The sequence below is a fragment of the Notechis scutatus genome, chromosome Z (assembly GCF_049901735.1).
Source record: "Notechis scutatus isolate UNSWTSFEM ecotype Mainland chromosome Z, rNotScu1.2, whole genome shotgun sequence".
NCBI classification, from domain to species: domain Eukaryota; kingdom Metazoa; phylum Chordata; class Lepidosauria; order Squamata; family Elapidae; genus Notechis; species Notechis scutatus.
Window position 1 is genome coordinate 99,690,517 of NC_142025.1, and position 205,127 is coordinate 99,895,643.

The 205,127-nt window shown below is 38.7% G+C and overlaps 1 protein-coding gene, 1 long non-coding RNA gene and 1 pseudogene across 4 annotated transcripts; 2 read left to right on the top strand and 1 right to left on the bottom strand.

Annotated features, from left to right (window-relative positions):
- Window positions 1–4,763: 4,763 nt before the first annotated feature.
- PHB1 (prohibitin 1) lies at window positions 4,764–19,008 on the bottom strand. 3 transcript variants are annotated; one of them, XM_087945898.1, is made up of 7 exons: window positions 18,944–19,008; window positions 17,556–17,690; window positions 14,644–14,805; window positions 13,460–13,602; window positions 11,911–12,027; window positions 6,529–6,624; window positions 4,764–5,151 (listed from the first exon to the last, which is right to left on the bottom strand). In XM_087945898.1, the coding sequence occupies exons 2-7, from the start codon at window positions 17,641–17,643 to the stop codon at window positions 4,939–4,941; spliced, it is 819 nt and encodes a 272-aa protein (XP_087802024.1). In that variant the 5' UTR covers window positions 17,644–17,690; window positions 18,944–19,008; the 3' UTR covers window positions 4,764–4,938. The 3 variants fall into 3 exon arrangements, with proteins under 3 accessions (XP_087802024.1, XP_026525498.1, XP_087802025.1); XM_026669713.2 differs by having other exon boundaries at window positions 17,556–17,688; window positions 18,940–19,008; XM_087945899.1 differs by having other exon boundaries at window positions 17,556–17,688; window positions 18,680–19,008.
- Window positions 19,009–19,144: 136 nt separating this feature from the next.
- LOC148129025 (uncharacterized) lies at window positions 19,145–192,035 on the top strand. Its single transcript, XR_015745727.1, has 5 exons — window positions 19,145–19,236; window positions 25,483–25,608; window positions 49,172–49,253; window positions 120,622–120,757; window positions 191,471–192,035. It is a non-coding gene; the product is annotated as an uncharacterized LOC148129025 (long non-coding RNA).
- Window positions 19,577–19,682, top strand: LOC113413538 (U2 spliceosomal RNA; annotated as a pseudogene).
- Window positions 192,036–205,127: the final 13,092 nt, after the last annotated feature.

The window sequence follows — 205,127 nt, forward strand, 5'->3', positions numbered from 1 at the left end:
TTTACTTTCAGAAACATAACGATTTGTTATGCATTAGGTCAGATTACTTATTCATACTATTCTTAATTCTTGATTCTTAACAAATGTATCTTTTCTTTTATGTATACTGAGAGCATTTACACCAAGACAAATTCCTTGTATGTCCAATCACACTTGGCCAATAAAGCTATTCTATTCTATTCTATTCTATTCTATTCTATTCTATTCTATTCTATCTATATCGTAAGCTATCAGAATGATAAAGCCCACTTTCCCATCTCAAATTAATACTCATTTTTCATTATATTTAACCTCATGAACAGTTTTATTTGACTTCCACACCATCTCTTGTAAGAATGGAAGGAATTTGTTATTTTTCCATGGCATATACTCTATGCAAAATATTCAACTAAACCAGGGGTGTCCAACCTTGGCAACTTTAAGACTTGTGGACTTCAACTCTCAGAATTCCTCAGCCAGCAAAGCTGGCTGAAGAATTCTGGGAGTTGAAGTCCACACGTCTTAAAGTTGCCAAGGTTGGACACCCCTGAACTAAACTGACCATCAAGAGGCATCATATGACCTGTCTAATCCTTATTATTAGAAATTTGACTCATGGTCCTACATAAGCCTTCTCTGTATCTTCCCCACTTCTATTGTCCATCTTTCAGTGACCCGAATAGTATCTTCTGGTAAGTCCATATATTAGAGAACCTCTGTTGAACATGCTGTGGAAAGATATTTTTAAACAAAATGAAGTTAAAATCAGAATGGCATCCATTAGACTTCAGAACTTACAGTTATTACCTGCCTTATACTTGCCAGGCCCTTTTTATTTTTTGTAAATTTTATTTGAGTTTTCACAAAGAGAAAAAAAATATAAATAAAACATCTTTTTTGAAAGCAGCATAATCTCGGGTTACATTTCTTCGCACAGACACAAATTCAGGTTCATGCTCATTTTTATATTCTATTCCATATCTTATTACTATTTTACATTTTCTGCATAGCTTCTCCCCTCTTTTAATTTTCTCAATTTTATTTTAATTATCTCATCTCAATTCAAATCATTGTATTTATATTTTTTATCTGTCCTGTTTCAATTATCTATTATCTTTTCTCATTAAACAAAATTTCTCCTGTAGTTACTGATTGGAGTATGACGCCTTTATATATTTTCCCTAAAGTTGTAACATTCAATATAATACATAACTTCCATTCGGATTCTGCTTGGTACATTCTTAAAATACACACTGTATTCTTAATTTTTTTTTTATAAATGTATATAATTAAAACAACATTCCATTCCTATTCAATTCTATCATTAATATTAATATTCATTAAAGTCTAAACATCTTTAACATTACTTTTCAATTAAATATCATACTTCTATGGGAACAATTATAAGCTTTCCATAGTTAATTACCCCCCCCCTTCACTTATATTTTATAAAACATTAACTAATTAAAATGTTCCCGTTCCTTCCTAATTCAATTTTCTCATTTATTTTATTTCACTTATTTTATTCACAAACATTTCACTAAATTACACTATTTTATCCCTCATTTTAATCATACGTTGTTTCCAATTTTCTAAAGTTATTTCTATTACTGATATAACAATAGTCTTATGTACCTTTACAGAATCCCTTTTTCAGTTAAATTTTCACCCATTATCTCTAAATAGGCCCTGTTTCTCTATATCTTGCTCTGGTCCTTTGTAACTTCTTTTCCTTTCCTTCTTCCCTCTCTTCTTCTCTCTCCCATTTTTACCCCGTCTCTCTACCTCTATTTCTCTCTTCTGTATTCCCCTCTTCTGTTGCTTTCCAGTATTATACTTATTTTTCGAATTATTTTTCTTTTCTTTGGTTGTTTTTTTAAGTCTTAAATTCTCCATTCTCTTTCCCCCCTTTCTTTTTAATTCCCCACATAAAATTGCTTGTTCATTAAAGATGGCTTCTTTTTTGTCCCAGTCTTCTTGTTTTGCAGTCGTTTCTTGTTGTTTCTCATAGTTCCAAATCTCCACTTCTAAGAATTGAAAAATGAAGCCAAAAGAACCCTTCCCTTCTTGTGCATCTTCTTTGTACTTTTTAAGTTCCATTTTCAATTCATCCAGAAGTGGTGCCATTGTATAACTTTTTAAACTACCACCGGATTGATTTTAGTCATTCAAATATAATAACCAAGAATCCAAAGATCTCCAAATAATCCAAATACACACAAGCTGTTTCTTTTTTGCTCTTTTTTTTCACTTTCTCTTCCTGGGGTTACTATTTAGTTGCAAAGTTTCAGTTAAAATGTATCTTTTAGAAGTGTTGTTGAAGTTTTACTGTAGATTCTTTTTAATTCCAGGCAGTCTCCTCCCTCTTCCAGATCCTGCCCTTATTCTTTTTCTCTCCCTTCCTGCTTATGAAAAAGAAAATTTTTAATGTCCAGAAATCTTTATTATCCCTTTGGCATTTTGTTTTATTTTCAGCTTAATTGCCTATTGATGTCAAAGCGGATTTTTCCGATTTCTTATTTAAGTCTCTTAGTTGTCAGTATAGGGAAGGAGAGAGAAGAAAAAAAAAAGCCAAACCTTTCCCTTTTCATTTTCCTTCGTTGCTTCTGACTCTTCTTTGGGAGCGATGTTATTTTTTGTAAGTTTAAATTCCAGGGTACCTTAGTTGTTGCTTTTACAATTTAACCCGGTCAGCCAAAACTTTCACTTCTTATCTTCCTCCTGCACATTCTTTTCCGTTTGAGTTCTTCTTTGAGGTGGCCACTTCTGACCACCGCTGCAACTGCCTTCGGGAAAGGGAGTAATGGCCAGCTGAGGAGAGATGTGGCTCTCCTCGACCCTGCTGGCGGTCTCCCCCCTCTTCACCACCTCTACAGGGTGGCTTAGCCCCGAAACCAGCCGGCTCGGGGCGCTCCAGCGGCGAGCCGACAGAAACCGCGCACGATCGCGGATTTCTGTCTGTTGCCGAAGCCCTTCAAACCGGAAGTTCGCCAGCCCCTTTTTATAATAGTTGGGAAGACTCTTAATAGTTATGAAACTCCTGCAGCTACAGACAGCAGATAGCTGGCAAAGCTACATGAGCTCCTTCCCAGCACTATAAAAAATCAACTAGGGTCATTTGTACGTTGAAGATTCTCACCTTACAAACTAATTTGGCCAGTTTAGATATCGCTTGAAAGGAATACAGATATCTTCTAAGTCAGAGAGTCAACAAGGCATTGGTTCATACTACTCTGTTGTCTTGGAATCAGAAGCATTTTACTTGTTCCCTGCTGTTGAAAACAGAATGATTATAGGAAGTCTTTCCCTCACTTTCATGTTTGGAATACTCTACCTGACTGTGTGGTTTTTCCCCCAAATCCCCAAAACTTTAACCTTAGACTGTCTACTATTGACCTCACCCCCTTCCTAAGAGGCCTGTAATAAGCGCACCAATTGTGCCTACGATCCCTGTCCTATTGTTTATTTTTCTTATAAGTATCTGTGTTCAAAACTATATTTATACCTGTATCTTGTAAGCGATTGACAAATCAAATAAATGCTAAATACTAAAATACTTGAAATCTAGTGAATCTCTAGTGCAAGACATTGCCTACAGTGTATGCTGATAATGCAGCTCATTGACTGCAATATTCAGTAATATATTAATGAAGATTGTGTCTAGAAATGCTCCATGAAGCCTTTTCTTTCTTTTGGTTGACCTGGATCCTGAAGGCAAATTTCCCAAAATGTGACTTATTGCTTCATCTGATATATTGCTTGTTTTTTGGTCTCTTATTATCTTCATCATCCACTTATCCTTGTTAGCATACTCCCTAGTATGTCTTAAGCTATACCTGAAAAGTAAAGTCTTTCCTTTCCCTGGCCTCTTAGCACGCAGTGAATCTTTCATGTATTCCACTGATAAGATTGCAAGCTGCTCCAGCCAAGCATTAGTGTGCTTTTTGAAGATGCTATTCTAATAGTACCTACAGCTGACCACTATAGGAAGAGATGCTCTTCTGATCTGATCTAGCATTGCTCTTCTTATGAACATGAAATCTTAATTGCTGATAGAATTATGATTGCACTAGTACTCATCCTGAGTTAAGGTCATGTACAAAGACCCTTCAAATAAGCCTTAATTTTAATGGCTAAGAAAAAGGACTTTTTGGTGGTTGCTCATCATTTCAACAGCAATCTAGACCGTTCCTGTTTCTTCAGATGTTCTGGAAACACTTTCTATAGTTATAACTAATATTTCACTCCTGCAGTATGGTATTGTTTCATTTATTTCCCAGTTATTTATACTTGGTCAGCATACTTATTGCTTTTATCTTGAAATGATTCAAACTATTGCAATTTTATCCAGTTTTAAATGTATAATATTGATAAATATCTATTTTATGAGGTTTTTAGAAAACCTTTTTAAAAAGTCTGTTCTATGAAATATGGCATTGATATAAGGTGTTGCTAATATAATACTTTATTAAATACAAGGACTAAAAACATTTGATGGCTTATGAAAGGAGAAATAATATTCTCACTGTTGGTAGCTTTCATGCTAAATGAATTTTTTTAAAGTTATCATGATGCTCAATTGCATTAACATCAGGCTATAAACTGAATATATTTTAAACTATTTTATGGGCCACAGACTGGCAACAATCAACATATGGGAAGAACTTGTTTTCTCCAGAGTATGTATAATTTAGATTACTCAGCACTATCTTGCCAATTCAGCAATCGTTTACAGCTTTTATTCTAAATATTGATCTGCTAAAAAGAATACACTAGAAGGAGAATATGAAGAATGATTGCTTTTATTACTTGAAGAGATTTTCAATCAATCTTAATTTCTTATATTTTCAATTTCTCAATTGAGAAATCTTAGGGTTACTTTTGGCAAATTTGTCTCCCCTTTCCCAAGGAAAGAGTAGAAAAATGGGTGGGGAGACAATGGGTGAATTTGGAGGACACTCATTGGGGTAGCTGAAGCAACACGGACTGTCCCGATGGCAGATAGGTGATGTTACGGGACCGCGAGAGCTGATAAGCGATATCTTCGGCTGCTTCAAGCTTCCGCAATTCTATCAGGCCATCACCTGCTGTAGCCAATGAATTGGCAATTAATTCAGCTGCTTTTGAATCTCCCTCAGCTGAAATTATAGCTGCTTTCTTCTGCTGCTCAGCCTGTAGAAATGCAACAGAAAGCAAAAAAAAAAAAAACACCTTCAGAAAAAAAGGTTTAAGTGTTCATGTACTATTGCGCTAATTTAAAAAATGTGGTAGTTTAGTTATAAGACAGTAACCAAAATTAGGCAATTAACAAAAAAAATTGTAAGACAGAATGAATATGCTTGAAAAAAAGTGTCAAATTGGTACTTTTGATATTTTGATAAAGCAAGAGTAACAATGTTGCTTGCTATGTTAGTGTGCTAATATTGGCTATTGCTGCTATTCCTAGTGCATGACAGAGACCAGATATCAAGAAAGAACAATCCCTGCTATCCTTTTTAATGGAATCATTAAAGAAGTTTCTCCAAGGGCAAGCAGCTAGAAAGTATGACCTAAGACAAATTAAATAGGTACTTTGAAAGTTCCCACTATACTAAATGTATGGTGAAGACTGTGATATTTTGACTTATGCTTTTTGCCATAACCTATATTCTCTGAACTGAATATGGAATTCTAATATCAGGAAAGAAAAAACTATGGATACTTCCCAAAGGTTAGGAAGTGTATCTGATATTAGAGGTCATTTTTCCAACTCAAGAATAAAAACTCTCATGAGTTATATAGCCTCTTAAAGGAAGCAACTCTTTGTTTAAACAAACAGTGCTATGACTATGCTCAGTTACTAAGAATAGCGAGTGTCAGGTACAGAAAAGATTGGAGGAGGAAAAAGATGGAACACAACATACCGGTAGCTGTCATTCTGATAACAGTATTCTCAATAAAGATGAGACTGGATTCTGTCATCATAATAAGTGTGTCTTATTTTAAGCATGGTTTAAAAATGGCTTGAGTCATACAAGTTAAGCCAAAAACATATAGAATGTGCAATGGGGGAACTATTACTATAAAACTCATCAAATCAGGAAAGTTTTGGAAAATTTGGGAATGTTCCATTTCTTTCCGTAGATCATGCTATTCTAGATGCTGTTCAGTGGTTCTGGGAGTGAATCTTTTGATCTAAAAGCAGTTTGATATACCCCACTAATAGTTTCAATACAAGGCTGCTTCTATTTGGAATGCCATATCCAGGACATCATAAACTACTTTCAATTTAATGGAATTGCTTTTGAAACCCATCAAACTTATGGCAAGGCACAACTTTAATGTGCTCCAGAGGAGATTTCAGCATTATCTGGAAGGGAAACAAAATGTTCTGGAGTTTCTGGAATTAGTTCCTGAATTAGTGAGTTATGCATATCCCTATCGATGGTTATAAAGATAATGTACCTAGATGCTAGAAATGACAAATTCTGAAAATTTGAGCATTAAAAAAGGAGACAAAAAAATCTTTTCAGCAAGAAGTGAGCCAAGGCTGCCTGTACACATTCTCACCTTTTCCACTATGAATCTGGCCCTTTCAGCTTCTTGTTGGGCAACTTGTTTCATTTCTACTGCTTCTGTGAACTCTTTCCCAAATGTCAGGTGTGTCTGAGATGGAAGTAGAAAAAATAATACCAGTGAGTTATAATAATATAAACCATTGTTTCTCAATTTTGACAGCTTGAAGATGTGTGGACTTCAACTTTCAGAATTCCCTAGCAAGCATACTAGGAACTTTGGGAGTTAAAGCTGATATATATTTAAGTTTCCAAAATTGAGAAACACTGATACAAATTATTAATATCACTTCCACAGGTAATCGTAACCTCCTAGCATACATACACTGTAGAGAGAAATGAGAACAGTTTGACTTCCAGAGACTTTCCATTGCTGTTTCCATTCTCATTCCCCACAAATCACATTACCAGATAGATTTCTGTACCCCACTGAAAGATTGGAAGACTGAATTCCAGCTTGAACTCCATGCTCCCATGGAGCTAAGATTTTAATTTCCAGACAATATGGGGATGTTATAAGGTGTCAAGTTGGGGAAGCCACAAAACAAAACATACATGTACTCAAGACAAGCAACACGAGAGGTGGAGACAACTTATCTCATGTCAGTCACTCTCACAACCATCTAGTGGCCATATAAAGTGCAGGTCTGCTTTTTTCCATTCTGTATTTTTGCTATTTTGATTTTAAGGGTGGGGAAACGTGGTTGGCTCCTACACACACCCTCTATCTCAATCACACACTTGTTTTGGTTTAAAAAAGGATCAGAAAACTGATAGAAGATTAATCAGGGTTCTATGATGAAGTCAACTAGCTTCTGAACGGTCAATTCCTGCAACAGAAAAAGGAAAAGGCAAATAATGTGATTTTTTTCTGAAATAAATAAGAAAATTTTAGTAGGATATTGAGAAAGATTGATTTTGAGAAGGTTGCAAAGCAGTAAAGCTCATAGGGCTGTGGAAAGAAGGAAAAACAAATGAGGAACCCAATCAAGATTAATTGTAGCAGTGTGTTGGAATGCAGAAAGAGAGATAAGTGGCAAGGCCACATAAAGCTTTTGTGTGTAGGAAAATAAAGACTGTGCAGAAACCAAGAAAAGTTAAACTATCAGCACCTGTTAAAGTTTTAAATGACATTTCTCACATTATTTAATGGAGCCAGTTTTTTTGGTGGGAGATTCTTTTCACGTTATCGGGGACATACTCAGTTGAAGGCAATTTTTCTCATGCATTCATGTCCTATCCTTGCCCAGAGAGGAACCTCAGAGAGCAGCTTTTTATTTCATTGTGACTGTTGACTATGCTTTTAATGGAGCCATTTTCAGTTTTCTATTTCTTCATCATAAGTGTTATGTAAAATATATTTCTAAATATTTTCTATAATGCTGAGCTATATCAGTCTAGTGCTGTATGTGGAAAAATTCTTGAGTGAGATTTCCTCATCATAGCCTTAATGTAGCTAGAAACAACAGAGTCTAAGCTTCCATTTTCATTCCTACAGAAGTTCAATCTTGTGGTTAAATTTGGATGTTGGATACTTGAAATGGGAGATTAGAAGATAAATGATTTTCTCATGTTCTCCAACAATAAGTTATTTGATAGAGCAAGTTCAGCAACAAGGCAAAATATTATTATTATTATTAATAATAATGATAATAATGATGATAATAATAATGAAACTGTCTTTTTCCAGCTATTGTTTCCTTTGTGGATGGGGTTTGGAAAGAATTTATCTGATTCAAAAGCCAGAGAAATTTATTCAAAATATATAATATAAATATTTTACATTAAGGGTTTCCTAGTTGGAAGGAAAGAGGGAAAGGTGCTTCTATGCTTTATTTCTACATGCCTTGTAAGACTACTGTGTTTTCTCTCTCTTTCTGTGTATGTATATCTCTGTATGCATGTTTTTAAAGTATTTTTATGTTTCTACAGTTTTATATTCTTATCTCTAGTGGTTTCATAGAATGTTACAAGCTGGGTGGGTGGGTGGGTGGAATATTTCAAGGAATTAAATAAGACAATAGACTATTAACTTTAGAGGGGCACAACCTTCAACTAGGTTGGCATGCTTTCCTATTGTATGGGAAGAATAAGATACAGAGTTATTTTCAAAGACATTATGTTAGAAATGCACTGTTATCAGTATGGCTTAAAATTAAAGAACAACACTACCTGAAAAATACCAGTCTGGCTTTCCACAAATGAAGCATTGATACATCCGAATGTTATTAACATGGAAAAAATTGTAAGATAGATATAAAGATATTCTGAATGAAAAAGGGGACTTAAAAAACAAGCAGGAACTTAGTAGTCAAGGGATTGACATTGCATGGTGGGCACAAATGCAGATACAATCTTGATACGAGAAAGATGCTAAAATGTATAGTTTTAATAAAGAATTAACAGAATTGGACCAGATATTATCTGGAGTAGATGAAAAATTGATAAAGAAAATATATTGTTATTGAATGGATATTAAACTTGGAAGCGAGCAGGTAAAGGAGACAATGATTGGGTGGGCTAAATTTTTTGGATATGAAATAGAATTAGACAAATAGCAGAAACTGTGGGATAGAAATATTAAATTGACTATGTCAACTGCATAGAAAGAAAAATTGTATAAATGTTTTAACAGATGGCATTCTGCACCAACAAGATTGGCAAAAATGTATAAGGATAGATCTGTTAATGTTGGAAATGTAATCAAACACCTGGTTCATACCATATATACATACCATATGTAGTGGACATGTCCACAAGCTAAAAAATATTGGATGAAAATACATACCTGGTTGGAAAAAAATGATAAAATAGCATACAGACATGAAACCAGAAATATTATTATTGGGTATTCTACCAGAAAAATATGATAAAAGGACTACATACTTGATTTTACATATATTAACTGCAGCTAGAATTGCATGTGCTCAACAATGGAAGTGTGATGAGATCCCGACAGATGAGAATATAATTTAGAAAATACTAGAATGTGCATAAATGGGATAGACTTTGTCTTTACTATTAAGGACAAAGAAGAAACTAAATACTTTTCGACATGGGTTTTTTTTATCAATGGCTAGACAATAAAAATAGAAATTAGAAAGAAAGGAACATAAAAAGGATAAATGTTAAAATGGAAATTTGTTAAAATGGACAAACAAAACATTACTACAGTATTGTTATTGTGATGAATGTTATTGTAAACACTTTGATTATGATCTCCTAAAAACAATTGTACCCAGACAACACACTGTTAGATTGAAATGGAATGTTTATATATTATATTAAAACAAATAAAACTTGGAAAAAAATAAAATATGTATTATTACTACTGATATATTTTTAGTAGATTTGGTGAAGTAAAATTTGAAGTCATTTTCAACAAGAAGCTCTTATTCTCCCAAAGGAGGATTTTTAATGTACCCTATATAAATGTAATTCCTTTTAAAAAAAGTGGTAAATCTTCTGCTTTAGATGTTTTTTAAAATTTGGTCACTAGTAGTAGATAGTGTTTATTAACTGTTATAAAACTATAAGCTGACACAAACAATTTATCAAAACACAATTGGATAGAATGAGTTCTAACTTTTGGCAAATACCACCAGGTTTTTTTTTTTTTAACTGTAATTTTTTTGACATCAATTGCTCAGGTAGATAATATTATAAGATCCAGCAGGGGGAACTCCCTTCCTAAGTCTACTAATATTTATCCCGAGAATCAGTCTGTTGCTTAATATATAATTATTTATCTATGTGAGAGACTGCTTTTAATCTTAAGGCATGAGAAGGGGGAAAATTTGAGCCAAAAGCTGGATATAACGGTAAACTCTCCCATAGGGGAAGCAAAATCATAACAAAGTCCCATTCCCATCAAAAAGTTCCCATTTTCCTTCCACAAATATCATCCATTCCTGGATAAAAAATGCTGAATTGTGTGACTAAAGGCACCAGAAATGCCTTGAAGCAGTTTCTCTCCAAAAATATGGAAAAACATGTCAGCCCCAGCTTTATGTGCTCGTTTCATCCAACCTGTATTTTTCCATTTGAGAAGAGTAGAAGATGGGACAAGCACAGGCAGATTTATTTTAAAGATTTTTTTGGGGGCAATTTCCTCTCTGTGAAAAGACATGAATGGAATAAGGATAAGTGTTTTGGAGGAAACTTCTCTTTTTGATAAGTGCAGCAAAAATATTTGCATACAAAGATGGAAAAATGAAATACCCACAGTAGAAGACTAGATTATAAAATTAATGAATTTGTGGAAACGGCAAAGCTGACTGGTTTGACCAGGGAAAAGATTATAGACTTTCATTAAAAGACTGGAAGCCTGGGTTTTGTTTTGTTAAAAGAAGACTGAATTAATGATTTATAGACATGAGGTTTACAACGGTCAAAGATTCTGGATGGAGACAGAATAAGATAGCAATTACTGAATAGAAAGAAAGACGGAAGTTATAATTCTGTATTTTCCTTTTAATCTTTTAATTTTGTATCCTTTCATTGTGTTAAACATTACCTTTATGAGTGGGCAAAACAAAAAAAGAACTATATTCCACTCAGAAATGGATCCTTCTTTTGATTCTGTATCAAAGTTATACAATCTAATAATAGAGAAATTAGCTGCAAGTTTAGAATTTTAGATGAGGATTTTTCCTCTCATCGACATCGATTTTTCCTCACATCGACATCGATATATTATATATATCGATATATCTATATCTATATCTATATCTATATCTATATATCTATATCTATCTATCTATCTATCTATATATATATATATCTATATCTATCTATCTATCTATCTATCTATCTATCTATCTATCTATCTATCTATCTATCTATCTATCTATCTATATATATATATATATATATATATATATATATATATATATAATTATATTAGTTTTCTTAAGTTTCGCGGTACTTACATGGATGGTGTTCGGCTTGGATTCGGGTATTCTCCCACGTCATTGTAGTTCTTTTAAAGTTGTAGCAACGTTTCAGCAGAATCTCATCTGCCATCATCAGGCTTCTGTATTGTGTCCGTACAGAAGCCTGATAGCTCTGTGCTTCTCAGAGTGAGAAGCACAGAGCTGAAGACAGAAGCCTGAAGATGATGAATGAGACTTCATCGAAACGTTGCCTAGATACTTCCAATCTTACGCGGGAAAACCCGAATAACCAAAGATCCACATACAAATACCCCGAGAACCTCAGAAAACATATATATATATATATATATATATATATATATATATATATATATATATATATATATATATATATATATATATATATATATATATATATATATATATATATATAAAATTACACAGCTTATTGATACAGTTTATTGATGCAGAATGCCTCTTACCAAGGAAACATCATCTAAAATGAGTCCAAATGTTGCTGCTCTTTCTGTGAGGTCTTCACTCACTTGTCTGGAAACCAACTCTCTTTGTGTGATTAGCTCCCCAGCATCAAAGCGAGCCTGGAATAATGACATATGCAAAGCAGCACTTAGAACAGACAGCAAAGCTAAAATTAGAACTACTGATTCATTAAAGTTTAATCCTAAATCAGATAGTATTTTAGCCCATGAACAACTATTATGCACATTTAATAACAAGCATTATTTTCTTGCTATTTCAGTGATAGTCTTCCCACAGGCATCAACTGCTCCTATGGGAAATAGCAGGTCAGTCTGGATTGGATTCAAACTGAACCAATTGGGTTCTTCTGTTCATTGGAAATGAACTCCAATCTGGTATCCCCAGTATGTCTTGGATTACAAACCTCATTATCTCTTTTTCTAATAAAGGTAGGAATATGTCACATCAATGTGTATATAAGCATATAGATCTGTCAAAAGCCATGTTATAAAAAAGGGCAGGCATATTTTTTTAAAAAATAAAACTGTTTGAAATTATTTCTCTATATCTTTATAAAAATTAATCTTGAATTTCATGTTCAACTTCACTCTTTCACACTTTCAAATCATTCTTACACGTTGACAATCTATTAATTTGTTCCAATAGAGAGCGTGAATAAAAAGAAGAAAAAGAAGTTATCAATGAGATAACAAGGATGGGAAATGAGGGAATAAGACTGGATCAGATAAAGGAAGAGGTTACTAAATAAGAAGTAGGAGTGAATACAACATAGATCTTACTGCACAGACACTAAGTGGTAAAGTCTCATCACCATAATATATACACACTTTCAAGTTCATGCCTCTAATTCTCCAAGTTTTTTTTTTAATGTGATGCCTTGTATTCCTCTTAGTGTTCAGTTCCTGCAAACTGCTCTGGTCCAGTTGCCTCCTGAAAAAGCATCTTTGGGACAACCATGACCTGGATGACTGAGAATCTCTACAGACCATTTGCTCTAGAGCAGGAGTAGTCAACCTTTTTATACCTACCACTCACTTTTGTATCTCCGTTAGTAGTAAAGTTTTCTCTAACCGCCAACCGGTTCCACAGTAATGGTGATTTATAAAGTAGGGGACAAAACCCCTACTGCCCACCATGAAAGCTGGAACACCCACTAGTGGGCGGTAGGGACCAGGTTGACTATCACTGCTCTAGAGTGTACTGGATTAATATAATTCCTGAATATTCCTTGTAATATGCCTTCCTCTTTTTCCTTTTCTCCTTCAAAGGAAAAAAAAATGCAATGCCCATATGTGAAAGTGACAGGAGACAGAGCTTTTATGGGCTGCACAAGAATATGTCCACAAACACAGAAAAGGAAGGAAACAGAATTAGAAAGTTTTGATAGACAGAAGGAATAATTGGCTCCACAAATAAAATGAATCAGTCCCTATCCTTTGTAGCATCCCACTAAATGAAGCATTAGAATTGTGAAAATAATGCCTAGGCTTACAAGAGGAGGGGACATGGTCTTATCCTACTCTCTCTTACCACCACAGATTTGAGGATCTCAGTTGTGATGGAAGGCAATACTCGTTCATCATAATCTTCGCCAATAGTGGTGAAAATCCGGGGGAGTTGTGTCATCTCTGGCCTGAACAAGATTCGGAGTGTGATATTCACATTCTGTAGATCTACCCAGAAGATAGGAAGCAGATCGTAGCAGTTACATATTTATAAATGAAGAAGGAAGCTGTTCTGAGCCTATCCCAAGCTTCCCACACCTATTTTAGGAGTCTATTGGGACCACAACTTCCAGAATTCCATCAGTATAGTCATCCAGAAGATACTTAGATAAGCCCTGCATATACAATTGCCTGGAAGGCAAATAAAGCATGATCTGCTACCGAATAATCTAGCTCACTTTTCTCTTCTAAACGCTTTTAGTCAACTTTAGTAAAGATAAGGATGACCATCTCAATTGGGTTCCTCCCCTTACTCCAATCCTATCTATCTAGTAAATCTTGCTAGTTTTTATTGTCCTACTCCATTAGGAGATGTAGGACCCAGGGAGAGAAAGAAAAAAATATCACAAACCAGGTAATATGATCTGCAAATCACTGCCCCTTCCTCTTCCCCCAAAATGTAGGAGTGTGGGGAGGGGGGAAACAGGGAGAAGAGAAGGATAACAAGCAGATGTGTTTCAATAGAAATATAATAGGATCATTTGTTCTAGTGATAAGTTTTCATTAAAAGATACTGTTGAAGCCATGTAATATTCATGGCAGGGATACGAAAGTGGCTTGCCACTAATATCTACTTTATCTTCTTGTGACTTCCTGGTGATCTGTCATTCAAGTATTAACCAAGTGCAAATCGTCTTAGTTTGAGATGAAGATCTGCCAGATGCTACTATAAGCTTTAGCTTTACGTGTCCAATTACCTAGCTCCAGCTCTCCATTCCATTAATAAAAATAGAATCAGGAGCTGTGGTCGTGCAGCGTTTAGAATGCTGTACTGCAGGCTACTTCTGACTGCTGGCTGCCTGCATTTGGCAGTTCAAATCTCACCAGGTTGATTCAGGCTTCCATCCTTCTGAAAGCGGTAAAATGAGAACCTGGATTGTTGGGGGCAATATTCTGACTCTATAAACAGCTTAGAGAGGGCTGTAAGGTACTGTAAAGTGGTATATAAGTCTAAGTGCTATTGCGATAGCTATTTGCGTCACCGCTTACCTTTGCTCCCAGTGATTACAGGCACATTGCGAGGGCGGGAACGACAGTCAAACAGTATTGGCTTTTGAACCCAAGGAATAAGAAAATGGGTTCCTTCTCCCACCACTATGTCTTGAACACCTTGGAATCGATCAAATATGACAGCCCGGTGGCCTGCATCCACTGCAAACAGGGAAAAAAAATTCAAACTTTGAATGGATCCTTTCCTGCAAGAAAAGCAGGGAAAATGGAACAGTATATAAAATAAATAGGATTAAAACTAAATGGTATTTGTCAAACCACGTTGACATTGTTTTCTCTTGCCAAGATGAGGTCTTCTTCCATAGATGTTTAAGGACGTTGTAAGCACCATAGTATGTGTGAGGTGGGTTGTTCTTCTCCACATTCTTCTACGGCAGGTGTCAAACTGGTGGCCTGCGGGCCAGATACGCCACGCCCACCCCAGCTCCACAAAAAAATATCGCAATACATCACAAGATGGCAACATGACCCCACGAGTTTGGCACCCGTGTTCTACAGGGAAGCCCCGTTTTCTTAGATTGTCCTTCAATCTTCCTACGAGGGAAGTTTTGAGAAAACTGTTCCTTGTTCTCAGCCTCGACCTTCGGAGATTGATGGCCATATAGTAGGTGTGTTTCTGTGGATGTTGCTATAACCCACACATTCTGCGCAGCACTTTCTTGGCAAAATTTTTGGGGCTAAATACAGATGTTCTTAATGTGTGTGGTTGGGCATCCCAAATTATGCCCATTATTTCCTCCAAATGCTACTCCTAGCAAGTATTTTCTGTTTGATATTAAAACAATGGTTCTTAAAGGCAAGTGTGAAGTCCAGAGTTCCTCCCAGATACTTTAGAGCATGTTCTTTTTGTATTATTATTCCCAAATGATTGCTTTCACCAATCAGGTCCTCACTGGATACATAGAACTACAGCTCATTTCATTCCCTGCCATTATTATATGTTGAAATATAATAATCTTCAGTTCATGTGTTTTGGTAGGTCTGTGGCTAAATGCAACAAATTGTTCTATCAGAGAAAAATGGAGGAGCACCACAGTTGTGTTAATTACATAATTAACTGACCAGTTCAAAGCATCTTAAGACTGGATTACTTATAATTCTGCCAGTACTCCTTAAACTCCAGTCCAATTGAATCTGATTAAAGACATTAGTGACTAAATCTAGAATGTTTTATATACAATGATTTGTTCTTCCATGAAATGATAGCTTCTCTATGCTCTTGTTTATATCAGATCATGTAAAAAAATCAATTCCTTTAGATTTTATCTTTATTTTGTATCATAATCATCTGCCTCACTAATTAAGACAGCTGTTCCTCAATCCTGAAATATTACAACCATCAGAAATTGCACTGTGAGGTATATTCTAAAGCATATGAAAAACATCTTGCTAAGGAAGTTTTATGTGACTAATGTCAGACTGCAGATAGTCTTCTACTTAGAACCATTCATGTAATGTCCAACGTTAAAATGTCACTGTAGTTTCCCGTCATGTGATCAAAATTCAAGTACTTGGCACAACCAGCATGCATTTACAATGGCTTTAGTATCCCAAGTCACGTGATTACCATTTGCAATCTTCCCAGCCAATGTCCAAAAATCATCTCACCTAGAACATTTTTCTCCATTTATTTTCCTCTCTTCCATTTCTGGAAATCTTGAGGTTTCTGAAACTTGTTAATGTCTTTTCTTTTGATACTGTATCTCAACCCCACTAGTTAAATCAGACCGAGAAACTATGTTTAAGAAAAGTGGTTAGATAATATTTGGGAAAAGGATAAGACAATTATGCTGTCCTCTGATTTTCATTTGCTCAGTAACTGCTTTTTTTCTCAAAGACAAAATGCACAATTTGGGAAAATTACTTAATTACTTAAAAAGACTCACCACAAGTCTCCACACTATATCCCACAAGGAATTGATCTGCTTATGCTGTACCACAAACTATGGCTGCTTGAGGAACCATTATGATTCATTTTTTAACCAATGTACTTTTAAAGACAGTTTGGAAATTTCAATTAGTATAGGCTGCTTGAATAACGTTAGGAGCCAGGCATTCAGATCATAGTTCACTGTTGTGTGCCAATCACATTGGCTACTTGTTTCTGTATTTAAATTGTTATTGTCCTTTAATCTCCTAAAATTTTGAAATAAGCTACTACTTGTTTCAGCATTAATTTTAGAAACTCTCTTGGATATTATCAGAATCAAGACACTAGAGACTGGGTCTTTTCAGCATGCATTCATATCTTTGTACCAGTATCTTGAAAATATAAAGGTACAGTGAAATCTACTTTAAGTGAAGTGCAACTCTTGGTGATTGCATTCATTCATTGTTTTCTTGGCAACAGTGCAAAAGGGCTTTTAAAACACTTAACTTTAATTACTAAAAATAATTAACTTCTAGGTTTTTTTTTGCAAGCTCTCCAGCCTGTCTAACTTACTGTCATGAGATTTCTTAGTGTTTTTCCATCAAAGTATTGCCTGTATCTACCATGCTTAGCTTCTTCAAGATCAGGGAAGGTCAAAGGGTGCTGCCACCTGGTGAGACTTTTCTACATGAGTTAGAAAAATATTTTTAATGGCTAAAGAAGGATAACTGCCCCAGGAGAAAATTTGGATCTGGAGGGCTTTGGTTATAGGCTTAATTCTGGTAGAACTGTAATTCTTCCAGCCATCACAGTAGAAGAGGGGAAAAAATGAACTGTTATATTCTGTAGTTTTGTTTTTAAGTTCTTTGACAGAGAATCTTCTAAGAATATGGACTTGAGTTTTTTAAACAAAATCATTACTACACAAGCTGAAATTATCATATTTCATCAATTCCTATCTTAATATTTACTTGCTTATCTCACAGGAAAGAAAATGTCCTGCAGAGAAAGTCTTCCTTACCATTATATAGAGCAGAGTTGACAACGCCCCCAACAATTGCCAGTCCCAAGCCGAGTTTGCCCACAGTCTCAAAAATTTTGGAAGCCATTAGTGTCAATATAAGTCCTGCTTCTGTTTTCTGACACAATCACACCTATGCAAGTAGAGGAAAAAATCCAGTAATAAGAGGTTGGAGCAAAGAAATGGCTTCGCAGATGATACTTCTGCATAAAGAGCAGCTTCCTAACCATTTTTTTTTTAAAAAAATCTTCATAGAATGCATTAGTTACTTAAGAATGCTATTTGGGTAATTTAAGATACATTCCCTGAAATAATATACAACAATCCAGACTTTAAGGGGGGAAATTATTAGAATGCTGATATATCTTTAAAGAAATCATGTGATTTCAGGAAATGATTGAGTTAAAATATTTTTGAATGTGCAATGTGAATGCCCAAATCATCTTTTTCCTCTTTGAATCCAGATTGCTGGACAGCCCTAGCAATTTTCCAAATGTAATATCTTGCCCTGTATGTATGTAGAGCATTTCCAAAAACTTATTATCCTATATTCAGGAATATCAGAACCTAGAATTAAGGGTGTTAAGTAGTAGATTTAATCTTTAAAATTTACTCTTTAATCCTAGGATAAAATGTTCTTATTGAATACAAATGATGAAAGAATATTAAGATAAGACAGTCTGCTCCAATTAGTCTAGCTTCATTTTTTCTGACATAGAGCAATTAGCAAACACATTAAGAAGACTAAACTGGCAAATGAATAAGCAGGCCTAACTGTCTAATTGTTAGAATCCTGTATTGGCCATACAAGGCTGTTATCCTATTTCCCAAAGACAGTTTTAATTTTTTTTACTGAATTAAGTCTAGTGAACAGAACTCTTTTAAGATGTTAGTCTTTTCCAAAGCTCTTGAATGTGTTTTAATAAAATTTCCATAGCAGCTTTTATTCTAGGCAATTTGTCCGCTATATCTTCTCCCTTTGTCAGGAACCCGCCCTTTTGCAAATCCTCTATCTCTACTGAAATAGATATACCCCCAACCATTTGCTTCATCCTGGTTCTAGAAGACTACACGAGAATGTGCGATTCATTTCCCGAATCCGCCCATCCCCCAAATCCCCTTACCACTTCAGCCATTTCTCCATTTTGTGATCGTGCTTTTCCTTCTTAGGCTCAAAACGTTCATTTGCCATAATTCTGCACCGCATCCATTCCAGCAAAATACAAATATCAGAATTTCTTTTCAAGCATGCTTTTGCATTTCACAACCCCGCGTTTTGCTAAATTTTCCGCAGTTATTTCACAACAAAGGATACACCCCGTTCAGCAGAAGGGAAAAGAAGGGAAAAGAAGGGAAAGCTCACCGATTCTTAGGCATAACTCACCTCCTAAGGAAAAATTGACCTCCACATGAAGACTCCACCGACCCACCTGCTCCCTCTGTACTTACGCACAAGGCGCACCCGAACGTCGGCCCTTGCTAGCTGGGGCAGTGCCTGACGGGATTCGTAGTTCTTTCTACGGTAAAGACAAAAACAATAGTCTCAGCACCATGGGGCGTGTACGAGCAAAATTAAACTTCGAATCCCGAACGGCACCGCGATACAAAGGCCCGCCCTTTCCTATTGGCGCACGCCGCAGGGCTTCATGGGAATGGTACGCAGGTTAAACTGAGCCAGGCGGTAAGCACGAGGGAGTGGGTGAATTCCCGCCCCCCCTTCCGTTTGGATATGAAGAATTTCGTGCTTAGAGCGCGAATATGCCATTTTTTGGAGTTGATGTAGCAAAGAGAAGAATGATGTATACGGAACACATTTCCTCCCCCACCCCTGTTGTTTCGTTGCTGGAAGTCCTACACGTGTTTTAAGAATATGGAGTGGGATTAAAAAGAAATGTTCATGTGACATAACTCATGGTTTACTTAACCATGTTTATGAAATGTATGGGGTGTGAATGAGAGTTTAACCACAGATAGCACAGTGAGGTTTGCAGTTTGGTGTAGTTCTATTAATAATTAGATTTATCGCTTCTCGGCCTTTTGGCTAAGATCAAGTGTATCTGTTCTTATCAGTTTAATAATTAGATTTAAGTCATGCCTTTTCTCCAGGCATTTACTTGGCAACCCATTACTCCTAATTTCAACTACCAAATTTACTTAACATCTTTTTTAAATGGTGTATGGTTGTATTATAAAAGTATGAACACTATATGCAAACTAACGAGCAACATTGCTTCTGCAACCTTAGCACTGGGAAGTGCTATTTCATCTAAAAGCTGAAAGGTATTCTTGTTTTCAATATATAAAGATACTTTAATGTGCAAAGATAAGTTACCCCTCATTTTGATTTTTTTTCTCCAAGTTGATACAGGTTCATACAACCATATGACTTTAATTAAGATGTCATGTAAATATAACATAGCTGATGTGACTAATTTATGCTTCAAATATAATTTGAATCCAGAAAATTTGATTGGTCACATATTCTAGGCTCCTTCAAGAACTATAATTCAAAAATAAAAATTTAAACTACAGCTACTGCGTTCAATGTTTTAAGTGGTTAGCTAAATTGAAGGAAACATTTTTTCAAAGAAATATTTAATTAAAAGATCAAGATGATATATTTGCTTTTCATTACAATAATTTATATCTATGCATACAGAAGTATAGGGGTTGTCCCCCTTCTATACAAATTGTGACAATCTGCATTCAGTGCATCAGATCATAGCCCTTGTACCAATAGATTCATGATGCTTATATGTTTAATCAAGAGAACAGTTTTCAATGAACAATGATCATATTCCAATGAATGGATAGCCAATATTAAACATCACTGTATTTTCTTTTTCTCTCACCCATTAGTTTTCCTTCAGGAGGAAAAATAAAGTTTACTCATTTAAAGCATAATACTTAAAATACAAAGGTTAAGAGGATTACATTCTGACATAGATAATTCTCTGGAACTATGGCTCCCTAACTTTTGGGGCACCAGGGACCGATTCCGCAGAGAAAGGTTTTTCTGTGGACCCGAGGGGCATAGTTTTCTGTGCTGCCTGCATCTTGTGGGTGGGCCTTTGCTTCTTTACGTGGCCCAGTTTCTGGCATGCCACGGACCTGGAATTGCCACGGACCTGGAATTGGGAATCTCTGCTCTAGAAGAGAGCTTGGGACTAAAGTTGCAAACTTCTTTCATTTGTGTACTTTTATGTATTGCCCTGTTCATTCATGCAGAATGTATTTATTGAGCAGAGTCTCTGTTATATCATGGGGAAAAACAGCTAATTGCTCCATCGCATACTTGGAGAGATAGTCACAGATATTTTTGTCTATAGCTTTTGCTGTTGCTTGGAAGTTTTGAAAAATAGTCATGTGTTGGCTTTAATAGCAAATACCTGAAAGAGGTTACAATCTGAGGCCCAGAGTTGGGTGTAACATCAGATAAAGCCCCAAATCATCAGAAATTTTTATGTGGTAATAGTATAAAACTAGAGAAAAATTAAATATATTTAATTGAATTTAAATACACTCAAATCCAAATGAAATTGAATTTAGTTTTTAAACTGAATCACTTTGGAATATGACCCCCAGTTCATCTAAGCCCAATGGCAACAATTGTCTCATTAAAAGTTGCACAATCCTTGTTTAATTATTTACAAAGGTATATGATTCCTAACCAAACACTTATGTCACTAGTGGCTTTTAGTAGATTTTTCTTTATTGTTTACTAATTTGACATTTAGAATCTAGTGAGAAATTTTGTTTTGTAATAGGACATAGGTTAACTTTAAAAATCATCCAGTTCACCTGTAACATAGCCTTATTTCAGTTGTTTCAAGGTGAAAACTAAAAAGAGATCCAAAGCCAAGGAAACTCCTTGGAAAATGATATAAATATACTGCAATCAGTAAGACAATGCAGTATTTTCAAGAAAGCACCTACAAATCAGATAGACCAATTTGGGGCGACTAGATCTTTTGTGTTTTCATCCAAGGGTAAGAAGAGGTGAAATGGTCCTTAATTTCTTTTAGCATCCCCATACTTTGCTGCTTCCTCTGAATTACACCAACTAAGCCAACTGAGTAGAAAGTATTTTCACATCAGATCCTAGAGATCTAAAATGGGAGCATAATTTCCTCCTGCTACCTCTATTTCCATTTAATAAAAATGACACTATCCTGCTTAAAATCAAATTGACAGGTATTTGTTAGAAAATACCTGCTTGATTTGCTTTAGTTTAGTATTTACCAGTTAGTAAAGAACAAGCTAAACATTTTGCTGAGCATCTGTGAAGTTTTATTAGCATTTTTAAATGCTCTCAGAAGAGGACTATCATGCTGAAGTTTTTCCTATTTACAAAATAGCTACCAAAGGAAACAGTTAAGTGTTTTATTTATTACTCCTAATTTATCTTTAATTTTACTAATCAAATGGTCTCTTTTTCAAAGTCCCGGGTTTCCACTGTTTACCATTTTTCAACACCCATAAAATGTATGTGGGATCCAGAGACATTCCTGTATATGTGTATGATGCTAAAATTTAGCACTGCGCAGCCTGCTGGTTGCCACTTTATAATATTTTCTAATTACAACATTTAAAACTATAATAAAAGATAAGACAGAGTCCTGAGACCGTAAAGGGAGACTACTCTAATAGTTAATTCAGTCAACTCTTAGTGTTGTTCAAAGGTTTGAACTTTAATTACAAAGAAGATTTTTTAATCAGAAAATAAAAATATTTGTTTCCATTGCTCATCATTCCCGAGTCAATAAGGAAGACAGTGATACTTGTACTGTAAATATGAGCAGAATATCACTGGATAGTTCTCTGATCCACCTGAGACCCTGTAAGAAAAAATATCACATACAAAATGATGCCTTTGATGGCATTTCTATCTCCATCTGTTCACCACTACCCCCTCCTCTCCCCCCTTCTCTTTTAGCTGACTGTGGTTCAAACCTCCATTAAGCACTAAGTAGACAGAATCAAAGCAATTGGCCATTATATAGCTTCCATTAAAAATGAAGAAAAGGCAGAAAATTGCCTTCTTTACTTCAACATATTGCTGAGAGAACAACATTTCTAGGAATAGAGCATAGAAAAAAAAAGAAGCCAAGGGATCTGCTGACTGAGCACCTTTGGGAGGCATAATACACTCACCTGTCTCACCAGGAACAAGAATGATTGATTCTGATACTAATATCAGTGGCAAGAGGCTATCTTCACTACCGTGTTTGGTTTCTCACAACTGCATGTTAGGGGCTGGACCCCATTTTGTTTTTAAGCGATTAAAGAAGAGCCTTGCTGATCTAAAAGCTATGTAATCAAAAATCCAAAGTAGCTAACTTGGTGCCTCTGAAAAGACCAAAGCAGAATGTGAGCACAATACTATTAGGCATTTTGCTCAGCAACAACCAACATTCAAAGCCGTAAAGAGCCAAGATGATAAGCAGCCCTATGTTACTTGGCAGCCTTGCTCTTAAGTTTTGGATTATTACTCCAAGCCCATGAAAATGCTTTATTAAGGCTACCAGAGGTAGCATCCATTCTTTTGTAGTGCAGATCTAGAAACCTAGAATGAAAAGGTATGATGTAATACCATAAGCCAGGGGTGTCAAACTCACGTCATGGCGTCATGTGACATATTGTGACTTCCCCCCCCCTTTACTAAATCAGGCATGGGCATGGCCAGCATGTGATGTATCTGGTCCGTGGGCCACTAGTTTGACACCCCTGCCATAAACAATAATGCAGAGGGGTCTCCAACCTTGGCAACTTTAAGCCTGGAGGCTGGGGAATTTGGGGAGTTGAAGTCCTCCGGGCTTAAAGTTGCCAAGGTTGGAGATCCCTGGTCTAGCATGATACCCAGTTGTGGACCTTAGATTAAATAGTGGATAAGAAAACTGCTTATTTCAAATTTGTAATGAAGGTTTGTTCTAGAATTGGTGATTTAAACCAGAGTTTGGTACATCACTGGACAGGAAAATTTTAAGCTATGGTTAATTCCTCCTTTTGACCTTGGGCAAAGCGATAGGATGGAATGGCTGCAAACTGAGACTATTGTGGCTATTGCTTTTCATGGATCTTACTTCTCTGATATAACATAGATGGGTGACTACTTGAATAATAGACTTTGCAGGGCTAAGGATCATAGAACTTGTATGTCACCAATGGAGAATCTTGATAATTACTAATACTATTATCCTCTCCATCCAGCTTCAGTTTTTGTCAGCTTATGCTGATACATCCACTATGAATGTTTTTCCAGATACCCTTTCTTTTATGATCCTTGTCCTAGTGTTGGCCTAGCCTAAAGCTGGTTGGTATTTTTCGTCTGATACAAGTAGCCAAAAAACACACATAGGCGGGAAGGAATATATTTCATACTTTATTTCTGTACAGAATTAAAGAATTTACTTCGGACTAGTGTCAAATTACATCAGCAGTTTTAAACTGTTTGAAAGTTAAAACTAAAAATGATAGGAGACTCAAGGATAAATTCATTTTTGGTGTGGTTTGACCTTGTGGATGTAATATTGTACCTAAAAGGTCAAAAGTATGTGCCTTCACATTAATGAAGGAAAAATTTGATGCTATTCAAATAATATTTTAGGAAGACTTGTAATTTTTACATAATTAAACCAATTTAGTAGCTTTCTTGGTTAAAATAAATTTTGATGTGCAATACACTTTATTTTTAGGATTATTTTGGCTTAAGAATATTACTGTGATAAGAAATAGATGTGGTTTTACTTTCAAATACATTATGATGGTCATCACATAGATGCATTTATTTTTCAGAAAATATACAGATCTATTTAGATTTAATTAAATCTTTGAGTTAATCAGTTAAAAGGCAAATTATCAATCAAGGAGATAGCCCTTGGGATTTTTAAAGGCTACAATTAAGTAGTCTTTTAAATCTTTTTAACACAAATTACTTATTTATATTTAAAGAGACTGTTTATTTAATAAGATTGTGGATAGCTGATAAATACTTTAAAATTGAAAATAAATGTTTAGAATTAAAAAAAGCAACAGGTAAACAATATTGCATTGAATACAGCAACATGAAATTTTAAAGTTCCATTGCAACATAAAAGTTATGAATATAATAATAGCTTATTTAAAAAATAAATAAATTAGAGTTCTGAATAGTGCAGCTATCCTTTCGTAGTTGTTTTGGAAATACCAGTTGTATGGGTAAGAAAGTAGTAATTGTGTATAAGATAATTTATGTTCATTCTGATTATTAAACATGAAGACCTAGCATGAAATTTGCAGCCCATGTTGATGGTCCCTATTCTACTTCTGTTGCCTCTTTCAACCCACTTCGGGCACCTGATTTCCCTCAAGGTAGCTAAGGCTGCCCATCTGATGGAACTAGAATAAGGGAGAAAGCCCTTCCTTAGCCCCAGTTCAGTTAAAGATAACTAATGCTGGGGCTGGGGATCAGATCAACATCATGGCAAGTTTCTTTTTGCTAGGACTCATTTGTTGATACAGTTAAGAACAAGTGGAGAAAGGCGTACAGCAGTGTTTCTCAACCTTAACAGTCTGAAGATACGTGGGCCTCAGCTAGCTAGCTGGGGAATTCTGAGAGTTGACGTCCATACAAGCTGCTAAGATTGAGAAACACTGCCTATAATCGTGAACAAATTGTTCATTCATGGTAGACTTCCATCGCATCTTGATTTCCTTCCCTTGCAAACGTTGCTGCTCTTGAATGGCCACTGGGAGGCATCCTTGTCCTCTTCTGTAATCTGACTTTTGTGGGTGATGATGACAAATGATCAGAGTTGCTAAAAAGCTGAGGCAAATGTTTTATCCCCAGATGTATCCCGGAAAGGGGAAAATAATGCTTGCATATATCTAGCTCAGTTTATATCAGCTAACTCCTACTAAGCCTCCCTCTCTCTGTACTCTTTCTTAGGCACTTCCAGGGGTTCCCCCCCCCCATCATCCTGCCTTCAGCTTAATACTTCCAAGCATGGGGTCTTCATTAAGTTTCAGAGTTGGTGATTTGCGAGAAAGCAGCTTGCATTTTGACATCCATCAGGTATCATATAAACATAAGAGGTATAAGAAAGAGAGAATGGGTGGGGGTTGGGGGTCAGAGAGAATCAGCCACTAATGGAGGGTTCTCCTTGTTCAATGGCACAGCACTGATTTATGAGCTTTTAAATAAATCATTTTTATTGCCGTCTCTTTGTCTTGCTGTTCTACATTTAACCCAAAGCATCAGTCAAAGACTGTGGAGGGTCTCTGTTTGCACCAGACATTAGGGATTGCATCCCTCCAGGATGAACTATTCTTGTAACGAATCCTAAATTTCCTTTCGCTTCTTTCTAATGGTCACGTTTATGAATTCACAAGAGGTAAACTTAGATTGGTAGCAGCTGAGTTTAACTTTTCCTCTTTCTTGGTTACTTACTAGTCATATTCCCTTATCTTCTGTTGCATGAGGCATGGTAGCTCACTGGCTTAATGATGCTGGATTGTCTCAGCTATGGCGGTTCGAGCCCAAGCACTTCATGGCAGGGTGAACTCCTGTTATGTCCTCAGTTTTTGTCCAGCTAACAGTTAGAAAGTATATTCTATATAAGAAAATAGATAGGACCACTTCAATGAGGAGATAAGCTGGTGCTCTGTGCAGGCAGTCAGATTCCTGAGGGTTCTGAGTCTTCCCGGTGCGGTGTCTATTTGTCAGGCAGCTCCAGGAAGGGAGGAAAGCTCATCTTTTATCTCTGGTGTGAAGCTAGCTTGCCCTCCTGTGAAACACCTGAGAAGCACATAAGCATATTGTATGACAGGGCTGGTATCTTGGCGAGCCAAACTACTACTACTGTGGTAGCACTGTGGTTTCCTGCCTATTATAACAATGCCATATGCTAATCATCATCATCACCTACAGTGCAATCTCATTGAACTTATTCTGTTTCCTTGACAAACATATGAACATAGTTTACTATTATTTTCTTCCAGCTTTTTGATTTGCCAGCCTAACCTATAATGCTGCTGATCTCCTATCCCGATACTAATTAGGCCCAAACCCCAACCTATCCAGGCTTAAACCAAGAGCTACTGTTCCCAAACTGAGTTTTTCCCCACTTGCACCTAACCATGACACAAACATGCTCTGATACCCTCTTTTTTTCTACTTGGTCCCCCTGATCTGCCTTTATCTGATTTTCAAGCCATCCTGAATCAACCTTAAATAATCCCCAACTGTTCTAGTATTAAATTATACTTTTCCTTCTTATTCCAAGGTATTTTCTGCAATGCATACATTTGGAGACATTTCAGTCATTTCATCAGTTGTACAGTCAAATGCTCCATAGGGTTGGTGGGGTCAGCCAACTTCCCATTAACTATTTTAGGCTGGTGCAGTGGTGCAGGCACATACCCACTCTTCTGGTCCCTCCAGATCTTTCCTTCAGAACTATTTTGCTGAGGCCTATGGCTCTCCCTCAGGTCCCCCATAAAAAACTAAAAGATACATCAACCAACTAATAGGTGACTGGTGCAAAGGAGCAAGCTGAGAGGTGGCTAGTAATTTATCAGGAGAGAAAGTCACACAGTACTTTCACACAGTACTTCGTTCTACATCTGATAATTTAGTTGGGCTAATTTTAATACAGATTTAATGATCTGACCCTACATTAGTCTGACAGGTGTATGTGGTAGTAGGAGAGCATAGTGTAGCCTGCTTGGCTTTGCAGCAGAAAGGGATAGTGAGATAATGAGAGTCATATCATTGAAGCACACAACTCTCCAGTGCTTGCCAGCTGTTACGTAAGGTTGGCTGGAGGAGATGTCAGGAGAAGTGGAAGAGCTGACCTAAACAATCTATAAGCACAGTGGAAAGGATTTTACAGTGTAGGAAAAGTTTTCAACCATGGTCAGGATGTTTCCAAACATGGATTTAGCTGTGCTGCACCTATCAGATATTTGAGATGGGTCACCCTCTCTTCTTTTACTATTCCTCTCAGCCGGGGAGAGATGAAGATGAAAGAGGAGGAGACTCAATTTCCAAATTTCTGATCCTACAAAGCAGTTGTTATGGAGGTAAAGAGCTTATCTTCTTTGTTACCTGACACTTCTTCCAGCCTGGGCAGATGAAGAGGGCAGAGGGCAAGTTCTGACAGATGTTAAATCTGTGCTTGCCTAGGCAGAGAATGAGCATGTGTTTAGTATTTCAATCTAGCTCCTGTTCACTATGCTGATTTAGATTCCTATGGCTCACAATTGAGTGGAGAATACTGTGGACTCATACTTATATTCTTGTACTCATAACAATAAGATGCCCTGCTAAGAATATTTACATGGCATTGCTCCATGGCAATGCCGTTGTCCCACCACTAAGCCCAAAGAATTAAAATTATCCTTAGCTGTTCCAGTTCTCTCGTCCCAACATAATTTTTGTCATGGACATGTTATAGGGTGGTTTGTCAATGTTGTGGTCATGAGCTGGGAGGCATGGCCTCTAGTCAGGGGGCACTGCCCTCTATATCTATTGGGCCTATACTGCTTGAAAACTGCCTGTGTAATGCCTGAAGAACAGTTTTTGAGATGTTTATAAAAACTTGTGGGCTTCTTACATGTGCAGCATAGTGCTTTTTTGGAAAAAAACTAGGCCCATTTTTTAAAGTATATTAAAAAAAATGCTGTCTGTCAACAAGGGTTTTTGCATGGCATGTGTTTGTTATTGGAGGAGAAGGGATTGTACATTTCTGCCAACTCTTAACATGGCCTGTTCCAGATTATTCCAGATTATTCCAGATGATACCAGAAAAGTGCTTCTTGTTAGTTCTACAGTTCTCTTGGAGCTCTAATCTTGGAGGTTGTGCTGACTGAGGGCTCCTTTGTATATTACCCAAATACAACCTCCACTTTTGTTAGTCCAGCAGGTATTAAGCCTTGAATTCAGGCTGAAGTGAGGGTCCCCCAACCCTTCTTGAAAGCCCTCTATTATGCCTTCAGTTTGTCATTTGGACTATTTCTGAACTTAGTACTCACTTAAAAGTATACTAAACCAGTATCCAAAAACATTCCAGGTGACATATTGCAGGTATGGAAAAGGAAAGGAAATGAAGTAGGAAGAAGATTGGGGACACTACTATGTTTGCAATCTATTCCCCAGGGAATTTGAACAGTGGATATACTAAGTCTTCCCGAAAATAAGGTCTACCCCCAAAATAAATCCTGATTTTTACATGTGCCTAATATAAGCTGTACCCCCAAAATAAGCCCTACTTAACAGCTGGCTGGCTGTTCATTCCATCTGGGTGCTCACTGTAGCACTGACAAGAGGTGAAGCGAGGCAGGTGGGGGGTGAAGCTGCACCAGACACCCTGCATCGACTTACCTCAGGGCCCCCGCAGGCAAGCCATCCTCACCTTGACAATTGCCTTGTAGCAGCAGTGCCAGTAGCCATGTCCAGCAGGAACCCACATGGTCACTGGCCACTTCTGCTTGCTTGCAGCTGCAACACAGTATCTCCTCCCCACCTCGTGGCTATGGCACTGGTATGTCGTTCAGTCTTCTGCTCTGTTGCAGCTGCGAGCAAACAGAAGTGGGCCAGCAACCACGTGGAGACCAACTGGACATGGCTGCTGGTGCTGCCTCCGCGAGGCAGTTGTTGGTGTGGATGGTCTAGTTGCGGGGGCCCTGAGGTAAGTCAATGTGGAGTGCGTGGGGCAGCTTCACCCCCCCACACTTTGTGGCAGTGGCACTAGCATGCCATAGAGCCTCCTACCCCATTGTAGCCGCAAACAAACAAGAAATGGGGGGAAAGATGTCCCCCGAAAATAAGCCCTGATGCTTGTTTTGGAGTCCCCCAAAATATAAGATCAGGTCTTATATTCAGGGAAACATGGGTATCTTCTATCTCAGGCATTCAGTTACATTTTCCCGGCCCCAACCATATATGGACAGGAGAGTGATTGCTTTTCCTTCCAGCAGGTACTGTTTGGTAGGAGGAGAAATGATGTCAAGAAAATTGCTTACATTAACGTATTCTGCATTAAATCTGTAAGGGCAGTATCAATTATGGCTGAACCAGGTTTGGGTATGGGGCCAGTACAATTTAGGAGCCTAGCAATTCAGATCAACACGGTCTTGAGAAAGAGCCCTTTAAATAAGCTTTGCAGAAGAGATCTAAGTCAGCCAGGATTACCATCTGCTAAAATCTTTTGCCATCTACCAGTATTTGCTTTTTTTTGGTCAGTAGGAAAATTGTACCTGAGTAACAGATGTTTCCATTACTTCTAACTTCCATATTTTAAGAATATTCACATGGAGACATAATATAATCATAAAACGTGAGAGGAATTTAACAGTGTTAAAAATGAAAAAAAAAATCTATATCATTTCATGAATTGCAAAATAAGGCTGAGCTTCCAAATAATAGGCCTGCTGCTCTTATTTATTTATTGAATTTATATTGCCGCCTATTCACCCATGGCGAATAAATATATATATGTAATATAGTATATTATAATGGGAAATTCTTCTATTTTAGTCCTACGAAAATTAATAGGTCATATTAATAACTCCAGAGTCATACTGCTAAACTCATTTCAACATTGCTTAGTAAGAAAAACAATAGATTCTCTGCTCCAAAAATCACTACTCATTATAAATTGCTTGCTTAACTCTGCTCCCTCCTATTTTGATCCAGAGATCAAAATAGTTGATCTACTTTCTATTGTTATTGTTTCTCTATATGTTTTTCAATGTTTGGTTTACCTCATACAAATGAAACATGATCATGTAATAAGGTATGTATGGAGAAAAACTGCTGAAGGAGAAGAGTGTTTTTATGAAAAATGAGAAGAAAGGGAAAAGGTTGCATAAAGCTGTGCTGCTTCATTATTGCAGGAAGAAGGGAAAAGGAAAAATATTAACCTATTGTTACAAGGAACTAGAATGTAATATGAAGCTTGAACTTCACTTTAGCATTGGTGTTTATTTCCATGTTCTAAAGAAATACTTTTTTTTATCATAAATAGAAAACCTTAGGAGCAAAGTGCAACTTATAAAAGGATTGTCCGTCTGTTTATGTATTTATTTCACAGTTTTTAATTAGGTGCAAATTGTTCTAGTACAGAGACCATAGTTAGGTAGAATCCAATCTTTCTTTTATCACAGTCCTTTGTATGCACTTTCTTCTTAACAAAATCTGTCCCCAAGATTTTTGTTAATTAATAGAACTTTTACTAGTAGTAATGATATTGTTTCTACAACGGGACATAGAATCAGTCAATCAATCAATCCTGCTGGATCAGGCCAAGTCAACTTTACTGTAGGCCATTAGTCAAAAATGGCATTTTATTGCTTTAAGGAGCTTAACCAAAGTCCCTGAGTGACCAGAGTACCAGAAGAAAGGTGCTGAGAAGTTAGAAGATGAAATGAAATTAAAGCATTAATGAGGAGGAAATAATATAGAACTGCACTAAGTAATTATGAATAGAATTAAACATGAAAGTCAAAGGTAAATGTCCAGTAAAGGTTGGGAATAGCTCCATCCAGTAGGAATGTTCCTTCCAGAAGCTCCTTTTTTCACTTATAAGCAATCTACTGAATGGTATATGAGAATGGAGGCAAAAGTCATCTAATGAACTGTTAAATAATTAAGCCAGAATGAACAAGCCATGTGTGTAGAAGAGAACAGGAGGGTATTTCAAGCGTGGTGAGTCATTGTTCCACATGATTATGTGCGGGTTAAGTTCAGTCTCAAACTCAAAAATAAATCTGAATTCTAACAATGCTGGATATAACTGATGTGACATTTTGCAAAATTGAAGAGAAGGCAATAGCTGATGTTTCATACCACTCCTTTTCTTTTAGTTGTTTCTTTCAGTTGGGATGATCATTTCAGACTACTTAACAAAATAAGAGCCTAATTTGAACCAAGAAGATACTAGCATAGCGGCGCTCTGTATCTGTGTGTGTGTGTGAGAGAGAGGTGGGGGGCGAGAGGGGGAGAGAGAGAGAGAGAAACAAAGCTAACTATGGCTTAAAAAATCCCATAAGGGACTCTCCTATGTTTGCATACATAGTACGTCTTTATGACAAAAGGGGCTGGGAGCATTTTTGGCCATAGTTAGGTATGTTACTACCCCCATTCCCCCTGCTCCTAGTGTGCATTTTCAGTGGTATGATTTAGCCTTGGGGTATATCAAATGCCATAAAGAAAACATGTTCTTGAGCATGTTCAGTATACAGGTAGACCTCAAGTTATGACCACAATCGAGCCCAACATTTGTGTTGCTTAGTGAAACATTTGGTTAGTGAGTTTGCCCCATTTTACAACTTTTCGTGCCACAGTTGTTAGGTGAATCATTGCATTTGTTAAGTTAATCACACAGTTGTTAACTGAATCTGGGTTCCCCATTGACTTAGCTTGTCAGTAAGTCACAAATGCTGATCACATGACCCCGGGACACAGCAACAGTCATAAATATGAACCATTTGCCAAGGATCTGTATTTTGATCATGGGACCATGGAGATGCTGCAATGGTGATAAGTGTGAAAAATGGTCATAAGTGTGAAAAATGGTCATAAATCATTTTTTTTCAGTTTGTTGTAACTTTGAACAGTCACCAAATGAACTGTTGTAAGTCGAGGACTACCTGTATTCCTTGTCACTTCTGGTTCAAAGAGTGGTCTATTAATACGCTTGACTTCCATTTTCTCTTTTATCCTAACTTGTAAAATGCAATAGAAGAAAATGCTCCCCCAAATTTGAAAACATTATTTATAGAAAGGGGCATGATAGCTCAGTGGCAAAACACCTGGAGCTTGTCAGGAAAGCTGACAGCCCAAGTTTGAGACCCAATGTCATGCCCCTGGTGGAGTCTGACTCTGAGGAAGAGGAGGAACAGCCAACAGGGAGTGGGAGTGTGGCTCCAGAGGTGGTGGAGGAGGCTGGGGAAGGGCAGAGGCCGGCTGAGAGGAGGATCCAGGCCCATCCCCTATCCATCCTAGGTCACACAGGGAGGAGAGGATCAGGGAAAAGTGAGGTCTACTCAAGAGGAGATTACCATGATCCTCCTCGTGGCTTGCAGGTGGGAGCTATGTATATAAGTTTGCAACTGCACAGTTAGAATTGCTGAAGTCAATTAGCGCTCACCTTGAAAGAGGCTTGTCTTTGTTGGCGTTCTTCCCATGGACTTTTCTCGGCTATTTTCCTAGAGTTTATAATTAGTTATCTTGGCTTACTTCAGAACTCTCATCAATGCGGTTTGTTTTAGTTTTTTGTTTGCCTCTTTATTTACTTTTGTGACTTTAAACTGTGCCTAATAAAACAGTGAAGTTAAGTTGAACGCCTTACCGGACTTTAACATATGTTTTGGGTTTTGGGTTATTTTGAGAGACTACGGGTCATCACACCCAAGCTCCCATTACTTGCCCCAGCTTCTGCCCACCTAACAGTTTGAAAGCATGCAAATGCAAGTAGATAAATAGGTACTACTATCGTGGGAAGGTAACAGTATTCTGTGTGCCTTTTATGTATCTTCATGCTGGCCACATGACTGTGGAAATGTCTTTGGACAATGTTGGCTCCCTTATCTAAGAAATGGAGATGAACATTGTCCCCTAGACTCAGACATGACTGGACAGAGAAAACCTTTATGTACATAAAATCTCCGTCAAGTTAAGTATAATTCCTGGTGACTATATAGACACATCTATATATCTATGGAGATTCTCAGTCATCCAGATCATGGTTGTCCCAAAGGTGCTTTTTCAAGAGGCAACTGGACTTTCTGGTTTTTCTTTGAAGGAGTTTTCCTTCTCATCTGAGAAGCCAAATGTCTTCAAAGAAAAACCAAAAAGTCTAGGTGTCTCTTGAAAAAGCACCTTTGGGACACATCTGTATGGTTTTCTTAGCATTAGGATAGAAGTGTTTTGCCACTGGTTCCTTCTCATTTAGAATAGAATAGAATAGAATACTTTATTGGCCAAGTGTGATTGGACACACAAGGAATTTGTTTTGGTGCAAATGCTCTCAGTATACATAAAAGAAAAGATACTATCTTTAAGAATCAAGAATCATAACATCAGATGTGGGTTGTCTCACATGCAGGTACAAACTTTGCTTAGCTGTTTCAAAATCAGGGAAGCTTGACTCGAATCTGTCTGCAACTCCTTAAAAAAGCTACTTTGGGTTGTATGGCTGCTTCCTGCATATGCTTTCAGCATGAACTCGGGGAAAAACTGGCTAATGAAGTTGTAGGTGTTTGCATCTTTGGAAGCTCTGAAGCATCTTTCTGGAAATGAAGCTTAAGCATATTATAACCCTGTTTTACAGATCTCCAATTAACATATTTGATGTGCTTTATTTAGAGACTGCCTGACTCAAAAATAACTAAATGGCTTAAAGGATAGAAAAGAATATGAAAAAAAAAAATGTGTTCAGGCAAGCTGCATTCTGTACATTGAAAAAACACAAATGGGCTCTGCATCTATCCTATCTCAAAGCTTGAGAGAACAGCTGTATTTTTAAAGATTTCATCATCAGGATAAGAGTTACACAAGCAACACAACTGTTTTCTTCATATGTCTGAAGCTACTACTAATAATGTTCTTAAAGTGCATTATTGTGAGTGTGATGATAATTAAAAATCTGGTGGAATAATAGGAAATAAATTGTTGCTATTTTACTAAGCATCTTAAAATTCCACAAAGTTTAGCCTGAATTTTAGATGGCTTCTTTACTGGATTTTATGACAGTCAACTCAATTTAAAATTCCTACAGTTTTATTTGAGATATAGTTATTTAGTCAGAGTTCAATGGAACTTACTTCCAATAAATATGCATAAAGGTTGCATTCTTCATTAAAATCTCAATGCACATTGATTGTTTCTAGTGTGTTCTAGAGCAGATAGTATTCTAGAGTTTTAAGTATGGGAGATTAATTTTGTTGCTCAATAAACACTTTCTTAATGTCTAGCAAATAGAACTTAATACCTGATGTTTCAGAAAGATATATAGAAAATCAAGGAACGAAATGTCTCTGAGTACATGGTTAATCCTGGGCTTTTCCCAGTCTTTTCATGCCCTATCACCTTAAACTTTCTTTATTTTTTTGTCCCGACTGTCTGAAGAAATCCCATTTTCAAGCACTGAATGTCACTACCAGTGCAACAGAAATTCTTTGTGTTATGTTGCATGAAATAGTGTGTGTATGTGATGGAGAGAAATCCTAGGCCATTTTATCCCCATTTTTCCTGTATCTTTTCTGACAGAAAAGCTGGCCATCTGAAACTATTATGTGTATGAAGTTGGGTCGATCAAGACTTGCAGAATGGAAGATGCTATCTAAAGACATTAAATAGAGTATTACATTGCATACTTATGTATTGCTAACTCACAGTTGACAGATTATGTTACAACATCTAAGATGTGTAGCTTTCTTTTAAGAGACTAGGGAAGTGGTTGATGGGGAGAAACAACCGGCTGCTGTTATTTACAGTCAGAGGACAGTGGGTGGTCTAAAAAGCAGCTGCTATGAACAAGCATGCCTTCAACCAGCATCATATCCAGAAAAAACAGATTTCAAGGTTTATGAATCACTGAAGATCTTTCACAGTCAGACATCTAAAACATAACCTCTTTATTCCATTCTGTATAAGAATCCTAAATACTGAGAAATTTGTGGCTGATGTTCCTTCTGGCTGCAATTGAGTTCCTGTTTTATTTTTAAAAATACAAAAATACCTGGGTTCCATACTGCACTGGAGACCAGCTGCATGGAAGATATGGACTGCGGATGTATAGAAAAGGGCTTTGCATTTCTGGCAAATCCATCTCCCACAATCACAAAAGTTCTTTTATGTCTAATCAGCTTTGGTAAGCAGAATTTAAGGAAAGGAAGAAGGGGGAAGGTGCTTACAGGTGTGTGGGATTGTTCTGGTGCCTTATCTCCTGGGATGGAGGAAAGGAAGGAGGCCATGACATAATACATTTGGACATTGTGCAAAAAATTATAATAATCTATTTACTGGAAGAAAAGAAGGATGTGGCAAGAGGATGCAGAATCCTCAGTGGGGAGCATGGCTGGAGGGAAAGAGCAAGAGATGTCAGACATTGTAATAAAATTAAACTGTCAATTAGAGGCACTGTTGATTGGATCTGGAGGATCAAGACTGTAATGGACCAGCTATTGGGGTTAAGTTGTTGGCTGCTGAAGCCCTGAATAATTAAACTCATCTGACTGAAACACCTGTGTGAAAAAGCAAAGTTATACCTGAAGAGTGGAAATTAAATGACTGCTAGTCAGAACTAAACAATACCAATCCTATCAGGATTAGTATAGGTTTATTTACTTATTTACCATGTTTTTAATTTGGTAAAAAACTGAGGATATTTGGATGACCAGAAACATCTAAAATAATTCAAATGGTGAAACAGTGGTAGTTAAATGACAAGAAAGTGCCTCAATATTACTGTATAAAAAAGACTATTTCAATATAGTAGGGGCACTCAAAATCAAAATTAAACTATAAAAATTCCTGAAAGAAGGGAAGATATAATTGTGTGTAGAAGGCATGTTTCTCTAGGGCGAGCATTCCCTCAGACTTTCCCTATAGCTGGTCACAGGTTTTCTGCCACTGCTCTCAAGGAAGGCCTTCAAGGATAATAGGAACGTCAGACAACTCTTTCAAATTAGCAATGCTATTTTTTTTTAATGTTGAGAATGTTCTAAGTATCTGTTGAGAATAGCATTGTGCATGAGACTAGAGGTCAAGTAGGTCGGGATACTCATTCTCTTTTTTTTTAAACCTTATTTATTTCTTTACTTTTTATTATTTAAAAAATGGTATTGATTAATATTTTTTTTGTTAGAATAAAAGATAAATTGAAAAGGAAGAAAAAAAAGAAAAAGTACAACAAATGAAAATGAAACTAAAGAAAAATACAAATGACTTCCAACCTTCAACAGATAGGTTATATTCTTATAATCTTTCCTGTCTTCCTCAATTTAGAATAGCTCATTTAGTGTTGATCAAAATTATAACGGCCATGGAAAAAATGACTTATGACTGCTTTTTAGATTTATGTTCATTGCAACATCCGCATAGTCATGTGATCAGACGTTTGGCAATTCATATTTATGACAGTTGCTGTGTCGTGGGGTCATATGATCACTTTTTGTGACGGAATGTCAATATACATGTTACAAAATTTTCAATACAAAAATGTTTATTATCTTTTTAGACTTTTTAGATTCTTATCTCTGTTTCTATTAGTTAATCATTGGTAAAACAAGTCCCATGTTAAAAAGTATTCTATTTCTTCTTTTTATTTTAAGCATTAGTCTATCCATCTCAGCACATTCTAATATTTTTTATAACTGTAGGGATCTCTTCATTTTTCCATTGTTGTGCAAACATAATTCTTGCTGCTGTTAATACATGTAAAATTAAGTGTTTTCCCTTTGTTATATTGTTCTGATAATATAACAAGAATATTTCTGGTTTCAAATCCAACAAGAATATTTCTGGTTTCAAATCCAACAAGAATATTTCTGGTTTCAAATCTATGTGTTACCTGATCATTTTTTCTAGTATTTTTTTTAGTATTTTAGTCCAGTATTATTATTATTATTTTTTGCCTTTGAGCATGTCCACCACATATGGTAATATGAACCTGGTATCTGATTACATTTCCAACATTTAGCTGATAAATTTTCATACATCTTTACTAGTCTCACTGGTGGTAGATCCCACCTATAAAACATTTTGTATAAATTTTCCTTATATGCCATTGATATTGTTAGCTTGCAGTTTCTATCCCACAATTTTTGCCATTTATCTAGTTCTATTGGATAGTAAAATTTTATTTTATTTTTATTATGTTTATAAGAGGATGATTTTTAGATTCTAATTAGGCTCTCAAAATGTATTTTCTGCAATCAGGACAGTAGGGCTAAGAGTTTATGAACAGTATAAAGTAGGGGTTTCAAACTCGTGTCATCACGGTGGCATCACTTGACTTATCGCGACTCCCCCTTCCGTTGCTAAACTGGATGTGGGCATGGCCAGCATGTGATACATCTGGCCTGCGGGCTGTGAGTTTGACACCCCTGGTATAGGAGCTGGCTTATTCCCAGTGCTGGCTCCATGTTTTGAAATCCACTTAAAATACAATCCCTTTACCTCCTTAGTACTGTAGCCATAAGATGTTCTGTTTGCCAGGGAAAGAATCAAGTAAGAAACAAGCCGCCAAATCCCAAAGGATAAAGCGTATCCTGGCCAGGGTTCTGAGCCTAGGCTACCTGTCCAACTATGAGTCCTGGTAAGTGCCCAGATAATCCTTCTCGTGCACCAGTCTTTGTTCTTTGTGATTTGTCACTATAACATACTCTCTTCCTGTTTAGTAGGTTAATGCAGACATAAACAAAACAGATTGAATTAGTGCCATCCATCTGCTGGCATGATCAGAAGACAAAATAATATGCTAACTGAGAAAAAGGAAATAACTTTTGTGAGATGAAGTTGAAAGATATAACACTTTATAGCTAGTTTACTAAAAGCTCACCAAATCGTTGATACTGTGAGTCAAGGGCTGATATTTCTTTCTTTAAGTGTTTTGATTTATAGACCATTACAGTTCCAAAGACTCTGTAGAGTTTACATCAGACCAATACAGAATAAAATTAAAACAATAAAAATGACATAACAACCAGTAACAGCTAGACTGATGCACCACTATTTGTAGGTGGTAAAACCTTTTGTTCACCCCTTAATGCTTTCCTGAAATAGTTTCACAACTGTTTGGAAACACAATGAAAGGAAAGTGATCAAAATATCTGGGCTATTATGCTGCATTATTGTTGTGGGAATCAACACGCGCTATCCCTGTCATCAACCAGTCACAGTCTGGTGATACATTCCAAAGAGTGAGACAGTTATGTTTTCTAAATGGACTGGGAGGAGGCACAAGAAACCAAAAAATAGCCCCATTGTCAGAGGAATATCTCAAGGGTGAGTTCAACTGATGACTGATTAACCCTCCCCCATGTTTCTGTTTTATGATTATGAGGATACTGTGCTTATGTCTGGAGACGCTGCATCTCACATAAAGCATTCATTTCTCCAAGTTAGGTAGCATTGGTTGCATTCTTAAAAGACAGGATGCAGTGGTTGAATTCTGGGTCAGACTTGCTTCACCCTTCTTCATAGCAGTGCCATATGCCCATAAACAGCCCCAAAGATTTTAAGGATCCAATACAGAAATCCTTCCTATTAATTATTGTGGCTTCTGACTTATTAAAAAGTTGTATTACAGAAGAAATGCTGAAACAGATGGGCAAGAGTGTCCCACTGTTGTCCATTCATTTATTATCAGTGACAGTTGTTTTCTGGTTGACCACTTGTACTGTAAATCAGGGATGATTTACTTATTTATTGTTGTTGCCATTATCGTCATAATCTATGACTGATTCCTTGGGTGATTTGGAACAGATTATCAAGAATTTCTGGCTGTCCAATTTAATGTGTTGTTCTGTAAGATATACCATTACTATTTGGCTTTGAAGCTAATTATGGAAAAACTTTTTTTTCAAGTCAAAAAGCAAATCAAGGAATAGAAATAATAGACATTCCAAACTTGATCATATTTATGTTCTTGAATAAAATGGACAATGAATAGTCTGAATATCTTTTGAGAAAATGTTTTGCACCTGGTTCTTACTCTTACTGGAATACCTTAAGGCTGTAGTAGTAGTAGTAGCAGCAGAGAGCAGCAGCAGCAGCAGCAACAACAACAACAACAACAATAATAATAATAATATTTTGCAAGTCTGAATGTATCCATCCACACTATAACTTATTTGCTGATGAAGAAGTCCTAAATAAACATGCAAAAATGCCTTCTTTCTGCAACTTTTCATTATTTTAAAAGTCAGTTCCAAAGATATTTGGCTTAATAATAATAAAATCTAAGCTTCATGTCACTTCTGAAAGTAGCCAAAACTTTACAATACGATTCATATTCTTATAATAGTCAGGTTGAGATATGATACACCACTGAAGTTTGGGATTCTGAAAATGTGATAATGTTCAAATTAGAATATTTATTATTTCATCTGGATGACTTCAAAAAGTACAGCTCTTCTTCACTTGCTTTGCTTTCTTCACAAACACATCCAAGATATTTACTTCTGGACAAAATCTCAGAAATCTCTACTGTGCTCAAATCTGAGCTTTCTTGATGATACCAAAAGCAGATTCCAAGGGAAACTGCTAATTAGCTGCTCTTGAACAATCGATGAGTTGCTAATTGCTACTTATCTTTGGATAAAATGTGGAAAGCTTTTTGCAATGCTTTTTGCAAGGGCACAGGAAGTATGCCACGCCATAGGATGTGTTCTCAACTTGCTGTACCTGCAGATTTTAATTTTCTCATCACAAGGAGAGAATAAAAGTCTCAGGACCAAGAACAAAATAGCTCATATTGCTACTTACACAACCTGTAACTTGTGGGGTGAATGTTGCCCCAACCGAAAAAAGAAAAACACCGAAGAATTTTATGACAGCTACCTTTCAGAATTTAAGTGGGGCATAAATTAAAGTAGTCAGACCTTGGCAATGGTATAGTGATATGCTGGAAAGAGGATATTTCTCCCTTGTAAGGTTGTGATAGGCCAGGAATGGGTTGCTCAGCATCCTAATTGATTGGACTGAGTGTGTCAAAGCTGATTAATTTAGCTCTGCCCCCTGTGGCTGGCCACACCCAGCTTTTGACTCAGTCTTCGGCAAGGACGGATGCAGTTGATTGCCTTTCCTCCTTTGCATTGCAAAGGCTTCTTCAAACAAAGACAAAGCAGAAAATCCTTTTTAAAATTGTGGCTCCTTTCCTCAGCTGTTTGGCGGAGCTGTGAAACAGCTGATTGCTGCTCTGGCAGCCTGGAGCAGTCGGCAAAGGCCATTTTCGGGCCTCTGTGGTGAAGAAGGAGGTGGTTGGGTGGCCAATTTGGATCGGCAGGTGGCATCGGCCTGCATTTCTTTGGTATCTGGAACAACAAAACAGCTGATTGCTGTTCCACTGAAGCACAAGCTAAAGGCCGCAGAGTAGCCTGACAGTAGGCTTGGAGTGGAGGCTACGTTTATTCCTACAGCTGCAGGCCTCAGGCCATCTGAGTCTACTGAAACAGAGATTCCAGTAAACATGCAAGTTTTGATAGATAGGGCTATCAGGAAGGGAATTGCTGAAGGAATTCAAAGATTCGTGCTTCACTCTTCAGAAGCTTCAGAGGTGTCTGTGCTTCCATCTAGAGCAGGGGTGTCCAACCTTGGCAACTTTAAGACTTGTGGACTTCAACTCCCAGAATTCCTCAGCCAGCTTTGCTGGCTGAGGAATTCTGGGAGTTGAAGTCCACAAGTCTTAAAGTTGCCAAGGTTGGACACCCCTGATCTAGAGCATCTAGGTCCAACCTTTTGGACCTCAGGGACTACCAAACTCACAATTTTAGATCCCAGGGACCACTAACCGGTTCTGTGGGCATGGTCTAATTTGTGGGTGTGGCTTGGTGGTCATGTGATTGGCTGGGCATGGCTTATATGTAAATATTATAAATATTTATATAAATATTGAATTTTTTATTAAAAAAAGAGCAACTTTTACCCAAAATCAGGCAAAGCAGGCAGGCAGGCTCACAGAATCACAGATTCATTCAGAAATCTATCTATCTGCCATTGGCTAGCTCAGTCTGTCACATAAAATTTCCTTGCAAGCAAACTCATAAAATTTGCTAGCAAGCAAACTCACAAAATTAACTCACAACACACCATGTATGTAAATATTGAATGTTTTTATTTAAAAAAAGCAATTTTTACCCCAAATCAGCCAAAGCAGGCAGATTGAGTTGCTCACAGAATCATTCAGTGATCCATCTATCTGCCATCTCTCAAATTTGCTTGCCGTGAGTCTGCACTGAATTTGCTTGCAAGCAAACCTTCAGTCCTAAGGGAAGCAGAGCCGAAGATCTAAAGATAGCTAGAAAGCAAGAAATCCAAGCATTTCCTGCTTCCTAGCTAATCTAAATCTGGCAATTTTAGCAGGCAAGTTTGCTGGGTAAGGAGTGAGTGGGCGGGGAGCGTTCCTGTGGGCCATGTGGGCAGCGCAGCCTTGTGTTTCTGTGCAGCCTGGATTAATTGCTTTGGGAGGGCGCTCTGGGGGTGAGATTTCTCTGCGGCCCACCAAAATTTTCTGAAGGCCCACCAGTGGGCGACCTCTGATCAAGAGAACAGGTGGCTCATCTATCCGAAAGGAGTTCCTTATCACAGGAATGGGAATCCCCAGCTCCTTCAGTTTATGCTTTTCCTTGGTAGGGGTAGCTGATAAATGTGAGTCTGACCTCTTGGAAGACGAAGGTCTGGCTCCTGAGCTCCCTGCTTTTCAGGCCTGTTTCGTTCTGATCTATCCTTTTCAAGGCCAGGAATACAGCAAATCTGGGCCCAGATGCAGATGCCGAAGATCCCGGCAGCCAGCCTTCTATGGAATCCGACACTCGATTCGATGAGCCTATCATTAGAAAGGAAGTGGTACCACCCACCAAGCTCTTTTTAAAGGTGGTACATAAACAGCTAGACACTCCTGCTTCCGGGCCTAATCTATCGTCTTCCAGCCATAGAATATTGGGCCAGAACTCACCAAGAGTCTCCAGGTGCCCAGAGTAGATGCCCCTGAAGCACCTTGGCTTCTACTTCTTCATCCCCTTCTGATCTGGAAGAGGTCCTCAAAGCGGATGAGAAGAGGATTGAGCAGTCATTGCAGAGGGCCCATCAGGCAGCTGCTTGGGCTGTAAAAGCATCCACGGCTGCTTCCTTTTTTACCACAGCCTCTCTCAGATAGCTCTGAGACAACTACAGGATAGGCTTCCTGTTTCTGATTCTAGAGCACATCAAGATATCAATAAGTTAGTTGCTACAGCTGAGTTAACGGCAGATGCCACCCTGCATGGAGCCAGGTTTGCCACCAAGACCATCGCTGCTTCTGTAGCAGCTGCCCGATGAAGCCTTTGGACTTATTGCTTTGCTCTCTGGGCTGTGATGCTGCAACCTCCTTCCTGAAGATGGAGTGAAGATGGGTTCCTGGCAAAGACAGGGGAAAAAAAGCCCACCGGCTCCCAGTTGTATAAAGACCTGGTAAAAGAGCACCACAACCTCTGGCCCCAAGGCCCAAGCATATCGCTCACTTCCTGGATGGGGGCCTGAGAAGTCACACAATCCAATGAGAGATGGCCTTGCTCAACAAGCCCATATCAACTCATAAAATATTTCTATGGTTTTTTTAGAATTACCAACAGAAAGGGAGGGTGGAGCAGTGCAGCAGCTTGCAAACTGAAAGTGCATTCCATAAATATTTTCAAAGATAGTAACGAGGTGACTGAAGTTTCTGCCACGCAAAATTCTAATTGGAGAGCATGATTGATGACTCTTGACTGTGGATGTGTCCCATTGGAGAATATGAATTACAATACGCTCAGGGGGTGGGGGAAAACCAGGGTCAAGGGTGACAATGAATTATGTGTTTCAGAGTCGGCTACACTCAGGCAGTGCCAGACATTTTAACTCCCCATAAATCCTTTTTAAGTTTTGGAAGTTTGGCTCGAGACTCATGATTTAAGTGGGGGTAACTGCTGGAATCCTGACACCCCCAAGTTTGTTGGCTTCACAAAACCAAGACTAACCAGTCTGGATTCACTCCCGGACTTCTAGAATCCATTTTTATCAACAGGTATTTTAACGTGAGACCTGCCAGCTTGCTGATTTTCCAGACTCAGCTTAATACATTTATGTACAAAAAGCCCACGACTTACAACAGTTCATTTAGTGACTGTTTGAAGTTTCGGTGGCACTGAAAAAAGTGACCATTTTTCACACTTAACGACTGTTGCACCATCCCCCAGGGTCATGTGACACAGAGTTCAGAGGCTTGGCCGCTGACTCGTATTTATGATGGTTGCAGTGTCCTAATCCCCTTTTTGCGATCTTCTGACCAACGGAGAAGCCAGATTCGCTTAACAGCCGTGTTACCAGTGTAATAACCGTCGTGACGGACAACCGTGGCAGGAAAAGTTGCAAAATGAGGCAAAACTTGCTTTTGCCACCGCCTCTCCTAGCAACAGAAATTTTGGGCTCAGTTGTGGTCATAAGTCGAGGACCATATGTTCCCAGTGACCAAAAGGGGTGCGTCAGCTGGGAATTGTGGGAGCTGTGGTCACAACACATCAGGGAAGGCAGCAGGTTGGGGACAGATGGCTCCCCATTGGTTCATGGAACTTTGGAGTCCCTCCCTTGGTTCCTGGACTTGGTGAACCTCTCAGTAGATACATCCTTGGCGGATTCCTATGGAAGATGCCTCTCTCCTTCAGGGGTCCCTGAAACATCCAGAGCCCCAGTGGCTACAGCTGACAGCTAGGTGATTGAGTGGAGCATTTTAAAACGCACCCAATTATCCAGCAGAGTTATCAGAACCATTCAGGCCTCCAAGAGACCTTCCACAATCCGCATCTATGACGCTACTTGGCAAACTTTTTCCCTTTGGTGCTCTAAGTCAAAGATTCAGCCTCTAGAGCAGGGGTGGGCAAACCACGGCCCGCGGGCCACATCCGGCCCGTTGGTCTGTCCAATCCGGCCCGCCCCTGAAAAAAAATTGCCGGGCGTGGCGTATTGCCCTGTGCCGCGTGGCCCCAAAGCTGCAAAACAGTGCGGAGCGCTCTCTGGGTAGGAAAGAGAAGAAGAAGTTTGCAAAGGCCTCGGCTGGGAGTTCGAAATCACCTTCGAGTGCGACCTCTCCGAAGGTGAGTCCCCACCGATCCCCTTTTTTTCCGGGCTTCCAGGCTTAAACTTTGCAAAGGCAAAGTTTGCAGGCTGGAGCGTCTTCCCGCTGAGGAGTGGGAAGGGTTCCGCCTGGCGGGCGGGCGGGCTGCTTGGAGCGGGCGGCTTGGAGCCACCTAAAGCTAGGCCGCTGCTGGTGGAGCCTTGCCCTGCCTTGGTGCCCCGTTTCCCGGCTCGGCGGTCCTGCTCGGGCGGCACTTTAAAAGCCTGCTCCCAGCACCCGAGCAACTTCCCAGCAACTTGCGGCTTCCTTTTTCCTCGCGGGCGCTCGCGCCTGGCCCCAAGTCGCGCGGCGGAGGGGAAGCCCGCCGGGCGGGCAGGCGGGCTGCTTGGAGGAGGCGACCCGGCGGCGCTCCGGGTTTCCCCTTCTCTGCCTCCTTCTCTGCCTCTCCCCTCTTGCTCCTCACAGTTGCCCTGAGCTGGTGCGGTTCTTTACTTGGGCAGCCAGACGCCCGCAGCAGCAACAGGCAGTTCCGGCCGGGCTCCGCTCAGGTGTCTGGCTGGGGCTGTCAGGAGTTGTTACCGCCGGCGCGGCTCCGCGCGGCTCCAGTCCCGCGTTGCCTTGGGAAGGGAAAGGCAAAACCAGGAACCTCTGAGCCTGACCCCCCCGGTGCCACTGCTGCCGTTGCAAAGCACCACCGCGGCTCTTCCTTTTTGCCTTTCCCTTCCCGAGGCAACGCGGGACTGGAGCCGCGCCGGCGGTAGCAACTCCTGACTCAGGAGGCCTCCGAGGGGAGGAGAAGGAGGAGAAGAAAGGGGGGGGGCAATTCCCAAAAAATCTTGTGCTGACCCGGCCCGTCTGTCAAATTTTAAAAGTCAATGCGGCCCCCGAGCCAAAAAGTTTGCCCACCCCTGCTCTAGAGGCTTCAATAGCACAGGTTTTGGAATTCTTACAGGCAGGTTTGGATAGAGGCCTCTCTCCCAATACTCTTCGTTGTCTGGTGGAGGCCCTATCATCTGTGCTAACTTGTGGAAATTGGAAACTTTGGCACATCACCCTACCGTCTGCAGGTTCCTCAGGTGCTTCTAACCTTTGACCTCTGGTGGTCCACAGGTATCCTACATGGGGCATTTTGAAGATTTTGCAGTCCCTGACTAAGGCTCCATTCGAACCTCTCAGGTTGGTAAGTTTGCATCTCCTGACAGTTAAGGTAGCATTCTTGGTTGCTATCACTTCGGCCAGGAGAGTATCTGAGCTGGTGACTCAGTGTGTTCAGACCTATGCATATTCCACCCTCACCCTCACCGGGTGGTTTTGAGGCTGGATCTGGCTTTCATTCCGAAAGTCAGCACCCTGTTTCACAGAGCACAAGAGTTGGTTCTTCCAGATTTCTGCCCCAATCCGGCCCAGGACTTGGAAAAATCTTGGCACACTCACATATTTTTCCATTAATCATTTGATATGTTATATTGGAATTTTTTTGCCCAGCTTATCATATATTTTTAACCAATTCATTTTTCATTTCAACATTTAGCAAAAGTTTACACAGTTCTGTTTCAAAAATAGTTTTATCATATTCAAGACTGTACAGTTTGTGATCAGCTTTAAATTTCTCTCTGTTTTTCAAATATGAAAATCATTGATAGTTGAAACCTTCTAATCCCATTTTCTAATCTGATGCCTTAACCATAACACCAAATTGGCTCACTTTTCTTGGGGTAGAAGTTACAAAATATGGAGGCCATAATAGAAGAGACCTGTCATCTGGTCTTTGTCCCTTTAACATGCTGTGTGTATGTGTGTGCCTGTGTGTACGTAGAGGGTGGTGAAGAAGTTTTAGTAGGCTTTCTTAGATGTTCTTTTTGGATGAGCTGATGATATACCCTCTGTTGCTCCATATATGGCTGTAGGTCAAAACCTTTCTGGCTTTGTGGACCGGTGGGGGAGGGAGAGGGGAGGGGTCTGTGCAAGCGAGCAGGTGTGCATGCAGCTCCATTTGTGCGAGTGGTGGGCACATGTGCCCTCCACTCGCGCAAAGACTTGCTGCTTGCGCCAATGGGGATATGTGCACACATGAGCGCTATTGCCCATTGTTTCCATGGCCTGGTAGTAGGCCGTGGCCCAGGGATTGGGGACCCCTGTTATAGGTTATGGCTGTTACTTTAAATTGGGCCTGGAAGCCTATTTGTAACTACTATATTGATTTTAAAAGAGATATTTCCCTGCATAAGCATGGTATGCAATAATACATATGTAGCACACATAGATTGAATACCAAGAATATACATATTGTAGGATTTGGCATTGTCTGAAAAGCCATTTTGTTCTAAATGCAAAGAATCTGGCCATCTCCATTAAACCAAATTTCATGTTCCTTTAACTATCACTGGCTGATTAAAATGCCCATAAGGAGTAAGTTACTGGTTCCTGTGCTTAGCAAGTGCTAACTTCTTGGTCACCCACCCAGAAAGGCAGATGGCTTGTATGACAGGAAAGAGTAGATGGCTTGAAAGCCACCAGTATAACTCTTCTATGTGATTCAGAGTTGAATGTAAAGTTTTTCCCAGACACCGATAAAAATTAGCAGTGGTGGCTTTACCAATTCTATGAGCTTTCTATATGCTTTCTTTGGTTTTCTGTTATTATCTTAGTAGTATGTGTTTCCAAGCATTTGGATTTCTCAGTTTCATAGCTAGAATGATTACACATTTACAGTATTTGTCCCCAAGACAATTTTGTGTAGCAAATTAGGATTCCAATTTTATAGTGAGAAGAAATGAGGCAAAGTTCTGTACAATGTGGCTAATTTTACTATAAACCCAGGTTTTCTGGCTATAGGTCGAACACTCCTTCCTGAATTTCATATTTTCTGGTTTTGTAGTTGGTAGTAGACGTCTAGGATCAGAGCATTGTACTTCTATGCTGAATTAGGATGTAGAAAAGCAGTAGAGATGCTGGTTCAGAGCAGCGAACTTCCTTATTATCAGCTTCCACAGATACATATCTAACCAAAGCAGCTTGTAGGGCTCATTGTTGTATTCCTCTATTGTGTTATGGTGAGCTTTGATTCTATTTAGAGTGTAAGGACTGCCTAGAATGGATTCTTAAAGATTTGATTCAAATGGATTTCTTTTTTCAAGCTACATCATTGAAAACATGATTTTTCTCCCCAACAAATGATCAGATATCTGTTTTTAAAAATTATTTCACAAACAATCAGCTTTCTGGTCATATTTATTTTCCTAAAAAGGAATGAAGAACAAGGAAACTGTTATATGAGGGAGCACATTAGGAAGTCAGGTCAGGAATGTGCCTATGTGCAGACATGCAGAATCAAATTAAATAGAAGCTTTTAAAAAAAAAAAACCAAACCGTTGGAAACGTGGACCTAGCTTGCATGATTTGAGAGCTCACTCTAGATTATAAGTGAGCACTGATGTGAACTTCTGGAGACGATGTCAAAGACAGACTACCAGATCTGGAACTGGGCAAATCCAGATAACCAAAGAAATATTCGTTCCTACCATCTCGTGAGAGTTTGTCTTTTGCCTGGCCCAAATCTGGTAGTCCTTGGTCAAAGCCCTTGGTCAAATGGTAGAAATCTGGTTCCTCTTTTCTAGTGCATTCCTTCATTATTATTCAAAAAACTGTGCAGAACCATAAGACGGTCCCTATGGATTTCAGCACAATTCCTTAATCATTACAATTATTCCAGTTTGCTCAGTCCCTCTTCTGGGATTGAGCAATGGAGATCTGTAGTAGCAAGCAATATGGTTTCAGGAAAGCTTGTGGGCTCATATAGTTACAACTCCAGGGAAGAGAAATTATAAATAAAACTATTATGCAGCCAAACTAGGGTTGATGGGCAAAAGAACATTAATTGTGCATATTTTTATTTACTAAAAACAAAACAACTCATGGGAGATTGCAAATCTGAACAGAAAAATAGAATGTGTGGCTGGGTCAGGGGTAAGAAGTTAATTCCCCTCCAGCCATTTTTTCTATGGATTTAGGTTGCTTTTTCATCAGCATAGAGAACATAAGCAAATTTTGGCTGAAGTATAGAACTAGATGCATGTGACAGCTGTTTTGAACTTCAGGTTATCATATTGGCTCAGTCTACATTAAGGGTAAGAGCCACGGTGGCACAGTGGTTAGAATGCAGTACTGCAGGCTACTTCTGCTGCCTGCTGGCTGCCTGCAATTTGGCAGTTCAAATTTCACTAGGCTCAAAGTTGATTCAGCCTTCCATCCTTCTGAAGTAGGTTAAATGAGAATCTGGATTGTTGGGGGCAATATGCTGACTCTGTAAACCGCTTAGAGAGGGCTGTAAAGCACTGTGAAGTGGTATATAAGTCTAAGTGCTATTGTTATTACTGTTGCCAACATTCCTAAACTACAATTAGTTGCCAATGTTCCTAAATTACAATTCCCAGCATTCTTCTCTGTTACCCATGCTGTTTATTTTTAATGGAATTGTAATCTTGCAAGTATCTAGGTAGCCCAAATTTTCTATCTCTAATAGAATATAGGTGGAAGAAATGGAGGCCTAACATTGTTATTCTAACTAAATCAACTACATAGATATTGTGGGAAAGACTTATAGTACATGTATCAGAAGATCCAAAAATTGCAAATAGTTATATTTGTATTGCAACAATATCCTGAAGTTAATATATGATGTTTTCACAGAGATTAGGTTGTCCATTATTTTGAGATATTTTATTTTGTTTTAATAAATTCATTTTTATTTATTCTAGTCAGAAACAACCTTCTCTATCTTTGATGTTTAAGATAAACTATTTTCATTTCCAAATCAAACAGGTTTACAACTTTAAAACACTTCAGAAGAAGAATGTTTACTTCATTCATGGAATGGAATGGGAGAAGTTGACAGAAGTAAACTGTAAGTAAACTCTAAAAATCAGCAAAAAATGCCAAAAATTGCAGTCACATGCTGCAGGATGCTGCACCTGGATGTAAATGCAAGCTGGTTGCCAAGCACCCAAAGTATGATCAAATGACCATGTGTGTATATGGGGGCAGAGGAGGGGAGAGATCCAGCTGTCAGAACTTTGAAAAAGGATTGTAAGTAGTCCCTGTGAGATCCACTGTAATTTTGAACAGTCACTAAATGACTGTTCATTAAGTGAGGATTATCTGTATTCCTGCTGAGATCCAACGAACACAGAAAAAGATCATTTCAAAGAACAGGTGTGAATACAAAGAAGATGCACTTTTGTATTGCCACTAGGTAGCAAATCCACATAGCATATCATAAAGAGTATCTCACAGAGATTTTGGAAGCCAACACAAATGAAGCTTACGATTGTGTGGTAACCCCAGTCATTATGGTTGTTCAGGGTTTTGGATGCTAACACTAGTATTTTGAATCTCTGCAGATCTTTTTTGAACAGATGTGAAATGTATATGAGGCATCCAATGTAGTGATCTAGCTACTGCTTTTTGCTTTTTAAACAGTTGAAAGGACAGTATTCTTTCATATATTATTATTGTTATTTGTAGAAGAAAAGAGAAGCCTGATGAATTTTCAACTGCACATATAATTTTTTGTTAAATGCTCGTTGATTTGAGGTACAAATGAGTTGTAACTGATCATGAATATCCTGTTTCAGAAAGAAAAATGTTTTGGATTAATTTCAGCACTAATTCTAAAACCCTATCAGGCATTTCTTTTAAATGGGAAACATTTTTTTTCATGAAAGAGAGGGAGACAAAGGGGCAAAATGGAAGTTGTGTGCTTATGCAGCATCCTAGATCTGTTTGTGTTCACACTTCTTTTCCTAGTACTATCTTCAACTCCTTGACCTCTTCTTAAATTTCTAGCACAAAGCTAGGACATCAAATCTTCAGAAATTCACAGAGATATATCTTTTAGTTGTTCTCGACTACGCAAATAATAGGATTGCCAACAGATGACGACTTGCAGAAACAAGGATAAAGTCTGAATCAGGGCTCTGTGTGGGAATCTGGTATATTTTAGAAGATCCATTCCAGGATGGGGGCAGAACCTCAAGTGGGTAAAGTCATGGCCTCTGAGCCAAGAAGCGCCCCATTGTATTTCTCTGCTGGGAGCCTAGGCCTTGTTCTGAACAGAGCATACAAGCCAAAGGGAACAAGAGAGACCCTTCTTTCCCATCCCTTCCAAATCCATTGCCCAAAGACAATGGCATCCAAAGTCTACCCCAAGGAAAATGTATGGCATGAAATTTGCAAAAGCTGGAGAATTTGAAATGCTTGTCACTGAGTGACCCCAGAGATCTTGTCAGCTATAAAGACAACCATTGATCTCATCTTGCTTAGGGAATCCTTGCTATCACTATAGATTCACTGTTCAACCGTGGCTTGCTAAGATGGAGATAGCAGCTGGAAACCAGAATGTTTTAGGAAATGTGTGGAACATTGTATTAAGCCATGGAAGTAATAGCGGGAAATAATGGGAAGAAGCTGGAAAAATGACAAGAGGATAACCGGGAAGAGCACATGAGGAGGAAATTTTCAGGAACTTCTAGATAACTGAAAATCCAGCGTATGCTGTTAAGTGACGAATTGACTCCTTTTCTTGGAAGTTCCAGCTCTAAGGCAGCCAATGACTCTGTGCTGGGATGATGAGAAAAGGCAGTTTTACTTTATCCTTTTCCAAATGCAGAAGCCAACTGGATTTAACCTTAAATTAAATTGACAAGAGAGCAGTATCTTCCATGGGCCTGCAGGCAGCAGATTAACTTGGCAGGGCACAGACCAGGCTACATCGGAAAAGGAAAGATGAGCCAGAGAAATGTAGCTGTCCTGAACAGGCTTTCTGGGTAAGAAGGAGCTGAGATGTTCTCTTTTTAAGCTAACTACAGGAATAGTGGTCTGCTTCAATTGGCCAAACATTTGTCTGGCTAGCTCTTCTGAAGTTTTATTTCTCATTCTATTCATACTGTCAGGCAGACTACCAGTCAATTAATAATTGCTGGAAAAATAGGCCATCATTAGCAAAGGAAGGCGACAAAGGCACAGTACAAAAGGCCAGAAAAGGCACAGTAGCACCCAACAATCTCATAAAAGGCTGTCATGAAGCACTTGCGGATTTTAGGTTGCTACTGCTGTCTAGACCAGGTTAAGCTATTCTTAAGATTGGACAACTATACCTCTTTTGGTTTGCCAGCGTGAAAAACACTTGTCCAGAAATCAGTTTTATTTATTGTTGTGTTTATTACATTGCCTTATGTATTAGTAGAATTTAGTGGTGATGCCAGCTCTCTTCCCCCACATATCATCAATACTTTGGACTAAGTTTATAAATCAGTATTTATTCTTATATTCTTATGTTTATTCTTTATTCTATCTATAGTAGTTTTATATCATATAGTATCAAGTATCAACTCTTTTTTCTGCGATGTATTCTAAAGTATGTGTACACACACACACACACACGCACACACACACACACACATAAAGTTTGAGAACAGGCATCAGAATTTTATGTTTTAATGTGTGCCAACGTGTTTACAGAAAAAAGTGACAATATTGTTATATTATAGTTTATCCCTTTGTGTGAATATGGTTAGATTCAATAATATATTGTCATGGGTCTCTATTGTACTATCTCACTTTACTCTTAGACAGGTACACAATTTTAGCTTTTTGAACCAGAGAATTTTTTATCACATGTATACATTGCTGTCAGAGACCCAAAACTACAGTGCACATAGAAGTAATATTTCAAGTGATCATAAAGTGATTATGCTTGATTCTATAGCAGTAACATGAGACAGATTCCCTCTTGATCATTCCTGAAAGTTCCTCAGGTTTCTACTTATAAATAAGTAATAAGTAATATGTTCATCTTTCTCCTTTGAGCCTCTTTCTATAGAGCAGGTTGATTTTAACTTGAATCAAGCACCTCATAGATACATCTCATTGCATTTACTGCATTCTTTCCTCTACTTTCAATGCTTTCCTGCAAAAGTGGGAGGCAAACAATGCACTCTTAAAATGTCATTATTCCAACAGAGGAATAATACATCCCCACTTAGATTAACGTTCTTCCTGTTCTTGTCTCTCCTTTTGAACAAGGACACTTCCATCTAGCTGTTTTCATCTCCCAAAACTTTTACACATGCACCATCCCATAAGTGTCCTCACTTACAACTCCCAAGAACCCTTTCAAATTCACCAGTGCATCCTTTAGTTGGCAGGGAGTACCACAAAAAATAATCCAGCCGTGGACCACTCTCTTCTGCTGTTACTACTTTGCTATGTTTATTTAACACGGGTGAAAAATATTCAAATGTCCACTGTGCATGAAACAGCAGATCCCTCTTGGTTCAACTTGGAAAGAAAGGGAATGGCATCAAAGTTTTGAAACCACTGTAGTACTTCAACATTAGAAAGGAAAGGAGAAATCTCAGAAGCCAGGATAAAATGGAAGTTCTCACTGTGCTGATCAAATTTATCTTTTTTTTGATACGCAGCAAAGATCCAGGACAGATTTTGGACTTTGAACCCCGATTGCCTGAAGTTTTGAAAAACTTCCAAAGGAAATTCCATTTGTCCAGTTAAGGGACAAATCATTCAAAACAAATCTTTTTGGGATGAAAGGTAATGCTGGCAGTATTAAACCAAGAGGCCGTGGTTTTCTCAATTGGTTTTGATAATTACAGGTAATCCTTGACGTACAGTAATTCATTTAGTGACTGTTTGAAGTTATAACAGCATTGAAAAAACTGACTTGTGACCGTTTTCACCTTTGTGACCATTGCAGCATCCCTGTGGTTATGTAATCAAAATTTGGATGCTTGGCAACTGGCATGTATTTATGATGATTTTAGTATCCTGAGATCATGGGATCACCTTTTGCAGCCTGACAAGCAAAATGGGGAAGGCAGATCCATTTGACAATTGTGTTGCTAATTTAACAATTGCAGGAATTCATTTAACAACAGTGGCAAGAAAGGTCATAAAACGGGGCAAAATTATTTGCTTAGCAATAGAAATTGTAGACGCAGGTTGGGAACTAGCTGTACATTTTTTTTATTTTTAATGCAAGTCCTGTGAGCGGTCCATTCTGAATACATAGTTTTAATATCTTATTTTACAGGATAACCATCTGCAGTGTTAATTTGGGGTTGTCAAGGGGATCCAATCCTGATGTTGCATCAGACCTCAAATTCTTTCATAGCTGACCCTATTAACATGAGTCACAACTCCCACTAGTAATTCTTCACCAGCCCAAGTGAAAGGAACAGGTGGTTGTATGAAGGCAGCAGTTATGATCTGTCTATGTATTACCCTGTTTCTCCAACAATATGGCCTCCCCCAATAGGAAGTCCCAGCATGTTTTATAGGCATGAAATGAAATTAAGCCCCTCCCCCCAAATTAAGGCCTATATTAAAACATGCGAAATGGGGGGAATGGTGGGGGGGCTTGCCGTTAGGAAGTACTTTTGTTGCACACCCAGATATGGTGCTGCCTGCGTTGACCCCGATACGAAGTGCCCCACCAACGCCGAGGTCAACATCCAAGCCATCGCCGCCCGCCCGAAGATGCAAGGGGGGAGAATTAAGTGACCCCCCGAAAAGACGGCCTAGCCATTTTTTCGGGGCTCAAAAAAAAAAAAAAAAGACCTGGCCTTATTATATGAGAAACACGGTACTACTCAAATATGCTGCTTTATTACAAGCTTCTCCTTGCCCCACTTCAGCACATAGTAATTTATGTAAATCTTGATAGTCCAGAGTTCTGAGACAATATAACTATGCTTCCTAAGAAGACCTCATCTCTTGGTGGGACACCAAAAATCTGCAGTCCCAAGTTCTTCCCAGGAATAAACAGAGATGGCATTTAGGTCTAGCCATCCTCCCCTCCCACCCTCCAGTCTCCAGCATAGCTTCAACAACATATTTTGTTGGCAGCCGTTAAAAATAGCTTCCTGGCATTGTAGTGGTGTGTAGAGGGGTTTGAATTGTTCGTGTCTGCAAGCCCTGTTGTGATTCAAGCTGTCACTTGCAAGGCAATTACAGGAAGCTGTTAATTTAAGAATGGGAGCAGAGCCCTTGCAGCAGGGAAGCTGATAGTCGTCACAGAGAGAGAAGCCTAACAGTTGGCATCTGTATTGATGCTTGTTTATTTTAAATGTTGGTTGGAACTCATCCTGAACTATCAGGGTTGGTGAGGTTGGCACACAGCACGAAGTGAAAATCTGCACAGTTTGTGTTCGGCCGTGCTAGAAACAGATTTTTAGTTACACACTAGAGACCACCAGCTGTTTGAAAATCCTGTGGCTTTTGTGAAATACCAGGCAGGCAATAAAAGAACATCATGGGTTCATCTAGCAATGGCAGATGGTATGTTACTGCTTTATTGGGTCACAGCATTATAGGCACCTTCTCCTTCCATTCTCACCAATAGCTCTGTGATGTGTTAAGCTAAAACAGGTCATCCATTGACCCTTGTGGTTGAAAAGTTATTGGAATCCACTTCTGCCTTCTATGTTCCAATTTAACCTACAAACAACAGTTTTATCCAAGATAGTTTGAGACCGAGGATCAGGCAAAAGCTAACCTTTCCGATATGCCATTCCTTTATTCTAGCTATAAACTAGGCCAGATCAAGATATTTTTCTCCCTAAGATAACAGACAAGATAGTGTTCATTCTCCTATTCCATAGGCAGAATATGACTGGAATATGGGCTGAACCTTACTGCAACATTCACCATTTATTTATCGAATTTTTATGCTGCCAACTCTATTCAGCTGCATAGCCCTTTAAACAAAATTAAAGTTTGCTGATTGTGCATTAAAAAATAAGTAAAATAAAACCAGCCTTGTCTCCATTCTTCTTTCTCTCCTATATGGAAGCATCTCTAGGTATACTACATACTACATACTAGAATTAAAATAGAGGGATAAGAATTATTTTCATTATTTCAATTTTAAAATACAAAAACCATTGTCTTGGGGTAGGATTATTTTATCTGAATTAAGACTATCTACATTGTGATTGCAAAAAAGTGCCCTGGCATAAGATTTGCTGCCCCCATTGCTGCTCCATATTCAGACTCGGTAACAAGTCTGGCAAGCAATGCTGCCCTTACTGTATTGTAGGTCAATTAAGAAAAAGGATTGGTGGATTCTCCTATTTTCCCCGAAGGCAGTAAGGTGAATGTGGATGGGAGGAAATGTGAGGGAAGTGTTCTGATACTATGCACAACTCCTGCTGAGGGCGGAATCCTGGGAATTGAAGTCCACACATCTTAAACTTGCCAAGGTTGAAAAACACCGCAATATTCTTTGAAGTCTTATCAGGTTGAATCTATGGCAAAAATTATGTGAGACGAAGAGAGAAAAATAACTTAAAATAGGAACAGCTACATCTTTAGGCCAATCAATCAATAATATTTATTCAGTTAATGATCAGCAAAATTGAAAAGTAAAGCAAAATAAGTACATTGATATACTAACAATCAACAGAATAAATTATGAAATATAACATTCACTCCTCTATTAATATGTTAATATAGAACTTACTCCAGTGATAAATCTAAAATGGCAATAGGCATAAAATGAAGACTATATTATATGCCTACTATTTATTAATTAAGTTGTATCAAACCAAGAATAATGTTTAGGGTTCATGTAAAATTTAACTGGCCTCCCAGGGAATTTGTTAGGGATACAGTGTAGATTGACCTAATGTCTCTGTAAAATTTACAGCGTAATAATATGGTTTCAATTCCCCCTTCACCACACGAGCCAATATGCTCAGCTATGAGGATTTCACTATATCTGCCTTGAAAAAGTGCAGATGGAAGAATGTTAAATCTAGCTTTAGAGAATGCAATGCTCATCTTAGGGAAAATTAGATTTAGCAATTAACTTGCTAGTCCCACATGCCCCTGTTAATCCAAATTCTATCATGTTGCCTATTAACTCCAATCTGAAACTCCACATCCCTTATTCTTTGAGTAATTAATTGCTTAGCTTGATTGTAACCTGATGATTTTAAGAATGGAGAGAGCCTGCATGAAGCCAGTTATTCTCTACCACCTATTTCCAGGGTGAGGTGAAAAGTTATCTGTTAGAACTAGAGGGTCAGACCAACTGGAAAAAATAACATTTTGAACCAGCAAATTATCATCATCTTCCAGTTCCTAATCTGAACAGCATTCCTATCTCAAGCCTTAACAGACATTTGATGTTCCATTGGGTGCATCTAGAATTGATCACAGGAATTTTGTTTGCACTATTTCCCGTGGTTGTTTCTTCAGATAGATTCCAGCTTGTGCCCCATAAAAGATTTGAGTCAATGATTCAGCTTCAAAAAATGTTAAAGATGCAGGGACTAACTGTCCTCTGCTAGTATAAAAGAAATAATTCATCAACTTAAGGGATGATTGTACCACATAGTTCTTATGTACATTCCTCCACCATCATCTTTTAAGTGAAAAACCACCCAGAGATATTTAAATTATGCCCTTCTGCTTTCCAGTTATTATTATTTGACTCTTGAAGTGAAAACTAATCTTTAAACTACTTTAGGTATGAGCTGGGGATGGGATAAAAACATGTTACAAATGTGGCACAAAAAATAGCATGGTAATGGTGTGATTATGGTAAGTTAGGAGAATTCTCTCAATTTAAGCTGCATGGAGTCAGCACAAGCACAAACTCTGTTCAGTCTCCCTTTTTAAAGTTAACTCTATATTTAAAAAAACATAGAAAAAGAAAACACAAAATTATAAAGAGCCATGGTGGCACAGTGGTTAGAATGCAGTACTGCGGGTTACTTCTGCTGACTGCTGGCTGCCGGCAGTTTGGCAGTTCGGGCCTCAGTGGTTCAAGGTTGATTCAGCCTTCCATCCTTCCGAGGTCAGTAAAATGAGGACACAGATTGTTGGGAGCAATATGCTGACGCTGTAAACGGCTTAAACAGGGATGTAACACACTGTGAAGTGGTATATAAGTCTTAAGTCCTATTGCTATTGCTATAAAAGAAAGAAAAAAAGCTGGAAAAAAATGTAAGGAATGTATCTTTACAGACATGCATATATCAATATTGGTAATCCTTGACTTACAACCATTCATTTAGTGATCAAAGTTACAATGACACAGAAAAAGTAACTTACAACCAGTACTCACACTTACCCCATGGTCACATGTTCAAAATTCAAGTGCTTGGCCATTGGCATATATTTATAATGGTTGCAGCGTCCGAGGGTCATGTGATCACCATTCACAACTTTAACTTTCGACAAGCAAAGTCAACGGAGGAAGCCAGATTTGCTTAATGACTGTATGATTCATTTTACTGCAGTGATTGGCATAACAATGGTGGCAGAAAAGGTTGTAAAATTTGGCATGACTTAGTTAACAGTTCCTTTGCTTAACAGTGGAAATTCTGGTCTCAGTTGTGGTCATAAGTCCAGCACTTCCTGTACATAAATTCATTACAATTATCCATAGCTAATCTATAGGAGGGGGACTCAGTAAGAAAGGATAAAATACTGTTTTAAGGAACAATTCATTTGCCTGAGCACCTGCCTCACACTTCTTGGTACTTGCCTGCTCTGATTGTTTCCAGATGAAATTTTTATTTGGCAAGTTTTTGTTCGTAAAAAGTGGGATTTTATCAGGATTTGAGATATTGTCAGGTTTCATTTGTAACTATTTTGGTTTTTTTTTATTGGTACTTCTGCTATCATTTTTCTTATGGCACATAAAACAGTAATAAAAAAGCAGAATATATCCACAGTTTATTTTATTGGCCATATTAAGAACCATCCATCTTGGAAGCAATTTCTTTAGATTCCCTGGTTCTGTCTTCTGATTAAAAAACAAAATAAAGCAAAATGAAAACATAAGAGGAGAAATATCAAAAAAAATCTGCTTGAGCCTTGTAAGCCCAATTTTTAAATTTTTAATTCATTCATAACTGTCTCATTTCAGACCTGCCGTAGGGAAATCTTTCTATGAATATCAGAAAGTCTTGTCAATGTGCACATATGTATTCTTTTAACATAGTTAAAAAGACAGATATTGGTCTCATTAGATAGATCTTTTTGCACTTACCTTATACTTCAGGGACTTCAAGTCTGAAATACTTGTAATTAACCCTCTTGATTGATTGACTCCTTTTTTATTTATTTATTTGTAGCCTGCCATTGTGGTTTTAACTTACAGTCAAAAATTATTATTTTTACATTTTTGTGCAAACAATGAATGAGCAAAGTCCACAGAGAAGTGCAGTAATTGTTTCACAGAAGTCCTAATTTATAACTATTACAATCTGTCAGTATTTTATAATTTTCTTTTCAATAATGATGAGCAGAAACTTAGAATCTATGAGAATGGCTGCTTCTAACAAAATTGCTCTAGGGTTCTAAGTGGAATCATTTTTAAAAAATGTTAGCAGCACCTATGAAACAACTACAAGGAATCACATCAAAAGCTTATCTTTGATCTGGCACAAGGAAAAGCTTATTCTTATTATCCATTTTCTGAAACTGAATGGCAAGAAATCACAATACTGCCTTCAGTGTGCCTTAGCCCAGGGGTCCCCAACCACCGGTCCCTGGATCATTTTTTACCGGGCCGCAAAGCTTGGGCGCCGCCATCTTGTTTCGACAGCGCTTCTGGGTTTTCAGTTGCTTCCGGGTTTTCGGTTGGAAAGCGGCATTTGGGTGCTCGCGCCTTAGTTTCGTCGTAGGCGGGGGGGCGGCTTCGAACGAAGAGCCGTCCTGATGGCAGTGGAGTCTCACGTTACTCAGGTACCGGTCCATGGAAGAATAAATAATCGTGAAACCGGTCCCTGGTTCAAAAAAGGTTGGGGGCCACTGCCTTAGCCCATTGTGAAGATAGCCTCTACCCAGTGGTGGGATTCAATTTTTTTTACTACTGGCTTGGTGAGTGTGGCAGGGGAAAGATACTGCACAATCCCTTTCCCTCCCTACTCCTGGGGGAAGGTTACTGCAAAATTTCCATTCCCACCCCACCCCACTAACATGCTTTCCAGCTCTGTTCTGTGCAGGGCAACAAAAGAAGACCCAGCCGATCAGCTGGGACTCTGGAGGCAGAGAATAGATGGGGGTGGGGCCAGTCAGAAGTGGTATTTGCCGGTTCTCCAAACTACTCAAAATTTCCGCTACCGGTTTTCAGAACTGGTTAGAACCTACTGAATACCACCTCTGCCTCTACCCATCTTTCCATCAAAAGTAGTGTTTTTTAAACTTCTCCAATGAGCTGCTCCGAGCATCCAGTAGTGGGAGGTGCTTAGATTCTGCTCTGCTGGGCTTGATTGATAGGACGCTCCTCCTCCTCCTTGTACTCCTCCTTAGTGTCCCCCAGTTTCAGCTCAGCCTTCATTGTAGGCAGCTTGTTTAGGTTCCTTGGCCAGACTAGGAAGAGAGACAAAACAGCAGGTTTGAATTATAGCCTTTTAAGTAGGACATTGCTCAGACTGCTTTAAAATAATTGCTTCTGATGGCACTTTGGTAATCTTGCCGTCAGAGTGCTCAGATCGGCTCCCCAGGGAGCGTTCTGCCACTTCCGCAGTGATCGGAGGCTTTGCATACAACTTGCCATTGCGAAGCCCTTGCTGAAGCGCCATTTAAGGGAGCACGATTTCAGATAACGGCCCAAGTTTTTTCTCTTTCGCCTCTAGAACACCAGAGGGGAATCTGTGTTCGAATTCTCCCTCACTTGCCTCTACCTTACGAGCTCTATCATTGTGAGACGTGACAGTTGCTGCTATTTTTGGTGCACAAAATAACTGCCAGGGCCATTTTGCTTAGCAAAATTCCATTTGGAATTGCTACCTTCATTTTATCTGTTGAGAGGCAATTTATCTGTGCATGCTCTCTCCGTGAGAGTTTAGGGGGACTAATCACTCTGTTTTTCAACCTCTTTCTGGGGTTTTGTCAGAAGCTAAGTTGGCAGCCCTCACAGACAATTTTCTGGAAGATAGCAGCACACACACAGTGAGCACCAAGGCCTGTGTCCACCTGTGCAAGCAGCTGTTGAGGGCCATTTGGATAACTAACTTATTCTGGCCCTAAAAGGTGTTCTCTATTTGAACGTTAATAATTTGGCCTTAAAATTTCTTCTTCAGAAGCACTGACTGGTGATCAGCACAATTATATTAGTCAAAATTATCTGTGCTCACATATAATAGAATCTATATAACTATAATAATAATAATTATTATTATTATTTTATAATAATAATAATAATAATAATAATAATAATAATAATAATAATAATAATAGCAGCAAAATAATGTTACTAGTAATAATTGGCTAAAAAAGGGGGGAGTAAATTATAAGAGGGTTCCCTGCCTCTGATTAGAGCAGGCCCCTGGACGAGCCAATGATCCAAAACATATTAATTTATATATATACATTGGGCTCGTGATGTAATCTCGAGGGTCGTAATGGTCGTAATGACAAGCAAAAATAATACAAAGGTATCATCTTCCAAAACTAAATCACGAGCCCAATCTAAATTAAAACATTCTTTTTTAAAAAAATTTTTTTTATTGATTTTACAATTAAAACAAACCAACAACACATACATAAATGAAAGAGAGAAAAAGAAGAAAATAGAAAGAGAAAAATAGAAAACAATTAAAAACATTCTCATCTTCAACAGTTTGTAAGACCTCTTTTTTATCCTTATTTTATGCCATATACACACACCTAATCCTTACATATATCTGTATATCACTTCTATGGATCTATCCTATCCTCTTTGCCTTTTAGTGTGAAGTCTATCTTTGGTCTATCCATTTGTACCAGCAGTTCCAGCTGTTGTAGTATATTGAAGTGTCTTTATTTTTTAATGCCAAAGTTAATTTGTCCATTTCTGCACAACCTGAAATTTTTTTTTTGAATAATCATCTTTTCTGATGGAACATGAGGCTGCTTCCAACATTGTGCAAAAGCCAATCTGGCCGCTGTCAAAATGTGTATTATTATATATTTCACTTTTTTTGATATTTGTTTATCAAAGATCCCTAACAGAAAGGACTCTAGTTTGAATTTGATCTGTTCTCATGTCATTTCTTCCAGCCAATTTCTAATTTTCTGCCAATATTTTTGAGCTTCTGTACAGGACCAACACATATGGAAAAAAGTTCCCTCTTTTTTTTTTGCATTTCCAGAAATTCGGACTCATATTGGGGTGCATCTTTGCTAATCTTAAAGGTGGAAGGTGCCATCTATAAGACATTTTATAGGCATTTTCTTTGTATGCTACCGATTTTGTAATTTTATTATTTCTACCCCAGACTTTTTCCCATTCTGTTATGGTGATGCTACGTCCTATATTCCTACTCCAGGCTATCATGTTCCCTTTTACAATTTCTTCTTCTAATTCTACTTCTAATAAATAATTATAAAATTTTCAGATTTTTTTTTGCCTGATCCTAATATTATCATTAGAAGCATTACTAAAGCGAATTAGACAGAACCCAGACATAAAAGGATTAAAGGTTAACAAAGAAGAATATAAGTTGCAAGCATTTGCGGATGATATGATTTTTTTCATTGAAGAACCAATAGAAAGAGGACAAAAATTGATGAATGAATTAGAACAATTTGGAGCAGTAGCAGGACTTAAAATTAATAGGAAGAAAACAAAATTAATGACTAAAAATTTAACAGAAAAACAGAAAATAGAACTAAATGAGTTTGGTTACATAGAACAGTGATCGCCAAATGGTGGTCCGTGGCCCACTGGTGGTCCATGAGAAAATTTTGGTGAGCCGCAGAGAAATGTCCCTCCCAAAGCACCCCCCCAAAGCAATTGATCCAAGCTGCGCGGGAACACAAGGCTGCGCAACCCACATGGCCCATCCACCCACTGGCCCCCACCAAGCGCAAACCTGCAAAAAGCAACACAGCCCTCGCTGGCCAGGACGAGGTAATGGTGCTGTTGCAGCAAGAGGGGGCTGTTGGCACAGGAGGGCTGAAGGGGCGATGGAGATGGCTGGAAGGTGCAAGAGTGCCATGTTACTTGCATTTACACGGCACTCCCGCGCCTTCCAGTTCGCCTCTTCTTGCCTGGGCTGTTCCTCAATGGCCGCAGGCTGTAGGGACAGCCTGAGGCAGGAAAAGTACCAGCTGGTGGTGGTGGGAGGGGGTGGAGTGGGCAAGTCTGCGCTTACCATCCTGTTCAGAGGTCCAGAATGGGGCGTTGTCAATTTTCTCATCCCTCTCGATGCTCTGCTCTGCTGCCCCCCCCCCCCATCGCTACCCAGGGAAGGCACAGGAAATGCGAGCAGAAACATAGCTCTCGCTGGGGCGAAAGAGCTGAGATCGAGGAAGGCACAGGCAAGAGAAGACGGAAGCTGCCACTTTTCAAAAGCACCGCTTTCTGTTGCCTGTGCCCTCCCCAATCTCCGTTCTTTTGCCTCAGCAAGAGCTATGTTTCTGCTCGCTTTCTTTTCCTGTGCCATGCCCAGGCGGCAATGGCTGGGACTGTATGTGTGGGGGGCAGCAGAGACATCAGGGCTGCTCTCCCCCCTCAGCAAGCCAGGCCTGGAGGAACGCGAAGAATTGCGGGCGAGTACTGGAGAAATGCATTTTGGAAATGCCAACACACGTTTCCAGCGTGCTCTCCTCTGTCTCAAAGTAGGAGTGAGTGGGGGGGAAGGGAGCAGGGAAGGGTAGGAGGGAAGGAGAAGCTTGGCTGGCTTTCCTTTGGCATTGGGTGGGGTGGGAGACCAAATGCCCAGATAAAAAGAGCACCAGGACGCTCCTAATAGCCAGCCTGTTTTGTGCAGGTGAGTGCTTGAGCTTTTCTGGGCTCGACACCTCCTCCCTTTCGGCCTCCACACAGGGAGGGATCTTTCTCTTCTTGGAAGGAGTGAGAGAAACCTTAGGAGTCCTCTTCTTAACCTCGGTGTGTGTGTGTGTGTGCTGCCTGATTATTAGGAACCCATCTTCCTCAGCGCTTCCAGCCCTAACCTCCTTCCCTCCCCCAACTCCAGGCAGCCACACCTGGCAAAGGAGGGAGAGGTTTCCTCTGACTTGGGGGAGATATGAAATGACAGGAGACCAGATTGGGGGGGGGGAGGTTCTGCTTTTCCTCTGTTTGAGGGGGAGCAGGTTCCTCCCCGTCCAGATCTTCCCAGCCGGATGAGAGAGGCCCCTCCTTTCCCTTTGCTCTGCCCCACAGTTATGATTAAGCATTTACGATTTTGTTATAATTAAATAAGCATTTTTATGTTTTATATAAAACAAAAAACAGCTGCCAAGCCTGACACACAAGATTAAAAAGAACCCAGTACACAAGCCTGAGGATGGCAGATGAGATTCTGCCGAAACGTCTCTATAATAAAAGCACAAATATTAAGACGTGGGAAAATACCCGAAGAAACCTAAATACCTTACATACATACATACACACATACATACATTCATATTAAAAATTAATTTTTAAATATTAAATTTATATTTAATATAAAAATTAATTTTTATATTAAATATATTACCTTTTTAAAAAAAATTGTATTAGTCTCGGGATTTAAAAGTATGAGTTTGGTGATCCCTGAGGTCCAAAAGGTTGACGATCCCTGACATATAACATTGACTATACAAGGGATAAGGTGGAATACATATTTCTTAGTTGTTCTACTTCTCGGAAAACAGGACCTTAAAGTTATGGACTCGATTGTTTCATAGTGAAATCCTTAATATTCCCTAATTTCAAAGGAAATTGCGTCCAATTAAGAATTGTCCATGGTCAGAACTGCATTTGGCCACCACTTTTAAAGCGTTGAGGAAAAGTCAAAGCCCATTCAAGTAGGCCTTTTGAACTGTTGAAAGATGAGTTTAGTATTTGTGTATTTGAAATATATTTTAAATTCTTTCTTTTGTCTTGCAGGTGCATTTTTCTCACTGTTCAGGCATGTTGATTCTCCATGGTGAGATGGAACAGTAGACTACACAGGTAGTTCCCGTTCAAAGTTAAAAAGAAAAAAAAAGACTTACAACTAGTCCTCACACTTATGACTATTGTAGCATCCTCACAGTCATGTGATCAGAATTCAGGCAGGTAGCAACCAGCATGTATTTACGATGGTTGCAGCATCCCTGGGTTATGCGTTTGTCATTTGTGATCTTCCTAACTGGCTTCTACAAGTCATTGGGGGAAGATGGATTTGTTTAACAAGTGCATGAATCACTTAACAACTGCAGTGATTTGTTTAACAACGGTGGCAAAAGGGTTGTAAAATCAGGTAAGTGTCACTTAACAACTGCCTTACCAAGCAACAGAATTGATCCCAATTGTGGTTATAAGTTGAGGATTACCTGTTTATCAAAGTATTATTGAATTTCCCTCCTGTTGGAACTGAAACATGTCCTGCTTAAAAATTGTCTTTGCCATGTGCACAAAATGGTGCTAATGTTTTATTTTCTCAATCTCTCTCTCTCAAATACACTGTGGAACACAATAGAAATATTCCAGCCAATAATGTGACTGGAATTATATATTAGTATTCACAATAAAATATACTGTATGTTATACACTGAATGTGTTTTCACATACTTATGTTTGAAAGAATGTGGCAGTAAATACTGAGATCTGAATTGTGGATCACAAGCCCATTTTCTAAACTTTTACAATACTTATTTAAATCAAAATACTTCTGAGTTGTTTTACCTTTTCATCTCTGCCTGATATTTATAGGCTTATAAATATTGCCATGGTTTTTGTGAGTTTAGATGGCAAATAATCAGTAGTTGAAAAGTCTCTAAACTTACCAATAGCTATATGTTCTTTGTGCCTATTAACAAAAAATGCTTCATTTCCTCTGCAAAAAAAGGAAAAGAAATAACTTGTTAGCATTGTCCTGCCCCCTCCCATAATTATCATAAAGAAAAGACTGTTCACAGGTTACCTGTGTTTGAGGTTACTGATATAATAATGCCTATAATGTTGCAAATTTCAGGGGAAATTCTTGTTTTGCATTGTTCTAACGGAAGAAAAAAATCAATCTGGCTTAATTCTGGAAGGCTTTGGTATCATTAAAACTGGAGACTAGAAATGATGTCTGGAATGTCTCCTAGATTCAGCTACATGCATATTGAATGAATGAATCTAAAGGTTTCTCAACAGTTGAATGCATTCTCATAACAGAAGTGTTTGTTGAAAGAACTAAACATCTGGAAATCCAATGGCCCCCCTTCTTCATAGAGCATATTACAAGAGGTTCTATGTTGAAGTAATGTACACTATGGAACTCCTGCATGACTCTAGCACAATCAAGGAAGGACTCCTACTTGAGAAGCTGAATTCTACAAGTGTATTTTCCTTCCTTTTTTTCTTTTTCCTTTCCTCTTCTTTCTTCTCCTCTTTTCTGGTCCTTTGTTATTTCCAGGCTGGCCTGCGGGCCAAATCTAAGCATCCAGTGAGCCAGATCTGGCCTGCGGGCTTTGAGTTTGACACTCCTGTCCCATACAGTGTGATGTCTTGGCTTATTATTTTAGTATATGGAATATTTATAAACCATTAGCAGTTTCCAGTATATCTTCCTGCAGAATGTTTGGGCCTATCCTTGAGCTGGTTCCATAAGAAAATCTGAGGACTTTTTGTGCTTCTAATAATCCCAATGCTCATTGACTATCAGATCGCATCAGGAACAGCTGCAAGAAAGTAGCACCAGAGATTTCACCAGCAGGTTAGAAACTGGAAGACCATGAGTTCTCATGCAGCCTTAGCACAAAGTGAGCTGTATAAGCTTGGACTATCTTTCAGCCCTAGGAAGAAGCAAGTGCAAACCACTTCTAAAATTCTTGCGAAGAAAACTTAAGGGACTCACCAGGAGTCAAGACTGATTTGAAGGTACAAACACACACAAGAGGAGAAAGGTTGTAAGGTATGCTGTATGCCTCTGAACATTAGCTAAAGGTTCTCATGTCAAGTAGAAGGATGATCATGTTCTCACTGTCAATCTCTGGGTTGACTGTGGGCATTAGGGAACACAAAGGGAGGCCTTCGATTGTTTCTAGCAAAGTTCTTATGCCCTGATGAAGCTACCTAGGGAGAGGCAGATGAGAAAGAAAGAAAAGGTAAATAAAAAAGCACAGTCCAGAACTAATGTCAACTTCTGTTCTCTGTAATTATCTGATGGACCATAGAAGCAAATATCTATAGCCAGCTTAAATTTTTTATTGTGCAACCACTCCACCTCATTCATGGAAGTTGATAGAGGAAAAGGATAAGCAAAGCTGTCAGTTCTTCCTCCTAATTTTTTTCACTATTTTCCCCTATTTTTTTTACCCTCTTCAGAGAATATTCAGAGAACAAGCAGAGCAATTAGACTATAGTTGAGTTCATTCTTCTGTCTCTTCCTTCCCTTCCTTCCTTTCTCCTTCTCCTTCCCCTTCTCCTTCTGAGAAATAACACTAATAGCCACCTGGAAATGTCCCAAGATTCTATTGTAGCAAACAGGCTTGACATTAGAGACTTTAATTGCTTCCTGATTGATAATTTCTTTTCTTTAGGAATATGCATGTTGCCTTTCAGAACAGGAATTTTCCCAAGGTGGCTACAAAACATTTTAAAGCCATTATTTTTTATCATTGTTTTTATTTATTCAAGTGATATAATTGTGTCTGCAGTAATTGTATTATTGTTTAGTTAGTTGTTAGCTCTTTGCTCCTTGATGCAAAAGACCTGAGGTTACAGAGGGACCTCATTAACTGCAGAGTGCTCCCTGGTGATCAGGTTGGAGAGCATTTGAAAATATCATTAGAGCAAGTATGTTTAGCTTAAGGCACCTCTACCCAGGGCTTTGACACTGTATCCTAGGGCTCCCACACTAAAATCTCCATTGACATTCCCAGAGTAGCAATCCAATCTTTTCCTGTTAAACTTTCCCAGATCTCAAATCCATGATTATAGGATTGAGGATGCTGGAGCTTCTTGGGGCTTGGCTGGTTTTCTATTGAATGGAATTTGTCCAGGGTTTCTGCAGATGCTAAGGTTTTGGGATAGACATTTATCTGGAAATGGAGGTTTTTTTATTTAAAAAAACAACATTTTGTATTGCTGCAAATCAAGCAAAGGAAAGTTGGGGATAGAGGACAGACAAAGATAAAAGGCAGATTCTGGGTCCATTGTCTTGATGAACACAAATCACTGGGACCTGACAGATTACATCCAGATTATATCCTTATATATATAAGTTCTAAAGGAGCTGGCAGAGGTCATCTCAGAACCACTGCACCACATCTTGAAAAAATCGTGGAGCACCAGAGGACTGGAAAAAGCTAATGTTGTTCCCATCTTCAAAAAAAGGAGGAAAAAAACCCCAGACTAATCAGCCTAACATCAATACCCGTGAAGATAGTGGAAAAGATAATAAAAAACATATCTGCCAACATCTAGAAACAAGTGTAACAACTAGCAGTCAGCACAGGTTTCTTAAAAACAGATCATGCCAAACCAATAATGGTTGGAAACTGAACAAGGAGATATTTAACCTGGAAAAGGAGAAATTTTCTGACAGTGAGAATAATCAACAATGGAACAGCTTGCCCTCAGAAGTTGTGGGAGCTTCATCACTTGAGACTTTCAAGAAGAGATTGCCATTTGTCAGAAATGGTGTAGAGCCTATTGCAGAGGCCCCCATCTTCATCCGAATCTTCAATAGATCACTAGAGATGTGCTATGTTCCTTCCTGCTTCAAACACTCTGCTATCATCCCAGTGCCAAAGAAGCCTTTCATCAGGAAACTGAATGACTATAGACCAATTGCTCTAACATCTGTAGTTATGAAAACCTTTGAAAGACTAGTGCTGTCCCACCTAAAAACCATCACAGATCTGCTGTTAGATCCCATGCAGTTTGCATACCGAGCAAATAGATCGACAGATGATGCTGTTAATATGGCTCTGCACGAATTCCTATAAGAACTTGAATCTCCAAATGCCTACTCAAGGGCCATCTTTGTAGACTTCTGTTCAGCATTCAATACCATCATTCCAGACATTCTTCTAACTAAACTAAACCAGCTAGCGGTACCTGAACACTTGTAAATGGATCATAACTTCCTAACAGACAGGAAACAGCAGGTGAAGCTAGGCTGAATCACATCTGATACCTGTACAATTAGCACAGCCCCCCCCCCAAGGCTGTGTGCTTTCTTCACTTCTCTTCTCCCTATTTACCAATGACTGCATCTCAAACGACCCATCTGTTAAAATACTGAAGTTTGCAGATGATGCAACAGTGATTGGTCTTAATTCGAGGCAACGATGAATCCGCACACAGGCAGGAGGTTGTACAACTTGCCTTGTGATGTGACCGGAACAATCTGGAACTGAACATACTCAAAACCGCAGAAATGGTGGCAGACTTTAGAAGAAACCCTCCCATACTACCACCTCTTACAATACTAGACAACACAGTATCAACAGTAGAGACTTTCAAATTTCTAGGTTCTATCATATCACAAGACCTAAAATGGACACCTAACATCAAAAACATCATCAAAAAAGCACAACTCAGAAAGCTCAAACTGCCCATGGAGCTGCTGATCCAGTTCTACAGAGGAATTATTGAGTCTATCATCTGCACCTCTATAACTGTCTGGTTTGGCTCTGCAACCCAACAGGACAGACACAGACTTCAGAGGATAATTAGGACTACAGAAAAAACAATTATTACCAACCTGTATTCCATTGAGGATTTGATCATGAGTCAAAAAGAGGCCTGTGAAAATATTTACAGACCCCTTATATCCTGGACATAAACTGTTTAAATTCCTACCCTCAAAACGATGCTATAGAGCAGTGGTCGCCAACCGGTGGTCCGCGACCCACTGGTGGTCCGTGAGAAAATGTTGGTGGTCTGCAGAGAAATGTCACCCCCAGAGCACCCCCCCCAAGCAATTAATCCAGGCTGCAGGGGAACACAAGGCTGCGCTGCCCACATGGCCCTTGGGAACACAAGGCTTGCGTCGCTTGCATTAGGAACAACACAAGGTAGTGAGGGGAGGGAGGAAAGGATGGAGAGGGGAACTTGCCTGGCTGTTGGCACTGGGTTGCTTCTTTCGTTTTCTTCTTCTACTTTTGGCTGCACGCAAGGAAAGCAGCAAAAGTCTTTCTCTCCCCCAAACTCTGCCAGAGTTATAATCTATAAATAACAAGATCAAATAGTTGGCTTTGCACTCCAAATTGAAGTCTAAAGAAATCATGTTAGATAATGCCTATCCTTGCACTTCCTGTATTGTTTCAATTCATTGGAAACATTGCTCATTACTTTAGCTTTTACCAATCTCAGCCCATCAAGATAGGTTTATTCTAAATCCCATAATCCTTAGCTAGTATATACAAAATGCACCAATCATTTAGACAAGAGGGGCACATTCAGGGTCCAGTTTATCAGGGATTATCATCTATTGGGATCCAGAAAGTGCATTATCTGTAGTTGTACTGCCTTTTGGAATAAATTAATTTGGCCTGATTCTCTCACCTTTCAAAAAATCTTGAAGATTTAGCTGCTTTTCTGGACATGGGAATCAGAAGAGCAATTGAACCCTTACTATGGGGTGTGTTGTCTTTGGCAGCCACTTTGTGTTTTAGCTGGTTGTGAAATGTATGTCTTGTTCCTCCCCCTCCCTTTTCCATTTCCTCTGCCAGATCCCTATCATCTTTTAACAAAGTTCCTTCTTCATAGACATGGTCTGTAATCTGAAATGTGATGCATTTGAATCTAATTTTGTAAGAAAGATCTTAATGGCTAATAATTGTCTGCTGACAGTTCTATGAAGGCCAAGAATTGGAAAACCCAACTGCAGGTATCTACTCTCCTCATCACATCACTACCACTGTAGGCTTCCCTCCACCAATTCTTATTCATTTCAGCATTCTCCTACTCTATATCTACTCTTTTCATTCAGCTGTTAATTGTTCTTCCATTCAAAGAGTTGTTTCTTATTTGGAGCAATTATTCTGTGTATCTGAGGCATTATGGCCTCAGTGAATTGAATTTGGAATGTATGGGCTTCCAAGACAGAGGACTGTTTGTCTATTTGAGAGAGAGCTAAATCAGTGGAAATCTCAGAAAGAAACTTTCCAACAAATAACCTGGGCTTGTCAAAAATTAAGAACTCCTCTGTTTTTTACTATGAGAAAGCAAGAAGTCAGGTCCAAACAATAAGAGCCATCTGTAGATCTTTTGAAGAAGTCTAAAATAGTGAAATATAGAAAACTACCAGTATGGAGATTTCTTTTCTTATCCCAAATTGAAAAGCCAATGCTAGCCCAAAAAATAAAGTCAACATAGAGCCAATCTTATTAGCTAAGGTCACCATTTTCAAAATGCATTAGACCAATTACTGCCTTACTTTACTTCTCTTGATTCTACACATTAAGATTGCCTTACCCTTCTACAGGGCAAGACTGGCTCTGCAAAAAGCTGATATTAACTTTGCAACTCAAAAATATTTGCAAGCAAATATATATATATATATATATATCTTAATACCCATGCTTTGCTACAAAACTATGTGGTTGGGTTTAGTTTTTTGGGAGGAAAATAAGGGGGAAAAAATTCTGCCTCTGCCTACCGGCATCCATCTGTATTTATCTGGCTAGCGTCCTGTCAGCATGTTTGGAAACTGAAACAGTATTTGCTGTATGAGCAAGGAGTCAGCAAGGAACCTGGAGTGGTTTAGCTCAACTGTTCTGTGCTAAAGTTGCTTGGTGCTCTGAAACTGAAACTCCTCTCTTCTGCTTGTGTTTTGCATTTGGAACAGATTTTTTTTAGGTGGGGAGGGGGAGTAGAACTCCTTAGCATCAGAGTGTGTTAATAATAATATAGGAAACACTAATGCTCTAGTGGTCATTTTGAAAAATCCTTTCTTAGTGAGCACCTAGAAACCAAGAGGAACATACATGCCAAATTTCCAGTTTACGGTTCTGGAGATTTTGTGATGATGCATGAGTGTTATTTCGCTTTTATATATATAGATGAAGAAAGTATCATAATAGACAAACTTTAGCAACATTAAAGATGGCATAGGGAGTAGCAATGCAAAGTGAGATGTCCATTTTTTCCTGAGTGGTAGATCTCTTCTGTACCATGTTTATTTTATAATTTTAATGTGTTTCCCATTTCAAATTACTGGGAAGTAACATGTTATCACCACCGAGCAACCATAATCTCAGGAGGTAGAAAAAAAAGTGCTTCTGAAGTCGTATGGCTGCAGGTTATTCACTCTTGAGAGGAAGAGCTGCCAAACATTATATATTTTTAAGACAATTCACAGGAGGTCTCTGCAAATTAGTTCTGATTCAATTCAAATAAGAGTTCTGACATTCAAAGACGGCATGATTCAATTTTAGTTTGTGATCTGAGATTCAAGGGCAGACTTAATCTAATTGCACCACTTCAAGATTTGATTAGAAAGAAAATTAATCCATAAACTAAAATGGGGAAATTTCATAATGCCTGAAACAACTCTTTCTCCTTCTTTTGAATAAAATAGAGGGCATGGTGCACTTCTTAGTATATGTTAATTCTGGTAAGTTGGACCCATTTAATTTTTAAAATATCTGCCCTATTATCTTTTAGGAGAAGAATCTTCATTTAGGAGATGAATAAGGGACAACTTCCCACTCCTCTTGCACATAGTCTGTAGAGAAGTTGGCAGAGTCATGGTACAATATGTCCTACTCCCATTTCAAATACAGACTTTCAAAAACTATATTAAAGGCCAACGGCAATCTTTTTACTTGCTTTTCTGGGCATCAGACTTGGCATGACATTAAAGAATGACAAATTACTTCTGGTGTGGAGTGCTTTGCTGCCTCTGATCACTGGGTTACAAGGGCACCAGGAAGATTGGCATAGCTGACTGGCAGTTTTACCTCTTGCTGGAAAAGATCTCCCTGTCAGTCCTTTAAGGAAGGCCAGACTTGAACACAAAAGTCATGACTATTAAAACTACTTTAATTATAGAATTGCAGTAACAGAATCTTGCAACTCTGAATCGGCCTCGCTTTTCCTATCTTCATCCTAAAGAAGACTAAGAAAAGTCAAATTTGAGATGTTTTTCTCAAATTTCATTTCTGCTATGGACTCAGATTTCTCCTATCTGATCCTTACCTTGGCAGTAACCTCTTCCTTCTGTTCCTCAAGCTTATTTTCTCAATTTATTACATCCACATGATTGGCCTTGTTATGATGCCAGGCTGACGGTGTTGTGAATGCAAAAGATGAAGTGCAACTCTGAGAAGGAAGATTACTCTAGTGAAACAAGGATAGTTGGATTGCAAATTAAAAAGGAAGGCGAACAGAGAACAAAAGACAGCAAGGTATTTTATGACTTTGAATTGTGAATTTAGAGGTGATTGGGTTCTGATTTGCTGTCAAGATCTTAAGGGTTTAGATGGAAAACTGGATATGTCTGATTGTGTAAGGAGTGGCATTTTATTGTTAAGAAACATCATGCTTTTGGGGAGCCTAGAAGAACCCACTCCCCTTATTAGCAAGCACAATAATTTTCTCACTGTACTCCTTATACAATACCTTAACCAATTTCCTTAGTCAACCCCATGAGGCTAAATCTTCACTGCCTCTAATCTATTTTATTGTGCCTTTGGTAAAGGTAAGCAATATTCCTTTCTTATCTGCAATGACAAGTGTTTAGGAAGAGGAATAGTTCTTTTGATTGCGATAGTGGGCAACTGAATCTGCTCTTTGGCATGTTTGCATGCTCAGGGGTAAAGGCCCTGAAAATCTATTTTGGCCATAACAACAAAATGTGATTAGGAGTCCTGGAAGAATGATCACTGGTTATTCTTATGGTCTGGTATAGGGCATAAACTTTGGAGGATCATTGAGTCATTGGGGTTTCTGGTTGCAAAGAGTGTTAATTAATGGGTGGCAAGCTTGAGTTGTCCTGGAAAGGACTGACAGGACTCAATTGTCGTAACACTCTGCTGTTGGTATATTTTATCTTAGTAAGTTTATAAAAGTAGACAAAACCATGGAGAAAGATACTGGTACTTTTAAATGACTTTCAAGTCTTATGATTTCATTGCTATCTTTGGAGCAGTAAGTAATAGCTGGTCCTGTCCCTATAAGTATTATCCTGTCAGCTTTATACTCATAACCCAGGGACTTGAAACTTTTCCCAATTAAGAAGAATTAGAAGTAGGGGAAGCCTCTAATTCAGTGTTTCCCAAGCTTGGTAACTTTTAGATGCATGGCCCAGGCCAATTGGCAGAACCAGATCTTCAAGCCCTTTTGGAAGGCCAAAGGGGTGGGTACGGAGCTTCAGGGGGCATGATGTTCCAGAGGGTGGGTGCTGTGGTAGAAAGGTTCTTCTGGGTCCCACCAGCTGAAATTACTTCACCAACAGATCTGCAGGATGCCTGTTCCACTGGTGCAGGTGAAGTGGGCTAATCCCATTGGGGTGAGACAATTCTTCAGATAACCTAGACCCATGCTATGAAGAGCCTTAAAAGTGATAACCAATGCATTGAATTGGATTGAAAGCAAACTGGCAACAAGTGCAGCTTGCAGAACAATAGTGTAAGATGGACCATCTTAGCTCATCCCCCAGAACTGCCTGTGACACTAACAAACACATGTTAATCCCGAAACCCTTTTTTCTTTATCAACGGCTGTAAATTTTAGTCATTCACTGCCTGTAATGAGTCTCAAACAGTTTGTAAATAGTCCCATGGAAGTCTGCCAAAGCCCTTCAGGATAAGTCTGATAAGCACGCACTTTTATCTTCCTTGAAATGCTGTCAACGACTAAATTATACAAGGCCAAATGGAGCACAAATTCAACACAGAGCTTCAGGTTTCAAACCAACCAGAATGAACGAAGTTGCTTCCTGCAAAGATTCATGTCCCTTTGCTCCTCCTTTATGTCTTATGGGAGGGCCAATCACCTCCAAGCCTTACTCCTGAGTCGCCCCTGTTGTCTTAATTGTTCTCACCTTCTGGCAGCTCTGCCCATGCATGCATTGGGAATAGGCTTCCCTTGTTTCTGTGCCTTACTGCTGTCAGATTCTGGAGGCTCTGGAGTCAGCACATAACTCCCAGATGGCCTTGGCCCCATCTCTGTATCGGATGCAGGACTCTCGTTCGAGTCTTCCCCAGACTCCTGGACTGACCCATGTTCCTCCCCACTGTCCAACTCTGCTGCCGTCTCCACAGGCTGCTGGAGGACCACAACCTGACTAGGGCTTGTGTGACTGAGTGCAGTGACTCCAGATCCAGGAAAGGGACAACACAAAACAAAGTTGCTCAAAGTCTTATGACTACCACCTGCTCATTGAGCAGGAGTTTTGAGTCTAGGAGAACCTCCAAGTTGTGCATCAGCTACATCTGGGGTAATGCAATTCCATCCAGAACTAAAAATGTTAAAGTCCCAGATCTAACTAATAGGTGGTTGCACTGATAGCATTGAGGACCCTGTCCTCTTCATCAAGTCCAACAGGCTTGAATAATTCCCAGATAGACAAGTAAAACCTTTCCCCAGACATTTCTAATGGACCTGCACCATGCATGAAGTCCAATTGGAGATGAATCCAAAATGACTTTGTCCATCATATGTTCCACTAGTTTCTCTGCATGACCCTGAAAAAGATCCTCTTTCTCTAAGAGGGACTGAGTTATCCTGAACAGGGCCATTGGATGATACAATGGAGGCAATAAGATTGGGAAATGATGTTTCATCACTCTTATCACCGCAAGGAAGGTCTAAGTTTTGTCTAATGTAATTCATCCCTTGTTTTCTTCCAGCGATGCTCTAAGCATCTCTTAGCCCTTTTCAGAACCTGTAGCTTTTCCAGGAACTATGAAGAGTGTTGGGAGCAATGGGTCCACAGCGCCCCACAAGCGCAATCATGTCCAAAGGCTTGGCTTGCCTTTGGTTCCAGGATGTAGGTACAGCTTCAACAGGAATGTACAATAAAGCTGTGGGATACTTCTCAGTTCCCTCCAGAAGCCATTCGGGTCCATTAGTCTCCAGAGGCAGGCTATTCAAATGGATCCAGCCTCCCTGCAAAAGAGGGCAGTAAATTAGATTCTCAAGGGCACCAGGACATGATCTGACCATGATGGAAGAGGAGGGGGAGACAACAAGCGTTTCCCTACATTACCATTCCATTGTTCTGACAAGATATTCAGTTGTGACCATTGTCTAGATCATGGGAGTCAAATTCGCGGTGTCACGTTGCCATCATGTGACATTTTGCTATGTTTTTTTCCCCTTTGCGGAGCTCAAGTGGGCTTGGCCTGTGGGTGACGCATCCAGTCTGGGGGCTGCCAGTTTGATACCCCTGGTCTAGATGATCTAGGATAGGCCTATGCCATCATGGTGGCCATGAACTCTTGGGCTGCTTTTGAGGCCAAACCTTGGGATGGCAGATTGAAGTCCCCAAGACCATGAGCTTAGGGAACTCTTCTGCCAATCCTGAGATTGCCACCAGTAGCTCAAGCAAGGGGGTTGCCACGCAGCAAGGAGCCTGCCACATTAGCAACAATTCCAACTGATCCCATGAGCCCAGCTTTTGAAATAGGGTCTCCCAATCAGAGACCTTGGGAGCAAGGTCCCCCGAAAGCTTTTTCTTAGAAGGAATATACTTCTGATCTTTCCAGCAATTTGTTGGGCAAATGTTTAGTATGAGAATTATACAAAAAGAAAGAATTAAAAATTCTCTCCTAGCTAAAAGCTACAAGCATCTCAATGACCTTTAGATGTCAACAAGGGATGAGTTTTCTGTATTGCTCTGCTTTATCTAATGGTTTTTGATAATGAATCTAATGAATTTTGATAACCCAGATACGGTTGTTCTTCTCCCACTAGAAACTTTCTATTGTTTTCAACTTGACAAATGGAGATCTTTATTACAGAGGCTATCCATGGTTTAGGGAGGCTTAAAATAGGCAATCCATACCCCTCTTTACATGGATACAATGTTAATGGTTTATGCAAACTCACCCTATATATTATATTATAGCTAAATTAGAATTCCTGGTTGTTCTTTCCATGAGAATCAAGGTCCGGTTATGAACTTTGGCTATAGATGCAAGCTTTTTTAAAAAAAGCTAATAGTATTGCCATTTTGACCTTCTCTTTGAAATGTGGAAGCAAAATAGTAAAAAAAATTCAAAACGATCTTTTAAGTGAATTGTAATTTAGTAAGAAAAAAACAGTCATGAATCAATAAACTCTAACCAAAGGATTTTTTTCCTCCTTTTAATGTCTTGATTTTTGTTCCAGTGTTATGCTTTTGATTCTTTAAAACAGAGCTAAGTAAATAAATTGGGCTTTTATCATTTTTAAGTGCCTTTTTTATGTCAGGCATATTCTGAAATATCCTCCTACAATAAAACAATGTGGACCTAAGTCTTAATGATAGAGATCTGCAAAACAAGAAGTGAATTCCAACTAGTTCTTTATGAAGCCTACCATTTCATAAGGAAACCCTTTTGTTAAAAAAAAACTTTTTAATGTTTTTATTAGCCAATTTTTAAGGGAACATTCATAAAACAAACAACTCACTCCACATGAAGAAAAAATGAAAGAACAACATAATAAATAAAAATATATGCATCACAAAAATTATCTGATTACAAATATATTTTAGGTTTACCTGGTTTAAAATATTTGAGAAGAGAAACCAAATGTTCAATGTTTGCTAAGCCTGTACAAGTTTTTCCCCCCAAGGAGAGAAATAATATGTCTATGATTAACAGAATATATTTTCCTCAAAAACTACTAGATCACACATCTCTAAATATAAATACTTTAGTTCCTAAGAATTATTCTTTTTTCTATTCCCAGGGCACGCTAAATACATCTTTATTCTGAACATATTAACTTTCAGTATTTGGTAATAAAATATGCATGATTTTAAAAAAACAACTTTTTTCCCCAATAATTCCTGCCTACATGATTAAAGCCATCTGGAATGGGTATTACCAAAAGATCTCAGACTTCTGGGAGCTACTTTTGAATTTTCCTGCAATCGCTTGTAGACTTTGTAGAAAATTTGTGGGTATTATTTGGTCCCCAAGAGTTTAACAGATGCTTGTGGATTTCTGATAGTGGCTCTAGATTTCTGAATCAAGGCCAAACAATTCTGCAGTATCTCTAAGACTTAATTCATAGAAAAGATTTTACTTTGTTGACATATCAGAAATGTATATTACTTTTTCTCCAGTTAAAAAAAAAACTAGTTTACACATGTTGATTTAATACTTGAAGGCTAACTTTGTAATTGTATGCATTGGTGAAGAATGGTGTTTTCTTTAAAGCATTTATACTCTGTTTCTCCAGTAGACTGGCTTCAGGCTTGACTAAGCCAGCATAGATCACATATTTCTGAGAAAACATGCCTGCTTGCTTTTTAGTGGAATCGGTTTAAATATGTCCATATTGACTATTCTATCAACAGGAACTGACAATTTGGGTAATAATGCCAATAATAATGTTTGCCAGATAATAATGTTTCTTAGCTGATAATTGGTTTCAAATACAATTCAAAGTCTAGCTATTTCCTGTAAAAACATTATTGGCTAGCTGTTGGAATGGAAAAAGATGGAAAAGCTGCACAGAAGCATAGAATTATCCAAAATGGGATGGATGCAATTGGAACCCCACTGCAATATTTTCTTGCAGTTATTTTGTGTATGTGACTTGTAGTTATTGTGATATTTTTGCAGAGAATTTCAAACAAATAACAGAGGTGAGTTGGTGGGACGCTTCGTGGGGAATAGTACACATAATTTAAGAGAAATAGGACAGTTTTTTCTCCCCTTCTCATAGACTGGGTTCTTCAGTAAAAATCTGGTTGGGAGCTCACTGGTTCATATGGTTAGAATGCTGGTTTCACAATTTGCAATGTTCGAGACCTGAGTGCTTCTGTGTGGTGAGGAGAGCTCCCTTCAGCTCTTGCCAATCTAGCAGTTAGAACAATTAAAGAGACTCAACCTTGGAAGTTTTAAAGAAGTGATTGGATAACCATTTGTCTGAAATGGTATAGAGTTTCCTGCCTAAGCAGGGGGTTGGACTGGAAGACCTCCAGGGTCCCTTCCAACTCTGCTATTCTATTCTATTCTATTCTATTCTATTCTATTCTATTCTATTCTATTCTATTCTATTCTATTCTATTCTATTCTATTCTATTCTATTCTATTCTATTCTGCAATTTAAAACTGTGCAAGCAGGAGTAAATAAATAGATACCACTTCGGTGGGCTCATAAATGGGGACATGAAAGGAGCGCACAACTGGCCATCCCCCAGACAATGATGATGTCACTGGTTACTCTTTTCAACTTGAAAGCATTTTGGTGCTTCTAACATGAATGTGATGATAATGGGTAAAATATGGTGGGAAATTCAGGACATACATAAAGAAATGCTTATTTATTGATTGCATTAAGTACATAATTTAAAATCTGTCTCTAACTTGAATATTCCATTAATGAGAAATTAATGGAAAAATACTATGTAGCTCAACTAGGTTCCCATATCCATTAAATCATGGTTCACTGAGACATGCCATATTAAATGAATCAGTATTACCTAGGTTTGCCTAATACATACAGAATGCTGCATCACACTGGCTGCTTTAATGTACAACATTTATGTCTGCTACATAGCTAGTACTTATGACTGGATGTGCTTTGGATGTGATTACAGTAAAGGTGTTTCAGAATGCACAGAGGCATAAATAGGGCAGATGTCTGCAGTTCTTAAACCATTTCTTGGGTTCCTGTGACAGCTGCAATGGACATTGGGTGAGTCTGGAATAAAATGCAGGTACTTTAAAAAGTTATAGTCAATACCAATCTGGATCTCAACACAGGGGGTAATGACCCACCCCAAAAATCTGGATATTACTAAACTGATTAAACCTATTGGATACACAAGGAAATCTGAAATCGTGGCAAGACCTTCAAGATCAGGGATTAAAAATTGATCGGTGAGCATAGTAGATACAGTAGATACAAACAGGACAAGAAAGAATTTGGAATTAATAATAAACTCCAGCAATTAGATATAATTTTATTAGGATCAGGCAAAAAAAATAACAAAATTTTATAATTATTTATTAGCGGTAGAATTAGAGGAAGAAATTGTTAAAGGGAACATAATAGCCTGGAGTAGGAACATAGGATGTAGTATCACCTTAACAGAATGGGAAAAGGTCTGGGATAGAAATAACAAAATTACAAAATCAGTAACGTACAAAGAAAATGCCTATAAAATGTTTTACAGGTGGCACCTTCCTCCTTCGGGATTAGCAAAGATGCACCCCAATATGAGTCCGAACTGCTGGAAATGCAAAAAAAAAAAAAGAGGGAACTTTCTTCCATATGTGATGGTCTTGTACAGAAACTCAAAAATATTGGCAGAAAATTAGAAATTGGCTGGAGGAAATGACAAGAGAACAGATCTAATTCAAACCAGAGTCCTTTCTATTAGGGATCTTTGATAAAGAACTACCCCAAAAAGTAAAATATATAATAATTCATATTTTGACAGCGGCCAGATTGGCTTTTGAACAATGTTGGAAACAGCCTCATGTTCCATCAGAGGAGGTGATTATTCAAAAAATTTCAAGTTGTGCAGAAACGGACAAATTAACCTTGGCATTAAAAGATAAAGACACTTCAATATATTACGACAGCTGGAACTGCTGGTACAAATGGATAGACCAAAGATAGATTTCACACTAAAAGGCAAAAGAAGATATGATAGAATCATAGTAGTGATATACAGATATATGTAAGGATTAATTGTGTATATGGCATAAAATAAGGATAAAAAGGAGGTCTCACAAACTGTTGAAGATGAAAATGTTTTTAATTGTTTTCTATCTTTTTCTATTCTTTTTTTTTCTTGTTTTCTTTTTCTCTCTTGCATTTATATATGTGTTGTTGGTCTATTTTAATTGTAAAATCAATAAAGTGTATTTTAAAAAAAAGTTATAGTCAAATGCTAAGTCCATCCTCCTGCAAGTTTTAAAATACCTATTCTAAATTATTTTAATGTCACCACTCCAATATTAGAATAGTATCCTATGAATACCATCCATGGGAAAGTGTAAAATAAGAATAGTATTAATGCACTCAGCTTTTGATTTTGGCTTTCTACAGGTCCCTACTTGACAATTATGGGAACACATTTCCAAGCCAGATTTGTGCTCTTTTGGCAGGTCTCTTATGTTTTGTACATGCTAGGAGACTAGAAGATACAAATATACATGCACAAACATGTGTGATAATGATTTGTTTTGCATTAGAAAGGCTTTTCAGTTTGTTTTTTTGCTGGTGGGTCTTCAGATAAGAAATCCAGCCCTTGGTCATATCTTAACTTACTATAATGTGCATTGTGTAGGTGGAATTGCATTAGATAAGAGTCTCTACAAGCAAAAAGCCAGCCAGCATGTTGAGTGAAGTGAATAATAAATATAACATGAACAGCAGCACAAACGGCATTGATCTAAAATCATCCTTGGTTGCCAAGTTCATTTGTATTTTTTAATGGATCGCCTTTTCTCCTTGTGGGCCATCACAGCTGTCTGAGCTCTCAGAGTGAGACGCTTTTAAAAAAATGGCTTCAAGAATATACTGCTATTCATAGAGAATTGTAGTTGAGCCATCAAGCTGTTGTTTACTCAGCAAATGTGCACATTGGGCAAATAGTTTCCATGTGGGAATAGCACCTGAGATTGCAAGAGAATAGAGATGAGGAAGGATACAGGACAGATCAGTGTTAAATGGCATTTAGATGCTGAGTTCATGGCATTGAATAGTACAGAATGGAATAGTAGAGTTGGAAGGGGCCTTGGAGGTCTTCTAGTCCAGCCCCCTGCTCAGGCAGGAAACCCCATACCATTTCAGACAAATGGTTGCCCGATTTCTTCTTAAAAACTTCCAGTGTTGTTGAATTCACAACTTCTGGAGGCAAGTTGTTCCACTGGTTAATTGTTCTGTCAGGAAATTTCTCCTTCGTTCTAGGTTGCTTCTCTCCTTGATCAGTTTCCACCCATTGCTTCTTGTCCTTCCCTCAGGTGCTTTGGAGAATAGCTTGACTCCCTCTTCTTTGTGGCAGCCCCTGAGATATTGGAAGACTGCAATCATGTCTCCCCTAGTCCTTCTATTCATTAGACTAGACATACCCAGTTCCTGCAACCATTCTTTATATGTTTTAACCTCCAATCCCCTAATCATCTTTGTTGCTCTTCTCTGCACTCTTTCTAAAGTCTCAACATCTTTTTTACACCGTGGCGCCCAAAACTGGATACAGTATTTCAAATGTGGCCTTACCAAGGCATTATAAAGTGGTATTAACACTATACATGATCTTGATCCTGTCCCTCTGATTATGCAGCCTAGAGCTGTGTTGGCTAGGCTGCATTAACAGAGAGGTAGACTAAAGAGTGTAAAAAGATTGCACAAAGCCACTTCCAGAAACCCTTTAAAAAAAAAAATCACATCAACACAGGATTCTCTGTTTAATTCAGCTGCTTCTGTTGAGACAACGTACCCAAAGAGACTTCAGTTTACATTCTTTGTTTAGCTTTGCTTTACCAAGCTTTGATACGCATCCTGTTTCGGAGCATCAATATTCAGCATCCAACTCTGGGATTATTAAACTATAATGGTATCCCGACCATAAAGGATTTTTGTGTGAATGTCTTTGAATCAGTGTTAACTCCTGGGCAAGTTTGTATAGTTTTCAGAAATGGTTTTGCCATTGCCTTCTTCCTAGGGCTGAGTGAGAATGACTGGGTCAAGGTCATCCAGCTTCTTTTATGCTTAAAATGGGACTAGAATTCATGGCCTCCTGGTTTCTAGCCTGGTGTCTTTAAACATTAACCAAGCCAGCTCCAGTCTGAAAAGCGCTTTCTCAAATTAAAAATAAATGTACAACTTATTCTTTTATTTGTTCAAATTTTTAAGGTGACTTTAAGCATACAATTACAGCTAACAATAGAAATACAAAACACAGCTGTAAAATCAAGACAGTCTAAATTAAAGTGAAGAACCAGTTAGCTGGACAGATTACATTTGTGCCATTTTCTGTAGCCTGGGCGACATAAGAGAAGGCCTTCTCCAAACCAGAAAGCCAAACATGAGTATAATGATTTAACTCAGTGTTTCTCTCAGCAACGTGTGCGGACCTCAACTCCAAAATTCCCCAGCCAGAAAGCCCAAGACAACAGCCTGAACCTTACAAGAGTTTCACTCCCTTCCGATTTAATCAAAGTACCCTTTCACTATCTTGCTGGAAGGTCCTGTTATCATGCCTCCTTTCTTCAAGGAACCACCTTCCTCAGTAGCCTGAAAGCTTCTCTCCCTTTGTCATACCATATCTAGGTTGCAAGACTTTGACCACTAGAGGGTAGCAAGGAGTTTTCAATATCTCTTTGCTGCCCTCTGAAGATTGTGTGGGTTTTTTTTTAGCTATTTTTTTCTGTGGCTGTTTCCTACAGGTAATTTTCAACATATGACATTTCTTTTACCCACTGCTCAAAGTTATTAAACAATTGCAAAGGCTTTCTTCCAGAAGTTGTGGGTTTTAAGAAGAGTTTGGACAGCCATTTGTTTGTTTGAGAAAGGGGTTGGACTAGAAGACCTTCCAACACCGTTATTCTATTAAAGTTACAATAGCCACAGAAAAAGTGATCTATGCTCGGACTTTCAACTGTCGCACCAATCCTGCGGTCATGTGATTGTATTCAGGAGCTTATCAATGGGCTTGCATTTATGACTGGTATCCAAATGTCCATCGGGGAAACTGGATTCGCTTAATGACTGCAGTAATTTGCTTAACAAGCATTGTAAAATTGTTATAAAATTAGCTCCAACTCTAGTTATTTACGATGGAATTTCTGGCCCCAATTGTGGTTGTAAGGTGAAGATTCACTGTAATTAGGAAGGAGAGGGAAGAAATTAACAAGAGCAAGAGAATGGCCAGGAATCACCAAGAAAACTTATGCCTTATGCCACCAGACTTGAAATTCTAGAACTAGAAAACCTTGAATTACGCCGTCTTCGGTCTGACTTAAGCATGGTATATAAAATCATACATTGCAATATCCTACCTGTCAATGAATACTTCAGCTTCAACCATAACAACACAAGAGCACACAATAGATACAAACTCAAAGTAAACCGCACCAAACTTGATTGCAGGAAATACGACTTCAGCAATAGAGTGGTCAATGTCTGGAATACTCTACCCGACTCTGTAGTTTCTTCCCCAAACCCCAAAAACTTTAACCTTAGACTGTCTACCATTGACCTCACCCCTTTCCTAAGAGGTCTGTAGGGGGCGTGCATAAGCGCACCAACGTGCCTACCGTCCCTGTCCTATTGTTTCTCTTATTCTTCTTTTATTTTTCTTATATGTACCCATTTCATGTATTCACAACTATGTATACACTTATACTTATTATCTTGTAAACAATTGGCAAATCAAATAAATAAATAAATAAAAACCACAAGGACTTCAAGGATTTTTTTCCCCCCAATGCATGATGGAGCTACTGAGGCATGAGGTTTAGAAGGTAGTTCCAACAGCAGTGGTTCTTCCCTCACTGCTATTTTCTTGTCTTCTGTGTTCTTCTGCCATAACTTCTGGTGCTCTTGATCTACCACATTCCATCACATCCATCAGAGTGGGTATACTGTGGGTCTTGTTGGTTAGGGAATTTCACTTGGTGATTCCTAGGTGGTGGGCCTTTCTTGCTGCAGTTCCCAATTTATTGAGCATTCTTCCTCCTTAAGTGAGACTGGCTTAATCCCTTTTAACTTTCTGGAACTATCTCAAGATCAGGTATGGGAGCTATAGGGAACTGGTGAAATATTCAAATAACTCCAATGTAATTAACACCTGTTCTTTTCATAATATTTTTTAAAATATTTTGTGCCTTCTATAATTTTAAAGCTTTTAATAATAGTATTAATACTTGTTTATGCATCTTGACTTTAGCTTTGTTAAAGTCAAAGTTACTTGTGAGATAGGCAGCCATACATATAATTATGGTGAATAAATAAATGAAAACTAAGCAAACAGTATCCCTTGCTGGCCTCATTGTAGAGAGAAAATAGGGTTTAGCCATCAGAGCAGCAAATGCTAGGCTGGTATGTCAGAGCATTTGCAGCATGATAACCATTATGAGACAACCCAGGAGCAAAACACAGCACATAGAGACTTAGACATTTAACAGTGGTTTATACACAAGAGTTATATATAGACATATACGTGGTGGGCAAATACCTTCTTAACTCTACACGGAGAAACTGTGCACTGGATACCGGACACAAGGAGAGAGAACATGCCCTCTAATGGCTGCCCTTACACAAACCCCTCTCAAAGGGATTTTTAATCCCCAGTCTTAAAGGGAAACACCCATGCCATGCTCATTCATCTCTATTGAATCAGCCACATCTGGTCAGCTTCTCTGCTGGTCGTCTCCTAAATCCCAAGACCTCAACATGGTATACTTTGGCTGGTTCAAGGACTGGTGGGTTATATTTTATTTTACTGTGAATGGAATGAAAATTTACATCCATCTCTTACTTATAAACTGTCAATGCTATATTTGCCATATTAGTTATTTCACATGAAATGAAGAAATTATACTTTGTTCACACAACCTTAGATATCTCTTTGTTTCTTTATAAATTAGAATAATCTTTCCATACATATAACTTGGTTGATAGACATAAGACATCTGGATGGATAAGCCAGTTGCCATGGAAATAGGCAAAGCGGGTTAGAGAGAGGTCTGGGGATGTTTTAATCTTCCTGTAATATTCTTAATTGTTCATTTATTTAGTGCAATTAATCCCAGGTGTTTGCTCTCACGCAGATGCCCCCATTTGCAACTTTGCTGGACAAGTCCAAGGTATATGGGAAGGGGCTTCTTTTGGTCCTTGAAGATGACAGCTGAAATAATATAGACAGAGTGTGTATTCCATTAAGCTTGAATTATCTCATATTTAAGCTGCAATGATTAATCAAACATATTTGAAAAAAAAGATTACAATATTTCTGATAGTGTTTTTATTTTCCTGCAGAAGCAACACACTGGATGCTTGTATATTAAGAAAAAGTTAAGGGATAAAGAGTGCTTTTTGGGTGGTGATGGTGAATGAGCTCTCTTTTGTGATATATCCTGAAAAGAAAAAATGGAAAAACTTTGATTTGGAAATCTGTAGCACCATTAAATTCAATGGATGGGAATAACCCCTAATGTAGGTAGTTAGTTCTGATTTAAGGACTACTCATTCAATGGCTATTTTTAAAACTTAGAAATAGTACTGAATGAGTAGTAGTTATGATCATTCTCTAAAGTTATGGTTGACACACTGCCTTGTGATTCCAATTTCCAACATTCCCTGGTAGCTTTCCATAAGCAAAGTCAACTCCAGGAGGAAATTGGTTCATGATCATGCAAGATCCTCAGGTTTGCTGTATGATGCAACTGAGATTCGTGAAACTGCCATTGCTAAGCGGCGTGATCATGTGATGTTACATTTTACAATTGCATTGCTTAGTAATTGCAATTCTGATCCCAACCGCTGTCATAAACTAAAGACTAACAGTATAGTGTTTTGAAGTAATTGAAATAATATACATTATCATCAAAAAGTTTCCCCGCTCATCAAAGATTAAGTATGGAGTATAAGCATATTATTAACAAACAGGTTTTGCAATTCTTTCTTTGGTTTCATTTTTGACGTGTTAAAGAATCTTCAACCCAGTAATATTCCTACCAAAAGCTACATGGCCCTTACTCCACTGTTCTTTAGGGAGATCTTGAAAACCTTTTCCTAGGGACTGGCTTGGGACAATATGTATACAGGTAGTCCTCAATTTATGACCATAATTGAGCCCCAAATGTATGTTGCTAAGTGAGAAATTTGTTAAAGTGAGTTTTGTCCCATTTTATGACTTTTCTCACCATTGTAGTTCTTAAATTAGTAACACAATTGTTATGTGATTCTGGTTTCCTCATTGACTTTAGAATAGAATAACAGAGTTGGAAGGGACCTTGGAGGTCTTCTAGTCCAAGCCTTCTCTTCCTGCTTAGGCAGGAAACCTTATAGCCATGATAGTGAATCTATGGCATGCATGCCAGAGGTGGCACAAAGAGCCCTTTCAGTGGGCACGCACACCATCGGCAGCTGTTCTTCTGGTTTCTGGTGTGCCAGCTAGTTGGTGTTTGCTGCGGCCGGAGCGCCAGAAAACGGCCAGAAAAATGGCCAGAAAATAGGCTATTTCTCAGGCCATTTCCGGGCCTTTTTCAGACCGTTTTCAGGCTGTACTGGAGCCAAAAATGGCCTGAAAATAGCCCGAAAAATGGCCAAAAAACAGGCACGTGCGCACCGGCCAGCTGGTCTTTGGTTTTCTGACACTCTAGCAGTGCACATGCACGCGCATGCATGCACATTCCAGTTTGGGCACTCGGTGCCAAAAAAGTTCTCCATCACTGCCCTAAATACCATTTCAGACAAATAGTTATCCTGTCACTTTGTCGGGCTTCAACAACGCTGCTGACGAAATGAAGCCCGACACGTTGCTATGACGCTAGCAATTGGCCCTCATCCACCTAGTCATCATGGAGCACAGCGAGCTCCTGATCACGCATTGATAAAGGAATTATCAACTGTACACCCCTATCCTTATGAATATAAAGATTTGGCCAAGGTGTTCGAAGAAGATGGCACTGATTGTTTACCACCACACCGCTCGACGGATTGTGCCATAGAGTTGATCCCAGGCTCACCTTTACCTAAGCCATGAATGTACTCCATGACCCACAAAGAATTAGAAGAAATGAGAAAATATATCAAATTTTTTTTTAAAAAAGGGTTTCATCACTCCAGGTAGATCACATGTAGTAGTGCCTGTGTTATTCCGTGAAAAAAAAGATGGCAGCTTATGTTTATGTGTAGACTATCGAGGATTAAATGCCATCTGCGGAACTGTTATATCCATTGCCATTAATGAAAGACCTACTTACCACTTTAGCACAAGGTCGCATGTTTACAAAACTTGATCTACGAGAAGCATATTATCGAGTACGAATTAGGGAAAGAGACAAATGGAAGACAACTTTTAATTGTCCATTGGGCAGTTATTGTTATAAGGTGATGCCGTTCGGACTGCAGGGGGCTCCAGCTGTATTTATGCATCTGATAAATGACGTGTTGTATGAACATTTATATAGAGGAGTTTTGATTTATTTGAATGACATTTTAATTTATTCAAAGTCTGAACAAGAACATATCCAATTAGTCAGACAGTTGCTCAAAAAACTGGTAGATGCTCAACTTTACATGAAGCTGTCAAAATGCGAGTTTCATACCAAACAACTGGACTACCTCAGTTACCGTATTTCTGAACAAGGTATTGAGATGGACCCAAAGAAGGTAGAAACCGTGTTAAAGTGGCAAGCCCCATCCACTCGAAAACAGCTGCAGAGTTTTTTGGGGTTTGCAAATTTTTATTGGCAGTTCATTCCCTGTTTTGCCGATGTTGCTCTACCTCTGACAGATTTATTAAAGACAAAACCTTTAGGAATTAAAAATACAGACAAATACTAAGTTGCCGTGGACAAAAGTATGTCAACAGGCATTCGACAATTTAAAAGAGTTATTTGTGAAGAAACTAGTATTAAACATCCAGATATTGAGTTACCTTTTGTAATCCAGGCAGATGCCAGCGACGTAGCAATAGGAGCGGTGCTACTGCAAAGGAGTACGGATGGGGTTTTAAACCCGTGTCCATACACTTCTCGTAAGTTCAGCCCAACTGAACATAATTAGGCGATATGGGAGAAGGAAGCTTTTGTGGTTCATTGGTCATTATTGACCTGGAGACATTTGTTGGAGGGCAGTCCAAAACCGTTCAAGGTGTGGACTGACCATAAAAATTTGGAAGCCCTCCAAAATCCAAGTTGTTTATCATCGAAACAGGTTCATTGGGCTTTATTTTTTAAAAAGGTTTAGATTCACATTGAAACATGTCCCAGCAGGGAAAAACTTTATGGCGGATGCTTTATCCCGACTTCCATAGTATCGTAACCAACGCGAAGACACAATCCAACCGCTTATACTGATAATTGATCGAGTAGCAGGAACTAAAGCTATTATATTAGTGCCAGATCTGCCTGTATTATTAGCAGAAGATGATTGGTTGACACATAACATAAATCAAATCAAAATGAAAGATGGTATAGCTTGGCATGGGAACAAAATTTATGTACCAAATGTATTGAGATCAGTGGTACTGAAAAGATGTCATGATGTTAAGCAGGCAGGACACTATGGATTCCTGAAATCCTTACATTTAGCAAAACGACAGTTTTGATGGCCAGGCATGCGGTCGGATATCGAAGCATATGTGAAGTCCTGTCCAACTTGCATGATGAATAAAACTAAAATAGGGAAACCGACAGGTCTATTGCAGTCTGTATCAGAATCAACAAAACCATGGCAAGAAATCAGAATGGATTTCATAGTGGATTTACCAGAAAACAATGGGTACACAGTTATATGGACTGTTATTGATTTATTTTCAAAACAGGCACATTTTATACCATGTAAAGGAATACCATCGGCCAAAAAACTAGCACAATTATTCATACAACAAATATATCGATTACATGGAGTACCCAAACAGGTTGTATCTGATAGAGGAGTGCAGTTTACATCCAAATTTTGGCGTGAATTCCTCGATGCGATTGGATCAACACAAGGGTTAAGTACAGCCTACCATCCGGCTACCAATGGTGCAGCCGAACGAGCAAATGCGGCGATCGAACAATATTTCCGATGTTATGTTGATTATCAACAAAATAATTGGACAACTTTATTGCCATACGCTGAAATCGCATACAACAACACGGTTCATAGCAGCACCGGTTATTCTCCTTTTCAAATAGTTAATGGGATGGAATTTACACCCATACCGGAATGGCCGCAAACTGCACAAACACAAGAAACTCCCAATACCACTATGTGGGCAACTTATATAGCGAAACAATGGGATTCAGTGCAAATCACATTAAAGGAATGTGATTCCCAGGAAGCATATGCGATCCAAAGCAACAAGAAACAAGCCGACCAAAAGCCATATAGTATTGGAGATTGGGTTTATTTATCCACAAAATACATACACCTCGGTTTAAATAAGAAGAAATTAGGACCAAAATTTATTGGACCCTTTCAAATATCACGAATCATAAATCCGGTAACAGTGAAGCTTCAACTGCCGTCCTGTTTTAAACGAATTCACCCTATATTCCATGTTGCTCTATTAAAACCGGCTAATATGACCAGACAAGAACCGAGAGCGATTCTACCAGGACCATTACATGATGATCATTATGAAATTGACCAGATACTTGATTCATGTCGATGACGGGGTGTCCTTCAATATCTAGTTATCTGGAAGGGGTATGCACTATCAGATGCAGCATGGATACCATGTACAGATGTGTCCGCTCCCAGGTTACGGCGGCGGTTCCATAGGAAATACCCCACAAAAGCGGGTGAGGAGGGGGAAATTGTATATACAAGATAATTATTGCCTATTTTTTGTTTCAGAGAATCACATGGTAGAGGGGGCCACATGTTGGGCTTCAACAACCCTGCTGACAAAATGAAGCCTGACACGTCGCTGTGGTTGGGGGAGAGCTATCTACCTAGAAGGTCCTGAATCGATGTCGATGACAGCCAACGAAGCCAGGCATAACTGCCCCTCCCTGCTTTGGTGTGACCGTCTGGGAAACTGCCTTATCAGTTGTTCGGCATTTTGCAAAGCTCTAAGCAAAATGCCTCCCACTCTTACCAGCCGAGAAATACCTCGGGATGTCATTTCGGCTGGTCAGCATTCCACATAAGAGATATCGAATGGATCGGGGTGGAAGGACGACACTCGGGGAGGGGGAAGGTGTTATTTGGGGGGGTTGGGTGGTAGCGTGCGAGATTGCTGTAGATGGATGTTGGGTGTTTTGCTAAGGACGGATGTCAGCTAATTAATGGGGGGGTGAACAGGAAATATAAACAGCGCTGAGAGGCAGATGCTCTCAGTGCTGGCTTTACTCGGACTTTCCGTTTGTTGCTGCTGTTGGAGGAGGCCAAAATAAACACACATTGCTACATCAAGACTGTGAGTGAAGTGTTTTATTGAACCAGTTTCAACAACCTCCCATAGGAGCTGACACACTTCCACTTTGCTTGGCAGAAGGTTGCAAAAGGACTCTGGGACACTGCAACTGTCATAAATGTGAGTTAGTTGTCAAGCTTCCGAATGTAAATCATGACTGGAAATGCTGCAACAGTCATAAGTGTAAAAAATGATTATAAATCACTTTTTTCAGTGCCATTTTAACTTCGAACGGTCACTAAATGGACTATTGTAAATCAAGGTATTGTACTCGGGTGGGATCTGACAGGGTTAACTACCGGTTCGGTGATTTACGATGTGCTTCCCTGCACGCTGTGCACGCCTGTAAATCGTCATCAGCCTGGTGCCTGGACAGCTGAGAAGTGCTGCGTGCCGAGAGGCAGCTTTTGAAAAAGTCCTTTTTTCCTGCTTTTTAAACTGCAGCTGTGCCTCACATGGCAGCTGAAGTTGAAAAAATCAGGAAATAAAGGTCAGGTAAGAGCCCAGGCAGGCGGGCGGGCAAAAACATCAGCAGACATAGAACCGGTTCTATGTCTGCTGCTCTTCAGAGCTACTGGTTCTACAGAAGTAGACAGAACCAGTAGAAACCCACCCCTGATTGTACTCATTAACACTTGTGTATTTTGAACCTATTTTTTCTCCCAGCATGTTATTTTAAAGTAATCTATTGTTTTTAACCCCTATAAGTAAAGAAAACAATTGTTGGAAGTCGCATGTGTCCTTGGGGCCTTAAATAGTGAACATAGGCTATGGCTGATAGGAATTACAGTGCAAGGACTTGTTGATAGTACCGGGATGTCCACTCACTATGACAAGTAGGCAAATATTTCTGGAGGACAGAAACAGGTGAATGCTAGCTTCTATATTCCTCAATGTCAAAATGACCAAGGCAATGCTTATTATTAACTCAGATTTTTTTTTCTATAACTCTCTTTATGAACAGTGTGGAAATAGCACAATGTTTCTGATATTTGTCAAGCATATGGAAGACTGGTGATTTGAAACCTCACAGAAATTTCAGTGCATTTTTAAATAACTTTTTTCCCTGAGCTAGTTAGTTTTTTCTTTCATTTTTCTCCCAAATAAATCCATGGGTGAACTGGATTTAATAAATATTTGATGAATAGAATAAATATTTAATAAATATTTTTTCAATCACCTGATGTATTGCAAGTGATTGGAAAAATTATTAAATGCCATACCCTGGACTTACCCAGAAAACCCATAAAAAATTCAGCTAGCTCAGGAACAGAAAAATAATAAGCAAAATATCTTTCTGCTGAATTTTAAACTGGCATTCTCCAGTATGCTGGGGCAAAGATTACAGTTACTATGTTAATTCAGCACTGCTGAAAAAAATTAAAATAAAATAAAAAAGATTTAAAACATAAGATTAGTTTTTAAAGGTTTCAAAATAACATCAATATACATTGCATATTAGAACATCTTATATTAGCATGAGGTTTTATGTCAATACTAAAATAATACAATATGAAAATGGTTATTATGCAGTAATAATCAACTATCTGTAGTATAATTCAAATAATGTTATAAACCAAGGTAATTACAATAATTTCTACCTAGTCTAGGAAATTTTACAGTTAAACAATAAAAATAGAATATTATAATAATATGTTAGAGAAAACCTAAACTTTGAATATGGTATGAATCAATTTCTAAGATTAACATCCAAATAAACAATTTCTATATTAATAGAATAGAATATAATTCTTTATTGGCCAAGTGTGATTGGACACACAAGGAATTTGTCTTGGTGCAGATGCTCTCAGTGTACTTAAAAGAAAAGATACATTTGCCAAGAATCAAGAATCATAAGCTACAACACTTAATAATAGTCACAGGGTACAATAAGCAATCAAATCATACTCGGAAACAGTCAATATAAATTGTAAGGATACAAGCGACAAAATTACAGTCATACAGTCACAAGTGGGTGGGGATAGGTGATAAGGAGTGATGAGAAGATTAATAGTAATAGTAGTGCAGACTTTGTAGATAGTTGGACAGTGTTGAGGGAATTATTTGTTTAGCAGAGTGATGGCAATCGGGAAAAGATTGTCCTTGTGTCTAGTTGTTCTGGTGTGCAGTGCTCTATAGCGTCGTTTTGAGAGTAGGAGTTGAAACAGTTTCTGTCCAGGATGTGAGGGGTCTAAACGGCATCAAATTCTGTATCAAATTATTTTTTCATATATGAAGTTAATTTTAACATTGAGACATATTATTGTAACTTAGTTTGACATTCCTTTACAAAAGAAATTGGTCTTAATTTCCAATGAGAAGCACAGAGTATTTTAGCTGTTATCATATACAAAACCACATATGTACAGCTACATAGTTGGAATAATCAATTTCTCAATATAGGGATCATATTGAGAAAACAATACAAATTGGCAAGTTGATTTAGCTAGAGCTAGAAAACTGAGGGAGAGAGAGAGGAAAAAAAACCCATAGATGAATTCATCATGCACTATCACATTTGTGTAGTATTGCCAGCTTTTGTCTTTATATAGATTTGTGCTTTGAACTGGATTGGTTTGGAAGATTGCATCTTCTGACTTTGGACCATGATCTGTTCTCTTGAATTACTGTTCTTTCCCAAGCTGTAAATAAACAGATTTATGAAGGTCATCAGAACCCTCCAGTGTGATATTCCAAAGGCAACAATCTTCTAATGGGAGCTTCAAGCTAGCAGGAGCAAATATCATATTTGTTATGGTTTGTTTTTCTCTGAAGGTTATGAGACTGATGGGCCACAAAAAGAGCAGTGATAGTCTTTATGAATGAGGGGGAAACATGAAATTAAAAATGAAAGCCTCTTTCATTTGGCCAATTATGTCATCATTTGGCTCATTTCTTTTATTTATTTATCACTCCTGGAGTACACAGAGGCATCCTTACTCCTCCCTCCATCAATTCTTGTTGGTTAAAAACTCTTCTCAACTGCACAATGGTCTTCAGTGAAAAAGAGAAAGAGAGAACTCAGTTATTAGATACCCACTTTGACCATTTTTAAACAGTGCAAGAAACCACATACTAAAGGGCAAAATCATTGAAATGAACAACAAAAAATCTTTTGCATAGTTTCTCTCCAACTAGGAGATTGTTTCAAACTGTTATTGGTCAGCATGAGAAAAAAAGTCCAATGAGGTAGTTGATCAGTGATTAATATTACTTAAGATTGGACTAAACATACTAACAAAAGATTGTCTGTTCTCAATACTAGATTGTGTGGAACAATAGCTAGAACATGTATTACTCTGTTTTCTGCTGTTGTGAGTGGAATATATTTGCCAGTAAATTGTATTTGATATGATCCAGCTAAGTTCTACTTTGTTCCTGGCAGAGAAGATTATGTTCCTATTACCTCTGGTTACTGCAGTGTCTCTTTTTTCTTCTCTATTTATATATGTCAAAGCATGATGAGAAAATGGGATATTAGATATTATTTGACCAGATTAGGCATTAGATTAGATTGGGGTATCAAACTCTATTTCATTGAGGGCCACATCAGCATTGTGGTTGTCCTCTGGGGGCTGGGCGGAGGGCTGTGGCCAGAGTGGTCATGGCCAATTGGGTGTGGCTTGGGGGCACATGGCCAGCTCGAAGTCCCTCACGTGGGAGGTACCTGTGAGGACTGTGGAGGATTGGGGAGGGAATCCAGGGATCTTTGGTGAACGGGGCAGTGGATGAGAGGCACATCCTGTGTGATGAGGTGAGATGAGGCAGGGGGTGGGACAGCTGGAAACCGTCAACTACCATTTGCTCAAGGGCTGATGATTTCTGGCTGCAGCCGCAGCCTGCTAGCCCTTCAGCTGGCACATTCTACAACTCGGAGGCCACTGCCACTATGGGTTGGCCATCCAAGCAGCAGATGGAGGTGGGGGGGGGAAGCACATGATGCAGATTTCTGGATGCGCTTACTCTGTCCCACTGTCTGTTTTAGCTTGTGGTTGGAGAGCAGGTCGACTCTGGTCATCTCAGCCCCCTCATGCATCGATGCACCGTGGCCTCATTGCGGGCTACCACCACCACAGCTTGGCAGATCCACCCAGCACAAAGGAAGCAAAGCGGCCAGCTAGAAAGGCTGAGTAGAGGTGGTAGAGTATGTCCAGACCCAATAGGTAAAAGGCAACCACCGTGAGGGGGAAAAGCAGGATCCCCATTGGTGCCATAGCCTCCCAGGCCTAGCAGAGACAGTGGGGGGAAGCATGCAATTATGGCTGGTCCTGGGCTCTACTACCTCTACTCAGCCTTTCTAGCTTGCTGCTTTGCCTCCTTTGTGCTGAGTGGGCCTGGTGCTCCATGCAGCGATAGTAGCAGCCTAGTCGACCTGCGCAAACTGCTAGTGGCCTCAGTGATGGCAGCAGCCTATAGCAGTGCCGAGGTGCGTTGGGTGTGTGATGGGAACACGCTCCACTTGCAGTCCAAAGGCAAGACCAGAGAGGGGGCCGAGAAGATGACCAGTGGCAACCTGCGCTCCACTTGCAAGCAAAAACAGACAGGATGGAGTAGGCAGGCCAATGTGTCTGGCAGCAGCTGCCCTATCTCCTGCCTTACCTTGTCTCAGCCCATGGTGGCAGCAGTAGCCAGAGGCAGAGGCGCAGGGGGAGGTGCACAGTCCAGCTTTCTGGATGCGCCAGGCAGCCACCTGCTCCATCCTAGCCACAAGGGATGGAGCAGTTTGGTCCGGTGGTTCACATCATGTGTCTCCTCCCTGTCTGCTGCCAGAATACTGCTGCTGTCACGCTTGGTTATTGGAAGATCAGCCCAATGGTCACAGCAGGCTGCAGAGCCCATGCTGCTGAACATCTTCTGGGTGCATGCGTGCATATGTGAAAGGCCGGCAAATGGGGCATGGAGATGCAGGTGCAGTGCTAATCTGGACGGGCTGGACCGTTGCCAGCATTAGATCTGTGCTGCTGCCTTTGCTCCGCCCCCTGGACATGCATATAGGAGGTGGTGGGCATGTGAGGGCTGGTGTCCTGGGTGAAAGGGAAGTGCTTAGAACGCAGTTCCCAGGGACACCAGGCCCTTTGTGCATGTCCAAGTTGTGGGGCCGAGGCAGCGCTGCAGATCTAAGACTGGTCTGTCCTGGATGGATACCACCAAGTTGCAAATCAGCAGTCGATTGGCCACGCAAACCAATCTGCTGTTTCTGAGGTGGCCATGCGGGCTAGATCTAATTTACCTTGCGAGCAGGATCTGGCCTGCGGGCCTTGAGTTTGACATCTCTGGATTAGATTAACAAAAGTATCAAGATGGATCTCAATAGACTTGTTCACTCGAACAAAGTGAAATTTAATGTAAAAGTAAACAAGGTCTTACACTTAGGCAAGAAAAACCCGAAGTACAAGTACAGGCTAGGTGAAACTTGACTCAATAATAGCAAGTGTGAGAGGGATCTTGGAACCTAGGGGACAGCCCTCTAAACATGAACTAACCAGTGTGCGATGCCAAATGCTATTTATGAGCTCTTACTTAAGGATAAGGAATTTTGAACTCAGCAGAACATTTCAATAATATGCAGAAGACTGGATTCCAAACTGAATTTTGGAATGAGATGAATCTTGACCAGTTTTTGATTTTTCATGGCAATAACTGGCATTTGGTTAGAAGCGCATTTGGACTCTTTGAACAAATAATTAGTTCAGAATGTTGACCCACAGAATTTTCAGCTGACATTGGACCTAACATATAAGGTACTATCCATATTCCTTAAAATGCTATTTCTAAAAACATTCATAAATAATGACATCCCAGATACTATTGAAAAAAATCAATGAAAGCTAAAATTCTCTGGCAGACAGAAGATATAAGAAGCCAGCAAGCAGATTGGGCGTTGGTTCTTACCTGATACGCCCCTTCTCGGCGAGCCGCGAGGAGCATCCAGAGAGTGGGATGTGCTTCTGAGTCCTCTTCTTGCAGGCTGAGCTTTAGCTGAGGAAACGCTCCGCCCCCTCACGTGACTCCACGCAGCGTTCCCCCAGTTTTTTGCGATAACGAGAAGAAAGGTTATGAATTCCTTCTAATCAACTATTGGCTCCTTGGCTGAAACAAGAGTCCCCACCAGACGGAGGAGCTAGCGTGGGGCTGGATGCTCCTCGCGGCTCGCCGAGAAGGGGCGTATCAGGTAAGAACCAACGCCCATTCTCCCTCAAGCTGCTCGGAGCATCCAGAGAGTGGGACATACCAAAGCTTGGCTGTCCTACGGGTGGGACTCCGTCTGGGCGGAAGCCCCTCCGGGTCACTGATGACCCTTTGTAGGACTCGTCGGCCAAAAGAGGCCTCCGCCCGAAGCATACATGTCTATTTTGTAATGTCTGATGAGCGGGGACGGAGAGGCCCAGGTGGCTGCCCGACAAATGTCAGCGATGGGGGCTTGCGTGGCCCAAGCCGCCAAAGTAGCTGCACTCCTGGTGGAATGAGCGGTTATTCCACCAGGTGCGGGCAGAGATTGAGATAGGTAGCACCTGGCGATACTCGCCCTGATCCAGCGACTGATGGTGGAGGGAGAGACTTTGAGTCCCAGTGTCCTGGGCTGAAAGGAGAGGAAGAGGATTCTGATCTTCGCAGGGATTGAGTGCGCTTAATGTATATGCGCAAGGCCCTTCTAACATCTAGGGTGTGCCAAAGGATCTCCTTGTCCCTCGAGGGCCTGGGGCAAAAGTTTGGTAGGACCAGTTCCTGTGACCTGTGGAAGGGCGAGTTAACCTTGGGTAAGAAAGTAGGGTCGACCAGTGTGGAACACGCATAGATCGCTCCTGACTGACAATGCTGCTATTTCCGATACTCGACGAGCAGAAGTAATAGCCACTAGAAAAACTACCTTAAAAGTTAGAAATTGAAGGGAGGACTCCCTCAGAGGTTCAAACGGGTGTCTTGTAAGCGAAATGAGGACCTTGTTGAGGTCCCATGTGGGGAACCTGTGAACGGTCGGAGGGCACAAGTTGGTGGCGCCCCTAAGGAAAGCCCTAACCCGGGGGTGATGAGAAAGGGAACCGTAGTTATCACAGGAGACAACGGTTGAGAAGGCAGTGACCTGCCGCCTCAGGGTGTTAGGTGCAAGCCCTTTGCGTAGGCCTTCTTGAAGGAATTCCAGGACCTGCGCAATAGAGGGAGAGAGGGGGTCAACCTGGGACCCACTACACCACTTGCAAAAACCCTTCCAAGTGGCATCATAAATTCGTGTTGTGGAGGGTCGCCTAGCGGCCAAAATAGTGTCAATGACTTGACTGGAGAGTTTCTCGCTAGTCAAACGGATCCGTTCAACCTCCAGACGGCTAACTGGAGCCATTGAGGCTCCGGATGCAGAAAGGGCCCCTGAGAGAGGGAGACCCTGTCCGGGGGGATCCGCCATGGGGGCGTTACCGATAGATTGCGGAGGTCCGCAAACCACAGTCGCCTGGGCCAATAGGGAGCCACCAGGAGAAGGTCTGCTCTCTCCTGTATGAGTTTCTGTATGACTCTGGGAACTAGCAGCGGAGGGAAGGCATATAGGAGCCCTGGGGGGCATGGGCAGCGTAGGGCGTTGTGGTTCTCCGACCCGTGAGACGGGTACCTGGAGAAAAACCGTGGAAGCTGTGCATTGGACGGGGAAGCGAAAAGATCCACCACCGGCAGGCCGAATATTCTGGACGCCTCCTTGAATAGGGATGGATGGAGGCACCATTCTGCTTGGTCCACCGTGGCCCTGCTCAGCCAGTCCGCCTGGATGTTGGAGATTCCGGAGATATGTTCGGCTTTTAGTGAGAGGAGGTTGGATTCTGCCCAACGGCAGAGACGCTCGGCTTCCCTCATCAACTGAATAGACTGGGTGCCCCCTTGCCTGTTGATATGGGCCTTGGCCGTGACGTTGTCCGTGAGAATGAGGACGTGACGTCCGTGGATCTGGGGGAGGAAGCTGCGCAGGGCCAGGTGGACGGCGTGAAGCTCCAGCCAGTTGATGCTGCATCTTTGCTCGATCGGCGACCATTTGCCCTGTGCCGAGAGCGAGTTGACGTGAGCGCCCCAACCGGATAGGCTGGCATCCGTGGTGAGGGTAAGCCATTGAGGTTCCGTGAAGAGGTGGCCCTGTTGATGGCGGGGTTGGTCCACCAGAGGAGAGCGTGAGGACCCTTGGAGGTACCTTGACTCTTGACTTGAGTTGCTCCTTCCGGATCTTTGGAGCAGGAGCAGGAACCACTGAAGGGATCTGCTGTGTAAACGGGCCCAGGGAATAATTGAGATGCATGACACCATCTTACCCAATAATTTAGAAAGGTCAAGTAGCGCCACCCTCCTTGATCGCCTAATCTGTTTGACCAGAGCTTGAATGCTGAGGAACCTCTCCGAGGAGAGGAAGACCTTTTCTGAAACCGAATCGATTATAGCTCCCAAGTGGGTGATTCGGGTGGATGGGGTAAGTTGGCTCTTTTGCCAATTGACGAGGAACCCGTGTGCCCGTAGAGCGGAGAGGGTGACTCTGGTATCCCTGACTGCCTGGGACTTGGACGGGGAGAGAATAAGGATATCATCCAAGTAGCAGTGGAGGCGGACGGGAACGCTCCTGAGGTGAGCCGCCAGGGCCGCAAGGACCTTGGTGAAGGTCCTGTGGGCCGAGGCCAGTCCAAAGGGTAGGGCCACGTATTGATAGTGAAGGTTATTATAACAGAACCTGAGGAATTTGTGGTGAGAGGGCCTGATTGGAATATGGAGGTATGCCTCCGAAAGATCTATGGAAGATAACCAGTCTCCCCGCCTGGTACCCAAGAGAATCGACTGCAAGGTGTGCATTTTGAATTTGCGCTGGATAAGGTGGCGGTTTAGCCGTTTCAAGTCTAATATGGCTCTCCATCCCCCAGAATGTTTGGGCACCACAAAGAGATGGGAGTAGAATCCCCGTCCCCTCTGAGCCGGTGGGACGGGTTGAATGGCCTGAATGTCAAGCAGATGTTGGATGGCTGCATCCATTAGTGCACGTTTGGCGGGATCCCTTGAGGTGGGGGATGAGATGAAGCAATCAGCGGGGGCGGACCGGAACTCAAGGGCGAGACCAAATCTGACGGTGTCCCTAACCCATGCATCAGATGTGGATTTGTCCCATTGGGCGGCGAAGTGACTGAGGGGGCCGCCGATGGGGAGGGAGGAAGAAGCTCTATCTGGTTCGGCGGTAGGGCCTCCCTCCCGATCCCCTAAAGGGCCTCTTATAATTGCCGCCGCGTCTGCTTCTGTCACCTGAGTCCGAACGATCCTGAGATCGAAAGGAAGGGGGTCTCGGGTATCTGGGCGAGAAGGGGGGTTGGTAGAAGGGGCGGGGGAAGCCCCTCCGAGGGCTGTGGGCCTCTTGTCTCTGACCTTCGAAAAAGGGAGGGTAGATACTTCCTCTTGCTGCGGCCCTCGACCAGCAGGGGTTCCAAGGCCGGGCCAAACAGTTTGTCTCCCTTGATGGGAGCAATGGCCAGCTTGACCTTGTTTTTAACGTCCGCCTGCCAGTGCTTGAGCCACAGCAGGCGGCAAGCTGTGACGTGCGACGTGATGGCCCTGGAAGAGAACTTTACCGATTGGTAGGTGGCGTCAGCTGAGAACTCGGCTGCGGCCACCAGTTTCGCTATGTCTTGGTGTGCTCTCACATTGGACGCGGGGACGTGCTCTCTCAGCTGACGGAGCCAGCGGATAGAGGACCTTGTGAAGAATGAAGCGGCCGTAGCCGATTTAATGGCCCAAGCGTCAGATAGATGGGCCCGGCGCAACGCCAGTTCCGTCCGCTTGTCCTCAGGTTTCAAAACCTCTAAAGCCTCACTGGGGGTAGAAGAGGAAGCAAGGCCCACAATGGGATCGTCAATCTCCGGTATGTTCAGAAGGCTAGACATTGCCGAATCGAGATTAAAGAATCTCTTGTCTTGGCTAGAGGGTGTAGGGGGGGGCGTGGAAGCAAGTTGTTTCGCTACTAGGTCTACGAAGATGGGTGGGGTCGGGATGACCTCAGCCTCCACCACCGGTTGTGTGAAGATGGAGTCTGGTTCCTCTGAGGCGGGGGGGAGGGTAGAAGGAGACTGGGGAAGAAGACCAGAGACGTTCTTGGCTTTAAAGAGGAGGGATTTAAACAAGTGTGGCTTGAACAGCCCCCCGAATACGGGTTGGTCGGGAGAGGCCCCCTCGTCCTCCGACATCTCCCCCTCCATGATGTCCGCCTCTAAGAGGGGTTCACTATAACGGGGGGATCCCATCCGGGAATCCTCTTCCTCTTCCCTGAAGTCACCAAAATCCCTTTCCTCCTCCTCCTGGGCCCCTACCGGGGGAGGGCTATCCCTCTGATAGAGTACCTGACCAACTGGAGGATCCGGCTGTGGAAGGGATCTGATGGATAAGGAGTCGTGCTCGGGAGCCCGTGGAGAGAAGCCTGATCTGGACATGTGCTGCAGGCCCTCCGCGATACCCTGGCGGATAGCCGATTCCATCCAAGCCTTGATATGGGCTGGAACCTCGGATGTAGAGGTTTCTTCCTGGCGCAGACCAGTGGCCGTAGGTGTAAAGGTGGCTTCAGGCGTTCATCTGGTCGGTAGTCCAGGGGTCAAGTGACCCTGAATTGGACTGCGCCTAGATAGGAAAGACGGGTCTGGAGGGGGAAGAGGTTGAGTAGAAGTGGAGGGAGTGGGGGGAGGAAGGGCTGAAGGCCCCGAGCGGGACTCCCTTGATCGCCTATCAAACTCCTTTTCCAAGGCCTTATGTCGCCTTAAGGCGTCTCGTTGGGAGGCCTTGGAAGGTTCCTTGGCCTGCCTGCGCAAGTAGTGGGACTTTGCCTTAGCCTTCAAGGAAGATTGTTTAGAGAGATTGTCGTCTGCCATTTTGTTAAAGATAATAATAATAATAATAATAATAATAATAATAATAATAATAATAATAATAATAATAATAATAATAATAGTAATAGCAACAAAAAAAGGCGGTTGGCTCGCCTAGAAATTGGCCTGTGAGTAGGGCCGGGTGAGGCTTGAGCTGGCCCGCTCCCCCTTTTGGAATTTAATATGTACAGTGATAACAGGTAGCAAGGTATATATATGTACAGGTATATAAAAAAAATTTTTTTTGTAAAGGTTATCTATGGATATAGATATAACTATATACAATTTTATATATAAACTTTAATTTTTTTGAACTCCTTTTTTGTTTTATTTTATTATTATTATTATTATTTTTTTTTTATTATTTTTTATATATAAACAATAGCAGAAGTGAACTAGGAAGGTATCACGATACAGGCCGGATTGACCAAATAACGCCTTAGGCCTAGAGAGAGAGAGAGAGAGAGAGCCCTCTGGCAGCAGGCCTCCAGACAACAAACCGGAGCGGGGGGCTGCAACTTCGCCCCGATGAAGGCTGTGGGAGGCCAACAATAAATGAGAGCGAGCCAGGAAGATCGCTAAAAGAGATTAAGCTCTTGACCAGAGGTCTGAGACAATTACATCCACCACAGCAGTAACAGTCAGAAATAAAGATGGCGCCCGACCACGATGCGGCGCCAAGATGGCGGCCGCGAGCTGAGCTATGTCAGGCGCCTTCGGGACGGTAAGGAGGGCTTGTCCGGGTAGCTCAGCGCGCCAGGTGTTTTTAAGGAACGACTAGCCCTTCCCGGTCGGCGTTTTGGGTGGGGGGGAATCCAGCGAAATTGCGCGCCAAAAGGCAGCGCAGAGGCAGCACGCGATGTACTAATGGGGGGATCGCGAAAAAACGCTGTGAACCCGCCCGCTTGGCCCCTAGGGGCGAGGGGAGACTTCCCCTCAGTCCCAACCCTTTTAGCAGGAGGTAGAAGGAAAGAAAAACCAAACCTGAGAAGAAGAAATTAGCCAGAATAACAAATGTTTGAATCAGCCAAGGAGCTCTTTCTAACAGTGGCCTGACTCTTCGAGGCTGAGCAAAAGACTGGGGGAACGCTGCGTGGAGTCACGTGAGGGGGCGGAGCGTTTCCTCAGCTAAAGCTCAGCCTGCAAGAAGAGGACTCAGAAGCACATCCCACTCTCTGGATGCTCCTAGCGGCTCGAGGGAGAATTGGAACTTTGAAGTGATCATAGCCCATGGAATACATGGCTTCCATTTACTTGCCAAGCAAGTAAATTATTATGAATTTATATCAGTATTAACCATTCTAAATATCATGGTCTTCCCCATCACCTGCAAAAAATAAAAATAAAATTACATATTAAAAAGAATGGAGAAAATTCATTATTAGGTTTCTCTTCTGTGCTACCTTACAAGTCTCTTTCATAGAATTCTAGTTCCCCATGTCCTCTGAGAAAAAAGAATAATTATAAAAATATTTACATTTGCAGTATATATGCCCAAAGTATAGTTTTAAATAAAGTTATTACTTAAGACATTATTTCCTGGATACATCCATCTTTTTATGCATTATTTGGCATTCAAAATCATATTTGAATTAAAGTACTATTTACCAGTCCTTAGACTGAACTGTCCTAAAATGTGAACCCCACCATTGATCTTCTTTTCTGCCCCACACATAGTAAATGATTTGGCAAATGGTGCTACTCTGATTGATGGATTCCCCTGTTTTTTTTTCCATCCCACCTGTGCTAGCAGAAATCCCAGCTGTTTTAATTTCTGTAGACACATCTGAGGACTGGTGGAAAATAAACAAACAATAGCTATTTTATGGTTCTTCCTATCACTTGGGCTAGAAAAAGAAACTCATCAGGACTCTTGGCAGGATCACCAAAGAACACAGAAAAATGGCCTAGCATTAAATATTAAATGGGCATTTAAGATAGATACTGGAGACTACCACCAGAGTACACATTGGCTATTTGGGGTCATTTGTATAGGACAGAATAAAAGACAAGAGACAAGCAGGATTGTCCTACCTATGTCGGTGGAGTGAGAAAAACTGCACTTTGGTTACAGAGCAAGAAACACTGGGGTGGGCGTCATTTATTTATGCCCTCCTGAAAGGGTAGATGGCCCATCCTCATCCTGGGTCAAGCAAGAAATATAGACAAGCTCTTTCTCTGCTGAATTTCTCTTCAAAGTCTCTGAAGCTTGATAATCCTAAATAACTTTTAGTTCCTTGTGGTTTGCCTATGGATAGTATTATTATAATAACAATACCCAAATTTGCTCAGTCATATTATTTCCAATTTAAACATAGATAGGAATGTTGGTAAAATATTGTTGGAATTGTTTTCTGGTTCCAGGCTATAAGTTTTATACTGTGGTTTGGATGTAAGAAGTATTTTTTTCAAGACCTGTAGTCCTTCACATTTCTCAACAAAGACAGAGAAGGTACCATCAATCAAACCCATCCAAAGACCAGTGCCCCTTGATTATTTCCCTTCCTTTTTCAGGCTGCAAAAATGATCCCAGACCTTTTATTTTTAGTGTCGGGAAAGATTTTCATAAAGATTTTCAGAGTATATGCTGCTTGCTTTAAGTGAAATGATGAACGTCTAATGTGAGATAAATATATAGAAGGGCTTCTGATTTTCTTCTCCCTTTTACTTTTTGTTTTCATTCCTTTGGCACTGAAAAAAATATCACACATACAGGATTTTTTTTATTTTATTTTAAAGATTTTAAGAACTTTTTTTTAATAAAAGGAAATAGAAAGATGGATAGATGGTCACTCATGCAAAGAACTAACATAAATAAACTGAAGTAAAATACCCCAAGGTTCCATGATAAATTGAGCACTGAGAATATTGCAAGGCAAGGAAGGGCAGCCTTTAACATCTGGTTTTCAGACCATGAAGTTTTAAATGCCATTCAGTGCCCACATGAACCAGATTACACAGAGTAATCTTGTTTAAAGCCGTTCATGGAACGTGTATTTGAAATTTGGTGCTATTGCACAAGCTCCAACTAGCTTTTGATCATATTGCAAAATACATTATTTACTGGAAGTGAAATTATAGATTGTTTGTGTATTTCAGGTCTGCAAATGTAAATTCATCAAATGGAAATTTCAGCATGTAAAACTGAAGTGGAGGATTTTAAACAAGATTTTTTTCTCTTTCTAAAATCTCATATTATAAAGTCAAATGGTAAGTGAGTTAAGTAAGGCTGTAACCAGAATGAATAAAGCAATCAACATCCAACTAAAGTAGTATCCAAGGGCAACATGTCAAAAAAGTCAAGATGGTAGCTGCATGCATGCAATTGAAACTTTGTCCCTTTTTTGCAATACATAATTCACCACGTGTAAAAAAAAAAAAAAAGGACACGACTTCATTTGTCTAGTTGCAGCTGCCTTTTAGATTTTCCTGACCACCCTGCAGATACTTCTGCAATCAAGGAAAAAGAATAATATTTGGAAAACACAACTGCTGTTCCCTTTAGCTTCTGCTGCCCAAGATTTTTATCACTTTATTAATAGCAGGATCAAAACATTTCTTGTAAGAGCTTGGAAAGTTTCACTTTGTGTTGTATTGAAAATAACACTGGCTTCTTATAAATCAATTTTTCCCATTCTACATCCATTATCATTAGTATAAGTTGCATCTCATTTCAAATATTAGATTAGAGCCCCCCCCCAAAAAAACCAACAACAACCATGAGTGAAAGAAAAAGCTACTATAACTGTTACTTTCAAACACTAAGGCTGCGTTCACAGTCTATTAAGCCATAATGCAATTTGGTTTTTTGGGCTTGGCATTTTGTAGAAATCCATATACTGTGGTTTGGAAATTTATCTAGTTGTATGAACTAGGATAGAAGTGGCTTATTCACTAAGCAGTAGTAAAATGTGACCTTTGAGTCCTGCACGCTAAGTTGACATTTTAGGTATGTTCTTTAAATTACTTTTCACATTCTTTTCTGTTAAAACGGTACAACTGGAGAAACAAGGAAGACCTGCTGAATTGGGCCCAAATTCCATCTCATTCTTAAGTAGCTAATTGGAGGCTTCTAAGAGTAATCTGAGCAGTGCATAAAAACAGGAGCTGTCTTTCCCCGTATTGTTCCTCCTTCCTAGTAGCTGGATATTCAGTGGTGTATTATGCCTCTGAAGATGGAGGGTACATTCAGCTGTCATGATTAGTAACCATTGATAGATTTCTTCTTCCTTAATGCGTCTTTGAAACCCTTTTAAAGCTTTCTAGCCCAGTTCCCATCACACCATCTTGTGACATGGGATTTCATACATTAATTATGTGATGTTTCAAGAACTACTTTCTTTTGTCTGCCCTGAATGTAATCCCAGCAAATTTAATGGGAGTCCGTGCTTCAACAGTACTGGGCCTGGAGCATTCCAATCACTACTCCTTGAATACAATAATTTCTTTTGGGTCTATAAGGCTTGAATAGACATTCTGTGGAAGGAGTAAGGGGGAAACAAACTAGGGATCAGGCTTCCTGCCTGCCTCCCACTGTTCATTAACAATCTTATTTATTTTGTTCATGCCAAAACTATTTTATCAAGTCCATCAAGAGCAGCAATGAGTCAGACTAAACAAAGCAGTGCTGTAACAGAAACCCATTCTCTTCTTTATGTGCATTCTCTTCTTTATGTCCAAAGGGGTGGAGCTATGGCACAACCTGTAAATCTGCTTTTGCTTGGCTGGCACTTCACCATATGCCACTTCTTCTCTCCATCTTAGTTTCCTGTTTTGAAACCTGGGCAGATGCTTTTCTTTGCAGTTCGTTGGTGATGAAGAAGAGAGCTTAGCCACTCCCCCAAAGGACAGTAGGATTGGGCCATAGAGGCAAAAATGTTAAATTAAAATACACAATTTGATTTTATAGCTCTTATTGTGTTTATCCTGAAGCTTCTAATACAGAAGAGTCTGTCTGCCAAATGCAGTATCATTCCCCAGATAATATTCACCTCTTTCCCAACTGCTTCCTCATTGCTATTCATCCATCTATATCTTTTCCATCCCGACATAACTAAAAAAAAAACATACATCTTGGCAGATTAAACTTTTTTCTATGTATCGCTTCCCCATCTCAGCAAGCTTTAATTGCCCTCTCCCCTCACATGCATTCAAAAACCCCTTAGAGTTGCATTTAATACTTAAGCTAAAGATATTGGGAATATGGGTGACTTTTATGAGGCACATGAGTAAGGTTTCAGAAAGAAATAGCCTCCCTGGAGAATAGAAGAAGGAAAAAAATCAAGGCCCTTCATATAATGCTGTATTCCACAACTCCCATCAGATTCTGCCAGCATATTAGAGCTCAGATGATAGGAATTAAAATTCAAACTCATAGTAAGGTTCACAGGGCTTCTATTACTGCCTATATCAGTAGTGGCTAATCTTTTTGGGCTCCTGTGCCAAAAATTGTGCAAGCTCACGTGACAGCACCCAGAAGGCAATGCGTGCCCAGCACCCAGGCCCCCTGTGCATGTGCGTGCAATCCCCCCTCCCGCCGCTCCCTGACCTGCACTGCGCCTTCCAGCCGATTTTCTGCCCGGTTGAGGCCTTTTTCGGCTTCTGGGAGGCTGTAAAAGGTCACAAACGGTCCGAAAATCATTTGGGATGTGCACACATGTGCAGTGAGGTAAGTTTGCCTGTGGCTCGCATGCCGGTCTGCATGCCACCTGTGGCACTCATGCCATAGGATCGCCATCAGGGGTCTATATGATTGGACAGAGTGGGTATATCCCAGCTCCCACCTGTAAAGCAATTTTATTTGGTGAGATCTAGGAAGTATACTTTTTCTGTCATAGTACTTGCCATCTCAAATATTATCTGCCTGTCCCCCAAAAGATACATTTGGACAGCTTGGAAAATATGACTCTTTCCACAGGTCTTGGATGTGGCAGTATATTAAATTGTTTTGTAATTATTATCTGTTACATAATATGTGTTTAAAATAATATTTTTATTAAATTTATTTTCTATTAAATACATTTCTTAGTCCTCCACCTCTTTTTCCAACCATTTGTAAAACAAATTCCATGTTTGATAATATTCTATATCTTCTTTCTGTTTAATTTTCAGTGTCAATCTACCCATTTTTGCACAATCTAGTATCTTCCTGACTTCCTTCATCTTGCGGTATATCTCCATTTTTCTATTACTGTGCAAATATAATCCTTGTTGTTTAAAATTGTATTTTATGAGCATTTTTATTATATGCCACCCAGAGGCGTTATTGAATTGAGCAATCTTATCAATTATAAATAAATATATCTTCTTTAAATGGAGCACAACAGTGTACAAAATGTTAAGAAATATTGTCCATATTTTATGTCTCTTCTAAAGATAAATTAGATGAGTTACTACAGAGCGTATTGAGTCTTAACATCTTTCTACAGTTATGTATGGAATAAAAGGAAATCTAGGGACTCTATTATGATTAGTATTACATTGCTCTGAATTGTTGTATGAGGCCTTTTCATTAATGCAATGTCCTGGACTTTAAGATACCAGTCAGCTGTGGATGATTGTTGCTTTCTATTGTATTGCAATAGAAACATTTTCAGTTGCTAGTAAAAATCTGGATTAAATCTTTATAAGGAACTGACACATAAGTCCCTGTAAATAAAAGTTAAGAATCCAATTCATGGCTACAGTTTCTGCATCTTGAACAAGAATAATGCCATGGGTACAATAATGCCAGAAGTAAAGCTAAGTATATTTGATTTATACACACATGTACAACTGAACCCATACATGCAACCTTCTACAATGCTGTTACAAATCTGGGACTGGAACAACTAGTAACCAACAATACTAGATTTAACAACTGCCTCGATCTCATCTTCTGCAATAGTTTGAACTTAATTTACAGAATACAAACTAAAGAACCCTTTTCCAACAGTGACTACAATATTATTGACTTTTGTTTCAACATACGCCCACACAAAAATCATCACAATGATGTAATCCCCAATTATAACTTCAAAAAAGGCAATTATGATCTTATAGACAACGATCTCTCATCCCTTGATTGGCAATCTCTATTCACTGGATGCAATACTGTTGAAGACCATTACAACATATGTTTACTTGAAGTCAAAAGAGTCATCAAACTATATGTACCAATAACAACTCCCCCCCCCCCCAAAAAAAAGATTACCCATAACAATAAGGAAACTTCAGTCCAAAAAGAAATCACTCTGGCAGAAAAACAAATCTGGTCACGTTGCCAACTTCAAAAGCCAATACAAAAATTTATGCCACTAGATAAAGACTGAATGCACCAATTATCACATTAAACAAGAGAAAAACCTACACACCAATTCCACCCACGCTTTTTACAATTTTGTAAACAACAAACTAAAAGACTCTCAAGGTCCATCCCATCCCTGATAGGACCTAATGGTAAAGACTGCAACGACGACACCATTAAAGCCAACATCTTTAACACATTCTTTGGCTCAGTATTTGTAAACAGCAATGGATCATGCCCAGTATTTCCTAGCCGAACCACAGAAAACTACAATGATCTAATACATATCGATTTTACAGAAGACAATGTTGAAAAAGCACTACGCAATCTAAAACCATCTCTATCTATTGGACCAGACGGAATATGTGCCTACTTCTTAAAAAAGCTACCCACTGCCATAGCTGAACCTCTAAGCATAATCTTTGAAAAATCTTTCAGGACCAGCTCCTTGCCTAACCTATGGTCACAAGCCACGGTCACCCCCATCTTCAAAAAGGGAGACCCCAGCTTAGTTGAAAATTACAGATCAATCTCCTTATGCTGCGTCACCTGTAAAGTCATGGAATCAATAATTAACCAATCCATTATCTTCCACTTAGAGACAAACAACCTACTTTCTAATAAACAATTTGGTTTCAGAACAAAACTATCCAGTAATCTGTAACTCTTACACTGAAAAAATATATGGACTACACAACTCAATCAGGGCAAAACAATAGATACAGAAGTCTACATAGACTTCTGTAAAGCCTTTGATTCAGTGGTACACAACAAACTACTCCTAAAACTAAAATCTTACGGTATCTCTGGACAACTGCATAACTGGATAGAAGCATTCCTGTCAAACAGACAACAAATGGTCAAAATTGGGAGTGTCCTATCAAATTCTGTACCTGTCAATAGTGGTGTCCCCCAAGGCAGTGTTCTAGGACCAACTCTCTTCATACTCTACATAAATGACCTCTGTGATCATATTAAGAGCAACTGCATTCTCTTCGCAGATGATGTAAAGATGTTCAATACCACAGACAATACTGCTATCCTTCAAAAAGATCTTGACTATGTATCAGAATGGTCAAACAAATGGCAACTTCAAATCTCAACAAATAAATGCTCTGTCTTACATATTGGCAAAAAAAACCAGAAAATAAAATACAAGCTGAATAGTCAAGACCTTGTTGATGATCCAAGCTCTGTAAAGGACCTTGGAATACTCATCTCTAATGATCTAAGTGCTAGAGCCCACTGTAACTACATAGCCAAAAAGGCATTAAGAGTTGTTAACCTAATCCTACGTAGCTTTTTCTCTGGTAATATCACACTAGTAACTAGAGCATACAAAACATTTGCTAGACCAATACTCGAATACAGCTCATCAGTCTGGAACCCACATTAAGTATCTGATATTAGCACAGTTGAGGAAGTCCAGAAATATTTCACAAGAAGAGTTCTCCACTCCTCTACTCGTTGTAGAATACCTTATGCCACCAGACCTGAAATTCTAGACCTAGAAAATGTTGAATTACACCATCTTCGATCTGATCTAAGTATGGTATATAAAATCATACATTGCAATGACTTACCTGTCAATGAATACTTCAGCTTCAATCATAACAACACAAGAGCACACAATAGATACAAACTCAAGGTTAACCGCACCAAACTTGATTGCAGGAAATACGACTTCCGCAACAGAGTGGTCAATGTCTGGAATACTCTACCTGACTCTGTGGTTTCTTCCCCAAACCCCAAAAACTTTAACCTTAGACTGTCTACTATTGACCTCACCCCTTTCCTAAGAGATCTGTAGGGGGTGTGCATAAGCGCACCAACATGCCTACCGTCCCTGTCCTATTGTTTCTTTTATTTTTCTTATATGTACCCATTTCATGTATTCATACCTATGTATATACTTATACCTATTATCTTGTAAGCGATTGACAAATCAAAATAAATAAAAATAAAAATTTTAACAGCTGAATTTTACATACATTGAAAAATAAAATGAGAATGATTCACCCATTGCTAATATCAGTTATGTTTGGGTCTCGTTTAGTTTAACCCACTTTAACCCACTTAATGAGATCAATAAATAATGATATTCTTAATTTTAATGGAAATTAAATACCAATAATACTGGCCATTTTCTCAAGTAGCAATTATAACATTTCACCACCAGGGGTGGGATTCTACCTGGTCGGATTGGTTCTATAGAACCAGTTGTTACAATTCTGCACAGTTTGGAGAACCGGCAAATCATGCCACTGGCTGGCCCCTCCCCTTTCCCATCCACTCACTCCTTACCTGGCATGTGCACCATCCAACTTGCCTGCGTTGTGCCTTGTTATTTTTCCTTTTTTTCCCCCCACAACCATCAGCTATTCTGACTATCAGCTGTGCTGGGCAATTTAGATTAGCTAGAAAGCAGGAAATTGTTGGATTTCTTGCTTTCTAGCTAATCAAAAAGCAGAACTGAACCTTCCTTAGGACTGAAGCTTCTATTTTTCAGTGCAGACTCAGGTAGCAGATTGCAGAAAGGTAGATCTTTGAGTGAATCTGATTTTGTGAGCAACTCAATCTGCCTGCCTGTTTTGCCTGATTTTGGGTAACAGTAATTCTATTTTTAATTAAAAAAAATCAATATTTACATACATGGTGTGTTGTGAGTTAATTTTGTGAGTTTGCTTTCAAGCAAATTTTATGTGACAGACATAGGCAGCAGATTGCAGAAAGATAGATCTCTTAATGAATCTGTGATTCTGCAAGCAACTCCATCTGCTTGCCTGTTTTGCCTGATTTTGGGTAAAAGTTGCTCTTTTTTATAAAAAAATTCAATATTTACATAAATATTTACAATATTTACATACAAGCCATGCCCAGCCGGTCATGTGACCACCAAGCCACACCCACAAATTATGCCACACCCACAGAACTGGTTGTTAAGAAATTTGAATCCCATCCCTGTCCACCACTCTTGTGCCAGAATAATAGTAGTGATGAGGGCAGTCTTTGTATTACTTCAGCAATGTTCGTGTAATGCTATGAAGATATTTTAAGTTTCTGGTGGAGATATAATCTAAATCTGAATCCTGAATGTCACTGATATATTGAAATAAAACTTATCCACTATGATATTATTCTCATTAAGGCCAATTCACACTTCCTGTTTGTTCAATTCCTAATATAAGACACCCACTATTTCTTGAATATTGTTCTCCGCCTCTTTCCAGCAAATGCATTCTCGGTAATGCTTTGATCTCTTCTTACCAGTTCATGAGTTGTCAAATAGTTGGTCTCTTGCACTTCATGGCAATCTAGCAACATCCCAACTTTATTTGGCTATAGTACCTGGTAAAACATATCCCCCCAAGGGGACGATCACTGGTTTTTTATCCTCAGCTGCCAGCCTGTTAGGCTTTCAATTAATCCATATTGCTCTTTAAAAACATATTCTTGTTGACCTGATGATGGTCTTAAAGCTTAGAATCTAGTAAGGTCTCCTCATTATCACTTTTTTCTCCATCAATTATGGCAACACTCACATTTTTAAATAAGATAATAATCTGCAACATAGGCACAATGGAACGAATTTGCTTCTATAGATCTGAATCATCAGTTCTTCTTTTCTACAGTTTCCTTTTTTAATCTATTTTTATTTTATTCAAAGAAGTTAAAATAGACAAATCTATTTTTTTTAAATGAAGAAAAACACAAACCAAAAACATTAAAAATGCATTAAAAAAGAAAAAAATTAACACGTGTAAACATTATCCTCTCTAATTGAATACTGATTAATACATTACTACAATATTAGTTTCCTACCCATTGGAAAACAAGCTCTCAAAATTTTTAAACTACTGAATCTAGTTGTAAACCTGTTATCTATATACTGTACTATATTAATGACAAAATAATTCACAAGAATAACAATAATAATAAAAAGGCAAGATTAGGCAAAATGCCTAGATGAAATTGTTTTCCAGTTAAGTGTGATAAACCCATTTCCCAATGTTCTACAATCCTCCCAGAGAAAACCAAATTTTCACTTTTCCACTCAGTCAGGTTGCCGCTGTTGTAAAAGAATGCAGGCTTGAACTTCAGGGTGGCATATGCAATCAACTCAGTTCTAAAACTTTCATATTTTTTTCCAACAGATCTGTTCCTTTCAAATTCCTTTTATGAATCTAATTTATCCAGAGCTACATGCATCTGAATATTTTCTACACCTATTATCATTTCATCAAACTTTTTTTTAAAAAGCTTTCAATTAAAGATTGTATGTTACCAATTGGTTTTTCATATATCTGCCATTTTTCATATATTTTTTCATATATCTGCCACATTTACTTTATTATTTATTATTATTATTATTATTTTATCTGTCAATTGCTTACATGATAATAGGTATAAGTAAAAACATAGCTATGAATACATAGATAAATATAAGAAAAATATATAAAAGAAACAATAGGACAGGGACGGTAGGCACATTGGTGCGCTTATGTTTATAATCTGAATCATTGTTGCTCTGTGTAACTTAACAGTGATAAATAAGAGAATACAAGGAACAAAGAGCCTGAAGCAAAGTGAAGAAATAAAGAAAAAGGAAATATATTTTATCGTTATTTAGATCCAAAGTTAAGAGAACATTTAAAAAATAAGCTCCAAATATTTTTGCAAATTAATAAAATGCAAAAACCCATCCAATATAGATTTAAATTCAATATAGATATAAATTCTATAAAAGAATGTTCGTTATCCAAAAACATGTCATGTATCCATACAGAAAAGCAAAAGTTATTCAAAATAACAACATAAACCAAAGGAAAAAAGAAAATAAAAAGAACAGATTAAGTCCAGCAGGGATTCAAATAAATCAGCATTCAGCCAGTTAACTTTTAACGAGGAAAAGCAAAGTGAAACAAAACAAATTAAAATGTGAAGTTAAACCTAGGCTTAAGAAAACAAACTGTTGAGAGGAAGATGGATGACCAGTGACTCTGATCATTTCCACTGGAATCTTCAAAACTCCCCTTCCCAGGTGGTTCAGCGGCCATCTGAAAGCCATCTTGGGTCATTCCTAAATGCTCCCATTCAAATTCAGGGAGCAGCACTGCTGGAGAACCATCTTTGGCAGCAAAGTTGGCAAATTGTAGCAGGAAAAAGAAAAAAACCCTACCGTTCAGCAGCCATTTTGGGAGGGAATTCTCTTATAGTTTTCTACGAACCTACAGTGGTATATAGGAATGAAGATATATCCCATTATCTGTATTTTGATCAATAAAGGAGAATATTTTAGCTCATGGTTTAAATGAGGGGTCCTTGGTACTCTCTGAGCTTAATTGTTTTTTGGAAGATGTTTCAACTCCCAAACTAGGCAAAATCATTAGTGCTATTTGTTTTGATCATTGTAATATCAGAGCAAGGATGGTGCAAGAGGAATAAAGCAAAAGAAAGTGTGTGTTAATGTCAATAGAGCGAATATGGGAAGTGGATGCGAAGGCATCCACATGTCTAAGCTTACAAGAAAGCAAGGAAAAAGAATGGACTAGGGAGGAAGGAATAATCATTAAAAGGAAAAGGCTGGCACTGGTGGACCCACACATACAAGGGCCAGCTAGCTAGCCTTGTCTTTACCAAAGAGATGAGAAAGATAAGAAGAAAGGGAACTTCCAATGAAAATTTATAGTCCAGTTTGAGCATCAATCCAGCACTGTGGCTAAACTGGTTGAATTTGTTAAGTTGGCTTCAGAAACAGCCAAGAACAACACAGGAGATGGACAATGCAGACCTGCCCCAAATGTGTTTCTTTTTGAGCTATTTATATGTAGGTCAGTATGCATTGGAATATTTTCTTGATTGAATGTGCAAATAGCAAGTCAGTAATTCTGCCTGCTCAAATGATAGCAACAGGAGACTCTGACCTGCAACCGTGGAAGGTGGCATGGCCTCTGCAGCTCTGAATTTCAAATTCATTAATCTGAATTTCTCTAAATTGTTTGATGGCAATGTGTCCTTCAGCTTTGTGCTCCAAAGAATTGGTTTACTTAGATTTGGAAACACTGTCCAGATTTTGAATTAGTGAAATCTGGATGGTTAGCCAAATAAAACACTTGTTATTTCTTGTAAATATGTTTGTGTCCTTTTCTTTTTTCTTTTCTTTCCTTCCTTCCTTTCTCTCTTCCTTCTTTCCTCCCTTCTTTCCTCCCTCCCTCCCTCCCTCTTCATATAAGTGATTTTTCTATTTAACACTGTGGTTTATATATTAAACCTTTATTTTCTTGTTTGTCCCTCCCTGAATGTTTTCACTTTTCAATTTGCCTATTTAAATATTTTTAAATAAATATTTCTCAGAATATGGCAGTAGCCAGCCCCATTCTCTGCAGTATTTGTCATGATACTACTTTACTAATTACAGTTGGTTCCTTCAGCATTTTGGGCAGGTTCTGACTTCTACATCTTCTTCAGCAATTGGCAACGAACTATGTTAAACATTCCAAGATCTCCCTGATCATGCAGATGGCATCTGCTTAGAAAGTGCTGATGGTAGCTGTCCATCAGGTATTTGTTTTCTTTTCTACTCCATCAGCAGCTTTCAATGTGATACTTCATATTAGTCTACAGATGAGTGAATAAGACTACAGGCAGGCCAATGAGAAATTGGAAAATGACTCGTCTGTTGTCCCTACAAATATCAAAGTGATATGTGGCTTTGTTCTTAATATCTTGAAAACATGTTAAATTAGTCTATTTAAATGGAAAAAGTGTCTTGGTGATGGGTACTCCTTGGCAAAAGTGGCTTTGTTTCCTTTCTGATAACAGGTGGAATGAAATCTGATGATAGTGCAAAACCAAAAATGGAGTCAATCCAGTCTTTCTCCTTATTCATTCTCACAATATCTAGCCACCCATAGAAGTATTACAGCAAACTGTATCACATCCATCCTTCCACACACCCATTCATCCACCCATCCCCTCTCTCTCTGACTGTCTCTCACACAAAAACTATTAAATCACACACTGTAACCATCCCCCCTGACTGTCTCTCACACACAAACTTTTAAATTACACACATTGTAATACAAAAAAACCCTTTAATTTGCCCACCATCTATCTGTTCATTTTGTTTATCATACACATCATCAGTTTCTCATTCTTGCCCTAAATGGGATTCTTTGTGACATGAAGGAGTTATTTGTATATAGATCAGTTTATGTTAGAATCAGTTTACATTGTGTGTGCAGATACCCCCACACACACCAATGGTATGAACTTTTGCACTTTTCTCCCTAACTTGGGGCACTAGCATATATCCATTCTCTGATACTCTACCCTTCCCAGTGTTCTGCTTTATGTGACCAGAAAAATATCCAGCAGTAAAAGAGCAATCAGTTGAACTATCATTAAATATCATTAAATATCATTAAACCTGTCATTAAATATTTTTCTTAGATTATTATGAATGGGCCAGTTGGATGGCATGTATTCTTGCTGTCTTCAAACTCTAAGTCAATGTCTAAAGCTAGAATAATAAAGGTTTAGTTCTGGCATTTTGTCATTAGGTTGTCCTTGGTGGTGATGGCTCAAAAATTCCAGGGAGCTGCCCAAAAAGAGGCATGGACCAACATATTAATCAAGAATTGTCAATTCATGAAGCATAAAATTGGATATTTAGTTACAATTACAATGACTGTCAATTACAATTTCTAGTATCCATGTTTCTGTCTCTTAATAATAAATAGCCCTGTTTAGTTCAAGTTGAATAGTGAAATTTAAGCTTTAACTGAATAATCAAATTAATTGATTTTTTTTCCTGCTTAAAAAATCCTGAAAGACCTATAATAATTTTACTTCCACTTTTTCACCATAATCCCTGACTTTCATTACCAGAACTTGGAGATCATTCCACATTGCATTTTCAGCTACCATGATGTCACAAGCATCATTTATGTTTTTCCCTTCAGTTTTAAAACCATGCTCATATTCTTCCGAACCAGCTTCTTTCAATATATATTCAATATATTAGTTAATAAATAAGGGAAGATATGCCACCTTCTCTTACTCCTTTGTCTACTTGAATCATTCTGTTTCACAATCTTATATCTGGACTGAGGCTTGCTAACATGTACATAGGTTTTTCATGAGAACAATGAGAAGTTCTGGGACTTTCATGCCTGAAGGAGTATGGCTAGAATTATATATTTTTGGTATACGTTCCTGCTATTCTTCACTCATCCCTTCCAGGAAAACCTTCCAACCATGATGAGAAAGCGCAGCAAAATATTGGATGGAATGGATGGGTTTCAAGATTTAACAAATATTGAAGTCCAAAGTTGATTCATGTTTTAACATGTCTTATTGCATTTTTTTACTTTATACTTTGTTAAGCAATGAATACAAGTTCTTTATCACTAAAAAAAGCTTATAGTGCAGAATAATCCTACTTTAAAAAGTGGTGCAAAATTCATTTTATTTCTTTTTTCTTTGGGGTATGTATGTATGTAAATAAACGCAGCATGTCTACATTATTCATTTCCATTATTATTTTTCCCCTAATACTATTGCTGCTTCTGAAGTTATATTTTAAAGCTTGTGTTTTATGTTTAAAAACTTAAAAAGAATATATTAAACCAATTTTAATTCCTCTTATAATATTTAGAGTAATGAATCTGAATATTGCATTCTGGCAAAGCAGCTTGTTATCCATGTTTTAATTTTCTGGCTTTTCCCCTTTATATCGTATTATTTTATGTATGAATATGAGTCTACACACAGACACAGGCATGCACATCTAGTTTGAATCAAAATGTTGGACTAAATAGGTCTTTGAATTGTGTCTGCAAAGAGCATGTTATCTTCTTATGATTAATATTAGTTCTTCCATGCACTTTGCTCTGTAGCTCTTAATGTTTTTACTCATTGAATAATATCATTACCCAGATGTTCAGATAGATCTCTAGAAGATAATGCAGAACAAAGAAGACGGTTAGTCCAAGGTCAATTTCTGAATCAACTTTGTATCAAAAAGATGGTCTTCATGTCATGATTTTGCCTTCAAAACTGGCATTTGTAAACTCAGCTACATAGTTCCAAGAGGGTCAGGAGAGCTTGTGCCTTATTCCCTTTGTCCATCTCCTTTGGGTGCTCCAAATTGTGCTCCAAGGATATGATTTCAGTTCTTCTCTAGAAGACTCTGGAGTTCATGCCCTTAACCTTCTTGTGAAAGCAAGACCAGCAGCCAAAGGCAAGAACTCTGTTCCCTTTCCAGCAGTTGATTAGGGTAAATGTCAACCCTAAGAGTCAGAAATAATGAATGAGGGATGAAACGAAGATGGGAGGGGGAAGGGGAAATAGGCAGGCTAGTAACTAAGCATCAAGGGGGGGGGGGCGGGGGGGGGCGGGGCGGCTTTGAAGTTTTATTATAGCCAGACTTGTGGAGCTCCATCTTAACAAATACATGTACTCTGGGATGCATTTGGCATAACGTTTCCATGTGAGTTTTGTTCCAGTGTATCTGATCCAAATGTATGGGAGCTTTGCATACTCCAATGTCTCTTCATTAATGTCTCTGTTAAAATCAGACTCCAAATGTTAAATTCCAATTATCAAACTTATTAAGAAAAAAAGTGTTTAACTGTTTGAATCAAAGATGGGCTGGACTTTCAGAAATATGAAAGTCAAATCATTAAAATGAGGATAGTGATTTGTAGAGTATTCAAAAGGAATTCTTAATCTATAGAAGATAAATGGGTGCCCAGGGAGTCTGTTTAGTGACTGCCTTGTTTAGGAACCATTCAGTGAAGAAAAAGTAACTTTAAGACCAAAACTTCTGCAGGTTTGTAAAGCAAAGGAAAGCTGAAATAAGGTCATAAGCAAAGCTGCAGTTTCACTTAACAATCACCTTGCTTAACAACTGAGTTGTTGATCTAAATTGTGGATGCTCTATGAGACCACCTGAATAGCCGTTGTGAGCTTGTTTTTCTGCAGCAATTCAAATTGCTTGAAATTTTTTGTTTCATGTTACAGAATAATCAAGCACAGTGCATAGATAAAATAATAATTAATTAATTTATGGTTCAGTATGATTGAAACAATCAAGTAATGTTCTTTTGTACCAGTGATCCAAAATGTATTAGTGTATTGTAAGAAATATATGACTACGCATTTTGTTACATCAGGGGCTCATAGTTATTCATTTTCCTTCTGTAGCAACTCAAATTAATACAAACCTTGGATTAATCAAGCAGACAACTCTCCAGTGTGATAAGCTATCCGTTGGTGAAAGATGTGGGAGCATATCACCAAGGCAGAAAAGCACAGACATGCAGGTGTTAACCCATCACAGATTCAGACATGAAATTCAATGATAATTTAAATTAACCATGAATTAAATGGAATGTCACTACAAATCAGCATAGTGGAAAAAGGTGCACTGTAATGACATGTGTGCCTGTTGGCTAAGTCTGCTGTCCAGCAGCTCATTGTTGATGGACAAATTCAAGGTGTCTGTTTTCTGTTTCTATAGCCTTTTATGCAGTATTTAAATCAGACTGAGGCTAATTTTTCAAATAGGCGAGTGTCCTCTACAACAGGGATCTCCAAGAATTCCTCAGCCAGCTATGCTGGGAGTTGAAGTCCACAAGTCGTAAAATTAAGGTTGGAGACACCTATTATACAACATATGGCATAAAACTCACTCACTCCAGGAACATACACTCTTGCATTTTTAAAATATTTATTTAGCAAATTTAGGGGCCACCCATCTTGTGGTTCAGGTGGTTGATAGGCTTACATCAAGATAAAACAACATATAACAATTATAAATATAATAACAATTATAAATATAAACTGGATTAAAATTGCAAAAATAAAAAAACCAAAATAACAATAGTTTGCAGGATAGTGGGGTGGCTTCTCTTTTAATGTAGCAAACACTTCTAGTCAGCAGCTTCTTCAGGACTTCATTTAAGGACTTTCCTGAAGGCTAAAGGGGGAGGGGCAGATCTTACCTCTTGTGACAAGATGTTCTAAAGGGAAGGAACTGTGAGGGAGAGAAGGGGATAGGATAGGAGAGGCTTCTGTGGGACGAGCCTGAGGGAGAAAAGAGTTTGAAAAAAGGGAAGCAAGCAGAGGAAGGAGAGCCTAGCAGGCAGTGAGAGTGAGAGAGAGAGAGAGAGAGGGAGGGAGGGAGAGAGAGAGAGAGAGAGAGAGAGAGAGAGAGAGAGAGAGAGAAAAGTAGAAGTGCCTGAGTGAGGAACCAGTGTGGACCAGCAGCTAAACCAAGAGGGCCAGGAGAACCCGGACTCCAGAAATCCTTGCAGGGGTAGCATTACACAGGATATTCTGAAGCTGCAACACAACTACTTTTGCCACCACGTTTTCTTTGGAAAACTGGATGAAAATTGTGGGGTCTAATGATGGCTTCTTAAGGAGATGGAGACCACAAGTCTCCTTAAAATGTGTTAGGAACACCCCTCCTACAATGAAGCCTTAATCACTGCTTGCACCTACCCAGAAGTCATTGTCTTGAAAGCTTTCAATAATCAGGGAGGACAAGGTTTCAATAAGCAAGTGGTTGTCTGAAAAGCCAAGGACCCTGTCTACTTGCTCAGGTCCAACAGGGCCAAAACTGCTCCCAGATAATAGGGTAAATTTATTCTCTGGGCATCTCTGATTAATTGCATCAACCAAGAGCGAATCTGAGCGATTTTATCTGTCAGATGTTATCTGTCACAAGTTCTTCTGTGTGGCCCTGAATATGATTGCTGAATCATCCTTCCCAAAGAGGGACCAGGTGATTTTGAACAGGGCCATTAAGCGACATCCTGCAGTTGTAATAATTGTGGAGAAATACTGATATTTTACTGCTCCTACTAGCACAAGATGGCCTTAATCACTGCTTTAACCTGTGTTTGGTCAGATTCATTCTTTATTTTCTTCCAGTGGTGCTCTGGCTGCATTTTGATCCTTTTCACCATCCTCAGGTTCTCCATGAACTATGGAGGTGGTTGGGGCTCTTGGCCAGGTGAGGACACATAGGCGCAATCTGTCCAGGGCTTCAACTGCTCCCCCATTCCAGGTTAGTGGAGAATTTGGCTATTGCAGAACAAATAATGACTCTATTGTATAGCTATCGTTTAATGGCAGAGTGGCCTTGAAGATAAAGGAGTACAGGTGGGTCCCTTTTTCCTTCTGTTAAATATTCCTAAACTATTAGAAGAAATAAAACATTTAAGTTCAGCAGGTGTTGGCAAGATACAATATAGCTTCTCAGGAGTGCTTGATTCTTTCTTCAATTGCTTCAGAAAATCCCAGGGTTTTCTTTCAAGCTTCTTCCTGGTAACCATTATCCATGATGAGCGATATTATTCTTCAGCTGTGAGACAGAGTTCACCTCCTGAATGGTACTGTTTCCTGGGAAGTTAAGGTTGTACTGCTGGATTTCTCAATGTGAAGTTTTGATTTAATGATTTCTGCAGGGCATTGAAAATATTGGAGGAAAAAAGAAGAGTATCGGGACCAAGCATGTTCTAACTTGCTTTACATTCCAGTATAAAACTCTAGGAGTACCCTAAAGTCTGCAGAGACAAGTCCAGTTACAATATTATCATCTTTCTTTTTCTGCTGTAGGGCAAGGAAGCAACTGGAGGGGAACCAAGGGGTTATGGCAGTTAATTCCTTCTAGGATAGTTCAATATTTGAGGCTACATTTCAACTCTTTAGAATTTTAACAACACACAATGCTTGTTTCAATGATCCCTCACTTCTTCTAACATGAGTGTGACTTTCTGCTGGCTTGGAAAAAAAGCTTTTCACATTAATTGCACATTAATCAAGCTTCCCGTGGCCCCCATTGACCAGTAGTTCCTTGCCTGAGAGAAGGGAACATTTCCCTGCCTGCAGTTGCTGATTAATTTCTCAAAGTTTCAAATCTTCTTTTTCTCCTTTCCTCTCTCCCTCCCTTCACTTCCCCCATCTCTGTATGAATTTTGCATGGTTTCTTTTTTGTAAAGGTAAATCTATATCAAATTCACATTTTCAGAACTGAAAAGCCAAGAATCATATTTTTTTAATAAATTTTTTATTAACTTTCAATAAACAAACATACACAAACAAAACACAAAGCATGAAAACATAAAACTTCTTTTTGGAAAGCGGCTAAGTCCGGGTTACATCTTTTTGCACAGACATAAATCAAATTCATGCTCACTTTATATACCATTTCATATCTTATTTACCATTCTACATTTTCTATATAGCTTCTCCCTTCTTTTCACTCTCTTAATTCTGTTTTATTTATTTCATCTCAATTTAAATCATTATACTTATATCTTTTGTCTGTTCTATTTCAATTATCTATTATCTTTTCTCATTAACACAAAATTTCTCCTGTAATCACTGATTGAAGTATGACGCCTTTATATCTTTCCCCTAAATTTAACACTTAAAATAATATATAATTTTCATTCTGATTCTGCTTAGTACATTCTAAAGCTACGTACTATATTTTAAAATAAGAAAGAATAATAAGTTTATAATATAATTAAAACAATAATCCATAGCAAATTAAACTCTATTGTTAAATCTTAAGCATTTTACACATTCCTTTTAATATTTTATCCCATATAATCATATAGTGTTCCAATTTTCTAACATTTCAAATACAAATACAACAATACAGTCTTATGTACTTTTGCAGAATCTCTTTTTAATTATATTATATATATATAATATATATTATATTATATTATGTATATGTATATGTATGTATATATATATATATATATATATATATATATATATATATATATATATATATATATATATATATATATATATCTTTGGTTATTCGGGTTTTCTCCCGCGTAAGATTGGAAGTATCTAGGCAACGTTTCGATGAAGTCTCATTCATCATCTTCAGGCTTCTGTCTTCAGCTCTGTGCTTCTCAGAGTGATGTGAGCTTGCAGCTGCTTCTTCCTTTTAACTGCTAGTGGGGTGTGACTTGATTGGGTGGGGGCTTGGCTGTGTTCTGATTGGGTGGGGTGTGTTCTCATTGGTTGGGGGTTTGGCTGTGTTCTGATTGGTTGGGGGTTGGCCATGTTCTGATTGGCTGGAGGTGTGTTCTGTTCAGGTGGGGGCTTGGTTGTGCTCAGGTTGGTCTTAGTTACTGGGGGATTTGAGCTGGTGAGCTGTGATCTTGCTGTTTGGCTTCGAGTTCGTGGTCGTGCTGCATCTTCATGGTGGGGGTCAGTTTGCTTCATGTATGGCTCAGAGGGGTTTGAAGTGGGTAGTGATGCAGCTGCAGTGCGGCTTCTGGTCTGTGGTCGTGTCTCATCTTCTGTGTGGGTGTGAGTCTGCTTTTTACGTGGAAGTGTGGTGGTGGCATCTTGTGTGGCCCTCGTGGGTGTGGGTCTGGTGTCATTCATCATGTTAGGTACTCGTCTGTTCATGAGGGCGGGTTTCCAAATGGCTGGTAAGCGGGAGGTGTCATCTCTTTTATTCATGCTGTGTGGGCGTTTTTCTATCTCTATGGCTTCTCTGATTATTCTGTTGTTGAAGTGTTCGGTTTTGGCGATAGTTCTGGTATTTTTAAAGTCAATCTCATGTCCTGTGGCTTTGAGGTGTTGGACCAGGGAAGAGGTCGGTTCTTCTTTTTTGATTGAGTTCTTATGTTCTTCAACGTGTGCACTTATTCTTCTGTTAGTTTGTCCAATGTATGTGGTGGGGCAGGCGGTGCAAGGGATTTCGTATACTCCTTGGTTTTCTAACTCGATTTTGTCTTTAGGGTTTCTTAGGATGGTGGATATTTTTCTGTTTGTGCAGAATGCTGTTTTAATGTTGTGTTTTTGGAGGATCTTGCTGATTTTGTTTTTGAATCCATTGGCTGTGAGTACGTTGGTGAGAGTACCAACGGTGAGCAATGGCCTCCACAAAGAAGCTTTCATCCGGATAAGAATGTGCAGGAGGAAGCTTGAGAAGTGAAAGTTTTTGGCTGACCAGGATAATAAGTAACATTTAAATACCCTGGAATTTAAAATTCATTAAAGATACATTGCTCCCAAAGAAGATCGGAAAAAGCGGCAAATGAAAGTTAAAAGGGAAAGTTTGTTTTTTCTCACTCTCCTTCCTTATGGTGATAGCAGATGGAAATTGGAAAAACCCGTTTTGGCATCAACAGGTAATTAAATCAGAAAATTAAAGCCAAGGGGACATTAAAGATTTCTGAACATTGGAAAAAAAAATTTTTTTGCTATAAGTGGCCAGGGAGAGGAAAAGAATTAATATTAAGATTTTGCTGGAGGAGGCTGCTTGGAATTTATAAGACTAAAGTTAAACTGTAACAAGACTTCTAAAAGATATATTTTGGAACTTTGCAATTGAACTGTAACCCCAGGAAGAGAAAGTATAAAAAGAAGAAAGTGCTAAATGAAACAGTCTGTGTGTATTTGGATTGCTTGGTGACTTTGGGACTTTTGGAAATTATTATTTGAAAGACTAAAAACATTTGGGTTGTTCAAATTTTTTTTCACAATGGCATTACTTGTTGATGAACTGAAAATGGAATTTAAAAAGCTAAAAGAAGAGGAACAAGAAGGGAAGGGCTCTTCTGGATCTGTTTTCCATTTCTTAGAAATGGCGATTTCTACCTATCAGAAACTACAAGAACAAGAAGATTGGGATGAAGAAGAAGCCATCTTTAATGAACAAGCAACTCTAGCTGGGGAAGAAAAGGGAAAGAGGGGAAAGAGAATGGAGAATTTAAGACTTAAAAAAGCAACCAAAAAAGGGAAAAATAAGGCAAAAAATTGATACAATGTCAGAAAGCAACAGAAAAGAGGAATACAGAAGAAGGTACAGGTTAAGAGGGTGGAGATCAAGAGACAAGGGATAAAAAGGCTAGATTGAAGAAGAAAGGAAGGGAAAAGGGGAAGAGAAGTTACAAAGGTTTGAAACAAGATGTAAAGAAACAGGATTTATTCAGAGACAATGGGTAAGAATCATAAAAATTTTAAAAGTGAGAAATCTGAAGAATGCCTATTGATCTACATATTAGTACATTTATAGTATCAGGCCATTTTAAAATGAAGCTCCTATTTACATATGTAAATCTCTAAATAACATTAAGGTGACCAAGATAACAAAAATATTCCAAAGAACCTATATTTACATAAAGGAAGTACTGGAGCATATCTAGTCATTGGAATACGCTGTATACACTAGTCACTGTATACACTGTATTTGCACTATTGATTTACTTGTTCATTTATTTTCCCTCCAAATAAATTTCATTCTGCTTTTTAAATACTGTGTGCCTCTAAAGTTGCTTATGATCATTAAAAGATAATAAATTCAAGAGGGGGCCCAGTGATGTCGTGTTGTGGCGGTTCAGGAGAAATCTGCTCTGATTTCCTGAGCCTGGATTTTCACTTCTGGATGGCCATTCGTGGCGGAGTCAGGTCCTGGAGGGATTGACAAGGTGAGGAGAAACTCTTGGAGAGAGTTTGGGAGATTGCGATCCCGAAACGTTGAAGAAGAGAGCCCAAAGTCTGAGACGAAAGAAGTCAGCCTGTGTGGCCAGACCCAGAGACACGACAAACCAGCCAGCAGGAAGCAGCGAGATGGCAGTGGATGAAGGGGTGGCGATCGCATTAGGTTGGAAGCTTTATTTGGATTACAATTTATTTGGATCACAATTGAGATAGACGATCATTTGAAAAAAACAATCAAGCGGACTAAGGAAACCCAGGGTGAAAGGGGAGAGAGTGGAAATCAGCAGCATCGTTCTAACTTACCACCCCTAACGCTAGGACAATAGTGAAATTAATAGCGAATATAAGAAAATAAAAGGAATCTCGACAGAAAATGGGAGTGTGGTGTGAGAGCTGAGAAGTTATTTTCAGAAGGTTCTGTTTCCTTTTGACAGCTTGAAACAAATTTGTTAAAATTAAGTGAACTGAAAAAAACCCGATCTGACAAGAACCTAAACGGAAAGAAGAGTGACTGCAGTTCTTAAAGACGGCCATTGAGAAATCTAAACTCTGGTAAAACGTTTCATTGTGAATGAAGAAACTTATAAACTTGTAACTGGAAAAATATTGTTTTGAACTACAAGAACGTTGGTATATATTTAATTAGTTTATTGTTATATTATATATAGAAGGAACATTGCATCAGATAACTAAATCAGTAAATAATCCTATTTACTGATTTACTTAATAACTGATTACCTTAGATTTCCTATTTTTCTTATATAGATCCTTTTCTTTGGTACCCTCATAATTCACAACTCTTATTTTAAGTATCGAAGTGCCGGTATAATTAAGAGTTATATATTGAAATATATATATATATATATATATATATGTTTTCTTAAGTTTTCGCGGTACTTACATGTATGGTGTTCGGCTTGGTTCGGGTATTTTCCCACGTCATTGTAGTTGTTCTTTTAAAGTTGTAGCAACGTTTCAGCAGAATCTCATCTGCCATCATCAGGCTTCTGTATTGTGTCCGTCTGTGAGTCAGACTACAATGACGTGGGAAAATACCCGAACCAAGCCGAACACCATATATATATATATATATATATATATATATAGTAATGTGTTTGGATAACCCTAATTGATTTTGATAAAAGGAAGGTGGTAATTATTTGTCCTACTTAACCCTTTTCCCAGTGATTGTGATGGAATGAAATTATTATAGTATTTATTATAACAACACCATAGGTGTTGTGGCCCCGATTCCCGAGCCTATGCTGTCAGAGGAAGAGGACCTGGAAGATGAGGGGAAGGAACTGGGAATGCCTTCCTCCCCAGGACCTTCCTCCCTGGTAATGCCTCAGGTTCCATCAGACAACCAAGAGGAACAGCCTGAGATGAATCAGGAGGAAGGCATGTTGGAGCAGCCCCTGACTGGGAGTGAAGAGGAGGAGTATTGGCTTGACCCCAAGCAGCATCGTAGGGAGAAACATGAGCAGCAACGTAGGAGGAGTGGGAGGGTCAGAGAGTGAGCTGAGTCATTGAGCCACACCCCACAGGGGATAAAAGTGGGTGTGTTTTCTCCTTAAACTTTGTATGGGACAAAGTTTAACCTTATTTCAGATTTTCTTCATGAATGATTGTTTTGTGGACTACCTTGTGATTTTTATGAAGTAAAAGAACTATTTATCTCTGTGAGTAAAACTTTATTTTATAATTGCTGCCAACTTGGACTTGGCAGGCAGGACATGGTGGAATGCCAAGAATATTATCAGTTCCAAAGAATTAACTCTGTGGAGTCCGAGCCAGCTTGCCTTGTGTGTGTGTGTACTCCCTCATCTTTTAAGAAAAAGGGAAGGCAAGACAACATTTTTGTCCCATACCTGACTTAAACCATCTTCTACCTAAGATGGACCAGCAGCAGCAGCAACAGCTGCAAGATGAAAATCAAATTCTACAACAGCAAGTGGTTCAATTAACAGCCCAACTTGCTTTGCTGCAGGCTCATGCAGGTCCTCCTCCCCCTCCCGTTGGAAATGCCCGGTGGCTGTGCCAGATAAGTTTTCTGGGCAGCCTGAGATGTTCCTGGTTTTCATGGGACAGTGCCAGTTATTTATGGCTATGAGGCCAGAGGATTTCCCAGATGACCGGGCTCAGGTGGGATTTGTGATAAGCCTCCTTCCTGGCTCGGCCGCCCGATGGGCCACGCCTTTGTTGCTCAAGAACAGCCCGTTATTAACTAATTACCAGGGTTTTTGGCAACACCTGCGCCACATGTATGAAGACCCCATACGAATACAGATGGCATCCAGGCGTCTTAAGGACCTTTGCCAAGGGAAGCACCCCCTGAAAGAGTTTATTTCTGAATTTTGGCTTTTGTGCCTGGACTCTAACTGGAATGATGCAGCGTTAATGGACGCCTTCCAGGATGGCCTGTCAGATGAGCTGCAGGACAAGTTGGTTTGAGTGGAAGCGCCCCTGACCCTCGATGCTCTGATGGTGCAATGCTTGCGCATCGACGCAAGTCTCCAATGGCGAAAGAACCGTCAGCGTACCATCCAGGAGCAGCCGTCTGCATCTGTACTGCAAACAGCGCCCGGGTCACCCCACGTGTCATGGCAACAGCTGAGGAGCCAATGGAGTTGGGAGCGGTCAGACCTCACCTGACGGCCCAGGAGCGAACGCGGAGACGCCAAGTGGGTTTGTGCCTGTATTGGGGGGGCGGACATTTTGCTATTTCTTGTCCTCTAAAGCGAAGTGGGGTGCTCAAGCCTGTGCCTGAATCTCGGCGTGATCAGTCGGGAAACGGGGCAGGCCTGATCTGGGGGGAAACCCTAGGCTGGGCACGTATCAAACACCCACCTGAATTAGTGGAGGTTGACTCTGGGCCCCCTCAGCATCTGATTTTGGACACTCAGGTTTTTTTGGCTAACCAGTCGGAATGCGCATGCACTGCGCTGGTTGACTTGGGCCATGACTAACTTTATTGACCTGAACTTTGCGGCCCATTTTGATGTCCCCTTGGTTCCGGTGGAACCTCCGATGAGGGTCGAGACTATTGATGGGCGGGAACTTATTGCAGGACCTATTAAATTCGCCACCCAGCCTTTGTGCCTAGCCATTGGAGCACATGAGGAGGTGATCTGCTTTTATGTCACCACGGACCTCCATTTCCCATTGGTCTTTGGCATGGCTTGGCTTAGGATTCACAATCCTTAGGTGGCATGGTCACAGAACGCCATTTCTTTTCCGAGTCTGCAGTGCGTGAACCACTTCCGCCACACCTGTGCTGGCCAGGACATCTCTACCTCTGCTGTCTCCATACCTCCTGAACTGACACACTTCACAGATGTGTTCAGCGAGAAGGAGGCAGACCGGTTACCCCCGCATTGGCCCTATGATTACCCAGTGGACCTTCTGCCCAATGTACCGCTGCCAAAGGGACGTTTGTACTCCAGGTCCGAGTCCGAGCCCGATCTGGCCGCCCTAAGGGGGTTTTTGGACGAAAACATGGCCTGAGGGTTCATCCGGCCTTTGTCGTCCCCTCTCTCAGCCCCAGTCCTCTTTGTCAAGAAGAAGACGGGAGACTTATGCTTGTGCTGTGATTACTGCCGGCTAAACGCCATCATGGTGTGGAATCGCTACCCCTTGCTGCTCATTCCGGAGTTGTTGGAGAGGTTGAGAGAAGCCACTATCTTCACCAAGCTCGATCTTCAAGGGGCCTACAACCTGGTGTGGATGTGAGAGGGGGACGAATGGAAGATGGCATTTGGCCATTTTGAGTACATTGTGATGCCGTTTCTCGTCCCGAATCTCCATGGACTTTGGAGGAGGGCTTACTCAAGCATCGGGGCCGGTTGTACGTACCCATGGGGCATGTCAAATAATTTCCCAAGTGAAATTATTTTCGCGTGCTACACAGAATCCACCTTGTCTCCTCCCACTTCTACACTTCATAAATCACGAGAACCAATTAACTGCCACTGGGATTTCTTAATATGACATACAGAATAACCTTGAACTTTTCAACTCCTCCAACTCTCTTAAAAAAAATGTGGCAGCTGAATTTTAAAGCTGACAGGTGTCCCCCATTGAAAACTCCTCCTAAAAGAAAGGGGGGAAAAACAGATACAGGGGTTAACACATTTTCCTTAACCCCCCCTACCCCCCCATGAGGACCCTTCGGTTTGTGGGGAAAATCCTCATGGAAATGGTTAACCAATTGATCAGCATGAACATCCCAACTCTTTACCCAAGTAGCATCCGAGAGAGGGTATCGTTTCCATAAGACCAGATATTGCAATCGGCCACAGTGTAATCTAGAATTGAGATTTTTTTAAATTTCATAATGTGTTTCCCCCTGTACTCCCCCCGGTTTAGGGGGAGCAATTGGTGGTGGTCTTATCATTGATGTAGTAGCTGGTTTTAGTAAACTACAATGGAATACTGGATGAATTTTCCCCAATATTCAAGGAAGACTTAATTCAACAGTGACTGGATTGATTATCTTTGAAATTGGGAACAGACCCAAGAATTTTGGACCCAGCTTGTTACTGGGCAGTTTCAACCTAAGATACTTGGTCGACAAATATACTTTGTCCCCTACTTTAAAAGGCGGTTGAAGGGATCTATGTTTATCCACCTGTTTTTTATAATTTTTTGCAGCTTTGGTCAAAGCTTTTTTTGTATGTTCCCATCCTTTCTTTAATGAGTTCATCCATTCAGTTAGGGACATGGATGAGGGAGGTTGTCTAGGTAACTCTGGCATCGGGACAAAATCCATTCCAGTGTTGATTTGGAATGGAGTTAATCCCGTGCTGCTATGTACTGCATTATTGTAAGCAACCTCTTCAAATGGTAATAATTCAGCCTTATTTTCTTGTTGATAATTTACATAGCATCTAATGTATTCAATCATGGCGTTAGTCCTCTCCGCTGCTCCGTTACAAGCAGGATGGAAAGCTGAGGATAATCCTTGAGAGAAATCAATGGATTTCAGAAATTCCCTCCAAAATTTTGCGGTAAATTGTACCCCTCTGTCTGATATTATTCTACCAGGTACTCCATGTAGTCTATAGATATGTTTCATGAACAGCTTTGCAAGTTTTTTTGCAAATGGAAATCCTTTGCAGGCTATAAATTGGGCTTGTTTTGAGAATAAGTCAATTATAGTCCAAATGATTGTATTCCCTTCACTCTTAGTAATTCAACAATAAAGTCCATTGCGATCTCTTCCCAAAGTTGGGTTGGTTCAGCAACTTGTTGCAGGAGGCCAGGGGGTTTTCCAGTTCTGTGTTTCATTGTGGCACAAATTGAGCAACTTTTTACATAGTCCTCGACATCAGGTTTCATTTTTGGCCACCAGAACTGTCTTCTCAGTAAATGTAGGGCTTTTAGGAATCCAAAGTGGCCTCCCAGCCGGGAGTCGTGGCTATGCTTTAGTACCAGTAGTCTTAGGGTTGTGGGTACATAAAGCTTAGTCCCTTTCCAAGCTAGTCCATCATTCATTGTCAACTCGGTTTGATGGTCCAGGAACTAAGGGTTGGTCAATAGGGCCGTTTTCAATTCTGTAGTCAGCTTATCTTCCAGGTGTTTGGGGTTGTGGTTGGCTTGAGCTCGAGTAGTCACTTGGCCTGCCGATTGAGCTTCTGAAATTAAGGCTTGTACTATTTTCTCTCGGTGGCTGTCAAACTGAGGTTTTCTGGGCAGAGCATCCGCCAGTACGTTTTTCCCTCCGGGGATATATTTAATGTTAAAGTTGAATAGCTTGAAATATTGGGCCCAGCGGACTTGTTTGGGTGATAATCTCCTAGGGGTCTTTAGAGCCTCAAGGTTCTTATGATCAGTCCATACCTCAAAGGCCTCTGGTGCCCCTTCTAGAAAATGCCTCCAAGTCAACAAAGCCCATTGTACGGCGAATGCTTCTTTCTCCCAGACCACCCACCTTCGCTCTGTGTCTGTCAGCTTTTTGGACACATAAACGCAAGGCATCAGTCAGCCTTGAGAGTCTTTTTTCAGCAAAACAGCTGCCACCGCTAAATCACTTGCATCCATTTAGACAATAAAAGGCTTGGTTGCATCTGGGTGCTGGAGGATGGGCTCAGCTGTGAAGAGGCGTTTTAAGGCCTTAAAAGCTTTCTGACAGTCCATAATCCAAGCCAGGGGTTCACTTGCCTTCGGTTTGATGGGCGACGGGCCCGTTTTTAATAGCTCCATCAACGGGAGGGCAACTTCAGCAAAGGACGGAATAAATTGTCTATAGAAGTTGGCAAATCCCAAGAAACTTTGAAGTTTTTGGGGGGTTCTGTGGGTTGCCAGTCCAGCACAACTTTCACCTTTCTGGGGTCCATTTCAATCCCCAGGTTGGATATTCGGTAGCCTAAGTAGTCCAACAAGTCTTTGTGGAATTCGCATTTTGAGAGTTTCACATATAATTTGGCAACTAGAAGTTTTTCTAGAACCTGTCGGACCAATTGAACATGTTCTTCAATGGTTTCGTTGAAGATAAGAATATCATTCTGGTACACGAGGACCCCCGGTAAAGGTGTGGGTGTAGCACCTCATTGATGAGCTGCATAAACACTGCAGGAGCCCCCTGAAGTCCGAAAGGCATGACTTTGAATTGGAAGCTACCCAGAGGGCAGTTAAAAGCAGTTTTCCACTCATCTCCTTCTTTGATGTGGACCCAGTAGTTCCCTGAGATCTAGCTTCGACAGGTGGTTCAATAAGTCCTTCATAAGGGGGAGAGGGTACATGTTTTTGACGCATACGGTGTTCACGCCTCTAAAGTCAACACACAATCTCAACCGCCATCTTTCTTCTCCTTGAACAACACGGGGGAAGTTGTCATGATTTGGCAGACTCAATAAAACCTTGTTCCAAATTGCTGTCGATGTATTTCCTTAATTCAGTCATTTCAGCAGGCGTCATGGAATACATCTTTGGTTTTGGTAATTTCGCCCCGGGCTCTAATTCTATGATGCAATCAGTGGCTCGATGGGGAGGTAAGACATTACACTCTTCTTCTCTGAATGCTTCAGCCAAGTCTTTGTATTGGTCGGGTACCTGGGGGTTATCTGGGAGAAGGTGGAATGCCAAGGATGCTGGCTCAGGCTCTGGGTTCAATCTGAATGGTGGCGGTCTGGTGGTCCATTGCTCCCATCTGTGCAGAGAGAGCTTTCCCAGCTGTGTTTGGCGAACCCACCCCTGGCCGGAGGTCTTTCTTGATTCTTCCAACCTCTAACAGCTGGATTAGACTTCAACTGCAGAGCTTGTGGTACAGAAGCAGGGGCCAGACAGTCTGCTGCTCTATGGCCAGCTTGGCCACATTGGTAACATTTCAGCACCCTGGTAGGTTGGGTATGAGCAGGTTCGGCTGATCCGATCGGCGATCTCCTAGCCACAATTCTCTTAGGCAGGGCTGCTGGAAGTGATTTCCTGTGTGGGTTGATGCTGCAATCTAAGCTGAGGGGTGCAACATACCATGATTGTAAGGTCTCTGGGATTCCCCTAATTTCACAGGTCTTCTTTACTTCTGGATCAATGGTGTTTTTCAAATAGTGTAAAGTCATTCTTTCAGGCCAATCCATGAGATGGGACGTAGACAAGTCATTACGTAAATGTCCGACATGATCACGGCTTTCCAGCGTACACTTGATCTGTGGATGTGCCAAGTCAAACAGGACAATGTTGCTCACTTTCCTGTTTGTCAAAGCATTTCAGCCTCATTTCCCGGTGTTTTTTCATGTGCTCAGTTGGCTACCAAAGTGAGCCGATTAATAAATGAATTTGATCGGCGCTTCTCTGACTTTAAAGCGCAGCACTCAGACTTTGCCATCTTTGCCGATCCTTTCACCACCGACGTCTGCACTGCACCCCAGCACCTTCAGATGAAGTTAATCGAGCTTCAAAGCAATCGTAGCCTGAAAGCAAAGTTCAAGGATGTTGCGATCCAGGACTTACCGTAAAATACCCCCTGGTTCAATGCCACAGCTTCAACGTCATGCAGCCCATGTTCTGTCTATGTTTGGGAGCACCTATCTGTGCGAACAGATGTTTTCAATAATGAATCTAAACAAAAACAAGCATAGATCACGTATCACTGATGAGAACCTCCACGCTGTTCTACGAATTGCTTCAGCACAAGACCTAAAACCAGACATTGACACACTGGCTACGGAAAAACGGTGTCAAAGATCCAGCCAGAAAATGCATAAGTAAGCATTTTTAAAAACCTAATTAATATATAATAAAATGTATTTCAATCAAGAAGAAGAATAGTTAAACTGTGCAATTTAATGATTGTGCTGACATTTTGTTATTTTTAGAACATGATCAATGGATTATGATGGAGGAGAGGGGATCCACTTTGTGTGTTCCAGAACAGTCAGCATCTTCTCATGAACTTCACCTAAAAACTTGAGACAATATAGTTGTGAATTGAGACAACCCTGATTTTGTTATTTTGAGATATTTACAAATATAACTTTATATGTGTAGTAATGCATTTACTGTTTATAGGTTTATATGTTTATGCAGACAAATCTGCAAGGCTATATGCAGCCATTTGTTTTTGTGAAATGCTACATCTGTCACATATGTTCTTAACAGCTCACAATTGTTGGTTGTACTTATTCTGTTATTTTGCCCCTCCTAGCTGTGACAAAAAGGATTTGAACAAAGTTATTATCATAACTGATGTTGGATGATGTTTTTCTATTATTATTCACTTGGATAGATTGATCATTGATTGATGGAGTAATGTGGGTTTCTTAACTTGACAAAGTAAATTTTTTATGTTATATTAAAAGAGGTACTAGCAACCTTTTTTTTCATTTATGCAAATGCATATGTAATATTTGTGATTTGAATAAATAATAAATTCAGAGTTAATTAACATTTAGGAGTTACATTTATACTGTCATACAGTTACATGTGGCCCTTTGAGGGCAACCATAACGCTGATGTGGCCCTCGGTGAAAATGAGTTTGACACCCCTGTTATAGAGGATCCAATAGATTCAGGACCAACCTTATTAAAAGAAATTGATAAATTTGGTAAACTAGCTGGGTTGAAAATCAATAAAGAAAAAACCAAAATGTTAGCTAAAAATATAACAAATAATAAACAAAAAGAACTAGAAGAAATAATGGGACTACAAATTGTCAATAAGATTAAATATTTAGATATATGGTTAAGACCCAAAACAATAACTTTGAAAGAAGACAATTATGTTAAACTATTACAACAAATAGGAAATGATTTGGAGATATGGAGCAAATTGCAAATTTCTTAATTAGGCAGAATTGCCACAATTAAAATGAATGTTCTACCCAAATTGCTCTATTTATTCCAAACGATCCCTATATTATTGGATAAATCGTTTTTCAAAGAATTGGATAAAATTTCTATGAAATTCATTTGGGCAGGCAAGAAGTCAAGAATTAAATAAAATTATTTATTTTTTAATAAAGTTTTATTGAGTTTTAACAAAACAAATAAAACATCTTATTTGAGTACATGGTTCCGGGTTATCACATTTCCATACAGATACAATTTCATATGCATATTCATCTTATGTATTCAACTTCATATCTTATTCCTTTTTTTCCAATTTCTCACTATTTCTTCCTTTACTCCTCTTAATTTTCTTTTATGGTCATCTCATTTTCTTCTTATTCAATTGTATTTCTTTTACTTAAATTTCTATATCTTTTTATTCATTGTACTTATACTTTCGTCTGTCTTGTTTACAATTTCATATGTTCTCTTCCAACATTCTTAAGAAGCAAAATTCCCCCTATGATTGCCAATCGAAGTGCAACACATTTAAATCTTATTGTTATTATCATATGAAATCTCATTAAACATTGAATTTGTGCATTCTAAAATTATAACATTCACATTTCTAATATCTATTTTATATCATGTAAATCTCATCATTCAGACTCTGCTTGGTACTTCCCCTTGAAAATGTAAAAAGAAAAATTCTAAAAATTGGAAGTGTCTAAGCGTAGACACTTCCAATTTTACGCAGGAGGGAATCTGTTTGTGCCCAGCTGTTTGCCTGGCTAGTGGTGTGGAGATTTTTTTGTTTGTGAGTGCAGGCTTCCAAATAATTGACAGTCTGGTGGAATCATCTCTTCTATTCATGCTTTCAGGTCTTTTTTCCATCTCTATGGCTTCTCTGATAATTCTGTGGCTGGGGTTTTCTATAGTGGCTAGGGTTTTGGTGCCATTGAAGTGTCTACTGTCACAACACTATCTTTTGTACCTTTGCAGAATCCTCACTTTTAACTTAATTTAACCATTGTCTCTGTGTGTTTTTTTAATTTTTATTGGTTTTTAAAACGAACATAGACAAACAAAACATAAAAACATCAAGCCATCTTCCCTATATATACATACAGTGTGCCAGTTGGTTTACAAATTGTTTTGTGCTTCCATTTCATAGTCCAATTACAATTACATTGTATATATTCTCATATTTTCAATCAAGTATTAAATACATTAATATCATTGTTAATCATTTGACTATACTTTTATTCATTCATGTTTTACGAAATAATCATATTTAACTTAAATTGTTTCATGACAGTTCATATTATTATCTCAAATCTATCCTACAATCATTTTGTAGATATAATAAGAAAAGAATGCCTCTTTATATATTTATTATTTTCTAAGAAACTACATATTTCATTACCATGTTTTATTGTCTAACCATTGATAGAATAGATCCCAAATTTTATAAAATTGTTTATCATCTTGTTCTCTGATTTCAAATGTCAATCTACTCATTTCAGCACATTCCAATATTTTCTTAATGATTTCCTCCGGTGATAGTATTTTCTCATTTTTCCAGTTTTTAACAAATACAATCCTAGTTAATACATTTACAATCAGGTATTTCAAGTCTTTACTATACATTTCAGGTAAAATTCCCAATAAAAATATCTTTGGTTTCAAATCTATATGCTTTTTTGTCATTTTTTCCAACCACGTGTGGATTTTAGTCCAATATTTTTTAGCATCCGCACAAGTCCACCACATATGGTAATATGAGCCAGGTATCTGATGACATTTCCAACAGATTTGTTCTTGAACATTCTTGCTCTTCTTGTCGGGGGAAAATGCCACCTGTAAAACATCTTATACAAATTTTCTTTATATGCTGTTGACATTGTCATTTTATAATTTTGAGACCACAATTTTTGCCATTTCTCTAAATCAATCCCATATCTAAAATTCTTCCCCCAAGCAATCATAGTTTCTTTAACTTGTTCTTCTTCTAGTTTAATTTCTAATAAATATCCATACAATTTTTTAATCACCTTTTCATCAGTACCTGTCAAAATCTTACCTAAATCAGTCGATTTATCATAGAAACCTTCTGTTTTAGAGTCTTTGTCATACCTTGAATGTATTTGTGTATATGAAAACCAATTCATCTTTATACCTTGTTCCTCTAATTTTTGTATAGATTTAAGTTCACCCTTTTCATTCAATATTTCACCATATCTAACTGTTTGTTCCTTTTTATATATTATAGGATAAAAAAATGCTTCAATAGTCGATAGCCAGACTGGAATTTTCAAATAACATTGTCTTTTAGTCTTCTCCCAGTTTAACCACAGAGACTCCCGGATATAATGTCTTCTAAAATACCCTTGTGATTTAGTTCCTTTATACCATAGAAAAGCATGCCACCCCAACAACAGATCATGTCCTTCTAATGTCAACAATCTAGTATTTCTTAATGTTATGCATTCCTTAACCCACATCAAATTTGTAGCTTGGTAGTACAACTCCCAATTAGGCAAACCAAATCCTCCTCTAATTCTAGCATCTTGCAAAAGTTTTAGCTTTATTCTCGTTTTCTTACCTTGCCATATATATTTAAACACAATTTTATTTAAATCTTCAAAGTAATCTTTTCCAAGCATAATTGGAATTGTTTGGAACAAATATAAAATTCTGGGTAATGTATTCATCTTGATTGTTGATATTCTCCCTATTAATGACAGCTGTAAATTTTCCCATTTCGCCAAATTTAACACTATCTGCTGCTTAAGTTTGATATAATTATTCTCTTTTAGTGTACTGCATCTTGCTGTCAAATGTATCCCCAAGTACTTAATCTTACTCGTGACCTGAATTTTCAATAGATCTGTCAGTTCTTCCTTTTGTCTTGATAGCATATTCTCTGTCAAGATCTTTGTCTTATCTTTATTTATTTTCAAACCAGCCACCTTTCCATATGCCTCTATCTTTTCTATCAATTTTGATGCTGTTTCTAGTGGGTCTTCTAAAATGAAAACCAGATCATCTGCAAATGCTTGCAATTTAAATTCTTCCTTTTTAATTTTCATCCCTTTTATATCCTTTTCTTCTCTAATATTTCTGTTTAGCACTTCCAAGGTTAACACAAACAACAGAAGTGATAGTGGGCACCCTTGTCTTGTTCCTTTTCTTATATCAATAGAGTCTGTCAGTTCTCCCTCTATCATTACCTTTGCCATTTGCTTATGATATATAGCTTCTATTTCTTGGATAAATTTTTTAGCAAAGCCCATCTGTTCCAGTTGTAATAACATGAATCGCCAATTCACATTATCAAATACCTTCTGTGCATCTAGAAATATCAAAGCCATTTGTTTTTCAGGGTGTGCCTCGTAGTATTCCAAAGTATCCAAGATTACTCTCATATTATCTTTAATTTATCTCTTTGGCAGAAATCCAGTTTGATCAGGATGGATAAAATTGTTTAAATATTTTTTAAGTCTTTCTGCCAATATTGAAGCAAAAATTTTTATAATCTGCGTTTAGTAAGGAAATTGGTCTATAATTCCGGATTTGTAATGGATCGGCCTCCTCTTTTGGGACAAGTGTAATATAAGCTTCTGACCATGATTTAGGTATCTTCTTCTTTAACATAACTTCATTCATAACTTCTAGCAATGGAAGATTCAACGATTCTTGTAGTGTTTTATAAAATTCTGCCGGAAGTCCATCTGGGCCTGGTGCCTTTCCATTGTTTTGCTTCTTGAGTGCTTCAGTTAACTCCATCATCATTATGTTGCTTTCTAACATTGTTTCAATCTCTTTAGGTATCTGGGGTAAATTAGCATTCTGTAAATACGGTTTAACTCTTTCCTCATCAATATTCTCTTCTGTGTATAGTTTCCCATAATAGTCTCGTATGATTTCCTTCTTCTCTTTACTACCATAGCAAACTTGGCCTTGGTCATCTATTAATTGCAATATTTTCCTTGATTCTTTCTCCTTTCTCAATTTATATGCTAACCATCTACCTGTTTTGTTTGCATTTTCAAAGTAGTTCTGTTTAGCACCTCTGATTTTCTATGCTAATTCTTCTTTTTCTATTAGACCCATTTTATGTTTGATAATATCCATTTTTAACTTAATGTCCTTTTTCTGTGGCATTTTCTGTAGCTCTTTTTCAAGTCCTTTATACTCATCCTCTAATGCCTTAGAGGCTAGTCTTTTCATGGTATTTCTTTTCCTTGTGTAGTCTATTATCAAGCCTCTGGCATATGCCTTCCTTGTATCCCATACGTTCTGGATTGATGTATCTTCTTTTTTGTTTTCTCTAGAGAAGAAAGCCAGTTCTTTCTTCGTCCACTGTGTGAAGTCTTTTTCCTTTAATATAGTATTATTTAGCGTCCATCTAGATCTTCTTCTCTGTCCTTTCCATTTAATTGTCATTGGATTGTGATCTGCCCAAGTACTTGTTTCAATATTTATTTCTTGAATATTAGCTATCAATTCTGTTGACATCCATATCATATCTATTCTGGACCATGATAAATGTCTATTTGAGTAGAAGGTGTATTGTTTAGTTTTAGCATTTCTTTCTCTCCATGTATCTTTTAAGTTTATTTCATCTACCATTTTAAAAAAAGATTTAGGGAGAGTCTTTCTGTTTTGCTTTGTTGTTTTCTGTGCTGTATAGTCCAGTTTGTTATCTACAATTCCATTAAAATCTCCCATCATAACTATATTAGCATAGTCCAGTTCAATTATTTTCATGTGTAATTTTTTATAAAATTCTTCTTGATTGTCATTCGGGGCATAGATTGCAATCAGGAGTGTTTTCATATTATTGTCCATTATTTCCACCATTAATATTCTTCCATCGTCATCAGTATAGATCAATTTCTCTGGGATAATATCTTTAATGTATAAAGCCACTCCTCTTTTCTTGCATTGTGTCAAAGAAGTAAATATTTTCCCTAACTTTGGCTGTATCAACAATTGTTCATGTTGCTTTTTGATATGTACTTCTTGTAGGCAGATTATATCAAATTTTAATTTCTGTAATTTATGGAAAGTTTTCCTTCTTTTAACAGCTGAGTTAAGTCCATTTATATTAATTGTAATCAGTTTTTTCTCTTCCATGGTTATATTTTGTAGTTAGGTTTAGCAGCTCTCGTAGATCTTGGTTCACGTTGTTCTTTGGCTTCGACCTTTCCACCTACTGCACCTTCTTTTTCAATCGCCATTTGGCAGTCCTCTTGGAATTCAATTAGGGTGTCCTTTCAAATCTTAAAATAAAGAAAAAGTTCTCACCAAACCAGCACACTTTCTCTTTCCGTTCTCTTTCGTTTCGGAGCTGTCCCAACTTCAGCAGCTTTAATGGCTGCCTCTTTGCTGCTGGCAAAAAGAGCTTCTCCTGGATCTACCAGGGACTTTGCAGTATCCCTGGGATCAACAGGATGTGCTCTTTGCATTCACTGTCTATTCAGGATGGTTTAGATCCAAATGGACCGTCCAGGAGCAAAGATATCGGCAGCGATCTCAGACCTCCAAGATCACATGCCGTATCGCCGCAACGCCAGCTCCGCCCTCGTGTCTGTGTTTTCTAGCTGAGCAAATACCTTTAATCCTAGTACGTTTCCCCCTTTTCTTTATTTCCTGTTTTTGTCCCTCATAAGTTCTTTCCCTCTCTATCTTTTCCCCCTTTTTCTCATCCCGTTTTTATACCCTTCTCTCTCTAATTTTTCCTTCTGTAGTTTTCTTTTCTGCTTCTCCTTGCTGTTATACTTCTTTTTCAGACTATTTTTCTTTTTGGCTGTTCCCTTTGATTTCAAACTTTTAACTCCTTTCCCCCTTTTTCCCCTTATTACCAGACTTTGCATTATTTGATCATTGAAAATGACTTCTTCTTTGTCCCGCCCTTCTTCTTGCTCTTGAAGCTTTTCCTTTTGCTTTTCATAGTTCAGGATCTCCATTTCAAAAAATTCAAATACGAAGCCAAAGGATCTTCTTCCCCTTTCTGCATCTTCTTTCTGTTTTTTAAGACTCATCTTCAATTCCTCCAGGAGTGATGGCATTTTAAACACTTTTGAACAACCACCCGTTTGACTTTAAGTAAAAACAGAAAAAGAAAGAAAAAAACCAATGCCAAAAACTTTTTTTTTAAAATCACCAAATGATCCCAGACTGTTCCTTCTTTTTCTTTCCTTTATTTTTCCTTTCGGTGGGTTACTGTATCTTTTAATAAGATTTCAGTTACAATGTATCCTTGGGAGTCTTTTCAAAGTTTCACTGTTAATCCTCTTTATTTTTCCAGGTGGCACTCCATTTTTCCATTATTCCAAGTCCCACCCTTTTGCCTCCACTCTTCTCCTTTTTAGGGCTTTAACGTGACCAAGAAAAAAATCTTTATTCTCCTTTTGACACTTAGATTTCAGCTTAAGGTTTCCTATTAGTGTCAAAATAGATTAATATAAATTTCTTTCCATACCATTTATAATTGTCAATATAAAGGTATAATATAAGGTATAAGGTATAATATAAGGGTTTTTAACCTCCTTTTCTCTCTCCTTCACTGCTTAAAAATCTTCTTTCAGAAGTATCCCTCTAGGTACTTTTAGATTCAGGGTACCTTGCTTAGATGTTCTCTGTTGTTTAGCCTGGTCTGTCCTGCTTTCCTCTTTGTCTTCCTCCTGCACCTGCACAATCTTATCCGGTCGGGTTCTTCTTTGAGGTGGCCATTTCTGACCACCGTTGCAACCGCCTTCGGGAAAGGGAGTTTAGATCCGCCAAGGAGGAGAGATGCAGCTCCCCTCCACTCGGCTAGCAATCTCCTCCCTCTTCACCACCTCTACGGGGTGGCTTCAGCCCTGAATCCAAAGGATTGGGGTGCTCCAGCGGCGAGCATAGATCGAAACTGCGCACGATCGCGGATTTTGGTGTGTCGTTGAAGAGACCCAAACCGGAAGTCCAAGAATTAAGAAAATTTATTTACATAGGTCTCCTTGCCTGGCAGACCTATTATAAAGCAGCAATGTTAATGTGGATAAAGGATTGGATTAAACTGAAAAATTCTCAAAAGAATTCTAACATTAGAAGGATACGACTTACAAATAGGGTGGCATGTCTTCTTGTGGAACCCGAGTAGTAAAAATCACTCATACTTTCAGAGACATACTTTATGCAAATCTTTGATAAAAGCCTGGTCTGATATTAGGAAAAACCATTACATGAAAGTTCCGTTATGGTTGTCAACAATGGAGGCAATGTTCTACCCTAATACAATGGATATCAGTTAAAAGCTCAAATATCACCAAATTTTAGACAAAGAAGGAAAGCTCAAATTGACCCAAGAATTAGAAAACCAAAAAATAATGATCGATCGTTGGTCCTATTTCCAAATAGCAATTAGATATTAGAAAGACTTAAAAGAATTCGGAATAGAATCAAAGAGCACTAAATTTGATAAGATAATTTTGGGCCCAGATAAAAATATGATATCTAAATTATAGAATTATTGGAATATGAGTTAGCTGAGGAAATTGTGAAAGGACCAAGAAATGGGCAAGAAATTTTGTCCATAATATAGACTTAGAAGACTGGGAAGAAATCTGGCAGAGAAATCTTACAATAACTAAATCTGTGTCTTATAAAGAGAACTTATATAAAATGATATATAGATGGCATCTATCACCCTCCAGATTAGCAAAAATATATCCAACATACAATCCAACTAGTTGGAAATGCAATACTTACTTCCATCTCAGGTGGACATGCCCAGTGGTCAAAAATTTTTGGATTAGAATTAAAACTTGGTTAGAAGAAATTGTCCAGGGTGGATTGGAGTGGGAACCTAGATTGTATCTTCTGGGTATCATTAAGGAAGGTCCGCCCTCCAAAGTAAAATATTTGATTATCCATATCCTAACAGTGGCACGTATTTCACTGGCTCAATTTTGGAAATCGCCTAATGTACCACCAATACAATTTATTATTCAAAAAATTTGTGAATGTGCAGAAATGGAAAAACTCACATTAAAATTAAATGGAGAGGAGGAGGCGGAATTTTACTCGATCTGGAATAGGTGGTACGATTGGCTTGAACGTAAAAAAAAATGAAAAGGGGAATCAAGGGGGGGAAACAAATTTATGAAACAGATTATGATACATACAATACCAAACAGGAATTGTTAATGTTAGTCTTAGACTCCCTTGTCCTTTAAACAATTAATAGAAGGAATTCACCGGTAAAAATAAATAAGTATAATCCAACAACAAACATTAATAACAGAACATTATGTTTGATAGAACACAAATAACAGAGAACCTATAGGAAGCAAGAAATAACTGCCACATAATATAATCTAGGAAATATTTAACTCACTGTCAAATGTATTAAAGGAAAACTTAATTAGTTTTAGCACAGAGATTATTGTGACGTTCGTCTGTATGAATCTTTGTCTTTTGAGTTTGTATATTTGTATATTTTAACTTTTTCTATTTAATAACGTTTATTTTAAAAAAAGATAATAAATTCAAAATACATCTTTTAAAATAGCACATTCTGTGGATTTCTCTCCTAACAGTGTGACATATGGGCTACAGAATACTGGGTTAAGACAGATTATTTCATTTAGTGTTTTGTGACTACAACTATTATGACCTGTAAAAACATGGCTTAGCAATATGAAGGAACTCAGGTTTTTTTTTCTGCTTGTTCAACAAGTCACATTTAAAATTAAGTTATCTAATGCAGTATGAAATCCCACTCGTAGTCTTTAGGAAAAAATAATTTCCAAATAAAATGTAGGCAAACCTTGCAGGGCAGTTCAGTGTGAATAGGGAAATAATGCCGTTTAACCTTGTAGACTCTGATATGTTTGCCTATCAAGTTTACATAAACAACTAATCCATATTAACAATTTTGATAATATGAAGGAATCTAGTTTTAGGCTGAATGTTCAATTTTTCATAAAAGATTCTGTCTGGGAAGGAAGTCATATGCAGGTTTGCAAAATTTATGTTTGCATTGTCAACCTGAGAGAGTAATTGGCTTGTGGGCCCCTGGGCAGAGAATTGTCCATCTCAAAATCAACTTTTTCTACTCTTGGTGTCCACTGACTTCTTTCCAAAGGGCTGGAGGAGGAGAAAGAGCGGACTCAAGTTGTCCGATGAGAGACCAGCTGCCTGCCTGGGATTTATTTATAACCTCCTATGCCTGGGTCCTTCCTCAGGGGCTGTGCATTAGTGAGAGAGACTCAAATTTTCAAGCAGCTGCTAATTGAGCAATCTGCCACACTAATGGGAGAGCTAATGAGGGGGAACTGTTCTGGGGCAGGAGGGCCTCCTTCCTGTACAGGCTGAAGGAAGGCCACAAGGGCAGTTGTCTATGGGTCTTTCAGGAATCAGCAGCAGTGCTATCAATTTTCCTGCCGTAACCTTTAGACACCACAACCCTAGGGATGTGGGTCACCTTTAGAAGCGTGTGGGATTAATTTTGGAGGCAGAGAGAGAAGGACTGGCCTGGAGGGCCCCAAACCACAAGGCGCACAAGATGTTTTTCGTTAAGAGGTGATGGGCCTGAGCTCTAGCAGGCTAGACTAAAGTAACTGAGATCCAACATGTGTTCATGACTGACGTTGGTCTGTGTAACTGCTCTACAAATCATCCCCCGAAAAAGCAGGATGTGGCAAATATCTATTATGCAAATCAGCTGAACAATTACGGATAGGAGGTGGAATTGTGGCTACGGAGTTAAAAACCAGAGACAAAGAAAGGGAAAGTGTGCTTTTGTGCCTTCTACCTAACTCCAGATGCTTCAGCACAGGGAGAGAAATACTGTGGTTACTTGAAGGGGAAGGACAGACACACACTGTATGATCTGAGTCACTCTCCCAGATAATTCTATTTTTAATATATATTTCAGGAGTGAATCCTGGCTCAAATTAAATCTTTCAGAAAGTTTGTTGGGCCAGAAAAAAAATGGAAGTGGTGAGTCGGAAAATAAATGTCTGGTTTTGAACCAGAATGCTAAGGGATAGAAATAAACTTGATTAAGACAAATGAAGTGGCAGTTTCACCAGAATCTGAGCACGTAGTGGTGCAATCTACTTCTGTTTATAGTGACTCCATTTCCTGCCTTATCTTTTTATATTCTTCTACCATACTTTCAGCATTTTTGGTCTACTGAGCATATGTTCAGTTTTTGAAGTTTAGCTTCTAGGGAATTCCTTTTAATTCTAAATACTTTTCTATAAAGCTAAGCCTGGAGGTATATGACACTTGTGCAGCGGTTTTAGATTCTTTGTGTGAAACCAATCTTTGTTTAGTATGCTGTTTAAATCAGTTATGTCTTCTACTGCAATCTTCTGTTATTTCATTTCCTTTTCCTTTGGTTTCCTTCCCTGTTTCCAAGTAAAATTCACTGAACCTTCCATACTCACAGTTTTGTTCTCATTCTTGGTACTTCTGCAAATGTTGAGCTTCTTCAGCACATGCTATACTCTCTATTGTCCAAGAATGCAGCGTTTTGAGTATAAAAATTATGGTGCTCACAATCTGAAATCAGAAATAGAGGAAATTGTGTTTAAGGGCAAAACAAAATAGGATATAAGTAGATTTGATTTTTAAAACATAAGTTAAGGGAATCCTTATTGAGTGAGTTTCAGTGGGTGGGAATTTGGGTTTTTGGGTTAACACATAGATCTTCCATCTCAGCATGCCTCCCCTCCCTCTCCCCAAGCACAAATTGTTTGGATAGTTCAGATTTGTGTTGGGTTCCTGAGTCCATCTCTTCACCAATTTCTATTGCAGTTTAATTTGCATGGATATATAATCCAGGGGAGCTCTCCTTATCCAAATGATAGTAACCGATGGCTAATCTCATAGGAGTTTGAAGAAAAACATGCAAATTATAGATCATAAATCCCAATGCTCATTAAATATGATGAAGTAAGTCTATACATGCTGCCGTAAATTCCTGCGTTGTCATTCTGCTTTGGGAAATGGACCAGAGGAGAAATTTCTGCTCTAGTTGAAAGTTTCTAGACCTATGTACTTGAAGAGCAGCTGGAATGTATCCTGGTCTCCCCTCCAAAATGACCACATGGGATTGTAAATGGGATGTTCCACAGTCTTAACACATCAAGCAAATTGTGAATGATCTTTTTTGGAAATCTCCCTCCCAGCTTCTTCTTTCTGTTTTCTCACATGTCCTCCCTTGGGCAATGAACAAGTCCTTACATAATTTAATTCAATTGGGCACTGTGGTTTCTGCCAACAAAACTGACAGATGGTGAGACCTTTGATCTCCCACTCTTCTACGGCAGAACTTTGATTTTTTTTTAAAAAGCAAGTATTTTTCCAGTACCATTGCAAAACACCCCAGCATATATAAGGATCAGTGTTTTCCAAATAACATTATAACTCTGAATTAAAATATGAGGCACAGTTTGTCTTGCAATTGAAAAGGTTTCCAGCAGTGTGCTTATCTTCTGGAGTGAGTCACTGTTCTGAGTGCTCTTCCTCTAAAAGAAGATAGATTTAATTTACTTTTGAAATGTCTTTCCAAATACTGTAGCTACTAAATATATAAAATGCAATAAACCAAATCTAAGAATAGGTCTTAAAAGTCAAGCAGCATTAAAAACAAAGCAAAACAAGAACAGGCAAAGAAAAACTATGAATACAGTGAATGGCCTCCTTAGTTCTGTAGGCAGGTTCCCTCAGTGTATATTATTGTTTTGGGCAAATGTCTTGTCTTTTTATCAATTGGTTTAAAATTAGGTTTACAGTTAGTTGCATAGAACATTGGAGCATGATTCTAGCTTCCATATAATGATTTCAGTACAAGATAGTACAGTACAAGAAATGCAGTATAATGATGGTAATAAATTTGATGTTTATTTGAATATAATGTTGCATCAAATATGATATCCTTTTTTTGGAATTGCTGCAGTTCTACCTTTATGAATGGCCTGTTTTTCTCTTGGTATGAATGCTTACTTCATGCCCCCTTTTAGGTCCTGGGATCAATATTGTCCTCTTCTACAAAATAGATACATGACTTTTCCTCTTTTGTCAAGTTAAAGCTATCCACTAATCCTTGAGTCAAAAGCAAATTATGTTGGCATAAAATTTGCTATCCTCACTGGTATTCCCTATCCTGCCATGGATGCGATATCAATAAATGGCCTTGCCTTTATTTCTAGTATTCAGGACAGATTCACATAGGGTTTCATCAATTTTTAGGGCTTTGTTTCTTTCCTCTTCAAATAATTAACATTTTCTTCTACTTTATCAAGATACTTGCCCCATCTTCTATCACCATGTCTGGCCAGCTGCTGTTCAGAAGTTGATACCCAGAGGCCAAACATGCTAAACTGCACTCACAGCAAAACTGCCATAGTGTGGTGTCTGTTAAAGATTTGTTAGATGCTTCAGAAACGAACTGGGAATGAGGAAAAAAAAGAGAAGTGGTCAGGACATGTTTACACTATACTTGTGTGCAAGTAGGGAAAGGCCCTGTATCCTGAAGCTAGTCTCCCTGAATTCATTGGGTAGACCACACATCTTATCTTCTCCCGATCCAGCTGCCATATCAGTATGCAATTATTATAAAAACTAAAGCACCTGGTTAGAAAATTACCAGTGTATTATCATACACTTTTACCAGACATGCACTTTTTAACAGATTAGAGGAATGGCAACTTGGTGACTGAGAATTGGGCGGGAGGGGGATTTCAATGCTGTTATTTACATGTTTTATATTTTCCCATACATTTCTTTCCTGTTGGTTGTTGACTGAGTACACTGCTGTCCCACTTTGGAACCATTTAGGGTTTTTTTGAGTTTGCAAATGTGCATAAATATCAATATGAAATGCTAGCATTTTCATTTCATGTCTTTTTCTATAGAAAGAAAGTATGGTGATTTTTTTTTGTTACTGCATCATTAGTGATAAGTCAAAGAATGAGACTGATTGAATTAAATGCTTTGCATTTTTGATTGGTCAACTGGAAGAAAATTAACTGAGCGTTTTAGTTCATAATTTGTTTGTGTTTTGAGTCTGGCAGCAGTAAAGAGGATCACCAATTACTTTCAAAATATGTGAGGATTCTGAATTTGAATTTACTGATAGAGTCTGATTACTTATAATATCCATAAAATGCCACCCTAAATTATATTCTAAAATGAAGATGATGTGAATTGTTGTTAATACTTCAGAATTCCATTCAGAGTGCTCAATAAAGTCAGACTCAAAATAAATGCATGTTTAAGTACATGTCTTGTGTAGCAGACTCTGACTGGTGGATCTGTATCTTTTTCAGATGAACACAAAGTAGATTGAACAAGGCTTGAGATTTGGCTATCTCCAAAATAGCACAGCAAAATAGTTTAAACTAACAGTGCTCTTCATGAAAAAAAAACAAAAACTGATCAGGCATGTAGTTGGGAAAATTTTAGCATAGGATATCCGGAATGAGAAAAGTACAGTAGAGGGGAAAGGGGATAAGAAAAGGAGTATAATATGTGTCCCTTGGCTGAACCTTCTTGTTCATTCTATCATTCTCTCTATTGGGATTACTGAGTTAAATTGTAAAAATATCACTGCTCTCTTGGAAGACCGACCAATGGTTTGAACTGCAAATTGCAATTGGCCTTTCTTCACCTGAAGCAATTTTAGAAAGGCCTCATGGAAGTATTTACTGCCTGCGCAGTATGCAGGAAGTTTTCCATGAGTAAAATGTCTCCTTTTTCCATGCTATAAATGTTACCTCTTGTCCATCAGGTGTTTCCCTCACATTTTTCTTATTTTCGTGCTCATTTCATTTTACGCTCCTCCAGTGACCCAGCACAAGGCATAAGCTTTCATCTCTGTTGGCATGATGGGTTTGTATAGTAGCTGCAGGGTGGAGGTAGGCGTTCATTATGACCTTTGGGGCTGTAATATAACAGCACAAAACAGAAGAATGCATATCCATTCCACAATTGCCACAGAATGAGACAATACAATTTTAGTTGGTAGAAGTTGGTGTCAGTTGGACTCTTAATAGAAATTAACTAGAAAAAGAAAACATTTGAAGCTTATGAATACAAGCACCCGATCATCTACCATTTTTTCATGATAGAGGAGCGGGAGAAATAAAATGTAATATTTTCTTTATCTCCTTGGGAATCATGTTTTCTAGAAAAGGACAGCAGTTGGATCAAATTTTTGAAGAATTTGATGTAACTATTTAAATCTAACACACTCAAACAAGTGTGCAAATTGCCAGCAATCTTGCCTGCTGGAATTTTCATTTCTCCAAATCTTAAGCATGGAAATGATATACTGATTTGTATTTAAAAGTGCATATTTGAAGAAAAGCTTTGAAAATTCTGATTCAAGCTGAACTAATCTGAGCTGTTATATTAATGGGGTTATTGTTAATGTTTACATTAACTAACTGTTGAAATGCAGTTTTTGGGTCAAAGAAAAGTTCAAGAAATACTTAACAATTACTATATTGAAATTTAAAAATTATATTTCTATTTTATAAGGAAACAAGTGTAAGAAAATACATTTTAAAATAAGTAATTTAGGGATAGCTGAGAATTTAATTTAGTCTACAAGTAGAATCGAACTGATATGATTCAAAGTATCACAATTAGTAAATTAAAATGCAAATATTAGTTTAGTTTCACCTTTTAGGGAATTCAAAAACACTGTAATTGACATAAGGCAATATTTTACATATAGGGAACATACAATATACTTTTAAAATAAAAATTATACATCTGTACAAAAGTATAAAACTTGGCAGGACAACATAAGAGAATAAGCAACTGTAATATTAGTATGAATTAAGAATATGATTGCATATTATTACATGTTTACTTACATGTTTACTGTGATTCAGCAGTTGCAAATTTTGTCACTAGACACATGTGAAAGTGCCATGAACCAAAACAGACTAGCCTATCACTCAGTAGCTGAAATGTATTTCATGATGCCTCTATTTTGCGATGAGTGAATCTGGATTTGCTCAATACCTGAATAAGAGAAAGGTTGATAGTCCTTTGCATGCTAAACTCCTCTGAAAATTGCAATGCAAATTGTAGTTCAACTAACGGATCCAGAGATATGAAAAAGCTTGGGAAACCTTCTTATGTTGTTGAGAGTTCTAAGCACACATCTTTTCCCCATTTTCTTCCTATTCACAGGAGACAAAATGGGTTGGATTCCAGGCAGCAATTTGCAATAAGTTGGCAACAGTTGGCAAAAGTGGCTATATGATTCTGATCTTGTCCCCAGAGTGTTGTCCCTCCCAATAATACACTGATCTACTAGAAAAATTCTATGAAGTTCCTTTCATTTCCACAGCCTTTATTCCCATGAAGCATCATCTGAAGAACCAGCCTGATAGGCAGATTCTATGGCAGGATATTTTCCAAGCAATTGCGTAGAGATGAATTGTGGCTGAATGCATTCTGCATGCAAGCTCACCTGTATGGAACCTTGCTTTGAATAACAGAGTGAGTGGATATCCTGGAAAAATTTATATGTGATAGATAGAAAGTAGATTTGGTTGGGGATAGAGGGATCTGATCATAAGGCCAAGGATAAGGAAAGATGCAATATACTTCAAAAAAGCTAAGGAATTGTGTTGGGTGACTTGTCATTTCAGGATCTAGAAGACAAAATTTCTTCCCTTGTAGCCAGAGTAATTCCATAAGTCTTGCTGAGGAAGATGTGAAGAGATGAGGAGGACCAGGTTTCACATAGATTCACAATAGCCAATCAGTTCTATTGTGCTTCTATAGTCTGAAAGCTTAAACATCTAATTTCTTCAGATCAGTGTTGTTTGTCTTGAGTTTGGCAGGTTCTAAATCGAAATGGGAAGTATGCTCCTACAGGGTAGCAGCAGGCAAAGTTTAGTTTCTTCTAGTGTGTAAGCCACATGGGCTTGGCTTAACCATTGCTCGTAGTCTCCTTCCCACCTCCTCCAGCCTCAGACAGAACCCCGTGGTGTTGACCTTTTCACACTGAAAAGGGAGGTGGAAGAGCAAGAGGAATGGAAGGACCCTCTTGTTGACATCTGACAAGGGGACTTTTCTTGCTTGGATGGATTTTTAAGCAGAAAAAGGAGAACTAAAATGCCTTGAGGACTCCTATGGCAGCTGGTTTCTGTAATGTTCAAGAAAAGCAGAGTGGGGAGTGAGAGCAGTTGTATCAGCGATGAATTATTTTCCACAATAGATTAGTTGTCTGATATGCTGAAGGGCAAAGCAAGAAAGAGGATAGGACGGGATACTTGGAAATCTTAAAATCCATTCCAGGATTTTAATACTAATATAGCTGGTTAAAAATTGTTTCATGCTAAAGCAATTTAATTTATTTTTGTGCCTTTGGATTAGAAAATAGGAAGTAAACAAGATTTCATAGAAACAAAGTAAATTGGTATTGAAAGACAATAATTGCTCCATTCTACAGCCCCTCCAACAACTCCCCACAGCCACCATTTGATAAAAGACGTTCTGCTTTGGTAGATATATATATTCCTTGAGCTTAGGGATGAAGGTTTTATTGACGTTAATAAATATTTTGATTACATGGTTGTCTAGCTTATGCCCCAACTTCCCCTCTTTCCCTCCCTTCCTCTAGCTTACAGACAATGTGGAGTATTCCTATTTATAAGACTGAAACAGGCTTTGAATAAAATTAAAATTCACCATAGATGTCTCCTATTTTTTCCAGAGGCAGGCATGGGAGTCTAGGCAGTTAGGAAAATTCAATAAATTCAGGTCAGCTTTAAATCATTTGTTGCAAAAATTATTTCTTTAAGCCATCAAACAAAGGCCTGTCTTCTTTAGAAGGTGACTTCTTCAGGGTAAAATAAGCATAATTTTATTGGGGTTACTTTTACAGTCCAGTGGTACCTCTAACCTAGGGGTGTTGAACTCAATTTCATTGAGGGCCGCATCAGGACTGTGGTTTACCTTGGGAGGGCGGGGCCTGGGTGGTATGGCCAATTGGGTTGGCATGGCCAGCTTGACAACACTGACTGGGTATGACCAACTCGGTGGGTATGGCCCAGTGGTGGGATTCCAATTTTTTTACCACCGGTTCTATGGGCATGGCTTGGTGGGCATGGCAGGATACTGTAAAATCTCCAGTCAGAGGTGGTATTTACCAGTTCTCTGAACTACTCAAAATTTCCACTACTGGTTCTCCAGAGCTGGACAGAACCTGCTAAATAACACCTCTGGTGTGGCCAGCTTGAAGCCACTCCCCAAACTGCTGGCCTGTTTCCTCTTCTCACTGGGTAGACTGGGCTGAAGCTATCTGGCCCGATGTTTCTTCTTTGCATTGGGTAGACCAGGCCGAACCTACGCTGCCCCAATGTTTCCTCTTTGCACTGGGTAGACCAGGCCAAAACGATGTGAGCTGGCCCCTTACATTTTCCAGGATGACCCCCCGGGCCAGATCCAACCACATTGCGGGCTGGATCCGGCCTGCAGGCCTTGCGTTTGACACCCCTGCTCTGACCAATTTGTAGCTTCCCAAATTTTCCATGAAAGATTTCCCTCAGGGTTGGTATTTATGTAATTTTGAAATGCTGGAGATTTCTTCTTTAGTTTTTCTAAAGATTCATCAGAGCCCCTTTACAGGAGTGTTAGGACTGTTTCTTTAATGTAAATGGAAGATTCTATAATGCAGAAATAATTCTGTTTGCTGTTGGAAAAGAAAAGGGGTACTTCATTTAGAGCAGATCTTCCTATTGACCGTTTCAACTGGGTGGATCTTCTTACAAATAACCTTTGTTTGCCATTTTAGAGCAAAGAAGCAAACATGAGAGAGGAAGAAGACATGGTCAGAGTTCATGTATAAAATATGAAACTATGTTTTGTGATAAGAATTAATGTCTTACTAGTGCTATTGTTCCTCTGAGGAAATAACAAGGTAATGTCTGTGTGAATAATTTCACAACAGCAAAGACTTCTCTGGCCTCCAGCAAAGAATGCCCTTGCATCCTGTTTTCTATTGTAACTGCAGCACAGGTACAATTGCACTTTTTCAGGATTAGAGCTAAGATTTTGCAAGAAGCTTTATTTTAGTAGTTCCAATTTTTAAAAGACAACAGTGATTAGTTAGCATGTAAAATATTTGCAAAGCAGAAAAATGAAGTCACATAGTGAGCTTAGAAGGTTGGGAGAATTAAGATTAGGGAAAGGTGCATCCAGATGGGGAAGTCTGAAGAATAAAAAAGATGGCTGTCTTCATGAAACTTAAGTCCCAGATCTCTTTTTACCTGTGTCATAAAGCACATGTACAAGAGGAGAGTTCAGTTAGGTCATTGCGGTTGTCATCTTGCCTTTCCACTCTCCATCGAGGTGCCTGTTGCCATGCTATTACTTGTGCACCTCTAAATGCAGCCTAAATATTATTATTCTTCCTAGTGTATTCTCGCAGATGCAGGGTCCATTTTTGTATCATTAAACATCACTTTGCATGGTCAACTATATATCTGGGGCACAGTCCTGCGGTTTGCATGTCTTTGTTGATGGTGTCTTGCCATCTCTCTTTTAAATGCCTGCGAGGTCGCCAGCCATTGACTTCTAGTTGGTAAGTTGTCTTAGCAATGGATGTATCCATATCAACAGAGTCGGCCTTCTCTCATCTTCTCTATAATTGGTGTCACACCAAAATGTTGTTGAATTGTGTCATTTATGATGTGGTCAAGAAGAGAGATGCCCAATATCCAATGGGGCTTTCGCATTTCCATGGCATGGACATAACGTTTGGTCCCTGTTGTTGCTGTCAAGCATTCAATGTCATACAGTGCAACAGGGTGTATGGTTTTCTTGTAAATCTTAGATTTAAGATGGGTTGGCATTCGTCTGTCCCGTAATACACCCATGAGTTCTTGTCAACTCATCCGGGCTGCTCCCAGATACCGAAAAATGTCCACCTTCTTTAGGTTTTCTCCATTGATTTGAAGCATTTCAGGAGTGGTAACAATCTCTAAATGCAGTCTAAATACTATAGAATATATATTTTTGCTTTCTTCTCACCAGTGGCAATTTTGGGACAATTGTCAATACAGTTTGCCAGCCATTTTGGTGCAGCAGATAAAGTGCTGAGTTAAAAAGCAGAAAACTCTGAGTTCTAGGCCTCCCTTGGGCATGAAAGCCACCCTGTGAAGACATTTTTGTGAGTTGCAGTTATACAATGACAACTTTTGACATTCCCTGCTGGCTTTCCACAAGCAAAGTTAAGGGGTAATCCAATAGAAAGTTGGACATGGTGTTCACCTGAATGCTGACTTAATGACCTGACAATTTTTGCTTAAGTATGGCAATCAAGACTGATTATATACAAAGACTGGATGAATATTCAGAAACATTATATATGTAATGTGTCTGAATATTCATCCAATCTTCTTCTGTAACCAAACTGGAGCTGAAGATTTTTCTCAGACACTTCCAAAGGAATGAAGAGATTAAATAGCACAACAGGCTACTTTGTACACCTTCTTTAGTTAGTGAGAAGAAATGTGAACTGGGAGAAAAGAGCAGTGACAAGTAAAGGTGTATCAAATACTTTCTAACCACAAAAGGTGATAAAATCCAGCACCAGTCACTTAACAACTAGCTTAGCAACTGAAATTCTAGTCGCAATTGCAGTCATAAATTGAGGGCTGCCTGTATTTGAATCTGCTATTGGTTCAAGTCTCTGTCAACTTGAAATGACAAGGACTTTTTGGTACTATCAGAATAGTCAAGTCAAGTTTATGATCTAGATTGGTTCTATGAAATTTTTCTAGGAAAACATCTGCTCGGCTTATGCTTGGAATCAAGATTCCTGAAGTTGATCTGACACTAAAAAGGCTAATTTTTCATGGGTCCCAATGTAGTTGGAAAATAAACAAACTAATATTTACATGTCACAAAGGACAAAATAATACCAGACAATTTCAACATCTCAGGCCCCTCTATTGAAGACCTCAGTAACCTTCTTGGAAAAATGAGACTTTAACATGGAGTCAGAACTCATTGAACTCATAAAGAAAAAAGGTTTCAGGAAATCTAAAAAACACAATGGAATGTCAATACAGTACAAGTGTTAATTAATTGATAGGATAGTAGTAATTTGTCACACATACCCACTCCCACACATTACCTGTAACCTGCGTTTACATAACCAACCTATGTTTCTCTCTTTCCCCAACTGCCTCATCCCAATTTAAGTCCTCTGTGAGTCTAGTCACATGACTGCACCTAATGAAGTGAGCTGTAGGTTCTTAAGCTTATGCCTTTTTCATAAAATATATATCAAAAAGTATCACATCCCTTCCAATTTTTTGCTACCTTCCTGTTTTAAGTATAGAAAGTTTTATTATATGTTATGGGTGTTTTCATTAAAAGATTCTTTTTAATATTTATAACAATGATTAATTGTAAAGTATTACTTCATTTATTAGTTTATTTTGAAGTAACATTTCATAATAAATAAAATGCTATAACTTTTGTTACTATTATTTGTGATATGCTCCCTTATAAACAATTGCTTCATTTTCCTTGCATTCCCACCCTTGCTCCACCCTGCCCTGCCCCAAACATGTGTGTGTACAAGTGGAGATGTATTTGCAGACAGTGGTGCTCAGGGTTACCACAGTCCTACCTTAAGCAATACTTTGCCAGCTGATGTGGCAATAACACAACTGAGATGAATAGGTAGAAGAATTTATGCAAAGTTAATTGCGATTCTGTTTGTAGCTTATAGCCATAAGAACCTTTCACTCCCTGTATGGATGAGTTATTCTACAGCGAAAGCACATTTCTTGGATGCATTTCTACAATTGCTTAACATTTAAACATTTCAAAGTGCTCCCATTTAAAACTCTATAAATTCAATTGGGAATTCATCCCTGTGGTTTTTCGATGTCGACGCTGCTTTCCTATTCACATATGCAGTAAAAATGCATGCATTCTCCTTCCCTATCTGTTTTCTTATCTATTTGGCTTAAGTAATCGGAAAGCTCAAATCCCCAAGAGCCCTCTTGGGGTCGGGGTTTGCAAAGCTGTCTCTTTCCAAACTGCTATTCTTAATGCTTTTGATAAGGAAAAGGAATAGGATCCATTAGATGCAGACTGTGCATATTTTCTATGGCAAGCATAGCTGTATCTGAGAACTGCCTAAAGAAAGGAGGGAAAACTCAAACTAGGACATAAAGCTGCCTGTTCATCACTGAAGCTCTGCTGCTGGACTTCAAAGGACAGGGTGCCCAAAAGCCTTCGTACAGTTTTAAGATTTTCAAGCTTAAAATTGTGCTAAGATTTTTTCGGACAACCTCTGTTTGGTATCCAGAAGAATAAAAACAAATCCTTGATGATCTATTCTCCAAGAAATTTTAAAATCTATTCAAAACACCATTCAAAGCAAGTACAGGTTTAACATAGTGCCTTTAATAACATTGTGGTTTAAAAGACGGCCATATATAGACCATCATCTTGTGTCAAGTTAAAGTTGGCTTACTTCATCTATAAAAGGAAGATAATATTAAATAATGGCTGTGATTCTATCCAGAGCACTCAGTTTACAGAAACCTATCCAGGTATTAGCACATTACTTTGTTCCAATGGTGAAAAATGAACACCCAGCAATTCAACATAGCATGTCTTCAGGCCAACATGACATGTTGAATTGCTGGGTGTTCATTTTTCACCATTGGAACAAAGTAAGGTGCTAATACCTGGATAGGTTTCTGTAAACTGAGTGCTCTGGATAGAATCACAGCCATTATTTTAAAAAAAAACATTGGGATTCAGAATAATGTTAGATAGTTTGCTCTGCCCATCAATTTAATTTTCTATTGTGTCATCTTTCTAAGAAAAAAATGGGAAATAAAAATGGCATTTGCTTTTCTAAAAGCTGTTTTAAAATTACACCCATTATGAACTAATTAGAGTTTTGATATGTCCCCCTCAAAAATGAAGCTGCTCAATTGATATATTCAGAGGTAGGAACATCAAGGATAGTTTTGCTAGAGCCCCTCTTCCAATTCTTGGCCTTTGTTCTCTTTCTTTCTTGTTTCTATCTGATCATGGGTGTCATTTGTCTCTGTGAATAAATAGGACATGAGAAGCACCTCTGCTGGGCCTCTCTCTTTTGTTCTAAACTGCTGAATATCAGAGGGCAAGTAAATCTGAGAAGGACTATCTTCTTCAGCCAAAGAAGCCCAGCTGTATGGGACCTGTTCTTGGCATAGGAAGCAGCTGTCTTATTCTGCTGTATGGTGAGACTGAAGGAGTGGGATCTGACGCGAAGTCTTTTCCAAGAACTGGGCTTTTATATAACCAGCATGAACAATGGTGGCATCGAAGCGTGGAAATGGGCACAGATTTCATCACACCATTCTGGCTATTATCTTGGTTGTTTTTTTTTTTAACATACCCTGTAGATAACCCTGATGAAAGCATTATACATAATATTCAAACTCTAGGGAGAGGCATAGGAAGTATGCTAACTGTTTTAAATCAAGATTTCTATGAAAATATTATTTGAATGATTTAGATTATTATGATATGTACTCTTTGTCCCTGTCTTCATCAGCAGAATAAAGGGAGAACTTTTGAGAGGCCAGTTCAACCCAACTTATATTTACTGTTGTTGCTAGAGATGTAATTCATTTGTTCCAGACTGAGAACAAACTGATATGTTACACAGGCTAAATGTGGTGAACTGACTTCATCCTATCCATGGGAGAAAAAAATTTGGATTCAGCTCTCCTGAATTCAGACCCCAGTTTTGATTCAGTGTACAAGCCCAGTCCTATCATAGAACAGCAGGACAAAGAGATCAGGAAATTGTTCAACTGGGATCAAGAAGGAATAGCCTGGGATGGTAGCAGACAGAGTGCCTGGAAATGCATTTCATGCTGTGCTTGTTACCAGAGGTCATTGTCCAGGTCTTAAATCATGGTGGCACCTCCTAGGTTGCAACCATTGATAGCCAGGTCGAAGTCCAGATGCTGGGCTACTTGGGAGACAGGGAAGAAGAGGAACCTTTCTCCCCAGGACTACTTAAATATTAGCATAGGCTGCTTCCTTGCCAAGGAGCTTTAACTCTTAGTGCATGGCTTTTTGCTGAAGAGAAAAAGCAGGGTACAAAGAATCCTAGTAAAAAATACAATATGTGCTCAAATACAATGCTCTGGGTAGGGAAACTCCCCTATCCTGTCATAATGTGTGCTTTCTCTGTTATTTTTCATCTCAGAATGGAGGGGAAACTATGCCCTGATTCCCGTAATTATGGACAGAGAGGAAACACAAAATAGGATCTGAGAGCGACGAGTATCCATGGATTAGGATTAAGGTCAGGTTTAAAATAGGATCTAGAAATGTTTGTGGACATTCTGTACTCGAGAATTAAAAGCAATGTTCTACCCCTTTAAGTGAATTGTATGGAATTGTTAGTGATTTCAAATTATAACCCAATTTCTGGCTGGATATACCCCTCACCATCATATAAAACAGGATATGTGACAATTATCTGGATCCTGACAACACCCAGAAAAACAGGTTTGGATATTTCCCCTTGCCTTTAATTCTCTGTTGTTGGGTTGTGTCTTACATGTATCTTCCAGCTTGCCTTTCATTTTAATTATAGAAATTACTCCTATCTCTATTTTTGTGTATGTTTGGCCTCTGTAGAATGTTAGGATTTTGAAGATTTTCTTTTTAAACTTACTTTTGATTGGCTGAATGTCCCTTTTTCTCTAGAGTGGAACCATAAGCTCACAATTTTTATATTCCCTTCCCTTCCCATTCCTCATATGACACCTCCCCCCCCCAAAATCAGGAAAGCTACGGAGCTGTGTCTCTTCCCTGAGTGGGGAAGTAAGGAAAGAGAGACATTTCCAGATACTTTTGGGATCTACTGATACTAAGGACAAATTGTACTTACAATAGATGACAGTATGATATAGCTCTGTGTATCATGCATATAGACAAATGGAAGAATTAGCAGAGTTTTCATATAAACGGATAAGTTGTAGTTCTGGACTTTTTTTACATTACAAAACTAATAGCTATTGTCTGTTTGACCCCACATCAACAAATTGGTAGTGCTGTCTACATATGTAGATTTTTTTGTCATTCTTTGTGATTTTTTTCTGCATCAGCTTCAAATTAGAAGTTTCCAAAGAGTTATCTTCATTTTTCTTTGTCTTCTTTCCTCTGTGATTTTTTGCTATGCTACAGTGATACATGTCTGAGTGAGTTACAACTTCTCTAAAATTACTGAATTAAAGCCAAGAGCATTACTAAATACATCTATATAAAATGTATATACTATAGGGAAATGCTATAGCATTCCACATTAATAGTTTGCTTTTAATTACTATTAATTTGCATTAATTGTTATCAAGAATGAAAAATTCAGGCATTCAGGCATTGCTTCTATGCTTAAGTTATTATTTACTTTGAACTTTTTGTTCAATCAGTTTTGTTTCTGAGTTTTTCTCTCACCAGGATATTTCCCTATTGCTTATTTTATTCCATAATACTATTCTCAATCTGAGTCTGAAAATTTTTAATCAGTTGTATTAACTGATACTTGAATATAAGTAGATGGAAGATTATATGAATCAAGAAAGCTGCTGTATTTATATAATGAAATCCCATCCCCTTTTAAACACGTGTTGCATGTGATACATGTCAAAAAGAGCTGGGGTTTCAATCATGTTGGTGCAGCCACCCCTGTAGCATGTTTGATACTTTTATTCCCAATGTCTTTAGATAGAAGAATTCCTTGGATACTTGGAACATTCCACATTACAGCACCTGAGCCAATTAATAATTGTACAATTTAAGATTGCACAATCACAATATAAATAATTGCCAAGTTGGTCTTCTGTAATCCTGTTGCAGTTGTGCAATCTTCATATCTTTCTTCTCTTTTTCTGGAATGCCATTAAAATCTTTTCCAGGGATGTCTGGACTTCATTTCATCTTCCTTGGTTTTCAAAAATAACAGTATCAGGTGACAGAACGAAAGCTGTTAAGATTTATTAAAATTGCATGGCTCAACATTCACTCAATGGTGGTTATCTAATGATTAATTCCTGTTTAGCTACTTCTTGAACATTTGAGACAGAATGACAGAGCTTTATATACTGAAAATGGGATTCCATGTATGTAAATTCATGAAATGTAGTGGCTGATATGCAGTGTTTTTAATCTGGATTAGCAACGTCAAAAGGCTGAAGTGTGTACACTTGAGGTAAAAATGGCCAGTTTTTTTCCTTCATTGTCAGTCTAAATGCAGCCTAAATGCATTGTCAGGCCTAGGTTTTATTTAACATTTTCCTAAGGTCTAGAGCAGGGGTGTCAATCTCGCGTCATCAGGGTGTCGTCATGTGACGTGTCATAACTTTTTTCCCTTTCGCTAAACCGGGTGTGGGTATAGCCAGTGTATGACGCATCCGGCCTGTGGGCCGTGAATTTGATATCCCTGGTCAAGGGTCATTCAGAGTACCATTCTAGATTGTGACAGGAGGAAATGCCTTGATCACAGCTGTAAAGGAAAAAGTGCAAATACCCTCAGCTGGGCCATCTTAGCAGTTTTTCCTGTAGCCAGTAGTATAAAACTTAGGTGAAATCAAGAGCCACCCTGAAGTTTTCCATGACATCCCCAGCCTATCTTCCGTAAGGTGGGGAGGGAGAAAACTAACACCAGCTCAAATTCCTTGGTTTGATTTAATATGTACTTTGGCCATTTTATTTAATAAAACAATTTAAAAAAATAAAAATTGTGCAAGGGAAAAATAAAGCAATAAAAGGGGAAAAGGCAAAAGAGCAACAAAAATTCTGTACGTATACGGGCTCCGGATATATTCTTTTATACTATACTTTCAGTGGTTATATTTCATTGTCATTACTCATACATAATTTATGTCTGTAAGCAACTCATTCATAAGTCATGGGGAACTTCAGTTTTTCAATATATGAAATAATAAAATTCAATAGTGAGTCAAACTGGATTGAATTTAGATTTAATTTAAGTTAAAGTTAAATCAATTAGCATGAGTGCTTATGTTTTTAATAAGTTCTGTAGGAGCTAGGTCTCACACTATCACTAAAAAAAAAACTCCACAAGAATAAATTGGACCATTGCAAAAACAAAGGACATGCAGAAATGACTTAGCTTACTGGAGATGAAATGCAATAGTCTGTCAGGTATTGACAGGAACATTTGAATCTTGTCTTGTAAATAGGTCTGGCTCTTGATTAATTACAGTTGCTGGTATTTTGTGGTTGTCATTGTTGTTATGCTTGCCTAATTTTCTTCAATAAATATTATTTAGATTCTCGGATTACTTATTCCTTGGATTTTCTTTCTTTTTAATGTTTTGCATTATAAAATACAAATAATAGCCAAATGCAGTTGTATTTATATAATGGGAACTGGAAACTATTAACAATTAAAGTAAATTAAAACTTTCAAAATAGAAAATGTATATTACTGCTAAATATGATTAATGAGCTGTAAAATGGACACAGAATAGCTTAAGTTATAGAGTTGATGCTGAATATAACGGATAAGAAGGTGCAGAATACATTAATTATTTTATAATATAAAAAACACTCTAGAATTTTGAACTTAAAGCTGAAATCTTCACTCTTGTTATTTATGAATATCAAAAGGTGGATTTTGGTGGAAAAAGAGAGCTGCTTGGAAAAAGTGAATATGTATTTAAACTCTGACTTCATCCTTCTCTATATTCTGACTGATTTGCAGTGTTTTTAAACATGTAACCCCCCCCCCTTTAAAAGATTCTCGGATTTTCTTGTGGGTTTGTCTAAATAGTTTCAAACCACATTCTGGATGACAACTTCCTCCTTGGATGCAAACTTTGAAGTGGCTGGAGCTACACCCAAGTTTTTAGAAGGAACCTGCAATGTATCAATAGTTGTGGCTACTGGCATGCTTTGCAGAGTGTATGGCCATATCACCATCATCTACGGTATATAGCAGGATGATTGACAATGTGCCTCATGCTACATCACCCTTTTTACTTGTCTGAAGCATCATGTAGGTATAATAGGCACAGCAACTACTCTCTGCTTCCTCTTTCCTTCTCTCTCTCTCTCTTGCAGTTGAAACAAATCCAACTGGTCTGAGTACTGTTTCATTGAAGCATATTACTTTGCCTGGAAAGTTGAAGCATATTACTTCGTCACAGAAAGGTGGATCATCCAGTAAATCAGCAATAAGATGGCTTAACATTTACTCTTCCAATGATTGCCATCCTTTTCCCTGTCTGTAGTCACAATGGTAAAGGAAATGCTAGGCTAGCTCTATCTAGGGATGGAAGCAGTTGTCCAAGTTTTTTTTTTGAAAGCGATATATTAACCTCATGAATTTTCCTAACAGGACTGTGATTTATTTTCAGCTTTTTGACTCAACTAATTGAGTTCATACCATCCGGTGATTCATGCCACAGAAAGGGTTCCAGAGAGAATGGCCTCTCCAAAAGCAGCCTTTCCCTCCCTTTTCCTGAAAGGCCCCAACATTTTTCTTTCTTTCTTTATTAGTTGGAGAGCCATAATGCTTTTAAAGCCAAGAAGCCTTTGAAAATGAACATTTAACCCGGAATCAAATCAATCACTGTCAAGGTTTGAATTTCAGTCCTGATGAGAGGACAGCAGCCCAGATTCTGTTGAGAAAAAATGCTTTTTCCCAGATGCTTCCCCCCGTGGGAGTGATCAAGATTTCTGTGAAATTCAAAAACTTGCATGAAACATCTCATTTTACCCTTTGGTATCTAAAAAAGGATTCCATATGGTAGAAAGGTAATAGGAAGAGATGTACTCCGTTTTGTCACATCATACACCACTGTGCAAATGTTAAGTTAAAATCTCTATTTTACTTCTAGAGCCGAAGCTATGAACAGTCGTAAGATTAGGCTCATCTTCCTTGTCTATTAGATGGATTTATTTTCTTTTGTTCAGTCATGGCTAATTCTTGGAGACTTTCTACACAAAGTCCCTGTAGTTTTCTTGGCAAGGTTTTTTAGATTCAGGCATGGGACAAGTAATTGTATTCTTTGAAACCCTCAGATGTATAAAAAGGACAGAAGATTAGATCCAAACTAACAGATACTCTTAGAATCCATTGACATCAATAAAACTTTAATAAGTCATATTTTACTTTTCACATATTTGAGAGATAAGTGCAGTTTATTAATTTAGATCCAATCTAATGCCAGAAACCAAAAGGTTCAGATGACATCCAGCTTCATAGCATTTTTCTTTGTTTAAATTCCATAAAGGCTTTGAGTTCTTGAAACAAATACTTCAGGATGGTTTAGGAATGAAGAATCTCATTTGGTGGATTCTGTGGGTCAGGAGGCTTGCTGAACTGGGTATTGAATGAAAGGTACACTTTACCTTAAAGATCATACTGGCAGAACTGTTCTTTGGAGGCTTTCAGAATATGTAGTGGTACTAATGGTACTAATGGTAACCAGACATTCTGGATGTAATCAGTGCATGTCCATTCCAGTGGTGGGATTCAAATATTTTTTACTACCAGTTCTGTGGGCGTGGCTTATTTTGTGGGCATGGCTTGGTGGTCATGTGACTGGGTGGGCATGCAAGTGGGTGGGCGTGGCCAACTCAATGTCACTCACATCAAGGGGTGCCTCACTTGGTCCCTCCCCTCCCAGCCATTCCTTGTCACACCCAGCCTCAACGTATCTATAGTTCTGTAAAAATGTTCACCTTTTTTTGACTTTAGTATCTACATACTATAGATGTATTTTCATGAACCACTGAAAGGAGGAAATGGCTCACATGCTCTGTCCAAGAGTGTGATAGGCAACAGGCTGTTAAGGGGCTGCCAGAAAGAAGCGGGGGGGGCGATGTATTTTCCAAAGCACCAGAAGGCAAACAAGAAGCAATGAATGGAAACTGAGCAAAGAGAGAAGCAACCTAAAACTAAGGAGAAACTTACTGATTGTGAGAACAATTAACTGGTTGGCCTGCTTGTTTCCAAAAGCTCTGGGTGCTCAATCCTTGGAAGTTTTTAAGAAAAGACTGGACAAGCCATTTCTCTGAAATGGTATAGGGTTCCCCCCAAGGTCCCTTCTAAGTGTTATTCTGTTATTCTGACACCTTTCCCAGGACCTCTACTCAGAGTTTGGCATCCTCAGTTTTTCTGCCTGAGCAGAAGGTTGGACTAGAAGACCTCCATAGTCCCTTTCAACTCTGTTAAACATACATGTATTTATGCTCTGGACTATAGACATATAAACTCTGAAAAATACCTGGGCATAAGAAAGGCAGTAAAATCATTCTAGGTATAGGGACAGTGTAAAATATTAATATATGATAAATAATGGAACAATAGCACAGATGTTTTCTTTTTCTCTCTCCCCCTTCCTTCCTATTTCTCTTTCTTTCTTTCTTTCTCTTTCTTTCTTTCTTTCTTTCTTTCTTTCTTTCTTTCTTTCTTTCTTTCTTTCTTTCTTTCTTTCTTTCTTTCTTTCTTTCTTTTTCTTTCTTCCTATTTGTTTTTCTTTCTCTCTCTCTCTCTCTCTCTCTTTCTCTTTTATTTCTTTCTCTCCCTTCCTCTTTCTTTTTTCCTATTACTTTTTATTTTCTTTTTTCTTTCTTCCTCTTTCTTTCTTTGTCTCTTTCATGCTCTTTCTTTCTTGCCCTCCCTCCCTTCCTTTCTTGTCTCTCTCTATCTCTCTCACACACACCAAACTCTCTCTTGTGACACACACACACCTGGTCTGGGAAGAACTGATCTGGCAGGCTCCAGAACAGCAGGCAGTGGGAGAATGAAGAAAGCAGCAGCCCCGGAACATCCATCCACCCTCCCTTTCAGAGCATCATGTCAGTGGCGGTGGCACGGCTGCAGGAAGGGGCCCCAGGAATTCCCGCCCTCCCTTTCGGGGCAACTCCACCGCCCCTCTCAGCCCCAGCACAGCAGAGAAAGTGAATGGCCATGGCATGCTCCAGCCACCACCATCACCGCATCACCCTGAGGGTTGTCTGCCAGCTAGGTTGGCCCGGAAACAGTGCCCCACCTTGCCCTCCTCCCGCCTGACTGCCAGCTTCTTGACATGAGCAGAGGCTGCTGGTTGGAGCGAGGGGAACCACAGTGCTGGGCTCTAGCAGCGGCGAGTGTCAAGGGCATAGCTAGAATTGGAATAAAAGACTGTGCGGCTGTGGCGGAAAGAACCAGGGCAACACCCAGCAGCTTCTATGAGAAGGCACGAGCGAGGCAGCGGCTGCTCTCACATCAAGAAGTTCTGGTTCTTTCCGCCAGAGATGTGCAGCCTTTTCTTCCAATTCTAGCTATGCCCTTGGCACTTGCCACCGCGGGAGCCCAGCACTGTGGTTCCCTTCACTCCAACCAGAAGCTTCTGCTCGTGTCAAGAAGCTGGTGGCCAGCCAGGAGGAGGCCCAGGATGGGCGCAAAGTGTGGAAGGCCTGGCACAAGGCCTCGGGGCAGTGGGGGGAGGCCTGGCAAGACCCCAGGTGGTGTGGGGAGGTCCAGCAAGGCCCTGGGGGGAGGTGGCGGGAGGCCTGGCAAGGCCTTGGGTAGTGGTGGGAGGCTTGGCAAGGCCCTGGGTGGTGGTGGGAGGCCCAGCAAGGAGAGGGGCTATTGAGACTTGCAGGCTTACCTGTGAGCAGGCAGATCAGGGCTGCTCAGTTGGGGCTCAGGTACCATGTGGGGAAGATAGGTTAGAAAGGCAAGCCACGAGGACCCAGCATGCCACATAGGAGGGGAGGAGTGACTGGGCGGGGCAAGCGGCAGGCGAGTGGTGCGAGCAAGCATTAGGTGGGTGGGGCAAGTGAGCAAGCAGCAACTGGGTGACCAGGTCGGGGGCATGGCCAGCCAGAAGTTACTACCGGTTCGGCGACCCATGCCAAATTGCTGCTACCGGTTCTCCTGAGAACCAGTTGAATACCACCTCTGGTCCATTCTCTAGTGATATCAGTCCTAAAGCACAGATAATTCTTGGTTTACAACTAATCACTTAGCAACTGTTTGAAATTACATCTGATTCAAAAAAAGGAGATTTATGATTTGGATTCAAGGTTCTGATGGATTGGACTCATCTGTGATCACATGATCAAAATTTGGGCACTTATGATCACAGCCACATTTACAGATATTTTTAACATCTGGTGGTCACATGATCATGTTTTACAGCAGTTTTGCTCAAAAACAGCATTTACTTTTGTTTTTGGCAAAATTGTGCCCATAGCAACAATTAGTTTGCTTGGGTATGACTGATATTACCACCAGACTATATGATATGGATTTTGCATTAATTGCATTTTTTGATCCTGTATTTCTAAATCTAACTCAAAATATTAGTGTTATCCTTTAAAATTCTACATTGGAGTACAAACATTCAGCCTGGAACAAAAGCACTGATTGGCATCCATGATTATGATGATAATGCTATCCATTCAGTCTCGTCCGACTTTTGGCAAATCTGTGAGACAGGTCAAATCTTCCAAACTTGCACTGCTTCTTTGAGTTTTTTTATGTTCTGGCTAGTTTCAGGTTTGATGGTGTTCAGCCACCATGTTCTTTTATGACTGGGTTTCCTTTTAATTGGCATCTATAGAAGCCTCCAAGAATGAATCATGTCAGAAATAGAGGATGGCCATAGTTTGGTCTTGCGGGGGATTGTTTTAAAGAAGAAATGATCTTAAACCTTTTTGTTGCTTAATGCACACATTTCAATTATTTGAAGTTACCTGTACATTAAGATCAGCTTGGGAAACTCTTCTTTTATAACAGACAATAAAATAAATTAGGCTGGTTGGTAATGAGGCTCTCTTGGTAAGAGGTCCTTAGTTATGGACTTCACTTTCAATTGAACCAGATATGGCCCATCGCATAAGGCCTTTGAATTATAGAAGAACCTTGCAAAATAATATTTGTGCAATTGTTATGCTAACTAAATGAATAGAAAAGCAAGAGGCAACTGCTACTATGTTATAATTTCTCTCTTAGCTGGGCATGTCAAGAACAAATTCCTTCACAATGTGATATTTCACTTCATAATAAAACATCACTATGGGAATTTGAGTGCAACACATCTGAAGTAGTTGGTTTAAATTGCTTTTATCAGATTTGGGCTGACCTGTGGTTCTCTTTATGCCAAAAGGCAGGAACAAATCAAAATAACAGCAGCAGCAAATGGAGGAGGGCAACAGCTGGAAAAGTGAGAGGTGGTGATAGTCCTTCTTTCCTTGGATCTTTACAAAAACATGCCCTCTCTTAGTTGTGATGGAGAGAGCTGATTTTTAACTATCTATCGTAAGATTCAATTTCCTGCTTTAGATTCTATTTGCAAAGATGAGGATTATTGTGGTCCTTGTCTTTCACTTCAGGCAGTAGAAAATGTCTGAAGTTAGCGGTGACTGCCTCTTTTGTTCTACTTCCTTTAGTTATTCTGTCTTCTGCTCACTAGCATACTTCCTTTGGGAGCTGGGAAACTTGGATTGAATAGACATGGATAAGATTGTTTTGTGTGTTTGTGAATTAGGGAGCGACGGTTGGTATTACAGTGAAAAAGTCTGCACAAACGTATGTGCCCACAAGAGGCTTATAGACAGACAGTAATATTTGCCTGAGTCTGAATGATCACCAGGGGTGTTTGGCTGCAGACGCTTACAATAATCTCTTAGCTTTCACAATAGTTTGTGTATCCCTATGGAGTCAGAAGGAAGAGGCCCCCTTGTCATTTGTGCATCTCTCTGCTAGCCAAAGACTTATTACTGTCTCAAGCTGAAAAGTCAGTAGCACACCCCTTCCCATTGCGTATAACTCACTACCTACCACAATGCATGTTCCTCCCAGGAAGGAATGAGACCCTCCTATTTATTTCAGTGAAATGTAGAAAGGGATCACACATAAGAAAGTGAATTATAGAAGTGAATTTGCCAAATGACGCTTCCTTTTATGCTGGCCAAAATTCTTGCCCTATTTTTTTAAATGTTATTCTAATAAAACAGTTACATGAGGATAGACTCAACCAGTCAACACTACCAAGTTTATTTTCCAGAATGCCTCTGTATGAGTTCTACAGAAAAGACAGATGTTGGTGGCTACTGCAAAGACTTAGAAAGTGTTTACTTATTTTTACAATTGATTTATAATTTTCAGATTCCCTGCTTTCATAAAAAAAAGAGCTCATTTCAAGCCTTGATGGAAGCTGGAAGAAAAACAAATTGTCACTATTGTGTTCATTTTGACAGGCTTCCTCCTGCTTTTCAAAATCTTTACTAATGAATAAATAATGCTAGCAAAGATTGACATTTACACTGTCTGGAGGAGATCCTTTTTTCAGAAAAACCAAACCAAACCAAACTAGAAGTGATTGACCAATCCACATCATATCCTCTTATATCTTAAAATCCTCTGACAGTTAGCCAAGTTTAGAATACCACCTGATTCAAAGAGACCCCAATATATTCTGTACATACTAGGTAGCCTGAGTTCCTTATTAGTGAAATGTAAATATCAGAAATCAACAGTTCCTTGTATTAGTTCAACAATACCTTTTTAAAAACTACCCTGCCTTTGTAAGAATGTGAAGAAATTGGATCTGAAATCTGGAATCTCATTAATCAGACAACATGAGTTTAATATTGTCTAAATTAAATCCTTAAATCAGATCCATGTTCCAGACTTTTCTTACTGTCCAAAATAAATATATTTTTTTATAACATATACCAGTTAAAGAAATTGACTAGAAATACAAATGAAAATCTGTTCAGTTCAAAAAGAATGAACAATGTGGGTGAAAAGAGATTTCTGAAAGGCCATTCATAGTGACAATTATTTGACACATGGCAAGGAGAACCATATCAGCATTTTCTTTGTCATAAAGTGAGAATGAAATTCCAAACATTCTGAACCAAGGTAGTATCTACATGTAATAAAGTCCTTCAAGGTTTCAACATTTGTTCAAAAAGAGTAGGGAATTGTTTAAAATATAACTTCCTTGACTCTGCAGGATGATTAGTATTCTATCCAGCTTTCCCTACCAAACTCTTCAAAATTTATTGGGATCTGCCATGTTATAAACGTGATCCTAAATCACAGAGAAATATAGAGATTGGTTCCTTCTAACCAGATCTTTGTCAGCTGTTTCTCCTCAAAAACCAAAGAACCACTTTTTGGTATATTTACCACTGTACAAAATTAGTTACTGTGTTAGGAAGATTGATGGATTTGCATTTGAAAAAATGCTAGAAAGGAACCAGAATTTGCAAGAGTGGAAAGATGGTTTCCAGCTATCTGTATTATATGTATTTTTCTCTTAGACTCTTAACATTGCACCTCTATTTTGTTTGGGTTTTGTGGTGCTTTTGCTGGGAGAGCTTCTTCAAATGTTATTAATTTCTAGGAATGCATGAATTGCTGTGTTTTATTTTTCTCTCACATTTCAGATGCATAAAACTCAAATTATTATTCTTCCATTTATAAAGCAATATTGGCAATTGCCTAGAGTGAGAGAAAAAGAGCAATCAGCATGGGTCATTTTTGGTAGATTCTCAGCATTAGTTAGGAACAAATGATTTTCCCTGTCCAACCTTATTTTTCCCACTACTTTTGTTTTGCTTCTAATGCTTAGCATGAAGTTTTAAATGCATAACTGAAATGGATGGGCCATATAACTTAATTGAACAAGTCCAGCTTATTTCAATTTTGTTTCTTTGGGTTATTAGGTGGTTATCCTAATAGTTTGAAATTATTAAAATAACCGTAAAACTGAGGGTAAAACATCTACTGCTGATTCTTGATTGTTTTTAATACTAATGAAACTTTTGAGAGAATTCTATGGGTATAATAATCCTTGACTTATGACCACAATTGAGCCCAAAATTTCTGTTGCTAAGCAAGATGTTAAGTGAGTTTTCCCCATTTTATTATTTTTCTTGCCATTGTTGTTAAGAGAATCACTACAATTGTTAAATTAGTAAAATGGCTGTTAAGTGAATTTATCTTTCCCATTGACTTTGCTTGTCAGAAGGTTGCAAAAGGGGAATCACATGACCCCTGGTTACTGCCACCATCATAAATACATGCCAGTTGCCAAGCATCCAAATTTTGATATTGAGGATGCTGCAATGGTTGTTAAGTATGAAAAATGATCATAACTCACTTTTTTCAGTGCAGTTGTAACTTTGAACCATCACTAAATGAAGGGTTGTAAGTCAATGACACCTGTAACATGTAAAGACAAACACCCAGTTAAAAAACTGGCAGCTGTGATTTCACATGTTGTGTAAACAAAGCTACTACCAGTAGCAATAGGCGCCTTGGGTGCAATACAAAAACAACTGGAGCATCATTTGAATATCATTGGCATTGATAAAATCATTAACAGTCAAGTGCAAAAGGAGTTTTACTTGGAACAGATTGCATCCTGCTATAGCACCAACAAAGAATAACACCTGCCTATCTCAGGTTCTTGGAAAGGACTCAATAGCCATACAAAAATGCCAAATCCTTCTACACATTTGGCTCACTATACGATCAACAACAACAACAATAGATAACTATGGATATCTAGAAAATAAGGACTTGCTGCCTGTAGAACAGAAAGGGTGCTGCAAAAATTAAGAGGAACCAACTGATGATTGATAAATTGATTTTGAAGAATTCAAAGAAAAGACAAACAAATTTCTTCATGGCCTGAATTGATTATAAGGAAGCATTTGATTCTGTTCCACACAGCTAGGATGAGAAATGCTTAGACATTTTTGGAATTAGCAGCAATATCCAGAAATTCCTGAAGACTTCCACAAAGCTAAGGCAAACTAAGCTGATGGCCTGATGAGGAATCTTACATTGTCACCTCTACTATTTGTACTTTCGATGGCACCGCTAACAAGCATTTTGAACAAAACAAACTGTGGCTGTGAACTGGCTTAAAAAGGGTTGTAAATTTCCCATTTATTCTACATGGATGATTTAAACTGGGAAAAGAAAAGTTGAATTGAGCTCACTGTTGAGGAGTTTAGCAAAGACATTGAAATGCAATTTGGCATTAACAAATGTGACAACAATAGCTGTTAAGATAGGAAAAATTGTGGAAGATGATGGATTTGAACTTGATAATGAAAAGCTGAACACTGGAAGAGGAGTACAAGTACTTAGGAGTTTTGGAAGTTTCTGAACTGTTGCACAACCAAGTCAAAGAAGCTACTTCAACAAAATACATAAAGCGTTCTGGGAAAATCTTGAGATCAAAGCTGAATGGAGGAAATATCACAAAGGCAATTAACACTTGGGCAGTGCCTGTAACAATACTCAGCTGGAATAATTGATTGGACTCATCTAGAACTTGATAATTTGGATAGAAAGACAAGAAAACTAATGACAATACACCATGCTCTGCACCCAAAAAATGATGATTGAGTTCAGAGGTTGCAAATGCTCTTGGTCTGAAAATGGACAGTTAAGCACTCAAAATCTTAGTCAATATATGCCAGCTTCATTTTTTCTCCTTCCTGAATTTTTAATAATCTTAAATTCTATTCATGAAGAAATTAGATAAAAGTTGGTAGATTCTGATGAAAAACTGAACAAAACAAAATGCTTATTCTTCACTAACCATGTTGTTTCTTGCAATCTTCACATTTCCTTCTAGTCACTTAAGTGCTAAATCTCAGGAGAAAAATGGTTGATGATCAGTGTTTTCTAATTGATGCATTTTAGATAGATAAAACATCTAGAAGGTTCCAAGGTTCAGGGAGATAGGATGTGTGTCTAAATGTATTATGTGTATGCAAACTCATTTGATTCACTGCAGCTACCAATCTACATTTTCAGTTATTGAAAACACAGAAAAATTAGAACTTTTCAGTTTTCATATTTTTCACTAATGGTTTACCATTGATTCTCTTTTTAAACAACACTATATTTTACAAGAAGTTTGATCCCTGAGTTTTGTTGAATCAGTAGGCGAGATGGCTCAGTAGATCACTTTCAGAACACCACAGTTAGGTGAAGGCAATATTACTTGGTCTTTATATCCTTATAAATATATGAATAAACAAAAATATCGAGGACATGCAGCAAAGCTGGAGCTTGCAAATTACCCCTTGTTGAGTGAAAACCTCAGGAGGTGTTCAGTGCTACTGACCAGTAATGCTAGTTTATTACAGACTTACCAATTTCATACAGATTAAGCAACACAGGAATAGAGAAACAGGCAAACATGAAGAAGAAACTTCCATATGCAATTCATTTTTAAATGCCTCACTAGAAACTTTGAATGAAACATCAAAGTGACAAATGTAAATGATCAGACATTGTTAATTCTGAGAGCTTCAAAGGAGCTATGTGAGGTTTTTGCCATTTTCAGCACCTTTCACTAGAAAAGAGCTGATGCACTGTGAAAATTGATGTCTTCGTCCGGGAATCTTAATAAATATATGCACAACTGACCCCCACCTCCTACCCCAGCCCTGTTACTGCATTTGTTCTTTGACCTTGAAGAACACTTCCGAGTGTTAATCAGCAGGTCTTTTCAGCTGCAAGGAGGTAGACTGAAATTGCATTTACCAGAACCACACATGTTAATGCATCTGAGAGTAAAATGGACTTGCAGCGACTCTGAGGCTTTGACCACTATCTCTCTGAAAGAATTGGATAAGGATCCTGTTGATTTTCTGGAAATCCAACAAGGAAATTATATTCTGATGATAGAGGAACTCTGAGAAAAGAGAAAAAGGATAATGAGAGTACAATCCTTACAGGAAAAAAAACAAAAACCCTGCAGCTCCATAACCATAATTATGTTTATACTTATACCTATTATCTTGTAAGCGATTGACAAATCAAATAAATACATAAATAAATTTGGGGAGGTTGAGAACCACAGAGCTAGTGGATAATTACAAATCATCTTGAATTTTTCATTTAGAAACCATGAATCAGGTCAGCTCATTTCAGAATCTAAAAAATCAAATTCTGCACAATATCTATATCTAACAGCTCCACAGCAGGGGTGAAATTCAACCACTTTAGCTTGGCTCGGGAGAGGTGGTAGGGACGATTTGTATCGGTAAATTGCTGGTTGCTATTACTAGTATACCAAGCCACGCCCAGAACCACGCTCACAGAGCCAGTGGGGAAAAATTTTGAATTTCACCCCTGCTCCATAGCCATAAGAGCTCTTATCTAGCAACATTATAATCCAACTGAAAGTGTTGTTCTTACCCCTCCTCTCTTCTGCTCTTTGAAATCTCTTCCCTATTTCCGGTTTCTTGTTACAACTGTTGGGAGAAACTGCTGCCATCTGGACTGGCCCTTATTTATCAGCCTGGACTCTGTATCATAAATGTTAGACCTTCTAGAGAAGAGGAGGAAAGATGCCAGAGGTTAATGTTTTTGTAAAGAATGAATTAGTAGATATGTTGTTAAATCTAACCACATACAATTAAGCTAACATTCACCCCTGCCTGCCCAAATAGCATGTTTGCCTTAGTGCAGGATACAAAATAATGCCTCCGTTAATCTTCTCCAAAGAGGCAAAGACGGGAATTGTCTCTTTCCCAGTATCTCAGCAGAGTGAAAACTAATCTTCCCCATTAATAACCCAACAGAGTACAAACCAACTGATAAAACAAATGCAGAGCAATTGTGCAAAACAAAGTCAGACATGCCTGTAAGGAGGATGGGGAACATTTAAATGCCTCTTTGGAGTCACTTTCTGCTATTAATGATGTCTTGAAATGGAAAAAAAATTCTCTGAAATATAGTTTTTTCTTTCTTTTTGCTTGTATGTGTAGCATCCCAGACTGAAGTTGTTTTACTAGCAGGCAGCAAGCTTTTGTGACACTCTATAGAGAAGAAAAACAGGAGACTGAATTGTGGACCAATATAATTGAAATTATCTGGATGAATGGGTCAGGAAGAATGTCTGTATAGATAACTTGGCTGCCAATAGTAAAGTATGGTTACAATTCAGCATTCTTACACTTATCTTTGTCTTTTAATTATCTTCCTTTAGCCCACCTAGCTCATAATAGTCACTAATATAGACCTTTGTGATCAACTTTAATATATTTCTGATCACGTGATGTTAGGAAACAAATGGGATGAGTTTTATACTTAGGCAGCTTTCTTAAAAATATTTGTTATTCATTGTTGGAAGTAAGGTACTGATTGTTAGCAGCTTTTGGACAGATGTAGCAGATCTTTTGATAAACTAACCACTAATGACAAATAAACCTGCCTGCCCTTTTAGATTATAGGCCATTTTTATTAATTTGGCTGGCCACACCAGAAGTTTCGGTAACTGAATTATGGACTGCAAGTGCTTCTAAAATAATAAATACAAAATACATTGCCAAGAGGAGGAAAAAGGAATTACGAACATTTCTACTAATCTTTTAAGGAGACTTGGACAACTCTTCCAGTAAGCCTGTGCCTTTTGGAAATTAGAATATATTACTTTTTCCAACTCTGCTCCTTACTTACTTATATTTATAGAAACTCATTCAAGATAACCTAATATGTTCATTCTGAGGACTCTGGGATTGACAGCCCACCTTTCAAGGCAGAAAGAATGCAGAGAAAACGAAGGGCAGCATATGAGAAGATGGAGGATGGTCCTGAAGCTGAGTGGGTGGTTACCATGGGGACCATATTTCTGAATGGCAGTTCAGGTTGTTTGGCTGTCTCACTTCATTTCCTTTTGCCTCCTTGACATCTTTTGGGGACTATATTCTTCATCAGTGCCAACAAACAGAGCCTGGAGGCTCCTGTAACTGAATCTGCAAAATGCAGCGTGTCAGAAGCAGTGCCTTTTCAAAGGCCAGACTGGGACTGATGAGAAAGAACAAGGTGTTCTGCTTAGGGGCATTGGTGTTCCAGTGTGGGACATCAATCTATTATATTGATTAGAGCTTTAGTGCTGCCAAGCTGATGAAAGAGGAAGCCTAAAGAAGAGAAGGGGAAATGCAGCTGGACAGATGGGCAAGGAGAAGGCTGTCTGATGGAGGAAAAGGAAAAAGGAGCTAAGGTTACAAATCATCATGTTTCTATGAAAATGGCAAAAGTCCCCAGTGCACGCAACACAAAATCAATTCTGTTTTGCTGATATAATCCAGTTTCAAGGTAATTTCTCCAGAAAATGATCATAAGTTAGGGTTGGATAGATGGTGGGGGAAAGCAACATTTTCTAAGTGATAGATTATTATTCATAATAATCATCTTTGGACAGATGATTTATATAGTCTCAAATCTTGGAACAAGAGATTTACCCTCAGTCTTAAATGCACTTGCGTTCAGATAACCAGTAGCAATTTTGATGTAATCTTAACCTCTGGGGAATAAAATGTTGAGAAAGATCTGAGTGAAAAATGTTTATATTCTTAAAATCTAAATGGATCTCGCCTATTGATTGAACAGATTATGTGTTGGATAAGAGCAGGAAAAACCAGATTACATCCACCTTTGGCTATGAAGCCTGAGTGATCAGAGGATGATCATTCTCTTTTAATCACAGATACCATAAATTACCTTGATTGTGTGGAAAAATAGGAGGGAGGGGTTGTAATGCATACTGCCATGTGCTCATGGAGGAAAGGTAGGATATGAATGATAATATGCTTATTTATAACTGTTCTAGCAGCCTTGCTGTGCAAAATAGGAATTTAGTGCTGCCATCTGGGCTGCACTAAATTCCACCAGCATTAATTCCAATTTTATAGATTCTCCAGCTCTTTCTTCTCCTAAGCCAGCTTCCAAAACTTTGGCCCTAGAAGAAGCCCAAGCCTATATGACTATATTTCATGGGAGGATTCACACCTTCCCCTTTGATGCTACATAGTGATAAAGGAGATTATTTCCTATGATTTGTTTCTACTGATCCTAGTGAATGATTCCCACAACTTCCTGGTAGCTTAAGATTTCTAGTTTAAAACATAGCTGCAGCTGTATATTCATCTACCTGATAAAATCAAATGAGATACTGAGTAGATATTTATTAGCTCCTATGGTTGGGGAGTACCTTTTTATTTTTTTAAGCCTTTGGAAATCCCAGTTTTCTTCTTCAGCTTTTCTCCATTCCTGTTCATTCCTGCTATTTCTTTGCTGCTCTATTCAAATATGATTCCAAGAGAGCATCTTAATCAAACTTCTTAATTTAGAACTGGGATACTAAATTAAATATACTTAATTTATACTTTAATGAACTAAGGATCTTTTTCCTCATTCCTAACTGATTTTCATAAGACGTGAATAAATTACTAGTAGTAATTTATTTCTACTCATGTTGAAAATTAACTTGAAACTCTGGGAACTTTTTGTTGGGAATCATGAGGAACTGAAAGAATAGCAAAGAAATATTGAAGTGTTGCTGACCGATGCCTTCCAGTATCCCTGTTCCATTTCAGCATTTCCCACAAGATAGAGAGAGAGAAAGAGAGAGAGAGGGAGAGAGATGGCATCTTATTACCTAGTATTATGTCAACTTGCCTGGGCCCCAAAAGCAAATGTAGAAACTAAGTACAAGTGAAAACTCCAAAGAATAATCAGCTGAGAAAAAGATAAAAGCTAGTAGAAAACCTGAGTCAAATCTCTTTATAAAAAAGAATACTCAGTGTGACTTAGAGAATTTATCTTCCTCCAGAGACAATCTCATTCTGCTAGAAAAAAAGTGAGTGCCAGTTTGTTTTATGAATGTGAGGAAATCCTACTTCAAAAAATTCATTGCATGAATTAAAGGAAAATGACTGTGACCGGTCCCTCCAGGTAATGTAAATTAATCCTGGAAAAAGTCAGTGTTGAGGAGGAAATTTATCTTAGGTATAGGCTTTTCAGAGACACTCCATTTTGTCTTATCTTGAGGGAATTGTGTATTTTTCTCTGAGACTGCCTGGAAAGGAATAAAGGAAAACCAGGAACGGGTGGATCAAGTGAAATTGGATCAGCCAAGCTAATTACAGTGTAATTTCTCATTTATATTATGGATTGAAAATCAGTTTACATGACATTAGTCTGGAGATTGGGCTGGGTTTGTGAGTGATCCTGTGCCTGAGGGAGTACCTAATCAGTGATCATAATTGATATTAATCTCTAGTTTATTTTTATTCTGTAGCTCTTGTAACATAAGATGCAAATTTAAACATCTAATAAACCAAGGTTGGTCAGTTTGGGAAACATCTATGTTTTAGCACATACCTTCCCACTAGTTCAGGGTAGTGATAGAAGAGAATTTCAATTTTCTCCTCCCTGGTGAGTCAGTGACAGAGAGGATTTGTCTGGTTGCTGATGGAGTAAACCTAGTTGACTTTCCTTAGCTCTGGAGAAATTACAGTAGAATTCAAGAAGGAGAGTTTGAAGACCTCTCATAGGAAGTAATGGGATCCAAGTTACTGTATGTGTGGGCATCTCTTTATATTTTCTCTTATCTTTAGGAAAATTTGCATTCATTTTATCTGTTTTCATCAAATGATTTTTTTAAGTAAAAGTGTTTACGACCTAGTGATTTCTTTAGAATTATACCCAACTATCTAGATTTTTTTTTAGGAAAGCAAAGTTAATTGGCACGGGGCAATAGAAATGCTCTGTGCAATCTGAAAGGGACTAGTTTGGAGAATAAAGAGCATCATCTTCAATTTAGCTTCTGATTAACTATTTTTCTGCAACCTTCTAGACTCCCCATAGCAATCCTTTTGTGACTGGGTAGCCTCCTTGTGACAACCATGTTGTGAGACTACATAACATGACCTCAACATTCTAAATGTGCTGGCAACTAGATCAAAACATTTGGAGATCGATGCCTTCCTCCACATCTACAGTTCTGAAAAGCTCAAGATTGTTCTGAAATGGACACTTTCTGTCCACCCCGGTGAAATATTCAGTGAAATGTTTATCTGGTTTGTTCAGAATGTTCTGAACACTCCTTCTCCAAAGAAGTAGTAAAATACAAGTAAAATAACAAGTAAAATAACAAGTAAAAAAAAAAAGACTGGCATCATTCAATCACAAATTTGCCAGTGATAAAAGGCAAAAGGATTGGTGCTAGGTAAGAGCATGGTAATTATTTTTGTAAAATCATATCCATTATTCTGTGTTTGTAGCTGAAGTCTGCAAGACTCTCTAGACTCCTTAGTGGTAAATAGAAGAAAAATGAGGAGCTACGGGCAAGATTGGATTAAATTACCAACAGCACAAGAAGATGTTGTTGAGCCTATAAAAGCTCATCTGAGTCACAAACAAGGTGAGGGCTTTTCAATGTTCTTATTACCAAGGAAGAGACCTTATGTTCTTGTCCCTATTAGGTAAGTAATATAGCATTTTATGGAGAACTCAAGACAGTGGATTTTTTCATAATAACTTTTTGTAATCTACATGCATGGAATTGCACATGTTTCTTTTCTACCCTGCTTCAATGACCTATCTAGATTGTTATTCCAAATGCCACTGCTCCAGATCCCTTGCAAAATTAGGGACTAAGTTATTAAGTTTTAGAAAACAATGTGTTCTGGTTTGTTTATGGACAGAAATAGCTAGCAAAGAGGTTACCAGGTGGGGAAGCACTCAGAGCAGCTGCAAAGCAATCAGGCTTGGGTGGAAGTCAAATTTGCCCTTACCAGAAATTGCCTGAAAGATGCAATACGGGCTACATATGATGGTTAATTGACTAGCTACTTCTTCAACAGCTCATTTCTATTCCAGCAACTTGCTTATGAATGTTATTGACTCACCCACTTACTACATGCTGCCCCAGTTCCAGCTTTGTCATTGATTTCTCATCTGTTTTTGAAGACAGGTCTTTGGAAACTTGCTGAGTACATAAAATCAAACAGACAAAAGGAAGTAATGATTACCCTCACCCTGAGGTTTCAGACTATGCAAACTCATGCTTCAGATCTTGGATAATTAATTCCCTTCACACTGTTCCAATTTCTCTTCTTTCTCCCTCTTTGCCATAATTTGCTAAGGTTCACATTAAGGATGGATAACATGAACGTCTACAGTTCTTTGTGACAGTTCTAGAGGAGAGATCTCCAACCCCCGGTCCATGGACCGGTATTGAGCTGCAGCATGCCAAAAACCAAGCTGTGCAAACAAGCAAAGCCCCTTCCATGAGATGCAGGTAGCATGCAAAGCCACACATCTTCTGGTTTGTGGAAAAGCCTCTCTCCATGGAACCAGTCCTGGTGCCCAAAAGGATGGGGGTCACTACTCTAGAGCCTTCTTCAGTCATGATGGTCAAAACTCAGCAGCACAATTTATGCCCCTTTTGAGATGGAAAATATGAAAAGGTATTGTAGATCCTAAAATAAGCTTAACATATAAAATCTTGTAAACCATCCAAATCACTAAACAATTTAAAAATAAAATAAAAAGTTGGTCTGACCCATATGTATATGTTTCCAAAAGTTGTTTGGATCTGCAAACCTCAGCTTATGAATCCTAATCAGGAAGGAAGCCATGTCTAGTTTTACATTTTCATCACTTAAATTACAGCTACAAGAATACAATGGAGTGTATCTCTGTAGTTCATTTGCTTGGATCCATTTCTTAGGCACAGGTTCTGCAAACATGTAGAACTGAATTAGTAAGTTTTAAAATGGGGGAAATATGCCACACTGTGCTGTTGTAGTCATGTGCATCAACAAACCCCTAAATGCCCATGCTGGTTGAAATATTTTCCAGCTGTCTACCTGCACTTGCTTTTATAATTTGGGCATTATTTGACTGCCAAGGCTATATTTTTAGCCCTGAGTTGCACCACTGGCTTGGGACATGAAGCTAGGGCAAGCCAGGCTCTGCAGCTTAATTATCAAATAGCCCTCACTTTCCTATGGCATAGTCTAAAGTCTAATGGATCTTGGGAAAATAAATATTCAGATCCATTCTGCCAGTGACAGGCACCCTTTATCAAGTGATCTCACTGGACTGGAAATGATATCTGAGAATTCACTAGCACCTATAGTAGCTGGAACCATTGTTGAGGTTTTGCAGGAATTGAGATAGTAGTCAGCAAGATAATTAAATATTTAGCATTTGAGTTAATTTGAAAATGGCTGCAAAGCACTCAGCAATCAGATGAAGGATATTAAGGTCCTCTGCTCCATCATTAGAAATGTCATAGAATTGTAATAAGGCTGTAAGATGATAAACCCTTATTATGAATACTTAATTGGTGTGGGGGGAAGAAATTGCAAGCTTACGTGCATGCTCTAAAGGATGGTTTTCAAAGCCACCAGCACAAGAGTGGAAAGGACAAAATGCAAACTAAAGTAGCATAGGTTCCTTTTATATAGCATTTTTGCTCTTTGAGTGGAATATTTCTCTCTACCAAGTTCCACCTTGCCAAAATCATTCACACTTCATAACACCTAGACTGCATGGTATAAAATATATTTCAAAGGTGGTTTTTGAAAATTATCCAGAGAATACAGTAGAGCAACATTTCTGAGGGCTAAACTGTTGGTCACCCTCTTTCCTCTCAAAGAGTAGCACTAGCTTTTTACCCAAAGTCCCTTTTATGGTGGCCACCCTATTTGACAATCTGGTGACTGACAGCAGGTGCAACCCATCTTACTTTGGTTATCAAGCACTGTAGGAAAGAATGGTTAGAAACACAGGATATATCTCAGCAGCGAAGTTTTTGCTAGAAAAGCGGTATACTTTTCTAGCAAAAGCACAGCAAAATCAACTTCATAGGAAGGCTACAAATATACTTTATTGATGGGTTATAATAACATAATTTTGCAAATCTGTTTGTGCCTTTCCTCCTTGATACTCCAGTCCAGAGAGTCAGGAAGGGGCCATCCTAAGTTCTTCTTAATACTAGTTTATCTGCTTTCAGCACTTAAGAAATACTTCTGTCCTTTTTTACTTACATAATATTATTTTCTGGGTCTCTACAAAAGAGAGGTAAGGAATTATTTGTGGTCGGCAATTGCTCTTCAAAGCCCTTCCAATAACATGGAACATTTTGGTTCACATTACAGCTTTCTGACACAACATACGAATGAATGCTGCTTACTTTTGGAGGTAGGATTTTGGGATATTTTATTTAAGAAAGCCTTTCTGAAGATTTAACTCTACTTTCACTCTCCAGAAACCAGCAGGAAATAATTTTGATTATGAGTAAGATAATACTAAGAATATTATCTGCTGTTAATGAAGTTGGCAAAGAGAATTGGGCTTTGATTAAAATTTGTCTAGCATTTTTCCATTTAATGCCAGATGTCTGGCAGTGCTAAGAGAGGCATTCCACACATGCTTGAAGCACATCTATCCAGTGTGAATAAAACCAAGGTACAGTAATATAATTATCTAAGAGAGCGATGCAAAAGCAAATATTTATTGTTGACAGAGTAATGATTAATTTTATAATGCATTCTTTGCATAGAAAAGAAAGGCTCAGTGGTTAAGACGCTGAGCTTGTTGACTGGAAAGCTGATAGCCTGGGTTTCAGACCTGAGCTAGCATCTTTGCCTAGCTCCTGCCCACTTAGCTGTTCAAAAGCATACAATGGTGAGTAGATAAATAGGTATCATTTTGGTAGGAAGGAAACAGCATTCCTCGTGAAGGTGGCCACATGACTACGGAAATGCTTTTGGACAGCACTGGCTCAATGGCCTTGAAATGGAGATGAGCACCACCCTATATATCGTGTTTTCCCAAAAATACAACTTACTCAGAAAGTAACTCCTAGCTTGATTTTTACATGTGCACCCAATATAAGCCCTACCCCCCAAATAAGCCCTAATTAAGACCTTGCCTGCTCCAGGGTGCACAGGTAAAAATTAACTTAGGGTGCGGAATGGGGTGGGTGGGGGTGGAGCTGCCCTACTACCTACCTTCGTATAGTTGCAGCCAGGCCTTGCCTACCTCGGCCCATTTCTTCTGCAGCCAGTAGGGCTTTCCTGAAGGAGTCTGTAGCTGATAACAGAGCTCCGGATCAATCCAGAGCTTTGTATCTGTTACAGAGGCCTTTCCTAAAGGTCTTTCCTGAAGGCCTCTGCAGTCGATAACAGAGCTCTGGATCGAAGAGACCTTCAGGAAAATCTTGCTGGCTGCAGAAGAAATGGGCTGAGGTGTGCGGGGCCTGGTTGCAACTATCCGAAGCCAAAGAAGTTCCTAATTTGATTATGCTAGATGGAATTGATGAGAGATGGAATCTAGAAACATCTGGCAGGTCAGGACTGAATTCCACATCTATATGGCTATGTCATGCTATGCTCTGAAGAAATTTAAATAGATTTTAGTGATGACTGTAATTTAAAAAGAGGATGCAACAGCATGAAACACTGCAGCTGTAGTGACTCGAGTTCTCCTTCCTGGTCCTTCAAAGCATATTCCCCTGTCAGAACAGAAGGAAGTGCTTGCTTTATGACTTCAACCTGAATAGTCCTTGCTGAACTCCAAACTTAGAGAGCACCTGGAATCTGGATGATTAACAGACATCATAGGACTGAACTACATGTTTGCCTTGACCTTTTAACATTTCCCCAAATTTTCACAGTTCCTGCCCATGTCAGAAAGGCTATTTTATGTTTTTTTATAAAGGAAATTAAACTTGATTTAAAGACAAAGGACCAAAGGCCACTGACCCCAAACTCAAGATGATGGATGAACAACATTGTGTCTATCTCAATGAATCTTATGGACTAGACACACTAATCGTTGCTGGAGGTATTCTAGCAGCAGGAGGTAAGCACGTGGATTGACACAGCTGTCCTAAGAAAGGAAGGTGACCTATGATTGAACGAAGCTCAGAATTAAGATTCCAGGAATAGGATTCCCATTCACAAATAGGAACCTGAACAATTGTTGTCAGCTTCAGAACTCAGAGTAAGCCTGATCTTAGCTATTTTGCAATGGTTTTATAGTAACACATGGAAAATCAATTGACTCCAGCAAAAACTCTTGTTTGTGCAGAGAACAGGAAAAAGTAAACAGGATATACTTGATCTAAAATCAATGGTTTCAGAATAGGTTTGTGGGTGGATGAGGCTCATACTTGAGCTCTGCTTTAATAGAGAAGGAAAGAATTGGAAGGAGTTTTTCGAAGTAGGCCTGCAACTTGTAATTTTGTTAGTTCTTCTTCATCTTTGCTCAGAATACATCTTTGATGGCCCCTTTATTTCCCCCATTGGGACACAAATCAGATTTGCATTGTGCCATTTAATCCTTAGGCAGATCATTGATTCTGTATTTGGCAGGAGGGCAGATAATTGGATAATATTTACATATTTCCCAATTCTAGGATTTCCATTGGCCTGGATTATACTACTACAAAGTGGATTGTATCAGTACATTTTTTTTTTTAGTTTAGCAAACAGTAAATAATATGGAGCTGAAGTAAATGAACTGGCAGCATGGCAATAAGATATAGAATAACTAAAAGCATTAGAGATTGAAGGTGAGTATATCTGGTCAATCATGGTTGATCTCAAAAAAAGTTAAGCAGGATCAAATTTGGCTACAGGTTAGATGGGAGACTAGTGAGAAATACCAGGGCTGACTGAGAGAAAATAAGTTGGAAGAAGGCAAGAGCAAATTATTTCATTATTACAGCCAAGAAAAAGAGCACAGAAATATTCTGTAGATAATGATTGGCTGTTGAATGACATTTGAACAAGGCTTTATTCTCTTTACTTTGTGAAAAAAGTGCTTAATTAAAATATGAAGGATCATCAAATATATATATTTGGGTTGGAGTTGAATCTTAATTTTAACAGTCCACTCCAACAATATTAACCTTTTTAATTTTAAATATCTTTGTATTATCTTAATAAGTGGATGAGTTGTTTTATTATTTTCCAAAGTTAGCAAAGACAGGAGCAAGCCCTTCTTGGCATTCCTTTAAAAAGGAAAAAAAATAATAATCATGGAAAGCTACTGTAGGCATCTCCTTCTTCCTTCATTCTTGTCTTATAAACTCTAATGTAAGGTTGTCTGCATGTCTCTCCATTTTTCTTTCTTCCCTCTGTAGTGTTTGAAGTTCATTTGCTTTGAACAATAGAAATCCTATTCTCTCAACAGCATAAGCAGATCAATCAGCTCATAAAATCCTCGCTAGTGAGAAGAAATTCAGTCAGGCCTTTGCATGTGGAATTCATCAATATTTTAAAGACAAAAATATTGATAACACAATCCACAAGCTGTTTGAGACCTATTTATGTGCTTTCTTATTTTGAACACAAGAACCTTAATTTGTTTAAAACCTCTTCCTCAATGTATTAGTGCCTCACTAAGCCTAGCTTGAATTTTTTCACAATATCTCCTGCAAGCAAAGATACTTGCATAGTACATTTTTCTCTAATTCAGTGCTTTTGCTGTCTGTCTACCCTTTTGATGGATCATGTTTTGTAAGCGTTGTTGCTTTGTGTTGTGTTGGCTCCTTGTAAAAAAAATCAAAGCTATGGCACGTTTGTTGCTCCTTTGGTCTGTCATTCTTCAGACTGAGATATCCGGTTGAAAGGACATTGTGTATAAAAAAAGCAAGAGAGGAAACCTTTAACCAAAAAAGGATTAACAAGTGAAATGGGAGGTGGCAGGGGGACATTAGCAGAAATTATAGGGTTGAGAATCCAGGGCTGTAATAGAAACCAGAATGCATTCTTTGACATTAATAGAAGTCAGACATTCTGCAAGGTTTGGGGAAGGGGGGAGAAATGTTCTGCCCCATTTAGCTCATTCAGAATTAAGAGGATCAGGATGACAATTACTAACGCATTTTTAAAAAATCTGCATGTGCTAGAATAAAATACTATACAGTTTCACATCTTGCAAAATTGCATTAAAAGCATAAAATTCTGTCCCCCCCCCCCAAAGTACAGTCTAGAGGAAGAGGTGTTAAACTATTAAGGAGAATCACTAAAAAAGAGAAATATTGATGTATTCCAATTGCAAACTTGCTTCCAAAATGTATGGTTTGTCCTCACATCAATAGTTGAAGGCCTGCCTGCCTACCTGCCTGCCTGCCTGTCTCTTAAATCTTCTCATAAGGTCAGTTCATGAAATGCCAAAAAGATAACCTGGCAATGTCAAGCTGAATTATGGAGTAAAATGCACTTTGGGTTTGTTACAGAATCTCCATACTTTTGCTATTAATGTTTTAAATTGGTTTACGGCTGCACATATTGTCAAAATTTAGGGCATGAAGGGCAATAAATCTCTTTTCTTCCAGAAACCGCAATACCTTGATATTACTCAATAAATTGATTTATTGCAGAATAGAAGGGAGATCTTCCAGATACAGAAATCAAATTCCATGATTTTGCTGTCTCTCTGTGTATGTGTGTGTGTTTATTCTTAAGCCTTTTCTTCCTGTCTTTTTAGGTCAATAGATTTCTGGCTCCTTGCCGTCCTTCCGGTCTGTGATCTTGAATGCACTTGATCAAATGTCTGGCCTGAGCACTACCGGTTCCCACTTCACCAACATCAGCCCTTACACAAACAGACACATTAAAAAAAACAAAAACCTGAAACACTTATTTACCATTAAAGCTCACTACTGCATGTATCAATTCTGTTTCTGATCCAGCTAATTTCCAAAATTGGACTTTAATTTGGAATGGGTACAAAGAATTCAATAACATAAAGCAGGAATGATGATATTTAGTTCTCTCTTTTGCATGCTTATTTCATTTATGCGAATAGGAAAGATATTTTGTAAACTTTAAATAAAACATGAAGTTTTCTTCAATAGTTAACCTTAGCAGAAGCCAGCCCTTTAGTAAAGCCAGGAGCATCATTCTAGCATAACAGGGTGAAGACTGGGTGAAGAAACCCATGAAGATAACAGATAAGAGTTAGTACAGCCTGCAGCAATATAGTGGATGAGGCAAGAGGCTCAGAAGAGTCCCTCCCCAGTTTCTTGGCTGTAAAGTAGAAGGGGGGGAGGGAGAGATGAGGTGGGGGAAGAATTATATTAAGATATTTGCATTAATGTTGGCCGCAAGGCTAAACTAGATAGGAAACACAATCAGATGAGCGAATTCTACTTTATTGTAAAGCTAAGTGGCAGAATCTTGCAAGTATGGAAGTGCAGTTTTCTCTTCTCTCCCCACCCCCAATCTCCTTTACAGCCTGAGAAAGTAGGGATGGTTCTGAATTTTTTGCCCCATCCATTCACTAGCTAGCTGTGGGATATGTTATCTATTATCTAATCATTCTCTTTGCAGTGTCTCTTCACCCAGTCTCCCAAGATCTTTCCCAAATGGCATCACATCAAAGCATAGCTGTACTTAAGTACTTGGGGATACATTTGACAGCAAGATGTAGTACATTAAAAGAGAATAATTATATTAAACTTAAACAGCAGATAGCGCTAGATCTGGCAAAATGGGAAAACTTACAGCTGTCACTAATAGGGAGAATTTCAACAATCAAGATGAATATATTACCCAGAATTTTATATTTGTTTCAAACAATTCCAATTAGGCTTGGAAAAGACTACTTTGAAGATTTAAATAAAATTGTGTTGAAATATATATGGCAAGGTAAGAAAGCGAGAATAAAGCTAAAACTTTTGCAAGATGCTAGAATTAGAGGAGGATTTGGTTTGCCTGATTGGGAGTTGTACTATCAAGCTACAAATCTGATGTGGGCTAAGGAATGGATAACACTAAGAAATACTAGATTGTTGACATTGGAAGGACATGATTTGTTGTTGGGGTGGCATACTTTTTTATGGTACAAAGGAACTAAAACACGGGTATTTTAGAAGATATTATATACGGGAGTCTCTGTGGTTAAACTGGGAGAAGATTAAAAGACAATGTTATTTGAAAATTCCAGTCTGGTTATCGACTATTGAAGCATTTTCGTATCCTATAATATACAAAAAGGAACAAACAGTTAGATATGGTGAAATAATGAATGAAAAGGGTGAACTTAAATCTATGCAAAAACTAGAGGAACAAGGTATAAAGATGAATTGGTTTTCATATGAGCAAATACATTCAAGGTATGATAAAGATTCTAAAACAGAAGGTTTCTATGATAAACTGACTGACTTAGATAAGATTTTGACAGGTACTGATGAAAAAGTGATTAAAATTGTATGGATATTTATTAGAAATTAAACTAGAAGAAGAACAAGTTAAAGAAACTATGATTGCTTGGGGGAAGAATTTTGGATATGGGATTGATTTAGAGAAATGGCAAAAATTGTGGTCTCAAAATTATAAAATGACAATGTCAACAGCATATAAAGAAAATTTGTATAAGATGTTTTACATGTGGCATTTTCCCCCAACAAGAATAGCAAGAATGTTTAAGAATAAATCCGAAAAATGTTGGAAATGTCATCAGACACCTGGCTCATATTACCATATGTGGTGGACTTGTGCGGATGCTAAAAAATACTGGACTAAAATCCACATGTGGTTGGAAAAAAGACAAAAAAACATATAGACTTGAAACCAGAGATATTTTTATTGGGAATTTTACCTGAAATATATAGTAAAGACATGAAATACCTGATTGTAAATGTATTAACAGCGGCTAGGATTGTATTTGCTAAAAACTGGAAAAATGAGAAAATACCATCACAGGAGGAAATCATTAAGAAAATATTGGAATGTGCTGAAATGAGTAGATTGACATTTGAAATTAGAGAACAAGATGATAAACAATTTTATAAAATTTGGGATCTTTTCTATCAATGGTTAGACAATAAAGTACAGTAATGAAATATGTAGGCTTTTAGAAAATAATAAATATATAAAGATGTACTTCTTTCTTATATCTACAAAATGATATTAGGATAGATTTGGGATGATAATATGAACTGTTATAAAATAAACTACCGTATATGCCGGCGTATAAGATGACCCGGCGTATAAGACGACCCCCCAACATTTCCACTCAAAATATAGTTTGTTATATACTCGCCCCCTCTTCCGCACGCCTTCCACTTTTGCACTTTTTTTTTTTTGAGGCACTTTTGTCTACTGTGGAAATGAATCCGTGAAGCTGAAAGGAGCAGCCAGCCTTCTCCCAGCTCCCAGGAAGCGAGGCTCGCACCGCCCGGGCTCCGCTGAGGTATCCGGCTGGGGCTGTCAGGAGTTGTTACCGCTGGCGTGGCTCCGCGCGGCTCCAGTCCGCGTTGCCTCGGGAAGGAAAGGCAAAAAGGAAGAGCCGTGGCGGCGCTTTGCAATAGCAGCAGCGGCTCCTGGTTTTGCCTTTTCCTTCCCGAGGCAACGCGGGACTGGAGCCGCGCGGAGCCGCGCCAGCGGTAACAACTCCTGACAGCCCCAGCCGGATACCTCAGCGGAGCTCGGGCGGTGCGAGCCTCGCTTCCTTGGGAGCTGGGAGAAGGCTGGCTGCTCCTTTCGGCTTCACAGGATTCGTTTCCACGGTGCGCAAAAGTGCCTCAGCCTCGGGCAGCCGCAGTGCTTCCCAATTACTATTTGCCGGCGTATAAGACGACCCGGCATATAAGACGACCCTCCCAATTGGAGGCATCTTTTTCAGGGCAAAAAAGTCATCTTATACGCCGGCAAATACGGTAAGTAAATTATGGTTATCTTGTAAAACATGAATGAATAAAAGTATAGTCAAATGATTGATTAATAATGATACTAAGGTATTTAATTTTTGATTGACAATATGAGATTATATGTAATGTAATTGTAATTGAAGACTACGAAATGGAAGCACAAAACAATTTGTAAACCAACCGGCACACTGTATGTACACCTATGGAAGATAGCTTGATGTTTTTATGTTTTGTTTGTTTATGTTTGTTTTTAAAAACCAATAAAAAATTTTTTTTAAAAAAAAAATATATATATATAAAAGCATAGCTGGATGAGACACATCAGCATTATGGAGATAGGAGCAAAACTGGAGCTTCAAGCCATTCCAGTGATACTATAAATAATTTTAAAAGGTCTCTTAGACTTCAAGAAGTTGAAGCTTTCTTTTGTAAAGAAGGATACATGGCTTGGTCACTATAAAAGAAGGTGAAGAAACTATGAAAAATCTCTTTGCAGGCCAAAGCCTGCTAAAATCAATCCATGGAAGGGAAATCCATTTTGTTCAATGAGGTCTCCATCATTTTCATCAGCTATGGTAGTTGTGAAGTTGAGCACCTATTTTAATCCAGGAAATCCTCCGTCACAAAACTTGTTGAAAGGAGATTGATTAACAAGCAATTTATTTCAGGGTTAAGTCAGATTCAGGATTTGTTTGTGAGTATTTATATATGTATACAATAGGGCAAGATTACAAAAAAATAGATTGTAAATACACAGTTTAAAAAGGATTCCCAGAAATCAATATGAATCATATCTAAATATACTAAAGTCAAATTATTTTAGAAAAAAGTTGTAAATAATATTTAAATTTGAATTACTGGTACTGACCAAATTCAATGTTAGTGGATTAAATTGTCTCTGTTTTTAACATATTAATTAGAAATTGATCAATCAAATATAAAACTGTTGGAGATAAATTCTTAGATTTCTTTTTCTATAACCCTTGTGCCTAATTCTTACCTACTGATTTATTTCATGTTTACATTTTAACCATGTTAGTAGCAAATAAATGCTAAGGCTCCAATCTGTTATACATTTCTAAAGAAGTAAGCCCCTCAAAAACCATTGCCTCTTACATTCCAAAAAACATGCACAGGTTTGTTCAATTACTACCAATTTCCTGGGAAGCAAGTCCTATATTTTGGGGGTGGGAGATGAGGGAGTGGGGTGCTAGCAGCATGATTTCAATCCCAGTGGAATATGCATTAGCCAAAATAACTGATTGTCATTTCATCTTCAAATACAAATAAATGTTAAATATTGTTCAGTATACATATGGTGGGGGGAAAGCTTTTTGACCTAGGCAGGCATGTAAGTCTGATTGTTTCCTGAAAGACAGAGGCCCCACCTGGCCTCTCAATGTGGGACAATACTCAAGGGTATATTTTGCCTCCCGAGTACAAGATAAAAGTCAGAGCCCTTTCCTACAGTTTTCTCTTGCTGGTTCTAAAAACTTCCTCCCATGAGAAGCACATCTGGCCTGCTCTATTGCAAGCTTTACAAGATTTGCCAAGTCTTTCCTTTTCAAAACAAACCTTTGATTTGCTGGAATGAAATAAGGTCGTTATTTGAAAGCTGCACCTGATTGTCAGTTTCTTGATTAAGTGGATTACATCCTTTTAATTGTGTAAGCTATTTTAATTAATTTTCTTTTAATGAGAGGTGGGGCATAGGAGAGCTAACTATACTAAAAAAAATAGTCATATTAATCTATAAGGAAAATAAAGTCCAGAAATGCAACTGGATAATGCTTTATAATAAAGGTAAATTTATTTAATCAAGTTCAATTTACATGGTTATAACCATGTGTTTTTCTTTGTTACAATATTGTAGGAGCAGAGCACAAACATTTTAAATAAAATTTCCTAATCAGAAAAGGGGCAACCAGACTTGTCAGCTACATTATTAAAGTTTTTTTCATTGTCTTCTTCCTGGAAGTTTTTTCAACTTCTCAGTTTTGCATATAAGTTTAGGACTGTAGAATTTTTAATCAGGATAGAGTTACAGCACATCAGCATTGTTATTGTTGTTATTTAAATGCATATGTTCTCCAAGTTGCCTGGTATTAACTCCCCTGATTTTCAATTTTATCACTGGGGGTATTCAATTCAATTGCTCTGTAGAATACGTGATCAAGGAAAAAAAAGATTATGGGCAGAATTAGAAACCTATAATATGACCCCTTCAATATTATTACATTATTTCAGGGGTTGGAATGCCATTTTTAAATAATGTTCCATCATACTTCCTGTAATAATGTGGAAAGACATATTGTAATGTTGAATCAAAACTACACTCTTGGATTATTCTGGTTTGAACATTGAAGCATCGTCTCCCCCCCCTCCCCCCCGTGTGTGTGTGTACATGGATAACTATGTGTATTAATTGTTCTTATCAGCTTATTTTCTATCAGTGTTTAAAAACAGATAACCTATTTCCAGAGGAATTTGGACTGTACAAAGTTTGACAGCATATTCAATTAAATATTTATTGATTCAATAATTTGGCTTAGATTCATTTGTAGTCTTCAGAACTCCTAAATTACTATCAGTTGTGACTATCAGTTGAAAGATTCTATCTATGATATTTTGTATTAAAAATCTATGATATTTTGTATAAAAAATTCACTTAAGGTTGATGTTGATTATTTGTAAAACTCTAGAATACAGTTGGAATACCCCACATTAACAAACAAATGGCTAAGGATGTTAAAGAATTTTAAGAATATTTCTTCTGACCTTAAGAAGAGAATAATTGAGCTTGGTAAATGAATTCTGCTGATAGTTACCTCTCAAAGAATACATTTCTCAAGTGCATTTGTTAGAAGAATAAGAAATATGGGGGTTTGCTATGTTAGATCGAATCTTTTCCAACAGGAAATAATTAATGAAATGATGGTAACAGGAAGAAGTGAAGGTCACTCGGAAAAAAATAACTGTGTTATCCTTCCATTCAGGATATCAAGGGGAGGAGGAATAGGGAGATTCAGATTGTATTCTGGATTTCAAAAAATCAGATTTGATGAATTCAAATGGGAGATAAGTTAGATCCAATGACTTGAAATCATGAAGGATAAAAAAATGGGAATAATGGGAAATTCAATTAAATAAGTTGATGTTGTGGATTATTCTTACAGCAGGCATCTTAAAAGACCAGTATAGCTAAATAAAGAGGTTTCTAAAATGGTACATACAAAAAAGGGCAGATATAGAAATGTATAGTGAGACCAAAACTGTGCAAGCAATGGTATTCCCTATATATATGATAGAAGTAAAGTTAGTCTTTGAAGATTGAGGATGGAAAGAGTATTGATGGTTTTGAATGTTGGTGTTGGAGAAGGCTCCTGAAAATACAATGGATAGCCAAAACAAAAACAAAAGAAGCAAATAAACAAACAAATGGATCATTGAAAAAGCCAACTAAGAGTCCTTGTTTGAGCACAAATGGCTCAAATTATCCTGTTTTGTATTAGGTGAAGATCTACCTCCTTGGACCTTGCTGAGAAAAGTGGAAGAAAAAGGACAGCCGATAGCAAAATGGATAAACTCAGTTGCAGACGGGTGTATTGAAAGAAACTTGAAAGTCCAGGTTAGAAATAAGTAATCATAGAAAAGATCTATGTTTGTGATTGCTAAGAGTTCATAATGAAATGATGGCTCATAATCGATCAATGTATTGCAAATGGAAAGGGTGTATAAGAAGATAGTTTCCAGAAATTGCAGAGATTATTTCAGAAAGACTGCAGCTCAGAAGAAGCTCACAAAATGACCATAACAACAATAGCAGCAACAAAGACTTCAAAGTGGGGAGAGTACGTCAGAAATGAAGGAAAAGCAAAGAAATCTGTCTTTTTTCATAAGCTTTAGTCAGCCATCATCATGCCAAGATTGGAAGAAGGAGGCTGTAACAGACAAAGCAAAAAGTAAAAGAAAAAAACGTAAATGAATCCAGGGCCAAATGAATTATGTCCTAGGATATTGAAAGGATTAGTGTAGTTATCACAAAATACTTAAGAGAACTGATGAAGTCCTAGAAGACTATGCAAGAATAAATTATGTTCCTTTCTTAATTTTTTGGACATTGCAATGTCCTACCTGTCAATGAATACTTCAGCTTCAACCATAACAATACAAGAGCACACAATAGATACAAACTCAAGGTAAACCACACCAAACTTGATTGCAGAAAATACGACTTCAGCAACAGAGTGGTCAATGTTTGGAATACTCTACCTGACTCTGTGGTTTCTTCCCCAAACTCCAAAAACTTTAACCTTAAGACTGTCTACTATTGACCTCACCCCTTTCCTAAGAGGCCTGTAGGGGGCGTGCATAAGTGTACCAATCGTGCCTACTGTCCTTGTCCTATTGTTCCTTTTTATTTTTCTTATACATATCCATCTCATGTATTCAAAACTATGTTTATACTTATACCTGTTATCTTGTATTGATTGACAAATCAAATAAATAAATAAATATCTTCAAGCAAGAGAAAGAGGACTTGGGAAATTACATGCAGTCCATCATGGGAAAGTTCCTTGTGCAGATTATTAAACAGCATGTTTATCAGCATTTGAATATAAATAAAAATCAACAAAAGCCAGCATGAATTTGTCACAAAGAGGCCATACTAGGCTACCTTTATTTCCCCCAAATATTTTTTTTTGTTTGAAGAAATATATTAGTTTAATAGATTGGGAAAGTGCTTTGCACACAATGTCCTTTGATCTTGTAAAGCCTTCGACAAAATTTCCCATGATATGCTTATTATTAACATGGCAATATATAGCCTAAATGATACAATTGTGATTTTTACAATTGGCATAATGGAAGTTCATATCAGCTTAGACAGTAATGTGGTACAAAAGGGGTGTATTTTATGCCCTATTCTTTTCAATATTTTATTATCTTGATTATTAAATATGTAGAAGGTACAAAACTAAGATGCATAGCTAACACTAAACAGTCTTGAATAGTGTGCTGAAACAAGCAGTAAAATTTGACAGGTATTGTAAAGTCTGAGAGAAAAACACTGAAAGGCACTAATATAGGATTGGGGAAACAAATAATAATTATTACTGTATTAGCAATTTCAATAATATATGTTAAAGGATTTGAATGTTCTAGCACAGGGGTGTCAAACTGGCGGCCAGTGGGCTGGATACGTCACATGCAGGCCACGCCCACCCCAGCTCTGAGGGGAAAAATGTCAATATATCATGTGACAGCAATGTGACATGGCGAGTTTGGTACCTGTGTTCTAGCAGATCACAAGTTGAAAATGAACTAGCAAAGTGATGCAGATCCTGAAAAGACAAATGCTATTTGAGAATGTGTTAATGGGAACGCAGAATCCAGAGATTGGAAAGTAACTATCCCACCCTATCTTATTCAGGCCCTGCTTAGGACAGTATGGACACTACAATTCCCAAAGGACATCAATAAATTGGAACAAATCCAAAGGAAGGCTACCAAGATGGAAACTAAATCCAATGAGGAAACAATTAAAACAACTGGTATGTTTAATCTGCACACAGTAGACTGAGGAAACATAACAAGTTTCAAGTTATCTAAAATGGCTATTACACAAAAGAAAGAATGGACTTCATCTATGGAGATTCTCATTTATTAAGGTCATGGTTGTACCAAAGATACTCTTTCAAAAGGGAACTGGACTTTGTTTTTCCAAGTTCAGTTGCCTTTTCAAAAAGCACCTTTGGGACAAAGAGCGGACTTGTTCTCTATTATGGTGGATTGACATTTGAAATGAGACACAGGGAACTGTCTCTGAGAAAAAATGCCAACCCTGAGAGAACTCAGGTAGCAGTATTTATTGAGAAAAAACACAAGCAAAAATACAGTATGCATATTCAGAAAACAATGACCTCAACAGGAGATTACTTCACCAGCATGAGAACACACAATCTTGGAAAGTCCCAGATGTTACCTTGCTAGGATGAGATCATACAGCCACGGAAAGTCTCATGGGAAAGTTTGGAAAGTCCCATGAGAAAGCACAACTGTGTATCTTGTACCTTGAACTTTCACCCATTTTCCTATTCCTTCTAAACTGGCAGAATCAAAACAGAATGAGGCACTCTGAGCAAAGATACTCCTACCCCCACCAAGAATGCCCACATCTCCTAGACTTACTGCTAGTTATACAAAGGCCTTACAGAAAATGATAAAATGATTAATAAAATATATTACCACATTCCCTCCTTTTTTATTTATTCAAAGATAGGGGGTGTTTTAGTGGCATAGTACACAGTTCCCTCATGACCTGATCCCTCACGCCGGAAGACTGAGGTACACATTTGTAATAGATTAGGAATACATTGAATAAAACAACATAATAAGATACATATAGCAATAATAATAACAACCCCTTGCAATAAGGAGCGAAACCATGATCCATCAGGAAGCCAGGACCACAGACTGTCCCAGAATGATGCATTAAACCCATCAGCTCCAGATTGATGCTGAGCAATACGATCTTCCATGTCCTGAAAATTTTTGTGATGTTTGGCTCATAATTATGTATAAAAACACAACAATGCGAATGAATTAAAGCACAAACTCCTCCTTGAGCAGCTAACATAATATCTAAAGCATATCGATTTTGCAAAGTAACTGTACGAATTTCAGACATTTCTACATTAATCATCTTAATATTCTTTATAGTATCATTAAACATAGCAACAGTAAAATTATTTAAAATATGAATATCTCTATAGTTCATAGCAATTCCCAAAGGCGGGATAAGACCTCGAGAAATTTGTGTCCATAAATTACCTCCCATGGTTAGGATCTGGAATTGCTCTGTTGTAGCACAAAACAACTGTTTTCTCCAGGTTGCATTCTTTATTAAATCTTTTTCCTCAAAAGGCACTCCATGAAATGTTAGTCCTTCTCCCACTCTCCCAGGAAGGTGCATACACAACCAACAATTGGTGATGTTCAAGTTTTTGGCAGTTGAGCGCAAATCTTTAATGTAATTATTATCTGTCCACAAATCATCGCCCAAATCTCCGGCACGCTGAACATGCTGTCGCTGCTCTCTCCGCACCCGAGCAGCCCAGGACAGATTAGGCAGAATCAACAGGATCAGGAACCACAGATGCGCCATCCTGCTGTTCTGAAACTTCCTTCACAGGTGCCTGCGAATGATCAGGCCGAACACACCGACCAGGAACCCAACGAATTTGACCAAGATGTTCAACTGCTGCATAACCACGTCCCCACGTTATCAGCTCAGCAGGAACCCATGCCGGATCCGGAAGGAACCGCACCAACACCCGAGGTCTCACCGCATCTGTAGAAGGAGAAGAAAAATGCCTGCTGGCCGCGCTCGCAGGGGGGTTACCAGACAAATTTAAAAAATTTAAAGTATATAAAGCTAGATTTAATTGATCTTGAATCGCCGGAAGCCCCAGGAGCTTCCCTCCTTTTTTATTTAATTTAGTCAACATGGTCTTGAGCATGGCATGTGAGCAACAAAACACACATTCACACGCTGCTCCAAACATCCTTGTAACAACAAAAGCAATCTTAAAATATCAGGTGATATTCCAGGAGACAAATAAGAACCTGCTACAAAGGGTAACAAATTATACACATACAATGAATCCACTATTAAATTAAAATCCTGATTGTGAAAATTTTGAAAAGCCAAAACTACAGCAGCAAGTTCTGCCTGCTGGGCAGACTTCTGCTCTGAAGTCACTTTTGTATGCCAAATTCCAGATTTATCTTTCCAAACACAAGCACCAAAACTTTCCTCCATCAGTAAAAACTGTAGGAGCATCTGATATGCCCAATGGTATCCTTTCTTACATTTTGGGCACACTGATTTAGGACGAACACCCTGTCCCATTGATCTCTTATTTTGCTGACTTTGACCTCCTCCAGGAGCCCGACATTGCGCTTTAAAATGTCCAGGCTTCCCACAATTGAAACAATTCCCCTTCTGAGCATGTCCTGTTTGTAAAGCCAGAGCTAAAGTTTCCATGTTAAAAGACTGACTCCCAACCTTCCTACATGCATTAATCAAATCTGCGATTTCTCTCTCTCCACTTGCTACCAGTGGATTTAAAATCTTTTGCAATCTGTATTAGCTTGTTCTACTGCTAACTTAAAAGCAACTCTTTCTGGGCAATTGATTATCAATTTGTCTTTCTATAGCCAATTTCAATCTGCTAATGAAATTTTCATAGGGTTCATTGTTCCCTTGTTTGATGTTAGTAAAGGTCTTCTCACCACCTTCGCCGTCAGGAGAGACCCTATGGCTTGAAAAATTATTTGTGGGAGAAGAATGAACCCTTCCTCAGGCATACCATCTCTCTGTTGTTCCACTGTTGTAAAATTACCAGCTCCGTAAAGCTGATCTGGGGTAACATTTGCTGTTCCCCTCTGGACTGCCAGCTGTCTCCATTTCTGATCTAACACCAAATATTGAGCTGGAGTTAAAATCATATTCAACAGAGCTTTCCAGTCAGCCGGAATCATTTTATTTCCATAACCAACTGCTTCTAACAATGCCTGAGTATATGGCGTTCTAACACCATATTCTTTGCTGCTTGCTTAACTTCCCTCAAAATTCTGAGCTGTAAAGGCTTCCACTCCCGCTGCGGATTTAATGCAGCATCCATGACAATTTCCACTGGATTAAGTTGAACTTCTACTCCAAACTCCACCAAATCATCTCCTGATAATTCCCCTCTATTCTTTGCTTCTTGAATAGCTGCAGTAACTGCATCCACCTGAACCCTTAAAGGTAAACTCTTATCTTCTGACAAAGTATTGCTAGCGCCGGACAGTCCCCCAGATTTATCTGGAGGTGCCGTCGGCGGCAACAAAAATACCCGCATGGTAAAGCGGCAAACCTTCTTCGGGGGTGATAGGAGCGGTTGTTCATAAGTAGCTAATGCATCCATAATCACCCTCCAGGTTAACAAAATTGAAGAAGGGGCACGAGGTTCCTCGTGCAAAATTTCCCTATCTTTTTCCAGGACTCTACTTTAATACTACCTCCCTCCGGATATGACTTAATATTTTTCCAAACATACTGTAGTAAGTCCTCAATTTCTTTCTTTCCTACAGCACAACCCTACTGCCAATTCCAAACCCAAAACTATTCCCAATGATCCCTCTCAATTCCCTGATGTGCTCTTTCTGAGCCTTCGAGAGATCTCCCCCATACTCACGAAAAGAATCTATCTTCGTCAGCGAAGAAGATGAGGGCCCAGTCGACGTCCGCGACGATGAGTATAGGATGCGGGAAACGTATAGCTTTCCAAGCTATCACGTCGGGGTCACCATTTATGGTGGATTGACATTTGAAATGAGACACAGGGAACTGTCTCTGAGAAAAAATGCCAACCCTGAGAGAACTCAGGTAGCAGTATTTATTGAGAAAAAACACAAGCAAAAATACAGTATGCATATTCAGAAAACAATGACCTCAACAGGAGATTACTTCACCAGCATGAGAACACACAATCTTGGAAAGTCCCAGATGTTACCTTGCTAGGATGAGATCATACAGCCACGGAAAGTCTCATGGGAAAGTTTGGAAAGTCCCATGAGAAAGCACAACTGTGTATCTTGTACCTTGAACTTTCACCCATTTTCCTATTCCTTCTAAACTGGCAGAATCAAAACAGAATGAGGCACTCTGAGCAAAGATACTCCTACCCCCACCAAGAATGCCCACATCTCCTAGACTTACTGCTAGTTATACAAAGGCCTTACAGAAAATGATAAAATGATTAATAAAATATATTACCACATCTATTACCCCAGAGGAGAAAACCAGAACCAATGGGATGACACTATAAGAAAGTAGATTCAGGTAGCTATTATGAGAATGACCAGATGTTAAGAACTTTCAACCACTGAAATAGATTGCTTCATGAAGTCATATATTCCTCTTCACTGGAAGTCTTCTGAGAGAAGTTGAATAACTATCTGTCCAAAATTCTGCAGATTCGGTTTTCCTCCCCCCCCCCCAAGCATAAGAAAGCAAAGTAGTATAGTAATAAGCACCTAGAGTGTAATTCCAAAACATCTGGACCAGCATTTGAATATTATTGACATTGACAAAATCAACATCAGTCAATTGCAAAAGATAGCTTTACTTGGAGCAGTTTACATCTAGCGATGATACTTTTAATATTATTAAACAACGCCTGTCTATTCCAGGTCCTTGGGAAGGACTCAGGTGGACAAAAATGCCAAATCTAGGCTAAACATCTGGCTGATTGTGTGATCAACCATAATAATGGCATAACCTGCTGCAATTGAAGCACATAGCTTGTGCTTTACAAACACTAAATATTATAATTCTGAGTACAGTACAGTATCATGCACATTCTCTCCAATATCTGTATAATTCATTAACTTGAAGTAAAATCTTGATTACAAAAAAGATTAATCAACATTCATCTTTAAGATAGCTAAAATACCAACAGGACTTTAAGTTTCAATGGCAATTTTTAGTCTTCAAGTCCTTGTTGACTCCTGGTGACTGCTTGGACTAGTCCCTGTAGTTTCCTTTCAAAAACTTTCAAAAGTAATTTGCCATTGCTTTCTTCCTAGAGCTGAGAGTGACTAGTTCAAAGCCACCCAGTTGATTTAATGGTTAAGGCAAGACTAGATTTTACAGTCTCCAGTTTCTATCCTGATGTATTAACCACTATCTCAAACTGGCTCTTTATAGCTCATATAAGTAACACAAATACATTGAAATATTAAAATTGAATATAATCACAAAGTCACATACTATTTTTTAAAGGTTCACTTAATTCTCTACACCTCCTCCCAAAGACTGCAAAAAACAAAAAAACAAAAAGCGGCCCACCAGATCTCTGTTTTTGCTGGTGGAGGGTTTCAGGAGGTCATCACAGCTGTAAATGGGCTCTCAAGCTCTCAGGCTACCACAAGTGCCCCCGACTCAAGTCACGTCAAGCTGGCCATGCCCACCCCAGCCTCCCAAGGTCAAACACAACCCTGATGTGGCCCTCAATGAAATTGAGTTTGACACCCCTGACCTAGTAGTATTACATTTCTGCTTCCATTCATTCTCTAGCTTTTTGAAAAAATTACCTTATTGAAATCTGACTATTTTTCATCCAAATTTTGTTGATTCATTTAAGACCTACCCATAAGGTGCTAGAACTGTGCATTAGTTCACAGGTTACATATTTCTGAGATAAGGCAAAAGCAGGAAGATATAGATGCAAACACCTGAACTTTGCTTACACTAGCATGTTTCCTAGGATAATGCTATAGCTGATCATCTAAGTGACAGCAGGTTACATATAGGACAATGTTAAGCATAAAATAAATGTGTATTCAGCTGAAATGTTTTATATTGAAAAATGATAAAAATACCAGTCTGGACATCTCTGGGATAAGGTAATGATTCTATAGAATTGCCAGAATTCTACAAATAATATTTCTAGTATGATTCCTAGAAATAAAACCTCCTACTATACAGTGAGAAGCCAAAATGCCAATTAGTTTAGCCACAAAATGGGCATTGCAGAAAATTAACAGTTGCCAACAATTCAGCATTGCTAGGCCCAATCAGAAATGAGTCGTATGTCTTTAAAATGACTGAAAAATTATTTGAAAAAGTTTTTAAATTGTTGACAAAGGGAATTTTGTTGTTATTGTTAGTTTTGTTGATAGTTTTGTGTATCATTTTGTTAAAGAAAATTGATCTTTTCATAAGACTTGCCCTTACTAGCCTGAACTGCTATCATGTGAATATTGTTACTATTCCTTATATCCATCAGAAGATAGTTTTAATCTGATCAAATCTCTAAGACAGCTTTGTGCTTTTTGATCAGAGTGTATATTTCCTCTCTGCTTCTTAAACAGAGATCTGGTTAGCAAACAATCACATGGAACTCTTCTTCAAACCCAAACAACCAGTTCTATTCAAGATCGTCATTCTGTCAACTGGAAATAAATCTTGCTTTCATGAGTCCAGTGAGCAGTTCCAGATTGTCAGTAAGGCTATAAACATGGTAAATGTTCATCCAAATATTTATGCATCTGTTTAGTCAGTTCCACTATTTCATGCTCAGGTGTGTTGAACAACCCCGTTCTGCTGTTAGTTTCAATTAGAATAATTTAAACCATCTATTCATTCGTCTCATTCTCCCATAGCTTAGACCCAGAAGATATCAGTTCTAGCTTTGATAGATAAATTGGGTAGCTATGTCAGTTCATGATTTATAGTGCCTAACTTCCTCAGCTATAAAAAGCAGTGGAGTGGTGACAAGCTTTGAAGCGTACAGAGGCGATTCCCGAATAGCATACTTCCAAAGCAATACATTACAATAGCCCCATTTGTAATTTTGAGAACATATCTTAACAACATTGTTCACAAAATAGAACACCACAAAGAGTTGACAGCTCATAAAATGGCTGCCATTATGGATATGCCCAGTCAGAAAATGTAAAGAGGGCAGCTGAAAGGAAAATGATGTGAAGAGATTTGCATATAAAGTAGAGGTAAACCTGACCTTCAAACAGTAAATGAACTTAAAGTTTTCTATTTTTCCTTTTTGATACAATTTTCATGGAAAGCAAACATATAAGATTCAAAGACAAGCACTTTTTTGTGGTATTTGAGCCCAAGAATGGGAAAATGTTAACATGGAAGAGTGTCTAGTAATATTTTCGTTTCTCCCATAGACATCTACAGAAAAAGGTGCTGAAAAACAGTATGCTGTTCAACATATTTTTGCATGTGCTAGCAGTGTGTTTAAGAAGAAAATTAATATAGCAATAGCACTTAAACTTATATACCACTTCATAGTGTTTTACAGCCTTCTCTACTAGGTTCCCATTTTACTGACCTTGGATGGATGGAAGGCTGAGTCAACCTTGAGCCAGTCAGGATTGAAGGAATTGAACCCCTCCTGGCAATGTGGGAAGAGTTAGCGTGCCATACTGTATTCTAACCACTGCACCATCACATCTCTATATCAGGGCAACTTGCATTTTAAAAGTTAGCATCCATAGCAGCAGTGGGATTCAATTTTTTTTTTTACTACCAGTTCTGTGGGCATGGCTTGGTGGGCGTGGCAGGGGAAGGATACTGTAAAATCTCCAGCCAGGTGGTATTTGCCAGTTCTATGAATTACTTAAATTTCTGCTACCAGTTGTCCAGAACTGGTCAGAACCTGCTGAATACCATCTCTGATCCATAAATATTTAAAATAAAAACAGAATGACTTGCATGCTTGAAAAGGACTGTTCTTGAGCAATGAACACGTATAATTACACAAATTAAATAATAATGCAAAGAAAGTCATATTTTTTAGGCATTAAAAACAGATCATGAAATTTTCTCCACTGTTTTAATCTATAGAAAAAGTGGAGGGTTGGAATACTGCTTTATAGATGTAAAGCCCTATATACCAGTAGTAGGCCTTTTACAAGATCATGGATCCTTATTAGTGATAAAGATGCTATGGGAATTCCCAAATGGAGCTGACTGACCCATCTAGTTAACCCGGAAGAGATTAAATTTAACCCCAAACCCACATTTCTTTGAGGCCAATGTCACTACAGTAACTCCTTCATGCAGCTATTTACCGAAGATTAACTGTCTCTTTTGACTTCTGTCATTGAGAAAAAGTTCCAGGTAGATCCTGTTTCTCTGAATAGTCATAGGTAGTGGATAAGATATTGAATGAATAAGATATTGACTGGGATATTGAATAATCGGGGCACTGATGAGCCATGCACCAGCATAAAAGCAGTTTTTGAATTTGCTTCATTATAGAAATTCTTTACTTAAAATGGGCAGACTTTAAACCTCATCCAGTCCTTCTTCCATATTTTAAATACTGACTCAGTAACTGCTTTAAACACTGATTGGGTGATACATATTTTTTTAATCATCTCATCTAACATCAAATATTCTGGGCATGTTCTTGATGAAACATGTTTAATTCCAAATGTTTGGTGGGAATAAAGAAGATTCTGCAGCTCTTCTGTTATCATTGGAAAGATACTGTATAAAAGTATCTGTATTCAAAAACTTTTTGTATTTTCCCGATTCATACATTTTTGTATGGAGGAATCCCAGAATCCTATGGCTGACATGAATGTTTGCATGTCTTAATAAAAACACACTTCACAATTAGATATTCAAAGTTTTTATACTGCAACTGAGAAATAAACACCTAATCATTTGTTTTTGCCATGCTTTAATACAGTAGAGCCCCATATTTATGTTTCCCGCTGTACCGACTTCTGAAAAATCTTGTCTTCTCTTGGTTTTATTTATGTATAGGTATTTATAACATTCCCCTAAGGGTAGCCATCTTTGTCAAAGTAAAGTAATTGCTTGGTGTTTTTTTTTTAACAAAATCAATAGAAAGTTTAGATAGGTGCAAACAGACTCATACAATATTTAACTTGGCCTGTTGCTGGTGGATGAGGCATTGCACTGATGCACAGTGCCATACTCTGGAAGTAGGAGATAACACAGTTCCAGATAGGTCTGGGACAGGATCAGCATTACAGCAAGAGTACCTTTCTCAGGCCAACTGAAAAGTTACAAAATTGCATGCAAACTTTCAAGTTCTTCAGAATGTCATCTCTATAAATAAAGCAAAAGTGGGAGAAGGCACAAACCATGTTGGCATTCCTATTTATGAACCAACTGATAGCTAAAATTGTTTCCAGAATATGTGATTCTCATTGGCAGCCCTCATGGCTGCATACTAAACTCAGTAGTTGTATGTTGATAGCCGAAATATGTGATCAATGCTAGTACTTTTCTGGAGGAAATTTATTTAAACTATTTTTTCATATTAACTGTCCTTTAGAGACCTTGGGTTCAGAATATCAGGGTGGATGGTATATGTATTTGCTGATGGTCAATGTTTCAAATAAAAAACAGACACAGGAAAATAATAATAACTTTTAGTATCAATGTCTGTAGAGATTCTCAGTCATCCAGATCATGGTTGTGCCAAAGATGCTTTCTCAGGAGACAACTGGACTTTCTCATTTTTTCTTTTGAAGACGTTTCACTTCTCATCCAAGAAGCTTCTTTAGCTCTGACAGAATGGTGGGTAATGGAAGGATTTATATTCCTTGCAGACAGCTGGTCATTTGCATCCTTTTAGCGGGTCATTGAAGCACTTGGAGGTTTAGCTGTGTCCTCAGCGTCACCTGACTAGTGCTCCTGGTTCCTGTCCTCTGCAATTTTTCATCTGGAAATCCATTCCTAGTCCCACACCATTCCAAGGGTGTTCATCCCAAGTTGTATAGCTAAAAGTCTGTAGAGATTCTCAGTCATCCAGGTCATGGTTGTCCCAAAGGTGCTTTTTCAACTAGACTTTCTTGTTTTTTTTCTTTTAAAGATGTTTCGCTTCTCATCCAAGAAGCTTCTTCGGCTCTGATATCTTCAAAAGAAAAAACAAGAAAGTCCAGTTGCTTCCTGAAAAAGCACCTTTTAGTATAAAAAAAAGCTTACGCTGAACTCTAATGTTCTATTTGTTTGTAACTGAGAAAAAAATACAGAAGCCCCCCCACTCCCATCACGGGGACAGTTTTTCAGGTAATAGTCCCCATACCCCACCCATCAAAATGAATTCCAATGGACCTTAAATAAAATAATGGCACCATCACAGAACCTTGTGAGATCTAACAATATTCTGCAGGGAAACTAGTAATAATTGTTGAATGACAAAATAATATTGTTCCTGATCAAAATTTTTTACTACCGGTTCTGTGGGCGTGGCTTGGTGGGCGTGGCAGGGGAAGGATACTGTAAAATCTCCAGTCAGAGGTGGTATTTGCCGGTTCTCCAAACTACTCAAATTTCAGCTACAAGTTCTCCAGAACTGAATCTGCTGAATACCCCCTCTGTCCCCGACTATTCATAGAGGGGCTACCTTAAAATACTAGAAGCTCACTGGGATGAGTCATGGATTATGTATGTACACCAAATGAGAAGTAAAACAGCAGTGCAAACATCTAAAATATGGGATACAAAGAAACTGAAATTAAATATGAGGCGAAGGACACAGAGGGGAAAAATCATTTATACCCTAGATACTTAAAAAAGAAATAAAAGACCCTGAAAGGTCAAAATGAAAAAAAAATAGATTACATTCATTATTATTATTATTATTATTATTATTATTATTATTATTATTATTATTATTATTATTATTATTATTATTTATCACCAACAAAAGAAAAAGAAAGAAAAAGAAAACAAACTGACAGACCTCCAACACTACCAACAAAAAACCATGCGTACAAAAAAAATGCCAAGGCATCATTGACAACTAACATTAAGTTTAACATTAGGTATCAATGACGTATTAGTTGTCAATGGGCCATTAATGGTCTCTATTCAATGAAATTCACAAAAAGTATAATGGGACAATCAGAATTGATCTCCTTGACCACCTGGCCCTAACTTGACTACAAACTACTGATTGTTTCTTGAGAGTAGGAACATACAGTAGGAACACATCCTCTACTTGCCCCACAACCCATCAGGCAGGAACCTCCACTCAACGTTTCCTGCTGGGCTTCAAAAGGACTGTTTTCTGACTTATACTGGCTCAGACAGTGCCGTCCAGTTTGCCTGCTGCACATTATTTCATTGTAGGGAACCACTCTGGATCCAATCAACTACCATGTACTTTGGCAGGAATACTCCTCCTCTCTCTCTCTCTCTCTGATAGCTAGCCAGGATTTTTTTTTTTTTTTTTTGGTTCCAGGATGAAAAAACTGGTCACTACATTAGAAAATATTGGACTTGCTTTTGTTTCTTAAAAATTCATTGGTGAAACAATGAAAAGTGGTGTCTGCCTATTACACACACACACACACACAGTTCATTGATAAAAAACAATGGACAAAATATACTATTCATTTGACCCTCACCCACCCACCTTTAGATGAAATTGACAAAAGTTATGTCACTTTCCTTTTCTGTCCCAATTACAAGAAGAATGCTACAACTAATCTTGCTTTTTTCCTTTCCCCCAGTCCAAGAAAGCTAAAGAAGCAAAAATATCAGAATATCAACAGGGTCAAAGCGGAGGAAAAGATTTAAATCTTTTTAAAGATAGCTTTGTT

Bases quoted from the DNA above. Each gene is read 5' to 3' on its own strand.
- PHB1 (XM_087945898.1), bottom strand. From the start codon at position 17,643: ATGGCTTCCAAAATTTTTGAGACTGTGGGCAAACTCGGCTTGGGACTG. The intron at 13,603-14,643 runs GTAAGCGGTGAC...TCTTCTGGGTAG, and splicing joins TGTAATCACTGGGAGCAAAG to ATCTACAGAATGTGAATATC. The intron at 5,152-6,528 runs GTGAGAATGTGT...GCATTTCTACAG, and splicing joins CCAGATTCATAGTGGAAAAG to GCTGAGCAGCAGAAGAAAGC.